The following is a 257,140-nucleotide window of genomic DNA, read 5'->3' as shown; positions in this document are numbered from 1 at the left end:
AATATACTACCTTGTACAGTGCTCCAGTTTTGCAGAAGTTAAAAAAAATCTGGAGACTTCCTCGCACCACTGTTCGTAACAATACCCTTATCAGATCTAAAGTTCAATCAGATCTAAGTTTGGGAAATAAATACAAGCAATAGTTAGACGGAGCTAAATCTGGGGAATAAGGATGAGTTCTAGACATTGAAATCCTAGATTATGCAATGCTAATTCTGTTCGCAGGGGTTCGATGGACAGGTGTATTCTCTTAAAGGAACACAATTCCTTTCTTTTCATTTTCCGCGGTGTTGAACTTTGAATTTTTCTTTCAGTTTTGTGAGTAATGTAGAGATTCTGAATTAAATATCTGACCGTTGCGGAGGTAGTCTATGAGTACGTACGACTCCATACTTATTCCAGAAGAATTTTGCAAACAGTTTTTCAACCTACTTCTGTGATTTGAACTTCTTGGGGAGAGGGAGAAATGAGTGCTACTACTCCATTGGCTGTTGTTTCTTTTCAGGATCATAGTGGTACAACCATATTTCGTTCATTGTTGCTATTCGTGAGCGAAATGATCAGCATTACATTCAAATTGGAAGAAGACTTCTCTTAATGCCGTCACTTTTTAATTCTCCTGACAGATTTTTTTGGGAACCCATTGTCTCAAGAACTTGCGCATACCCAAGCCATTCTGAATTATACTACCGACGCGTTCCAAAGAAATGCCCACAATCTCTGACACAAGTTTTACTGAGACGGTAAAAACTGGGGAAGGGGATTGCAGCCAAACCTCAGGCTATAATAAGTATATCGTGAGTTTACTATACACTTTAAAAAGTGTATAAATAATAGCTTAAATTCTTTTTGACAGTCAAAAACTGGGGTGGCGTAGGAACCCCGGCCCCAGGTTGTATCTACACTAGCTGAAATGCTGCAAATTTCAAGAATAATGTTACAAATTGCATCCATGATTTCGGGAACAGTCACTGGATGTAAAATCATCCTGGATGTAAAGCATAATTTGTTGAGAAACCGCCACGTTTGAACTAAGCCATCACTTCTTCACCACTGTATATAATGGAGGAGAGTCCCGTAGTGTTTCACCGATTTTCTCATTAATTTACTTTGGTGACTATCCTTGGTGGAACAAAAATGTTATAATAGTTGTGATCTGGATCTTCGTGAAATTCGCTGTTTGGGCACACATCACTTCAGAGGACTGAGAAAGCAATAAAAGTTTCATTATTAATATGAAAATTTGTTGAAAACATCTTTTTCAAAACCACAGTTTCATCTTTCTACCTAGTACCTACACCCCTTCTGAGTTGGAGATTTTCAGCAGCCCCTCGTAAATTTATATATATATATATATATATATATATATATATATATATATATATATATATATATATATATATATATATATATATAGTACTAGACGAATTTGTTACTTGTAGCAAACGCGAAAGTAATTCAATTTAGGTTTCAAAAGTTGCATTGAAAAATATTTCATGTGCAGACGTTACTTATTTGTTAGTTACAAATTTTACTTGAAATAAGTTTATCATATATTCGTAATATAAAAACAACAACGAAATACACAATGTAAAGTAAGTCAAACATAATAAATGTCATTTTTGGTGTGGAAAATAGCCGCCCCCCCGAAAATGTATCTGCCCCTCCTTTGCCCCCCTAGGAACTTACAGCTGGCGTCGTCACTGCTTCCCCTCTTCTTCTCCCCCGTCCCTAAGTTCTACCGTCAAAGTGAAATGATAAAATATTTCACAGGATCGAACTCCACCTATGATGGAAATTTGATTGAGATCAGTCGGGCAGTTCAAGAGTTATTAAGTCACGGACATAGTTAATTTATTTTTGTATATATATCTCCCCCTCCCCCTTTTATATATCTGATTTTTTTATAAAACCAAGCAACTGATAGCAGACACCAACACCTTTCTTTGCTTTTTCTGTTTTTTAAGTTTCAACATCTACGTATTTTCTCTATAGTTGCCAAAACACAAGAAATATATAGAAATATATAGCGCGTAGGCTACTAGACTATATTAGACGTAGAACAATGGCTTGAATTCAAACCACAGTAGGCCTACGTAACACCGGTAATCAAACCTGGCTTCCTGCACAGGTAGCAAAATTCTAACTACGTAGCCATAAGGAATTTCATCGATGTATGTTTGATTTTGTCAACAACATATTTCCCTCCTTTACTTCTTTCCTTAGTGGTTAAATAATAATAATATTAATAATAATAATAATAATAATAATAATAATAATAATAATAATAATAATAATAATAATAATAATAATAATAGATCCGAAAGTGCTTCATTTGGTAAATATGAGTGGATGGAAATCTGATAATTAATATACAAAGAACAAAACATAATAGACGACTAGTTAGCTCCTATGGGCAGTTTTATGTTAGAAAAATATCAGGGATATAAAGATAATTTGGAAGATGCTAGTAATATAAACAAGCAGACAACAATCTGTTCCTGGTATCTTATGCGTTCACCACAGGGATGACATCCCATTTTAACACAAAATACAGGAATAGTTTAGTGTTGTTTTAAGGCAGTCGAGAACTCCACTATATGGTGTAAAATAAGGTAAATTTTAAGCGATAAACAATTGTGCATTTTTCGTCTCTGATCAGTAATTTAACTAAGTTTATATTTGTTGTTGTTGTTTTTCGCAATAGATACATTGGCTTTCTTGTGCGGTGGCGGCCTCTGCAGTGTCCCCATACGAAAGTTTCCATTTAAGACAATGGTTCTTCACGAGTAGCGGATACTGAGAGTTGCTCGAGACGGTTGCTCTAGAGCAAACAGTGGCAGCAACTGTTCTAGTGGAAACAACTGCGGTTATTCCGTATAAAAGTTCCAATTTAGAGCAATGCTTTATAACCAGTGGTGCAACCCGGTGGCGCAACTCAGTGGTTTCGTATGAACGAGGAGTAATGTAAAAGACAAACCCACATACGTAGAGTTAGTTGTGTACTTGAAAGTGTCTGAGTATGACCAGTAGTGGCTTGTAACGCAGCCAGACGGTTGTGAAACACTAATTTGGATCCAGCCTCTTCTGCTCTCTCACGTACATACATACACGCTTACCAGGAAGGCCCGTAATACCTTTCCAAAGGCGACTGAAGACCGACACACAAGGTGAGGTGAGGTGATTTTAGTTTAGCGTCCCGTTCAGCAGCGAGGCTATATGAGACGTGGACCTACTGATTAACGTGGAATCCGAACCACATGAGCTCCCGCCGGGAATCGAACCCGGGTCTCCCACGCCAAAGGCGTGTACGCTAACCGCTTAGCCACGAGGGGACCGACACACAAGTTTAATCGCGAATACATACTTAAGCTTGATGCATGTATGCTAAGGTGCATCGAGTTTCCACTTTTTTCTTTAAATTCAGCTTACCCTTTGTGACTTTTTTTTTTTTTTTTTTTTTGCAAAATGGTTTCTATATAACATGTAAAAAATTGCAAGTCGATTGGTCAATATCTTTAGGTGCCACCAACGGCCGAAAATTTAAAATTTTGTTAAAAATAAATGTTTTTAAAAGAGTGTAAAATATGTACTTTTATGAAATATGATTATCCTATGTGGTTTTGGTTCTGTAAAAGATCTATATTTTACGTGAAAAAAATTTCAGCTTGATGAGTCAAGTCATTCAAGTGCCACCAGTGGCTTAAAATATGGACAAATGTGTCCCTACTTTTTTCATTTCTTAAAATTAAGTTTCATCTGGATCGTTAATTAGATAAGAAAGATTTTGTTTTACATCTGCAGCTCTTTGCTTATTTCCAAACATTAATGATGGAAATAACCCAGAACTCACCACGAGGAGGTGGCTGCAGTTCGAGTACCGCCCACCCGTATATACTAATGTTGCATATGGTAGTGCAAGTTCATATCGTTACTCTTTTACCTCAAATTGTTTTTTGTGTTAAATTCTGGTATGTTTTTTCTTGATTATAGTGTTGTTGGGACAAATCTATGTCGTGCTTCTTGCCCACATACCGCTGATGCCGCTTCTGTCACCAACTTCACCATTCTTTCTACAGCGCGAGTGTGACAGGGTAAGGATGTAATAGATTCATCAGCCATTGGAGCCGTCTTTACATTTTATCTTAGCTTCTACAGGCTCAACTGTTTTGTCAGTGGTGGCTCCGTCAGCGTGCATGTTGACCAATTAATCATATCAACATAGTTTGTCGTTTCTAGTAGTAATTCTCGTACCGGTACGCGATCACCAAATTGGGTCGTTTGTCTTGCATTTAGGACTCGCCTCCAGCCAAGCTCTCGTACTTTAGCATCTTGGTCAATCAACATTGATAGAAGTAGGTTCTCAGGATGGCCGTACCACGCATTTTTACGGATCACTAGATCAATTATTTGCCTGTATTTCGCTTCCATGTGGCGAGAAGTCGTGATAAGTTGCCACAAATGACGAGCTCCTTCTGCACACGATGGATTACGGATCACAGCAAACCAGAGTGGCGCATAGACCATCATGATGTACTGGACGATGGTTTTAAGTTCATTCGTGGGTTCTTTTGTTCCTACGTACAAACGTAAGACTCTATTTGCTGTAGTTAGTCATCTGGCTTGATTAATTTTACCAGGCCCCATGTGAGCTAACCCAACGGGGCATTCTCCTGAAGAAACCGCTTAGCAGATATTCAGCAACTATTTTTGATCCGTGCTTAATGAATCCTCAGTGAAGTTGAGGTCCCAGTCTACTGGAACGGCCTGAGAACTCTTCGCAGGTTGGAAGTGCTGATCCTATTGATCCTCTAAATGCATTTGGTCCATTAGACTTGCCGTCTATAAATTCAATCAAATGTCGAAATGGGAGCTCATTCGTGTGTATCATACAGATGATTCTCTGAAGGGGTTTGTTCAGGAAGTCTTCAATATGTGCCATCGCACCATTCTTCCGACCAGTGTTGGTAGCAGTACCGTCGCAACCCAAAACAACCAGATCTGACAGGGGGATATTTTGATCAAAAAAGAACTTTGTGATGGTAGCCGGTATGCTCTCTCCTCTTCCAGATGAAGGAGAGACGTGGCCAAGATAGTTCGATCCTGGCTCCTGTAGCAGTACGTAGTGATCTTTTTTCATTATTCGGTGGTTGATGCCGTCTTTAGTCTCAAGGGTGAGAGTCTGATTCTTTCTTCCGTAGAAGTATAACACTTTTACTTCGATCGATTCAAGCGATGCACTCGCCCCTTCAACGATGGCGTTTCCTAAGGATTTCTTCTCTCTCCGAATCTTGCTTTTGTCGATCACCCTCTGCTTATGATCTGGGGTAACCAGTCCGATATCTGCCAAAATTGACGAAGCGATAATTGTGGCCTTGCGGTTTGATATAACATCTATATACTGCATTGGAGAATGTCGGCAACCTAACTCTCATTTGTTTAGAAGGGCTAGTTTTCTCTCTTTCAAGCACAGGAAGAAACTCGACAGTGGAATCTGACTCTTCTCCCAATTTATTTTGTAAAGGAACACTATCGTTTTGTCTTCCGGAACTACTAATTTCATTGAGCTTTGGTAGATTTTTCTGACCTCGATTTTTTCGCAATAAATGTATGACACGTTTCTGTGTCTCCTTTCTATCAAGTCCTGCCATACCCATCTGTCGGGTGGTTCTCTGGTCAATTAAAAATGAAACCTCCAATTTAGGCACTTTCTTCTCTCTCGCACAAGTGCAAGCAACCGGGTCGATGCATTTACAAGAAGCGATATCAAACAAAGCTTTGCTGGCGAACGCCTGGAATTCTGCAACTTTGGAAGCAAAGGAAACGGGTTTGTCCGTGAACTTTTGCAACTGACGGACCTTTTTGTGATAATGTAAAATCAACGCTATAACCCATTGCTCGCTCAAAATAGCTGCACCGCTGATTGATGCCTTTTTCCAAATTTGAATTACTTTCCTTGCCACTGAATGAGCTAGCACCTTAGCAGAGGGGTCCTTCTGAGATGCTGCTTCTCATTTCGTATTCTCTCTTTCCCACAAGAATTGCTTAAGAACATCAGCGATTGTTGGAAGCTGACTAAAAGTGAATTCCACATGGGAACCAATGACATTATGGACAAAGTTCCTTACATTCAAAGGTGACTTCTTTTTAGGTGACATCTTTACGGACACTTGATAGTTTATTCACCGAAACCAATTTTGAACACTTTTGTCAACGCAAGACCTCAACAAACTTGCCGCATCATTGGAATGACGAACTGACACATTCAATGACTGCCGACAAGCACAAGTAGGACGCAATCCTTCGAAAACGCACACAAATGTACAAGTATTTTCACTGAAACACAATCAGTAACGTAAACAGTTTCAACAACAAACACCATTTTTTCTGTCTAGAAAGCAACGCAAAATTACTCCTAATCACATCTGCAGACACACTAACAACGAGTCACTTTTTTCCTTTTCTCTCGATGCTACTCCACTTTTTACGACAAACGCGCTTTTGGGCGACTTCATTCTATGCAGTGCAGGTGTGTTATCGAAAGGAGTTTTATCTACAAAAATAATCACTTGTTATTTTTTCGCGCTACGAACATAAGCTGGACAACTACCGGTATGTGTCTTCTTTCATAACATTCATTCTACTATAATGTTTTTTTTTTTTTTACCTTAATTGCCCCATTTCTTACCTAATTAGCTGTTTATAAGAGACGAAAACTCGATTATTATTATTATTATTATTATTATTATTATTATTATTATTATTATTATTATTACAAAACACTGAATAAAATATATTTTTGGGGCGTTTTGTCCAAAGTTTTAGACGCTGGTGGCACTTGAAGGACTTGGCCGATCAAGCTGATTTTTGTTTTCACGTAAATATGTACATTTCTGACAAAAATAACTACTAAGGGTAAAATATTTCCGTAAAAGTAAATACGTATGTATAATTTGTTTGTTTTAAAAATGTATTTCTTAACAAATTTTTTGGAACTTTAGGCCTTTAGTGGTAACTAAAGAAATTAACGGCGTGCGATTTTACATATGACATATAGAGATCATTTCGCAAAAAAATTTCGCTAAGGGTAAGCTGATTTCAAAAAAAGTGGAAATTCGATGCACCCTAATGTATGCATATGATGATTTATTGAAATAACAATTATTTACGCACTCTACATAACTTTATTAATTATAGTAAACATACTTCAGTACTATAGTATTAATATAATAAATACTATGATACTATGTTGTTTGGGTAACACTATTTTGATATGCATTTCAAAGAACTAAATGCCTACTATCTTCGAAAATTCAAGGATGAGCACTTCCGTACCTTCGGGATCTGACCGTTTGTATTTATAAAAGTTCAGTCATTTGAAGGCCCTTCTGTACATATCGGAACACTATCATAGAAGTGATGTCTGTAGTTTTGTTTCTATCGTAACACTATAATCAGCATCTTTTATTTTTTCCTTAAGGGTCTTCTCTACATCGAAATTAAACTACCGCTAATTTTAGAGTTTTTCTGTACTATTTTCAAAAGAAATAAAACTTTTCGAAAAGCAGAAACGTAGTGAACTAGACAATAGAATTTTGCATGTGATACCGTTATTACGACTCATCTATTTGCTTTCTATTTGCAAATGTAGATAGATTTAGCATTTTTTGCGGGTTATGTAAATAGCAGCATACCAAAAGCAGATAGGTGAATTGTGGTAAAGGTATCACATGCAAAATCGTATTGTCTAGTTCACTACGTTTCTGCTTTTTGAATATTTTTATTTTTGAGAAAAACTCTAAGGTTAGAGGTAGTTTAATTTTACTGTAGTGAAGACCCTTAATATCATCGTGGCCACTGCATGGGGATAAAATATGCACAGCAATATATCATTTTTAATATGTTCCTCCAAATACAGTAACCGCTTTAAGAGGGTCTTTCGAGACTGAATCTACTCGTACTTCGTAGATAGAACACATAAGACTTCTAAAAATGCAAGGGTTGAATTTCGAAAAGGTTTGCGTTTCGTTTGGTCTTCAAGTACTAGCTCAAAGGCTCCATAAAATTTGACTTGAATCAAGTCTATTATCGGCTTTGGCGTCTCATTGTTTTATTTATTTATTTTTATTTATTTTCACTTTCTTTTCGAGTATTAAACGAAAAAAATAACCTTCTGAACACATTTTGTATCACCTCTTTCACAAACTTCAATGTGAACAACAGAAATAATAAGGTAGGTGCAGGTAAATACGCCATGTTAAGGGTGTTGTATTTTTTAAGGCCTTAATTTTCACGAAACACAAGGAACAAGACATGTGCGTTACAGAGTAGCCTTTTCCGCGTGTAGAAAAAATGTGGCAATGATGCGACCCCTTCCTATTTTGTACTCAAGGTAAAAGAAAAGAGTTACAAATTGGCGTATTTACCAACACGCTCGGGAAATTACGCCAAGTCTAGGATACTACTAGAAACCTGTAATAAATCTTGCAACTGCTTCCATCGTCTGTATTATACGAACTCAAATACTACTACACAACATGGCTGAAGCAAAAAATAGAATAACCAAAGTGCAAGATGAAGGTAAAAGTTAAAATGTAAAAACGATAATCTCCAAGATTGAAATGAAATTCTTCTAGACTTAAAAGAACTACACCGATATTACATGGAACATATGGGACAAATGAAAAGATCTTTGTCTTCTGAAGTCAGTGCTGCACAAGCCCTGGTGTATTTCCCTGCACCATGTTTGATATTGATTTAGTAGCCATGGAATCACAAATACTGAAATTACACTTAGGCCTACAAAATAAAGTGTTCCTAGACGGACACAAAATAAGGCGTACATTGCTGCAAACAATTGGTAATGTTCTGAGCTAGCACGGTACTAATAACGGATTCTTACTTCTATTGAAATAATAACGTCCTTCCACAGAACCTTCCTGGAAGAAACAACACTGCACGGCGTCGTGGTCTCATCGCTGTCTCCCAAAGTATTCGTCAAATCGGACTTGTCCAAGATTGTGGCACATATTCGAGGCGCATTATAGCGGATTTCGTCGAAAACGTCCCAGCACTGAACACTTGGCGTGTTTAGCTGCACTGGCGCATATACCTGCAGTTACCTTACGAGGTGTGTTCAAAAAGTGTCAAACCTTTGGTTGGCAAAAATACATTTATTGTTGGAAATCCGAAACACTAATCCTTCAAAGTAGTCTCCTTGGTAACGCACAAACTTCTCCTAGCGTTCCCGCAATTGTTGGAAACACTTCTGAAACGCAGTTTTTGGAACGGTAAGAAACCCTACCGTCGCACTTCGCGTGGTGTCTTCTTTTGACTCAAATCCATAAACCCATGTTTCATCGCCTATGATCACGGTATTCAGAAAGTTGAAATCACTGTTTGTATTGTACAGCATGTCTCGTGCGATGTTCAGACACCATTGCTTCTGCTTCATTGTTAGCAGCTCCAGTACAAATTTCATGGACTTTCTCCTCATGCCCAAATTCTTGTTCAAAATTGAATGTACCGATCTGATGCTTTCCCCTATATTGTTCGCAATTTCTCGGACTGTGATACGATGGTTCTGCAAGACGACAGTCCGCACTTGCTCAATGACATTCCGACTTGTTGAAGGCCTACTTAAACGTGGTTCATTGTCCATTGATGTGCGGCCATCTTTGAAGCGGTTGTACTATTTCCTTATGCGTGAGGTGCTTAAGGCATCATCCCCGAAAGCCTGATGAATCTTGCAAATCAGTGTTGCCACAGTCCTAGCTCTGGAGTGGGCTGAAAAATAGTACCAAATTGAAACAAGAAGGGCTGAATTCATTATTTAATACTAATGTAATACATGGCTCTATAACGCGAAAGTAAAAGAGGTAAAGTTCTACAACACTCCCCCTCCTCTTCCACGAGTCCAAATCAAGAAAGTGCTCTTTTGAAAAACTACTTTTTTAAAAACATCCAAATAGGAGGACCCCAAAGAACCGTGGAACTAGATGAAACTTTTTCTAGCACGTACGAAGTATAACAGAGGCCGCAAATTAAAAGGGAAAACAGTTATCATCTTCGGTATGCATTGTAAGGAAACTAAACCGCCTCTATTTCGAAGTGACCAATAAACCAAAAAGATATTATGGCCATATATGAAAAAATATATAAAACGACGAACAAATCAATCATCTCCGAGCTCATGTGTAAACAGTACGTTATAATAAAATATTAAAACATAAATTATTGCACCTTATTCTCCCTTATTTCACGACGAAGGAGAATAATAGACTGTAAGAAGAATATAAGGTAAGTAAACTGGCATTTCCAACACAGAGTTTGAGTAACGTGAGATGTGGGAAAAGTCTTACTGACACTTGTGGAAATGCGACAAGTATTTGTTAAATGGTGCTGAATTGGGTAGAATTGTACCAACTTTTTCACAAAAGGGGCTGAAAATACCAGCGTGGTACAGTCTGCAGCAAAACACCTGCAACATGAAGGATATAAGTTTATTGTGAAACGACGAAGTTTTTTGCTCCAAAATAAGTGTGCAGGGGAGGACACCGAGGTTTCTCCTGGCGTGATTCGTGCCACTTAGACGTTATGTTAATTCCCTGTGCTGTTTGGCGTAGTTTCACAATAAACTTACATGCTAATATTGCAGGTTTTTTGCTGCGGACTGTACCAACGGGCCAATGAATGACAAAAAGGGCTGAATTTGGTACAATTGTACCAAGTGTGGCAACACTGTTGCAAATGGTTTCCGCTAGTGTTGCCAACAAGTTGATACAAAAAGGCACTAAATAGGAGATAAAATGACTCCAATTTTGGGTAGAGGTCGCTAAAAAATCATTCGTGGAATTTCGTCTTTATCTTTCTCACTCTCTCTCTCATATATATATATATATATATATATATATATATATATATATATATATATATATATATATATATATATATATATATAATGTGGTGTGTGTGTGTAAGATACACATGTGACCAATTCAAGCCATGGTACTATTTGTGCTACAAAAGCGTAAATAAAAGAATCATATGTAACGAACAATTATTTCACTTTTAATACAATTTATATTATTTACTTTATGATCAGTTTCACTTCAACGAATCAAAAAATGAGTTTAGAAGAACGAACAAAAGTAGAAGTCTGCAAATAAAGAAAAACTTCTACTCGCTTCTACAGATAATCAGCATGCTATCAGAGCTAATATATATGTATTATTTGTCTCTGTAAACGATACCTCTGCAAACTAAAGGACATTAAAGGCTGGAGTTAGTCTCTGTTAGAGGGCAAGAGATAATGGCAATCAAAGCGGGAATAGGGTCTATTGAGATAAATGCTATCTACTTTCTAAGCTCATCAACACATGCGCTGATTAAAAAAAAAAAAAAAAGGAATATTAACATATATAGTACTTGATTATAGGACAAGTAGCTCACAGCACAGAAGTGGCTAGATTTGTAAGAAAGTCGCTAAATTATCAATGAAAAATCACCAAAAAAGTCGCTAATCGGAAAAACTATTTTTTGGCCCTATCTTGGAAGTCGAATCCCCTAGACATAACGACTTTTCCTCCAAATTGGCAACACTGGTTTCCGCTTAGGTAGGAGAAGGTCATTTGGTATTGGACAACTTAGCTTTTTTCATCTGTCAGACTGAAAATAGCTAAATCAAATTACTTAATGAACAAAATGATACCTTGGTATCTTATACACAACATGTTAAAGGTATTTTGACAGGTAAAAACTAATAATATATATTTTTGTAAAAAATCAAAGATAATACAAATTAGCGTACTTAAAAAGTGGAGTAATTTAATAACAGAACAAATTACAAATCTTAGCTGTTTACTTACAGGAGTTCTTATACACAAAATACAATTTTATTAGGCTTTGAAATACGGCCTAAATAAAAGTAAAAATAGATCTTAAATTTTTTAGTCTTATCGAGAGTCGTTATTTTTATTCTGACACAAATCACAATGATAAAACAGTCTGCCTTTATATTTGACACATTGTTCATGGACCCAGTCTTTACATGCATTGCGCTGTATCCAATCTTCATCAAAAGACTCCCCACTGATTATGATGTTTAGTTTTTCCGCAAGTTTGTAAGCTAGTTTTAAAAATTCCGGTTTTCTTAGTGGCATTAGGCTAGTTAACTATACAAAGCCTTTACATGATTGTATAGTATTTCTTTTTGGTCACGACCAAACGTTCTACTAAATGTTCCTTTGTTATCCGAGCAGCGAGGCTTAGCTGTTGAATCTTTCCTTTCCAACAGTTTTTCGACACGACCTCCTAATGTACTCATAGGAACACAATACCTAGCACTGGCTGCACGTACTTCTTTGGAAATAACTTTGCCCATGCCCAACTTCATATTTTCTTCTACCCAATTGCCACCTATTATCCCCGTGGTTTTCTGAAAAAGTCAGAAACCATTAAGCAAACGAGAAGTTTATTTATCAATGTTTTGTTCGATACCGCCCGACTCAACTTTGTCCGATACCAGCCGCACCACTTGCAACTTATGAATGGCTATCTACCGGCTTGTAACAACACGAATGCACTTATACGCCCCCCTAATTAATGCTGTGATAGCAATAATATATCAATATACTTACTTTGTAATAAGTTGGAGCCACATAAATCTATCTCCGTGCACCTGATCACTCGCAAAATTGCAAAACCTCGAAGAACGAGACACACCGTTCATCAGGTAAATCTACTACGGCGTGGGCTTAGCTAGTTCATTCCGATCAACTCTTGTATGCTTGACAGATGCCGTCTTAAGCGGGAAATAAAGAAAATTGCTTTTGTCCGATACCGCCCACTGTCCGATACCAAATGACTTTCCCCTATCTCCAAGCTTTTGGCAAAATTTGATGCAATATCGCTAAGTTTTTCTGTCAAAAACGGAAATGTGACGATCTCTGACTACACGTCTTCGCTCATTGGCCGACTGCCAGCGACTGACGTTTTCTGCGGGCGGGAAAAAATTCACTACTGCACATGAATGTCCCCTTTATGTCTACACTAAAGAAAGTCTCCTGCGATTCATTGGTTTAGGCCTACCCGGGGAAAATAAATACATTTTGAACACACCTCGTATAAAGCCTATGAAAACTCTTGAGCTTCTGTGTGGCTATATGGTTAGCGTAGGCGGCTTCAGTTGTGGGATTTCTGCTGAGAACTCTTGTGGTTCGGATTCAAGTTAAACTGTAGGTCAACGCCTCGCTGCTAAAAAGGAACTCAATCCAACAACCCCCCCCCCAAAAAAAAAAAAAAAACCTACGCAAACTTTTAACTAAACACATAACTGACGCACAGGGAACAACACATCATATCTTATTATGCAACATTTTTTAATTGGAAGCCACATCTTTAAAAATTTTCCCTACCTACCCCGAGGTTTCCCACAAATGTACTAAAGACAGAGGCCCTCATTCCATATCGCAAAATTAGCGGTTCGGAACGCAACGCATAATAATAATAATAATAATAATAATAATAAGCAATTGAAATTGCTATGCTGGTTATCGCAAACTAATACTCAAATTTTAGGTTCTTTGATGCTAATCGTATGGAATAATCCAGAGAGGCAAGGAAATTTTTCATTTATTTATTTATTTATTTTTTACATCTGATATTTATATTTATATCACGATACTTCCCTATGACTCACGTAAACATCTTTAACAAAAGTTTCACGATACTTTCAAACGTGAGAGTAAATACATCATGAAATAGACATCACAAAGTTAATATGGTAGAAAATAATTATGTAAGTGTCAGATTTAAATGCATTATAATCCACACTTCACCTTTCATACCAATATAGAATTTCCAGCTCGACGGGAGATTGCTGCCTAACTTGCAACACTGACTGCAGAAAGCTGCTGAAACACCCATGTGTGGGAGGCAACTCAAAGCTTTCTCTTTGGGACTAGCTTGTATTGAAATGTATTCGCCTTCCCTTACATCAGGTTGCCGCTTTACAAGAATCTTGTAGTTGTCATTAAAAAATCTTGTAATCCGATCTTTCTATTTATTGTTTACACATTACAACTTTCTGAAAGCAAGAGAGGCGTCTCCATCAATGCAGCATTGCACTCTAATGGACAAATAGTGAACCTCCTAATTAAAAACGTGTATTTTGGCGCACTTCCCGTCCCTGTCCAAAAGAATCTGTTGTTTCGGAAGCGGCAAAACTGTTTTTTCCTTTATGTCAGCGGGAGGGCGATAGCAGGTAGCAAACAAGACGACCTAGAAAGTTGCACACGGTTTGACTCCTTGCAAGATGAAAAAAATGTATGTCTCTTCCAAGACTATGTTTACACGGAGAAGTATTTTAGGGTTGCAAGATTATTTTTATGACAGCTACAAGATTCTTGTAAAGTGGCAACCTGGCTTGAGTGTACCCCTCAGGCAAATAGAGTTTTTAAATAATAATTCGCAAGTCCAGTCTACTAGTCAGAGTATAGCGATAAATAAACAGTGACAACGTCGAAAAATAGACAAGGTATGTACTTGTATATCAATCAAAATACCTTCTCCTATCATTTTGTTATTTTCTAAACAACATCGTCTTTTTTTTTTTTTTTTTTTTTTTTTTGCACGTGCCTCGTAAATAGGGGTATATACAGGAGTTTTAGTAAACCAAGCTTCCTAATAAGGGAAACCGTGCTTCGGTGTTTTCGAAAATTCCATTCCTAATTTTATATCCTGTATGTGTTCTACATTTGTAAACAAGACCACATGTTTCATATTTGTAAATCAGACCATGTGCTTCGTTACAACTACTACTACGAGCAAGCAAACGATAGACATACTCATCATGATCATCAGGACACGTGACCGAAGAGGAACACTAGCGCCGCCGCTACCCATGAACAATGTATAAAACCATCGACATCATTGTCGGCTAGTCAAATATCTTCTCTTAGCTTGTCTGGAGTTCTGAGGTTCCTTGCCCACCTAGCTTACCTGGAGCTCTGTGGGACCTTTACCGCTACCTTTGCTTGCCTGGAGCACTTGCAAATCCTAAACCAGAACCACCTAGCTTACTTGGGGTTCTGTGGTATTCAGCCTTGAGACACCCATTTAATCGAACAAAATACCTAGAGAACATTGTATCGGTCTTCGGACCACAATTATACTGATTTTGTGTGTTACATTTGTATGTAACAAGATTTTGATGATAAAAGATCGTGGAAGAAAGTCCAACATCCCGTGTAATAATTGTTCTACTACTACTTTAATAAGGGAATTTTATACTAAAGTTGACAATTTCTATGATATTGAAGTTTCCAGTTTTATATTTACTAAACATTATTTTAACCGTGTAAAGGATAGATACTCTCTGCTAATTCTGTTGCTAACAAATATAGCACAAAAGGAATATTATACCAATGTCTTCTTGGGAGATATATTGCCAAAAAGTTTTTACATATTATGGTTCCCATTTAAGAATTTTAAACAATGAAAGCAATGCACCTAAAGCAAATTTTTAATCAGACATTCGACCATATAATATTAGAAACTGAAAAGAGATTCGCAGTAAATAATAAACAGCATTCGAAATTCCTCGATTGTTTGTTGCCACAGTCAGAAAAAAATTTGAATAGTTTCAAAGTAATATTACTATTGAATCTCCTAGGCTGTAACAGCGGCGTAGCGTAAGAGAACGCCGGTATGCCCGGCATCCCCTGTTAATAAGAAAAAGTACGTATTTCATTACATATAAATTGTTTGTTGGAATTATCACAATTATTTCCACTGCAATCTTCTGGCGCGCTCTCTCGACTTACTTTGACAAGAGGAACCTACGCATGCGCGTCGCTCAGATGCACATCTGTCTTTCCTCCTGTCGTATGCTATTTTCCTCGGGCTTCCAGGCCTACTGAAAGCATCGGGGTTTTCGTCTGCTTTCTGTTGAATGCGCATGCGCAATACTTCCCGTCTCACTCCTCCTTATCCCTTGCAACCCAACATTTGCTATAGATATACACTGGCATATTCAAGTATTTCCAACTGTATATATTTTGAACTAAGCTATAGTTTCTGAACAGAACGTACGAGCCCTAATATAAAGGAAATAGAACAAAACGGAAATGGTTAGTTCAACGCATTTTTGAAGCATGCCGGTTATGTAAATAATAGTGTTAAAATAGTTATGCCTTAATCGCAACTAAATGCATCGTAATTATAATCTTCATCGTAAAGGAGCTCAAAGACACAGGCATAAATATAAAGAATTCTGTAGAATTACGGTCACCGATCTGGTAGGACAAGAGAGCCACCACTCCCCGTCACTCGCAAAGATTGTGCCAGGGCCCTTCACTCACTGGCACAAATCTCGGGGACACAAGGGGAACATGTTCCCTACAATCTTGTCCACCCCCACCCCCCAATAATCCGATTTGACATTGTGATTATGATTTCTATCCGACTGCCACAAACGAAACTGATGTCCTTTGATTTGTTTCATTTTTAAAAAAGAATCGTATTCTTTAATATTTCATTGTCATTAATTATTAGTAGTCTGTTTTCAACTATTTGTTTAATTCCTGTAACAATTCCTATAATGCTATTGTGGTAATCATAATTTTGCTCAGATAAGAGTATTGTTGCGCCAAATATAGGCCCTGATTGATTTTCTTTCATAGTTTTGGAGAAGTCATTATTTGTATTGTTATAAAACAAATGTCCTAAAATTTTAATGTGGATCATTGTGGATGCGTAAGTAGAAACATGTCAATTATTATTATGCATATATTCAAATTTCAGAATATGCTCACGGCACTGAGTTGTAATAATGATATGTACCACTATTTCATCTACATCATTTGGTATATAATATACGAGTACAACAGGTTTACCTCAGAAATCTGATTCATCTACTGTAATATGAGTCTCTTCTCCCCTCCCCCCACAATAAGCCTTAAAATTACCCTCCTGCCGATGTTATAGACAACTCTGCTTCCCTAATCCTCCACAGCATTTTTTTCAACTTCATAAATATTTTGAACATCGTTAAAAAAGGAAAGGATTATGGGAACAGTCTTACCCATCCCACGAACGTTGAAGACAGATTTGCGCCCTTGACTTCAGTATCTGGGCCCCAGGCCCCCAGAGTTGGTTTAAGTGCTTTGTATTTACATCTTCAAATGATATATACACTCAGTCCCATATTCACGAACGGGCGTCTGAGTTCCGGACCCAAGATGACAAATTTCTAGGGGCGATATATATATATATATTTTTTTTTTTTTGAAAGAACGAGATTGACGTGTGGTATGTGGAGAAAAAAGCCGCCCATGAAAAAGAAATGAAGGGAACGATACTGGAAACAATGTTCATACAAAAGTGGGGCCTAGTTTTCTCGTCACAACGGTAGTAGCAAGAAGGAGCTGAGACAATTGGTTAATCCACGCATTCGCTTCTCTATGCCCCACTAGACCTCCAATTAGGGGGGCTTCCTCCTAAATTTTGTATAACCCTATATTTCTATTCGGAATAGCTATGTATTGCTGCTTGCAGTAGTACTATATCCCACAAATGACTAACTTTGGCATCCCCCTTTCGGAATATCACGCTACGCTACTGGGCTGTAATAAACAAGCTTTCGAATTAGAAGTTGAGGTTGTTTAAGTAAACATTTTTCCACAGAAACAAGAATGAAAGAAATATTTTAAAAACCCTGTCGTATCCGTACAAAAGTGTTTCTCGAAAGCCTAAAGTTGTAAATTGGTGCTTCAATAGCAAAATACAGGGTGTTTGAAAAAGAACTCCCTAGTTTTAAGTATAAAAATTGGGAAATGGATGAAAACTTACATCAATGAGTACATATCATGAAAGAGAATTCCTTCAGGTATTGTTTAATGTTGGTAGACTTCAACTTGGGATCCTGCACACGTCGAGACGCTATTCCACTTCCCGGCACGTATTCACCAACATTTCAGATGTAACTGTCCCAACCGCCGCGACGATTCTTTCCCGTAAATGATTGATGTCTCTGATCTTTTCACTGTACGCAACATTTGTTTATCTGGCCCCAAAAGAAAAAGTCCAGTCTGCGCTTTCTGTTGTGGAGTACACATTGTTGCTGAGTTGTTCTGCATTGCACGCCTGCCTGGACTGAACTGAGGAAACAGAGGAGAAAAAACACCACTGGTGCCGTCTCAAGGTCAAGCAGACCTGCCAACTGCAGGGGAGTCAAACTTGGAGAGTAGATGAATCAAACACCACAAACTGGAATAGTGTATGTCACTTTGTACAGATTCTAGGACACATTAAAACTAGGAAGTTCTTTTTCAAACACACTGTATAAAAACACATTTTCTGGGCTTAAAAAAATTCTGATACCACAAAGAGAATCAACGCTTCACGATAGAAAATTCAACCTTGTTCTGTTAGCACTCGAAAAACAATACTCGAGCACTTTAGATATGGAGACAAAGGTCCACTGATTTTAAAGACAACCTCGATGATTACAAGTGTAGGTTTGTGGGAAATTAAATAAAATTTGAGTGTTTTCTAAAACAAGTATACATACAGACCTATCAGTGAGAATGGCTTCTATTACTTTTTGTTTTATAGAGGATCAGAAAGATTTTTCATAGGAGCATGTTAGATAAATATGCGTATTTTCAATTGCTTAATTTGAATTAAAATAGCCTAATCCTACTTCAATTAGGTACTTGGAAGACAAAAGACGTAAGTTCTTAATTGTGATAAGCATGTATGCACCTTGTTCTGAAGTGTTTATGGTGTATGGTTTGGTATATTCTTGAAGCGTCTAATTAATGTGATAGTGTCACATTGTTGTCAACCGAGAACTCCGCTTTCTCAAATGTTCAAATAATAACATACGGTTAGACCAGCGTTGCCAATGTGTGTGTAATTGCACAAAATGTGTGCAATTTTGTCCTGTTTGTGCATTTTGTGTGTAATGCCAATCTGTGTGCATTTTGTGTGTAATTTGGCACAATTAAAAATTTTGATCATTGATGATTTTTACGAAGTTCCTTTTATTCAAATATTCATTATTTTCACCATTTTTTCCCCTGAATATTGCCTTCTAAAAACTACGAGCTCCAACGCCTGACTCCAGGCCAGCGCAATAAAACCACAGAGAAAATAACAAGTTATTTGTTATTATTGTTAATCTCTTGTTATTTTCTCTACAGTATGATAAAACCTATCTTGCTTCCTTGGTACCTCACTTCTTGTTTTTCAGAGGCGGGTGTCATGACATCTCCAAGCAAAGACGCTTTGTTCAAGCAAGCAATGTGAATGAATGTTGACCCTCGATGTTGGCCAAAACATGAGGCGGAGGTGATAAGAAGTCTTGTCTTCTCACCACTTGTGAAGAAAATGCCATTTTGCAAACAGATGAACGACAGAGTGGCCGATGTCCAATTAAAAACATTAAGTACGTTGAAAGCAATGGCGGACTTTCCAAGATTTATGTGGGTGCATATCAATGGCGGGTCATATTAGCCTATATGTTTTCAGGGAAGTCTCGATGTTTGATTGGTTTACTTTTAGTTAAATATTTTATGAACATTGTCATAAAGGCCTGTGCTGTGAGAAAGTAAAATATATCGGAACTATAAGGATAAATTGGGCTGCCCTAGCTTAGTCAGTAACACGACTGATTTAAACGCAAGAGAAACTGGTTCAAACCCGAGTTCTAGCTAAAAATCTTGTGGGTACGCCGCATCCACAAGATTATTTATGTGGGTACCGGAGCTCTGGAGCACCCACGTAGTCGGCGCGCATGGTTGAAAGTAAAATGAAAGTGACAATGGGCGGGAAGGTGACGGTTTTACAATAATAATAATAATAATAATAATAATAATAATAATAATAATAATAATAATAATAATAATAATAATAATAATATATTTATTTTAGTGCCATGAACAGCCAGATAGCAAAAATACAGCACTTAGTCATAGAACTAAGGGTTATAACACACATCTTATATTCCTTTTAATATTAACAATACATTTGTTTCGACGACAGGAGGTCATTGTCTATCTTATAATATACACATAATTTTATTATTTCTATCTTGTCTACATAAACATAATTAATTCATTATTCATTAAAATAGTTAGTCAATTTTCTTAAAATTGTCCTTAAAATAAGGATGCCGTCAAACATACAGATATACTATATAAAACATACATACCTATTAAAATCTATACGTCAGTTCAATAAATACAATTATCCTGATAATATATTAAAAGAACTTGTCAGTTTTCTTAAAATTATAGAATTTTTATTCATGGGAATCATTTCCGATGCTTTTCTAAGGTTATATGTTGGTACCCTTATACCTATATTATGTAGGCAGTATTCACTACTATATCTATTATCTAAAATTTTCTGAATAAAGTTTTTCTCTATCATTTTTCTTCTTACATGTAATTCTTGCAACCCCCAGTATTCGTTCCAGTAATCATAACTATGAGAGTAGTAATCTTTTTTCTTATTTCTACACAATAGTCTAATGAAACATTTTTGAACCGATTCAATTTTGCTACATAATGTTGTGGATATATTATTCCATATAATTGCACCAAATTCTAATCTGGGTCTTACAAGTACCTTAAATAGATAGACATATGTATTTGCATTTTTAAACTCAGGCCACTGTCTAAATACAAACCCTATAGTCTTTCGTGTTCTATGTACTATGTCATTAATATGATAATTAAATTTCATATTCATATCAAATATTAGGCCTAAATCTTTAATCTTTTCAACTTTCTGCAGCGATATTCCATTTATGACATATTTGCTAACATAGTATTGCGTCTTATTGGTATATGAAATAAACTTAGTTTTATCACAGTTTATTTTCAGTAGATTATTTTTACACCATATACTAATACTATCCAAGTCTTTTTGGAGTAAGTAGTTATCATATTCGCTATTCACTATTCTGAATAACTTCAAATCGTCCGCATATAATAATATATTTGAGAATTTAATCTTTTCCGTCAGGTCATTAATAAATAATGAAAAAAGAAGTGGTCCTAAAGGAGATCCCTGAGGTATACCATTCTTTATGCAGCCATTACTGGAAGTTATATGACCAATTTTCACTCTATATTCTCTGTTTGATAAATAACTTTGGAACCATCGAATATACTGAGAAGATAGACCAACATTGGATAATTTACGAACTAGAAGTCCATGTTCTATAGAGTCGAAAGCCTTTGACATATCAATATATATAGTGTCAACCTGTAGTCTGTTTTTAAGAGCTAAGTACGTAAAATCTGTAAAATGTACAAGATTCGTAACAATTGATCTGCCTTTATAAAACCCATGCTGAAATTCAGTTAGTTTATTTTTTACATTTAAGTATATATGGTTATGTATTATTATTTCAAATATCTTACTAAATGCATTAACTAATGTGATTGGCCTATAATTTTTCATATTACTTCTATCTTCTGTTTTATGTACAGGTACAATATATACTTGTTTCCATGTCGATGGAAACTCTCCACATCTGAGAGATTCATTGAATATATTTGCTAGAATGGATGATAACTCAGTACCACATGCTTTTATTATATAGTACGGTATGTTATCTGGACCAGGAGAGGTACTTCCATTAATCTGTTTAATTGCACTAAGGACATCCGATTCAGAAATATTAGGTATATTAATTATATCTCCGCTACAAATAGGTGATGTAGAATACATGTTATGGCCATTTACATGAATTAGTCCCAAGTTAAAATTTTCACTGAACATTTCTTTAAACAGCTCCACAACATCAGTCTGTGCAGTAGCTACTGTTTCATTATATTTCATTTCATTAGGTAATTTTTTGTCACCTGAGTTTTTAAATACTTTCCAGAAGACCTTATTGTCACTAACAATGCTGTTTTCTAAACTAAGATAATAGGCCTTTAATAATAATAATAATAATAATAATAATAATAATAATAATAATAATAGTAGTAGTAGTAGTAATAATAGTAAATCAAGCGCTGAATTCCTGAACGATGCCTGGTCAATGTACAGTCATGTCCAAAATGATTGTCGCATATCTATAACAGTCGTGTTGTGCGAATATAATTGGATATTTTCTAATAAACTCGCAAAGTACTTCTAGTACTGTTACTATGTGTATAATCGGGAAATGTATGTTTGTGCTAAATTTCATAGAAAAAAATTATAAATGAGAATGAGTACATCAAAATGTTGCTAAATGGACAAGAAAAGTGTTTTTCATTATATTGTTCTTATTTACAGATCTTTTGACATGAAATTTATCACATACATGTCTCTGCCGATTATACCCATAGTAAGAGTGTTAAATGTACCCTGCGATATCATTATCCAAATATATTCGCTTAACAAGCCTGTTATAGATATGCGACAATCATTTTGGATATTAGTGTACGTATAGGTATGTACGTCATTAGACATAATATACATATAGATAGGTAGTTATGTATTGTGTAATGTTGTGTGCACTGTCTTCCAGCTTGTGTGTAAAATTGTGCAATTTGGACGTAAGGTGTGTGTAATTTTGCTTGCCGTGTCTGGCAACACTGGGTTAGACGGAACAGTAGTACAAGTTAGAAATAACGTTCTGATTTTCTGCTCTCTCCCTTATAAATACATCAGCGTTTTCTAAGCGGTCTTAGACTGTAGTTTGATATACAAAATCTCAGAATTGGGATACAAACGAAAAATTATATCGCAAAATGCGATGTGTCAATGATCATAATTTGCTAACGAAATGAGATACTTCTACGACAAAGACAGCATTCCATAGCTTATCCTTCATAAGAAGAACAGAGTTCATTTTTGATATCACATATATGTAGTTGCGGTAATTCTCCCCTTGAAAATAGCGACGTTTTCTGTTAGGTTCCTCCTTGGTTCTCAATAATAAATATTATAAAATTGAAAGTGACTATGTTTGTGACTCTTAATCTCTTGAACCGACCCAAGAGTAGTCTTGGAACCGACCGACCGATCTCGATCAAAATTTCAACATAGATAAGGTTCGGGCCTGTAATGTTTTTTGACATTTCACTTTGACGGAGCAACGTTGGGGAGAGAGAGAAGAAAGAGATATACAAAAATCAATATATAAAAATAAAAGTGACTATCTTCGTGAGTTAGTAACTCTTGAACCACCCGATCAATCTCAAATTTTCAACATAGATGAGATTTGAACCTGGGAAGTTCTTTATCATTTCACTTTGACGGTAGATTTTAGGGAAGGGGGAGGGGAGGAGATGAAATATATAAAAGTGAATAAAACTTAATAACTCTTTAACCATCCGGCCAATCTCGATCAAACTTTCCACATCGATAAGGTTCAGGAATGGAATGTTTTCGTCATTTCATTTTTACGGTGCAACGTAGGGGAGGGGTGGGAGAGATATATATGTTTTAAAAAATAAAAATAAAAGTGACTGGCTTTGTGACTTCATCACTCTTAAACCACCAGACCGATCTTAACCAAATTTTCAAAATAGATGAGTTTCGGACCTGGGGTGTTTTTTTTTTTTTTATCATATCGCTTTTACGGTAGAGCTTAGGGTAGGGGAAGCGGAGGGAGAGATCTATAAAAATAGATAAAACTTAATAACTTTTGAAGCACCGAACCGATCTCGATCAAATGTTCAGCATAGATGAGGTTCGGGCTTGGAAAGTCTTTAAATACAAATTCATAAAAAATACATGGGGGCCCAGATGAGCTTTGGGGGACCGGGGCTCCCGGCCCCTCCAGGATCGGCGCTTTTGCTAGAATATAAAATCGGGGAATGGGAGCAGCCAGAACCCAGACAACGAAAGGATAAGTATGTCATAAGTGTACTATAAATTTTCAAAAATATATTAATAATAGCTTAATTACAACAATTGTTTATGTTTGTTATTTCGTGTCCACGTAAAACAAGAAAATACATAGATAATAATTTCCTTCGCTTTCGAAAATTCGAGGCAAAAATTTTAAATTGCGATGCAAATTTACCTAGGATTCGTAAATTTCTATTCCAGAAGCAAAATCTAAAAGAAACACAGATTGTATATTAAAATTTCAATAATGAATCAGATAATGCAAAAAGGGCTTCAGTCAACTAACTTAGTTTCGAGAAAAAATAATAATAATAAAAACACTGCAGTTTTGAAACTATAAAACCAAGATGAACCATTTTTTTTCCATGTAGATAAAAATTTCATTAATCGAATGCTGTATAGAAAAACTTTTTTTCTCATTGCCATGGTATAAGTAACAAAATGTTTTCTGCTGTGGACTGAACCCCTTCTTGCACGTATAGACAAAGCCCTGCATGCATGCAATTTTATTTTCTTATTATTTTGTTGCTCTTTGTTAACACAAAACTATGTTAATACCTTTCTTGGCCAAGGTATAGTAGGAAAAAAATCTAACTCCAAATGGGAACAAAGATATATTTAATGACTACATTAATTTACTACACACAATGTATTGCATATTGTATTAAGGTTTGTTCTTCTCAAATAAATAAATAAATAAAAAAAAAAACTATCAATCGTCTTGAACTTCTGGCTCCATCTGCTCAACTGCAGGCTAATTCATGATTAATTCATAGACGTATTTGTGCTCATTGGGAACAGAGCAAAAGTTTGTTGACGTCATTGATTTTAGCACTCTTGATGGGAACTGTACGGCTACATAAGCTGCAGATAGTGGCAATGTTGGTTTTTGTTGTTCATTTTTGTACATTTTGAATGAATCTGTCACTATACTGTCAATGATTTGACTTGCAAATATTTTACCACAGTTCTCTTTATAAGAAGGTAATTGCAGTTAATTTTAGGTTAGGTACAGTTAGTTGTTATACAGTTAGAAATGAAATGAAATGAAATCTTTAAGTTTTACGTCCCACGGTTATGCCGGTGAGGCTAAAGGAGACGGTGATAATGAGAGATGAGTGAAATGAAGAAAGTGGGAGGAAGCGGGAGAACCCTGAGAAAACCCACGATCACGGTGTTTGTCCACCACAAAGTCAACACGGCGCGAACTGGGATCGAACCAGGGACCCCAAGCACCGGAGGTGATACAGTTAGATTAGGAATCTAAGAACATAATAATGTTTTAGGGATACCATATGTCTTTGTTTTCCTGATCATGCCCTCTTTTCAGACCCTGTAATTTACGTCGGGCGGGTTTACCATGTAGATGAAAATTATATTAATCGAATGCTATTGCCACTAACATATAAAACAAATATAATTCTGTATACAGAGAAAGCTTCAGTCATAATTCAAGCCTATTTAGGATAAAATAATCAAAGTTTTCGTCTGTTTATAAAATGTTAGACCAACGAAACTGAAACCTTTTATGCATAGAAACATAGTGATACACTAATAGCAACAAAAATCCGCTGTTTACTCAATTTCGCCATTTTGGCCACTGAAACCCCTTTTTGCATGAACTAATTCAATCATGAAGATAATTTTTTGGTAGGCTCCTAAGAAGAGTGTCCCCCAATGAAATGATCCAGGCTACAAACCTGGTCTAAGGCGGCAGTTGGTGGAGGAGAAGGGAGACGGTGCCTCTAGCGTCGTCAATGGTACAGCCGTCTTGTTATTGCTATAATGAAAAGCTTCATGAAGGCACATATCAGAACCAAATTGATCTTAATTGCGTGATTATCGTATTACATCAAATTCTTAGGTTTATGATATATATATATATATATATATATATATATATATATATATATATATATATATACAGGCGCAGACCCAAGGGGGGCTATAGTGGCTATAGTACCCCCTTTACGGTCAGGTATACACTGGATAAAATGGGCTTCAATTCTGCTTTACACTGGATGGATAAAGCGGCAAACTATGCTTTAGCTCCTCCCTTTATCATATCCTGGATCCGCCTGGATATATATTGATTTTGGGGGGGGCGCGGTGGCTCAGTGGTAGAGCGTTCACCTCTGATGCTTGGGGTCCCGGGCTCGATCCCAGCCCTCGCCAAGTGAACTTTGTGGTGGACAAACACCGTGGTCGTGGGTTTTCTCGGGGTTCTCCCGTTTCTTCCCACTTTCTTCATTCCACCATTTCATTCATTACTCATAATCACCGTCTCCTTTAGCCTAACCGGCATAATTATAGGACGTAAAACTCAAAGATTTCATTTCATATATGGGGGGCGCGGTGGCTCAGTGGTAGAGCGTTCACCTCTGATGCTTGGGGTCCCGGGCTCGATCCCAGCCCTCGCCAAGTGAACTTTGTGGTGGACAAACACCGTGGTCGTGGGTTTTCTCGGGGTTCTCCCGTTTCTTCCCACTTTCTTCATTCCACCATTTCATTCATTACTCATAATCACCGTCTCCTTTAGCCTAACCGGCATAACCATAGGACGTAAAACTCAAAGATTTCATTTCATATATGGGAGGCGCGGTGGCTCAGTGGTAGAGCGTTCACCTCTGGTGCTTGGGGTTCCGGGTTCGATCCCAGCCCCCGCCAAGTGAACTTTGTGGTGGACAAACACCGTGCTCGTGGGTATTCTCGGGGTTCTCCCGTTTCCTCCCACTTTCTTCATTCCACCATTACACTCATCTCTCATAATCACCGTCTCCTTTAGCCTCATCGGCATAACCGTGGGACGTAAAACTTAAAGATTTCATTTTTCATTTCATATATTGATTTTCTCAAAGTCTAGGTAAGAGGATTTCCACTCTCACGTATATATCATTTTGTTCAGCTAATAAGAATTATCAATTCATATATGTGTTATCTTTGAACTTTTTTTATATGCTAATATCATTGTTGAATTATATAGTTAGCACTAATGAAACGAAACAAGCACTTATAAGTATAGAGCAATAATTTATTTTCATCTCATGAAAAAAAAAGCATTAAAATACAGATCGTAGTGAAGGGAAAGTGAGTTGTGCTGCATAACTAACATTGGATCCCTTTTTTCTCTTTTCCTAAATATACGTTTGCTATAATATGAACGGAAGAGGTCAAGGATAACATTAAAAAGTATGCCATTACAAACGAGAAAAAAAAAATTAGTTAATGTCTATGTTAAGATCACAGGAAGTTGATACGTTTTCTGACTGATTAAAAAGATTTTATTTTGAAACTTACTACTCACGTGAGTCACTGAAGTAGAGTACTTAATATTCTCTAGTAAGTATAATCATGTGTCATTGCATTTTAATTATTACTGAACGACCCACCATACAGAGTTCGAATATTATCTTCATTGGCAGTGTGTTGTACGAAGAACGTCCATTAAAAGGGAAAAGCACTGACGCCAAAGTACGTCATTGAATGTTAAGGGTTGGAAAAATGAAAAAAAAAAAAATTAGGAACTAATAATCTACACGTTATTTCAAATTAGTATAAATATTCTTTAAAAATGAGGGCGCGGTGGTTCAGTGGTAGAGCGTTCACCTCCGGTGCTTGGGGTCCTTGGTTTGATCCCAGCTCGCGCCGTGTGGACTTTGTGGTGGACAAACACCGTGCTAGTGAGTTTTCTCGGGGTTCTCCCGTTTCCTCCCACTTTCTTCATGCCACCATTTCATTCATTTCTCATAATCCCCGTCTCCTTTAGCCTAACCGCCATAACCGTGAGAAGTAAAACTAAAAGATTTCATTTCATTTCATTTCATATTCTTTAAAAGAGAATACTTCAATAATTAAAGCAGATATATAGTTAAGAGTGCAATTTTTGTAGTGTTGTGTTGTGTACATTAAGAATGTAAATGTTTAAAATGGTCATTTTCCGCCGCAATACATTTTTTGACAAAAAGACGTAGAAGAGAATGATATTACTGATTTTATTGTTTCTAACAGTACAGCATCGCAAGCAGGCGGGCACCTACAAATTATTTTTTGGAAGAGCTACAAAGGGATAGGTCCAATACTATAAAACGTGTGTGTTATTGAATAGGTGCTATTCTCCATCCGAAAAAGACTATAAGAAATTGTTAAGTACGGTCACCTATATCCTCGAAAAAAAATATATGAAAGAATTAGTTCGTTTTTAGTATATCAAAAGCAAGAGCACAGATGAAATGTAAGAACAAATCTTTAGGCTATGAAGTTACGTTAATAGTTTCTCTGTTAAGTAAGTATAGTTTTATTAAGAAAGTCTGCTAATGTATGTCGAGTTAAGAAATTTTAAGAGGGGGGTCTGGACGCGGTGGACTCCTCGCGTGGATTCGCCCTTGATCGCAAGCTTGATTAATTTGGTCTCTTAGATGTTCCAGTGTTTTTGTAAGTTTTCGGCGTACGTTGGGTTCTTTACATTTCCGTAAAGAAAGAATCCGAAGAGAAAAATGAAATCTTTGAGTTTTACGTCCCACGGTTATGCCGGTTAGGCTAATGGAGACGGTGATAATGAGTAATGAATGAAATGGTGGAATGAAGAAAGTGGGAGGAAACGGGAGAACCCCGAGAAAACCCACGCACACGGTGTTTGTCCACCACAAGGTTCACTTGGTGGGGGCTGGGATCGAACCCGGGACCCCAAGCACCAGAGGTGAACGCTCTACCACTGAGCCACCGCGGCCCCAGAATCCGAAGAGAATTAAACCCAGAGATAGAGGTGGGTATTCCACAGTAATTCCTCTCCGTCCTATTTATCTCTCACAGAATGTACAATTGATAAAAATCCCTTGCATCAATATGGGGTTGTGCCTCGTCCTGTTGAAAGTAGCAGTCTATCCATCCTCAGTGTCAAAAAAAAATATTTACGTCCTTAAAGCATTCATAAAAATTGTTTACCTATCTGCTTTAATTAGTTACATATTCTGATTTAAAGAATGTATACAAAAAAAAAAAAAAAAGACACACTAGATAGTATATAAGAATAAATCTAGTGACTTACTAATAACCAGATCCAAAACCGTTGGGCGTAGAACGTTGAAATTTTCTGTAAAGAGTACCCTAGGCTTACAGCAATAGCGTCATTTGAGGTTTTCCTCTGATGGAGGGGCAAAACTTTCCGGACTCTCCGATATTAATAGAATTTCAGGTTATATCAAACTCAAGGGGGCAATTATTCCCTGCAACTCTACATGACCTCCTAGACTTACGTTACGGGACGTCCTTGACTTACAGCGTATACTTACGCCGTATACGAAATGTGATTCCACTTATGTAACTCCAGTGATACATAAGAACTTGCATTACCAAATATTTTGAAAATTTGTGTGTATATCTTTCTAATATCGTCTTTTCCAAAATGTTAATTATACTTCCCTGCGAAGAACGAGCATTCCGCTAGTTTGTTAAAATTTACAATATTTTTGAGTGAAGGATGTATGATGAGGATATTGAAAACAGAAACATCGCGAAAAATTTAAAGTAGATACTTCTTTTGTGAGGACATGTATTCAGAAGAATGTAAGAGGGTGCGTAAAGGATCTTTGAGGATGGGTTTCTCCAAGTCTTTCGGTTGCCACAGATTAAATTTAGTTTCTTTATTTTATCATCTGGTGAGACGAAGATCGCGTAAAGAATAGGAGGATAATATAGTGTTATATTAAAAATCAGAAATATCGATTTTTTTCCGCAAAGGAGCAGAGTAAAGATGATTTGCAATGAAGAGTTGAAGGATACCTTCATTTGGACTTGCTCTTTTGCCCGACTGTAGGAAGCGTCGGTCATTAACAATCTGAGCTTTTAAGTGAGTGAATGTAATTAACAACCGTTGAATTTTCATTTCCTGACTGAACCACTGAATTGAATTTCAAACCAAAGAGAACACAAGATTTGTGATTTGTAACAGCGTCGTCATAGCATGGTTTTCTACTTACGAAAGCTGTTACTTTTAACGCATTATTCTGGATATTTAATGTATTCATCTTAATGTTGTGCATTATTCTTCATTCGTTATTGCATTATCCTATCATTTTCAGGGGAAGTGGTACTTCCACCGCTTCCATAAACGCTGCACCCCTGATCTATAATCCAAACAGTTTTGATTGGTTAATTTGTAGTTTAGTGCCCCTTTCAGCACCGGGTGTATAGGCCTATTAAACGTAGACCCACGGTTTAAGATGGAATCCAAACTACATGAACTTCACCGAGAACAGTACCCGGATTTCCCACACCAAAGGTGCGTCCGGTAACTCCAACCAATTTTTCTTTTATATTCCTACAATATAGCAAAAGTTCTATACAGTCATATTTACTAGTTTAAGTGATAAATGTTCCAAGTGCACTGAAAAAAAAGGTTTGGTCAGGTTGAACAAAAAAAAAGTGGTACTGGTAACCAAATTGTTTGGTCAATATAGCGCCAACCAAATATTTGGTCACCAGCACGAAATACGATTTGCTTCGTTGCAACAACCTAGTATTTGGTTACCAGTATCAAATATCGATGCTTACAGCTAATATGTATAAACAAGTTCCTACAATAACTAATGAAAAATATAATAATAATAATAATAATAATAATAATAATAATAATAATAATAATAATAATAATAATAATAATAATAATAATAATAATAATAATAATAATAATAATTTAAAGACTATCAATTACAAACATAAAAGTACTAGAAAATTTCATACATTATTGTTATTGGTATATTATGTATTATATATTGTACTAACTTTTTTTTTATCAATTGTACTAGCCTTATATTTTTTAAAACAACTGAATAGATACGCATATTTGTTTTTTAAAGATTTTTAAAAGAAATTCATTTTTTAGTTATCATTTATCCTCTTTGTTCACATCTAGCATTCCCAAGAGTCATCTTCTGTAAAGTTGTAGTATGCGAGTTTTGTTTTTTTATGAGTGTTATGGAGAACAATCATATATAACTTCATATTCAGCTTCTAATACCTGTACTTCATTTGTAACTTTATATTACAATACATTATCCTATGTATAGTACTATGATGTAATCAATATTTTGGCACACTTTTTTTCTTTTTGCGCACTAGTGGCTGTATGCTGTTGTGTCAATACATTAAATTAAATTATTATTATTATTATTATTAAACAACGTTGGGCCAACATATTTTTTCAACTTTCTATTTGCAAGTATTAACAATTCTCAACGATGTTAACCAATAGCCGACATAGGGCCTACCAAGTGTGCTGCTAAGGAAGTGTGATTATTATTATTATTATTATTACAAATTGAAAAAAGGGAAATGTTAATAGGCACTTGCACCTGTTTAAAAATAAAGAAATGTCTTGTTTAAGCAGAGTACGTTGGATACTGAGTAACGTCGCAGCGTAAGAACAAGAAAAAAGAAACCACTAACTTTTTCCTTCGATGCGGAAGAATATAAATATTGCATGTCGAGATCCGGATATCACACATCTACAACATACACACATATATCAAGAGAGAGAGAGAAAGAGAGAAAAGAATATGAGTAATATGAACCAATGAAAGCACAACTTATGTATTTACCTGCAGAACTTCTCTCTCTAACGAAAAAAAAAAAAATACTCCAGCTGCCTCCCCCTTCTTGCCAATGGTCAAACAAGTCTACAGAGAAAGTTGTCCACTTCTCTACTTTAAACCAACTCAGGTGAAGAAGAAGAAGAAGAAATGAAGAAACAGATGAAGGTATAGGCAGGAAGTTTTCGGGAGGAGAGGAGAAGAAGGGGCAGGTTAAAGGAAAGAGTAATACAAACAGCGAAAAAGTGGGAGAAGAATGTAGTTGAATTGAGAAATGTACGTTGTTGTATGCGATTTCTTTCAGTTCATTTAATTCAAGACAAAAACCCATCATGAAGTTACTGACGGTATCTTTTTTGGTGTTGCTAATTGGACCTTTGTTTTGCTCTGCTTCTTTTTCTTTCTCTTCTTCTTCTCATCATCATGATTCTGTTTTGAACATATTCGATCCGTATGGATTGACGCGGGTGTGGAAGTACAAATCTTCAGAAGTGTCCAGACAATGTTTTGTGTCCATGGATACTTTTCTTCAGGATTTGCAGGATGGAAGGATTTGGGCTATGAAATGTAAGTAGTAATCATTTCTTAAAAGAAGTAATTTTAAAGGTTAAAAAAATTTACGTTACTCTATTTCTTGTAATGTACCAATAATAATATTAAGGGAGAGCACAGGGATCAATTAGATTTGAAAGGGAAGGTTCTAGAACACAGGTTCCCCTCCAGTTCCACGACCCAGAGGCCAAGTTAGGTCAATTACGACAAAGTAAACTATTTCAAACTATTATCTAACCAAAATATCACTTGCATAAAAGTATTTATTTCAATAAATTACATTATAAAATAATAATGGAAGGGAGACTTCTCCCCACACACCCAAACATATATTATTTTAGAATATATATTATTAGAAGAAATCCTTCAATGCAAGTGGAATTTTGATTAATTAATAATTTCGAATAATTTATTTTGTCGTAATTTACGCAACTTGCCCTAAAAAGTAAAAACTAGCCAGGAACATCAATATCATCAGACAATGCAAAACAATATACCCATTGCGAACAAATGGATTTCAAAGAACATCCACTGTAACCTATACAAAAAAAATGTAGACCCATAAAACCCAAACACACATGAATCCAGAAATAGAACTCTAAAAGAATCTATAAAATGTACACAGAACACAGAAGGTGTAAAGCAATATATTGTAATATGTAAATACTTCGACAGTTTTATACAATACAATCACATACCATGTCAATCGCCAATGAAAAATTCAACATTGATTTCGAATATGAAAACAAAACTAAATAGAATTTCGAATAAAATAAAAAAAAAAGCAAACTAAAATAAAATTTATACACGTAACATCAAAGAAATAACAAAATAACTTCATTTATCTAAAATTATAATTAATTATAACATTATTATTACTTTATGCATAAAACAAAAACCAACAGATGACTAGTGTGGTTAAGTAAACAAGCATGATAGTGGACTGTTCAAAGATTGAAGTCCAGTGTTCTTAGTTTGGGTAATAATATATTCCAACGATTAAAAAAAGCCCAAAAACTGGAAGAAAATAACACAGAAAAGAACAAGGAACGAAAAGGAACCAAAACAAAGTATTTAAAGTACATTTTATTAGTTTTATAAAAGGGGACCTGTGTTCTAGAACCTTCCCGATTTGAAAACCTTGTGTTCTCTAGTTTCAGGTATCGGTAGTTAAATTATATTACATATAAGTCCTTTATTCTTTTTAAAAACTTTTATTATTATTATTATTATTATTATTATTATTATTATTATTATTATTATTATTATTATTATTATTATTATTATTATTATTACACACTTTGTTTACTTAATGTTTCTACCAAGTTTGTTCATGTGTTTTTATCTAATTCCTTTTCTTGTAAATAGTAACTAGTTAAATTTTTGACGAAGATTTCCGCAAACCCCTCCATTGATAGCCAGTAACTTAGGTAACCTAACGCTTGCATACGGAAAAGAAAAGGAAAAAAAGAAAATACTTCTTTAAGAGATGGGTAACACAACTCCGAAATGACTTTTGCTGACAGTGCCAAAACTTGTGAGGGGCAGGGAGTAACTGCGTCCCGTTTTAAGCTCCTCTAAATTCCGAAGGGGCTTACTTTAAAGTAAAACTTCCGTGAAGGACTGTGAAGAATATGGGATGAAAATAAATGTTAGAAAGGCAAAAGCCATGGTGACTGAAACGAGGGGGGAAGAAGCAAAAATAGGAGAGGAGGAAATAAAACAGGTAACTAATTTTCGATACATGGGTAGTATTATTTGTGATTATATAAAGTGTGAATGTGAAATAAAAGCAAGGATAGGAATGGCGAAAGAAGCCTTTAGAAGAAAGAAAGTACTGTTTTGTGGAACCTTGAATAAAGAGTTGAGAAAAAGACTCATAAAGTGCTTCGTGTGGAGTATTGTCCTGTATGGGTCAGAAACATGGGCATTACGTAAAAACGATTAAAAAAAAACGACTGGAAGCTTTCGAAATGTGGGTGTGGAAATGAATGGAGAGATTTAGCTGGGTCAAGCGGAAAACGAATAAGAGAGTCTTAGAAATTGTAGGGAGAAAAGAACAATTTTAGATATTATTAAGAAGAGGAAGAGAAACTGGTTGGGACATTGAGTAAGAAGAAACTATGAAGGATGTCCTACAGGGTATGGTGGCAGGAATGAGAGGGAGGGGACGCAATAGGCTACAATTAATGGACGATATCAAAACAAAGAAATCGTACGTGAGGACGAAGAGCTTAGCGGAAGGCCGTGGAGCGTGGAAGCTTCTCAGTTGCAGCAAGTGACCTGCCAATAATGGCAGAATGCCGATGATGAAGGTGATGACTCAATATGATACGATACGAACGTGAATGTTTAAATCAAGCATGGAATCGTTTTACCACATTCCCAAAACAAAACATCTGTCAAATGGAACGAAAATGTAATCTCAGCCCATTTCAGTAAAATGTCTACTATTAGACTCCCCTGAAATAATATATATTTCGTAAGGCTTTAAGTTGTGTACAATATTCTTTCCTCAATTTAACTAGTGAAGCATGGAGTTGGCCCAGCATATCATCTCAAAAGAAAGAAAAAAAAGACGCTGTAGGTGTCTTCATAATTTGAACAAACTATGTTTCCTTAAGTACAAAGTAAATGAAACACAAATGTAATCTGGACCCAACTTCAGTAACATGCCCATTGGAAGTCTCGAGAAGCAATAAAAATATTTATTAAGATTTTAAATTCTAGGCGAAAGGCGAATTACTGATTCTTGTTCCCCAAGAAAAGTTCCCAGTTATGGCAGTATTTGTTGAAATATTGATGTTAAATATGGTCCTAAAGCCTAGGAGAGTTTCGTATAAAAACATTGCAGTTGAGGGTACACATCCTTCCCCCATTTGTCTGTCCCTGTTGACTGCAGCAGTGAAAATCTTCCAGTTGCTCTCCTGAAAAGTTGATAATTTTTAGTTGTGCCACTTATCTATTAAAGAAGTGGCCCCGCTTACCGTAGTCTCTAACGCGGTGCAAGCGGTCCCGGGTTCGATTACCAGTGGGGACACTCGGTCAAAAAATTGTAACAGCTTTCTCAGGCCACCTATCCTGAGCGACGTTTTCCTGGCCTTTCCTCATTCACGCAGACAAATGCCGGGATGGTACTTAACATTAGGGATGGTACCGAGACCGAGACTAGTCTCGGTCTCGTCTCGGTCTCGTCTCGAATTATCGAGACGAGACCGAGACCGAGACGGACTTTTATATACCGAGACGAGACCGAGACCGAGACGGACTTTTAAATACCGAGACGAGACCGAGACCGAGACAGACCTCTATAAATCGAGACGAGACCGAGACGAGACTTAGGTCAGTCTCGAAAGTCTCGGTCTCGTCTCGAATATTGATATTGATATATACTAAAATTGCCTTCACTCAAAATTTGTTTCGTTGCTGTGTTAGGTAATATGAGAACATTTGACTGATGTACAGTGGCGTATTTAGAGGGTGGTTTATCAGGCTCAAACCCCTCCCGAAATAAATTTGTGACCTTTTTTTTTTTTTGCATTGCACGTACAACGCAAATGTTTCTTACTCGTTCCTCAAGCCTCTCCCGAAACAAAATCCACTGCTGATGCAAATAGAATTCTCTCTCTCTCTCTCTCTCTCTCTATATATATATATATATATATATATATATATATATATATATATATATATATATATATATATGGTCTCGGTGCCACCCAGGGCCGCCCTGCACGGGTTCCCGGGGCCCAACTTTAATTTTAAATGGAAACAAGGGGTAAGTGGTACCTCGTTCGAAAAATCTTAAAACTAAAAAGCGTTCTGGCAAAAGATCTCTCATATCGGGCACTGTATTCAAAATAGCCGCCAAGACATGTTGCCTCTACCAGATACAGTAAAGCGTGCAGTACCACTAATACGAAAATGGTTGAACATAAATGAACCGAACAACAACTCAAATAGAAAATGTCATGTGCCATATCGATTGATATTGTCGCGGAGGCTCCCAGGGCCACCCTTCATGGGGGCCCAGGGCGCATCTTCAAAATTATAAATGGAAACATGGAGTGAGTGGTACCTCGTCCGACATATCTTTAAAAACTAAAGAGTGCTGTTGCAAAAGATTGTTCATATGGATCACCGTTTTCAAAATGACCACCAAGACATGGTACCTGCATCAGATAAAACGTCCAGTATCACTAATATGAAAACACCAGAACAAATATTCGAATAGGAAATCACAGAGGGTATTTATCATTCTATATCTCGGGAATGTTGCAACAGTCAAAAAGATTATTAGAGTGAAAGTACCATAATGGAAAGGAAGAAATCTAACTCCTAGAAAATTATTGCTCCAACCTCACTCTGTAATTGAGTGAAGCGAGAAGGATCGATGGAATTGTAGATGAGAGCCTTAGTTTTTGCAAATTGTATCTACGAAACAAAGTTATTTGAAATATGTTTTTATAAGAGATAAATGTGTCTGTAATGGGATAAAGTATAAAATTCTTGTTAAATGGTACCTTCCATTTTGATTGCAGGCAATGTTTTGATGCAAAAATGAATCAACTGAAATGCGAAAAAAAATTGTCGAACAATGCAATTTTAGAACAATATTTACAAACGTTGGTTTTGTTCAACAGTCGTCTGCATGATATTGGTTCGCTTCTTTTCCTTCTATGTCTTCATGCATGTGATAGAATATGAGTTTCACTGAGATGTTGTCCACAGTTACATTCCGTATAACTTGGTAATTTCAGTTGTGATCCTTAGTAACGACAAAAATCTTGCACGCATTGCGTTAAATTATCAGGGGCGAAGGGGCGGGCAAAATGTTGTTAAACTTGAATTTCACCTTATTTTTATTCACCTTATTTCACTTTATTTTTATTCATTATAGTACCAGTCATTTGTACACACAAGTGTTTCAGACAAACCATATCTATTGCAAATAAAAGTGAGGTTCTCATTTGAGATTTTACCAATCATTCCAGCTTCACCTACTTACGGACAGAGATCGGAAAGATAATTTTTTATCATTTCCTCTTTTGCATCATGTCAATTATACTTTAATAGTCTTTTTCTCCGTTGCATTTAACTTGAGCTGTGGAATGATAAATACCCTTTGTGCTTTCCTATACGAGTTTTATTCTGTTCATTTATTTCCAACTATTTTCATATTAGGGGTCTAGTGGTACTGGACAGAGATGGAGTGGGTCAGTGGATCAAGTGGGTCAAGTTTTCTGAGTGGGTCAGTGGGTCGATGGTCAACAGCATGTGACCCACTGTGACCCACCACCCACCGTGACCCACTGCGACCCACCACCCACCATGACCCACTGCGACCCACCGACTCAGTATGATCTACCGACCCTCTCTGCTCACTGCATTGTAGACAGTATCTTCTGAAGACTGGTAAATTTGTCTCCGTTTTACTTTCAATACCATAATTTCCCTTCCTTTTCCACTTGTTTCTGTCTACTTACTTGAGGTGAGTATATTTAACCAAGTGAAAAAAAGAACTCCAGGCACTTTTGGATATTGATTTTTGTAATTGCAATAATAGCAATAGGACTTATACTATTACTTGGCTTTCAGCAGCCACAGCCTGTGAGTTTTTAGAGGAGCTAACTACTGGAAACAATGCATTTTTGAACCAGTATAATATATAAATTATTATATAAAATGGATGTAGCTATGTGTGCCTGATCATCACAGTCAAATTGCAAAGTCAAATGAAAGTACTTTTGGTATATAGTTAGGCCTTAATCCAAACTGGGATATTATCATATCACTTTCATTATAATGCATAATATCCTAAGGAGGTAGTGAGGATCCGAATTTTTGCGAAAAAAAAAAAATAGTATCTCGCACACCGTTAAACTTACGGAGCTGAAATTCAGTGTATTAACTCTTTATTGAAAATAAACAGAATGTGTCCTAGCATTTTTAAAATTCTCCTTCATGGGGGCACTTTCTATATATGGAAAATTGATAGTAAGTTGGTTTGTAAAAATGATCGATGTTATTTAAGAAAAAAATCAGAAACAAAAAAAAAAAAAAAACAGTGCTTGGCTTCATATATCCATTGCTTTCTAGTATAATAATTGCTGAAGCGTATGTTTATTATATGGAGCGCTTACAGCACAGGACAATCAACCCATAAAGTTGTGAGAAAAATAGGCATAAAATTTGTACTGTAAGTGTAATTACAGGAAAATTTTAAGTTTGGATTGTACGTATTATATGGAAAATTTTACACGTTTTTCCCTTTTTGTTGGTCTACTTACCTTGACTTGGAACTTTCAAATTTCATCCTTTTTTCCACTGAAAAATATCGATAATTGAACAAGGAAATAATTATACTATGATATTTAATTGAAATTCATCGTAATTTGGCACATGACAAACATCAGTGTGGTAATTGAAGGGGAAGAAGGAGGGAAATTTCCATTCACCTCTGAACACTTTCCAGGAACCTCGTTCCCTTTCGCTTTCTAGACGGGGGAGGGAACTTGGTAATGGCATCAAATCTTCATGTGTAATTACAAAAATTAAATTTATAAACAAATAAGAAATCATCAGTTTATCAGGCTTTAGTTGATAATTCATTCACAAGATTCCCTATCGAAGGCGTGGTAGATGAATTTTCTGTTCTCCATGAGTCGACATTGCCAACTGACATGATCAATATGGAAAAGATGTTGTATGGTGATAGAGAGATGATACTTCTTGCTGAGTATTTCAAAACTGACCAAGAAAAATCGTTATCAGACTTAAGTCTAACAAGCAGATTGTCGATGAGGAGTTGCAGAAATCGGGTAAAAGTATTATCAATTTCCACGACAGAGTGCGAACGGGGATTTCCCCTTATGAATTTACAGATGACTGATATTAGAAGTAGACTAAGTGCTCAAACAATGTCTAACTTGTTGTTCATCAATGTTAATGGCCTACCGCTAGACAAGCTCAAAGTAGACGAGCTAGTTATTTCTTGGCTGAAGGATGGACATCATTCCGCTACAGATGATTTACCACGAAAAAGTTACCAACAGGAAATAAACCTGATTTCAGATTTGTTTTAAGGTGCAAAATTACGAGTTATGGAATATGTATACTTGTATTACTAATGGCTTATTTGTGTTATTCAACTTTGCACCTAATTTTTAGTAAGTCTCTTCTTTGCTTTAGGTAAACTACTTTGAATAAATATTCATAATAATTGCAATTATGCATATTTGTAACTTAAATTTAACGTGGTGTTTTAGTGATTACACAAATTACAATTATGAGTATACTTTATGGAGATGGTCTCACAGACGGTACTAGAGCACCTTTATACACTATGAAAAACTGATTTTTCAAGTCTTTTGTGAGAAAAATACTGTGAACTGAGAAACCATAACCTTTTCCATATTGTACAGGGGTATTTTCCTGCGAATAGAAGTTTCTTTTGGAATGCGTTCAGAAATTAACACTTGCAAGAATACTCTCTTAGTACAAGTATATTTTAGGCACACACTAATTTCCCTCCATCTCGAAGTGCTTCAATTTCCTCACTGACAAACAATTTACCATTTGATATTGTAAAGATCAGATCCACCGTTATTGTAACAGAGTAGTGCTTGAGCGATTGACTAGAAATTCAAACTCCGATTAGTGATAATTTCATAGTCTTGTTTTTATTCCAAGTGTAAACTCTTTAGTCAGTACAGAAGAGGCCGTGGATCGTGTTCAGAGTTGATGACGATGGATTTTGCTGAGTCAGAGTAGGTCACAGTGGATGATAATGGTTCATGGTGGGTGGTGTGTCACGGTGAGTCAGAGTGGGTTACGATGGGTGGTGGGTCAGAGTGGGTTACGATGGGTGGTGGGTCATGGTGGGTCACAGTGGGTCACTGTGGGTGGTGGGTCAGTGGGTCGTGAGTCAAGTTTTCATTGACCCACGCCAACTCTGGTACTGGACGTTTTATCTGATACAGACACCATATCTTGGCGGCCATTTTGAAAACGGTGACCCATATGAAAAATCTTTTGCCAAACACTGTTTAGTGTTTCAAGATTTATCCAGAGATGTATGACTTGACCCATATTTCGGTTTCAAATTTCTAAGTCTGGCCCCCTTGAAAGACAGCCCTGGGAGCACTGCGAGAACATTACTAGACGCGCCCCATTCCGGATCCAAGGGGGGCTATAGCCTCCCCCCCTTGACGCTCAGATATACACTGAATAAAATGGGCTTCAATCCTGCTTTACACTGGATAAAACGGCAAAATATGGTTCAGCCCCTCCCTTGATCATATCCTGGATCCGCCCCTGTATGTATATATATATATATATATATATATATATATATATATATATATATATATATATATATAACTTTTACTAGGTAAGTTAGGGTAAAAATGGATCCAAAATTTAATGAAAGTCGTAGAGCGAAAATATATCTTTGACTATTCAATCCATAATGTTGCAGCAAAACTACGAAAATTAATACAAAATAAAACTAGAAAGTTAAGAATCACTTGTTTTGGCAAGTGAGAAAAAAATAGATACAGGTAACTCGAATACTTATATAAGATGTATGTCCATGTTTCGCAAGTAACTTTCAATCAATATAAAATTTCAACATACTGAACACACGATTAGTTTTCTCGAATGAAGATTGCATGCACCGCTGAGAGCTCAGGAATAAGATTAATCTATGTTACGGCACTGGATATGTGCTTATGTATTGCATTACGACCTTATAAGCTTGTATAAGAAACAGAATACACTTAAAATGGGACGTGAACTATGCGAAACATCGGACTTTGAATCTAACTTGTTCTGTGATCCAACTCGAGACCTCACATAGCAAAGATGAGTGTAGTAGCCCCCACCACAAGGTTCAGGACGTTCGTGTTATAAATTGTCAGTTAAACACGGAGATATGGAACGGTAATAAAACATTTGATCAATTTGAAACAAAATACATTGTAGTAATAATTTACCCTATTTGTTAAGATAATGAACGTTATATTCTGTTTTGAAAATGACAGTAAAAGCAGAATGTATTGAATAATAAATGAGAAATTGTAAAGTTTCAATTTCGGTACGATTAAATACATTCGTGCTGGTATGTGTTGCGTTATCCGTTAGGAGGTATTGAACAATTCTGATTCAAAGGAAGGAAATAAACTACTGTATAGTACTGAACTTAATTTAATAGAGTTTAATTGTATAGGCAGTACTGAGGCTATATCAGACAAAGTCTATTCCTGAAAGTGAAATATGGGTTACTATTAGGGTTTTAGGGTGATATACCCACACTGAGAAAAATCCATTATCCGGACAGCGGTATATTGTACAAATACAAGGATTCGTTATGTTTACTAAGGAAATCTGTACGGAGCGTACTTTATCCATATACTACATAGGTACTGCCTTTTACCCGCTTAGATATTACATCATGTCTCTGCAGGATGTCTGATATCTAACAATCTTCTGTATTTTACATACGTATACGTATGTTAAATACTTCAGCTATACGTTATATACGTCCATCTGTGTGTAAGATCCAGACCGCCTATAGACACTCTTTCTTTCGCCATGGCTGACGTCATTGAACTACCGTCTTTTGCTTGCGAAACGAGGTTGTTTACAAACGGAACAGAAGAGAGGAAGGAAACCTGGGAAGCCTGGGTAAGTACAATAGTTAACTATTACTTTAGTTAAATATTCCCATTAATTATATATTCTTTTAGTGTAACTTGCTTTAATATAGTACTAAGTAAGTAATGTAGTTTATGACTACAATTCTTACTATTGTAACTCGTAAATGATTGAGGAGAATGGAATGGGTGAATCTGAATTTTGAAAAAAACTTTGAATATTAATGTTTTGAAACATATTATGTTTCAAGGTAGCAAAATGAATGTTATGTGTTTATTCATTCCATTTTATATGTGACGATTTATTACTTGGTGCAGATTTACTACAGGACTGCTTAACATAATTGCTAATAAACCGTTTTCAGCGCGGAAATTTCCTTGTGTAGTGAAGATTTAGGATTTAGATTTCTGGGCTTTCGGCATCAATGGCCTTGTTACCCCATATGAGGGATGACTTTCCTCGGCGAGTACACTATCCGGGGAAAGGAAGGGAAGAAAGGATTGGGGAAGGAAGAAAACGGCCTGGGACCTATATGTTAGGTACCACTCCGGCATTTGCGTGCTGTGAATGAGGAAAACCCAAGGAAACCTCATTCAGGATGGCTGGACTTAAAATCTTTTGATACTTTTTCGACCGAGTTCTCCCCCGGGATCGAACCCGGAACCGTTCGCACCGAAGGCGAGAGCGCTAGCGACTACCCTACGCGGGGCCACTTGTGTAGTCTAGAAAACTCATTTTTACTAGGATATTTGCAAAATTTTTTTTTTTTTTTTTTTTTTTTTTGCTTTTAGTTTAACGCCCCATGATTGTACATCAATGTAAGAGAGAAGGTGACAATGAGATACATGATAATGGTGGAATCAAGAAAATGTAAGGAAACTGGAAAGTCTTAAGAATAACCACACCTACAGTGTTCACCAAAAGGCTATTTGTCGGGAGCAGGAATCGAACCAGGGACCTAACGCGTCAGAGGTAAGCGCTCTACTACAAAGCTTTCTTTTGTTTAAAGAACTTGTTTACATTGAAATATATATATTTTACGAAGATACTAACATATTTTACAGCCTCACTGAAATTAAAAAAAAAAAAGTAGTCAGGGAGAGTTTACTTGTCAGATTTTTATTTTTTAATTTAATTTATTTTTATTTTTATTTATTTTTGCTTTGTTATGTTCCCTAGTTAATTAATGTTTGGGTTACTGAAAATTAAAACCTTTTTAGTATTATTGTTATGTCATCACTTTGGAACCAAAAAAGTTAGATTTTTTTTCTTGTGTTTTCATATAGGAAGTTGGTAAGTTTGTGCCTTAGCATTGGTTTGGTTTCTAGAACGTAATTGAAGGTCATGTTGAGTTGAGTCTTGGCGGGTTTAGAGTTCGTGAAGTGTCAGGCACTGCTTGTGCCCCTGTCTTCTGTCTGTGATGTTTCCTGGCTTTGGGCTGTGAGGTATTTATGTTGAGGAGTACCAACGCAGGCCGCGTGATATACAGGTAGCTTCAACAGCTACGAGTGCCAGATGTTCATCTTTCGTTACGGCGTGACTAATGCAGTATAGTACTAGGTTCAAATTCTATGGGTGGTAAAAATGGTCGTGGTGTGGTAAGAAATACAACGTAATTGTTATTAGTTTATTAGTGTTTCTTCATAGTATAGTTTCACTATTTCTAGAAGGAATTAAGTATTAACGAAGTAATAAATAAGCAAAAGCACACTTTGATTGGCGTTAACTATTTCTCATACTCCATTGAGAATGTTTTGATCCTCAGTTGCGCAAACATCCAGTGCGCGTTTTTTTGTTTGCTTACACTGCCTTATAGATGAGCTCCCTCGTGGCTAAGTGGTTAGTGAACACGCCTTTGGCGTGGGACACCCGGGTTCGATTCCCGGCCGGGGGCCGCGGTGGCTCAGTGGTAGAAGGTTCACCTCTGGTGCTTGGGGTCCCGGGTTCGATCCCAGCCCCGCCAAGTGAACCTTGTGGTGGACAAACACCGTGTGCGTGGGTTTTCTCGGGGTTCTCCCGTTTCCTCCCACTTTCTTCATTCCACTATTTAATTCATTACTCATCACCGTCTCCATTAGCCTAACCATCATAACCGTAGGACATAAAACTCAAAGATTTCATTTCATTTTTTCGATTCCCGGCCGGAGCTTATGTGGTTCGGATTCCACGTTAATCTGTAGGTCCACGTCTCATACAGCCTTGCTGCTGAAAGGAACGTTAAAATCAAATCAGCACTGTTTTACAGATGCAATTGTTCGATTCCGAGTTCGAATGAAGCTTTTTACGGGCAGGGGGCGACTTTTATATATACAATCCAAGGATTTTAGTTATTAGTCAGTGATGCAATATATAGACCTATATATATTACAAAATTGAAAGTGACTATGTTTGTGACTCTTAATCTCTTAAGAGCTGCGGTGGCTCAGTGGTAGAGCGTTCACCTCCGGTACTTGGGGTCCCGGGTTCGATCCCAGCCCCCGTCAAATGAACTTTGTGATGGACAAACACCTTGTGCGTGGGTTTCCTCGGGGTTCTCCCGTTTCCTTCCACTTTCTTCATTCCACCTTTCATTCATTGCTTATCATCAGCGTCTCCTTTAGCCTAACCGGCATAACTGTGGGACGTAAAACTCAAAGGTTTCATTTCATTTTTTCTTAATCTCTTTGGAATCTTGTACTTAGGTTCACAGCGGAAGCGACGAAATAACTCGACTCATCCATTGTAGCTCTCTTCGCAACCAGTTTCCAAAATGTTGGCAATAAGTTTGCGAAACGGGATATGACGACTCCAATTTTGGGTGAAAAGTCGCTATAAAAAATAATAGAGAAATTCATTGTCTATAAGCATTGTTTTAAAGTTGTAGATGTAAACTAAACAATATGTTCTACTCACTGGCGCAAATCCGTGGGGGGGGGGGATGACGGATACATGTCCCCTCCAATCTTGGAACTGAGGGGGACTTCTCCCCAATAATCCGATTTGAAATGTGTTTTTTGGGAGAAATTTGATTATTTTTGTCCGATTGCTACAAAGGAACGTGAGATAAAATAGATGTCCCCCAGAATAAGCCTCAAATCTGCAGCCTCCCAACGCTGAAAACAACTCTGATCCTCCACAACATTGTTTTTCAACTTCATAAGTATTTTGGACATCGTCAAAAAAAAGTATGGTAACGGTCTTACCCCCCCCCCCCTTCCAATGTTGAAGACAGATTTGCGCCGCTGGTTCTACTCACATCTTTGTAAATAGGGCGCAACCAATCCTTTAATTCAGGGATCATTTTTTTGTAAAAGAAAAAGTGCAGAATAATTAAAAGACCCCAAAGGACAAATATAACAAACATCTTCTTCGCCTTTATTCACGCAATCTATAGCTAATCTTGTTGCTATCGGTAATGATGTATTACGTGTGTTTCTCAACGGAAACTCTGCGAACTAAAGGACATCAAGTTTGTAGTTGTTCTTCGTTAGAGGGCAAGGGTAACATAACAATGCAGGATTGTGGGGCAGTGAGTATGCTGTATTTCCAAACTCTTCATCAGTTGCGCTGATTAAAACAAACAAACAGAAAAAAAGAACGTAAAAACTGTTTTGAACTAATAATGCTTCTCTACAGATGAACATTTTGTTTGGAGCAGAAAGTCGCTAAATGTGTAAGTAGGTAAATCGTCATTTAAAAATCACCCAAAAAAGTCTCCAATCGGAAAAAAATATTTTTTGTCGCTATCGTAGGGCGACCATACGTCCCGTTTTGACCGGGACAGTCCCGTTTTAGTGGCGTGTCCCGGCCGTCCCGTCAGTAGATGGAAAAAGTAGTATTCGTCCCGTTCTATGTAAATGAAAGAAGTAAATAACAAACCCAGTATCTTTACTCCTTTTAAAAGTATTAATAATTAATAATAACAAAGAGGCAAAAATTGAACTGAAATTCCCTATATTAAACATACTCTATAGTTCGCAGTACTGCTCGAAAGGCAGCAGAGGTTTTAGCAGTTGGTTGTGTGTTGAACAAATTTCAACGTGTCTTTCCTTTTTCATAAGTACCCGTTCTGTAACAAAGAGAGAGAGGAGGAAATCTGATATCAAGGCACTGATAAGAACAAAGGTAGATCTAAAAGTCTAGGGTTGCAAGAACCTGTCCCGTTTTTAACTGAAAATTTTATGGTCAACCTACGCTATCGTTGAGGTCGAATTCCCCTTATTTAGCGACTTTACCCAAAATTGGCAACATTGACCCCCACCGAACAACCAGGGTTGAATTCAGGGGGTAGCCCGGGGGGAATCTCCCCCCCGAAGAAAATTCATCCCCCCCCGGAGAAACTCCCAAAATTTCAGTCACAAAATGTAGAAATTACTTCACCCAATTATTTGCTTTTCTGTCCGTGTACATGCAGACGAAATCCGATCTCTCAATATACATATAAATGACGCAGACCCATTCTATATAAATGTTAACATGTAACATCTAAGATAGAATACCAAATAGTGAATAAAACTTGTATTTCTTAACGCTATGACTGAGTTTGGCAGAACATGAAATTGTTAACTGTTGAAGAAAGGTTTGTATTTTAGTAGGTACTATACTCTCGCCCTATATTATATATTAGTAGATAGCACTAGCACAGGTTGAGATACGAAAGGAAAGATAGGGAAGATCTTTCGATCATTCCATATAATCTCTCATGTCAGCAGACTTCAGTTCTTGAAAATATACAGTTCCTACATTATTTGAAATAGGGCGCCTAAATCCCATTTCTCGCATCGGAAGTAACAGACGTAAATGTGTTTTACGATTGTTAAAGTAAACACATCTTTCTTTAATTAAAAATAATTCAGTTAAAGGGTGAGATTCAGTGGGCGTCATTTAGAGGGATCAGGGAGGAACAGTTATCCCTCCTTGATTAGAGACTTATATAGAATTTATCAATATGATAATAGTATATAAGTGAAAGATTGCTATTGAAGGTGGCCAAGATCCTGCTCAGTGCCGTTCCATGGGGGAGGGGCAAGCGGGGCGACGGCCCCGGGCGCCGAAGTAAGGGGTGAAAAATTCGGGAGGGAAAAAGAAAAAAGAAGGAAAGAAAAACAGAGGAATGAAATACATGTGGACATATATAAAATGAAAGGAAAAAAGTAATGAAAAGTGCTCAAAATCAAGGAAAAGCAGGGTTTACTTTTTAAAATTTTCCCACCTTTGGCGGCTGGTCTGTCGACCTCACTCATATATACGGGGATGCCGTCGTATACTCTCGCGCCAAGCGCTGATTTTCCACGACACGGCACTAATCCTACTGAAGATTTCGTCAACTAAACTATTGATGTATATGCAGTGAAGAAACCAAGGCTAATATGTTTGATTTAGAATCAGAAGTGTGAGAAAGAATGATAACTTTTTATTAAGATATTCCTAAGTATGTTTGTTTTAGGAGAAAAAATATTTCAGTTAATTTAAATCTTTTTAAAAATTTTTACATTAGTAACAAACAGTAATTACTAAATATAGGAAATAATAAAAATAGTTACTGTAAATAGCAGTTAAAGTTTAGTCTAAACTATTTTTGCCAGTCTTTATTTAATGTTTTAGATGAAATCAAACGATTGTTTTCTTAAAATTATAATCTCATTGAATATTTATCAGCAATTAGTCTCAATATTAGGTAAGATGTGTATGTGAATGGAATTGTTAAATATGCTGCTTTCTTGAAAAAAATACAGAAAAATAACCCTCCCCCGAGCAGTTGACATTCCCCCCCCGGGTGTAAATGTCTGAATTCAACACTGCGAACAACACCCCGTTATCTTTAGCCTAGCCAGCATAATAGTGGGACGTAAAACTTAAAGATTTCATTTCGAACAACACTCCCAGAAACCTATTGTTATACCATTCCCAAAACACCCTTTTGTACAGTTCTCCCTATTCGAAAAAAAAAAATTGTAAATAGCAGTGTTCATATATAAATATGGAACTCAATTTCCCTGAATTTTCCAGGTTTTCCAGGTATTAATTTTTCAATTTCCAGGTCTAGTGGAAGAAACTAATAGTACGAGAACACATAAATTTTAAGAATACTATATTTATATATTTGAGAATGGCCACCCTTCTCCCCAATGAACGATTGCAATTAAATATTGAGTCACAAGAAAATAAATAATTAAAATAAATAACATTTAAGTTGAAAAATATGAAGTTGAGAAACCTACTAAGGGAATTATATAATACTTTTGTTCCATACTTGAATACATTCAAAATATACAAAAATATTGGCTTGGGGAAGAAAAAAGGGCCCGCGAGATTTTAACTGATTCTTATAGTACTCGACAACAGAAATAAATTACTGAAAGAATTTTCAAAATCGGCGCAGGTAAACATGCAGAAAATCGCATTTTCATGTACCGGTTCAAAATGGGGAAGAAAAGACGACCGCGAGATTTTAATTGATTCTTGTAGTACTCGTCGAGAGAAATCGATTAGTGAAGGAATTTTCAAAATCGGCGCAGGCAAACATAGAGAAAATCTCATTTTCATTTTCCGGTTCAAAGTGGGGAAGAAAAAAGGGCCGCAAGATTTTAACTGATTCTTGTAATACTCGACGAGAGAAATCGATTAGTGAAGGAATTTTCAAAATCGGCGCAGGCAAACATGGAGAAAATGGCATTTTCATGTACCCGTTCAAAATGGGGAAGGAAAAAGGTTCCGCGAGATTTTAACTGATTCTTGTAGTACTCGTCGAGAGAAATCGATTAGTGAAGGAATTTTCAAAATCGGCGCAGGCAAACATAGAGAAAATCTCATTTTCATTTTCCGGTTCAAAGTGGGGAAGAAAAAAGGGCCGCAAGATTTTAACTGATTCTTGTAATACTCGACGAGAGAAATCGACTAGTGAAGGAATTGTCAAAATCGGCGCAGGCAAGCATGAAGAAAATGGCATTTTCATGTATCAGTTCAAAATGGGGAAGAAAAAAGGGCCCGCGAGATTTTAACTGTTTCTTGTAGTACTCGACGAGAGAAATCGATTAGTGAAGGAATTTTCAAAATCGGCGCAGGCAAACATGGAGAAAATGGCATTTTCATGTATCGGTTCAAAATGGGGAAGGAAAAAGGTTCCGCGAGTTTGAACCGCTACGATGTATGTTCACGAATGTCCCCGTCTTCTCAAATTTAGTTAATTACTGTGACACTGAAACATGTGACACAGAGTCACATTGTGGATGACTGCAATCGGCAACCACTGCACATATACTCCTCCCGCCCCACAGTTTGATTATTTCGATCCATTCCTCACGTGCTAACGGCATGGTTCAACATCTGCAAGAAAGAGGTAAATGTAACGTTCAATTGGCAATAGCTTTTCACCAAATTAAGCTGCATGAAATCTGATTGCATATTTGACATACTGAGAAAATTCTAGTCCGTGGCCATATGTATCACATATCCCATCAATTCATAAAAATTTTGAACACAAAATTACGGTCGTCCGTGTGACGTACTCCCAAAAGGCCTAATGTGTATCACCCACCTCACATTCAATGAAACCACATCCGTGTAGAATTTAGAAAGGAACTTCTTATGATGTATACAGGATGTCTCAAACGTTCCCTGACATAGGATAACTCTGTTATTATCAGAGTTACAACAAAATGTAAGAGGAAAAACATCTCGAAATATGACGTTTTCAATCTAAAGTGAACACTTTTTTTTTTTTTCAAAAAAAATCGGACGAGATGTTTGTGCTGTATACTCTTTATGCACCCAATTTTAAATGAAAATGCAACGTTGTCATTTACCTGGACCCACAACATAAGTGAATGAAGTTACTGTTTGAAACGGGGGCTGGCCATCGACATGTTAGCGTAAAAGACAGTAACTTCACTCACTTACGTTGTGGGTCCAGGTAAATGGCAATGTTGCATTTTCATTTCACATTGGACGCATAGCGAGTGTACAGCGCAAACGGGTCATCCGATTTTAAAAATTCCTTCACTTTAGAATGAAAACATTATATTTGGAGACGCTTTCCAAAGTAGTATAATTTAGTTTGTTTAAATTTACAATTTAATACAAGTAGATTCGGATTTATATGCGTAGGATTTTGTATGCATCTAACTAATGAATTCTTTATTTTCATGCTTAACTTAGTGACTTGGCTTTGGACTGCAACTGATTATTGTAACCCATTATTGCTTGAGAAGAAACAAGATATCCGAATCTTCATTTGGAGAAATCAAACGTCTATTGGAAAGCTGGGGATTACAATCATTAATTTCTACATTTCAAGGTGCGTAAATTATATATTCTGTGTTTGTTGTTAAATTACTATTACTATTATTGGGTTTAGAATCAATCAAGCACTTCATGATATTTTATGGGGATCAAGATGGGTGCCGGATAGATAAGTATTTGAGCGTCAGGCTCTTATTACTTTTCAATTTAATATTTAATCAATGATTATTTTTCTCCCTCATTATTCCACCAAATCGTATTCCAAGATCATATATCCATTTTTGATCGATATATCCATATTTTTGATCTCTTTCATATTTCTATATTTTTGATTTTTGATATTGTTTATATTTCGATATTGCTGTATTTTTCGATATTTCGAACAAGTTTCGATAGTTTGTCAATATCGATTATCTATATCTAAATTCGGATATCCCAAAGCCCTATCGAACCCCCTCCGAAATGAAGTTTTTGGCTATGGACCTGATTAGGGATGCGCACGAGACAAGACGAGACAGAATTTTTGTTACGAAATTCGAGACGAGATAGAGCTCTTCCAATAGAAACGGATCCAGTTTTCGAGACGAGACATAACTTTCGCGGCACCTTTTCGAGAGGAGACAATCTCAAATCTTTTCTCTTGCGCATCCCTACACTTGATCATGAGGTATCAAAAAAAAAAAAGTTAATGAGAAATACCGGTAACATGTAAATACAATATAGGTAGCTAAAACATTTTTGTTTTCATTCTTCAGTAATGCATTATTATTAATCTCAGGGGGGCGCGGTGGCTCAGTGGTAGAGTGTTAACCTCCGGTGTTTGGGGTCCCTGGTTCGATCTCAACTCGCGCCGTGTGGACTTTGTAGTGGACAAACACCGTGCTCGTGGGTTTTCTCGGGGTTCTCCCGTTTCCTCCCACTTTCTTCATTCCACCATTTCACTCATTTCTCATTATCTCCGTCTCCTGTAGCCTAACCGGCATAATCGTGGGACGTTAAACTTAAAGATTTCATTTTTTATTAATCTCTGTATTTTATAGTGTATTCTCAAGCTTAAGGTGATGTATAATTAAATTTTGAATTCAGTTAACTTATTTTGTTTCTCAGATTGTTTTTAAAATGTATGTACAAACGTTTATTTTCATTCTTGAGAGTTTAAAGTGACGTATAGTTATTAAACATAGTATTTAATATTGTACTCTTAACGTGGAAGTGATATACAGTTAACTTTTGAATTCAGTTGACATTTTTATCTCTGAAATTGCTTTAAAAAGTATGTAAAAACGTTTTTATTTTATTTCTTGAGTGCTAAAAGTGATGCAAAGTTATTAAGCTTACTACTTTATATTGTATTCTTAACCCTAAACTGATACACAGTGCGTTTTTGAATAAATTATGTCAAGTTATTTGAGTGACGAACACTGGTAGAAAATCCTGACTACTACTGGAACATTTTGATTTTAAGGTGACGACTACTGGTGCAAGGATTTTAAAATATTGTTTTTCCTCCAACGGCTACTCCTTTTTTTAATTCTAACTACTTGGTCATTATAGGAAGGATCAGTGAGTCTTTCCAACTATGGTACAGCTCCGACAGATTCACGATGCTCAGAGAAGAGACAAAATAGTATGTTTTCAACCTTAAAGTGAGAACCACTGGCGTTTTTACCCTGCTATGCAAAAGTAAGTGAGTACTCCAATGGAGTTCCAATGCGGTACTTAATTTCTGCGTTTTAGATATATGGAAATACATGTCTCTAAAATGTAAAGAACTGATTTTTTTTTTTTTTTTTTTTTTTTTACTGAAAACTGCAACTCGGTAAGCCTTATGGATACCGAGGTATGGGAAAATAAACTATAGGTATGTGGGGCTTGCGTACTTGACGCTACAATTCGGAAATTGAATTAAAATATGACTAACGGCTATCAAGATGTTGTCAAATAAAGGGAGGACCAACACAGTTAAGGGGTTTTCGTGTTAGATGCTAAAATTTCCGAAATCGGTCATGGAAAGTTAATAAACACCAGTAGAAATTTCATCTTAAAGTAATTAGATATCTTCATGGGGTGTTAGAACATCATGGAGTCTACCAAAATTAAATTTTAAATGCTTTTGAAAATATAATCTGACATTTGTAAACAGTATTTGAAATATGTATTTACCCAAAACTTCCAGCTAGTACATCTAACATCTGGAGAAACACTGTGAAATAAAAGCTTGAAATTTCGGAAACAATTATTGGTCGCAACAAAATTAAATAAGATGGTACTTCTATGGGTTAAATCAGTACCTCAGTACAATTTCGATCGAAAGATTAGTTCAGTCCTAGGTTTTCTTCAGGCAATTCCAAGGGTTCATCGAGCTGTGCAAAAGAATGAAAATTCGCTGTCAATATCTAAGATAGTAAATAAGATATAAGGAATTATATATTTTATGACGTGAAAATAGAGATCTTTATGGATTTGTACTTTCGGGTCTTTCCTAAAAGAAAAAAATTCAGAAAACTACTGTATATACCTTAATAGACAATTCAGTGGGCGGGGACACAGTAGCTTAGTGGTAGGGTATTTAACTAATCTTTTTTTTTTTTTTTGCAGAAACTATTGGAGTATTCACTTAACCCATAGAAATACGATCATACTTAACTCCCTATTTAATTTTAAAATTAAATAAAAGGAAATATTTCAGTGTAGCGACCCACGATTATGCATTTTAGTCTCAGGGAGATTATGATTAAAGCAAGTGAATGTTGTTGACAGAATTGATGGAATGCAAAGGTGGGAGGAGAGTACCCCTAGAAAACCCACGAATACGATGTCCACTACAAACTGACTTGGCCGTGGATCGAACCAAGAACCCAATACACCAGAGGTAAGCACTCTACCACTAAGCCACTGTGCCCCCGCCCATTTAATTGTCTATTAAGGTATATACGGTTGTTTTCTGAAATTTCTTCTTCTTACAGCAAATACTCAAAAGTACAAATCCATGTGGGTCTCTATTTTTACGACGTCATAAAATACATAATTCCTTATATCTCGCTTGCTATATTAGATATTGACAAAAAATGTTCACTTTATTTCAGAGCCCGATGAACGCTTGGAATTGTCCAAAGAAAATTTAGAGCTGAATTAATCTTTCGATCGAAATTGTACTGACGAGTCTGAGGTTCTCACTTAACCCATATAAGTACCATCTTATTTAACTTTTGTTAGGATCAATAATTGTTTTCTGAAATTTCAAGATCTAATACGCTTTTATTGTATGGTGTCTCTCTAGCTGCTAGATGTACTAGCTGGAACTTTTAGGTAAATACATATTTCTAATACTCTTTACAAATGTCAAAATATATTTTACAAAACTTTTAAAATTTAATCTTGGTAGACCCCATGATGTTCTTAAACTCCATGGAAATACCTAATTATTTTAAGATGAAATTGCTACTGATGCTTATTAACTTTACATGACCGGTTTCGGAAATTTTACCACCTAACACGAAAACCCCATAACTATATGGATCCTCCCTTTATTTGACAATATCTTGATAGTCATATTTTAATTAATTTTCTAAATTGTACTGTCTAATATGCAAGCTCCACGTACCTATGGTGTCGCTTTTTATTTCACCATATTTCGGTAACTGTTAGGCGTACCGACTTGCGGTTTCGGTAAACACACACCTCTAACGTTCTTTAAAACGTTATTAAGACATATTTTAGAATATTTAGAAATGAGAGTTCTGGGAATATCATGGTACCCGAAAACCCCCATCAGGGCGTGTGTGTAGTGTATTTAATTGAAACTACTTTTGAGGTTGTTGTAAGCCCTCGTAATTACGTTTCCGAAACTGCACCATCTAGTACGCAAACTCCACAGTTCTGTAGTGTCGCTCTTTATTTTCCCATATCTCGATATCCATAAGGCTTACCGAGTTGAGGTTTTCGGTAAACAGATGTCAGTTCCTTACATTTTAGAGACATATATTTTCATATATCTAAAAAATACAGACATTAGGTACCCCATGGTAGCCCGAACACCATTGAGGTACCCACTTACTTTTGAATGGTAATACATTTTGAGTTGTTGTTCAGCATCAATAAACACTTCATAGTTTTTCTACGTGCAACCCAAAAGTCCATACCTGACCTAACAGATTTTGTCCATTTAATCTCAAAAATGTTAAGATACTTTGTATTGTTAAGTACAACCAAATTAAGCACACTGAATATAACATTTTAAATATTTTCTGATTTTTGTTGCAGGTATTTCGTGCATCAAACCAGGATTCTGCTTGAAAGACAGTCAAAAGAAGCAGTGTAGGTTGTGGCTAAAAGTACACCCTTTCTGAAGACAGACTCAGTTGTACTTACATTATTTTGTACGAATATATAACCCTAATAAAGATACTGTACTACAAATTATTTCTTTCTTCCATAAATTATAATAAAATATTATCTCTGTTTAAAGAAAATGATTGTTAATGTTAAGTCATTTTAATTCTTTTTCTCTGTAATAAGAACATTATCCCTAGCAATATTTTTTATCTTTGTGCTATTGCGATTGGATGAAGTAAAATTCTATACGAAGCACTATTATTTCAGACATGCATTAATAACTAATGTATTGTTCTGTATGTAAGACAATGTGTATACTGAACATGTCTAGCGAAGGTGTTGTTTTAATACAGAATCTATAACTCAGCTTTTCAGTAGTCAACTTTATTGGGAATCCGAAGAAAGAAGTTAAAAAAAAAAAAAATGTTGGACTTACCAGCGTGTGTGTGTTCGAATTCTGGACTAATCCAAATTATCCAGAGAAATCATTATATATTTCTTTGTTGCTATTTCAGATGTATCCTTTATCCAAGTCGTATGAAACGGAGACTTCATACATCGCTATACTTTGTATGAACTATGTTCCGTATTTACTTAATCACTTTGTAACTTTCTCTAGTGTTGACAAGGCCGCAGGTGTCAATCGAATAGTTTAGTGTTTCACTCATGTCACCTTGTGACTAAGGTACGTCCTGTCGGTATATATATGGTACTGGGTTCAATTAGCGATAAAATACATTTTTAGCGTTAAACAAATGCAAAAATCTATACGAAATGAGATACCGTGATCTCTGACTTACGGATAACACCAAGCAACTAATGGTACTGAGTGTGATTGAGTTTACTAATTACTATTTGGCTAAAATCAGTGTTCCTTTATCTATAGTTCTTTTCGTGCTTTGAATTGCAAAGTTTGAAATAACCGTTTTAAATTATTGTGTATATATATCTTCCGAGTAATTCTGAGAATCATTGCTCTTTCTTTAAGCAATGTATGAGACTGTTAAATTGCTCTTTCCTTAAAATGTTGCACTAAGAAGGATGCATCCAGGAAAGTCCAAATTTGCAGAATGTCTATAGCAGGGAAGAATAAATATGTTTAGTCGATGGCTGCACAACGCCTCCGCTGTCACCACGTTGTCACACAGCGAATACAGCGAACGTTTAAGAGTATTCTGCACTTACTATTAGGTATCGGCCTGGGAACTTTGGCGCATCTACCCAGTCTCCTTCTTGGTGTTTCATTTTTAATGGCGAGTACTGAGTAGGAATAATATTGTAAGCGAATGCGTTTCCGGCTGACACCACACTTTTAATTATTGCGACATTAAAAAAAAAAAAAAAAACAAAAAAAAAAAAACAAAAAAAAACTGTTAATTAAAATGTACAGAGAAGTTATTTCTGGAAAATTCTATTCAGGCCTCTTGTGGTAACAACTGCACTTTAGTAGAAGATACTATTAAGGAAAAGAATGAGGTAAAATAATCTTTATATCGTACAAGCAATGGATGATAACAGCTTAATAAATGATTGTACGTAAATCTTGTTTGAGTTTGAATATAGGATTGTATAAGGCTGTGCATTTTGCATTATTATTGAGGTGCTGCAACTAACTAACTGCAAACCATATGATAAATTCTTACAGTAATATATCACATATTGATTTACTCTGTATGGAAACGAAAATAGTTTAATATATGGTTAACCTCCTTTGTGCCAGGGGCGGATCCAGAGGGGGGCGATCGGGGCGATCGCCCCCCCCCCCCCACAAGAGAAAACTTTCTTATTTTATATATAAATAAACCCATCCATAACAAGTTTGGAGCTCTTAAAAGTAGCAGTATTACCGCCGACCGCCCCCCCCCCAGAAGTCCGTCCTGGATCCGCCCCTGCTTTGTGCCCATAATTTTAAAATTAACGCTTGTGTCACTTTTCAACACTTGACTTTGCAGTAGCTTTCCAACGAATTAGCAGGAAGCCCAAACTTATAGGACACCCTGCAGGTAAATACATTTCTTTGGACAGTTTCACTGCTCCAAACTAAGATTTGAAAAGTGTAGTATTGTTAATTTTATTATTATTGGCACAAAGGAGATCAACCATATTTTAAGCTATTTTTGTTTTCATACAGAGTAAAACAATATTTGACAACATTACAGTAAGAATGTATCATGCACTTTGCAGTATGTTGCAGCACTTTAATAATGGTGCACTATACGTACACTCTAGATCCTGCATATGTCCGATCCATACATTACAAGAAGGCAATACGTATTCGATACAGGTAAAATCTGTATATTTCATATGGACAACCTATTAGCTATATACATCCAATCTATACATTACATATGGCCAACCTGTACGCGACATACGTATAATCTATATGCTGCATGCAGACAGTCTGTAAGCTACATATATGCACTCTGTATGGTGCATACGGATATTCTGTATGCTGTATCTGGACAAGCTGTGTGCGACATAAGGAAAATCTGTATAATACATACGTACAATACGTATACTGTATCTAGTCGTACGTATGGGGCACAAGTACAATATAGATGCTGTCTCGGGGTTGAACGCAAGAAACATACGTACAGAACGTATATTGCATACTTCTTGAAATCATGCTCCGTCCTGATAGTCAGTGTATGTCGTCATTATTAACCCACATGCTACATACGACCCTGACGTCACAAAGCTAGATATTACCTCCGTATATACTTGTTACTGCAGATAACGTCACACGAATGACGTCATTGCACTTGTGCAGACAGTACGTATAATACATACTTTTTCAGCTATACGTTTGCTGCAGGATGTTATATACGGTTGTACGTTAAGTCCAGAAACTACAGGAATTACGAATGTAACCTACGTTTTTAAGTATGCCACCTACATTTTTTTTTCTCAGTGCACTGATCATTGAACCTGAAATACACGCATGGAAAACATTAGCACGAGCAAATTAGCTATGAAGAGGTACACCATACCATAATTAAAAGTCAAAAATGAAAGGAAAAAATAAGCGGAAACGACAGACTGTACGAGAATAATACTTTCACTATTTTAATTTCACACTATTTATTTCGAGACTTTCGAGACTTTCGAGACGAGACCGAGACTTGGTACTCGAGACCGAGACCGAGATCGAGACAAGCATCTGTTTACCGAGACGAGACCGAGACCGAGACGGTGATTTTTTACTCGAGACGAGACCGAGACCGAGACCGTTATTTATCAACCGAGACGAGACCGAGACTGTACAAAGTCTCGTCTCGTCTCGTCTCGATACCATCCCTACTTAACATAATGCACTTAGACATTCGCACAGAGTAATGGAGTGAATTCATTCTAAATTTGTAGTCCATTTACAGTATCTGTGTACAGTCACGAACATTAATAAATGGAGGTTGGAGCCATAAGAAATAATGGCTTCAGCCTCTATTTATTAATGTTCATGACTGTACATTATATCACCAACACCAACCTTAAAATTGCACTATATTTACAGAAAAGTCGAAATTTCGTGGGGCGAACCCCCAGGACCCACTCTTACGTACTTTCTTGGTAAAGTGTACTAATAGAGTATAATGTAGAGATTAGTGGCGTATTTACGATTTTGTTTCGGGAGGTGCTTTGCTAACTTTCGGGGGGGCTTTGCCTGGAAATGTGAAAATTGTGCAAGATATTTCATTTACTTTACTATACTAAGTAAGATTTCGGGGGGGGGGTTAAGCCCGGAAGCCACCCCCCTAAATACGCCACTGGTAGAGATGAAGGTGTCATGTGATGATATCTATAATGTGATATGGGATGTAGAGCGACATGTTGCATAGCGTCCTGAAGTAATTTGTGCTGAATTTGGAAGCGTACTAAAATGGTTGAGACGTAACAATTATTGGAAGGAAGTCGTTATGGTGTAAAATAAAATACCCTCAACAACGAATGATGAAACATTGTATAAAAATCACGACTTATTCTTATAAGGGCCAAATTTTACTTTAAGGTTTTTGTTAGATTTTTTTTATGGATATGGGCCCGAACACGGGGGGGGGGGGGGGCAGGTCTCCCCTCCCCAAGTTCTCTGGTGTACTCCTGGATCTGCATATCTTTGCTTGGGTATCTAACAATGAAATGCACATGGTTGAAAGGGTCTTCTGAAGCTATACAGAAATCAGGGGTCAAATTTTCTTTCTACTCCCAAATATAAAGATAGTTTACTAGAAGATGAGTTTCTTAAGACAATATTTCATTTACAACCCTATATTCTGGTATAAGTATTTTTTTTCTGAAACAGGAAGGGATAACTTACTCTTAAGTGAGTGTTCTTTCTGGATGATATTCTCATTTAAAAAATACTCGTGCAATTTTATTTATAATTTATTAACAGCCCTACAAAATGGCGTAAGTAAAAACTTAGAAAAAATCTACAAGAAGTAATTCACTCTTGGGGAGGAGTTCTTTGTGGATAAATTTCTCAAGAACAGTAGAATAATTTTAGGTTCTGTTTGGAAAGGGGTGTCGCAAGACTCTCCACCGACGTAAGTAGTTTCAAATGTTTATTAGCATATTACTATACTATTGATTAACATGTATATGTCTCAAAATAAGGCGCAATTAACCCCTCCCACCTCTGTGATTAACGCACCTGCTCAAAAACTATTCAGGCGATTTTGATCATTTCTCATTAACAACTCCTAAATGTGACATGCCATTTCTAATGAAAAATGCACAAGAGGTAGTTTACACCTGAGGGAGAGTTTTTTTTTTTTTTTTTTTTTTTGCGTGCAAAGTTTACCGATAACGTCTATTATATTTTTGTTAATATTTCATAAAAATGTTTCAGTGATAATTGCAGCATGATATGATTTAGTTTAAGAAATAGGGACGAGAAAATTAAATGAAGTGGACCAGATGTATAGCCAGGGGAAGGGGGACTAGTGGGGGTCCAGACTCCAAACAATATCATTCCTCCAAATGGAGTTCGTCTGTTATGTTTATTAAACTTATCTAATACTTACAGCATATGAAGAATCTTTGTAACACAAATGAAAGAAAGGCATTTAAAAAATGCTGAACCCTGTCAACACGTTAAAATACGTAACTAAAAATCTGAAAATAATCATCCACTTTATTACTGTCATTATTTGTCAAACTAGATGCACATAAATGCGAATTTATTATTATAGCTTTGCACTATCTTAATATTTTTTCTCGATATTTTAAAGCCATTTATACACTTACAAACGCAAAATCAAATGTGTTTTATAAACATTTTTTTTAATGAATAGTTTATTAGTACACTTCCTACAAACTACGAGGGCTGATAACAAAGACTGAGACTGATTATTGTACCGCAGTTTCCATTGTTGCCGAATACCGGCACGTTTGATAGTTGAAAGAGTTGTGTTTCATGTACACTCTCACTAGGTGGTAGCATTGTCGTATCGGTAGGTTGGGAGTAATCTGCTGTGTTTTAGACACTGCTTCCATTTCGCCTCACAACGTGTTGTGTATATGCATACAATGGAGGTTACACGAGAAAAACAGTATGGAGCAATAAAGTTTCATTTCCACTTGAACCAGAAACATACGTAAAGCTCAAGCAAGCTTACGGTAAAAGCAGGGGCGTCATTTAGGGAGGGCAGGAGGGGGCAATTGCCCCCCCACAAGGGTTTGAAGAATACATATACTTTAATCGATATCTACTAATATACTCTTGTTCTTGCTCTTGTTCTAATATGCTCTTGCCCCCCTCAGGCGAAGTCTGAAATGACGCCCCTGGGTAAAAGTGTATTACCTCGAGCAACAGTGTTTTCGGTGGTTCAAAGAATTCAAAGAAGGACGAGTTTCATGCGTTGCGCAAGGTGGACCTGGTGTTTCGTCCTCTGTGTGACAGAAAGAAACATCAATACTGCTGCTGTGATTGTCTGTGAGGATCGATGGATAACATTACGTAATTTAAGTGAAGTGTTGGGAATTTTATATGGTAGTGTTTTTTCAATAATGCAGGATCGCCTCCAATTAATGTTGTATATGAGTGAATTATTCTAATTCAACCCAGACTCATAAACTATCAGATGTAACATTCAAAATCAAGCCTTCTTTTCAGTCACTATTTCATCTTCTGACAAAGGTAATTCTTCCATAATTGCATCTGATGATGGACTACTGACACACGATGATCCATTGTTATACAACTCTTCTCTTGGCTGTCTGCAAATCGATGTCTTACAGCAGAAACTGGAGCCTACACTCGCTGACAAACACCTACAGGAATTTCCTTTTTGGAAACCAACTTACTTAGCTAATTTCAGTTTCCTTCGATGTCTATCTGCTGAAACCATTCCTCAACTTTGTCGTGAAATAAGTTGTTTACTGGTGAGACCATTGTCTTTAAATAGTGACAAGTCGGTGCTCCATATAAAATGATATCTGCTTTGAGAAAGAGAAGAACCTAATCATATACTTATTTTGCTTCAGTACTTCATTCAGAGAAGTCTCTTGTCTTCTTAGAAAATATGCTTTGATCAGGAGTTGATCAACACAGATTGAAGCTGTGACGCCTCCAACTCGAGTCACCCACTCTCAGAACTCGAACGTAGATCGTCGTCCAGTACCATACTGTAGAAGGCACTATGGTGCAGCATTTCTAGGAAACAACTTACAGCTTGATTCTAAGTCAAGCCAAGGATTCTCAGTTGCAGCATTTGCAGTAAACAAAGTAAACAACTGACAGCCTGAGAATAATTCAAGGACAGGTAGAAACCTTAGCACCCAAAATGTTATCAGCAACTTTGGTAACTTCGTCAATACCCTGGTTCACAACTTTTGAAACAATATTCAGGAGCCTTTAATTCTAAAAGAATAGCCTTCATGTTTCCAAATATGTATGTAAATACTGTTGATACTAACAATAAAGTGATACTACAAAATAGAAGTTGGTTCGTGTTTTTCCGTTAGGAAAGTCGTTAACCAACGTGTGTGATTGCATCTTCTTTTCTCTCTCTCTCTTGCCAACAATTATCACTAGGAATTAGGGATGGCCAAAATTTTCCGGAATCGGAAATTTCACTTTCCGGAACTCGGAAAAAGTCGAAATTCAAAAATTCCGGAATTTTCCGATTTTACTTTCCGTATTTCAGAAAGTAAATATTCCAGAATTGGCCGTCCTTACTAGGAATACACACAAGACAAGGACTGAGGCTATTTTGTCTCGATAATGTGTGGGGAAAGTGGTGTCTTTGTCTCGAAAAATATATAAGTGTAATCAATAAGTATATACACTTTTGCTCTAATTGTCTGAAGATTGGTTGTACGGCTGGATCACTACGTGACATATGTGGAGGGTGAACGACATGCAGCTCGTGTCACGTCATCTTCCACACACTATACGCGTGCCAATTTGCGCCCAGCCTTAGTATCCCGAAATATTATTCCTAAGCCGATGGAAAAATTATATACAAAACTTGTGCGCAGACCTAGGGTTCGTAATCCGAAAGTTTACTGTATATTTAACTAAATTTGAAATAAATAAAACAACATTATTAATAATAGTAATGAATTGACAATCTGAGACAAGAAAAATGGATAAACATGTTATTTTTCAAAATGAATAACAAATAAAAAAGAAAGTTTTTGGATAATGCTTTACATTTTGCTGCGTTATCTTTCTCACTGTGCCCTTGCACAACGCGGCATCCGGAGCACGTGCCCGGTCTGTTTTCCGTTCGTTTTTAGTCTTGCGTATAAATGACAAGTATTTCAACATCTGTAAAAGGGACATTTTTTTCCTTTAATCACTAATAGAGATCATTGCAAGATTTAATTATTTGTCTCCAGATTACAACTCAACACTTACTGTGAATTAAATTGGAATCATGTCATTGTCTTCGTGCGTAATTCAATTGAGAGCAACAGTTTTTGGTTACGAAAATGTAAAGAATTCCATAACTACCGTACTTTTGACATAGAAATAGACATGAAAGAAAGAGGGAGACACAGTGACTAATGTTTATAAGATTACGTAACAATATTTCCTGTGCAACAAGTGTTTGAGAATCACTGACGTATTCGGGTCACACAAGCATCAGGCAATGACCAGTTTCGAAAAGCGTAGCAGTGAAATCGAAAACTGTGTGGTTTACTGCCTCAAGGAATGAAGAGCAAAAGAAAAAGTAAAAAAAAAAAAAAAAAAAAAAAAAAGTTCTTCAAGCAATGGGTTTATTAATCCGTAAGCGAAGGTGGGTCATTGTCACTGTTATGAATGATGTATAATTAAGGTATGTGTGTTACTGATTCTTATAACAATGGAAGAGTTATAACACAACAACGGCGTCGACTTTTCAAAATTTATGTGGGTACTTATCAATAGCGGGATGTTATACGTTTTCAGGACACTCTCCAATATTTTTGATTGATTTTCTTTTAGTTAAAATATCTTATGAACACTATCATAAAGGCCTGTGCTCGAATTTAGTCACAATATTGTTACATTTTTTTTTATTATGGGGACTGCCTTTGACTAGACCAGAGATAAGCAAGAAAGTGGGGAGTGTGCTGCTTGGTTGCCTTTGCGCAAACGCATTTGGAACAAACAATTGTGTTTTAGAGGCTAGAAATTTTAACTTCCACCTCAATGTTTTAATTGCTTATTAATTTTTTAATAATGGCAAATGAGAAATATTTATTTTATTTTGCTTCTATCACACTAAAAATCTGGTGGGTGCTGGAGTCCCAGAGTACCCACGTAGTCGGCGCGCATGTAACACAACGTTCATTGCATAGCATTGTCTAGTTCTAACCTCTTCCCAAATTGCAATTTACTCTCAGTGATGCACGAAAAGGGAGGGTTTATTTCTTTTTTGAACTCCTTCCTTCAACAAGACATTATGAAAAAGTACATATTTATCATTATACAAAAAAAAAAAAAAAAAAAATCGCACGCCTCCTGAAAGAATATGAGATTGTGTGCTTAAGCCTTCCTTGATGAAATTCTGTGTTCGCCACTGACTGATAATAGGTTGTTTTGATAATGTATCATGTCTGCGATTGACTTTATCAACAAACGTGCATATAAACATCTTTTGATGTAAACTCATTTCTTGTTTTAACAAACACAAAGAAAGTATGTTAGTGGTTCGATATTGCCGATTATCAGCAAGTTCTGACACGAAGTCTGTATGGATTGCCTAATATGCACAATTATATTATGAACGACAAGAAGAAAAATTACAGTACTGTTGTTTTAATCAAACACACTGTGTAATTTGACAGTGTAAAATACCTGTATACTGTAAATATTGGAATATTCTCTCATGTGCTTTTTCCACGAGGACCATCAAGCAGCCGACAAAAGGAACCTGCGAAAAAGTACGAAGAAGGATACAAAAAACCACATACACACACACACACACAAATCTCTTACAGCCCTCCACGGGCTCTCCCTTCAAAGGACGGCTAGAAAAGAGCACGTCGAGACCAACTTGCAACCTTTGCAGATGACACCGCCATTTTTGCAAGCCATGGAAATGAGAGATACGCCTCCACATATCTCAGACGTCATTTACAACTGCTTGACAGCTGGACCCAAAAGTGGTAGATACAAGTGAACGTAAGGAAGACAGCAATAGTCAACTTAACTAGAAATCGAAACAAGACACCGACTGGCAGTTCCAACTGGCAGGACATCCTCTAACGGAAGCAGCACAAACGAAGTATCTCGGGGTCCAGCTGGACCAAAAACTCACCTTTGGAGTTCACATTACAACCTCACAAAGAAGAGAATGTAAAGGTTCATGGCGCTCCTACCCATCCTCCTGACTCCATCCCTCTCTCACAAGGCACGGAAACACGTCTATGAAATGAGTATCTGACCGATCCTCCTGTACGCCCATCCTGCGTGGCAACACGCAGCAAGAGCAACACTCCAACAAATGCAGGTACTCCAAAACAGGGCAGCCAGGGCCATCACTGGACATTCAATGGATACCACGGTCCAACAAATCCATGAAGATTTAGAAATTCCCTTCCTGGAAGAGATCAGAAGAAGAAGATCAGTGAACTTCTGGAGAAGCGTAAGAACCTCTCCATACCTCCACGTCAAAACCATAGGAACATCACCGCCAAGACGCAACATCTACAAGATGCCCCAACCGCTCTTCTGAAGATATCACGTAATTGAGCATCGGAGGACGCGACAGTAGCGACTCCGCAACAAAACATCTACGCAAACATGCACCGTCAATCACACTAGAAATAGGAAGGCAAGGGCCTTGGCCCGAAACTTCGCAACAAGGTTAGAACCTACCAAGAAACAACTCAACTCAACTCAAAAAGGACACAAGTTCCAGCTGATCATTCCTACCTTTCTCTTCGCGCTGTTCTGGGCAGGAGAGATTCTCCAACCTTACCTCTGCACTACCCAGGCAAGAGGCTCCTATCCTATCTAACCGGTGCACTGTGCTGGATATATTACCTAACCTTTGCGCTACACTGGGCAGCAGATATTATCTTACCTCCGCGCTGCACTGGGCAGGAGGTTCCTTTTGACTCCGCGCTGCATTGGGCAGGAGACACCAAACCACCTCCGCGCTACTTCGGGCAAGACATTCCTTTCGACTCCGCACTGCATAGGATAGAAGACATCAACCCACCTCTGCGCTGCTTCTAGCAGGAGGTTCCTAACAATTAATCTCAAAGACCTCCGCGTTGCTACAGGCAGGAAGTCTTACGTCATAGAAAAAGAATATTGTTAAAACACTTATAGCATAGTATACAAAAGTCTGTACCAAACTTTTGTAATAAAAAGGTGAGGGAAAAAATAATCTGTGTACCGTTTATACCATTACATTACAATATTCACTATAATACAATAAAGTCAACATTTCTAGTGTAAAATCAGGACATTCAAACTGAATCAACTACTCCAAAACTTGCCCGTTGCTTCCAATATCGGTTAAAAGAGATCCATAAGAGATGCGTGTTAAATTATTGTATTTATTAGTTTTGTTGATCTACAATTAGCATCGATATGGAAGTATAGGTTGTTTGTGATCCTGACAAAGTTTATCTATTTATCCATGTATCCGTCCGGAAGACAAAAAATGTTAAGAAATACTTGATGGATCACCATCAATTTTGACCGGGATATTCAGGGTCAAAAGTTTGGAGGAATCGAGCTTGTTGATGAAGGCGATTCATCCAATTGATTCCAACATATGGACAATAAAAAAATCACTTCTCTATGTGCTCCCATGAAAGTGATTATAGGACTCATCCTTGCTTGGTAGACAACCCACAATGCGGCTAAGATTAGCGGGTTAGTATAATGCTCAGGATACTACATATTTATCTGTGGAATGCGAAGATAAAAACTAAATGACTGTATTCGGCAAATCTGAAGACTTAAATATTTTCTATTTTCAAATATTCATTCATCTTGAAATATCCTAATATTTTGCACGCAGTTATAAACCTTACTATGTGCTTTTATTTACAAACAAACCCACGTGTTTTTTTATTACAATTCACTATAAAAAGCAAACAACAAAAAACATTGTCACTACTAAATCATGAATCACAATTTTAAAAAACACCAGCGCTACCGCTACACAAAAAGAGATATAAAATTCCAAATATCGCCACAACTGACATCATTTTCGGCTGGCCACTCCTGCTCTCTTATCTTATAGTAAGGCTTGAGAAACACCTTAACCTAATCCAAGCCTCTTAACTGACAGTAAAGCTCTGGGGCCTCCTGCCTACTCTGCTTGCCGTGGAGAATTATAGAAACTTAAACCTTCTTTTAGTTTGCAGTAGAGCTCTAAAAAATTCCTAGGCGCAACCACTAAGCTTGTAGTGGAGCTTTGTGGTTCTCCTTACCGCTCAGATTCCTCTATAGCATTACGAGACTCTAACCTTTCTTTACTTACCATAAAGCAATGAAAATCCTAACCCCTTCCATTTAGATTGCCTAAAGCTTTGTGGGAATCCTTTCTCTTGGCTGCTTGGGCCTTAAAACACCTAGTTACTCTAATTACTTAAAAAGATCTTAGTAAATCTGTGTTATACTGTTGTACTGTATGTAACACAGTAACTGTTTGTAGAAAAATAATTGCCGTGTATAATTGCTCTATCTTGTACAAGTAGTTTATGAAGTGGATAATATAACCTTATATATATATATATATATATATATATATATATATATATATATATATATATATATATATATATATATATACAGTATATACACGTGAGTAACTTTACACGGTGATTTCCATAAAAAAAGCCTTCTCCTTTGGATAAACTAGGGATGGCCTATTCCGAAATTTTTACTTTCCGGAATCCGGAAAGTAAAATCGGAAAAAATCTGGAATTCGGAAAATTCCGGATTTCGGAAAAATTTCGATATCGGAAGAATTTTTCTGAATTCCGGAATTTTCTAAACTCCAGATTATTTCCGACATCGGGATTTTTCCGAAATCTGGAAAATCTTCCGAATTCCGGAAAGTGAAATTTACGATTCCGGATTCCGAAAAAATTTAGCCATCCCTAGTATAAACCCTACCACGTACTCCGATAAAGTTTATCCCATAGATTGAGAAACCACTGAAAGTCAGTTTAACGGGGAAAAAAAAAAAAATAATTAAAAAATAGAGATAGAAATAAGCTAATTTATTAACATCACTCTTTGTCCCAGAGCTTTACTAATATGTTAAGAAATAACTCAATTTTACTAATATATATATATATATATATATATATATATATATATATATATATATATATATATATATATATTACAAATTCAGATACAATAATATTGTATTTCCAACGTTTTTGCTATAATTGTGTATGTTCCTCATGAATGAAGAAAACACCGTCTGGGTATTAAAAGAAAAGGTGCTGAACTCCAATTAAGGTAAATTCTAAATCCTTATAAGGAGCTAAATAATTATAATTCTGATTAGGATGATTTGATATAGGAAAAGATTCATGAGCTAGATTTTATTTCTACGGCAATGAGCTATTGGCTTTCTTAATGCCATAAAAAAAAAGTAGTTAGTCAAAGCAGAAAGAAAGTCAGAAGGAGAACCTACTGTCAATATCGTTTAAAAAAAAAAAAGTGAAATTTGTGTTCTCAAGCAGACTGCTATCTCGTCCTACGAGTATGTTTCAGACACAGCAACTATACTTGCGGATGGAGGACAAGCGATTATATAAGACAGGAATTTTAAAAGGTGGGTCTCTCTTGACCTCTAGGTCGTTGTCTTCAATGATGACATTTTCGCCTTAAAGGGAAGTTTCTTTATGCATAAATTAAACTTTTTTTTTAAAACATTGTCGCGCATATATAATGGACTTTTAAACGACGCTATTCACCCTCTTACTGAACTCATTATGGTATGAATTTTCTTTTACTGTTGTGAAGAAAATAACGTGAATATGTGTATAAAATATTCTACTGAAAATTTGTTTCATTCATGTTATACTTTTTTTTTTTTAAATAGACATAATTAGCGCTAGTCTCTACAGAGGGCTCAATTAAGTGAATAAGCAATGGAGAATGATTTTGGAGCGGTTCTCGATAGTCATTTATGGTTTAAAAGAGCAACACATACGTCATGTTCACTGCAAAAGGAAATCAAGTCCACTTTTTTTTTTTTTTTGGGGGGGGTCATTTCGGATATATTTCATCTTTAAGATCTCTATCTGAAACTTCTTTCAGATCTTAGACGATTCATGTCCAGATGTTGTAACTTACTTACTTTATGGTATATGGAATCCGGAGACTTAATGCCGCGTTTACAAAAGCTCTTCACTGGCTTCTATCCTCACACGGGAAGGTCCCACAAGTTGTCGCTAAAATCTGATTGTCACATAGCACATCTGATAGAGCATCATGAGAAATGAATATGAGCAAAATTTAAGGTGCTATGGACAAGAAGGATAGGATCTACGGGGCTTCAAAATTTGAATATCCAAAAAATTATATCATGGAATTATGTACGTTTAAAGTAAATGTCTTAAAAACCATTAAAGAAATCAAAACAAAAGTTGCATAATATTATGAGAACAAAATGTCCTATCGAAAACCATAAACAGTGGTGTCGTAGATGAAGCTGTATTGCCAACTCAGCATAAAATATTTTGTTTGAAATAGCACCATACACAAGTGTGCACAGATTTAAAATGCACTCTTATCACTAAACATAACCGTGAAGTGTAGTGGTACAATGTTGTACACTATTGGAGCTACATGTGCTGAAAATGTACAATAGAGAAGTCTGATATGTAGCAACAGAGGGTGATAAAGAAATGCACTAGAAACAAGTGAGGATTTTGCGTTATACTTCTGCAAAATCCCCGATGAATAAGCAGACAACTCGCGAAAACAAAATGATACACACGAGGAAAGAAACAGGTGTTTTCTAATTCTGTAAACTGGTTCTCGATTATCTTATCAATATTTGGAAGAGTACTTTCTCGGTTTCTGTCTTTCGTGATAAGTGACATATTCTTTTACTTCCTCTTCTACATACCATATGTTTATGTTTGTGCACTGCAATATTACCATATTCACATTGGAAATATAATTATTTTTTTACTACCTCATTTCGTTTCTAGTCGGCCAGGATAGCCGTGTGGTCTAGAAGGCTAGACAACCAAGATATTAGGCATCGCGGGTTCCAATTCCGCCTCTGACATTTTTTGTTGTACTTTTCACCTTACATTTCATTGTAATCTTTCTCTTTCATAGTGATTCGGATCTCACTTTACACTCCTACATAGATTCCGAGCTGACACAGGACGTAAAAATGGCATCACTCAATTTTGTTTTCCAAATGCATCAATATTTTGTGACACTGCTGACATTTTGCTATGTTATACTATCTGTGTTATGCATTTGAACTAAATTCGTATGAGACCCAGATTCCTTCATTACCATCTGTTGCCACATATCATACTTCTCCATTGTACATTTTCAGAACACGTAGCTCCAATTATGTGCAACACTTTACCACTACACTTCACTGTTTTGTTTAGTGATAATAGTGCATTTCAAATCTGTGCACATTGGATATAGTGCTATTTCGAACAAAACACTTTTATGCTGAGTTGGCAACATTGCTTCACCTATGGCAACACTATTTATGGTTTTTCGATAGGGCATTGTGTTCTCATTATATTGTGTAACTTTTGTTTTGATTGCTTTGACGGTTTTCAAGATATTTACTTTAAACGTACATAATTCCATGTTATAATTTTTTGGATATTCAAATTTTGAAGCCCTGTAGCTCCTATCCTTCTGGTCCATAGCACCTTAAATTTTGCTCACTTTCATTTCTCATGATACTCTATCAGATGTGCTATGTGGCAATCAGATTTTAGCGACAACTTATGGAACCCTCCCTGTCAGCCAATTGGATCCAGTTTCTACTTTGTATTCTTATTTCTGCGAGATTCACCTTAATATTATCCTCCCATCTGTGCTTAAGTCTTTCTAATGGTCATTTTTCGATTGAATTTCCAAAAAAAGCTTTGAAAGTGTTCCTACATTCTTCGATTCTGCTACATAACCTGCCCATCTAAACCTCCTAGATTTGATGACCCTAACAATGTTTGGTAAACGGTATAAATTGTGTGTAGGTAGTTCCTCGTTATGAAGTTTCCGCCATTCCCCATTCCCGTTACTCTTGGGTTCCAATATTCGTCTCAGGATCTTGTTCTCAAATACTTTCAGTCTACTTCTTCCCTCAGAGTAAGCGATCATGTTCCGCAACCATACAGGACAACAGGCATGACTCTTATTTATTTTAAGCTTCAAATTCCTCGACAGAATTCGCGACGACAAGAGATTTTGAGTTGAATAATAACACTCTTTAAAAACAATGTTAAATTTTCTATTTACTTAAACGTAACGTACAAACTGTATGTATCTTCCCTCACAACTCTGTCAACTGGACTTGATTCCCTTATGCTGTGAACCCCTAAAACAAACAAAGTTACTGAAATTTAAGTTCGATATTAGACTTGGAAAATACACTACTTGGAATTATCAGAAAACAAATACATGTTTCCCAATAACTTTTGCAAAGGTGACTCAGGTACATCAAGTGGCCACCGTATGAGTACAGACATTAATCCAGCTTTACTGTCAAAAGATGGCTGGGAATATCCGCCATACAAAGAAGCAGAGCGTAATTGGTAAAATTGAAAAAAGAAAGAAAGAAAGAAATGTATAGAGATGGCATGAAATCCAAACTGCCATGAGAGCAGAGAGTTTGTTGGATTGGATTGGATTAAATTGAGTTTAGCGTCTCGTTCAGAAGCGAGGCTGTATGAGACGAAAGCCTATAGTTTAACGTACGATCCGAACCACATGAGCTCCCGCCAGGCAGAGTTTCTATCACATCAGAAACGCGTATGGCCATCGCGAACAACAGAGTCCTTATATATCTTTAGCATGCTGTCGATGAGAGTACGAGAGCCTGTAGTTTAACGTACGATCCGAACCACATGAGCTCCCGCCAGGTAGAGTTTCTATCACATCAGAGAGCGTATGGCCATCGCGAACAACAGACCGTCCTTATATATGCTTAGCATGCTGTCGATGAGAGTATTCAGGAAAGCCTGGAGAATGTCGCATTCTTCCTTAACAATAGTTTTTGTGAGCCTGTGGGTCCGAGATAGTAGATTCCTCTGTAGAAATCGTCTTCGGATATCATTCCGGACATGTTCAATGGAAATAGGATCTAGAGAATATGTTGGCCAATCCATGTGGTTGATGTTTTCGTTGATGACACTCCAGTGTCTCCACAACTTAGGCAGTTCTGTATGGCCGCGGTCTATTATCCATGTACACAAAGTTAGGACCACTGCACAGTGATGTAAATTTTCCGGAAAATTTTGAAACGGAAAATTTTCCGATTCATGAAAACATACTCCACTTATTCCTACATCGTTGTTTAGCCGTAAAATTTATTTGCAATAAATATTGTCTGATAAAAGTTTATGAAGTGAACATCTAATGATTCTTCATTTCTGCAAATATGTTTCAAAAACGTCAATGTATTCTCTTCCCTCAAAATTCATCTTTGATATCACAAAATAATATTTCGTTAATTTAATACGCGTAAGTCGATGTTTTCTCATAGCTTTAAACACAATAAAATCAAAGCATTTCTTCTTATTTTCTATTACAAAAATAATCTTCATAAGGAGATGGAATTTTTATGTAGTTATTTCATTACATAGGCAGGCTTATATGTCAAGAAATAGTGGAATTTTCTGTTTTTAAAATAACTGATAAATTCACAAAGGTTTCTTTTCCCTTTCTTGTTATATTTTAAACAATAGGATGGGATATTTGTACTCTACGAACTCGAATTATGTTCCCTGCACTTTACACACACACACACACACACACACACACACAGAGAGAGAGAGAGAGAGAGAGAGAGAGAGAGACAGACAGACAGAGAAACACTGTAAGTTTTTACTTGTCAACTTGTAATATTAGAAAATTTTCTGGTTCTCCAAAATTAACTGAAAAATTATAATGCATTGCTGTCTAACTTTCCTCTACAGGAATTCAATTTTATAGTTCAATGTGCAGTTAAATATAGTGGAAAATTTACCATCTAACATCACTATACATGACATTAGAATGGTCCGGGTTATGAATTTTTTTTTTCTACTTGTATACATCATAATGAAAATTTTCCGATCCATGAAAATTCCTTTCACTTATTTCTACAAGGAATAAAACTTTTCTATTCATAAAAAGTTGTTTTACTTCTTGCTTCAAAATGAACATTTTCCTACTTATAAAAAGTTTTCAATTTTTCCATACACGACAGAAAATTTTTCGATTCATCGAAAATTTTCTGATCCATGAAAATTTTCAGATTCTTTAAGCGATCTTGCACTTTGTAACGTTTCTATGCATGAAGTCAATCAATTTTGTGGTTAATGAGAAATTGATAATTGATCACTGATATTTTTAGAACGGAAAATTTTCCGGAAAAATATAGTGGAAAATTTTCCACCTTATATCACTACCAGTGCATCACGAAAGAGACGAATATATTCCTTTAGGATTTCGATAGAATATCGTTCTGCATTACATGATATTACTATTTTTCATTATATCCTCCCATATCATACCTCGAGAGTCTACAAACAGTCACCCCACGAATGTGTTTTGGATAATAGCGTGTTTCCCGTTCTCTCCACACCATGTTGTGTACAGAGAATCGCTTACCTGTACAGAACAGTGATTCGTATTAGAACATCACCATAGAACTAAGAAATAACCACTGAGAGACACAGTTGGCGCTGTAAACGCATTGCCCTTTCAACCGCACTGGTGTATGGCAAAAGCGTGCTTGGGTGCCATTGTGTGCTATGAATGACCTTTTTTTCTAGGAAGAAAATCTAAATTTTTTGTGCGGCTCATTACTGTATAGGAAATTTTAAAAGAGGAAATAATACACATTTTCACGCTTAAGTTACACATGTCTTTAGAAATCGGAAAATTATTTATCTGCAGAAATATTTTAATGTGTAAAATCAAGGCTATTGTCGTGAACTACTTACAGATTCCTCGAACCGCAGCGACTCATGTATGAGAGGAGGTTTTTAATTCTACAAGAAACTTCTAAGCAATTGATAACTCATTTACTGAAGATTAGTAATTGTCAGAGACGTACACAGAGGGTGAATTCTGGTAGTTTAGACCCCCTTAAATCCCGAATTTTCTGTAAATCTAGTCTAATTTCAGGGTTAATTGGAAAAAATAAAAAGCTTCATATTGAATTTGGACCCTCCGAAAAGCTTTAACCCCGTTATAAATTCCTGTGTACATTTCTGGTGAAATTATCCACATTAAACTGACAGGACGTGTAAGAAAGGCCACAAGTTGAATGTATGGTTTCAGAAAGGTATAGATATGTTTAATACGGCGATCACTATTTATTATTAATTAAATCATTTAGTGGATTATTTTTAAATATTGGCACGACATTATAAAGTAATTGGTACCACAATATGACACATCGATGTGTCCAGTTTAATCTTTCCTGTCATTTTCTATTTTACTCCAGTTGATTTAGATAAATAGTCGGGCCAATTTAACGTAAAAGAAACGTTAACCTAAAACAAATTGCAACAAAAGGTCTATGAACGGTGGTTTTAACTCTACCACGTGTACTGATTGACAGAAAAAAAGTTTATCAAAATCTGGCAACTGGAAGTGGCTTTTTTCAAGATGGCCGCCAATAGCCTCAAAAATCGCAAAGAAACTCCTATAATATTCTTATTTTTAATCGTGGAGCAATTATTTTTCAATCAAACTTACGTTTGTCGTCTTTATCCGGTGCACTGATTGATAGAAGAAAGTCTACCATGACCCGGAAACCGAAAGTGGATTTTTCAAGATGACCGCCGCTAATCTAAACACTCTGTTTGAAGGTACTGAGTTATTTGATTCTTTCTGGTTGTTTATGACAGTGCAGATCACAATGTTATGACTATAGACGGCAAAGGAACATTTCATGGGATGCAGTGACACCAGAAGTTAAGGCGAACAAATCTTGTGAATAGGAAAAAAAAAATTGTCGAAAATTCATATAACAGAGACGTCAAATATTAATATAGTGGAATACAATTTTGCTAAAAATACATTACGAGAAATAAAGTTTAAAGAACTTGCATGTTATCAAGACTGCAACATTATAACTGATATTGATATTTTGTGGAGCCTTCGCTTCCTTTCAAGCAGCCTGTATCAAATTGGCAGGGAATTATGCATGTAATTCACCATGAAAATTCTCATCCTGGGCAGTCCTCAATTTTACTTTTGCCTATGATCAATATTTCTTCCAAAATGTGCATTCTATCAACATTAGAATTATCAACAAATTAGCCAGCAAACACCAAGTCCCTCCGATAATGACTTTTGATCAGCCTCTCTAGCTAGAAAATAATCAAAGCTTTACCACAGGAGTCCCACTCAAAAAACATCGTACTTATGCTTGGCAGTTTTCACACTTTCATGAATTTGCTTGGAGCTGTAGGTACACTAATCGACAAGACAAGTCTGAAAAACTTTTTAGAATTGGCGTATAGTGAAAATGTTGTAATGCAAATGTTAAACGGTAAAGCAGTTCCAAGAGCTTTAAGAGCCCATCATCTAGTGGATAGGTGTCTTCATCAACTACTTGTGCAATCTATTCTGGACAACAATCCTGAATTCACTTCGCTAATACAGGAAACTGAGAATATTTATTCGTGTAGACGATGGGCGAAACAGCTCTTGAAACTTTAGTCGCATCTAGTTCAGTAACAAGAATGAATGAAGCACTTGAAAAGAAGAAAACTGAAGTTAGTGCTCAATCTAAAACGAGCAAATTGTGAATAGGATATCAGCAAATGATATTATTGTACGAGCACTGATAAGAGCAAATCGCACTGGCTCTTGGATAGATCATCTACATGCAATTTACAATGCATTATCGAAGTTTGCAGAAGCAGGAAACCCTAACTATCGGAAATCAGCATACTTGTACCTTCAGGAAATGAGTGAAATGGAGAAAAATAATCCCGAGGTGTACAGGATGTTTCAAAGTGGGTTGTTTATCATCCGTTGATCAGATCAGTTTTTAGCTGGTCTAGGTTGTGATCTCGTCATTAAACAAACACTCATGTGATCACTTAAAACCTCGGGCTGTTTAACTAATGGAATCAAGATGACAGAGGATCAGCGAGTATTGTGGACTATGTCAGTCCCCAAAATGTCTGATTACAATCTTACCATGCAGGACTTTAGTGAACTCTCTTACACCACTAGTGAGCAACACAGAGTGTTCAGTGCCTCAAGAATTGAAAGAGATACTTCAGACCTTAGAAAAATATATGAGAAGATGTCATATTCACCTCTCTCTCTAGTGACTCCTCATTGAGAAATATTATTAGTGGTATTGTGGCAAAGGAAGATATCAATTTACATGAGTACGAGTCAGTGGGAAGGAGCATTGTGCACATTATGTTTGGATAAAATATATTTTTCTTTACTTTTAAGAGGACCAATAAAGTAGAAACCCTGGCAAGTCCATCTGGAGTCACAGTTTCTCAGGGCAAAAGCATTGATCCTGGCTTACTCTTCCAGCGATTTCTTGTAGTCTCGAGGACAGGACAAGTAGACCTAGAGGAAATGATGAGGTATGAACTTAGTGTATACCCAACATCACATTTTGAGGACATCTACATTCTGAGGAAGGCCAATAAACCACCATCCATGTCATTGATAAGCATTGTAACAATGGAGCTTCAATTGATTGTGATCTATGTACAGATAGATATGTTATTGACGAAGGCTACTTGATACACAGGCTGAAGTGGAGAAAGGAAGATACCTATCGCCAAATAGCCAGAGTATATGTAGACTTCACAATTAAATACTATGGTATGGCAAATGTTGCAGTTTGATGGGTATGACACAGATCCATCAGTAAAGGATAATACACGTAAGAGAAGGTGACGTCACATCCGTAACCCGATATTTCACTTTAGGGCTGATACTGAATTCAAAAGTAGACAGGTATGTCTTTTCTGTTGGACTTAATAAACAACAATGAGTACGACTAGCAAAATGAATTCTGTGAACTAAGGTTGAAAACTCGATGATGATGAACACGTCTCAGTAATGTGTGATATGAATATTGCACCAGACGCTCTATTGAAAATTACACTGGTCGACATTTTTTCAAAATTTGAGCGATGTTTTGAAATGAATAGGTAACTTCGAATGGATTTTTAATGCTGATTTCAAAAATAAAATCAGTTTCTCTCTATCATGTCACATTTTTTCACAAATCGTTAAAACATATTAGCATCAGCAGGTGTATTGTTTTATTACTAAGCCTATAAGGGACTTAACGAAACATATTACATATTAAGTTCAAGCATTTCTCACAATTTTTGTACAGTTCTTAAATGTATGTGACATGCCACAAGATTGTAAAATTAATGTTAATGTAAATGTACATTTTCATTTACACCTACATACAAAATCACAAATACATTACGTCACTTAGCATCAAACTTCATTCGCTTCGATTTCCTGACATCGCTGACGCTCGACACGGGAACATCCCTTTTCAACATCCAGCAATAATCTGCCATCATGTTAACGTTCCATCTCCCCTGGTATCTCCTTTCCATCTCTCCTATGTCTTTATGAAATCTCTCCCCATGCTCCTCGCCGTAGTCTCCGAGATTACGTGGAAAGAAATCAAGATGGGAGTTGAGGAAATGTAACTTTAGGCTCATTTTGCTTCCAAGTTTACATAAATTTTCCAAAAGGTTTTTCACGTAATGTTCATAGTTCTTATGTTTTTCATTTCCCAGAAAATGGGCAACTACCAGTTTGAAACTAACCCAGGCCTTCATTTCAGTTTCTGTCATTATTTGCTCAAATTCACGATCAAGCATCAACTTTCTTATTTGAGAGCCAACAAAAATGCCTTCTTTCAGTTTCCCATCACTGATTGCTGGAAATTTACTTGCAATGTATTTAAAACATTTCCCATCCATGTTTAATGCTTTAACGAACTGTTGCATGATTCCTAACTTAATGTGCAATGGAGGGAGTAGTATTTTAGACGATGGCACCAATTGCTGCTGTGTCACATTCTTCTTTCCTGGAGAGAGAGACTTTCTACGTGGCCACATTTTCACTTTCCAATGATTCTCCCTGTCCCGACTGTCCCATTCACACAAAAAGCAGGGAAATTTTGTGTTCCCGGATTGGAGACCTAACAACAATGCTATCACTTTAAAATCACCACATACTGACCAACCATGTTCTTCATATTTCACTTTTACGAGCATAAGTCTCAACATTTCATACGTTTCTTTCAAGAACACAGAATATGCTATGGGAATCGATGGTAATACATTAACATTGCTCAACAAAACAACTTTCAAGCTGGCCTTCGATGCATCAATAAAGAATCTCCATTCTGTTGCATTGTATGCAATACCATAGAATTCTACCATTTTCTTATGTTATTGCAATACACTAAATTTTCTTCTTCAGTGAAGTGTGGTAGAAGTTCTTTCTCTCGGTGCCTGTACCATGAAAAATGTGTTTCAGGAGACAAGAGATAATTTTTCTTCAACCGGGAACCAAGAAGTTGGGCACTCTCTTTTGGTAAATTCAAATTTCTCACAAGATCATTAAGTTCATGTTATGTAAGTGGCTTTGGAGTGCTAGTACTCGTACAAGGATACAATGCATCATAACCACGCTGTTCTAATTCTAACCTCATCTTCTAATCATAACCTCAACTTCACTGTTATTAGAAAAACTTTCGACAATAGTAGGTACACATGGTACAGGTATATCTGGCCCATGAGCTACAGGTCTGATAGCTGATTTTATGTTGTTTGGATAGTTCACCTTACTTTTGTTCTTAGCACTAAAACCACTAACGTTAACAGCACAGAAATAGCAGTCTTCAATTCATAGTGAATGGTCAGTCTATGATTTTTAATTCACGCCATACCATTGGGATTCCAAACGGCAGGGCTTTCTTCTTGCCACATGTCGACAATCGCAAAGCCTCCACACAAGTCTTGCAAACTGTATGTGGGGCCCCCTTTTTGTCCTGGTCACCTAATTTCATTCCAAAATATGCAGTGTATGCATCCTTCACAAATTTTGTCACACGTTGTCTTTGTCTCTTCACTACATAACATCCGCAAATGTAACAAAAATGTCTGGAGAGTTTGCACACTTTCTAGATGACATTGTTTCACTGTTTCAAAGCAACAAACCGCAAAGAAACTTGATAAAAACAGCGTATTCTAGAGCTGTGTATACATAATTTTTTTTACGTGACACTTACCGTGATTTCTTACATTAAGTAATATGATACATGAAAAAATTGCACTTTATTACATCAGTTAATGAGACTAGCTATAACAGCAAGAAATTACGTATTTCTTTCGGTTACATTTAAGAATTTACAACAAAACTTTAAATGTCTAAATTATCCATTATTGTAATATTATGCGCCCTGCCATCTACCGGGTAAAAATAGAAAAACTGTAGGTAATGGGAACAAAAGAAACATAGTTTTGGGATCAGTATCAAAATAGTTGTTCAAAATAGCAATTAGTTTCCAGACATCAAAACCCATGTCGACCAGTGTTATATACTGCAATTGTAAATCTGCAACTGGAGTTGTAACAGGTACAGTTGCAGAACTTATTGACTTCCATGCAGTTCTGTGTGTGAATAATCATGACAATTTACGCATTGTAACAACCCGATGTCTGATGAACTAGAGGACAGTGATGAGGAATAATATACTATGAAGTTGTACTTTCTTTTCACTTCCAAACTGCTGCATATTTTCGTAACCAAATATAAAACGCATTTTGTAAAATAGGTGTTTTATAAAAAAAAGAATGTAATGTGTAGTAATGAAAACTAGTAATGTAGTCAGATCAATTTAGCGAAAGAGAAACTCCAAGCTAAAACAAATTTTAACAACATGTATGTGAACGATTTTTGTGTCTACCAGGTATACAGTAATGTATACTGTATATTCAAATTGTGTTATGACGATAAAACATACAATTTAATATTATTTTCTACGAGAACTAATAATAGGTATTTACATACGCTGATCATTATTGGTATTCAGTTTTTATCCCATAGATATCATTTATTGGTAGAAATGAATTCCTGTAATATTAAAACACTAAGTTTTTTGGAAAAGTAAATTGCTCTGCAATTAAAAATAAGAAAGTAGAAATTTTGCTGATTTGCGAGGCTAGCGATGACCTTCCTGAAAAAGCCACTTCTGGTTTCCAGATTATGGTAGACATTATTTTTCAGTCGATCAGTACATCTGGTAGAGATAAAAGCTGTAATTTTAATGGAAAAGTAATTGTTCTAAAATTAAAAATAAAAAACTTTAGGAATTTATCTGATTTTCGAAGTTAGCGGCGGCCATCTTGAAGATTGCCACTTCCGGTTTGCAGATTATGGTATAGACTTTTCTTCTGTCAAGCAGAACACCTGATAGAGATTAAAGCAGCAAGTTTGATTGAAGAATAATTTTTCTAAGATTATAAGTAAGGAAGTCAAAGGAATTTCGCTTATTTTTGTAGGTTATCGGCGTCCATCTTGGAAAAATCCACTTCCGGTTGTCAAATTTTGGTAAACTTTTTTCTGTTCAGTGTACCTAGTAGGAACAAAAACCATTTACAGACCTTTCATTGGAATTTGTTTTAAGTCTGACGTTATATTCACCCGACTAAAAACCAAGAAGTAGCACAAGATTTTATTAAAGTATAATATAAGTAAAATATGTCTATGCATCAATCATGCTACACTAAAAATATGCATCAAACAGCGCCTTTGAAATGTACATTTTCAATTGATTGACTGATTGGACTTCAACTGTTTTTCAGTTCCGAAGTTATGTGAGACGGTGCCACTTGCTACAATGGAATCTGAACAATTACCCGGGTTTGTACTGTAGGCAAGCACTTCACCATGGATCAAAGTCGTAACTAAATGCAGACCTCCCTCGTAACTATATGGTCATTTGAGCGTTAGACCCAGGTTCGATTTCTGGCAAGCGGAAGTGGTTCGGATCTCACGTTAAGCTGTAGGTCTCGCTACTGACACGGTCGCTGAACTCACATCCAATCATAACCAAATGCCTTAGCCACTTGACCTCAAAGCTGAATATATCCAAGTATCATGAGTGCTTTAATGTATTGTTGTATTTTGCCAAACATTTTCAGTGTATTAATTTTTGATCTTACTAATAATTTTTGATCTTACTTACTGTCACTGGAGTCAAAAGTGTGTTTATAGATTGGTTTGATGTTTGTTAATAATAACGATGTCGACATTAATTTCTTTCAAGTGACCAATGTAACCTTGGAACCAAATGTTAAATTACAAACCACTTATTTATTCTATACTATATCGTGCAAAGGAATAATCCTAAATATGATGATTTCAGAGGGTAGACCTGGGTAAAAATTTTGCCCCCGGAGCAAAGAAATTCCTCGGGATATTTCTCGGTTTGAGCTCAACCAGGATCATCAGTATTTTCCCAGTATTAGTTTCATCAACTGTTCATTTCCAGTTTCCGTCTGGTTGAAACCTGAAATCATCATTGATTCTATGTGCTAAAGAAAAAAAAAATATTTCATAATTCTCGGATCAAGAATTTGAACAGAAAACGTTATAATTAGTTTTTTTGAGAAACAGTAGCCGTCCTATCTTTGTACTCTAAATGGCCATGCACTTGATAGTTTATTTCCTGGAAACTATGCATTCCAATGACGTAATCAAATTTGTAGTTAAGGACCACTCATGTTTTCTGATCAAACTTTTCATTAATCCCTCCAATCAATCAAACCGAAAGAGTTCTTCCTTCACAAATTCCCGTCCCAATTTATTTCCTTACGATAGCCTAGATGTTAAAATACTGATTTGGCTTTTGGTCGGTTGGTATCACTGTTTTTTCTCCTGCATTCATAATAATTACATTACGTGTAAGTACATCATTATGTTTATGTTGTGCTTATTTAAATGACGTAATTCATTTTCTAAACAAATTATAATTACTATTTAGGAGAGGAAACATTGTTAATTTGTAGAACTCTTTTGAAAACTATTTTTTATAATAGAAATCATTATTATTATTACAGAGATCACCCCTCAATCACATTGAGCTTAGAATATTCGTGACATTTAAAACACACGTCAAATTATGGATTTTTTAATGGATATTCCTTCTTACTCCACTTTCATATAGCTGCCCGAGTGAATTTATAAAAACAATAAAAACACCGCATTTTTCTCGTTCCGAAAATATGACGCTCTTTTAATCCATCAGTAATATTGTGTTTTTAAAAAATTGATATGTTTTAAGGGAATTCTAGTCAGAAATCTTGTTTGGATCTGCACTTGATAACATCGCTTACACCAAAGATTACATGGTTTACACATTGAAACAAATAGCTAGCGACTGTTTTTTGCCATATAAATGGCAAACAAATGACTATTCAATTGGCAAGGCACTAGTACCGTAATCACATAGATAGTGGCGTACCGATTGTGCCTCTAGTGGTTATTTTATAACTCTATGAACATCACATTAATTAGACCATCTGTTCTGACCACGGTGTGACAACATTCCGTATCCGTACAGTACAAAATCTAGCACGACGGTGAGCGAGAGTTAATTAAATATACTCCATTGTCTTCCGTATATACAACCTGACAGTATTCAGTCGTTCTGGGGGAGATCAGAAGTACCGACAAACTTGTGAGCAATTTGATTTGTATCGATACTATTAATCTATTGTATGCACCTTCCACAACCTGCATCATGCACATATAGTTTTTTTTTTTTCTTTTGTATGACTGGTTTCCTGAAATTATAATTACCTGAAGTAGGAAAATTCCTTTTTTACTTTTTGATACGCCCATCACACATGCAACCTCTGTGCCTCTTTGACCTTCCTCAAGCTGACTAACAGCTATGCCACTATGATTATATAACTTAGATGAATCCTTCCGCACATTTAACTTTTCTGTACAATTTTAGAAAGATTGTGCGTATAAGAGGCAATCAACCTACTTTTAATTCTTCGTAGCATGAAAACAGCTGAAAACGAAAATTAATTCTTCACGAACCGAAAACTTTTAGCACTTTTAGCTTAGAAATTTTAGCATAAACTGTTCCTCCTTAAACAAATCAACAACATACTAATTACTCCCACTTGATTGATTAATATGCAAATTAACGCAACAACATTGACAATTCATCTTTGAAGTACCTGTGTCAAGTAAGTGGTGCTGTATTGCTGGATTTACTTTATATATATATATATATATATATATATATATATATATATATATATATATATATATATATATATATATATATATATATATATATAAAGTAAATCCAGCAATACAGCACCACTTACTGGCCGTTGGCAAACTATATTTCAGTTTGCCAACGGATTTCTGGTGATATTTTTGAAAATAAGTGTCGTTTATACTGCGAAAATACGGCAGACCGAGAGTCGTGAACACCATAAACTACCATATTACTTACTGACAGAAATAAACTACCTTATTAATTACAAATACTACGAATGTTGTAACAAAGAGGCGTTAAATTAATTACTGTACACACACAAGGAACTATTGAATAAGAAGAGTGGTCTGTTAAGAACACAGAGCTCTCTGTGCACATATGGCTAGCATACATGGCTTTCGTTTGGGAGGCTCGGGTTCGATTCTCGATGGGGGTTTATGTGATTCGTATTCTACGATAAGCTTTAGATGCATGTCTCATACAGCCTCGTTGCTGAAAGAGACTGTAACTTCAAATCAAACAGTTAATCATCCCTTAAGAACAAAGCTGGTAAAAAAAATAATACTACACCAGAATACTATCCAGAAGTCTTACTGGAAATAAATACAAATTAGTGAGAATTATTATTATTATTATTATTAGTAGTAGTAGTAGTAGTAGTAGTAGTAGTAGTAGTAGTAGTAGTATACCTATTATTGAAGATTTACGAATTCAATGTTGCATCTGAAGTCGCAAAAGGGGGATCGTGAAGCATGCAGGACTCACGAGTCGAGGGGACAGTTAAACAAGGTTAAAAACTAAAGTACAATACTTAACTTCTCATTTGTCAGATCGATGCTGGAATATGAAACTGGACGAATCATATCATATATTTGCAAAATCGAGAAAAAAGGAACATATGAATTCGAAACGGGTGATTAAGGCAAATGAATGATGAAGAATGAATTCATGGGATGAGTTAAGTTGAGTTGATTTTGAGTTTAACGTTCCTTTCAGCAGCGATGCTATATGAGACGTGGAACCGATTGATTAACGTGGAATCTGAACCACGTGAGCTGCCGCCGAGAATCGAACCCGGGTCTCCCACGCCAAAGGTGCGTATGCTAACCGCTTAGCCACGAGGGAGCTCGAATTCATGAAATAAGATTGTGAGAGAAAAAGGGAGTATCCCGAGAAATCCCACGGACACGATGTTGTCCACCACAAACTCATTTGACCGGGGATCGAACTAGCGACAGTGCTCTACCACTGAGCCGACATGTTTCTGGTTATGTTTATAGTTTTGTCGACAGTGTAATTTGAATGTCCTATTGTTCTGTATGGTTGCGAAACGTGGTCGCCTACTCTGAGGGAAGAACATAGATTGAAAGTATTTGAGAACAAAATCCTGAGACGAATATTCGGACCCAAGAGTAACGGGAATGGGGAATGGCGGAAACTTCATAACGAGGAACTACATAAGTTATATGGTTTACCCAACATTGTTAGGATCGTCAAGTCTAGGAGGCTTAGGTGGGCAGGTCATGTAGATAGAATGGAAGAAGGTAGAAACGCTTTCAAAGTCTTGACTGGAAGACCAATCGGAAAACGACCATTAGGAAGACCTAGGCGCAGATGGGAGGACAATATTAAGATGGATCTCGCAGAGATAGGAATACAAAGTAGAAATTGGATCCAATTGGCTAAGGATAGAAGTCAGTGGAGATCTTTTGTGAACGCGGCATTGAACCTCCGGGTTCCATAGAGTTAGTTAGTTAGTAATTCGAATTGAGGTGAATGCCCAGAATGCAGTAGCTTGCTCGAATCGTGTTCTTGTTAAGAAACTGAACTTTACGAAAGATAATTGATGAAGAACAGCTGATGGTAAAACATAGAATCATTAAATTTGCTCTGCTCTAAGTTATCTCCTAGTGAAACAATAGCCAATCCAGCAAGCTTACTGTGGTCTAAGTTTTTGCCTGACGAAAGAAAAATACAATTCAGTAAGTTTGGTATGGTTTGTGTTATCGCCTGATGGAAGAACAGATAACCTAGCAAGTTTGCTGTGATCTAAAGAAAAACATGGAGTCTAGCAAAGATTGCTGTACTCCAACTTATCGCCTGATGAAAGTACAAAGAATCAACAAGTATGGTGTGGTCCAAGGTATTACTTGGTGAAAGAACAGAAACCAAAATGTTTGGTGTGGAGAGTTTACTCTGGATGTTATTGCCTGTTATTGCTCAGCATAACGTAACATGGCCCGGTGCTTTTGAGCACCTTGTATATTGGAAGGGAAATTTTAAAATTTTATTTAGAATGTAAGAGAAATTTTTATTTTATAGTAGGAAAACCGTAGGTCGAAAATTTTGTGTAATTTTAGTGAAATAAATCGTTTCAATGGATATTATATGAAGATTACATGATTATTAATTATATTTTGTATATTTTACGTATTTATCCAAGAATATATCATTATTTTAGACAAATAAGTGTATATTCCAGCTTTTTCAATGATTTTCAGTTTATTTTTATTCATATTTCGGCATAGGGAATCTTCACAAGAAAGCTAAAAATTTTATTTCGAAAAATCTTCTTCAAAATTCCAAATTAAGAAAGTCAGCCATAATTTCTTCTTGGTGCATCTCTTTGTTTTCGATGTAAATTATTTGATTGGATAATCCACAATCACAGCTGCGGCTGAGATTTCGGTTTTCTTTGATCTTCGCACAGAAGCCTATCATCCGATAGTTACGTCACGATTATCTTCCAATTAGGGATCATCTTCATGTAATTCTTTGTCTTACGGCGTCAGCCATTTCAGGAGACAGACGTGCAGTGTTCAGCGTCTGCAGAAATTGTGGAATAATTTGTTGTTACGTTAAACTGTGATAAATTCTTCGTTTTGGCTAGTGTTAGAAGTTGTCAGCAGAGATAAACGTGCTGTGTTTGGTGTTTTCAACAAAATTATTAAACCAGTAATATTCTAACTGTGAAGTGATTTCGTCTTGCATAAGGGATACTAGCATGAAGGCGTCTATTGTTACGGAATGAGCTCATTGGCAAATTTTACGTTCTCGGTCAGCGAGAGAACGTAGGAGAATCCGGAGGAGACGGTGACGGAGAGCAAACATTGAGTCGTTGTGCAGGCATCGAAGAAGAAGAAGTTAAGTGATGCTCGATGGCTTTTTCCAGATCGGTGCTACAGTAGTTAGTATCCGAAATTATTTTGGGACCACAAGTTAAGAGTCTCCCAGGAAACTCAAGTGGAGTAATTCGTCAGGAAACTTTTTTTTTAATATATCCGTTCAGTCGCTGTTTAAGAAGCAGACTCACGTAAGTAAGAACCAGTGAAAGTGAAAACTCACTCCAGGTATTTGGCAGCTTCAAAATTTCCTTGTCTCGAGAAAACAGATATGTGTGATTATATTTTCTGTTGTATGTGTGAAATCCAAAACATGAAGTGTTAAGTGCGAAAGTTTCCCTCAACGCCGCACACATGCAGGTTCGGGCAATGTGACATCGTGATTTCATTCGATGGGGGGGAAAGAAAGCTAGATTCTCAGCACAGAGCGATTGTCGTAACCTCAAGAAAATGTGTGTACCACACACATTTTCCCCCAGTGAAGAAAAGATGTTTTAGATTCCCCAAAAATCTTGAAAGTATTCATTTTCGGTAACACTGCTCGAAATTAAGTTTTATTTATTTTGGCATGTTTTCTTTGGTTTTGAAACAAAATGATTCTAAACGTTGATTTTTTTGTAAGTAAGTGTCAGATTCACGGCTACAGTTAAGTGCAAGGGTACATGAATTTTGCGTACCGGTAACTGAAAACTTTCGGCAATAGGCTAAACCTTCGTAATATTTTAAATCTGATACCCATCAAGTTTAGAAATTTCAGTTTTTTTTATAATTACTAGTAAATACCTATTTCTTCTTCATTAAGAAACTTAAAATATTCAGAGCGACACTAATGCAAGTAACCACTGCGTCTTCGGTATGAATGTGGTAGCGAAACAAAACAAAATATAAATACAAAATAAGGATGGTGCTTCATAAAATATATGTGTGATTTTTTTTTATTTTCTTGTTTAGGTTAAGTTAGTGTAGTTAGAATAGGGATTTAGGTTTAAGTATGTCAATATGTAAGTGAGTGTTTACCTGTGCTAGATTGTTCAGTGGGTCCGAGCTGTAAGAGAGGTCGCGAAGAGCGTAAATCCTCTATGCCGGCCACAATCTCTATGCACAGAGAAGTTTAAGCACCAAAGAATAAATAAAGAAAGGTGAAAGTAGCTAACCACAACAGTAGGCAGTGAAGTATTATTTTCAATAGTGTAGTGTATTTATATTGTGTCCTTTCATTTGTTTTTGCGTGTCGATTCAATGTAAATGTTCTGAAAGTCAAGAATATTAAATGAATATTAAAGAATATGAATATTTTGGGAATATGTGCAAGAGTAAAGAATGTTTTGGCTCTGAAAGATATAGAAATCGATCATATTATTTATTTTTTAGATGGGTATGTCAGTTTAATGTAAAGATTTTCTGTTATCAAATATTTTGTCCCATAATACTTTCATGAATATTTTAAAGAATAAAACTTACTAGCCGTGAGAACATCTTTCTTTTCGAATACAGAATCTAATTATCTTGTAATTTTAAGAAGTAGTAGAAATATGGAGTTGATGTTTTTGGTATGCATGCGAAGCATGATCAAAGCAAAAAGCAGTACGTACAGAATGAGTTTACTGGGGAAATGAAATAGCTGTGAAATTCAGGGAGAGAGACTTTCCTTAGTGTGACCGAGTTGAAAACAACCGAATCTGTAGAAAATTTCTCATTTTATCAGTTTCAATCGAAATCTCAGTTTGGATTTTTTTTTTTAAGTTACAAAATTCTGTTTCAAGATTCTTCTTTTTTTAAAAGATTCAGATAGGGCTTTCACAGACAACATCAAGATCTTCATTGTGCTCATTCCCAGCTCCACTCGTAGGTCGATGTCCTGTGTCTGTAGTCGTGGTTCACAACCTATTTCCGGATGGGATGTGGATGATGAACTGCAGGCCTGGATACCGGACTGTGAGTCGAGATGGAAGAGAGTTTGGAAGCTTTATATTTCGGGCCAGATTTGAGTTCTATTTTCCGTAGATGATTGGCTTGGTGAGTGTATCAGTGACTGTTGATGACGAGCCCATACGGGCCCAGTAGGTTCGGTGTCACTAGTCAGTGATACATTCGACATAGCATGTAATCTCAAGGAAAGGGAACATCGTACAAAAACACAACTATCAGCATCAACATTTAATTTTCAATTTATTTATTTAATTTTTTTTTTAAAGTAAAAAGGGGAAAAAAATCAATAACTTTGCTATGGTCTAAGTTTTCGCCTGATGAAAGAACAGAAAATAAGTAAATTTGCTGTGGTTAAGTTAATGGGTTGATGAAAAAAACAGAAAATAAGTAAGCTTGCTGTTGTTATAATTTGATGAAAAAACAAAAACAATAAGTAAATTTGCTGTGGTTAAGTTAATGGGTTGATGAAAAAACAGAAAATAAGTAAGTTTGCTGTTGTTAAGTTGTGATTTGATGCACAAGCAGAACATAAGTAAGTTTGCTGTGGTTGTTAATGGGTTGATGAAAAACAGAAAATAAGTAAATTTGCTGTGATTAAGTTACAGCCTGATGAAAAAACAGAAAATAAGTAAATTTGCTATGCTTAAGTTATAACTTGATGAAAAAAGGAAAATAAGTAAGTTTGCTGTGGTTAAGTTACAGCTTGATGAAAAACAGAAAATATGTAAATTTGCTGTGGTAAAGTTACGGCTTGATGAAAAAACAGACAAGCTAGTACGTACATGCTGTGGTCTAAGTTATCACTGATAAAAGAACAGACAATCCAACGAGTTTCCTGTGGTCTAAGTTATAAGCCGATTAAAAAACAGGAAATCTAACAAGTTATCTGTCGCCTGATGACAGTACAAAGAAAAAGTAAGTTCGCTATGATTTAACTTAACGCCTGATAAAATCCATCAGAAATGAAGCTTGCTTTCCATGATAAGATTTGATTTTTTTTTTTTTTATCATAATATAGTAGCTTAGAAATATTCAACACATCAACATAAGAAGCAGTTGAAGAAAGTTTCTGCGCCTCGAAAGTTAGTACACGTGCATACCTGGAGATAAAATAAAAGCAGCTGTATGGGCTACTACGGCTGCTTGATGTAAGACTTGATGTTTCATGTCTGTCCGGTATCTTAGCCAGTAAATCTAAATACTTGTACTTGCTCTTTGCACATGTCTGGTCTGGTGTTGTTGATACTTTCAGCGAAAAGCGGAAGTGAGGGAGCATGGGCAGAAAGGAAAGAGTTGTGGAAGGGGAAGAGCAAGAAGATCAGGATGAAGTGAAGAGGAAAGGAGAAAACTTTTGCTAATGTACTGGTTGTTGTTTCTCAACAAGTATCTTTTAATAGCAAGTTCGTGAGGAGACATAATCAGAATTAACGTATCTAAACAATAACAGGAGAAAGGCAAGCTCACCAAAAAAAAAAAAAAAAAAAAAAAAAAAAAAAACGGACTTCATAATCAATGGTCCATGAATTATCTAGTATCTGCTGGATGATAGAAGAAAAGAAGAAAGAAAAAAAGATTTCAACACAATTGTATTTATAAAACGTACTGTGATATGCAGGACCGGCTCTACCATATGTGCCACACGTACGTACATTTGCACGGAGCGGAACAATTTTTTTTATAACTATATTATTTAAAATAAATATTTCTTGTTGGAAACAAACTTCATGATGCTCGTAAGTAAATTTACTAAGCTGACTTTTTATTTCAATACCACATTCATAAATCATGTTTAGGTCCCATTAGTTTAAGGTCTCCCCCATCACATAGACAGTGCTAATGCAAATAGTCAAACAAATCCCAGCATGAACTGCTTGATTATTGTCAAATACAAGAACTTAATTATCGAACAGTAGCAAACACATGTTCTATTTAGTTAGTTATCACAGTTCTGATATTCTATGGAAATTAGTCTTGTGTTTGTCACAAACAAGTTCCTTATCATTGAAGGTAAAAAAATAAATAAAAAAACAGTTGTAGAAGGAAAGTCAAAAAATAAAGATAGAAGAGCTAGTTGCACTGGAATAGCAAACTGATATATTGAGATTCTGAATTCTATAAAAAGGATTGCCATCCTTCCTCTGGAAGTGTGTTTGCTTTATCTTTCACTAACATAATAGATTATTACTTAACGAAGAAATAAACACGAGATTATATTTGTAGTATTTAGGCCTTTCTGAGTGCGAGTGTACTTTCCCTCCTCTTCGTTGGTCTTGATGAGATAACGTACGTAAAATCCTGGCCTTTAAGATTTGTTCTTTCTATAGAAAGGAGAGCAACAAATTATGTCATTGCACCGGGCGGGAAATTGCCTTGGTTCGGCCCTCGTGAAATGTCATTGTCTTGCAAAATTAACTGCATAGGGGACAAGGCGAAAAGAAACAAAAGAATGGACTTCATTATAATTGAACTGATTTTTATTTAAAATGTATTTGTTTGTACTTACACCCAATTGTTTATTGTTTCTGTTTATTAAAACTACATATTTTCTGTGTCACTGTTAGGAATGTGTGCGCCATTGTTAGAAGTATATGTGTGTTACTGTTAAAACAAGATTAATAACAATACATACAATATTCCAATTAAGAGTAGTTTTTAATACGAGGTGCAGTCAAAAAGTTCCCGCAATTTTGTTGTAGCTTCTCGCCTTCAATTCAGTTAAATGGGAAGAAAACAGCAGTACTTACTTGGTTCATGTGTACTTCAAACATGAGTCATGATTGATGTTCTGTTTACTTTGCTTGTCATTCAATTAAATGGGAGGAACACAGCAGCATTTACTTGGTTCATGATACTTGAAGCATGAGTCACAATTGTTGTTGGGTTAACGTTACTTGCCATTCAATGAAATGGGAAGAACACAGCAGCATTTACTTGGTTCATATGTACTTGATGCATGAGTCAATATTGTTGTTGAGTTAACGTTGCCTGCCATTCAATTAAGTGGAAGGAACACAACACCACTTACTTGGTTCATGTGTACTTGAAACATAAGTCATCAGTTATGTTCTGTTAACGTGGCTTGCCATTCAATTAAATAGGAAGAACACAGCAGCTCTTACATGATTCATGTGTATTTGAAGCAAGAGTCAGGATTGTTGTTGTGTTAACGTTGCTTACCATTCAATTCAGTTGGAAGAAAACAGTAACACTTACTTGATACATGTGTACTTGAACCATGAGTCATCATTGTTGTTGGGTTAACGTTGATTGCCATTCAATTAAATGAGAGAAACACAGCAGCATTTACTTGGTTCATATGTACTTGAAGCATGAGTCATGATTCTTGTTGTGTTGACGTTGCTTGTCATTCAATTAAATGGGAAGAACACAACAGTACTTACTTGGTTGATGTGTACTTGAAGCATGAGTCATCATTGTTGTAGGGTTAACGTTGCTTGTCATTTAATTAAATGGGAGGAACACAGCTGCATTTAATAGGTTCATGTGTACTTGAAGCATGAGTCATAATTGTTGTTGGGTTAACGTTGATTGCCATTCAATGAAATGGGAAGAACACAGCAACATTTACTTGGTTCATATGTACTTGAAGCATGAGTCATGATTCTTGTTGGGTTAGCGTTGCTTGTCATTCAATTAAATGTGAAGAACATAGAAGCACTTACTTGGTCCATGTGTACTTGCAGCATGAGTTACCGTTGTTGTTAACATTGCTTGGTATTGAATTAAGTGGAAAGAACACAGCAGCATTACTTGGTTCATGTGTACTTAAAGCATGAGTCACCATTGTTGTTGGGCTAACGTTACCCACCATTCAATTAAGTGGAAGGAACACAGCAACACTTACTTGGTATAAGCATAAGTCTCGTTGTCGTTGGGTTAACGTTGCCTACCATTCAATTAATAGGAATAGTTGGAATGGTTGTTGACCCTTTTAGGGAACGATGTCAAAGAAAATATGCAAATACAATGCTTTTTTAAATCTGTAATTATTTTGGGGACGCACCAGAAGTCCTAAAAGGCACAAGACCTAAACGGCATTAGACCTAAAATGCACAAGTCCTAAAATTTATTTCGCGGCACAAGTCCTAAAAGGCAGAAGTCCTAAACGGCAGAAGTCCTAAATGGCAGAAGTCCTAAAAATCATTTCGCGGCACAAGTCCTAAACGGCAGAAGTCCTAAACTGCAGAAGTCTTAAAAGGCAGAAGTCCTAAAAATCTCTTGTGGCGCTACCATCGCGTCCGTAAGAAGAATACTGTCAATCTGTTAGTCAAAGTTTTAGATATACTGTTACAAATTACAGAACCTTAGTTCTTACAAGTTATTTGTATAAATACATATTCTATCGTTCTGAAATAATAAATAAATAAATAAATAAAGTCTATTGTCTTTTCTTGGTCTTTCCATGATATATTTCTATGTTGACAAAATTTTAACTTCCTACCAAATGTGATTCCCAGATCTTTCATAATGTCTGTTTTTCTCCATTTCCACACCATTGACCTCATATTAGTAACATAATATTGTATATTAGTTATGTACGTCATAAATTTTGTTTTCGTTGTGTTGTTTTGAAGTAAATTATTTTTCTTGTACAGAAATCTTTCTGTAGCAAATATTTGTCATGCTCGTAATTAACTACTCTTACTCGTTATCATTATTAATAATAATGTATTAAAGAACGAACCATTGAAATAGTCCAGAAGCAATAGCTGAGTTTTTTTATAAATATACTGTATATATATAAATGAAAGTAACTATATTTGTAACTTAACAACACTTAAACCACCAGACTGATCTCGACAAAAACTTTCAACATAGATGAGGTTCGGGCCTGAAATGGTTTTATCATTTCACTTTGAAGGTGCAACTTTGAGGAAGGAAGTGTGGATATATATTAAAAAATATCGATCTTAGTGTCGAACCCGCAGTCTTCGGGGTTGCTGAGATGAGCAGTGACGCTTCTAATGCCGTTTAAACCCAAATTCAGCGCCGTGACCTGGGAACAGAGAAGAGGGATATATATATATATATGACCGATATTATAGTCGAATACATCGTTTTTGGAGTTGCTTTGATGTACAGTAACACTTCCGATGCCGTTTACATCCAAATTCAGGCCCGCAACTTGGGTAGGAAGAGATATATAAAAATGGCTGGAAATGGCCGATATTAGAGTCAAATCAATAGTTTTCGGGGTGGCTGAGATGAGCAGTGACGTTTCTGATGCAGTTTAAATCCAAATTCATCTCCGCAACTTGGAGGCGGAGAAATATATAAAAATGATCGAAAATGACCGATAATAGTGTCGAATCCATAGTTTTTAGAGTGGCTGAAATCAACAGTAACACTTCCGATGCAGTTTAAATCCAAATGCATCCCCGCAACTTGGAGGCGGACATTTATATATATATATATATATATATATATATATATATATATATGATCCAAAATGACCGATACTAGTTTTGAATTCATGGTTTTTTTGGGGTCCTGAGATGAACAGCGACACTTCCGATTACATTTAAATCCAAATTCAGCACCGCAACGTGTGGGGGAAGAAGATGTGGGTATATAAAAATGGTCGAAAATGGTCGATATCAGTGTCGAATCCATACTTTTCTGGGTGGCTGAGATGAACAGTGACACTTCCGATGCCGTTTAAATCCAAATTCAGCCCCCATTATTACTCCTAAAGGGAGAGGATGACATGTAATAGTAAGTGAAAATGACTGATACTAGTGTCAAACTCATAGTTTTGGGGTCCCTAAGTTCTCTGGTGACAGTTTTGATGCTCCGTATACCGAAAATGAAACTATTTTCCCCGTGTGAAAAACGAGTATTCTGCTAGTCTTTAAGAATAACGAACGGAAGGTTCACATGTTAAATTCTTTAATATATTTGTCGCTGCTCAAATTTACGCACTTATGAGGTGTATGAGTGTAATTTTCAAGACGCTGAAACATATAGTATTTTATTACTTTTAGTTAAAAGTTCAAATAGCGAGTTTCACGCATCTAACTTAAACAATCCTTCCTTAATTTATTTACATATTTTCTGAGTAAGTAATGGGGAATTCGAACATTAAAAAAGTGCTCCCTTTGCTCTTTCCCTTTTATGTGTTCAATTTTCAGTTTTTTAAACAGGAAAGTTTATATGCCAAGTTTTATTTTACTAGCTTCAGAAACTTGCGAGATACACTACCCTTTAAAAAAATCTTGCCCCACCCTTTTTACGATACTTATTTCCAAAAATTCTTTTTTATGACCTGCTTTCATAAGAAAATTATATTTTATAATTAAAATTTAACGACTCTATTTGTAGTAGTATGCCCAAAAAATCACTCATCTTTACTGTTTTATATAAGAGTACAGAAGATAAATACAGTCAAACAAATGAACTTTCATGAACAGTTTCCGATTTCTTATAACTAACTTATTCATACATTTCCCGCAAGCTGTGGTTTTAATCTTACGCTCTGTCAAGGTTCAGGTTTCAAAAAGGAACTAACTGGAAATATAATAATATTATGTATTTATGTACAGGTGTAATATGTATAAATTTATTGTCTTATTGAAACTTTCGTAATCTGGAAATAAACTTTTGATTTGCTTTTAATATATAAAAAGCCTGCTCCCCTAGAAAAATTTGCAGGCCACACCCCTAAATGACTATGTAGTAATTTCTGCAAAAATGGCACAGGACCTAAAATTTAGGTGTAGTGCCTATATTTTTAGGACTTGTGCCGTTTAGGACTTATGAATGTCACCCACTGTATCGCATAATAAATGTTCTTTGTTCGATTTTAAATTTACTGCGTTCTTTATGTATATAGTTGGTATTTAATGTTCACTCGTGAAATGTCTAGTGAGCTTTTGTCCTAATTAAGTAAACTTTGGTGGATTTTTGTCCTACTCTTAATAAAATACGCTCCGCATAATATATATTGCAATTTTGAATGTTTGCTTGGTTTCAGAAGTCTGGTAAAATATGCTTTTTAAACATTTTTAAATTTTTTATTTATTTATTTTTGTTTTAAGAATTTGTCTTGGGATTCTCGTATCTCCATTCGAAAGAAACTAATTTCTTAACTAATTATGTAATTAATTCTTAGAATGATATAGGTTGTATCATGTAATTCGTGTATAAGTGCAGAACAGATAGTGATAATAATAATCTTAGTAGTACAAATATAGCTGTTACTGTTGGAATTAGCTACGTTCGCAACATTATTGCCAACTAGTTGCTGCATCGTCCCAATTTCGTGTGGTGGTGGCGAATTTCAGAACTAAAGCAAGTGAATGAAAAAGGCAGAAGTCCTAAATGGCACAAGTCCTAAAAGGCAGAAGTCCTAAACGCCAGAAGTCCTAAAAATCATATCGCGGCAGAAGTCCTAAACGGCAGAAGTCCTAAACTGCAGAAGTCCTAAACTGCAGAAGTCCTAAAATTTAGGACTAGTGACTATATTTTTAGGACTTCTGCCGTTTAGGACTTCTGGATGTCACCCATTATTTTGTACGATCATTAATATATTTAACCTGTAATAACTTCTTATACGATTTGTAATAACAAGAGAGCTCCAGGATGTCAATTTGATGTGGGTGAATCTAAATGGGGCTTATAAACGGCAATATATTTTTTTTTTCTGAAATAAAAGGGCGGCTTATACACGCTAATATTTTTCAAAAAACAAAAGTGGAGCTTATGTATTTTTTCTGGAATAGAAATTTGCCTTATACAAGCTAATATTTTTCTGAAATAAGCACGGGTTATATATAGGAATATTTCCTTAATTAAAAATACAGTGTATACAGGCGAATAATAAGAATCATCTGGTGGCATAGCAGCATTTACTTAATACAAGCATGAATCATCGTTGTTGTTGGGTTAACATTGCTTGTCATTCAATTAAATGCAAGTAGTTAATGTAATACAGTTGGTTCTTTTAAGAAGAATCTGTTAACTAAAAGGAAGTTCTGTGTAAGTGTAGAAGTACTGTTTACATTATCAGCTGTTCTAATGCAAAAAGGAAATACGTACGGCTTTCACAAATTAAACATAATTTATCCAATTATTTTTGAAATTACACTTTATTAACATAAAAAGATCTATCGGAGGTTCAAACTAAATTACCAATCTTGTTGTAAGAAGCAGTTATCCTTCATACTTTTGGAACCTTTTGATTTAACTGTGTCTCAAGAAACCAGAACATTGTTTTCGTCTCGCGGTTCCACTGAGTCACTTGCAGAGCCGTAGCTAGGAATTTCGGCGCCCGAGCCGAAGTAGAATTTGCCGCCCTCCTATACACTTACCGTATTAACGTTTTCCTTTTCTTTTCTTTTTACATATAAGACAAGCAGCTTTTGTTATTATGCTACGCTGAATTTTTAACAAGCTGGTTGGACAGACCATTGCAATAGCCAAAAGCGATCATCATGTGTTCTTTTACACACAAGATCTGTTTTCAAGAGACTTATTTTGGACTTTTTATTCAACTAGAAACTATGTGCTTTTTAAAATGTTCGAGATGAATGACAGTTTCAAGCAACAATTGTAAACTTTTGTAATTTTATTCTGTATGTGACCACAGAAATAGCGTTTTAATTTCGATTCTTTTATGGTAAAAAATATTTTGTGAAATGTAACGGAAAATCAGAAGGAGCTTTCTTTGCAAATTTCTCAATACTGATCGGTGTAGATGAGTAATGTGTTTATGCTTATATTTAAAATCCAAAATACAATTTGGCTACTATGTTTGAAATTATAGTAGTTATTTAATTTCTTAATGTATGAAAGTTCTGAATTTAAGGTTATTTATTATTAACTGACATTAACTGACAATATCACACAACTAGATACGTATGGACAATATATATATATATATATATATATATATATATATATATATATATATATATATATATATATATATATATATATATATATATCCTGGACCTGTAGATACAAGGGTGCAACAGACTTGCGCACACTTGAGATCCAAGATTGCGCACACTTTTCAGTTATACAGATCAAGATCCAAAAATCCAGGTTTGCGCACAGTTGTTTTACAACGTTGTCAAATTTATATGTTTACAGGGTGCCCCAAAAGTAGGTATACAGTACCGTACTGATCAGGCTCATTGCATTTTATATCATTTCTTATTGTTATCTTTCAGATAGGCTTAGTTTCTTTATTATTTGTTTTTAATGTGTTTTTACTTACATCTTAAGCTAGGAAGAGCCGAAGCAAATAAACCCATAAACTAGAATGTTATACTTGATCAATGCAGGGGTGTATACCTACTTTTGGGCCATCGTGTATTATTATGAAAATGAAAAACTAACTTTATGTTAACCAGATCAAAACAGCATAGTCAATGTGCCAAAAATTTACTTTACTTTCTCTGGCAAGTATGAACCACTATTTGAGACTCAGCATCCACGAAAACGGACTTTTCTCCTTTCGCCGTAATAACATCTTGGATCTCTGCCATCTGCTTAATAGCTTGGATAATGCATATGGATCGAGTAGGGGCTAATTTATTTCGACAATAATACATTGCTTCTCTGCAACTCCTATCTTTATTAGGGCTGGGCACGAACGAGTTCGAGCGAGTTTTCTTTGAAACTCGACTCAACTCAAAACTCGAACTCAAAACACTGACTCGGCTCGGAACTCGAGTCGAGAAAATTACCTTTGACTAGACTCGTGCCCATCTCGAATCTTTATGGGTAAATTGTACACAATCGTCATCTTTGGAAGCTCCTGCCTGATAATCTTATTAGGTTTCTCACTAACATATTCCATTGCTTTTCTCTTACATGCTTCGTTTAGAATATACTTCTGAAGGTCAAGTCCAATAGTAACTTCAGAGTATGCCTCTGAAGTTACTATTGGACTTGCACATTTTACAAAATTATTGACGATTTTGAAAACTGGAGAAAGCCGAAAAATATTACAATTGAATCATTTAGAATAATTTTGATTCCTGATATCCTGAAATTTGTCTTTACAAATAAAAGTAGGTGGTGGTGTTTCCCTTCCAAGTGCGAATAACTTGTATTTCAGATTTAGCATCCAGAAATCTCATTTTATTTTCTTCAATAGATGTGCACAATTCTGTTTTTATCACCTGGCAACGTCGATTCCCGATCCTGTGCGTAATCTTGGCCAAAGATACTGTCAATCAACCTCTTATCTGGCATTTGCTGATAAAGAAGATAGTGTGCGCAAGTCTGTGACTCCCAGATACAAGTAGTTGATGGAGAAATGATCCCAATAAATTCCTTCAGATTAGAAGATTTTATATGTCAATTGAATGAAACATTCGCTGGTAGTGATCAGTCTTTGAAAAAGACGAAATTAGTTGGATTAACTTCTGACCCCTTAAGTCCCTATTCTATAATTGCTTCAAGTTGGAAAATGTTATTTCACTTGTTTACCTTCATTTTTAATATTCCGCGCAAATAGCAGCTTGCGTGTGTCTCTCCACTCCTATCATTTTCATACCTTCATTTTCACCATCGCGCCGTGATTAATCCGATTGGGTAGAAAAGCTGGATTAACTAACGAAACTCATCACCATCAAAAGCTGAACACGTATTTCAGATTTTGACTGTTTATGATTTTCAAAACGCTCCTACGTACACTATCAGTCATAACTCAGCACCTTGCATATCACATCGTCATTAAGAATCATATATAATAACTTTCTTTAAGTATAAGGAGAAACTTGCTGTGACTCATTGAAACGTTTGGATTGAGAGCATAGCGAGCGCGAACATTTTTAACAAATCTATTTCTTTGCAAATCGACAACAATATTGATTTAATAGGAGGCCAATGATTTTCCGGGGCGCCGCGTCGTTTACTCATTTCCAGCACTTTTTCATTCTTGCTCGTTCGGCGCCGTCATGCTATCAGCGTCCGCCCGGCCCGGCCTTTCCCCTCAGCTATGGCTCTAGTCACTTGAAAGTTGATCATTTTTTGACAAATCAACACTGTGAATTTATTATTCAGTATTTTGATTGAATGATTTGCAATATTTACGTTCTTTGTCAGCAATGAAGCTCGAGTTCAATGTTTTCCCAACGAAAATCGAATCCGGGGTCTTTGCGAGACGCGGGCTAGTTATTAAAACTAGAGAAGAGGTCTAGTTTATAATATTAATCGCAATGCAATAGTGAAAAATAATATATACTAATAGATAGAAAGAAGCAGTTTTCTGATTTCAAGTAAGTATTGCAAGCATAATTATGCGCTATCTGCAACAATTTCTATATTGCAGCGGAAATAGTATAAATCTACTACCACTTCTAGTTACAATTTTGATTTATGTCGAGCAGAAACGGTGAAGGCTGATTCACACATATGTAGCCTTTCCCATACAGTTCCTTTGCTATGCTCTGACCGTCCTATGGCCGCGACCATTCATTCTTACCATGCTGTGCCATGCCATTTCAAGATGGACTGCTAGGAGGAAAACTTCGTGTCGCTTCGTGTACCCCGAAGAAAGCCGAAGGATCGCAGCTGATGAGCCACGACCGGGCTTGGTTTCTCTTCAAGGCTGCGTGTCGGGGCACAGCATGGGAACGGCACGTCATGTGTAAATTAAAAAAGACAACCCAATGAATTTATAATATCGAAGTCCGAAAAAAAAAAACTTCGTGGACCACGACACGGTATGGGAACGGCACACTATGTGTGAATTAACCTTGAGAAAGAAAGGGCGAGAAATGCTTTTTTATATCAATTCAGCGTTCCAAGAATAAGATCTATTTGATTTTTATATTTCTACTCAATCCGGAAACTTATGGAGTTCCCTCGTGGCTAAGCGGTTAGCATATGCGCCTTTGGCATGGGAGACCCGGGTTCGATTCCTGGCGGAAGCTCATGTAGTTCGGATTAAACATTAATCAGTAGGTCCGTGTCTCATATAGCCTCGCTGCTGAACGGGACGCTAAACTAAAATCAACTCAACTCAATTCAATTCCCGAAGCGATAGAAATCTGTGGTTTCTGATTTCAACACTGATAATTACAATGAAATTATAGTAATAGATACCAAGAGGCAATGTTTGTTGTGAACTTAATATCACATGAAAAGGTTTCATGTTGGACGTTATTTTCCTATTTCAGCCGGGCATCTACTACTTCCGGTTCGCATAATTTAGAACTGTACCGTAGATTCACAATGTAAAACGAAAATCACCTATTATTATTATTATTATTATTATTATTATTATTATTATTATTATTATTATTATTATTATTATTATTATTATTATTATTATTATTATCTAGTAGATACTTGGTATTTAATAAACTCTTTGTTTTGTGTTTCAGTGGCAGAAGCAAGTGGCCGGTATCCTTCCAACTTCTTTGCTGGAAATTACTTTTGGATGGGATCCAGAGCTTTGTGTCTCTCTCTTTCGGATGAGGCATTAGATCCTAATGGCACTTTCCCTTATCAGCTACATTACCACGTTGTTACAATACAGTTCAACTTAACACTGAATGAATTCAAAGAGGTAAGCATAGTTTATAATATAAATTTTGAAAATTTGTTTCATTTGCCAAGATAGGAGTAAGAAACTTCACACACTGCGTGGTCCATTATGAAACTCATTATACGTAGTGCGCCATTAGGATGCGAGACTAGTTCTGTATAAAGTAAATGAGTAACAAGTGGTATCAACTTATCAAAGAACCTCGTTTGTCCATACAGACCTTCACACTTGGCTTCTGGATGTATTGGATTGTATTCATGATCATATAGTGACTGCTTTCTTGATTGTAGTAGAAACATCGTCATAAAAACAATCCTTCAGCAGTGGTTTTAGTTTGAGGAAGAGAAAATAATCATATGAGGGCAAGTCTAGGGAGTACGCGGAATGTGGTAACACAGAAAACTAGAGCTTTTTGGGTCAAGAAACATAAATACAATCACTGCGTTGCGTGTTGTGGGTGGGACACGAAACGTGCAGATATAAGGTAAATGTAATCCTTGGCGAAAAACACCAAATTTATATAACGACACTTTTTCGAAATAAAGTTATACGATGAAGCACCAATATATATATATATATATATATATATATATATATATATATATATATATATAGATAGATAGATAGATATATAGATATATAGATATATAGATATATATAGATATATAGATATAGATAGATAGATAGATATAGATAGATAGATAGATAGATAGATAGATAGATAGATAGATAGATAGATAGATAGATAGATAGATAGATAGATAGATAGATAGATATGTATATGTGTATACTCATGTTACTCAACGGTACTCAGTTTTTAATTTCATATTTCATACAAGCAAGGCTACGAAAACCACCATAAAACATTTTACACATTGCATTTTAAATATTACCTTTTATTATGGCACATCACAAATAAAATAAATCCACTCCTTAAATTGGGCATGTAGTTTTACATAAGATGGATCCGGAAATGACAACGAATCTCTATTATAACAAAACAGCAACGTATATCAACTCCAAAGAAATTACATCTACATCAAGGATGTCTACAAGGACTAGCTCAGGAGAGTAATGCTCCCGGAAGTAGAAACGAGAAACACAGTTCTGATTGGTTGGCATTATCCACTTCTTGCCACGTTGCTTTAAAATAGCAGAAATCAAACGCTTCCTGTTGTCGGTCTTGGTGGCCGATTGGGCTAGTGCTAGTAATGAAAGTCTCTTTTGGCGTGAGTTCAAACCCGGCCCGAGGAAAGTTTTTTTAAAACATTTTTTTTACATTTTTATAACACTTATTAATTAAAATAATATGAAAATAATACTTAAAAAAGTGATTTATTTACTTTTGTGCAGATAAGTAGTTGTAGTACTTATGCCCTTGTACTCCACCCACCCAACACAAGTACATACTGATCATGTGTAAAGAATGTTCCTCGAGGTACATTGGAATGTACATGATAGGTACGTGAATAGAGCAATCATGTGAAATACACATGTAAGGAATAAGGTTACTTCCGCCCAAAAGTACGTGCATGACACATACCGAGGAATGTATCTATTATGTGTATATCACGTACCGTGTATGTACTTGACACATTTACTTGGCATTGGCATGTGCCAGGAATGTACTAGGCATGTCAGTAATGTTCCTTAGGGCAGTGCTATGCAACTGGGGGTGCGAGTACTTAAATACTAAAACCTTAACGCTTCATTTTTACGTTCGAATTTAGAAGCTTGTACTTTTAAAAAAAGCCAAGCAACTAACTCTGAAAATATATGCCCTCCTCCGGCATCTGTGTGGCAATTTAACTATCTATTAAAATACTACAGTAACATTTACGAGCGACCGAGCTCTAACCTATAATCTTAGCATTCAAACCTTTGATTTACGGTTATTTGTGATTTCACGTTTATAACAAAGACAAATATTTTTAAAAGAGTGTAGTTTAAATAAATTACTGAAATAAATATTTTTCACAAAGTTTATCCTTTTAAATTATTGTTCAAAGGCCTTTGCCTTTAGTAAGCCTTCTCCGAAATACATGCAAATGAATTGTGCTGCCATCTTTGGAGCTCTTTTAAAATACACATATATGTTTCTCGACAATGAGATCTCAGAAACTACAGGCTCTAGAAAGATGACGTTTTCACTGATCGATTGCAAATTTCATGTAGATTGTCCAGTTCTAATTGAATATTTAAAAAACATGGGCACTATTTCTTTAGTACATTTTTACGGGTACATTGGAAGTGTTGAACTTTCAAAAAAATAAAATAAAACATCACATCCTAATCATTACACATTCCAACACCACACTGTTGTATATAGCGGTTGTATATGTCTCCGGCATTTGTTTCATAGCCAAATAATAATGGAAAAGGAAGGATAACCATTTCTCCAGTCTAAGATGAACTTTTTTGGGGAGTGTTTTTCCCAATAAGCACCATATATAACTGACAATATATTAATTTTGTATGTAATGTATTTGCTTATTACATACTGCATGCAAGAAGAAAGAAAACACTGCAGAAAATTGCAAAATGACACACACAATATATTACAATGTGGCTAAACTCAGAAAGTGGCTATAGAAGTGAAAAGCATATGGCTAAAAAGCCACTATTGGCTCTTTGGAAATTATGTGACTAACGACGTTCTCAAAATGGCCAGATCTCGTCACAAAGTGGCTAAATTGGCAACCCTAGTCGCAATACGAAGCAACTTACGCACAACCATGCCATGGTACATGGGGTATGTGCCATTACATTCCTCACATTCCAGTGAAGCATGTAAAAGTACCTTTCAAGTGTCAGAAATTCCTCGAAAGGCACGTACCTAGCGACACGTGCTATGCATATGAAATGTACATTTTTCAAGTACCAGGTACGTAAACGGTACATATGGAACTTAAATGGCACGTTCCTAGAATGTACCTGGTTGGGTGGGCATGATATAGGGCTCGTTTTGTTCCCCTTGTACTTCATGATATAAATTTTGTGACCAACTTAAAACAACTGGCTAGGATAGCGCGTAAAACAGCTGGCTAGAGTAGCGCGCGGAAAAACGTACTTCCGGGAGTATTACTCTCCCGACCGGTCGTTGTCTACATATCCTTTTTTCATATACTTCTTCCTTTTCTTGAATAGCTTGTGCATAATTAAAAAGTATGTTCTGGCCACAAATACAAATAAAGGTTGATATACAAGTATCGTTATACAGATAGCTTCAATTTCTTTAAATCCTTCGTTATTATTTTGTGAGCAGTTTCCTTACCCACCGTCATGACATAATATTACCTTGAGTTTTCTGTTTCGGTCATTCAAAATGATATTCCGAACTTTGTCAATCATTTCAGTTATACTGACAGACCTGGTTGGATCCAGGCACTCGTCATCTTCCTTGACTTCCTACATCTCTTATGCCTTTCAAGAGGGAGTTGTCCCCACAAACCTTTCTCTGCATCTCAAATGTTTTTATTATAGTTTTCTCTAAGCACGGGCAGACCTTCATTATTCAATCCATTAGCACCATAGTGACTGCGAGAACTCGTGAAGCTTAGGTTTTACACCAATCATAGAAATGTTTTACTTTACTTCTGATAGGATCGGGAGATGTTAGTACCATTCGTGGACCCAACTTCCTAACACACACACACACACACACACACACACATATATATATATATATATATATATATATATATAAACGTTAAATATCAGAAGTTCACCAACAAGGTTGCCAAACTTTAAGATATAATGAATGAGAGAAAAAGGAGAAAAACCCTACACAGCAATAACATTACTATAAGTAACTATAAAGAATGGTAACAATTATTCGACAATTAGGATAACAATAATAACAACGAAAATATGATATAAAACAGTATAAACACAATTAATTAAATAAAACTTAACTGCAATCTGACAACACTGTACTCTGAGGACACTATTTCCGGATAACACGAGAGACGACACTGGCCAAATTTCATGGATAGGGGTTGACAATAGGGACACATTCTCGGGTACATTGTGTGGTGAAGTCGGTAGATCTACATCAAGATTCACAACTCTTTGCGATCACAATAACCTATGTTTGCTCCCGTTACGCGTCACACAGACGACGACCAATCTGAAATTTTCCAAGGTCACACGAAAGATTCACCATTATGAAAAGCGAAAAACATTAACTTCCAGCAAAATAAATTCTGTCTCGTTTCCTAATTGCCACACTGTGTAAATTCAGGGGAAATTACTTCCGTACTGAGGGCTAACCTTCCATGTAATAAATCAAGGAAATATGGTAATCCATCTTTAACCATGAAAGTATATCTTAAACACCGCCCGCTCCATCCTGTATAGAGAGCGAGCGAGAGGAGAGACTCCAGCGGGAGGTGATCTTAAATATTGCGACAATGACTGCTCCTGTCACTATGAAAGATTCTTGAATGGGGTGGAACTTTATTGCCCCAGAAATTAATATTACTGCCAAGGAGGAGCCTGCACAACAATAATTTTTCTCACAGGGTAATAATACAGTCAAATGTTTCTCTAACAAATGGCAGTATAACAAAACATTCAGAATTGCAAAATTACTTTTAAACTCCTTCCGTTCTCCACTATTCAATGTGAGAATATATTGTGTTGTTATTGATGCATGATTGTTTCGCAACATTGCACATTGAATAAAATTGCGTTAACACTTGATATTCAATTCAGTTTACTTTACAACCCTCCGTTTCCTTTGATACACCACAAAGTACATTTTCAAATGACGCAATGGTTCGAAGGTTGGTATTTTATTCACTCATTCACTTTTATACAATACAATATAAATACAATACTAGTCGTATTACAACACAATTTTGTATATTTACATGATATGTATTATACGAGGTGCTACCCAAAATATCCAAGAATTTTTTTTACCGGGTAAACTAGTAGCAGTACGACATTCCACCGCTAGATGTCTCGAGGTACATGTATTACCTACTGCACATTCGTCCGTTGTGCCATCTTTGGCGCATTCAGTTATGACTTGTGTAGTTGTGCGTGTCACAGTGTTACAGTGTTTCTGCGATTTGTCAAATGGCTGACGTTAAGGAGCAACGGATTTGCATCAACTTCTGTGTTAAGTTGAAGAAAACTGTCGCCATCGCATGCTGAAAGAGGCATTTGGTGAGAGTGCACTGAGTCAAACAAGAACATTTGAGTGGTTCAAGCTTTTCTAAGAAGACCACAAATCTGTGAAAGATGACAAACATTCTGGTCGACCGTCAACATGCACAACACCAGAAATGATCATGAAAGTGCGTGACAGAAGGCAGACAATTCACGATGTTTGTAACAGATTTCGACGGTCGTGCGGTACATATCAACGTGCTCTGTCCGATGAACTGAACGTGAGACATATTGCAGAGAAGTTTGTCCCTCGCCCTCTCAAAAACTTCAGGATTCAGACATACACTGAGCTGCAATAAAGAGTTTGAAAGTGTCCAAACTTCTTATACTTAGTCATTACAGGTCATGAATCTTAGGTGTATGATTATGACCCGGAAACGAAGCAGCAATCATCACAATGGAAGACGCCATCCTTTCCAAGGCCGATAAAAGCTCTACAAGTTCGCAGAAACATCAAGTCAATGCTGATAATTTCTTTCGGAGGAATTGTGCATAAGGAGTTTGTTTCACCTGGTCAGAACATCAACGGGAAGTTTTACTGCGAGGTTTTTGAAGAGACTGAGGGAAGATGTTCGTATCATTCTGGAAGAAATGACCAGAGTTATGGCAAACGAAAGACTGGTTGCTGCACCATGACAACGCGCCTGCGCACAACTCGCTCGTTGTGAGGGAATATCTGACCGAAAAAACATTGTTCCCGAAGATGAAACTTGCGTTGAAAGGGTAACGTTTTGACTCCATTGAAGACATCCAAGTGAAATCACAACAAGTGTTGAACACCCTTCACCCTGCGGACTTCCAGGAATGCTTCCAAAAGCAGAAACAACGCTGGGACTGTTGCCTACATGCCGAAGGAAACTACTTTGAATGTGATCAGGACATTAGGGTGTAAACACAGTTTTCTGATTTTTACAATGTCATTCTCGGATATTTTGGATAGCACTTGTAGCTTAGATTGGGTGGTGAAATTGGTCATTTTTCCTCATTACATTCTAAGATCTTAGGGTTCGATACCCAGATTTGAGGATTAAAATGTGGGAATTTTGGGATTCAAGGATTCTGTACGGGATACTGGGATCTGTGAGTGTAACGAATATGATGCGTATCTAATGTCATTACATGTGCTACCTATCTATTTTTGAATGACTCCCATATCATCACTAGTTCCGGAGATATGTATCTTCGAAGCAATATGTACGAAATAAAGTGTACTATTCATCCATATGTCGATACCTCGAAACCGAATTGACCTATAGTTTATATAGACTTTGTCATGACCCTACTATCATTCCTCAAAATATGCTCCTTTCCTGGTAGGACACAGAAGATGGATGCTTACAACAAATGTCTTCACTTAAGACAGCCACTTTCATACAGTTTGAACGAGGGCAAGTCAAAAATTATCTACACTTTTCATTCTACAGATTATTTACATGAAGCTAGGGTTATACTATGCACATCATTTTTCTATGTAATCTACTTCCTTATCAATGCACTTGGCCCAACAGTCAACGAGCTTACGTATTCCTTCCAAATAAAAGGTTTTCGATTGGTCGTGAAGCCACTTTTGCACCGCATTTTGCACGTCTAAATCTGAGGCAAATCGGCGAACACGCAAAGCATCCTTGAGTGACCTAAACAAGTGAAAGTCAGATGGGGCTAGGTCTGGACTGTAGAGAGGGTGTTCCAATAACTCAAATTTCAGCTTGTTGATGGTTCCAATAGTATAATGAGCCGCGTGTGGACGTACATTGTAATGCAACAACAAAACTTTCTTCGACAACAAACCTCGGCGTTTGTTGCGAATTGCTGGCTTCAGGTTCTTTTCCAACATTTCACTATAACTCGCACTGTTGATCGTCTTTCCCTTTTCTATGAACTCTGCCATTATGAACCTCTGTGAGTCCCAAAACACAGTTAACATAACCTTTCCTGCGAATGGCTCAGTCCTGATTTTTTTCTTCGTCGGAGATCCAGGGTGTTTCCACTGCATACTCTAGCGCCTTGATTCTGGCTCATAGTGATGAACCCATGCTTCATCGCCGATGACTGTTCTGCTTAAAAATGCATTACCTTCGTTGTTGAAGCGAGTGAGTAAGCGTTGACAGACCCTAACACGCGTGAGCTTGTGTTCTGCAGTAAGCCTTCTTAATACCCACCGTGCACAGACTTTATGAAAACCGAGCTCGTCCTGGATGATTTGATGGGCAGAGCCATGACTGATGTTCAAAGCAGATGCTACCTCATCGATAGTGATTCGCCTATTCCAGAGATGGAGTGGGTCGGTGGGTCAGTGGGTCAAGTGGGTCAAGTTTTCTGAGTGGGTCAGTGGGTCGTGGGTCAACGGCATGTGACCCACTGTGACCCACCACCCACCGTGACCCACTGCGACCCACCACCCACAGTGACCCACTGCGACCCACCACCCACCATGACCCACTGTGACCCACCACCCACCATGACCCACTGCGACCCTCCACCCACCGTGACCCACTGCGACCCACCGACTCAGTATGATCTACCGACCCTCTCTGCTCACTGCATTGTAGACAGTATCTTCTGAAGACTGGTAAATTTGTCTCCGTTTTACTTTCAAGACCTTAATTTCCCTTCCTTTTCCACTTGTTTCTGTCTACTTACCTGAGGTGAGTATATCTAACCAAGTGAAAAAGGAACTTCAGGCACTTTTGGACATTGATATTTTTAATTGTAATAATAGCAATAGGACTTACACTACAACTTGGCTTTCGAGACCTGTGAGTTTTTAGAGCTAACTACTGGAAAAAATACATTTTTGAATCACTGTAATATATAAAAAATTGCATGTAACTATGTGTGCCTGATCATCACGGTCAAATTGCAAAGTCAAGTGAAATTACTTTTGGTATATATAATAGTTCGGCCTTAATCCAAATTGGGATGTTATATTGCTTTTATTATAATGCATAATATCCTAAGGAGGTAGTGAGGATCCAAATTTTTGCGAAAAAAAAAATGAGTATCTCGCAAGCCGTTAAACTTACGGAGCTGAAATTCAGTGTATTAACTCTTTATTGAAAATAAACAGAATGTATCCTAGCATTTTTAAAATTCTCCTTTATGTGGAGGAGGGGCACTTTTCTATATATGGAAAATTGGTAGTGAGTTGGTTTGTAAAAATTAGGGATGGGCACGAGCGAGTTCGAGCGATTTTTCTTTGAAACTCGACTCAACTCGAAACAGACATGTTTGAACTGGACTCGAGAACTCGGCTCGAAAATTTCCTCCAACTCGACTCGAATTTGGTTCAAGTTTCGAGTCGAGCCAAAACGAGCCAAATCGAGCCTAATCGTGTGTGTAGTTCAAGTACTCTCTTCAAGTATTATACATACACAATACAATTATTATCAATGACACATTATTATTATTATTATTATTATTATTATTATTATTATTATTATTATTATTATTATTATTATTATTATTATTATTATTATTATTATAAGGACCGCCGTGGCTCATTGGTAAAGCGTTCACCTCTGGTGAATGGGGTCCTGGGTTCCATCTCTGCTCCCGCCAAGTGAACCTTGTGGTGGACGAACACCGTCTGCATGAGTTTTCTCGGGGCCCGCCCATTTCCTCCCACTTTCTTCATTCCACCATTTTATTCATTTCTCATCATCACCATCTCCTTTAGCCTATTCGACATAAGACTGGGACGTAAAACTCAAAGATTTATTATTATTACAGCGTTTTTGCTTCGCAATCGGAAGGTCCCATGCTCGAATCCAGAGTTCAGTATCCTGACTGAGGTTTTCCAGGGTTTTCCTCAGTTACACCAGGTCAATGTTGAGATGGTACCTTAAAATACAGACCCTGGCCGCCATCCTTCCACTTCATTTCCCAATGTTGTTATTATTGTTGATTTGAGTGCTCCAGTGTAAAATGGCCTCTGAGATTGTATCTGGTAGCTTAGTAATAAATAAATAAATATATATCTCTCGTTCTGCAAAAGATGACTGATGGTAGGCATGAAGTCATACGTTTCCAGGTACATATATAATTCCTAAGAGACTACCACTTTTACGATACTTTTTCGATACGAGACAGACACAAACTTTGTCTCCTAGACTATTGTCGTGGTCTGTATATGAGTAACTTTAAGACACAATCTATGCTACATTCGCGAAGGGCTCGGTATTCGTGTAAAATTGATTCAAATGCGAAGTTCTCCGCAGCCCAATGCATATTGCACTAATTTTAACGGCCCATATGTCATTTGCATATTTATGGGCCTTCATATATCCGGAATTCAATCATACACTACTATAACGCTCGGGAACAAATATTTTTACACTAGTTTCTTTAGATGGAACTGGATATGAATGTGGGTATATACAACAAAAAATTGGATCAAGTATTGGATCAAAGAATTGTTTTGAATGAATATTAGTCTAGTAGTACTTTACTAAGTAAATAAGCAGAACGATATGGAGAGATTTGGATCGGATAAGCACAACAGTGGCTTGTGATTGAAGAAGACAAAATTATGTATATAACACTGCTGTCAGAAATAAGATAAAGTATGAATAATGATAATATATTGTAGATATTCACTATTATTATTATTATTATTATTATTATTATTATTATTATTATTATTATTATTATTATTATTATTATTATTATTATTATTATTATTAATAATAATAATAATAATAATAATAATAATAATAATAATAATAATAATAATAATAATAATAATTTCAGCACGCAAAGTGTCACACATGTAAATATTTCGTGAAAGCAGAAAAATGAACTTGTTTTTCCGATTGCCTTTATAAATAGCTGTGGGATTCTTCCTGTTATTTGAGGAGTGTCTGCAAATTTTGACCACCATAGCTTTGCTCAAATAAATGACACACTGCCGCAGAAAAGTAATATTGTTCTTCTCCTATTTTTATTGCCTACTATAAAAAAGGAAAGAGCTTAAAACTATTCAGTAAAGAAAAGTCTGAACCCCTGTAGGGAGGGACCTCTGATTACAGATTCCGTTTGGTGGTAACTTGTTTACTTGCAGAGTTGCAGGGCTGTTGAACAATAAACCACACGTGTTCAGTTGCAGTCCAGTCTAAATCTGTAAGAACGTTTGCCTCCAATGAATAAGATAAAAGAGAATTTCCGGCCATACAAAATATGAAGAAGCGAAGTCATCACTTTATTTACCATGATATGTGGGAGGGGGCGGTAGCTCAGTAGTAAAGCGTTCACCTCCGGTGCTTGGGGCCCCTGGTTCGATCCCAGCTCGCGCCGTGTGGACTTTGTGGTGGACAAACACCGTGCTCGTGGATTTTCTCGGGATTCTCCCGTTTCCTCACACTTTCTTCATTCCACCATTTCATTCATCTCTCATCATCACCGTCTCCTTTAGCCTAACCGGCAAAACCGCGGGACATAAAACTTAAAGATTTCAACTCGTTTTTACCATGATACGAGAGGATTTAGCGAACATCATGATAATTGTCACTTCTGGTAAAATTAAGTTATTAGGTGGACTGGATTGGTATTAAACCACAAGGGAAACTTGTTTGGTATGTGTCATTGTATCGAATTGCATAGGAATGACGAACTTTCTTTTCATACTTACTCAAAAGTCAGAAAATGTGGCATACAATTATGTTTCCACGAGCTGCCCATATTATACAAATAACAACATTGTTATCCGGAATGGTCTTTTTATAATATTGGTAATAATAATAATAATAATAATAATAATAATAATAATAATAATAATAATAATAATAATAATAATAATAATAATATGTAGAAACTAGATGACGATTATTCTTCTCGCAAGAAATTCTAAATATGAGGAATTTAAAAATACCATAGGAAAATTATAAAGCTAAAGACAATATAGGAATATTACGAAAGAGTATTATGAAGATAATTTAAAGTTAAGTATGATTTCTTTTGTAACTAGAATTCTTTATAATGATTGATACTAACAGAAAAACAGACTAATAAAGCAATATGTTAATACTGAAAAATTAGTAATTTCCCCATATAGCCTATAATAAGATATTAAGAAAAGTGATCAATTTTGAATTATCCCTTTTATTAATCATTCATAATGGGAGCCATTTCAACACAGCTATACACAGTCACATATATAAAGATAAGGAGATGTAAAATATTGAAAAATATGGTAAATTTTACGTATTAATTAATTAATTACGAGTATTCATAACGTGAGAGCTGCTTCAACACGGCTATAGCATAAAGGTGTATACCAGGAGATAATTTGATGTCCACATCAATTTGATTAAAGAGGGGTTACATGAGACACATCATGTATAGGCCTATATCCATCTTAGAATACCCCGGCAACCCTGTTATTTTTCTGTTCTGGAGTTAGCAGTTATCTGAATCACCGCGGTGCTCCGCCCGGGTTTAGGGTTGTCAACGGATCGAGTGGCTCGGCTCACAGCTCATCTACTATCGAGCCGAACCGAGAAATGAACCGAGTCAACACCTCCCCTAACCGAGACGGCAAAAACCGATGGCTCACCTGAGCCGAACCGAACCGATTCGGTGGCTCATCCCGAACGAGTCGGCTCAGGCCATCGGCTCAATTGAGGCGAGCCGATGGCTCATCCCAACCTAGCCGGCTCGAGCTGTTTGCTCAGTAGAACCGAGCCGAGCCCGTTGACATCAGTACCCGGGTTGGACTTCTGCTTAGGTTCAGAAATACGACCGTGCAGGTCTCATCCTTGATGGTAAAAACTACAGTATATACATATATTGGTGCTCACGACATTTGAGGCTGTCCTTTTATTTAAAAAAAAAAATCTATTGTGGTCTCGTTATCGAGACGAGATGAGATGCAAGCAGTGTTCCCTCTCGTGAGCAACACTAAAAGTATTCCACAGTACGGCTTACATTTCTCATGGCTTTCGCTTTACAGTTTAATCAGGCCATGATTTCAAATCGAGCTAAAACGAGCTAAACGAGCGAGCCATGTGCCAAACTCGACTTGACTCGAAACTCGATCTCAAAAACAGTAACTCGGCTCGAAACTTGACTCGAGAAAACAACCTTTGACACGGCTCGAAACTCGACTCGAATTCGAGTCGAGTTTCGAGTCGAGTCGAGTTTCAGCTTGACTCGTGCCCATCTCTAGTAAAAATGATCGAAAACGATCGATGTTATTTAAGAAAAAAAATCAGAAACAAAAAAATACAGTGCTTGGCTTCATATATCCATTGCTTTCTGTTATAATAATTGCTGAAGCTTATGTTCACGGTATTGTATGGAGCGCTTACAGCACAGGGCAATCAACCCATAAAGTTGTGAGAAAAATAGGCATAAAATTTGTACTGTAAGCTTAATTACACGGAACTTTTAAGTTTGGATTGTACGCATAATTGTATGGAAAATTTTACACTTTTTTTCCCTTTACGTTGGTCTACTTACTTTGATTTGGAACTTTGAAATTTCATCCTTTTTTCCACTGAAAAGTATTGATAATCCAACAAGGAAATAATTATATTATGATAATTTAATTTAAATTCATCGTAATTTGGCACATGGCAAACAGCAGTGTGGTAATTGAAGGGGAAGGAGGGAAATTCCCATTCACCTCTGAACACTTTCCAGGAACCTCGTTCCCTTTCGCTTTCTAGACGGAGGAGGAAACTTGGTAATGGTATCAAACCTTCATGTGTAACTACAAAAATTAAATTCTTGCTGAGTATTTCAAACCTGACCAAGAAAAATCGTTATCAGACTTAAGTCTAACAAGTAGATTGTCGATGAGAAGTTGTAGAAATCGGGTAGAAGTATTATCAATTTCCACGACAGAGTGCGAACAGGTATTTCCCCTTATGAATTTACAGATTACTGATATTAGAAATAGACTAAGTGCTCAAATATTGTCTAACTTGTTGCTCATCAATGTTAATGACCCACCGCTAGACAAGCTCGAAATAGACGAGCTAGTTATTTCTTGGCTGAAGGATGGACATCATTCCGCTGCGGACGATTTACCACGAAAAAGTTACCAACAGGAAATAAATCCGATTTCAGATTTGTTTTAAGGTGGAAAATTACGAGTTACGGATAATGTATACTTGTATTACTAATGGCTTATTTATGTTATTCAACTTTGTACCTAATTTTTAATAAGTCTCTTCTTTGCTTTAGGTAAACTACTTTGAATAAATATTCATAATAATTGAAATTATGCATATTTGTAACTTAAATTTAACGTGGTGTTTTAGTGATTATACAAATTACAATTATGAGCATGCTTTATGGAAATGCTCTCACATAGGGTACCAGAGCACCTTCATACACTATAAAAAACTGATTTTTCAAGTTTTTGGTGAGAAAAATACTGTGAACTGAGAAACCATAACCTTTTCCATATTGTACAGGGATATTTTCCTGCGAATAGAAATTTCTTGGGGAATGCGTTCAGAAATTAACACTTGCAAGAATACTCTCTTAGTACAAGTATATTTTAGGCACACACTAATTTCCCTCCACCTCGAACTGTTTCAATTTCCTTACTGATAAACACTTTACCATTTTATATTGTAAAGGTCAGATCCACCGTTATTGTATCAGAGTGGTGCTTGAGCGATTGACTAGAAATTCAAACTCCGATTAGTGACAATTTCACAGTCTTGTTTATTACAAGTGTAAACTCTTTAGTCAGTTCAGAAGAGGCCGTGGATCGTGTTCAGAGTTGATGACGATGGATTTTGGTGAGTCAGTGTAAGTCAAAGTGGATAAGAGTGGTTCATGGTGGGTGATAGGTCACCGTGGGTGGTGGGTCAGTGGGTCACGGTGGGTGGTGGGTCATGGTGGGTCACAGTGTGTCATGGTGGGTGGTGGGTCAGAGTGGGTCACGGTGGGTCGTGGGTCACGGTGTGTGGTGGGTCAGTGGGTCGTGGGTCAAGTTTTCATTGACCCACGCCAACTCTGGCCTATTCACCAGAACCATCTCTCGAGCTTGCTGAATGTTGTCATCTGTAGTGGAGGTTGATGGCCGTCCTGCTCTCTCTTCATGCGTTACACTTGTTCGACTACTTTTAAACTTCTTGAGTCACAAAAACACAGTTTTACGTGATAGTGTACTTCTCCCATATTGCGATGATAGTCTCCGATGAATGTCTGACCCTTTGACACCCTCCGACCAGAGGAACCGGATCACTGTTGGTTGTTCCACTTTGGTGCAAACTTCTAATGGAGCAGCCGTGATATATCTGCAACAGAAGGAAGAAAAATCGAAGATTTAAGATCACACTTTCACAGCATTACCACAACAGTATAACAATAAAATTTGCGAGGACAGAAGACAAAGTGCGCACTGTAAGAAAAGTTATGACAAAAGTGTAGATAATTTTTAACTCGCCATCGTATTTAACTAGTATGCTTTTTTCAATTTTGTCTGACAGAAGATATATATATAAGAGGATTGGAACTTAAATAGTGGCAACACTGCTGTGGAGACACTATGCAATGAAATGTACTAGTGGCGCTGATAGCGCAAGTTGTTGGCATACCTACCTAACCTCCGAGCAAATAGACTCGCACGTCACCGGCAGGCGCACAAGCGAGGGAAGCACAGTCACTTGTGAGCGAGCGGTCTAACGTAAAGGTGTCACTATGTTTTCGAAACAGGAACAACGGAGTTGGATCAAAATTGAATGTACCAGATGTCGTACAGCACGACAGTGTCATCAAGGGCTTCAAGAGGCGTTGGGGAATCGGCATTGCCGTACAGAACAGTGCCACGCTGGGTAAAAGCCTTCAACGAAAGTCGGCAAACTGTGGCAGACATGCATCGGGCAGGTCGTCCTTGCGCCTCTGAAGAAGTGCAAGCTGTTGCCGCGTTAGTGGACAGTGATCGACGCCTGACGATTCGTGAGCTCGCCCACGAAACCGGATTAGCGCATACGACTTTGCTTCGCATCCTGAAGGAATGCCTGGGCATGCGCAAAATTGCATCACAATGGGTTCCTTTACGTTAGACTGCTCGCTCACAAGTGACTGTGCTTCCCTTACTTGTGCGCCTGCTGGTGAGGTGCGACGGGCGAGTCCATTTGCTCGGAGGTTGGGTAGATATGTCAACAACGTGCGCTATCAGCGCCACTAGTACATTTCATTGCATAGTGTCTCCACAGCAGTGTTGCCACTATTTAAGTTCCAACCCTCGTATATATATATATATATATATATATATATATATATATATATATATATATATATATATATATATATATATATATATATATATATATATATGTGTGTGTGTGTGTGTGTGTGTGTGTGTGTGTGTGTGTTTGTGGAAATCTCTTTTCAAAGCCCTAATAGAACTCGGCATGTACCGTACCAATGAAATGTGAATAACTTTTTTATTTTTATTCAAAAGATTTGCTGCACAATTTTAAGTACAACTACAAAATAAGGTTTAAAGCAGTTAATACTATAATTACAAGGTAAGTTACATTCTTTACCACGTGTTTTGGCATAATGGCTGCCCATATTCTATGTCAGACTCAAATACGTAACAAAGACACAAAACTCACTAATAAATTATAATTGACGAAACATACACAATTTATCATATAACATTAAGCAAAATTTTCACTCATTTTTCTTATTATTTTAATTTTTTTTAATCTCCTTTCCAAACTTAATTTCGTTGATTTAAGCCAATAATGATTAGATTAACCCGAGACAGCCCAAGGGGTGCCTCGGAGGCACCCTGGTCAACTTTTAATGCTATTATTCTAAATAGATATTTCGTCCCGTGTCCTGCACTCTAGAATGCTTCTGTCTCTTTGAAATACATCCTCTGATTGCGTTTCCTAAGCTCTTTTTTTTTTAACTTTACCTCAGAAAAAATAGCGTTATATTTTATACTAACGTAAAGGCCCAAGGGGTACCTCTGAGGCTTCTATTGAAGTGGTACTTTTCTAATTATTTGATACCGTTCATTTTTTATTACCATTGATAAATGATTTCATAGCAAAGTAGTGACTAGCCTTTCCTATTAATAACGGAAAATACAAATGGTCGAGGTGGGTTCAGGTAGCTTGTATATGCAGCAGGGAGTCTCAGAGGCACCTCTTGGGCCTTTTAAGGGTAAAATTAGTATGGGCTTTCTCGGGTTAAATGAATTTAAATAAAGCCGAAACGAACATTTTTCATATTTCCAATTTCACAAAATTTCACTAAATCTTACTAGTAACCTGTCTTCAAATATGAAGCTAATCAGCTGATTCGCAGGTAAGGAGCCACAGTAATACGCAGTGGCGGTTCTAGAAGTTAAAAACTGGGGTGCAGCCAGAACACAGACTATGATAGGAATATTATGAGCTTACTATAAAATTTCAAAAATATAAAAATAATAGCTTAAATTAGTTTTGTCACTCAAAAACTGGGGGGCTATGCTCCCCGGCCCCGGGGTAGATCCGCCTCTAGTAATACTTCATCGAACTAGTACTGCTAACGACGGGGAATTTAGCAACTGATTCGAACTAATAATGAGAGCATAATAACTGTTGCCATCTAGCGATTATAGCCTACATCCAACATTAAGAGCTAAGATTTCATTTTCACATTTGCTTTACAACATTTATATTATTTGAGTTGTGACACAACATAATGCAGAATATTTTTGGTGTAGTGCAGCATAGATCCGATCTAACTTTTCCCAATAAAGGTCGGCTTGGATTGAACGAACTCGAAGTGAATTACCCCCCCTCTTAATTCCACAGCACATAAAACATTACTTTATGCTCAAAACGGCCCTGTTTGACGACTGGTTCTGGAAGTTGGCCCTTGTTCTATCACTGTTTCTGCACATTCGAACTTCGAGAAAAACACCCATTTTTCAAAGTATGTGATAACCCATGATATGAATTTTGCAACAGTTGTAGGCACACATCAACTCTCCTCTGGGTATGAGCTGGGGTCAACTTATGTGGCTCAATGGGGAGCTCTTGGTGGTTTTCCCGAGTTCATGAAGGTGCTACATTACAATACGAGTAGATTGGGACATACCAAATTAGTTTTGACAATCGTCGTGTGCTGGTGAATGGATTATCCTCTGTGGTGTGCCGTATGATATCAGAATCTGTTACCCTGGGGCGGCAGGACCTTGGCTGATCTTTGATATTTTTACAACCTGCACGAAATTTCTGGAACCAACTAGTTCCTGTGTCGTGGTTCACTGCACCTTTCTCTTTTGTATGACAAATACTGGCGCAACGGTATGCTCGAGTTTGAACTCATACAATAAAGGCTCATGTATCAGGCGTTGTTGTTGAGCGCTCATCATCACTGTCACTAAAGTCTGACGGAAGGTGCTGATGGGCTGGCGGCCTGCGTATTAAATAGTTCGTTTGCCACATACTGGGCCAGTTTGAACTTGTACGTAAGTTCGATCACAGGATATATATACGCCTGCTGCTTGGGTTATGAACATATTGCAATACTTATGGCCCACCTTGTATTATTCGTTATTTTAATAGCAACCGTTATCACATCAGCCGTATTCATTACTTAACTCATTGTTGATTTTTTCAATAATGATTCAGTGATAGCATATATGTCAGTTATTTGTTGTCTTACTATAAAATATTTCAATGTACACGTAGTATAAAAAAAATTAAATCCTATGGCTTTTTTTTTCTCTGAGTGAGTTTACTAAACTTCGCAAGGTTTAATTTGATCCATTCTACTAGACTCCGACAGACTTCAGTTGACCATATGCGACACAAATCAGAATGTTCCATTGCAGAGTTCATATTTAGGTGACATTATCCCCTTCCCCATTCAACCTTTCAGTTTTACTTGTGCAACAGTATTTTTTATACCCACAACTTAACAACTTTGTGTGTAGTAACAAAACTTAGACCCTATTATTTTTAATCAATATCTACTTGCGATTACTATTTTCATTACAGAATCGTAAACTGCAGATTGGAGTATGTCTTCCAAGAACTTGCTCTGAAATAGATGTTGGCAAGATTGTGGATATTTCGTCCAATTTGCTTGTAACTCCACAACGGAATGTAGAAATTATAAAAGTGAGAACCTTGGGTGTAACTCCTGCCACCTGGACTGAACCAGCTTTGATCATTATGTTGTAAGTAAATTTTTTTTTTTTTTTTTTTTGTGAAAATGGTTCTATGACATATTGAAAAGAGTAGTCAATAATCTAGGGGGACAAATGACCTTTATCAAACATAAAAACAAAGATTTATTACATAGTTGAAAAATGGATAGTGTAAAGTTTGTTAGATGAAGAAACCTAAGGCAGGCCGCATATTAACCAAACGAAGAGCAGCCAAGCTGAGGCAGAACAGAATACCGAGAGAGAAGCTTGAGTGCATTGTTTGTGTGCTTCAGCCACAACTTTTTTTCTTGTACATGCTCGAATGAGTATGAGATAAGAAACTTCGTTGCAGTGATCACAGTATAGAACCTCGGCTCGGCTGTCCTGGTCAATATACAGCCAGCCTAAGGCCTTTTAATCAAGATCATATTCTCATTAAATATTGTATCAAAGATTTCTTAAAAAATCAACAGATAGCAAATATCCAATAGAGTCTTTGTTACCATATTCCTTAAATTTAATCTTAACTAATGTGGTGGTAAATTTACTTCAATCAAGTCTGCAAGTTTTATTTTTCTTTCTTTCCATAGTTTATATCAGTTTGAAAAATAATAAATTTCAATTTAATAAATCGTCACTAATTATAATAGTAATTATCATAAGATATATATACTTACATTCACTTTAAAAACAAACAAAGATTTAAATTTGTATGATAGTTTATCAGTAAAAGTTTCAGGGGCGGATCCAGGGGGCGATCGGGGCAATCGTCCCCCCCCCCAGGAAGAGGAAACTTTCTTATTTTATATATAAACAATACCCATTCCAGAGATTGGAGCTCTTAAAAGTAGCTCTAAGTCTTAAGTAGTAGTATTAAAACCAATAACCCCCCAGAAGTCCATCCTGGATCCGCCCCTGAAGTTATTATTATTATTATTTGTTACCAGAAATAGCAATAGTAGTATAATGTGGAATAGGATTTCTACTCATTGGCAAACAGAATGGGATTTATACAAAAGTGTTTTATCAGCTTATTATTTTAAAAAATAAACTATAATATTATTCTAATACTCATGACCATTGGAATACTTACTAGACTTTAAAGAGCCTTACCAATAGAAGAATATAATTTGATTAACTTTTTTGGACAAAGTATTGGATAATATACTCAGGGGTACTGTAGTGGACTTTGTTTACATAACATAAATTTTAATTCGCGGGCTGGATTAAATATACACGTATTGACCACCATTTTGACCATCACTGGCGTAAAAGGTGGAACAAATTGAGCAGAAAAATTATATTACATTACCATATGTCAGCTTTTGGGTGGACACACCAGCATTTTGAGATTAAAATTTCCATCCACTTACATTTCCCGAAATTCTCTAATGTATCCGCACTTTCTAAGCTCAAGTGTCTTCTCCTTCTGATATGGTGTTGGCAAATTGTTTATACCGTAACAGCTCAACGAAAAATGTTAAGATTAGTTATTTTGGCAATCGCTTTCGTAGCACGTTGTATTGGGTTCTTTTTCTATTTCTTAGGACCTTGGTGGCTCAATGGTTGCCCTCCCCGCTGGTCTAATGGGCTTCCAGTAGGAGTTCTTGCATGCGATTTTCGAGAATCCTTTGACACCCTAAACCACTCTTATTTGTTTGAAGTCCTACAGGAGTATCACTTCCCTCCTCAGATACTTATCGTTTTGCACCAGCTTTATCACAATGCTACTTCCCAGTTACAACTTAATGAACATCTCCCCCCTTTTGGAATTCACAAAGGTATCAGACAAGGTTGCGCTCTTTGAGTTGAGTTGAGTTTGGGTTTAACGTCCCGTTCAGCAGCGAGGCTATATGAGACGTGAACCTACTGATTAACGTGGAATCCGAACCACATGAGCCCCCGCCGGGAATCGAACCCGGGTCTTCCACGCCAAAGGTACGTACGCTAACGGCTTAGCCACGGAGGAGCTCTTGCGCTCTTTCGGGAATATTATTTTGCCTTGCACTAGATCCTCTACTTCATCATTTCCAGCACCCCCCTGCATCGGCTCTTCATAGTTTCCATCAATTAATAGCCATTTCGTATATGGACGTTTTAACGCTTTCTGTGCTACCACTGCTCAACTTGTCTCAGCGTTACGAAAAGTCGAAAGCTTTTCCCTAGCGGGTGGTTTGCAACTTAACCTACACAAAACAACTCTTTTGACGGTCAATAACTTTCAGACTTTGCTTCCCAGGGATGTATTATCATCTCTGACGTGTACAACAGAATCAGTCATTTTAGGTGTCCGATTTCAAGTCGCATCCCACACGTCTTACGACCATATTTGGCAGACATTAGTCCAAGTGCTGTGTATGAACTTAGCAGTGTGCCGCTTAGTACTTTCACTCTAGCTCAACGCATTCAATATCTGAATATTTACATTAGTTCCAAACTCTGATTTCTAGTGCGTCTATTTCCACCGCCCTACAAATATGCGCGCCAAATTGATTCATTATTTGGTTGGTTCATATGAAAAGGCTACATGTTCCGCCTATAACGACGCGTTTTATATCTTCCGTCTGCACGTGGCGGTTTAAATCTAATCAGTGTGCGTCACAAAGGTCGAGCTCTCTACATGATCACCACCCTCTATCATCTGGAACTTGTCTTCTCCCACACTGCGCAATGATTCTAATGCTAGATAGATCGCCTTTGGCCGGGCAACAATCCTGCCTACGTTCGTTTTCCTGAATCGTGTCCAATGTACATCTTACAGTTCATCCTGGCGTGATCGATGGTTCCGAGTGAAAATCCTTCCACGTCTTGGATTCCTAAATCTCTCTATATCACACTGTTGCAATCTGAATTGATAAATGTCACCCCACTATGTCAAGACAGAAAATCGCACCACAATTGGCCTGCGATTTGGCGTACCATTCAAGCGCCGTATCTTATATCCCCAATGAGAGAAGCCTGGTATCATTTAGTAAATAACTTGACTGTCACGAAAGCAAGACTGTTACAGATTGGTAGAAGTACGTCCGACATATGTGACTTTTGTCCGCAGGTAGACACTTTAGAACACCGATATACATGATGCACGGCTACGCGCCTTGCGTGGCAAACTCTGTGCTCCTTTCTTGGGCTGATTTGTCGCTGCTCAGGAAGATATTTCATCTTTGATCTCCTTTTATTTCCGGAATTTCAGTGTTCGCGCCTACCAAACAACTAGCAGTTACCTGGTTCATCTGCTCTACTATTTTATTTATAGACAATTACCGACCCTTCTGTGACCGACAGCTATATTTGGCATGCTTGAACCGCGTTCGGAAGAAACAGTTTACTCACCTAGATGAGCAAAGATTGTTCGCTCGATTTCTCCAGGTGACTCTCGATGTTTACTCTGAAACTGTAACGTTGTTCGTATTGTATAGTCTTCTTGCACATATATTTTAGGTGTTTATATTAGTCTTTAGATTTAAGTCTATACATATAAATATGTCTCTCATGCAATTGTAGCATAGAATGTATTCTATATTGCTTTAATAAATACAATTTTAAAAATGGCTAGCACGTGCGCCTTTGGTGTATGGGATCCCGGGTTCGATTCAAGGTGGGAGAGCCTTTGGAATTTTAACTGTCCTCAATATTTCTGGGTTCGTGTCTCTGTCATTCTAGGTTACTGGAAAAGCGAGTTAAACTATTAAAAAGCAAGTAAAATTAAGTAGAAACCTAGTAATAAGTAGTTAAGCAAGTTAATGAGGCAGGTTCGGTGAATCGATTAACTTTTTACAAAAGAGTGATAGAGAGTTTACCTCTGGTGCATGGGGTCCTTGGTTCGATCCCAGCTCGTGCCAAGTGAACTTTATGGTGGACAAATACCGTGTGCGTGTGTTTCCTCGGGGTTCTCCCACTTTCTTTATTCCACCACTTCATTCATTTCTCATCACCCTCTCCTTTAGCGTAACCGGCATAAGTGTAGGACGTAAAACTTCAAGATTTCATTTTTTCTTTTCCTTCCGCATCTACGCTTCCTGCTCTTTCCGCCGAGTCTTGCTGTGTTAATGTTTTGTGAACATATCATATTTAAATATGTTAAACCTATTCATACCGTGATTATATTTCTATTTATACTTATGCTTCGTGTATATGGCGAGCGTGGAAGACCCGGGTTCGATTTCCGGCAGTAGCTCATGTGGTTCGGATTCCACGTTAATCAGTAGATCCACGTCTCATATAGCCTCGCTGCTGAAAGGGACGCTAAACTAAAATCAACTCAACTCAACGTTTATATGGCGAGTTTGCCGTGTGGAAGTGTGTCCACATTGTGGCACTTCATGGTAACCCTATATTACATGAAAAACCCTTACGTGTTGCATGCTTTGTTTAATAGTTGGATATATTGATTTCTTGCTGCAGAGAATATATGAATAGGCCTATTCCATTCACTTCTACGATTTCAATGTGACGAATGCAAGAGGAGGAAGATTTTGTTTAATCCGCTGCACATCTTACTCCGAGGGTAAACCAATTCTAAATAAAACATTTTATGTTGGCAGGCCTTTCTTCGAGTGGCAAACCAAGACAAAAATTGTTCCACATATTCCTTGGCCCTTACGTCCAGTCACAGTTGCTGGATACCTTCTTGATTGCCCTGAAGCGCAAGTTCTTTGGTATATGTTGCACAGTCGTAAACAGCATTATGATGTTTATGAAAGGGTGAAAATACCCGTCCAGTACGGGGACAGAGTCTGATGAGGTAAGGTCTGAGAAGAATACAGGATGAGATAGGACTACACCCTAAATTATGCAGATGTTGAGACGTCACCTTGCTTATATGTGGCACTGCATTTACATGTAGCAGAATTCACCACTTGCCCATTTCTCTTATCTTCTGCGTGAAAGCAGTGTAAGAGTCTGACAATATACGGCACCATTCGATTCGTCATGTTGTTGATACGAAGGCACTCACTAAACATTATTCCCTCTTTGTATCAAGGAAAACAAAAACAGTAATCATTCCCTTACCAGTAAAGAAAATGCGACACAGAGTTTTTCGGGTTGGGAACTGCAATCATGTGTCCACTATTTCGAATTGTCTTTAACTCAGGTATGCTGTAATTAAACCTCGACTCATCACCAGTAGTATTAAGCCTGAAGAAGGACTGTTTCGCTTCACTATGATATTCGGTCAAAAGTTCCTGGCATTTCGTTACTCGTGTTTCCTTCTGTTCCCAGGGTGCCAGATTTTGGGGTGCTCAATGAGTTTTACTTCTCATGGAGTATTGTGGACATTAACTTTTATAAGACAAAGAGTTCTTGTACTACTTGGTCATCCAGGATCAGGGTTGGCAAAATACATGGTTTTTATTGAAAAAAAACCAGAAAACCAGGTTTTTTGGGTTTAAACCCGGTTTTTTAAATTTAAATAATTTGCTCTATGTATTTATATTACATATGAACAGAAATAAGTTTGTTTCGCCTTGGTGTTATTATGCAGCAACGAGGTTGTGCTGGAAGGGTTCACATAAGTGTAAAGCGGAATCCAAACCGCTTCTCGGCTTACATTCGAGAGAAATTATTCTCCATTTGGACTCAAAACCGGGACTATTGGCCACAAATGCGATGAGTCTGACGACTCACTCACGAAGGACTCCTGATAAAAATACGTTGTACTGATCTTGACATACTTCTTCATATAATTGTCAAGAGTCATTTCAGAAGGACAAAAAGATAAACAGTTGCACAAATGAAATCATTATACAAAATTATATATAAATCGGGAAACTCCCGCCTTAGCCATTGAGAAAATCCTGTGTAAATGCAAAGCAATAACGGAAAAGTCTCGTTATTGCTTGGCATGTAAAAGTTTATGGTCAACCTATCATATTCAGTACGCTAAAACTGAGGTATCAAATTAGAGTATGTAGATATCATTCAATTAAATTAAAACTGAAAGTCCAATCCAAGCTAATATTGGAAGCTACATAGGCAGTCGATAAATTTTGCTAATTTCTATCAACATATTTATGCAACCGTGGCTCCTTTATAAAACAACAGGCCCATTCGGGCATACAATTTGGTTTCGTTTCGTGTGTTTAGGTTTAACATCCTTTTGTAATACCGAGGTAAGAAGAAGACTTTCGCTTGAAGTGACATCTAAACCGCTACTTGGTTTACACTTGAAAGAAGGATTGTGGTTCGTCCGAGAATTAAACATGGGACGCCTTGATTAAAAGGTGAAAAGGAGATAAAACTAATGCAGATGTATATGATGTGGAAACGTCACCATGAAGTTCATACGATTTCAAGCATTTTTTCGTTCTTTTTTTTGGGGGGGGGGGTTAAAACAGTTTTTTTTTTTTAACAGCTGGTTTAAACCAAGGTTTAAACCAGCCAACTCTGTCCAGGATTGACTCATGTCCAATCTTAAATTGTTCAATATATCTGAACACGATCGTACGGTTTGGGCTTTTGTCATCACATATACTATACGTAGTCCTCTGGTATTGATGCACCCTCCTCCATAAAAATTAGGCTGTCTACTGTTCTGTTGTCGATGTTTGTTATGTTCCATTGTATACACGACTCCAAAAGTGCATTACCACCTGCAATTCACCCTTTCCTGCAATAGCAGGCAACCCAAAAAGCTCAGCGCTTGGGTTGGTTGCACATTCGAAAGGCATTGGACCAAACCTCAATTTTGTTACAAATATATCAGTGTGGCAAACTGCAAATAAGAGAATAAAATAAATTGTTAAGACTTACCATTTTATTATCGTGATGGCAATGGATGACATAAAAGTTACAAAATAATCTTACCTAAGAAGTTCAAACAAGGTGAATGGTAAGAAACACACATAAGAGGAAAGCAGTTTCTTTCCTTTTCAAAAAGAAAATCTCGTAAAAAAGAAAAAGATTATATAATGTAAAGGTTTAATATAAAAGCCTAACACCCCAAAACAAACATCCACACTACACAGAAAGAGAGAGAAACACAGAATAAGGAACACCAATGGCTTAGCTGACAAGCGGGACTCTCACACAAGATAAAGAGGTGGGACACTAGTTGTAAACCTAATTGTTATAATAATAATAATAATAATAATAATAATAATAATAATAATAATAATAATAATAATAATAATAATTATTATTATTATTATTATTATTATTATTATTATTATTATTATTAAAAATCGTCTACTTTCCCAATCTCTGACCTACGTAAGAGCATGTCTGTATATAGCGGTCATGTGAGTACCTTTTGTCAATGAGTGGCCCTAAAGGTAAAAGGGATGCAAATCTCTGAGAGAGAGGAACAAAAAACTTTCTTATGATAAATTCTAGGGGAAAGTTCGAGGAATTACTTTTGACGGATGCTTTCTTGTTTTTCGGGGACAGAAAATTGTATCGGCTAAGAAATTACAGTATATAATATTGCAAATTTGCAAGTGCATTTATTTACAATGCAATTTGAGGTAATAGAGAAATTGAGGACTTCTGGACAAACGACTTGTCAAGTCCAAAAAGTGAAATTATAAAGGAGATAGCTTCACAAGGATTTCTATTCATCTGATTTTCTTCAAACTTGGCACATATATACTAGACCGAAAATAAATGCACACATGTTTTTTTTTTTTTTTTTTTGTTTCTTTCGGAGAACAGGTTAAAGGATGCAAAGGGTCCCTTTTAAAAAAGGGTACCTTTGATTTAAAAGGACCAAATTAAAGGAACGATACTCTGCCGATGCAAAGATGACTTCAAAGTACAAAATACGGGTTTTGAAGTTTTTTACAGAGAAGTTTTGCAGAGGCAATGCTCCTTCGAAATGAGAAAGGACTCCGAACAATCTTTATGGAAATTGGATTTCGGTGGAATTGCTTGGAACCGTGTTATGTTGTAGATATTATGTTCGTGAGAAAAAGTCTCAATGGGCACAACCAAAAATCGTTGGCCGTTTGGCCACCATGAGGCCACTTTCTTAAAAATAAAGCCGAAGAAAACGACATTCGAGATTTTGGACAAAAATACTAAAACCGTGATGTTGTAGATATTGTGATTCCGAAAAGCTCCTAATGGCCATAACCACCAAACACTGATATTTGGCCACTACAGGGCTACTTTTTTGAAAACAGCCAAACATAGTGATATTCTGGATTTCAATGAAAATCAGTAAAACTGTGATGGGTTGTAGATGTTGTGATCCTGAGAAAAAGTCTCAATAAGCACAACCACCAATCACTGACCGTTTGGTAACTACAGAGCAACATTTTTGTCAACAGCAGAACTTAACGTTATTTTGGATTTCATAGCAATTGCTTGAAACGGTGATATGTTGTAGATATTGTGATTCTGGGAAAAGGTCTTAATGAGCACAACCACTAATCACTGATCGTTTGGCCACTACGAGGCCACTGTTTTGAAAGTAACCGAAGATGGCGATGTTCTTGATTTCGGTAAAAATAACTAAAACTGTGATATGTTGTAGATATTGAGATTCTGAGAAAAGGTCTTAATGGGCACAAACACTAATCAATGACCGTTTGGCCACAACGAGGCCACTTTCTTGAAAGTAACCGAAGATGGCCATGTTCTGGATTTCGGTAAAATCACTGGAACTGTGATATTTTGTAGATATTGTGATTCAGAGAAAAGGTCTTAATGAGCACAACCACTAATCACTGATCATTTGGCCACCACGAGGCCACTATTTTGAAAGTAACCGAAGATGGCGATGTTCTTGATTTCGGTAAAAATGGCTAAAACTGTGATATATTGTAGATATTGTGATTCTGAGAAAATGTCCTAATGGGCAAAACCAATAATTACTGACCGTTAGGCCACTTTTTTGAAAGTAACGGAACATGGTGATGTTCTGGATTTCGGTAAAAATGACTGAAACTGTGACATATTGTAGATGTGGTGATTCTAAGAAAAAGTCTTAATAGGCACAACCATTAATCATTGACCTTTGGCCACTACAGGGCGACTTTTTTGAATGTAACGGAACATGGTGATGTTCTGGATTTCGGTAAAAATGACTGAAACTGTGAAATGTAAATGTGGTGATTCTAAGAAAAGGTCTTAATAGACACAACCATTAGTCACTGACCTTTGGCCACAACCAGGCCACTGTCTTGAAAGTAACCGAAAATATTGATGGCCTGTATTTCGGTAAAATTGACTGAAATTGCGATATGTTGTAACCATTGTGATTGTGAGAAAAAGTTTTAATGGGCACAGCCAATAATCACTGGCCGTTTGGACACTACGAGGGCACTTTTTTGAAAGTAACGGAACATGGTGATGTTCTGGATTTCGGTAAAAATGACTGAAACTGTGATATGTTGTAGATGTGGTGATTCTGAAAAAATGTCCTAATGGGCACAACCAATAATTACTGAGCGTTTGGCCACTACAGGGCGACGGTGATGTTCTGGATTTCGGTAAAAATGACTGAAACTGTGATATGTTGTAGATCTTCTGATTCCGAGAAAAGGTCTCAATGGGCACACCCACTAATCACTGACCGTTTGGCAACAACCACGCCACTTTCTTGAAAGTAACCGAAGATGGTGATGTTCTGGATTTCGGTAAAAATTACTGAAACTGTAATATGTTGTAGATCTTGTGATTCTGAGAAAATGTCCTAATGGGCACAACCAATAATGACTGACCATTTGGCCACTACCGGGCCACTTTCTTGAAATAACGGAACATAGGGATGTTCTGAATTTCGATAGAAATGACTGAAACTGTGATATGTTGTAGATCTTGTGATTCCGAGAAAAAGTCTCAATGGTCACACATACTACTCAGTTTCCGTTTGGCCATTACAGGAAAGTAACCGAAAATGTTGATGTCCTGGATTTCGGTAAAAATGACTGAAACTGTGATATGTTGTAGATTGCTGATTCTGAGGGAAGGTCCTAATAGGCACAACCACTAATCGCTGACCATTGGCCAGAAGCAGGCCGCTTTCTTAAAAGAACCGAAAATATTGATGTCCTGGATTTCAGTAAAAATGACTGAAACTGTGATACGTTGTAGATATTGTGATTATGAGAAAATGTCCTAATGGGAACAACCAAAACATTACTGACCGTTTAGCCACAACCAGGCCAATTGAAAGTAACCAAAGATGATGACATTCTAGATTTCGGTAAAAATGACTGAAACTGTGATATGTTGTAGATATTGTGATTCTGAGAAAAGGATTTAATAGGCACAACCACTACTCACTGACCGTTTCGCCACTACAGGGCCAATTTTGGAAAGTAATCGAAAATGTTGATTTTCTGGATATTGGTAAAAATGACTGAAACTGTGATATGTTGTAGATATTGTGATCCTGAGAAAAGGATTTAATAGGCACAACCACTAATCACTGATCGTTTTGATACTACAGGGCCACTTTTTTTGAAAGTAACGGAACATGGTGATGTTCTGGATTTCTTAAAAAAATAACTGAAACTGTGATATGTTTTAGATCTTGAGATTCCGAGAAAAGGTCTCAATGGGCACACCCACTAATCACTGACCGTTTGGTCACAACCAGGCCACTTTCTTGAAAGTAAGCGAGTATGGTGATGTTCTGGATTTCGGTAAAAACGACTGAAACTGTGATATGTTGTAGATCTTGTAATTCTTAGAAAATGGTACAACACCTAATCAGTAACCGTTTGGATACTACAGGGCCACTTTTTGGATAGTAATCGAAAATGTTGATGTTCTGGATTTCAGTAAAAATGACTGGAACTGTGATATGTTGTAGATCTTGTGATTCCGAGAAAAGGTCTGAATGGGCATACCCACTAAACACTGACAGTTTGGCCATTACAGGGCCACTTTTTTAAAGTAACGGAACATGGTGATGTTCTGGATTTAGGTACAAATGACTGAAAAGTGATATGTTTTAGATCTTGTAAGGTCTCCATGGGCACACAAACTAATCACTGACCTTTGGCCACAACCAGGCCACTTTCTTGAAAGTAATCGAAGATGATGTTCTGGATTTCGAAAAAATAAAACTGTGATATGTTGTAGATCTTGTGATTCTGAGAAAAGGGCACAACCACTAATCACTCAACGTTTGGCCACTACAGGGCCACTTTTTGGAAAGTAATCGAATATGTTGATTTTCTGGATTTCGCTAAAAATGACTGAAACTGTGATATGTTGTAGATATTATGATTCTGAGAAAATGTCCTAATGGGCACAACTAATAATTACTGACCGTTTGGCCACTACCGGGCCACTTTCTTGAAAGCAACGGAACATGGTGATGTTCTGGATTTCGACAGAAGTGTCTGAAACTGTGATATGTTGTAAATTTTTTGATTCCGAGAAAAGGTCTTAATGGGCACACACACTAATCAATTTCCGTTTGGCCATTACAGGCTACTTTCTTGAAAGTAACCGAAAATGTTGATGTCCTGGATTTCAGTAAAAATGATTGAAACTGTGATATGTTGTAGATATTGTGATTCTGAAAGAAAGTCTTAATGGGCACAGCCAATAATCACTGGCCGTTTGGACACTACGAGATGACTTTTTTGAAAGTAAGCTAAAATGGTGATGTTCTGCATTTAGGTAAAAATGACTGAAACTGTGATATGTTGTAGATATTGTGATTCTGAGAAAATGTCCTAATGGGTACAACCAATAATTACTGACCGTTTGGCCACAACCAGGCCACTTAAAAGTAACCAAAGATGGTGATATTCTGGATTTCGGTAATAATGACTGAAACTGTGATATGTTGTAGATATTGTGATTCTGAGAAAAGGATTTAATAGGCACAACCACTACTCACTGACCGTTTCGCCACTACAGGCCCAATTTTGGAAAGTAATCGAAAATGTTGATGTTCTAGATTTCGGTAAAAATAACTGAAATAATGGAGTGTCAGTGGGTCAATTGGATTAAGATTTTTAAATGGGTTGTGGGTCAACAGGATATGACTCACTGCGACACACAACCCACCGTGACCCACTTTGACCAAACAATCCGTTCTGACCCACGCTGACCCACCGAACTACTGTGACTCACCAACCCATTCTGCTCAGTGCATTGTAGACAGCTTCTTCTGAGCACTGGTGAATTTGTCTACGTTTTACTTTCAAGGCCTTCTTTTTTCTTCTTTTTCATTTGTTTCTATTGAAGAAAGAACTTCAGGCACTCTTGCAGAACTTTAGGAAATTGATATTATTTGCAATTGTAATAATAGCAATAGGACTTACTTCTTGACTTTTCAGACACAGCCTAAGAGTTTTTAGAGGAGCTAACTACTTGTTTTATTTTGAATCACCTATAATGTATGAATTATTATATAAAAATTTAATATAACTATGTATGTGTGATCATCAACATCAAAGTCAACTGAAATTACATTTGGCATATACATAGTTAGGCCCTAATCTCAATATCATTTTTTAAAACTCTTTTGTTGGGGGGGGGGCATTGTCTATATATAGGATTGATTTCTAAAAATAATCGAAAACGATCGATATTAGTTGACTGCCTAATATTGATATTAGGCAGTCCTTGATATGAACCACCGTGACTGCCATGATATAAATTTAACTTCAACTGCTTCTTCAATGTTCTTCTTCTTTTTAGTTTTTACTTTCTATGGCTAGAGTCGAGGGTGAAAAAATATGCTGTTCAGAAAATGCAGTTTACAATGCAGTGAGCAGAGTGGGTCATGGTGGGTGATGGGTCGCAGTGGGTAACGGTGGGTGGTGGGTCACATGCTGTTGACCCACGTCCCACTCAGAAAGCTCGACCCACCGACCCACTGACCCACTCACCCACTCCAACTCTGGTTAACGTTTCGGCGTCTGGAGTAAACAAGTTCTGCCAGGGGAACTTTTTTCTTTCAAAATATATTTTTATATGTTCATATTTATTATTATTATTAATTACTTTCTTGTATTTTTTCCTACATTATCTTAGATTAGTGACCGCGGTTTAGGATAGATTATGTAAAGTCAAATACGGTTATGTATGTTTACATTTTCGTTTCTTTCTTTCAAAATGCACTCCTATTTGTTCACGTAGTCCAAACGTAGGCATACACCTCTGTATTGATCAACTATAACATTCTAGTGTATGAGTTTATTTGCTTCGGCTCTTCTGAGCTTAAGATGTAAGTAAAACATATTAAGAACAAATAATAAAGAAACTAAGTCTACCTGATGGATAAAAATAAGAAATTATATAAAATGCTATGAGCTGAGCAGTACGGTACTGTATACGTACTTTTGGGCCACCCTGTATATTATTAATAATTTATTTCTTGCATTTAATAATAACTAGCTGAAAATAACCACTTTTCGCATGGGCCAGATAAAATATTTATGTAAACAAACTGAACAACGAAACGAAAATATATCGGTAATTTTCTACTACTTTTACATATCGCGGGAAACGCCCCTTGAGACCCCCTGGTTCAAAATTTAAAAAGAACGCCTCTGGCTCTCAAGCGATGGGAGCTGTATTTAGAATTCAACGCCTCTGGAAGAATCACCATTCATCTCAGCGACCGTGAAAACTAAGGATTTGATACTAATATAGGTCATTTTGAATTATTTTTACGTGTTTCTGTACATCTCCCCCCTCCCGGTGACCCCGGCCCGCACGCAATGGTAGCTGATTTTGAAAGTCATCGCTAATTGAAGTGTCACCATTGATCTCAGTGACCGTGAAAACTATGAATTCGACACAAATATAGGCAATTTTCTAATATTATTACATGTCTCGGTAAACGTCCCCCTCCCCTGAGACCCCTGGTTCGATTTTTTTTAAATAAAAACCACTTGGTCCTGGTCTGGGGCCTGGACAAAAGTATCCGTTATTAAAATTTAGTAACTTTTTGTCAACTCGTCTGATCCCCAGGCCGCACACAGACAGACACACAAGCAAACTCGAACAGATAGAACAAACAGCGTTCTTTCGCATAGAATGTTGTTGCTTCCACCCAGCCTAAGTGCCGGAGGGCTTCTTTTATACGTAAACACGTCTATTGAATCTGCCTCTTCTATCGAAGTAATGGGTCGCGTGTAGTGCTAGTATTAGCTAATTTGTTGTTATTGACCTTGAAGAACTAACAAATGGTTTCACATCAAGCCACAAGTCGCTTTGGTCCGTGAAGTTGATATACAGTTGAAATGACCTATGCATTATTCACCCGTTGTGAAATAGAAATATTATGTTGGTTTTATCTGAACACCCACAAATCTGTTATAGCAAGAGGCCTTTCCACAACTACTTCCAATCTAGATTAAATTTCACGGCTAACTTTTTGAATCATACACAAGGGTATCATTGATATGTTAGTGTTAATAATATTTATGGAACCAAAGACAGGTTTTAAACTACCAAACTGTGCTGTGCATAAAGTCGGAAATCTTATAGAGTGGTTTCATCCGTGTGTCTGTTGACAAATACCAAAGCAAAGACAGAAAGTAAAAAAGAGACAGGGGCGGATCCTAGGGGGGCGATCGGGGCGATCGCCCCCCAGAAGAGGAAACTTTCTTATTTTTTATATATAAATAAAATCCATCCCAGAGTTTGGAACCCTTAAAAGTAGCATTATGACAACCCACCGCCCCCCTTAGAAGTCGGTCCTGGATCCGCCCCTGTATAGAGAAATGGTTTTCTGTTATTGATTCTTTATCCAATGAATAGAATAGGTTCCATCTCATCCGTTAACTTTATATTGAACCCAGAAGTGGTTCAAATTAGCAATTTCCGGTTCTAACATTTAACCCATAGATGAAAACGGTAACATACATGAAAACTTTTTTTTTTTTTTTTTTTTGTAGATGATTGCGCGTGTATAGGCAACATATCATGGTCATTCACAATCTCTACTAAAATTGAAAATGGTTTAAATTTATTATTACTTCCGGTTTCAACAACAGTTTCAACTTTCATCGTCATAGCATAAAACGGTAACATAGCGAGAACTGATTTTTGAAAACGAGTTATCATCTAGAGTCAACATCACGGGTACACAAAATATTCTACCGAAATTATAAATGGTTGAAATTTACTATTACTTCCGGTTTCAATTTCCAATTTCCGCCTAATAGAAATAGTAAATGCTTCAAGATGTGGTCTTTTGCAATTAATTCAGTATCCAAAGAATATATTTTATTTCCTCCGTTAACCTTCTACTCAAACCGGAATTGCTTCAAATTAGCCATTTCCGATTTCAACGTTTGTCGATATATAAAGAAAATGATAACGGATAGTGAGAAGTGGTTTCTGCAAACGATTTAGAGTCTAAAGACAAATATCTACAATACTAAATTCGGCTGTAGTTAGAATTTATTATAACTTCTGGTTTCAATAACGGTTTCAACGTTTATCGCTATAGAATGAAAACGGCAGCAGATAGCTAGAAACAGTTTTAAGCAAACGATTCAGCCTCTCAACAAACATATCGTTACTATCCATATAACTCTACTAAAACTGGAAATTGTTCAAATTTACTAGTACTTCCTGTTCCAATACTGATTTCCGTAGAGCAAAAATGGTAAAAGATATTAAAAAGTGGCTTTTTGCAATCGATTCATCGTCTCAAGAATAGCCTCCTCCATCTCCGTGGCAGCTTTGATCAAAGCAGAATTTGTTAAAATTAGCCATATTCTGTTTGAACGTTCCTCGCCATAGAACAAAAACAGTAACAGATAGAACATTTTTGTCCAAACGATTTACCGTCTCTAGGCAACATACCATAATTATTATCAACACCCTACCGGAACAGGAAGTGGTTCAAATTAACTATTAGTTCCTATTTCAATTCTTTTTTCCATAGATCAAAACAATAGGAGATATCAGGATACGGCTTTTTTTTTACGATCAACAGGAAGTGGTTCAAATTAACTATCATTTCCTATTTCAATTCTTGTTTCCAGGAATCAAAACAATAGGAGATATCAAGATACGGCTTTTTTAAATCAACTCAGGGTCGTAAGGAAATGTTCCTCTAAGAATTCAGCATCCCAAGAATATTTTCCACCAATTCCTATTCAAAACAGAAGTAGCTGAAGTTAGCCAAGCTCGGTTTCAACGTGTATTGCTACATTTTTAATCTATGACTAAGAGTTTCAACTTGTTACATATATTAGAGGAGTTACCAGTACCAATACCAAACTAAAAGAAGTGAGTATCGTTTCACAGTATGAAACGAAGATTTCCAAACAATATGAATTCAATAGTGAAACTTGAAGTAGTGTTATCATCTGTCACAAAAGAAAATGTACGTTTTTCGCGGGATAGTATGTTTCTATCACCTCTCGATTTAATTAAATGTTTTAAAGGACCAATCCCTAACCATAAATCGATATACGTATTGCCTCTCGTTTTGCAGCTCAGACAAGATACGATAGAAATATCGTAAACCTTAATAGAAAGACAAAACAGCTACGTTCTTTTACAAGCTTGAAACTTACGAATATTAGCAGTATATATTTACAGAGTAGGGAGTTTCTGCTACGTTATTCCGTAGTTCATTGGGTCCGTACAGAACTACCACCCAGATGCTATGTGAGCTTTGTGGTGGACAAATACCGTGTGCGTGGGAGTTTCCGGGCTGGTCCCGCTTCCTCCCACTGTTTTCATTCCACCAATTCATCCCATCATCATCCATACAGCCTGAGCCGTAGTTACCTAAAGAACGTATGACAAAGTCAAGTACTTGACCTACTAAGTAGAATTTGGTACGCTACCTTTAGACCACGGAGGCCAAAACCGTGAACTGGCGTGCTCATAAGATCAGTGCAATTTGTAGTTATGTTCAATTAGCAAGCCAAATTCCAAATGATGTTACATGTTCCTGTATTCTTTATATCATAGTAAGATACTACAAATATAACAAAATATTATGATAAAATAAATCACCAAAACGCCAGGGCGGATTAGGTGTTCCTGGAACGGTGGCTCAGTGATTGAGCATTCACCACTGGTGGATGGAGTCCCTGGTTCGATCCCAGGTCTCGCCAAATGAAATTTGTGGTGGACAAACACCGCGTGCGGGGGTTCTCGACGTTCTCCCGTTTCCTCCCACTTTATTAATTCACCATTTCATTTCATTTATTCCACCATCATTACCGTCTCCTTTAGCCTAGCCGGCATACTTGTGGGACGTAAAGCTCAAAGATTTAATTTGCATTGTTTTGTTTTCGTATTACTAGTAATAGCAGTAGTGGTATTCGCTGTCGTATTAGTATAGTAATAAGTAGTAGCAGTAGTTGTAATAGTAACAGTAGTAGCAGTGGCGGCAATAGTGGAATTAGCACTAGCATTCGTAATCGCAATAGTAATAATAGTATTAACAGTAGTAGTTGTAGTATTAGTATCACATACGGTGTAGAAGTTTTACATATCTTCTCTGTTACTTGTAATGCATTAATGAGTGTAGTATAAGACTTTTACGTCCATGAGCTGTATTATTGTATAATAAACATGGCTGGACAGAGCAAGCACAAATAACAAATAGACAGACAGTATAGGGATATAGAAAACAAACCTTGGGTAACTTTTCACACGATTTTCCTATTTGAGAAGGACAAATAGACAGTGCAATATTATGACGACATATTTCTCATTTTCCATTACATATTGAAGGATTGACTTGACTTATCAACTTGGTTGTTCTCAGGCCGGTTACGCCCGGCCCGTTTAGAGCCCGGCTCCTTTGTGCCCGGCCAGTTTAGAGTCCGGCCCATTCTCTGCCCGGCTCGAGATTCGGGCCGGATCGGGTCGAGACGGACACAGAATACAGATCCATCCGGGTCGTCTTCGGGCCTGGCTTTGCAGGGCTCTGGTCTACAGACACACGGATAAAAACGTTTTATAAGACTTCCAGCATTTATGCACAGCATAGGTTTGAAGGTCATTTCTATATTAACTTCATGAATTAAAGGGAACTTGTATTCCTCGAAAGGCATTTGTTGGTCCTTCAAGGTCAATCGAACAATGAAAAAACTGATACTAGGAGTATTTTAACACGCCACTCACTACAACGATATAACAGAATGCTGCCTCCGGCTGTTAATAAAAGGCTTAACTAGCTGGAACTCGCTAGTACAGGAGCAACGTTATATGCCAAACAACGTTGTACTGTGTAAGAAATGCTAGGGGTTGTTCTGTCTATGTGCGCCGCCTCCTTGGTGTTCCCTGGTTAAAGCACTCACACAAATAATCTTGTCAGGGCGCTGCAGGCAAGATTTTTAGTTTCGAAACATATAATAAAACATAATAAAATAAATATTTCTCGCTTGACACTATTAAAAAATAAACAATTAAAACATAGAGATGGGAGTTAAAATTTCTAACCTCTAAAACATAATTGATTGTTTCAAATGTGTTTTTGCAAAGGCAACCAAGGAACACACTAAGTTAGTCACTTTATACTTTATGTCCACAACAAAATCCTTGCAGGGGGCGCGGTGGCTCAGTGGTAGAATATTCACCTCTGGTGCTTGGGGTCCCGGGTTCGATCACAGTCCCCGCCAAGTGAACCTTGTGGTGGACAAACACCGTGCTCGTGGGTTTTCTCGAGGCACTCCCGTTTCCTACCACTTTCTTCATTCCACCATTTCATTCATCTCTCATCATCACCGTCTCCTTTAGCCTAACCGGCATAACCGTGGGACGCAAGACTCAAAGATTTCATTTTCAAAATCCTTGCAAGTTCTTTTTGCAATACCATTAAAATTATTTTCTTTTATGATGATATTTTCATTTTAATTTGTGTGAATGTAGTATTTTCTTTTAGTAACGTTTGATAATATCACTGCCTCTTGCACTCATTATGCATCATGTAAGTTGTTGAAAATATACACTAAATACCACGATTATATATGTTGGGAATATGCATTACAGGAATTAAACTTGAACCCGGGTTTCAACCTGTTTCTTTACGTTTAAGTCAGCCGTGTTACGGACTGAGCTAGGACAGTCCCAACTTATCCTTATATTACCGGTATATTTTACTTTATCACAGCACAGCCCTTTATGACAGTGTTCATAAAAGATTTTAACTAAAAAGAAATCAATCAAAAAAATCGAGACTCCCCTGAAAACATATAACTCGTCCCAGTGGCGGCGTTTGGACGTTAAAAGTGGGGGGGCAAGACATGATCTGAATATTTGTATATCAATGTTAATATACAAATTTCCCTGGTTGAAACTATATACATTAATAGGTCATTTCAGAAAAGTGGGGGGGGCAAGTGCCTCCCTTTGCCCCCCTAATCGCCGCCCATGACCCGCCATTTATATGCACCCACATACATTTTGGAAAGTCGGCGCCGTTGGTTCTATCTGTTGTTTGAAATCAGTGTTTCTTTCAGAAACTATGTTCCGGGGGGGACACTATCGATAACTTTCTATTTTTTATTATATTATAGATGTATTATTTTAATCTCTTCCGGGGGGCACTCTCAGAGCTCCGGGCGGGCAGTACCCCTTAAAACACTTCTGGAAGAAGCACTGTTTGAAATACACCTAATCTAATATAAATAAAATAAAAAGTTTGTTTGTGTGTCTGTCTGTCTGTATGCATGTATCTGTGTGCTGCCTGGAGACCAGACAAGAGGACCGAGAGTTACCAAATTTTGATCTTGGGTACCTTGGCCCAGGTTCCGGATCAAGACGAAGCGTTTTTTTAAATCGAACCAGGAAGTCTCAGGAGACGTTTACAGGGACATGTAAAAGTAGTAGAAGATAACCGATATTAGTGCCGAATTCAAAGTTTTGGCGGTCGCTGAGATCAATGGTGAAACTCCGATTGCATTAACTTCAAAATTAACCCCACTTAGTTGAGGGTCGGGGTATCGGAGATGATAACTGACATGTAAAAATAATCCAAAATGGCCGATATTAATGTCAAATCCAAAGTTTTCGCACTCGCTGAAATCAACGGTGATACTATAGAGGCGTTGACTTCCAAATACAGCCACCATGCGAATAATGGGTTTTTCTGATAGTTATTAATAAATGCAAGAAATAAATTATTAATAATAAATGGGAACAGATAGGAATGCATTTTGAAAGAAAGAAACGAAATTGTAAACATACATAACCATGTCTGACTTTACATAATCTATCCTAAACCACGATCACTAATCTAACAAGAAGAAAGTAGACTTTGGTAAATTAACTTCGGGGTCATTTTTCGCGAGGTAGTATTGCACATTTAAAATATGAATATTTAGGGATGCGCACGAGTCGAGACATGTCTCGAATCTGGACTGAAATTCAAGTTGACACACTGTAAAATTCGAGACGAGTCAAGACAAATTTATTTCTCGACTCTAATTTTCGAGCCGAGACACGAGTCGAGTCGAGACTTTTCGTAAAAATCTCGACTCGACTCGAATGTGTCGAAAATCTTTCTATAATTTTTAATATTATTTTGAAGAAAGTATTCAGTCAGAAACAGCCTTGAAACCAATTAGAAAGGTACCGAACGCATAAACTTAATGGTTAATCTTTCGAAATCAAGATTTAATTATCAGCTCAATTCCGTTAATTAAAACTAATAATTAATGTCGTGATATTTGATTGTACTTCAAATATAATAATAATAATAATAATAATAATAATAATAATAATAATAATAATAATAATAATAATAATAATAATAATAATGCTCTGGGGGACATACACGTGAGCATGTATTTAGTATAGCTCGAGCAAGGCACAATGACGGCCGACGCGTATCGCACACTGCTTGCAGACTACGTACACCCCTTGATGACGACCATGTTTCCCAACGGTAGTGGCATTTTTCGACAAAATAATGCACCATGTCACAAGGCCAGGACTGTGATGAAGTGGTTCAAGAAATGTTCAACAATGTTCTATATCTGTTGACGATGTGCGAATTACAAGGGGGATGAGGGAAATCCCCATTGGTAATACTATATGCTCCTATAGCCAAAGGAGATTTCCCTCCATGTCAAAGAACTATGTGTTGTGTAATTAAAATGTATGAGTTGTTTTATCTGTTGTGTGTATGAAATAAATTAATAAAAAATGCAACAAATAAATTATTAATAATACATGTGATCAGATAGGAATGTATTTTGAAAAAAAGAAAAGAAACGGTAAACATACGTAACCGTATTTAACTATACATAATGTGACTAAACTAACCGATGGTAACTAATCTAGAATAATGTAGGAAAGATGCAAGAAAGCAATTAATAATAATAAATCCCCATTGGTAATACTATATGCTCCTATAGCCAAAGGAGATTTCCCTCCATGTCAAAGAACTATGTGTTGTGTAATTAAAATGTATGAGTTGTTTTATCTGTTGTGTGTATGAAATAAATTAATAAAAAATGCAACAAATAAATTATTAATAATACATGTGATCAGATAGGAATGTATTTTGAAAAAAAGAAAAGAAACGGTAAACATACGTCAATATATATATAGAAATATATAGATAGAAATCAATATATATAGAAATATATATATAGATAGAAATATATAGAAATATATCAATATATAGAAATATATATATTGGAATATAAATTGAAATATGAAAGAACATTGTTTCCCAGAAGTAACTTTGTAAATTTAGGATTTAGGATTTAGATTTCTGGGCTTTCGGCATCTGAGACCATTTAACCCGTCACGTTCGAGAGATGACATCTCTAGGCGAACACACTTTCCGGGGAAAGGGAAGGAAGAAAGGATTGGGGAAGAAAGGAAGTGATCTGAAACCTAAGGTATCACCCTGGCATCTTCCTGGTGTGAATGTGGAAAACCAAGGAAAATCTCATTCAAGGTGACTGGCCTGAAAATCTTTTAAATTTTTCGACCGAGTGCCCCCACCAGGAATCGAACACGGGACCGCCTTCATGTAACCATATAAACGTATGTTTGTCTATTCCATTACATTGCGAATAGGCGAAATTGGAACAATGTTGCATCGGAGTCAGTCAATTAGTTCGAATAAAATCTGTTATTCATAGCACAATCCCTTCGAGGACATTTCCAAGATCGAGGCAGTAACCCACATGGTCGAAAGTAGTGTTTCCACGAGATGAGACGAGAGAAGACTTCAAGCTGTCTAGTCTCGAGAGACGAGACACGAGAAATGTCTCGTCTCGTGGCAACACTAGAGCGGATGAGGCCCACAAAAAGGAGCTGTTATACAAATTGGTTAAAATTACAGCTTTTAACCACTTTTGTTTGGTTATCAGCACAACACACAACACGACTACAATCTTCCAATCAGTGTTTCTTTCAGAAAAATGTTCCTGGGAGGGTATATTTAGGATTCCGGGGGTACTGCTGATATTATTCTATTATAGATGTATTATTTTGGTCTCCCCGTGGGAGGTACTCTTAGAGTTCCAGGAACAGCACCCCAAAAACATGTCTGGAAGAAACACTGATTAAAACAACGACTACTTAGTTTCGACCACGGGCGCCCGAACGGAGGGGGAAGGGGCCCAGCCGCCCTTGCTCACGAAAATATATGTGTAATATAGCAAACTACGTATATTAAATATCAGTCGTAATATAGCAATCAAGGAGATGACTCCCTTAAAAATTCTTCGGGCGCCAATGGTTTCCAGTAATGAATTATTACGACAGGAATATTTGTCAATATCGTCGGTACAGTCGAAAGGCAAGCCTTCCCCACTTATTCTGAAATCCTTTTTTCAAATCCTCTGGCGCCACTTCAAAATATAAGAAGGCCCATGTGATTTTCTGATTTCAAAAATGACTTTGGTTCGAATAACATCATAAAACAATAAAACGAAACTAAATTTTATTGTCAAACCAGCATCCTTTCAAACTCAGTACAAGAAAAGGCCTACACGTTTCTGTCTTTGTTCGAAACGAGAAAACTCATGAACAATGGTTAGTTGCTGATGAAACTGGCATTAAGAGAACTTGTATTTCTATAAATGATTTTTATACATAGATATAACCACCAGCCCTCGGAATGAAATATTCTGAAACACTGATCTCAAAGAATGGTTTAACATTTTACTTGAATCTGGAAGAGTATCACTAAATATTTAAACTTGAATCGGTTGGAAATTAGAAATGAAAGCTGTTTGTAAGAATCGTTTAAAAAATAACTTTAGGTCTTCCTTGTTCTTTTAGGATAGTCCTCATTTGAAATAATAAACGCTGGTATACTTTCGAAGGCAATAATTTATTCCGAGTCTTTTCATTTTTGAGATATGAGACGATACGAGGAATTTCAAGAGACGTCTCGTCTCGTCTCGGAAACGAGACGGGACAAGTAGTCTGTCTCGTCTCGTGTCTCGTATCAAAGGTTTCTGTCTGCTCTCGTGGCAACACTAGTTGAAAGAAAGAAACTAATGAAATCTTTGGGTTTTACGTCCTACGATTATGCCGGTTAGGCTAAAGGAGACGGTGATGATGAGTAATGAATGAAATGGTGGAATGAACAAAGCGAGAAAACGGGAGAACCCCGAGAAAACCCACGCACACGGTGTTTGTCCACCACAAAGTTCACTTGTCGGGGACTGGGATCGAACCCGGACTCCAAGCACCAAAGTTGAACGCTCTACTACTGAGCCGCCGCGGCCCCAAGAAAAAAACAATTATGTAAAGATACATATATGAGTACACACACACGGATAAAGTAGTCATACATGTATTTTAATCTTCTGACTACTTAACCCTGACTAATTTAAGATTGCAAGAAAGTAATTATTAAGAAGAAATATAAACATATAGAAACGTATTTTGAAAGGGAAAAAAAGCAAACCGTACCAGCCGTGATATGAATCTGGGTTGCCCACTCAACAAGCAGACACCTTACCGAATTATCTGCGGCAGAACTTGCAATTTGTGGTTTTGAAGCTTTATTTATACCGTGTGTGTTACGTAACGACGCTACGGGATGTCATTACTAGTGCGACCACCTCATTCAAGACCCTTTTTGTAAATTGTTTGAGGAAAAAAGAGTGATTTGGTAAATCAACAAAACGGATCTTGCATATAGAGGGTGTAACTAAAAGGTACGACAAAACTTCATGGGTGGATTCCTTATTGGTAGACAAGCAAAAACGTTCCGATGACCATATGTCGGGAAATGCATCGTTCCAGAATTACGGCCTTTGAGCCGACTACTGGTGTGAAATAGTCACATTCTGGTCGCTCCTTAATGTGTCTCAATTTAAACCTCAATATATCAAACTCTGATTAAGATAGGAAGGTAATTTTAGTAGCAACGTGTTCTGCAAAAATTAAGCTTTCCGCTGATATGCATTTTATGAGTGTATCCCCAAGGAATGCCATCTCCAAAATGCTGATGCAAAAATCAAACAAAAAACAAGTAATTACCCTCCCATTACCACCGTGGTACTCCCACCCATACATAAAATATACAGGGTGAGTCAAAAGTCCTTGGACACCTGCATAAGTGAAAATCGACGGGAAAAGTAAAAAGTAATGATGGGAACAGGTTTGAGGAGGGGCCGCAACTTTTGAAGTGTATGTCATCTTGAAATCCGCCATTTTGGATTCACGTCATTTTTTTTTAAATGGGAAGGGGGTGTATGACCCATCAAATAACACTAGCTTGAGCTCAGGAATTTAGTGGTGTAATTTGTTTTTCCTATCTAGTACAGTTTAGAAGTTATTAATGTTCAAAGGTGGGAAATTACCTTGATACTGAATGCTACAACACATGTTCTACGTGTTGTCCATTTCGTGCAATGCACAACTGTAGTCCCTGCAACCACTCTGACTGGAGTCTCACACGGAGGAGATGTCTCCTGAAGTTTGGTCACAGGCTTGTTGGATGCGTTCCTCCAGGTGTCTCAAATCACGGATTGTCTCAGCATACACTATCTGCTTAAGATGTCCCCATAGATAAAAATCAAGGGGCGTTAAGTCAGGGGATCTGGGCAGCCACTCCACGGGACCACGGCGACCAATTCACTTCCGTGGCAGGTGTTCATCCAACCATTGACGGACACCAAGTCTATAGTCTGGAGGGGTCCATCGTGCTGAAAATAAGATGGGAAAATGCCGTCAGCGTTCAGTGTGGCAGGGAACACAAAGTCCTGCAACAGCATCAGATACTGTGGTGCAGTTAAGGTGTTGTAACTGAAAAATGGCCCAATGATGCGGGTGTCCCATATGCCACACCAAACCATCACCTTCGCTGGACTATGTTCTCGACTCGGGTCAACCCAGATCGGATTTGCGTCACACCAGTGTCGACAATTATGTCGATTAACCTCCCCGTTCAAAGTGAGATACGCCTCGTCACTGAACAGTATGCCCTTGACAAACGCAGGATCCAGTTCGTGTTGTTCAGTAGCCCACATGCGGAACTCCAACCGGCGATCAGGGTCATCCTCTTTCAGTTTATGTTGCATGTGCAGCTTGTAAGGATGCCACTGATTGGTGTGCAATATCCGGATAACGGAGGATTGGCTTATTGGACATGCTAGGGACACACGACGGGTACTTCGTGTAGGACTTTTCACAAACGACGCAACAACCGCCGTTGCAGTTTCGTCATTGGTGGCAATCTTTGGTCGCCCACTACGTGTCCTATCTTGAACAGAGCCCGTCTCTCGGAATTTGGTGATCACGTGAGCCACCGTGCTGTGCGATACCGGTTCTCTGTCTGAGTGCCGTCGGTTGTAGTCAGCTGCTATTGTTCGGTAGCTGCGTTCCACTGATATAAGGATGATTTCGATCTTCTGTTCACGTGTCAGACCTATTTTAGATCACCTGGAACAGAGAGAACTGGGTCAGTATCAAGGTAATTTCCCACTTTTGAACATTAATAACTTCTAAACTGTACAAGATAGAAAAAACAAATTACAATTTTATATTCCTGATAAATTTCTGAGCTCAAGCTAGTGTTATCTGATGTGACATACACATTCCCATTTTAAAAAAGACTTGAATCCAAAATGGCGGATTTCAAGATGGCGGCCATGAATGACATACACTCCAAAAGTTGCAGCCCCTCATCAAACCTCTTTTCCCATCATCACTTTTTACTTTTCCCGTCGATTTTAAAACTTATGCAGGTGTCCAAGACTTTTGACTCACCATATATATATAGGCGGAAAGCATCGTCCTTTAGAAATACATAGATATCAAAAATATCTTCCTAGGTTAATTAGGGTTTGAGTTATTGAGGTTTAAATTCAGTCACATTAAGGAGCGACCAGAATATGACTATTTCCACCATTAGGCGGCTCAATGCCCTTAACTCTGTAATGATACATTTCCCGACATATGGTCATATGAACGATTTTGCTTGTCTACCCATAAGGAATCCACCTCTGAAATTTTGCTGTACCTTTTTGTTACACCCTGTATATGTGTGTGTTGGTGCAACAATAAGTTCCCAAGAATATAGATTAATTCATTTTTGATTTTAATCTACACAACAAATGCTTTTTATGAAAGCAAGGAGCCTGCGATTTAAAGATGGTTAAAGACCGTAAATAAAATTGAAGATCTGAATTGCAGAACATCCGAAGTCCACCGGAGTACTTTTTTGTTTTTAGAAGAAAGACAAGAAGATTATACTTGGAATGCTATTCTGTTTAGCTGAAATTATTTTGATTTTTTTTTAAAAAGTTTTGACTTGGACTTACGTATTATGCAAGTGAGTAGCCCTGAAACATAGATGCTAACAGAAAACGAAAAATACGAAGAAAAAGAGTGGACTTGGGATGTTTTGTAATTCAGGTTTTCATTCAAACTTCAAATGGAACTGGGGTAACTCGCAGACAATGGCTGACTTAACACTTTGATAATAGCTGGTGTAATGGCTGGTTTGAGAACACAATTGATATGGCCTCTGTAGCTAAGTAGACTTCCACCCTTCCCCCTCAACATTGGATACGGAAATTAAAAACTTATTTAGAATTTGATTGTTGATTCCAGTATATTTCAAGCATCACTTCTCGGAATCTGGGCCTGTGATATGTCGATATATCGCTATCATCGATATCTATATTATCATATATCAACATTCGATATCGCAAATATATGGACATGAATATAATCATTCTAAATTTTCGATATCGATATTCGGGGAGTGGGGATGCGAGGTATAAAGGTCCCCTAAGACTTGCGATGGATGAAGAAATTAAACTTACTTTTTGCAAGATTGTTTTCTAATCATAATATCTTTATTACCAAACATTGCAATGTAAATACATCCACTTGCAAATTTGCAATATTATATGATGTAATTTCTTAGGCGCTAGAACTTTTTTGTTCCCTGAAGAAAGAAACAAAAAATCACGTGGAAAAGCAAGTACTTCGAACTTTGAACTAGAATTTACCGTAAGAAAGTTTTTTGTTTCTCTTCCTTGGAGATTTCCATCCCTTTTGGCCTTTGGGACCGCTAATTGACAAAAGGTGCACACATGATTGCTATATGCATTTATGCTCTGAGGCAGAGTCAGAGATTTAGAAAAGGAAACGACTTTTTAATAATAATAATAATAGTAATTATTATTATTATTATTATTATTATTATTATTATTATTATTATTATTATTATTATTATTATTATTATAACAATGGGGTTTACAACTAGGGTCTTGCCTCTTTATCTTGCATGGGAAGGCCGCAAGTCTGCTACGCCACTGGTGTCCCCTATTCTGTGTTTGTCTCTTTTTCGTTTCGTGTAGATATTTGTTTTTGTGCTGTTAGGCTTTCATATGAAACTTTTATATTATGTAACTTTTTCTTTTTATGAGTTTCTTTTTTTGGGTGGGGCTGGGGGAAGGAGAGAAATGCTTTCTTCTGATATCTGTTTTTTACCATTCATCTTGTTTGAACTGCTTAAGTAAGTCATTTTGTAACTTTTGATGTCATCCAACTCCATCACAATAATAAAATTGTCATTCTTAACAATTTGTTTTATTCCCTTATCTGCAGTTTGCCACACTGATATATTTGTGACAAAATTGAGGTTTTGTCCAACGCCTTTCGAATTCGCAACCAACCCAACCGCCGAGATTTTTGGGTTGCCTGCTATTGCAGGAAAAGGAGAATTGCAGGTGGTAATGCACTTTTGGAGTCGTGTATACATAGTGTTTCTTACGTTACTGATGTCGTTATCTTATTGGTGCTTTCTTATGCTACATAGGAATACCACCTCTCGTCGATCTTTAACAGAAGTATCAAGGACTACTCGTACCAAATAAAAACATACCTCAGCTACTTTTTAAAATACAAGGTCAATCTTATCCAATATTGACTGACCCTCATTTGTATGAGTCTTTTGATATATGAAATATGGTCATCTTCACTGGAAATTTTCCTCAGAAGAGATGGGGAGCGAATACATTTAATATAGCGACCGCAGGGAATAAAGTATTTTTTGACGCATACATGAAATTTGGTACGTGAAATGGACTTTGGTATATAATGAAAGTTAACAATTTCATCTTTTATTGCAGGATTTTACTTCGTATTTATGCATAAATGTTTATCTTCTGGTATTTTTATGTTTAAGTTAACTCTGATATTAAATATTCTAAAATATAAATATGATTATTTCCAGAATCATGTTAGCTTTCCTCGCTGTGCTGTTAGCTGTTGGAACAGCTTATGATCTATTGCCAACTATAATTATACGGACTCTTGGATCCTACCGTAATAGAAATAGTTACTCTTATGAAGTAAACAAACGGCCGTCCGAAACGACGGACAAAATTTTAACGACGAACAACTCTACGACCAAAACTGTGGAATGTGAGAAGATTCAGTTGGCTTCTAAAGAAGGTAAGGATGTCAAGAAAAATAAATTACTTTAAATGTCATATTATATACAGTATATACAAGGGTTTGTCTTAAGGTGAGTGCAAAGAACACTTACAGCCAATATATGGCACCACTCTATCTTTAAATGTGGATTTTACAAAGCGACATTATGAATCAATTATTCAGTTAAATTTAAGATATTTCCGGTTAACGTCCGACGATTATGCCCTTTAGGTTAAAGGATAGTTAAGTTCAAGAGATGGATATTAAAAATACTACTTCTAATGATCGTGTATGTATATATACTTAGATATGTTGAAGGCACTAAAGTTTTGATGGATATTAAAGAAGTGATTGATTCGCGCCAAATACTTTTAATCTCAATCTGAATTATTCATTTTACCACAACCAAACAATTATTGTTTCCTTTTCTGTGAATTTTCCTAAATGTTTATTAAAGTAACAATATTGAATTACCCCACCTTAAAAGTTTTCACTCTTTTTTGTACATTTTATTAAAGTACACTACATTTGTAAAAAAAAAAAAAAAAAAAAAAAAAAATTCTTAGTGCATATTATTTTGCCAAAGTATTATTTTACTGTTATTATTTATTTCACTTTTTAAACACTTCGTTCAGTATCCGTAAGTTAATTCATTATGTAAATTATTCATTGTAGCTTTGGAACATTCATGATTACTAATAAAACTCCGACTGACCAAAGCAGTATATATATTTTAAGATTATATATTTATGTTACAGTTTCAGCTATGTAACATAACCTTCCTCAAACACATTATGAGAGAAATATCCAATTTTGACAGCTTATATACAATCCGGATGCAAGACACGCCCACTTTCTCTTTACAAAACGTAAACTTTCAATTGGCTCATAAAAAGTAACTTTTTAATTACTGTAAACGTAAACTTTGAGGAAGTCTGAACTTTTGTCTGAGGAAGGCTATGTTACATAGCCGAAACTGTAATACAAATATATAACTTAAAATATATATACTGCATTGGTCAGTTGGAGTTTTATTAGTAATTCATTATATCTAACTGTCTTAACTTAGTTCATACTACCTACCTAACTTTATACTACCTACATGATTTTAATGAGTGAGCTTAAATATTTTATTTTAGAACAACAATTTACTGTAGTACAAGACTTGCAACAGTTTATTTATTTATTTATTTGCAGAAGGATAAAAAAGAAGAATACGAAAAAAGAAAGAAAAATCTTCGAACGAGTTAAAGATCATTTTTGCAAGGCAAAGTTCCTAACTTTTCCACTAAAAGTGCTACATAAAAATCTCGACCCAGTACTGAACCACTCTGCCATCTAAGAATTAGTGTTCAATTAATTGACGTTGCCAGTGGCGTATTTAAGAGGGGGGCTTAAACCCCACCCCGAAATTTTAGTTACCATATTAAAGTAAATGAAATATCTTGCAGAATTTTCACATGTCCAGGATTAAAGTTAGCGAAGCCCCCCTCGAAACAAAATCATAAATACGCCACTGGACGTTGCGTACCTAAGTATGAATATATTTGTATTTTTTTGTAAAACTAGCATATTTCGTTGGGTTTATATATCTATACAAATTCTCAGAATTTTAGTTAGTATAGAACTGCGGGAACTAAGTCTTATTGTTACAGTGGCACTATAGATACTGTTACTATCGCACTGTTACAAATATGCTCGTTGTCAGTTGTCTGGTAATTACAGTCTGGCCTCAATCAAACTCTGATATATCTACGGCCTTCTCCATTCTACACATATGCATCACATTAACTGACCAAGTAAGATCTATGTTACCGTCTGGTAAGCGGTTCAGTTGTGCCGCATGCCTCTTACGTAAGCCCAACGATTTCGTTCAAAAAGTATCGGTTGGTCTAATGTTTTAGATGGTCAGTGAATGTTATAACTTTGTTTTAAAAGAGTCAATCTTTAACTACTCGCCCCGGAACGAGTACGGAAGCAACTTTTCGAAGATAACTCAATTCAGTATAAAAATTAGTATTGGCTACCCTTAATGGTGTTCGATAAATACGCACTCTTTTTTGTTTTAGTTTATTGTTTTACGTGGAGGGGGCCGCGGTGACTCAGTGGTAGAGCGTTCACCTCTGGTGCATGGGGCCCCGGGTTCAAACCCTGCTCCCGCCAAGTGAACCTTGTGGTGGACAAACACAGTGTGCGTTGGTTTTCTCGGGGTTCTGCCTTTCCTTCCATTTTTTTCATTCCACCATTTCATTCATTTCTCATCATGACCGTCTCCTTTAGCCTAGCCGGCATAAGCGTGAAACGTAAAACTCAAAGATTTCATTTTTTTTGGTTTTATGTGGAGAATTGTTTTTCTGTTTTCATTGAAACGTAACGGATTTTTTTTATGATGTATTTTTTTAATAATGATGTAATGACGTGATGTACCTGATTTCCCCTGCCACTTTAGTTAAATGTTATTTACTTTTTCAAAATGAATTTGCATTATAAATAAAGATAATGGGCCTTATGCAGAGTCGTATTTAGCATTGTATTATCAGCTTGATTAATGCGTGATGCTAATTTCCGTATTTAATGATTTGTAAGTGAAGTTAACAACGATTTATATCGAAAAAGGCAAACTTCGACTTTTTCGCAGGGTTGTCCAAACACTTTAGCAGAAATATGTTAAGAGTTGTGGTTGGCCCCTTACGATATAAATCGTTTTTAACTTCACTTATGTTCAGAAACTAAATGAACAAGATTTTTGTAGGTTTCAAAAAAATATTTAAAACAAAACTTTTTACATGGTTACATCAGTACATATGTGAACTATTTTATCATGTATTCGCCATCCTTCTCGATGCACTTAGTGAGTCGAGGGATAAATTTTGTTTTATGTCTCGGTCAAAGAAGTCTGCCGCCACCTATTTTGAACAATTCTTCACCCCCAACTTCACTTTCTCGCCAGTTAAAAAATTTTTCCCACCCATGTGCATCTTTAGGGAGGTGAACAGATGGTAGTCTGAATGCGCTAGGTCAGGGGAATGCGCGAATCAGTCAAAATCGACCGTCTTCCACTCCTTTGCTCATCGTGCACTTCAGTATAACCGTTTTCAAACTCACGACACCATTTAAACACACTCGTACGATTCGTAATTCTTTTGCCATAAACTGATTTGATCTTCTTAAAAACTTCAGACAAAGATTTTCCCTTCACAACGAGATAACGAATAACGCTGCTAATCTCGCATTTGGCGCCAAATTTTATCGACATCTTTCACGGGAGACGTTACGGTACTGTGGCTACAGTTTTGGTTGTAGTGAAACGTAATTCGGCTCGCTGAAAAGGGTAGAAGCTATGCTACATGCCAGTGTGACCAACATAGCAATAACACACTCCTTCTGCCCGCGAGGGCCCTAGTACACTTATTTTGTGGGCGTGCCTCGTACAAAATACAGGAGTTAGTATTAGGCGTTAGTCAAGTTCTTAATACAACGCTAAAAACGAATCTGCATAAGGTCCGATATTACTTACATTAAGTATGAGAAATATAAATACCGGTATTAAATATTAACAATGACAAACTTCAGTTTTAATGAAATGGGCTAAATAACACAGATGACTCAGATGTTTAATTATAACAACTGAATAAGTAATAAGAAATTAGTTTAATGAAATTGATTATACACTTTGTAGTTATTTATAAGTATTTAGTATATTAATTTTGAGATTTTAAAAATATATTTTCTTCTGACAGGTATACTGACTAGGATGCTGTTATCCTTTTCGTTGAAATCCAACATAAAGAATATATTCAACCTAAAAGTAGCCAAAGGTGATATTGCTTGTCTGTATGGACTGAGATTTTGGTGTATGTTGTGGCTGATCGAGTTTCACACCAGCGTCGTTGTACTTGAGTACGGCGGTAAGTGTGTCCATTCAATTAAAATAGTAAAAAAAAAAAGTGGGATGCTGTCCTACAACTATTTAATACATATAAATTGCCCTTCGATCTTCACACATACAGTACAATACATTCCACTTAGTTGGTGTAATATTTGAAATTGTTCTATCATTACTATTTGAAATTTCCCGGTAAAATTTGTCTGGTCCTGTCTTTTATTAAGATTTTGAAATTAAGAATTTTCTGCTTCAAGAATTACTAATTTCTAGTAATTTGTTTCTAGCAGTAGTTGAATCTTTACCAATCAGAATTTATTAGAAAAATATAAATTGAAACCAGCTCTAGCTTATTTGCTAACTCCTCTCTCTGCACTCTTGTCTACGTATTTCATGGTTTCGCGGCAAATTGATATTCCGAACCCTTGTCTTCCCATAGTTAATCTGTGCATGTCTTATTTCGAATATATATTTTACTTGGGCTATGTGATTTTAACGTTACGCTAAATCAATTATGTGACTAAAATATTAGCCATTATTATCACAAGAATTGGATACGAACGAAAGACTCGAAGAGATTTTAGTACTTTTAGTTAATGAGTGAGGAAAACGTACTATAAATGTTTTAAGCGTGTATGTTTGATGTACAAATGCAAAAAAGAATAATATTACAGTATATTTTAAGTTAGTACACTAAAGTTCGGAAATATTTACTAATTTTTCTTCTGTTAACTATAAATTTAGCCATTTTAAACTAGATTCTATGTGTCATTTAGCTACTTTCTGAAAGCATTTGTTTACAACACTGGCTACCGCATAGTTTTAAAGAACATAACTGTCACAATCAATATTGTTGTTATATTTTGTTTGTTTGGCATCCATAGTTTCATTTCAGTTGTGTATGCATATTTGGATAGCAAATTATAGCAAGCATACGTAATTACATTTAAAAGAAAATAAAATTTTCATTTCGAAGGTCAAAAACTGTGACTGTTTGTATAAAGTTTATCGAGTAATTCGTGTATTGACAAGCTTATTAAAATATTACTGTTCATCAACGCAGAGCGAAATTACAAGAATTTTTGTTGCAAAATGAAGAAAAGCCATCATACAAAACGTGTCTCTTCCAACAAGGGCAACGATGTAACTGCTCGCGCTTTGAATACGATATCATCCAATATGAATGATAGTAACATACAATCCATCTCATCCAGCACTGAGACCGAATCAATCCAATCGTCTATACATGCAAATACATTGACAGAGACACCATCTGACGAGATGTGTTGTAGAATCTGCAGAGAGAGTGGAGGGACCCTGCTAACACCTTGCCAATGCCGAGGATCCATTGCATTGGTACATCTGTCATGTTTAGAGCAATGGTTGGCTAAGGACCACAGGTCTTCTTGCGAACTGTGCGGTTGGAAGTTTGAAATGATGCCGCCAGCTGAAGGTAGACAGCAGCCATTTTGTACCATCGAAAACCAAAATAATACCAACAACAACATCATCATTAACTATGACAATAATAACGTTAATAATCAAGCTTATGGCAGTGGATTTGATCCGTGTAAAGAGTGGGTACTTTTATTAACATCTTTGGTTCTTGGTTTAACGTTTCCTTATGTCATGTACATCACTATACTTGATATTAAGAAAAACAGCTCAAGAGGTTTCGGTGATGTCTTTACTGGAATACTGTCTGTCATTTTGCAACTGTGCGTTGTTGTTCTAAGCTACAAAGTATTCTTTCAAATTATCAAGTTTAAATTGTACAGATGGCTTGTGTGGATTCAAAGACGAAGAGAAATGAGAAATGAATGTGTTTTGTCTACTATATCTGTTCCGGGAAATGAAATTTGATTTGTGACAATAAATTATATGATTTTCTGATTTTTCTCTCTTTTGTCATTGTAGTAAGATCTATAGAGTTTGTTTGATCACTTTGTTTAATATACGTATCTGCAATTTCCTTGGAGGACATGGTGGCCCAGTGGTAGAGCGCTCGCTTCTGGTGCGAGGGGGTCCCTGTGTCGATCTCAGGCCATGTGAGTTTGTGGTAAACAACATTGTGTTCGTCATTGTGTGAGTTTTGCCCTTTCGTGGAGTTTCCCGGTCGTGTCTTTTCCCTTAATAACTTTCTACTCATGATTATTCCCACCGAATCATGAGACAGTCTAAAACTAAAAATAAATAAATAAACTCCCTGGCTCCATCTGAATTACGAAAAAAAAAACAATAAAATCCAGATGAAAAACTGAAAAAAAAGTGCTTGAAATTGCTTTATCTTAATCTTTAACTGAAACACAGCGACATTCCATAATTGAAAAATAATGTACAAGTAAAGAGCTAAATATTTTAGACGTATTTAAAATTAGAGGAAAATAATTGTTATGGCTGTTGGCGGTTTTACGTATTTCATTCTGTACTAATCAAAATGTATGGGGAAACCCAATCTGTTTAGTTCATTTCTTTCTAAATATGAGCATTTTGAAAACTAAGTTTTAAATTTGCAATTTGTTTCCAAATATCTGAATATTGTGAAATATTACTGCTTGGTCGGTATGTTTACCCTCCGAGGTCACACTGGGCTCTGACAGACCCCAGAGAAATTACTTTTAGTTCTGTTTGATTTTTTTCTGTTGATTTTTGAAACCTTTCTCATCCATGTGAATTAAATTGGTAATATTGCCTGTTGTTATGGCTGGTACGCTGCGTCTATCACAGAATAGTTTAAAAAATACTAAAAAATATTTAAAACATTAAATAAGACAAAAAGTCTACATATCTTCTCACATATTAAACATAACTTTACTGCCGAACTTACACACCTAAACACCACATAAGAACTACAAATCATCCTTTCTTAACTCATTTCTTCAGTAAATTTTCGTAATTTTTATAGAAAACGGGGGGAAACTCTAAACTTAACTCGCAGTTTCTACTATTGTTGCGGAAAATGTCATTCTTTTTTCTGTCTATATATGATTTGGCCTCCTGCAGCGAGGGCAAGGAGAAGCAGTTGACCTCCTGGATTTTCGAAGGATTTCAATTTTTAGAAGTTCATGTCAAGAAATAGTAATTTGCTTACTCAGGACTTATTATATATATTTCCAAAACGTCTCGTGGTGGTAAATACATTAGATATAAGAATGTGCTTCATACCATACCATTGGTACACAATAAATTAGTTTTCCTTATATCATAAGTTGGCACTTCAGATTTTATTTACTAGACATTGGCTGTACAATTTATTTTCTAAAACAAAATCGTTTTAAAAAAATATTAAGGTTCATTGTTCTCTTCTTCGTGGTAAAATATCTAGGTTAAAGACCGCTAATAATCGCTTATATTCACAATGATATTGCTATAAGTGTAAATGGAAATACAGTAGAGCGTCGATTATCCGAACGTCGGTCAACCGAACGACCGCTTAACCGAACTGTGTACTCGCTCGCACCTGTTACTCTCCCACCCTACCGTCCATCATCCCCCTCACTCCCAAACCAAGTTTTACACAGTAGTCGCCGCACTGAACCACCGCTGGCGGAACATTGCTTCTAATGGGGCCTTCATAAGGTGCTGCTGACCGGCCAAGCCGCCAGTCGCTGTGTTTCAACAATCAGCACACTTCTTTTTATGAATAAATTTACTGTACAGTACTTCTTTTTGGCAAATAAACATGTACAGTTCGATTATCCGAACAAACCAGTTTTCCGAACACCCATGTCCCCCAATTACTTCGGATAATCGACGCTCTACTGTACACATGTTTTGTAAACTTTTATTAATCTTTTGCTATTTTGTGATTACTTCCTCCATTTATATTTAACCAAATCGCACTTGGAAGTTAAAATTTGGGTCTGACAAGAGTTTTGTATATTTATGTATGTGTTGAAGTTTTTGAAACTTGAGCAGTTTCTAAGTAAATCGGCAATTACGATTTCTACATGTTTTATATCAGTTACATGATTTATTGAATATGAATTGAAAGCCAAATGTTACACCAAAGTCCCTGACGGATTTTATATTTCCTACAGGTTTAACATTTGTCCTATATTTAGTTACTATGTAATGAGTGTTCTTCGTATGCATTACATGCTTACATTTACTACTATGTATACTCATAGTATTATCATAAACCTATTTATAAATACCATCCACGAGTAATGGCTTCTGAATGAAAGTTACATCACTTATATTGGTCACCACTAAAAAGAAAAAAAAACTTTACATTGTCAGCATATAATAAAACATTTATATTTTCGAGATAGTGCATTACGTCATTAATGAAAAACTGAATCATAATGGTCCTAAGGCCGAACCTTGAGAATACCCTTTAAAAGATTTCCTTTATGTGATAAAACATTATTAATTTTAAAATTAAAAGTTCGATTGTTAAGAATGCTATTGCACCATGATACAAATAGTGACGATGACTACACGAGCTAGTTTCTGTCATAAAGAAACTTTTCAAGGTTTATCGCCATTATTTGTATAATAATAATAATACTAATTATGCATGATATGAAGTCATAACACTTACGATATGTAGAGATATTATTTGCTTGCATTTCATATTAAATATTTCATTTTATAGAATCATATTTTTTAATGTTTCAGAAAACAAAATAATGGAGAAACAAATGAAAAATGACCTTCTATACCAAGGAATGATAAACGCGACGTTTGCAGTGGATAATTTTTATATGCTGAGGTACGTGAATACGTAATAATGAATTGTTAGATAAGCACTAGGTGTAGTGCTTCTCGATCTTATTCAAATTTTAAACCCACCTCAAAAAGTAAGTTAAACCTCATTGTACTTAGAAATATAAAGGAAACCCCTCTGTTACCATACTAACTACATGTTTCAGTTTCTATCATATGTCTAAAATTAATATCAAAGGTTTTTATGTTCATATAACGTGTGTTGAGCTCTCCACTTTATCTATCTATCTATATATATATATATATCTATATATCTATCTATATATCATAACAAATAAAACACAGTTCTGACCATAGCAGAATGAAATATATTAAAAACTATACTTACAATGTGTTACAGTTTCAAGGACCTAACGTCCTCTTCATCAGACACCAACACAGAGTGTTGGTGTCTGATGAAGAGGACGTTAGGTCCTTGAAACTGTAACACATTGTAAGTATAGTTTTTAATATATTTCATTCTGCTCTGGTCAGAACTGTGTTTTATTTGTTAAGCTACTTATCCAGAGCCATGGAGTTTGTTCATCTATCTATCTATATCTATATCTATCTATCTATCTATCTATCTATCTATCTATCTATCTATCTATCTATCTATCTATATATATATATATATATATATATATATATATATATATATATATATATATATATATATAGTGTTTCAAAACAACGCAGACAAAGTTTAGAAGGTGATTCCTGACACCAACATAAGACGAAAAGTATAGACCAATCTGAGATGCAAAAGTGCTTCCTTTCGGAGTTATAGGCTCCGGATTTTTATAGAGGTAGTTGGTGCGTACTTCAAATTAAATGCCAGTAGCCAAACTGCCTCTATAAAAATTGTTGCGTGAGTACCTTAGGATTCTGAAACATGTATTTTTGGATAGTGCACATATTAGTTCCGAAGTGAAGTGTTGACCCGACTACGGAAGGTTCCATAGTATCGGAGCTATGGACCTTTAAAGTTCATTTTTTCATTTTTTTAGCAGCCTATAACTCTGAAAGAAAGCATTTGTTCAACCAAGTTGGTCTATACTTTTCGTCTTATCTTGGTTTTAGGAATCACCTCCCAAACATTGTTGATGTTGTTTTGAGACACACACTCTCTCTCTCTCTTTCTCTCTCTCTCTCTCTCTCTCTCTCTCTCTCTCTCTCTCTCTATATATATATATATATATATATATATATATATATATATATATATATACTATAGAGTGTATATATATAATAAGTATGCTCAGTAGCGATTAACTCGTAAACTTGAAAGACAAGTATGCTAATGACACCTAGCGAGTATTGTGCAAATCATTTAGTCTTCTTTCCATCAGTAGATGGCAGCAGAGTAGATATGCCTGATTCTTATCTCATGATTAAAGCTGATTTTCAGGGGAGGAGAATTAAATTTACAATGAAAATGAATCACCATACCATGAACAAAAGAAAAAAGAAAGAAAAAAGGAACCACAGAAATTTAAGGTTTGTGATTTATTAAAAAAAAAAAAAAATACTTCATATAGGATATGAGATAAGAAAAATAATAATTAAGAATAGGGTCTAAAAGGCTATTTTTTCTGTTGAGCACAAGACGTCTCAAAAACGTTTTTTTACACCTCTTGTAAAAACAAGTTATAAAAATTGTGATTGCATTCATTTTGGTGGACATCAGTACTTGAATACTAATGTTGATTCGACTGCATAAAATTAAAGTTCGTACATCATAGTTTGGTTATTTGAACCGCAATCTCAGAAAGATAAACAACTTTTTGTGGCGTCCCGTGCCAAATACATGAAAAGCCCTTACGTCAACCCAGTTCACTGTGTTCACAAATGATTTACAATGTACTAACTTGAGTATTCTAAACTTGAATCAATGAGCACATAGTCAGATCCAATTTGAGATGATTTCAGATATTTTCCGAGGCGGGTGGGATTTCAATACACTGAGGGATGAAAAATACTATTAGAAAATACTGGGCATCTACAATGAGCACAATAGGAGATATTATCACTGGGGAAAAAATGGACTCAATAAGAAAAAACAGGGCTGATATCTGTTAGTTCAAAGCAAAAAGGTATCTCCTCACTTCAGGGCAATTCTCACCAGATCGCAACACAAGTGACTCAATGATTCTACCCTCTCACAACTTAAAGAGTTGACATGTTTTATTTTGAGTCTCTACAACTCTTTACTTCATAGATTTACCGAAATATAATGTGATCCGAAATTTCAAAGCATTAATCTTTTAATGACCCCCCCCCCCCGAAATAAAAGAATCTTAAGTTAACTGAAAGAATCCTAAAATAAACGGCAAATGTCACACTAATCTTAATAATAAAGAGTCATGCTAATAGATATCGCTACATGAGATATCGCTAGTTACCAAACGCTAATAGATGTCACTAGCATGCAGGTAAGTTATCGATTTTAAACTATTGTAAGGATTTAATTGTAACTTAAAAACTGTATTGTTTCAATTTAGTTATTTCAAAATGGATAGTGATGAGATATTGAATACGAACATGCATTACCGGTACCGTTTATTATTAGGACAAAGATTGTAACCATATTTAGATTTCAATACTAACATTAATATAATCACGTGTTGGTTCGTAGACCAACTAAAAATTAAATAAATGTTTTTAAAAAAATCTAACTGTTAGAGGTTTTAATTAACACTATTTTAACCTATAACGTACAGCGAGTCGAAGGCTTTGGCACAACATTTGGTTTAGTCTAATGCGAAAACTTTGCGATCCACCAAATATTACCTCATCAGTGGGTGGAGGATTCCGACCATCAAATAAGTTGAGGAGAGCTACATTGAATGGATTAACTTTTTCGATTTTAATAATAATTTTAGTTTGATAACATATTACTTAGACACCAGATTGGAACAAACGATCTGAAATATGACCACCCCAGACAACTGAACACAATATCGCTAATTTTTTTTTTTTTTTTTTTTTTTGTTATGTCGAGACTACTGATATATATATATTTTACAATAATTATTTTCTGTATCAAGGGATCACACTTTTGTAGTGCCTGCTATAAATCTGTATGAAAGGAGTGATTCAATAGCAATAAAAAAAAATCATTAACAGAGAAGTGTTCAAATATGTCTCCTCTCCCTTTAAAGATGGTCTTCCAGTCCCCCTCGTGATAATTTGTACACAGAGTTGATTATTTAAAAAAAATAAAAAAGAAAAGAAAATGAAATAACAGTAATTACTTCTATTTCTCTTTGCAGTGGATTGCTGTTAACCTTATCGTTTTTAAATAAATCTTCTAAAACGAAGAAAGATGATAGAAAAGGATTCTTCTCCTCGTGTAAAGAATATCTGATGATGGTTCTTCGAAGATACATCAGGTAAACAAGCCAGTACTTCAACAAACAAAACAAGAACTCTGTTAATATTAAGTTAAGGCATGGGAACATTCTTTCTACTTTGGTTCTTATAATAAACTAGCGGCAATTAGCCGCTTCGCTGGTTAAAGTAAGAAACAATAGTAATAAATGTATGTTCCGCTAATAAATTTTACTATCACTGACTATCAGTCAGTTTTTACTATCACTCAAACTCTCTATCTGATATCGGTCATTTCCATTCATTCATTCATTCATATATATATATATATATTTTATATATATGAATAAATGAATGAAAAAGATATATATCCCCCTCCTCTAAGTTGCACTGTCAAAGTGAAACGATAAAAAACATACCAGGTCCGAACCTCATCTATGTTGAAAATTTGATCGAGATCGGTCGGGTGATTCAAGAATTATTAAGTCACAAACATGGTCAGTTTCATTTTTATTTATATAGCTAGATTGTCTAAACATGAAAACAAGTAATTGATTGATTGGTTGATATAGTTAATTGAGGATGTCAGTAGAGAAGCTACTGACTTGACCCTGTCACGGTAAGGTAAATAACTGGGATTTACTGTATATTAAAAATTCAAAATGAAATATATTAAAAAAAAAAAGTAGTTCTCATATATGTTCTAAAAATTAAAGAGAACAAATCAAAAACAGCAACGTAATTAAAACAGAGCTTAGAAGAATAAAATATACATACAAGTAGAAAATAACTCAAGAAATACCAATAATAGAAATGGTTATTAAGAAAAATCTAAAAAGAAAAACTTCAGAATACGTTAACTACTTCAATTACAGGAACGGAAATGAGAATACGTTCACTTAAAACCGCATTATCCCCCAAAATATTTTTAGGTAAGTCCTAAACGATCTCTGAGATCTGAGTATTCGGGACATTCTACAAGAATTTCCCGAATACTCCGTGGAACAATTCAATCTTAACAATACAGACGGTTGGCACCATGCATTAGATAGGAATGAGTGACATGAGAGTGTCTAATACGCAGTCGAGTCATTTATCACTTCATCTCGATGAAAACAAGCAAATAATAATAGTAATGATTACCTCAACATCATTCCAAGCGTATTTGATTCGTTATCAGAGAATATCGTTAATGTTGGTTCAAATTTAATAATATTTGGGTGCGTTTGTGATTCGTTATCAGAGTATATTATAAATGTTGGTTCGACTTTAATAATATATGGGTGCGTTTGTGATTCGTTATCAGAGAATATTATTATGTTGGTTGAGCTTTAATAATACATGGGTGCGTTTGTGATTCATTATCATAGAATATAATTAATGTTGATTCAACTTTAATAATATATGGGTGCATTCGTGATTCGTTATCAGAGAATATCATTAATTTTTGTTCAACTTTGGAAGTACATACATTTATATTTAGATAATTTGTGTTGTTGTGAGTGCACTTACATTTAAATTTGAATAAGTTACGTTATTTTGAGAAAACACACATTCATATTTTAATAATGTACTTAATTTTATATGTATTTGAATTCACTTTTGAATAATATATAATACAACAAACATGTAAGAGGAAAATATTTCCTTAAGTCAGAAATTCCCAATTGTCGTGTGTTGTCAATTATTAGCACTGGAATTGTTAGAATACATATAGTGAATTCTTAATTGAAATTGAAATTATATGATATGGTAATAAAATGTTCATGAATAATAATAATAATTATTATTATTATTATTATGCCTTAAGGCAAGCAGGAACATATACAGTACTTGAATAAAAATAAATAAAAAAATAGACAAAACATGAGTAAGTGAATATTAAACGAAAATAGGAAAATTAATATAGCCAAAACTTCCATACATCAAAGAAAGATACACGAAATTTGATTTCAGATTTGACATCCTGAGTAAATTCTATCACACGACCCAGCTATCGTTTGAAACAAAAAAAAAAAAAAAAAAAAAAAATTCAAGATGGCGGCCGTCCGCGAGTCATCATCCAAAAGGCTTGCCCCTAGCCCTATTGTATATTTTCTACATCAAGTTCAATATAAATACATCCATACGGATTTTAAAAAGGGTGGTAAGAGACTTTTGAAACACCCTGTATTTATTGAACGAATTATTATAATAATAACAAATCAGAGCCAATATAGAGCGATACGTAATTAGAATATCTTGAATCTCTCAGTCCTTGGTACCTCCCATGCTAATAGATTTTTAGTTTATTCCTTGAAATTATCGAACATAAATATATTATAAATCCTTTCCTAAACAAAAAGTAATGAGGAGAGAATTACATTCATAAACCTTAGGTCAAAGCTTTTGGTTCCACAAACCACACTACTGCGTTTATCAGCCATTATGAGTGTATGGCACTTTAATAAAAGAGTGCTGAATACTTCAGAAGGAAGTACTGATGAAATTATATCTCAATAGTCTATACAGACTTTTAAACCACGAATAAAGCAGTGGTTGAGGTGTTTATGAGGCTCGAAACTAAGAATCTTGAAACATATAAGATGTTAAGTGTCTCCCTATACAGACAGACTGTCGTGATATGGCTTCAAAGATACGCCATAAAAAATAAAAAATTGCATAAAAAATTTGGCACTGAGAGATGTGCCAGTAGCATAATGCAGAAGAGTAGGTCCTGTGTTTTCTTAATAGTTCATAGATATCAATTGTTTAACCACGGAAACCAGTAACCGATATCCTCGTGACACACACATATCAGTCCCAGTCGCGTAAGAGACAATAATTTTAGGAGTATTTACCTTACTTGATCATATTCACGGAGAAATTAAATGTCGACTAAAAGCAGGGAATTCGTGTTACTATTCGGTTCAAAATCTCTTGTCGTCGCGAATTCTCTCGAGGAATTTGAAGCTTAAAATTTACAAAACGATAATCATGCCTGTTGTTTTGTATAGCTGCGAAACATGGTCACTTACTCTGAGGGAAGAACATAGACTGAAAGTATTTGAGAACAAGATCCTGAGACGAATATTCGGACCCAAGAGGAACGGGAATGGGGAATGGCGGAAACTTCATAACGAGGAACTACACCATTTATATGGTTTACCCAACATTGTTAGGATCGTTAAGTCTAGGAGGCTTAGGTGGGCGGATCATGTAGCTAGAATGGAAGAAAGTAGAAACGCTTTCAAAGTCTTGACACGAAGACCAATCGGAAAACGACCATTAGGAAGACTTAGGCGCAGATGGGAGGACAATATTAAGATGGATCTCGCAGAGATTGGAATACAAAGTAGAAACTGGATGCAGTTAGCTAAGGATAGAAGTCAGTGGAGAGCTTTTGTGAACGCGGCATTGAACCTCCGGGTTCCATAGGCCATAGAGTTAGTTAGTTAGTTAGTTTACCGTTACTTGAGACTCTTCGGCTTTCAGGAGAAAATGAGCTTATGCAATATAAAATGATATATATGTTTTTTTTTTAATCTGTATGATACATTATATTTTATTGAGTTTTATATTTAATAAAGTATAGTAACAAATAATACTGATTCACAAGGCAAGCTAAAATACAATGTGATTACGATGCACTTGCTGCATATGTGACATCACTTGGTAACAAAGTAGTTAGTTCGCATATTGCCTTGAGCACAAATATTGTCTATCAGACGGGTAATAGGTGAAATAGATAAGAGTTCGCAACGTTGACCTTCCGATAAACGTAAAATTTAAGAACCATGCTCTTTTAATGTACAATAGTTTTCTTAAGTTAATTCTTTTTTAAGTCTTAAGTTAATTCTTTGATATGATCAGGTTGACGCCTCCCTACCTATTTGCACTTCTGTTGATGCAATGGTCGTCTTCATGGCTGTACAGTAACGCAGTTTTTGAACCGTACACCGATGACAAGGATACTTGTCCTAAATACTGGTGGAGAAACCTGCTCTACATACAAAACTTCTTTACACATAAGGATATGGTGAGTACTGGCCTTGTATAAATTAAATGTATTTTCCATAAGGATAGTCCTATGTTAAATGTACTTGAATTTATGTTTAAATAGTCCCGTTACGATAATGGCCTCAATTACTCGAAAACGTTAGATGCAGAATCGAAAACTCTTTACAAATGACAAATACCAAGGTGAGCTGAAATAAATGTCATGTTTGTCATGTTGAATTCTCAACAGCAGAATGGGAACATGTGTAGTCAGTCATTCAGCCAAATTTAGGTGATAAGTTGCGAGTGTCCTTCGTCATTAGCTTCTCTCTACCCTACGAATGAGAGTTATTGTTTTATTATATTTTTGTTATTATTATAAAAATACAACAGTTTAAGATATCAATATAAATCTTTCTACAATTGGTTTAATAATAATAATAATAATAACTCTTAAGTTATAATTTCTGTTGAAATAAACTATTGCCTAAAAATACTATCTATCTATCTATCTATCTATCTATCTATCTATCTATCTATCTATCTATCTATCTATCTATCTATCTATCTATCTATCTATCTATATCTATATATATATATATATAGATAGATAGATATATAGATAGATAGAGATAGATAGATAGATAGATAGATAGATAGATAGATAGATAGATAGATAGATAGATAGATAGATAGATAGATAGATAGATAGATAGATAGATAGATATAGTATTTTTAGGCAATAGTTTATTTCAACAGAAATTATAACTTAAGAGTTATTATTATTATTATTATTATTATTATTATTATTATTATTATTATTATTATTATTATTATTATTATTATTATTATTATTATTAAACCAATTGTAGAAAGATTTATATTGATATCTTAAACTGTTGTATTTTTGCCCAAGAGCTATTCACAACACTGAAAATAAAGCTATTTGCAACTATTATTATCGTTATTAGAAGATTCTTTTTCTGACAAAGAAGGTTAGAATCTAACTTAATTCATCAATAATTAAAGATAGTAAAATTCCACTATTGAATTCATGAAAATGAATAACAGAATCGTATTGCCCGAAGAAAGAAAAAATCATGTTCCGAATTTGTTGTTAGATAACACATCAGATTGAGGGGGATTCCAGAATCTCTGTTTAGTATCAGTAGAAAGGTAGATTAACAGCGTATTTCTACACTGGAAATCAGCATGTGTCTCTCCTACATCATCCAATATAAATAATTACGTTTTAATTGTTGAAATTACTCTCGCAATAACAAAGAATCTTTTTTCTTTGCTCTTCTTTCCCTGATTGATATATAAAAGACGAAGTTTTAGTGCCTCATAATTGGTTTTTATGAAACTGAAATGCATTTCATGTTATAACGGCGTAATATGAAAATATACTTCTTTACAAAACTCTTACTTTTTTAAAATTCTTTCTAGCTCCACAATATTCCTTAATTTCGGAATGATAGAGATTAATTTGGAAAGAGGAAAGACGAATGTAGAACTTTATGTTTCTTTCATTTTATCCTTGCAAATACAACGTTACTTCTATTGCTATTTGTATTTAAGAAATGAAAATCAAAATCAAAATTGAAAAAAAAAAAAAAAAAAAAAAACAATTACAAAAATCGAAACGGGGATCACCAAATTTATATCGTTGTTACTCTTTAAGAAAATTTGAAAATCGACAATGAAACATCCAAGGGATGTATGTTTTACCTTTTATTATGAAATAAATTCTACTTCTCTATGGCTAAATTGGCTGGAAGAAAATACCTGACAACTGTAACCATAGGAGTTTTTAGTTTGGGAAATAGACACTTTCCATTGGGTCAAATTTAGTATTGTTGAAAAATGTCGTATGATACGAATATGCCACATTCCAAATTTCAAGTAAATTGATCAGATTAGAAGCAGATTTATATTAAGATATTTTGTCAAATTTGGTCCCTATTTTATTATTATATGTCATATGCGTATTGAGGTTTTAGTAGCAAAGGTATAAGGTTTAAATTTTGTGAAATCTGAACCCTCTCAATCTGGGATCTGAAGTTTAGTGAACAAAATATGTCACTAATACTTTTTTCTTTTTTTTTTTTTTTTAACAGTGTATGAAGTGGAGTTGGTATCTAGCAAATGACTTCCAGTTTTTTGTCTTTGGAGCTGCCATTCTTATGTTAGCTGAAAGGTTAGTATACTCATTAATTTTGATTATTGATTTTATTGGTTGAATACCTGTGAAACTGAAAATAAAGTAAAAAAAAAACTGTTCAGTTCGTTACATCTATTAACTGAGTGAGGGAATTAATTAAACAAGAAAAGAAGATTGATAAATTTATAGTTCCGAAAGTGTAATTATTAATTCTTTGTACCTATATTTAAAAATTTCACAATAAGTTCACTATCAAAATATATTGCATATCATGGAACCTCTATATTATCCTTCATAGTAATTCTGAATGCTCTTTGGAACAAAATATAACCTAATTTTTTTAAAAAAAAATAACCAAAGCAAATACTTATTATTATTAATAATTTGTGTGATAGTTTCGGCAACATCATTGGTTCATCAAATACATTATGATAATTGACACTGAAAGAAGTTCCGACAGAAACTACTGTGACTAATCAATTCTGCTTAATATGATTCCTAGTGGATAGTAGAAGACGAAAAGAACCACATAAATACTGTGATAAACGTTTTGGGACAGAAAATATCGGAAAAAATATGCTGAACCAACATTGAGATGTTCAATGAGAGAACTCAAATACCCAGATCTACCAGGTGTTCAGAAAGTAACTATGCAGTGCCATGGTGTGGTGTGCTAAATGATGACTGATATGGTTGTCAATTAGTAATACAACATTTTCCATTGTTTAACATATTTGAACCATTTTGAACCCTATTTGACCAGGTATTTATAATTATGTTTATATAACTCTTAATATATGTAGTAGGGCCTACATATATAGTATATATATAGTTATGAACTGCATAGTTACTTTATGAACACTTTGTATATATATGTATATATACCCGACTAATAACTTTATATATACCCAATTAGTAATACAACATTTTCCATTGTTTAACATATTTGAACCATATTTGAACCCTATTTGACCAGGTATTTATAATTATGTTTATATAACTCTTAACATATGTAGTAGGGCCTACATATATAGTATATATATAGTTATGAACTGCATAGTTACTTTATGAACACTTTGTATATATATGTATATATACCCGACTAATAACTTTATATATACACCCAATTAGTAACACAACATTTTCCATTGTTTAACATATTTGAACCATATTTGAACCCTATTTGACCAGGTATTTATAATTATGTTTATATAACTCTTAATATATGTAGTAGGGCCTACATATATAGTATATATATAGTTATGAACTGCATAGTTACTTTATGAACACTTTGTGTATATATATGTATATATACCGGACTAATAACTTTATATATACCCAATTAGTAATACAACATTTTCCATTGTTTAACATATTTGAACCATATTTGAACCCTATTTGACCAGGTATTTATAATTATGTTTATATAACTCTTAACATATGTAGTAGGGCCTACATATATAGTATATATATAGTTATGAACTGCATAGTTACTTTATGAACACTTTGTATATATATGTATATATACCCGACTAATAACTTTATATATACACCCAATTAGTAACACAACATTTTCCATTGTTTAACATATTTGAACCATATTTGAACCCTATTTGACCAGGTATTTATAATTATGTTTATATAACTCTTAATATATGTAGTAGGGCCTACATATATAGTATATATATAGTTATGAACTGCATAGTTACTTTATGAACACTTTGTATATATATGTATATATACCCGACTAATAACTTTATATATACCCAATTAGTAATACAACATTTTCCATTGTTTAACATATTTGAACCATATTTGAACCCTATTTGACCAGGTATTTATAATTATGTTTATATAACTCTTAACATATGTAGTAGGGCCTACATATATAGTATATATATAGTTATGAACTGCATAGTTACTTTATGAACACTTTGTATATATATGTATATATACCCGACTAATAACTTTATATATACACCCAATTAGTAACACAACATTTTCCATTGTTTAACATATTTGAACCATATTTGAACCCTATTTGACCAGGTATTTATAATTATGTTTATATAACTCTTAATATATGTAGTAGGGCCTACATATATAGTATATATATAGTTATGAACTGCATAGTTACTTTATGAACACTTTGTATATATATGTATATATACCCGACTAATAACTTTATATATACACCCAATTAGTAATACAACATTTTCCATTGTTTAACATATTTGAACCATATTTGAACCCTATTTGACCAGGTATTTATAATTATGTTTATATAACTCTTAATATATGTAGTAGGGCCTACATATATAGTATATATATAGTTATGAACTGCATAGTTACTTTATGCATAAACTTACAGAATGTTTTATATGTATAACAAAAAGGGGAAAGAATGTTGTAAGGAAGTAGTTTGGAAAGAGTAGGGTAGGAAATGTTCTGATAAATTGTTAATAGCCGAGTACTAGTTAACAAACGAAAACAACTGTTTAGAATTTTCTTTGTTCTAAAAATAAATATAATGTATAATCTTCGTGATATAGGCCTATATATCTACAATTTATACTATAGTTCAGATACCATTGATATAGCGTTAGAAATGTAATATTTTCTATCTTTTTTTGGTTCTTTCTTTTTTTCGATATTTCTGCACACCAGTTAAAAGTTTGTTAAAAGTTGTCAACTATGAGCAAGTAAGTTGTCATCAAAATAAAGTTCATGTGATATCTCACTTAACCAACCTTTCCATCATCATAATAAATTTCTATTTTCTTTGTGCAGCACTTGCAGGCTTGAAGTAAATATTATATTTCAGATGTTCAAATTTTGCCCATATATACCCCTCTGTATATAGCATATAGTTTTATTTATTTATTTATTTATTTTTGAGGTAATAGTTTTGAGTAACTCAAAAATAATACTGACACTTTTTCTTTTCAGATTCTTCTCATTTGCCGCTTCGTTATTATTTGTAGTTCTGGGATCGTCCCTAGGCGCTTGCATCTACATTGCCTATGTATATAATCTTCAACCAGGGTAAGTGCTATAATTCATGAGAACAAAGTATAATTAAGAGGGCATATCTGCATAAACAAATTAAACCATATCGTGATTTTTTTCTAACGATCAATTCGCCAGAACAACAGATTCCAGCTATTATGAATTAAACTTAGGTGAATTGTACAATATTCAGGCACTAACATTAAAAGGTAAGGTACTAGAAGGCTTTCGTTAGTTTATCTCGTTACAGTGAAGTCACTTTTATACTAAGGATCTGAGAAGTAACACTAAGGATCTGAGAAGTAACACTAAGGTTCTGAGAAGTAACACTAAGGATCTGAGAAGTAACACTAATTATCTGAGAAGTAACACTAATTATCTGAGAAGTAACACTAAGGATCTGAGAAGTAAGACTAAGGTTCTGAGAAGTAACACTAAGGATCTGAGAAGTAACGCTAAGGTTCTAAGAAGTAACACTAAGGATCTGAAAAATAACACTAAGGTTCTGAGAATATACTCTCATCAATACGGATAACCAAAACTTTAGAGGTTTCTATTATCATCATTGTTGGAAGCAAGTTAAAGAAGTCGCATTTCTAACATCATTCACATGTCCAATATTATGAATACTGAAATAAAAAAAAGAAGAAAAAAAGAAAAGAAAGTTTCTTGACAACCATCACGCTTAAATTTTTAAAATGCCTTTACTAACTCGTCTGTTTACTTAATGCATCCTGTTTTCTAGCCTACGGTGGTATACATATAAGCTTTCGAATGCCACTAAATGTCATTTAATCTTTAAGAATCACATGCAAACGTATAAGCAATGTAAGGTGTATTTTCGATTGTCTACAGGTCATCATCAAATATTGTTCTTTTAAACCGGAAAATAGAAGAACAATGAAAAGAAATAAGTAATCAAATGATAAGTAATTATTTCTTGTTAAAAATGTATCATGTGTCTGTTAGGATAGTAAAGATTACTTTTTGTATCTAAAAGAAGCAACTAACTCTAACTAACTCTACAACCCACTAGAGTTAACCAATCAATGTCAATACTACTATCTTTCCACAGTTAACCTTTATTTGGCTTATACCACACCCACAAATCACTATAATTATACAGGAACCTTCCTGTATTCCACAAAATATTCCAATAACGTAAGACACCTTGACATTACATTAAACCTAATATATCAATTGCCACTCTTGCCTCATCTACCTAAATATCAATATCTTCAGCTCCGATCAAACATATAAACAACTACAGCTACTTAATGGTTCATACTCCACATAAAAATAACTTCAGCCACTTATGGCTCCATTCTAACAACAACTCAATTACACATTATTTATATCCATAATAACGTCTTTCTTTTGTTACTACAATTTCCTAACAACTTGTCAGATTGTTCACAATCATTACATTCTCCGATAACTTAACAATTTCCTCATACGTTACGATATCTTACCTGTACATATATAAACGTATAATGACCTCTTTTCTCTTCTTTCATACTCAAATATTGTATTTCAAGTAACTTCACTTTCTCTGCTGTATTATTTTGTGTATTGATATTTCAGAAAAAAAAATAAATACTCAATATTAAATTTACAGGATTATGGGTAAAATATTAAATGCTACATAATTATAATATTTGAAACTTTCTTTATAAATTGTAGTATGAAAATAAGTATATCTGTTAGTCTTTTCATAATAATTGTTGCAAATGTTTAAAGTTAAGCTACAGATACATTTTTCTTTAATTTTAAATTAAATTAATATCTCTTCTTTCTCTTCGTAGACAACATGAGCAGTTGATAGAATTTGACACTATATTTGATAAACCATGGGGAAGATTTGGTCCATATTTTGTAGGTATGCTCACAGGATGGATCATCTTTAAACTTAAAGGAAAAGAAATTAAACTTGGATTGGTAGGTGAAGCAAGTTATTAGTTTTCATTTCTAGTTTGATTTAATTTTATCGTGTAATTAGCTAACCTTCAAATGGTAGCAAAGTTGAGCGCAGAAAAATAAACAAATTAAACCTAAGAATGGCTTTGACTTTGGTGAAATATGAGCAACAGATAAAATAATTTGGTATTCAATAACAACTTTCATGTGAATACATGTCCAATAACATATTAAAAGGTAGTTGTTAATTTTTTTTTTTAAACTTGGACGTCCTCGTTTACGCAACGACGCTAAGACAATCCTAATGATGAAATGGATGATAATGGTGGAATGAAGGAAGTGGGGGGAAACAGGAGAACCCCGAGAAAACCCACGCACACGATGTTTGTCTACCACAAAATTCACTTGGTGAGATCTGGAATGGAACCAGGAGCTCCATTCACCAGAAGTGAGCGGTGTAATACGAAACCACTGTGACCACAATTGTGGTTAACTTTCAACGTCTTTCGCTGAAAGTAAATTTTAAAAATCCATATTTGCGTGGAATGGAGTTTAAAATATAATAATAATAATAATAATAATAATAATAATAATAATAATAATAATAATAATAATAATAATAATAATAATAATAATAATAATAATAATAAATGAATTAAAATATAACATTTCTTCATCTGGATAATTACAAATACTTCTGGATTACTAATAACTCCTTACGTAAAAATTGAATAGTTCCTTCAGTAGTTCAAATTAATCTAATATCTTTCCTTATCTAATCTTTCACTAATAAGAATACATTTAATTTCCTAAGTCACTGTTAATTAAAGAGAAAAAATTAGCTATTTATAAATAACGGTCTTTTCAGCTTTACGGTAGGTGCCATCTTAAGTTTTAAATTGATTTAATTCTAAGATGACGCCACGCACCTGGATATTTCACAATTATGTTTCTTCTTTAATATTTATTTCTTTTCCTTCTATACTACTTCTTTTCTCTGTATGGAGCCGCGGTGGCTCAATAGTAGAGCGTTCACCTCTGGTGCTTGGGGTCCCGGGTTCACACCCTGCTCCTACCAAGTGAACTTTCTGGTGAACAAACACCGTGTGTGGGGGTTTTCTCGGGGTTCTCCCGTTTCCTACCACTTTCTTCATTCCATCAATTCATTCATCTCTCATCACCACCGTCTCCTTTAGCCTAACTGGCATAACCGTGGGACGTAAAACTCAAAAATTTAATTTAATTTCATTTCATTTCTTTTCTCTGTATGATGAAGTATTTAACGAAAGTGCTTATGATATGAGTTTTTTATGTTTTCACTAGTTTCATATTTACGTATTTAAATTAAAGTAATTTTAAAAAGAAAAAAGTTAAAATGAGAATATAAATTCTCACTTAAAAGATTTTCTCTGCTATTTCGGTTGAAAAATTAATATAAATCATATTTCCCATGAGAATATGGACAAATATTTAAAAAATTCAATTTTCTGCGGTATAAGCTTCGGTACGTTAAAATAACTAGTACTTTCGAATGTTACGTTAAACTATCTTGATCTTTAAGGTTAATTTACAAGAACAAGCAAATTTTAAAAAAGGAAAAACATTGGAGGATATTTAAAGGAGGTTCTTTACCCTTTTAATAATTTTGAGTGTATGAAAATGAATATAAATAACTCAAAATTTCTTAGCCGTAATAGAATACTGTAATACCAAATCAGTTCTTAAATCAGGAATATATCCGACTAAGTAATACAATGAAACTTATTCAGTTCGTCATTCGCTATAAACTTGATTCCTGCTAAATTTTGTGGCAAATCTGTGCAACCAAGTAAATATATTCATAGACAATAGGTGGATTTATTTACTAATTAAAATTTAATATTTATTTTCAACACCGAGACTATATAAGACCAGATCAACTTTTTAAAGAGCAAACCGAACCACTTCGAGTTTTTACCACTTGTACACAAACATTTATATTTCAATGTAAAGAATATGTTAAATGATACGCAACATGTTTTTGTAAAGGTTGATCGATTGCAAAAATCTTATTTATTGTACAGATTTTACGTACTTTGCACTAAAATGTAATTACAGTTTGATGTTATATATATATATATATATATTGATATGTCAAAGGCCTTTGATTCCATTGATCACAAATTACTTCTAAGTAAGTTATCAAATATTGGAAACTCACTGTCTTATATTAAATGGTTTGGAAGTTATTTATCAAATTGAACCTTTAAAGTAAAAATAGGCAATGTAACATCTAGTCAAGGTCAAATAGGGAAGGGAATCCTCAAGACTCTCCCTCGGCCCTCTTCTTTCTTCTCGATTTATCAATGATCTACCATGAAAAGTCAAGTACTCAAAAATACTATTATACGCAGACGACACAAAGCTCTTTATAATAGTTAATAATGACTATGACAATTATCTCCTGCAGAAAGATATAGGTGCAGTTAATCATTGGTGCGAAAATAATTTATTAACAATTAACACTGAAAAAATTAAATATATGACACTTACTAATAAAATACAATATTTTCTCAGCAAATATAAAATTAATGGAGTAAGAATAAACAAAGTAATTCAAATTAAAAATCTTGGTGTTATATATGACAGACAATTGAAATTTAGTAATTATATAAATGATATAGTGCAATCAACGAGAAAAACAATAGGATTTATATTTAATCAATGGCCTGATTTTATAAATGGTTGTTCTTATGTGTACTTATATAAGATACTTATTAGATCCAAACTTGAATTTGGTTCAATTGTTTGGAACAGTTTATCTAATATGCTTGTTAACAAAATCGAAGCAGTACAGAAATGTTTTATACAACTATGTTTAAAATAAAAAAATACTACTATTCACATGAGTACGAATATTGGTTAGTACCCTTTTTGGGGACTTCAATCTCCATCAGAAAAAAGAAAATATATTGACAAAGGATTTATTCAAATGGTGTTGCATAACAAATATACTAGCGATTACTGCTTGGAAAATTTAGGAATAAGAGTGCCGAGTTATAATGTAAGAAGTCAATCTACATTAGTAGCACTAAATTCAAAACGCGAAATATTGAGAAGAGTGACCATGTTTTATAACAATTAAAATTAACATATGTTGGGAGAAACAATAGAGGATTTTTTACAAATATTAAACAGTTTTAACTTTATGACAAATAACTTGATTTTATTGTTATTATGTATTTTCAGAATATCTTTAGTTATAACATTTTATTCAAAGAACCAATCTTTTATGTGAAAATATGACATACCGGATATGCAATTTCAAGCAAGGTTGACTCATTCTTCAAACGATAATTAAATGAAGCTTTAATTTCCATAGTTCTGTAAATAGTATTTTATGATATTGACTGTTTCTATTTTAATCTTGTTTTATAATCAGCTTAAATCCTGTAATTTGAATGTATTAGTCTTCTGACAAGGGTCTTTACCTGCTCTAATATTTATTCTATACTACAAATTTTCTGGTATGTTTTAAATGATTGTTGTATTTTTGCCAATAAGCTGTTCACAGCATTGAAAATAAAAATGAAGTTATTATTATTATAAGCTATTATTTCTAAAATGAAATGAAATGAAATCTTTAAGTTTTACGTCCCACGGTTATGCCGGTTAGGCTAAAGGAGACGGTGAAGATGAGAAATGAATGAAATGGTGGAATGAAGAAAGTGGGAGGAAACGGGAGAACCCCGAGAAAACCCACGAGCACGATGTTTGTCCACCACAAAGTCCACACGACGCGAGCTGGGATCGAACCAGGAACCCCAAGCACCGGAGGTGAACGCTCTACCACTGAGCCACCGTGCCCCCCTATTATTTCTAAAGCAACTATGTAAATGTTAATTTTTCTCCGCATATTCCAAATGCAACTACAACTTTAGTGGTTAAGTGAAAGGATTGATAAGGTATCTAATGTGTAAGATGGATACCTAGTAACATTACTTACATTGTAATTGTAATGACATGTATATTAAGGGCATTTACATAAAAGCAATGAAACGCATATATGTTTTACATGTAATCATTACTTTTGCTTCTTATAATTAAGTGGAACTTTCATTTCTATGTAAAACTCAAATACATTCTAAGATTTCGATCAAACAATAAGATCATGATAATTTTATACGAAAGAAAAATTTGTCTACGTGTGTCCCTAAGCTATGTTACAATGAATTAATTTCTGATATAATATTAATTAGGATATTCTAACAATATTAAACCAGTTATCTTTGGAGGTTATTCACAATTGAAAGGGCAATAACTTAAATAAAGAGAAATCAGACGATTTCAGGTTACAAACTTACAAACAAAGATTCTATTGTTGGGCAGGAGCAGACCAAGGCAAAATTTTCACCCTGACAAAGTGACTTTTGGCGCCTCCCTAGTCGTACCCTATATTTTACGTTTTATTACAGTGATTTTAATATTTTAAACCAATTTTTCAAAAAGAAAAATTAATACTCGAATACATGATATAGATATATTTAGGACTTATAGTATCAATTTTATTGTGTTTTTATTATTATTATTTATGTACCGACATGTATACACAAAAACAATATCGAACAGCATTTATTGAATACTATTAATGATAACATTTACTGCTATTTTGTAAATTGTTATCAATAACATCAGGAGTCATTCTGCCATATATCCGACTATGTAACAATCTATTCTAATAACATGAAATACCAACAAATACATTTCACGTATGTTGAACGTGTTTTACGCACAATATAAACAACACTTTTTATATAGGTCCTAGTAGTTGAAGCCCATAGCATTCATAAAACGTATCTCATGAATTTGTACAAAAGCTGAATACTCTTACAAGAGGGGGGCGCGGTGGCTCAGTGGTAGAGCGTTCACCTCTGGTGCTTGGGGTCCCGGGTTCGATCCCAGCCCCCGCCAAGTGAACTTTGTGGTGGACAAACACCGTGCTCGTGGGTTTTCTCGGGGTTCTCCCGTTTCCTCCCACTTTCTTCATTCCACCATTTCACTCATCTCTCATCATCACCGTCTCCTTTAGCCTAACCGGCATAAGCGTGGGACGTAAAACTCAAAGATTTCATTTTTTACTCTTACAAGACTAAAGCATAATAACAGGTTTTATCAAGTATCCTCTAACTTTCTACGTTTGATAAGTAGGTAAACCATATTAAAGTCAATTTAGATTATGTAATTGAAGCTACTTTACAAGAATATAAATAAAAAAAAAAAGTCTGTAGAAAATTCTTACAAAATTTACTTTTCGAGACTCGTTTTGTCCCCCCCCCTCACTATGGCGCCCCAGGCAGTCAGTCGTCTGATCCTTAGTCCGTTCCTATTGTAAGGTGTGTTGAAATATCAACAGTCAACTTTAGCACAATTCTTCTTCTGTTAGATCATTGCTATTTCAATTCTTTCAATAATGAATTAGCCACTACTTTACTCAATATCAGACATCTGGGAAGTGAATTGGTGTGGTGAATTAGAAAATCATAACAAATATAAAAGATTATTACAATGTCGTAACGACACAGAAAGAGTTGAGAAGCTCAACCTCTTCAAATCGCAATCGTAGTCAGCGCTTCGTTCGTATGTAAGTACCTTCTCACCTCACGTTGTTTTTGATTATTCATTTTTATATTTCTGGGATGTATTAGCTGTTCTCTAAAATATTCATATGTATGATTTGAAATGTCTGAAACGAAAACTAAATATTGCATTTATTTAATATTTAATCTGACTCAGTTTATTACAGAAATATTGATTGTTTACGATGTACAATATGGCATAGATCGATGTAGTAATTTTGCCCCCATATTGTTACCAAATTACTAAAACATGATACTTTAACTATGCCTTACACTAATAATGCGTAAACAAACTTTCGTTTACGCATATATTGCATAAATATATTTTTACTATCTTCCACGTTTTGCTTCCTTTCAGATAACCAGAACCATTCTTTGGACTATAAGTGCAGTTGTTGTGGCATTTGTTCTTTTGGGACCATTTTGTATAAATTTTGGTCGTGTTCTATCGTCCATGTACATATCATTCAGCCGACTCTTCTACACGATGGCATACTTGTGGCTTATCGTTGCTTGTTGTATAGGCTATGGAGGTAAGTGTTGTACTATCATTATTGATTCTAGTAAGAATTTTTTTCTAAAAGTTAAGAGTAGGGTGTTATAATTTGATAACTTTATATATAATTTTGTTACGGTATTTCTCTAAATCTCTAATCCTCTTAAAACGAAATTTTAAAGTTCAGCAGTCCATGTTCATATAATATAGATTACGGACAACAGCAGTAATAAAAACACATCTTTTCTAACTTCTGAAGGTTTGAGAATAAAAAACTGATTAACGTGATAGATTTAAGTATCCAGAGATCAGTCTCAAGTAGTCGATTTTCCAATAAGAGTTGATAACAACACTTAAAAAAAGAGAAGTTTGCTCTATCACTAGTTTGAATCTTAATAATGATAAATGTGGAAATTATGTCAATTTATAGCGATTTGTCAATTCATTTCCAAAGATTCCATCTTTTTAAATTGGCAGTCAAATCCAAATAACCATTAAAAATAATTTAAATAACATATCATTAATATAGTGTCAGCATCATCTTTCTGTGAAATATATTCAGAAACCAACATTTTAATTGAAAATATTAATAACTGATAAATATTCAACAAATTTCAATCGTGGGGAGAAAATTACTATTGCGGTAGAAAAGTTGTGATTGAAAAACAACAGAGTTTATTGAGAATGGTAGAACATCTTTGAATGAAAGATTTGTTAGGCTTCCTGTACATAATTCTTTCTTGCACTCTGATAAATCTGAGCATATGGTTGAAAGTCCATCATCATTGTACGATACCATTGCTTTATTTGTAATAGGTAAAATTTACGGGGATATGACTGATATTTGTGTGCGTAGTGGATCTTCTTTTAACTTGATTACGTATAATTAGTGTGAGACAGAAAGAAATGTGGAGCTCCTTCGTGGCTAAGTAGTTAGCGTACGCGCCTTTGGCATGGGAGACCCGGGTTGGATTCCCGGCGGAGCTCATGTGGTTCAGATTCATGTTAATCAGTAGGTCCTGTCTCATATAGTCTCGCTGATGAAAGGGACTTTAAAATCAAAAAAAGACAATCAATCAATCAAATAAATGACAGAACAATTAGTGGATATTGCAATTTGCAATAGTACTAATTTGAAAGTGAAGATGGCGTTAACTTGAAGGGTTGTTTTGAAAGAGTTCCCTTTAATAAGTTCGATTCAGTTTATAATTTTAAACTGATCTACTTGTGAACAAGATACATACATTAACAAAAACAGTGTATAATGTAATGCTTCGATATACTGAAGCAGTATTTTCATCAGAAACAAGAATTGTCTCTCAAGCAGATAATAAATGAATGATAATGGAAGAAAAAGAACTAGAGAAACGGAAAAACCTTGAGAAAACCCACCGACAGAATTCTGGGGCAAACCAGGGATCCATCTCTACATAAGTGACCGTTATAATACTAATTATTATGTCCTCTTATAGTTGTGTTTGATATGATAGAAGATTTTATTTGATAGAGACTTACACGGTAAAAGATTTCTACATGGACTACTGGAAGACCTCCTCGCTAATCTAGTGGCTATTGTGGGCAAATTTTGGTACATGAGAACGGGTTTGACTCTCAATGGGAAAATATTAAACTGCTATGGTGATTCGAATTCCATCTTAAACAGTATGTCAACGTCTCATATAACCTCGGCTCTAAAATGGGTCTTTAAACTCCAATACATAAAAAAACAAATGTATTAATGGATAAAATATATGAATAGTGAATTTAGTATAATATATTAGATATAGTGTTATAGGTTAAATATTACGTTGACGGAAATAGCTGATTGTTGTAGGTTAAACACTAAGTTGGTGGAAATCATTATTTACTAGAAACTAGCTGAACAATTCCGGCAGTGTAGCAGTATAGTCATGTGCTAGAATGATGCTGTTAACTTCATTGTTAGCAAGTACAGGACTTAACGAGGAAGTGTCGGAAAGATCGTGCAAGGTAGCATCATCAGTGAAATATTAGCCTTCCAGATCTAGAGCCGTCCGTGGTGGTCATGTGTCCAATTTAGAATTCCCGTTTCCACTTGAATATTATCTCATAGGATGGGCCTTCATTCCCAAAATTCCCATAGACTTCTTTCATCTATTCTTTCTGCTGATATGCTCTGAAGATGGAGGAAGTTAATGACGCTCAGTGCCTCAAACTTGTTTATAATTACACCTTCAGTAATTTACCTGAAAGAAAAAGTTGTTCTAACGAGTCCAGAATTTAACCATATAAGGACTTAATTATAAAATGCATGTCCGAAGGGGTTTGTAGTTCGTCACCTTCTAGGTGAGTGCACGAACTTTTTGATACCTCCTCGTATGTGGAAAGTCAAAATAAATAAACAATGAAATACATATAGTCATAAAAAATGTCTTTCATTTGATTTTTTCTGTCAAAGATTGACATACAATTTGTATTTAAACATGTTTTTGTCTAGAACGACCCTTAGTTGCTATATAAACAGTATTTCTTATTTTTTTAGCGTTTGAGCATGTCAAGGCTTATCATTGTACCTAGTTTGATCTAAATTCGATGCATTCGGAGTGTGATTCTTTGTTATCGAAAATATGGCTCAGAATTTGACCGCCCATAACTCGAGGACCGAAAGCTTGAACAATATAATATTTCACACTCTTAAATAGAAATCAAGATTTACCATCATGTCAAATTTGATCCCGATCGGATGAGTCCGGTTAAACTCGTACGATATTGTGTCCATGCTTTTTCAGGGAAAAATCAAATTAAGGACGAAAATTAGAATGTACAAGATACGTTAGGATTGGTAAATAAGTTGAAGACTTTCAAAAATACCATGGTATTATTGTATAACAACAGAATGTGTGTTAAATGTGGAATAAATGTTGTATTTCGTTAATTGATACTTATAATTTGTTTAGCATAGTAACAGTAGTTAGGTTATTTATTTTTGCCATGCATATTCTACTAAGAAGATACTTCTGCTTAATAATATAGGCAAATATAACTTAAGCAAAATATAATTTACTGTACGTGATGTATTACACATTCGTTGTAGAACTTTATTCAAATATGGCAATGAGGTTCATAACATATTAAGGATTCAGATAACCTACAGTATTTCTTTTAAAACACATTTTGAAAACTTTTAACAATAACAGATATATTGAAAATTTTTGTATATCTTTTCCTTGTGTGTGTGTGTGTGTGTGTGTGTGTGTGTGTGTGTGTGTGTGTGTGTGTGTGTGTGTGTGCATAAAAACGTAATTAATATTATTTTAATTAATTATTTTTTTATTCAGTTATAAACTCAAACGTTTAGCTATCAGATTGTGCGCTTTAATGCACGTAGCTCCGGCTTTGGTTCCTAGTATGAACAAAGGATTTTTAGCGTTGGCCAAGCATTGTGAGAACATTGAAGAGCTACTACACGTATAACACAGTGACGTTATCTGATATATTGACCCACATCATATAACGACTTAAAGTCATCTGGCCTGTTAGCCGGTCGTGAGCTCTAGTATGAAAGGGATTTTTATCCTTAGCCGTTAGTGAGCTCTAGCATAAAAGGGATTTTTATCTTTAGCCGTTAGTGAGCTCTAGTATGAAAGAGATTCTTATTCTTAGCCGTTAGTGAGCCATAGTATGAAAGGAATTTTTATCTTTAGCCGTTCGTAAGCTCTAGTATGGAAGAAATTTTTATCCTTAGCCGTTAGTGAGCTCTAGTATGAAACAGATTCTTATTCTTAGCCGCTCATGAGCTCTAGTATGAAAAGGATTTTTATCTTTAGCCGTTAGTGAGCTCTAGTACGAAAGAGATTTTTATCCTTAGCGTTAGTGAGCTCTAGTACAAAAAGGATTTTTATCGTTAGCTGCTCGTGAGCACTAGTATGAAATATATTTTTATCCTTTTAATTTAGATTATTTAATTATTAATGGCACGGGTGTGCAGACACTAATTTTGGTATCTTATTTGCTAAGTAATAATTATTTATTTATTTAGTTACTATTCATTTTTATTTATTTAGTTATTTACTTAAGTATTTATTTATTATATATATGTTATAGTAAAGTCCTAAGAATTTATATCGATCTTTTCAGTTCTTCATTTTCTTTGTGACTAATACATTTCTTTGACATTCACAAACAATAGGGCTTCCTGAAATCTTCATCTCGTGGAAATACTTGCTCCCGTTCAGCAGATTAACGTATTGTGTCTACCTTATTCATCCAATCATAATGAGAGTGGTATTTGCCTTCAGAGATTCACCAATAACCATCACCACACTAACGATGGTAAAGGTTTTTTTTTCTTTTGTTCTCGAAGTTTTTTTTTTTTTAATTTAGTGGTATCATTATACTATAGTAAATTGAATTTAAGAGTAGTTACTACCTTATTAAAAATAAGTATTAATGCTATTAAGAATATGTAAATGCAATTTTCATTTGTAATTTGCATGATGTTCATGAAAGTTGCAAGAATATGAATTTCATACTGTTTCTAATGAAAAGTAAAGACGAGTACATATATAAGCTAAGTTTAGTGATATTGGGAAAGCTGTGATGAAACTATTCTACGTGTGATTGGAAAATGAATATTTTCCTTCCGTAAAATTTGCTGTGGATTTTAAAAGAATCAGCAGCTTGTGTTTTACCTTATGACCTGAATTTCAACTAAATTGTGTTGTCTTGAGAAAGAGTCATTGTCTGATCCGAAATACCAAGAGAAATTAAAACTTTGTATAATCCTAGGAAGCACTAAGAATATTCATTGTTCAATTATAAGTTTAATGGATTTGATTAATAATAATAATAATAATAATAATAATAATAATAATAATTTACGAGGGTAAGTCAAAACTTATCCGCAATTTTGACACAACTCTTCTTGTATTGTTCATACCTCTCATAGCTCTGTCATACTTTTGTTCTCGTGTATTTTATTGTTATGCTGTTGTGGTCATGCTATGAAAGTTTGATCGTAATTTCTCCATTTGACTTCCTTTTGTTGCAGAAATACCATGACTCATGGGAGTCTCTGGCATGTGAAAATTGGAAGGGGGGGGGGCGACTATAATGCTAGTAGATCCCAACTAAAGTTACGCCAAAATTATGAGTAAACTGGCATCTGCTTTACTAATGGAATCCGCTCTTTCTACCTTTAGCAACACAGTTCATCATAATTTTCTTCTATCACTGGTAAACTACTTGCCGAAAAAAATTAAGTTTATATATAATATGGTTCTTAGGTAATTTCTTCACTTTGACATTCCTACCGGTGAATTCCTGCTCAGTGTTCTTAAACGCATTTGCAGCGGTGTAGTTTTATAGTCCTCATATATTTCGATTTTTTAGCTAACAAAATCTTAACTCTCTGAAAGAAGTCTTACTATGACACTTGATTTGATTGCGAATTTCGAATTTTTGATTTTCATTCTTCTGTATGTTCTTCATAATAAACTCAAAAGGTATATTATCTACCTTTTGATTCTTCATTTCTCTGAATGTTTTTGAACTTGTCCAATGAACCATCCTCGTTTACTTCGTTTTCCGTTTTAATGTCTAAAATGTACAGTTTATTCTTGCTGTCATCTGGCTCCTCAATGTATTCTTTCAATCTTCCTCAAACTCAATTCGCTCATTAACCATTCATTTCTATCTTTAGTTTCTATATTGTTATAGTAGTTGTCCCTTGCTGCCCTTTTACAGTATTCGCATGAAATTTACTCTCATATATTCAAATTCCTCTATGTTTATAAATTCCTCTTGTCAGCTTCGCTACTATTGTATTTTGCCCTGTCTTTGTAAATTTCCCTTCTTAATTCGCAGATAAACTTTCTATGTATCCTTTCCTTTCCTTCTCCAGTCTCCCTTCGTCATGGAAACCAATTGTTGCTGGTTAAGCAATGAAAAAATTGTGTGCCTGCAGCAAAGATTACTTTGACTAACAAAGTGGCATAACTTTAAAAAAAAATACCTCTTTGAAAGTGACATACATCAGACAGACATTCTAATCACATTAACCTAATGTTTAAGAATAGACACATAACTTTAATTTGTTCTGTCTATGTTTTTACTTCTTTCATATAGATCTAAATACTTTCAGCATTGATCCATTTATCTCGTATTCAAAATATTTGGGTGGGACGCGTTTCCCCTGTTCCTTCCCCGCCAGAGACGCCAGTGCCATGATCGCTCCATTAGAAGTTTGCACTAAAGATGAACAACGAGCAGTGGTCCGGTTTTTGTGGTCGGAAGATGTATCAGGAGTCGCAATCCATCATATGGTATCGGCACAGAACGGGAACAGTGTCTTGCTGCAACGGAACGCCTACGAATGGATCGAAAAATTAAAAAAAAAAAAAAAAAAAAAAAAAAAAAAAAAAAAAAGGTTCAGCAGTTGTCCGTCTCCTTTCTCCTGCATAACACTTGTGAAATCATTTTTGAAATAACTGCTTGTTGTTCCTCTTCGGTGCAAACCTCATGACCTATCTGCGTCAAAAGGGAGACAAATGCAGGAATTAGCATCAAACTTTCATAGCATGACCACAACAGCATAACAATAAAATAAAGGAGGACAGATCAGTACAAACAGTGTAAGGAAAGTTATAGCTACATTGCGAATAATTTTAGACTTGCCCTCGTAATTTATTTGCACTTAAAATTCAAAGGAAAATTACTAAGTACAAATTTTATATATCATTACCAGAGGCTGTGTAAAACTAAAAACATATCTAATATTAGTAATATTAAATAAAAAGACGTGGTAATTTCTAGATTAATAATATTTGCTGTGCATTTAGTAAATTAATAATTTCTTTTAGTTTACAACACACAAAAATAGTCTACAGTTTATCAATTAGCAACTAGAAATACTTTCACTTAAAAATCGTAAATCCAAACTTTTGTATATATATATATATATATATATATATATATATATACAAGCCCATACATTCTATTCTATTAATCTACATTATGTATCTTATAGAGTAAAGGATAATAGAAAGGTATTCTAGTTAATAAGAACAAATTACTTGCTCTGTTATCAATTAATTTTTTTGAGATATAATAATTCCCTGCACAAACCCCCCTATTTTCTAGTGAAAACAAATTAAATCTTTTAAGAAGTACATCATAAGAAATATACCATGTAACTTATGAACAATATATTTTAATAACATGTTTCGAACTTTCTCTGTTTGTGGTTTTCGACATTGATCGACAGGATTCCAGACTAGAGATGCATATTCCAGTTTAGATTATACAAAGGCGATATGTAATGATAATACAGTATCTGCGTTTTAAAGATTTTACTTAAAACATTTAAAACAAACTTTTAAAGTTACTGAAGGGTTGTATTTTTCAGAAAGTAAAATTATACTTCAATGTGTTATTGAGTTTTACAACTTTATAAACGGTATGATCATATACTTTGTAAAATTCAGCAAAGGACATTTTTACTAGCTAGCTAACTAACTCTTTGGCCTATGGAACCTTGAGGTTCAATGTCGCGTTCACAAAGGCTCTCCACTGACTTCTATCCTTAGTCAACTGGGTCTAGTTTCTACTTTGTATTCCTATTTCTGCCAGATCCATCTTAATATTGTTCTCCCATTTGTGCCCAGGTCTTCATAATGGGCGTTTACCGATTGAATTTCCAGTTAAAACTTTCAAAGAATTCTTTTTCTTCCATTCTGGCTACATGACCTGCCCACCTGAGCTTCCTAGATTTGATAATTCTAAAAATGTTTGGTAAACGAAGGACATTCTTACTAAAATTAGTAATTACATCTTCTATTTTTTTATTTTTTATTTTTATTTTTATTTTATTTTATTTTATTTTATTTTATTTTATTTTATTTTTTGTAAAGAGGAAACAAGAGAATGGAATATGCAAATTATATTAGTTATAGAATTAGATTTCCTTTTTTAAATATTAGAAGCTACTAAAAATTACCATTAGTATGTTTTAATATCCATGGAATAAGAGAAAATGTCGAAAAGGATCGTTAATTACTTGTTAACATTTTAAATAAGATAACTAGCTGAACCTGCGCTCTCTACACAGCGCATCATTCACATATGAGCATGAATCTCTTGTCATTCCTCACAACATCTGTACATGTCCCCTTACAGACACAAGTCAAAGACGTCTTGATAAAAATCGGCAAAGGGTATCATAAAGGGGAGATTTTTTTCGATTATTTTTTCAATATCTCGCACCTTTTGCAAGATTTGAACCTACTTCCGGTTGGAATTTCTAATTCATATATGATCAGTGTTTTTTTTCTTCTTGCACGTAGTATGCAATAAGCAAATACATTACACAGACAATTAATTATAATGTCAGTGATATATGGTGTGCATTGGCCAAAACACTTCAAACAATAAATATTCATCTTAAACTGGAGAAAGGGTTATCCTTCGTTTTTCATTATTGTTTGTCCATGAAACAAACGCCGGAGAGATATACTAACTCTGTATACAAACGTGTGATATTGGAATGTATAACTCATAGGATATGATGCTTGACTTTTTTAAAATTTCAATACTTCCAGTTTACCCCTAAAAAATGTAATAAAGAAATAAGGGCCATTTTTTTTTAAATATTCAATTAGAACTGAACAATCTATACAAAATTTGCAATTGATCGGTGAAAACGGCATCTTTCTAGAGCCTATGATTTCCGAGAACCAACCGTTGACAGGATTGGCCACAAACATATGAACTTTTCTGGACCACAAACATTTAAACCTAGCATTTTAATATATAGATTATCAAAGAGTTTAGATTTTGTCCTTCTCATTCCTTATCTAAAACTTAAACCCTAATCTATTTCTAGCAGAAAGAAAGTAACAACCCTGATCACCGCAAACTCAAGAATTATATTTGTTTATTGAAAAAAATAATGGACATTGGAAACAACCGTTTCACTTGGGTTAACCTTGGTATATGTCAATCATTTAATAATTGCCGAAATTTTCAATGGGAACTCTCATCTTCCTCAGCGACGTTTCCTTAAAGCATCGACTGCAAACTTCTAATTCTATCTTGTGGCACCAACAATTGAAGTAGAAAACAATGTAAGTGCCACCTTGAAATTGTTTCACTTATTTTATTTTTTTAAATACGTTTATGCCTTAGTTAGATTTTCATACATAGCTTCACTTCGTTATATGCTGGGTTGTATTTCTAAGCAACAGTATTTTCTATTTTGTGACACTTGGGCACAATTTACTGTCTTTTGTCCCTACTGTTACAGTAACTATTGTTTTTGGCACTTACGTTGTTTTCTACAGTGAGTCTTCAATTATGATTCAGAAATATCAATCAAAAGCCTTTTTTCTACAAATATATATGTACACTCATGTCCAAAATGATTTTCGCATATCAAAAAACTGTCTTCTTGTAAGAATATAATTTGATAATGGTTTTGCAGGGTACTTTTAATACCGATACTATGAGTATAATCGGAAAATATATATTTGTGGCAAATTTGATAGGAAAAGAATTATAAATACGAAAATTAGAATTAGAATAGTTTCTGTTCCCATCGTAAAAGTGTTTGTTTCGGGGAAGGATCTCGTTGAAACCTTGTCCGAAAGTCTGCACGAACTTCTGCCAGTGCCTTACTTCTGTGGTTTCTCTGATGCACCCAACAACTTGCAATAACACATTCTTCAATACTGTAACTGGAAGTATCAGCTATTGTTCACATAATCTGAAACAATGGAAAACCTTACATTAGCATTTACCAAGGGGTAACGGGAAAACTTACGTTAGCATTTATAAAGGGGTAACGGAACCTTTGTGGCCACCCTGTATTTACCTATAATTCTGTAAAACAATGAATATTTAAACTAAGTTGTTTGTTGGTAGTAACTAATTTTAATTTAATATTGTAATATTATATTTCTCTAAATATATGTTTACTGTATTCTTTTTTCGTACAGACGCTGTTTGTTTTCGGAAATATAATTACTTCGTATCTTCTGGGAGCCATATTCTGTCTAGTCTTTGAAGAACCCACCATTGGACTGATGAAAATATTCTTCCCAAATAGAAGGAAACCAAACACAAAGCAACGAAAAGTTGACAATAAGTCAGAAAGCTCATAGTGTGTGTATTTATTTATGTTGTTAGTGTATACAAATATATAGAAGTTCAATGGTATCCTAACTAAATTTGTTCGTATTATATGATTTAGGAGGAAAAAAATGGAAATGAAAAGTGATGATTCCTTTCTAGGGTTACAACAAAATTTGTTACAGTTATTTTTCTCTGAATTCCAGGATTTTCAGAAATATTTACTGTTATAAGAACACAATACAGTAAATTGAATATAGTGTAATTATCAATAAAATCTACATAATAACTAAAAAAAGAATACTTAGATTAACTCATCTCCAGATTAATAAAAAAGATTAATTAAGTTAAGGGGAAATTGCTCTATATTTAATTACTTACGATATTTAATTACTGTGGTCTCCAATTCAAATTGTGAGTTATGGTAAGATTTTTATAAAATCGGTTCATAAGATTTGTTGAGTTCTGTTTAAGACAGATGTTATCGTGTATTATGTAAGAACATATGCTAAATGAATATGAGATATCAACGTATCTAAAATATCAAATATATGTTTCTTTTGTTGTTCATAGAATTGAGGCGAAAGAAATCCAAACGTGTCGCTTTGAAAGAAGCCGAAAAGTTTGTTAATTTGAAAAGAAAAGAAATTAACGTAACTGTATTAATAAGACTGAACCGAAGGTACCGAAATTATTTTACAATCTGCTCATTTCAAATACAAGCAGTCTTTATATTGGTTGCGTATATGTGAACAAGCAGGAAATTCAGACACATCATGGACTCCTTAAACTAGTGACGTGCTGTGGAGAGTGGGGAGGAACGAGCGGTGCGACGGCTCCGAGCGCCGAAGTAAGGGGGCACAAAATCAAAGACAAAAACGAAAAGAAAAGAAGGAAAGAAAAAGAGAGAAGAAAAATTATGTGCACACATATAAAATGGAAGGAAAAAGTAATAAAAAGTGCTCAAAATCAAGGAAAAGTAGAGTTTATTTTTGAAAGTTTTCTTACGCTTCGCGCCAACTATGGTAGCGTTTTGCGGCTGGTCTGTCGACCTCACTCATATGTAGGGGACGTCGTCGTATACTCTCGCGCCGAGCGCTGATTTTCCATAGCACGGCACTGCACTGAAAAATCTAGACAACAGTTTTAAATCCATTAATTGTTTTACATTATGTAAAACTAGGATACGATAGATTTCAGAGTAAAGTAGATTAGCTGTTTGATTCAATCCAGTTTAGAGTCCTTTTTCAACAGGGAGGCTATAGTGAGACATGGACCTAAAGCTTAACGTACGATCCGAGCTTCATGAGCTCATGCCGTGCGCCGAAGACGCGTGCGACAACTATGAAACCATAAGGCAGCACAAAGTATAGTAGGTTAAGTTAGAGTAGAGGAGTAAGAAACATCTACATTCTTGTCAAACTTTTATTTTTATTAAAAATAATAATGTCACCTCAGTTACCTTATCCTATTCTAAACCTAATACAATTTCAGCTAAATTAATTTTCCACTTCCGTACAAGCTTACAAATGTTAGTTCTGTATTCAGTTTCAATAGCTTGTAATACTTTGTCGCCTTCAACAGAATTTGAAGTAATGTTGAAGGTTAAAAAGTAAAGTACCAAAAAAAAAAAAAAAAAAAAAAATGTTTTATCTTATGAATCACGATAAATATGGTGAAGAAAGAATTAATTTTTTCCTGGCGACGTGATTTTAGCAAGTCTTCTCGGGCTATCAGCCAGGAAAAATATTGACATTCGACGTTTGGAATGCAGACATCTCATTCATCTTCAGGGATTGTAATAAGTTTTTTGGGGCCATCAGCCAGGTGAAGATATTGACATCTGACGTTTCGAATGCAGACATCTCATTCATCTTCAGGGATTGTAATAAGTCTTCCCGGGCTATCAGCCAGGTGAAGATATTGACATCTGACGTTTGGAATGCAGACATCTTATTCATCTTCAGGGATTGTAATAAGTCTTCTGGGGCTATCAGCCAGGTGAAGATATTGACACCCGACGTTTCGAGTGCAGACATCGCATTCATCTTCAGTGATTGTAATAAGTCTTCCCGGGCTATCAGCCAGGTGAAGATATTGACATCTGACGTTTGGAATGCAGACATCTTATTCATCTTCAGGGATTGTAATAAGTCTTCCGGGGCTATCAGCCAGATGAAGATATTGACACCCGACGTTTCGAATGCAGACATCGCATTCATCTTCAGGGATTGTAATAAGTCTTCCGGGGCTATCAGCCAGGTGAAGATATTGACATCTGACGTTTCGAATGCAGACATCGCATTCATCTTCAGGGATTGTAATAAGTCTTCCGGGGCTATCAGCCAAGTGAAGATATTGACATCTGACGTTTCGAATGCAGACATCGCATTCATCTTCAGGGATTGTAATAAGTCTTCCGGGGCTATCAGCCAGATGAAGATATTGACATCTGACGTTTCGAATGCAGACATCTCATTCATCTTCAGGGATTATAATAAGTTTTCCGGGGCTATCAGCTAGGTGAAGATATTGACATCTGACGTTTCGAATGCAGACATCGCATTCATCTTCAGGGATTGTAATGAAGAGACCGGAGATGTGAGCATGTATATATAGTGACTATTTAGGGGCAGAGCTATGAATGGGGGCTTGTGATTGGCTGAGCGAAATGCTGGCTTCTGATTGGCTGTTGTTGTGCCTATATATATATATACATTATCATACTTCTGGTCTCTTCATTACAATCCCTGAAGATGAATGCGATGAGTGCATTCGAAACGTCGGATGTCAATACCTTCCCCTGGCTGATAGCCTAAGATGATTTGCTAAAATCAATGGATTCAAATATGGTAATTTTTGAATAACATGGATCAATACTTTGCAAAATCGTTAATATTTTGTATTCATTAGGTAATATAATTTCCTTTATTTTACCTTCTGTGACACCTTAAATTCCGAGCTCATACGTTATATAAATGTTCCGCTGAAAGAGACAAAAAACTAAAAGAACACTGGAATTACGTATAAATAGCTACATAAACTGAAAATCGAGAAAGAACACAATACCGGTGAATTTAAGTGATCCATGTTAATCAAAAATAAGCTTTCGTTCAAGTTATCACGCGCATTAACATTACAATGTTACAAGCCGTACTAGTGTGATCCTACGTAATAACTTTTTTTGAGTGTTGTAACTTATTATGACGTAGGATTACACTAGTATGTAGTCCACGCGATAACTTGAACGAAAGCGATTTTTTTTTAAATTTTTGTTTCGCAATAAATAGGTAGAACGATTACCTCGGAGTTCGTTAATGGAGTTAATCCGTTAACCTCTTTACCGTAACTGTGACTTTAACGGTAGTTATTCATATCCCGTTTATTCATAAATCCACGTTTCGGGTGATATTCTTTACTTCTTTAGTAGAGTTTATTTCCCACTTTTCTTAGACATTCCTGAATATTCAACTTGCGCAATAAGATGTATATTACATACTCTTTTAGATTCTAATATGAATTTAACTCTTTAAACACTTAATGTTACAATTTTTTTTCACTTTTTGTTTGAGATAGCATTACAACGAAGATTATATTTTTTGTATTTTTTATTGTATGCGTTTTTTTAAGAAAAATAATTTTGTAATACATTTGTAAAATATATCAATTCTGTAAATAAAGTAAATTGGTTTTTACATGTTTCATTATTTTTACTTTTAATGTACAAAGTATCACGAATCTTTAATCTAATCCTATATCTCAAATTGCGAAATAATCGCAGTTATTATCATATAAACAGTGGTCGAAGTGAGACGGTATGCGGTGGTATACCATACCACCTCTGGTTTTTCAGTAATGAAGACATACTGTCTGATTTTTCAGTGATCAAGACAATATTTAAATAGCTGGTATGTTGAGTCAAAATCATAATAAAACATACCGCCTCTGCTTTTTTCCCACTTCGAACACTGCATATAACATATTCATTCTATGCCTATTACATGATAATTTCGTGGAACTGAATTAATATTTCTATTCTCTGATTCGATAAAAACTCTCATGTGTTTTCTATGTCTTTATATCATTAAAGTACTATCTTTTCTCTTTAGAGGTGGAATTTTGAAATTTTTATTATTACAAGGTGTGATCAAAAAGTACAATGGATGTAATTGCACAGTGCCATCTATTGATGTTGTAGCCATTTTAACTAGTAAGTCCGGTAGCCTAAACCTTTGGTACAGTCAGTGTCGAGTTTGAACAAGTTGTGACTTGTTAGTTGGCTTCCAGAGGCAGAAGAGTGAGGACGTGTTAAGAGTGTCTGTCGCACGCCAACATTAAATTTTGTTCTAAGTTGCACAACAATGCCAAAGAAGCTCACGAAATGTCAATATGAGAGTATGGCGATGAAGCGTCGGCATTGAAGATTGTTTATAAATGGTATGAGTGATTCAAAAACGACAAGAAGTCGGTTGAAAACGAGCAACGATCGAAACGTCCTACGATGTCAAAAAACAACGAAAACGTGCAGAACGTGGCACAAATGACTTGTTCAAACAGGTGAATGACTACTTGAGACCTTTTCAAAGAACTAAACATCTCTTATGGACAGGGCCGTGCCGTGGGGGGGGAGCGAACGGGCGCCGAAGTAAGGGGGCGAAAAATTCGGGAGAAAAAGGGAAAAAAGATAAGAAAAATTGTTTTGAATATGTGTATGGGGGCGCTGTCGTATACTCTCGCCCTGGGCGCTAATTTTCCACGGCACGGCCCTGCTTATGGGTCCGTGAAAGGCATTTTAACCAGGATTAAATTGGCAAATGGCTCCCTTCTTCACCACGAAAACGCACCGTACCATACTTTGCCTTTTATCCGCGAATTTTTGGCCGAAGAAATAATCTTGTGTGTCCACATTCTTTGTGGTCTCCTGATATAACACCATGAGACTTATGGCTCTTCCCCAAAATTAAAACCGTGCTGACAGGAAAACATGACACCGTTCTTGACATTGAGAGGGCTACGATAGAGCAGCTGAACGCCCTTCCAAAAGAAGTCTTCCAGAAATGCTGTCAGTCATGGATTCAACGTTGGGATAAGTGAATTGCTAGTCAAGAACAATACTTTGAAGGAGATTAAGTCAAATTCCATAGAAGCTTATTACTTTATTTCTAATAAAATAATTCACCGTATCTTTCGATCAAACCTCGTATATAATAACAATCTTACTCAAATAACAATCTGTCGTAATACTAAAAATCGTAACGATTCACAAGGTAGTTTTTGTACTTTATTTATTTATTTATTTATTTATTTCTAGACACAATAGGCTATATAACCCAATTACAGTGTCCGTTACATGTATTAAGCGACTATAACACATTCATACATTCATATTATAATACACTTATAGTTATAATGTAATTGCAATATCATTGATGTTCTTTATTATTTAAAAGATCTAAAATTATTTCTTATTACATTACAAAGAAATACCTTGAATTGACTTACGCTGTTACTATTAATATCCAAATCCATTGTGTATTTTGTTAACCTATTGTAGGTTGTACTCAATCTCCAAACTGCTGACCTCTTGTTTACATTCGTGTGTAATCTGTCGCAATAAAAGAAATTGAAATTTTCAAGACGACTTACGTTTGTAGGAGTGCGTACTTTAAATTCTTGCAGTAAATTGGCGCAGTCGATTTTATTATTAAATAACTTATATAGAAACAACATATCTTGCATTATTCGTCGCTGTTCCAGACTTAATGTGTTAAAGTTTAAATTTAAAGATTGACTATTATATGTTTTCGGATATACTTGTGTCTCCCTATATGTCAAGTACCTTAGATATTTATTCTGAACTTTTTCTATATTATTTACATTTGTTCTTGTGTGAGGGTTCCATATAGTGGCTGCGTATTCGAGTTTTGTACGTACGTAGTGTTCATATGGCTTTCGGATAGCGGTAATACTACTAAACTCTTTACTGATCTTGATGATGAATCCAAGATTTCTGTACGCCTGGTCAATCATGTGATTTATGTGATTGTTAAATGTTAATTTTCTGTCATATACCACCCCTAAGTCCTTGACAGTATCCGTGTGTGTTTTGTAATGACGCAAATTACAAAACACACTTATAATCTTTGTCCCCTTTCTGCATACAAATAAGATATTGATATTTCGTGTTGCAAGAAGTGCCCATGTAATAACTTTCATCTTTGTATGTCTAGCTATTTAAACGAAACACGTTATAATAGTTTTAAAAACGAAAGAAATAAAGAAAAGAAAACGGTTCCCTTTCAGACCCTTTCAGAATATTTTTATGTAAAAACTTTGGATGATCACCTGCAACTACATCAAATGTTACCGGATTCATAAAACAGTGTTCTTCGGTGATACAATTTCTATAATTAATTTAAGCATTTTTACATTCGAAAAGATATTTAACACTCTCTTACCTACGATATTCAATTTTCGAAAATTTGGTATGATAACCTCAGTTGATTCTTACCAAAATGCAGTATGATATCCTTAGTTGATAATTACTAAAATTTATTTAGTTATTACATTAAGGTTGTCAAATGTCCGGGTTTGATCCGGACCATCCTCTTTTTTTTTTTTTTTTTTTTTTTTTTTTTTTTTTTAAAAGAACAAAGGTGCTATCCTCCTTTTCTATTGCACGTAAGCCAGACGCGTATTGTCTTCCTTTTATGGCTTAAAAATAATAATTGTTAAAAATTTAGGATATTTACATGGATAAATTATGTGAAGTACTTTATTTTCTTTAGAAAATAGCGCCAGCTGAGAAAGTAACATCAGAATGAAAATAATACGGACTCATTTTCAAATGGAGTAGGAATGTTCTTCTACAAACTCCAGAAATTGTAAAATAAATCTCTCAGATTTTTTTCATATCCAACTGCAAGGTTGAATGTGAGAAAATATTTAAAAAAATAAAATGTTAATAACAGATACTGAAAATAGATTCAACATTGACAGTGAAAGCAGAACTTCAAATTTGTATAAATTATGGACAAAGTAGTGGTGGTGATGGTGAATCTGAAACATGTTTATATGCTACAACGTATACGAAGTTTCTAAGTGGCACGACTCTAATCGAAACAGCTCATAACAACAAAAGGAACCACTAAACTGGCTTCATTTTGGTGAATCACAAATATATCCAAATTTCTATTTATATTATCAATTAGTCACCTTTGTTATTATTTTTAAAAATAAAAAAAGTTTGTTTTTAAGTCGTACAACAGAGCTACTCTTACAAAGTCATACAACAGTAAACTTAAATATAGGCAATCACGGAATATTTTAGTGGTGAAAGAGCGAAGTGTGCTCTTGATTTTGAAAATTTGACAATTCTATCTGATATACGTTTCGCTTATCGCCTTAGTTGATGCCTATCTACATTTCGCAATTAGGAAAGTAATTGAAGATCTTGGTGCAAGAAGTGGACAACTCCAATTGTAGTACGTTTGGTTCAGGATTGAAAGGAAAAAATGTTAAAAAAATCAATATTTGTACTTTAGCCTCCAAACTTTCTGAAATGAAAAATTTTACTCCTATAATAGCACATCTTTCTTTACAAAACGTTTGGAGGGTAAAAAGAAATAAGTTAAGTTTTTAACTTTTTTTTTTTTTTTTTTTTTTTTTTGGGTTCTGAACTAAATGTACAATTGGAGCGAGGTCTTCAGTTTTTGTGTTCAGGAACTGAAAATCCTTCTACCCCTGTTACCCATTTGAATTCGAGTCTGTGAATCATATTTTCACATTTTATGTATCAAGAGCTCCATTTCGTGTCTTTGTTGTTCTAAATAAAAATATAAGTAAAATTTCACTCTTCCTCCTTCAAAGTGAGTTTTTTTTTTTTTTTTTTTTAATGTATGCTCGTGAGAAACCTATTCTAGGTAATGATTTATCATTATACGAATGAGTATTGGTTTCAGTTGCATGAATCTTTGCTTCGGCTCTATCCCCGAAGTTGGCTTTGTGATGGACAAACGCCGCGTATGTGGATTTTCTCAAGGTTCTTCTGTTTTCTCCCACTTTCTTCATTCCATCATTTTCCTTCATTAGCATCATCATCATCGTCTCCTTTAGCCTCAGAGCATAATCATCGAACGTTAAACTAAATTAAAAGTGTTGATTTTATTTTTTAATGTGATAATGTGGTTCTCAAAATTTTAATACTAAAATATTTGTTATTTATTGAATACATGAGAGAAATTTGAAATAGGGTCATTTGCCCAAGTGTCTATTTCCTCAAGTCTCTAAACCAGAGTCATTTCCTACAGTGGTTATCTGATGATCATCTTAATCTGATGATCATCAACCGAAACAGAAGGGACATTTGCTGCATTCTTAGCAAATATCAGAAAGGGAATGGGTGATATTTCGGTGCAGGCTATTATGAAATATCTTTGATAGACAGGGTTGCAGAGTGTCAGATAAAATTGTGTTGTTTTCAAAAATAAGGTAAACTAAGCATAGTTGTTTCAGTGTTTAAAAACGGGGTTATGAGTGAAATAACAACATAGTTTTCCCACTGATATACAGGTTTACTAATATACAGTACATTAACGAATCTATTCATAATTCAATTTGACTCAAAATGACACATAATATCTTTTAACAATGACTGATACAGTTCTACAATGCAGTTTTAAATTAGTCACGCAGAACATCTGTACATTGAAATAATAAATAATACGCATAATTTTTACGTACGTTAAGTATTATTTGTATTATATTTCAATATTGTAACTAACATTTTTTCTTGTAACTTCAGTAAGGTTCATACTTGCCCTTCGTGCTCGCATGTCACTAGCGTTCAACCTACATAAACCAAAAGGTGGAGGTTAACAATAACAAAGGAATTTAGTATCATTTTTCGAAATAATTAAGCTTATTTCAAATACCACTTCTCGACTGAAACAATACAAGGATACAACCCACTCAGAACTGTTCTAGTGCATACATTTATTTATTTCTCAGCAAAAGAAAAATTGCATTCTTTCGCTTAATAAGTACAATATATTTTGATTATGCCTAGTTTGTTAACTAGTTCACAGAAAAAGGAAAGATCAATATTCATAACTAGGAATTCTGAAAGAGGAAAAGTAGGCTCTTGCAAAATTCAATTCTCTGGGACTTTACCACCAGTAAAAGGGGAATAGTTTTCTCAGTGTGGCTACATTCATTATATATTTCTATTATTCAGAAATAGTGATATACACTCATGTTCAAGAAACTCAGACATTCACTTTCGGAAACTGTATGTTGGAGGGATTTCAGAAAACATAGACACATGTTCTTTATTCTTTTGAAGTTTTTCGTGTATCAGTATCTATCTCAACATTTTAGAGTAAGGAAAGAAATTTCTGAAAAGAAAAGAATTACTGTACATAATATTATATGTATATGCCAACATGTTCTGCAAAGCCCTTCCGTATATGTCTGTTATCTGCATTTTTCCTTGCTTCTCGGTTGAAACTGCTTTAGTAACAGAATATCAGGGGCGTATCTAAGAGGAGTTGATGGAGGTTGGAACCCATTGCATGGAACTTCCATGTACTACATAAATAGAGTGGATTTTAGACTTAAATTTTGGAAAAGTGGCAATATTACGTAGTCCTCTTTACGGTCTTTGAGTTTATTATTATAATACATTCATATCTGGGGATCCCGAAAGTTAGAAACATGAAACTTGATGTTTGAACTGAAATTCGGTATGCGTGCAGGTGTATAAGATGTGAAGCCGTAGGCCGAGAAAATACGGCGTTTTCTGGGCGAAGTCCCCAGATAACCGAAAACTAGTTATTAAATATATATTTTATCGTATTCTTATTATACATACAGTAGCAGAAGTTTCCGTTCTCCACACGGGAAGATAAGGTGTAATAAATATAAAACCTGAAATTTAAATTGTCACACTCGGCACTTTATGTATAAATAAATAAAAAAATTTCAATATAATAAATATGACTTCTTTCCGTGTCGCCACGTTTCGCCTAATTAATTATCTGACACTTTTATGACAGATAAATAATAATATTTGTGTCCGTCATTTTAGGCGAAAAAGGATACTCGTTTGGCCTAATCCTCGTTACGCCTAAAATGGCGGAAAATAAGAAAAAATGTTGTGGAAATTCAACTAGAGGGAAATTATAACAGAAAATTCCTTAGTATATAAAGAATTAAGAAAAGCAAAATATACACTATTAATATTAATATTATATTAACTATTTTATATATCGATACGTTCTCTATCGATCCAAACGATTTATGGATCGCTTCATTCTCCTATTGAAGCCAGAAGTAGTACAACTTCCGGTTTCAATATTGATTCCTAAATATTAAAAATCGTAAGAGATAGCGAGAAATCGTTTTTGATGAGAATTCAGCTTTCGATAAACATGTTGCATGTCTCACATTATCACTCTATTGCTGCCGGAAGTTATAGATATATTTCCGGTTTCAATATTGAATCTGCATAATTTTGAAATCTACAGGATTTTAACAATGTGAAGAGAAACTCACATGTTTTGAATATAAAATTAAGTAATAGTATAAACAAGGAGTTTGCATTAACATTTTATACAATGTGTAACTGAATAACTAATACAACGCAGGGCTAAGGAAACGACAATTCTTAGAAAACAATATTCCAAATTTGGTCTATTGCAATTGTTGGAAATAAAATATTGTATTTTATTTATTTAATTTCATGTATGTATGACATCATAAACGAAAAGTGATATTTAGAGGGAATTTCGGGTGCCAACTACAATAAGAGAACAAGGTATAAATATTTTCATAACTTGGCTTACTACACCGAACACCAGCAAACCTTAGCCCAGATAGCCACCCAACTGAATAAGGGGTTCAGTCGGATACTTAATAGACAATGTTCGCTTCACCGTATGGACTTCAGAAGCCGATAACCCACGAAGTTACCACTTGTCATTACACGTCACTGCGGTTAATGTCTTACATTGGCAACAGAATGCCGTGACAGGAGCATAAAAACGAGTAGCATGGTGTGATGAGTCTCGATTTCAATCTGATCACACTGATAGTGATCTGCAATTTGGCTCCAGTCCCACGGAATCATGGATCCAGCATGTCAGGTTAGAACTGTACAAGATAGTGGCGACTCCATGTTGATTTGGAGTGCTTTTCTGTAAGCAATATTTTGGATCTTCGGTACATGTACTATGCACCTATTGTATCGAAGTACGATGATCTGCAGAGTCAACAATATCTTTATTTATTTCTGTCATACGAGTGGAAATGGAGTGTACCAGCAGAGCAACCACACTCGTAACAGATCTCAGTTGGCTAGGAGCATTCCACTTCTTCCTGCTGAAATAACTACCCAGAATCCCGAATTTCAATCTCATTGTACATGAATGGGATGATTTGGATTAGAGACTTATGCTATGGACGTTCCCGGTAGTATGTGAAACGAATGGAAATTCAACTGAAAAGTAGTAATTTAAAAAGTAATAATAAGAATTGAAATATATTTTTCTTCTTTCTTCGTTAGTAACACATTAAGATGTTTGGATTGTGGAATTATCCAAAGAGCAATTTGCCAGCGGAGTGATTTGTCACAAATTACTCATTTCGATCACAGTTGTCCATTGTTAAGTTATGAGCAAAATTCTTTTGTCAGAAATAGCTCGAAATATTTACAAATTTCATATGAATTAAAATTACAATAGAATCACAATAGGATCCCTTATAATGCATTAACAGTTAAAAAAAAAAAAAAAAACATTTAAACTGGAATGAAATCCTCTGCAAGATCAGCAAAATCCACAATAAATGTCATTTGCATCCACATAAGAACGAAACAAACAGAAATATAAAATCCAAGTGATATTTCCGTTTATACTGACAGAAACTACATTCTTTTTAACATATTGATTAGCAGAATCATTTGACACTATCGGAAATTTCGAAACAAACTGCAAACTAAAAGTTACTCGTGAACAGCACTCATCTTTAAATGAAATTAATAACAGGGTGTAACTTGTTCTTTTTCTCTCATCTCAAAAATAACCACTATAGACACTGTGAAGGTATTAATATTCTCAAAATAGAACACAAAATAGAACCGTAACACAATTGTCGAAATATTTTTCCGAAACCAAATACTCGTATTATAAATTAGCTATGGGAAAACTAATTTGTTTTTCTCAGTTCTTCACATAGTAGTGAATATTTTTTTTTTCGAAAAATTTCCCTCCAGTTTTATTTCTACGATTTTTGTTATAGTCTGCCATTTTAGGCAAAACGAGGACGAGGCCACATGAATACCCTTATTTCGCCTAAAATGGCGGATACTAATCTTATCCTTTATTTGTCATAAAACTTTCGGATAATTGGTTAGGCGAAACGAGGATTAGGCCAAACGATGCAAGATCCTTCTTTCTGCTCTTGAAACCCGTGTTCCCTTGTTTTTAATTAAGAATCTATGTACCGAATTCCACACCTTCAACTTAAGCGAATCTTGACATTCGACAGTCTCTGAAGAAAGGAAGAGAAGTTTGAATATAATAGAAATGTCCCCGTTAGAAACGGGATTTTTGAAAGCGCTGCCGTATTCCCTTATTTTAAAGAAGAGTTTATATGCTGAGTTTCATTTCATGAAATTAGAGAAATGTGAGATACTAAATTTAAAAAAAAAAAAAAAAACTCTTCATTTCCCTTGAAATACATGCTCCAAAAAATCCTTTTTTTATTTCTTGCCTCCGTGATAAAAGCAATAGGCCTAGGCCGACAGCGCACAAACAAGGGCCTATGTGCGATCATGACATAAATAACAAACCTCGATTGTACAAAATATGATGCAATAATACTCCATTGTGTCTAACAGTTCTTGGTAATAATATTTTTTTTTTTTTTTCAAAATCACCATCCTCCACCCTCGAAACAAATATTGCATTAGCACTAGGCACGAGATTAGTTAATTTATTTAGTGCTGGAGAAGAAAACAGAACTTGGAGATAGATCAACATATTGTGTGCCATATCTTTATACTTTCATATTCTCAGCTTTATACTTTCATATTATACTTAAAAAGAGCAAACTGCCGTTCTTTATTAAGATAAGGTAATCATTTTCAAAGTAAACAGCAAGGATAATTGTGCATAAATGAATTTCAAGACTCCTATTTTAAATTGTCTAAAATTGGTACACAAACTTAAATCTTCCCCTTGACGAAAGTTACACATTTAGCGATACTTATACTGTGGTGGTAGCCCGTGGTACTCACTTTTTTCTTTTTTATAGATGCGAACTAAAAATGGGTAAATGTCAATTAAAGCAGATCGTGGATATAAAATTTATTATATAATAATATTACGTACGCATATGTTACACTTCTTGCTATTTACCTTTTCATACAAAAACATCTTCCCATATTTTTCAAAAATCAAAATGTGGCAATTAATCGTGTTATAATAACGTCTATTATATTTCTTGATATTGGCCTCTCTATGTAACAGAAACAATCTCATATATACAGTAATTTGTAAAATAAATTCAAACATGGCAACGCAGCATCGAATATTGTGCTCGCGATACCATAAGCACTCTCTTTCGTTTCTTTGTGCGCTAGTGGAATACACCCAAGGAATATTCTCTCCAAATTTCACATTTACTTTTACCTAAAGAAGTATGATCTAGGCGATGATGAGCGAATCACTTCCACTCTTTTATATAGATTAGTGTTACCCAACATAATGTCGAGGGAGAATTTTCGAGATGACACCGAACTCTTCCCATAAACACGTTTTTAAAGACAGCACTTTCAAGCCTCCTTTTCAAGATGAAACAGCCTTGAATCTCGTCTCTTGTCTAACACTATTCTTAATCTTTGTTATACTCTACGCACAAAACATTTTGTTTCAAACAATGGAAAAATTAATATAATTTCCTTCAATACAGTTCATTTGAATTATACTGACATAACCTAAGAAATTAATGTGATTTATTGAAGAATTCGTACATACGCTGTAAAGGCACAGTTTGTTTTAAACAGATATCGTCTGTAATTAATTCTTCTCTTTTTCTTAAGTCTTTTAAGCAATGAAAGAAATCCAGTTTGACCTGGAATTGCTCAGATACATATATGGAACATGTGACACTGAGAATGTGATAACTGGTAGGATTGAGTCCTAAATTGCAAGCGCATGCACATACTTCAGGAATATTCAGACCTTCTTTGACATAAATGATTCATGAAAAACATACAATCTTATTTTTAAAAAAAAATCATAGTAAAATTTTTATCTAACTTGTAGCAACCCTGCGTATATTTATCATATACGAAAATCTCAACCCCCCATTAGTCAAGATTTTCTTGCCTGTCATGGATTTCCAGTTCATGATCAATAGTAAGATAAGATACTTGAGCAAATGTTCAACATTTTAATGGTTGAGCAAAACATACTTGAGCAACTGACCCGACCCCGAGAAATTTCGCCTCTGTAGAACCGCTATAGTGGTTTGTCCTTTACGAGTAGAACCAGTTACTCTTTTTGTTTATTGTCTGTACTTTTATATTAATGATTCCCGAACATTTTTGGTTCACCACGCCTCAAAGTTATCACGATTTTCTTTTTTTACAGTGCCCCAGTTTAGATCTTAATTCTGTAATAACTCTGATACCGCGTGTCATGTGACATTATGTCCCTATGATCACATCTTTGAAGTTCCTTTTCAAACAAGAAAACTCACTTCGACATTTATGAGACATAGTCGTTTTTTTTTTTTAAGTTAAAGATTTATTCCAATTGTTTTGATTAGGATTATGAGCGATATCGAAATTGTTCTGGGTTCCAATTTCGGAATCTAAATAAGTGTCTTAATTCGGTGTGCTTCGCGAAGGAAACCGAAATACATTTCGACGCATCGTTTCTGTTCACCATAATTCAATTTGTTTTGAGAAAAGAACTGAAATACATTTTGACGTATCAGTTGTATAAAGGGAACAGGAAACCATACTCTCATTGAATTGTTTTGAAACGTTTCTATTTAAACAGGTTCCCGAGAAATTATTTTTGTTCATTGAAGATTTATCGTTCCTTATTAGCAGCGAGGCTATATGAGATTTGGACCTATGGTCTGTAAGATGGAAACCGAACCACAGTAATGTATTTAATGTTGGGGGATCAAACCCAGGATCAGTGCACCAAAGGTGTATGCGTTAGTCACTACACTAGCAGATAGGGCTGGTATTTCTTTTACAATTGGTTAACGGTATTCCTCAGAAGTGCAATAATTTCTTCGAATGTTAGTTGAATATTAGAATAAAATATTTGGAATGTATTCGAAGTTCGTCAATTTGGATTTAAAAACAAAAATAACGGAATAGTCAGCGAATATGATATTCAGGAACAGGGATGCGCCCATGGGAAGACTACCGAGTTCAGATCCCCACAAAATTTCTTAACTCTACATTCATTTGTACACTTTCTTAATAAAGCTATATTTGTTTAACAGGGAAATGATTGATGCAGTATGAAAATTTGATCTTACACCAGGCCCATATTTACGGGGGATCTAGGGGGAGCCGGCCCCCCTAAATTTTTACTGGCCCCCTAAAATTTTCAGGATAGGCTTGCAAATGAACTATAAGGTTGGATCGGGTCCCCTAACTTCTACCGCCCCTCTACATTTTGGGGCTGGTTACCGGCCTGTATTCCACTTCATCTGTACTTTCTCTTATAAAAACAATCTAGTTCTATCATTTTTTGTCTTGAAAAGATAGGTGGAAGTATTTGAAGCGCTTAGAGAATAAAGGTGTTATGTTACATTTTTTGAAACGTTGTATTCTGGCGGTTCATGCACGTGTTATATGTTAAACATGCTACGTAACACATTATTTAATGAGTCCTCGTCTGAGTGCAGACATTTAGAAACGATGAAGCCGGTATGTTAACGGACAAAGTTGTGGAGGTCAATTTTCCCGTCATATTCAACTTGTTACATAACACCTTTATCCTCTAAGAGCTTTATTTTACAATTAATTATGGTCTTTTCGGGTACAGAATACTGCAATACAACATAGACGTAGGGGCTTGTCGTATTGGACCTCACCGAAGCTTTCTCCCCCCTCAATGAAAGTTTCTAAGTGCGCGCCTGTCCAAGGGAGTATTTGGGGTATGTTCGCCGTCTGTTGTCGACCAACATCCAGGATAGCTTTTGATGTTAAATACGTAGCATGTCTCAGCACACTAAGTTGATTGTAATTTGGTAGTAAATGAAATATATGTGGTGTATAAAACGAAACAGCGGAATGAAAACCGGGAACAGAATCCACTTTCCCGCCCCGAAAATTCGTATGACAACCGTATACTGTAGTGTTCTTGATTGAGGCGTTAGGCTGGAGGAAAAAAACGTGGCTTTTAGTACCAATGTGAAGAGAACAGGTCGTTTTAACTCCTCATCGCATTTCTATGTTTGTGTTCCTGTCGAATCTGACAGGAGCTGTTAAGGCATTACGCAGAGTCGTTTTGACGTATGATTAGCGCCATACTAATAGTTTAACTAACGCATGATTATCAGAAGTGTATTCAGAATCTCTGATTAGCACGTAGTAGTTGACTAGGTTAATAATATATGACTAATTAATTTAGAGCAGAGGGTACCCTGGTTTAACCACAATAAACTTTACAGTATGAGAATACAAAAGCAATTCATTACCTGTCTTTCTTTTTTTCCTTTCATCTCATCTGGTGAATTAAGTATGAAGCAATTATTAGGCGAGTCCTCTACAATATCAGAACTGTTTCTTAAAATGAACAGTGAGAGAGGAGTAGAAAATTTCCAGTTTTCTGACGGACACACACAACTGATCGATAAATTATCTTCCCTTATAATTACAACATAATCCTTCTAGTGTCGCTAAATATTAATTGACTTCTACTTATTTCTGCCATAAATACATCCCTCAGAATTGAATAAGTTTACTATAATCCGATTTCGTAACTAGTTGTAAGTTATTGTAATGTCAAACCACAAAGAAAATATTTCGAATTTCGTATTTCATATATTTTCATTTTTAGAGACTATCCATGCGCAATTCTAGGTTTCCATACTTCCCATATTTATTTTTCTCACCCGAGGTATAGGAGTTATATTAGTTAATCATTACTAAATCATCTTATTAGGGGAACTCCAAGCGGACTCCGAAAACCAATAAGTGCACCCTTCTTAGTACAAATCTAGTACGAGACTACCTAATCGCATGACTAACGCTTGATTAACAAATTTCGCTCTGAACACCGCCTTAAAGTTTAAGAAAGAGTTAGATAAGAAACTAGCATATATTCTATAAATCAGTTGTTTATACCATATAATAAAGAAACCATGGGTCATTTTATCAGTGGTAGAGCGCTCTCTTACGGAGCGGAAGGATCAGAGGTACTCGCAGGTGGGTTACAGGATGTAGGTTGTGCCTATGAGATTATTTGAGGGAGGACAATCTTTGGGGAATAATGTTAAGTTTGTTGAGGGAGAATGGGAATTTCAGGAAGAACGGTGAATTTGATGGGAGAGAATGGAAATTGTGGGAAGATAAATTTGATGGAGGAGAACGGAAATTTTGGGAAAGAATGATCAATTTGGCAGGGAAGAATAGTAAATTAGGGAGAAATTGTTAATTTGGGGATAGGAATGGTCAATTTGGAGGGTTGCGCCCAAATCTTTAAGCTAGACAGGTACACTCATGTCCAAAATTATTGTCGCATGTCTATAAATATGTTGTTGTAGGAATATAATTTGCTAACGAATTCGCCCGGTATTTCTTATAATGTTAGTATGTGTATAATCGACAAAGACACGTGTGTGGCAAATTTCATGTCAAAAGAGCAGTAAATAAGAACAATAAAACGAAAATAAAACTTTCTTGTCCATTTAGCAACATTTTGTTTTACTCGTTCTAATTTTCGTATTTATAACTCTTTTCCTATGAAATTTATCACAAATATACATTTCCCGATTATACACATAGTATCAGCATTAAAAGTACCCTGCACAATCATTATCAAATTATATTCTTACAAAAAGACAGTTATAGATATGCGACAATCATTTTGGACATGAGTGTACATATGGAGGGCAGCAGCGTATTTCAGATTTTGCTAGGAGAGGGCAAGACTGTTTATCTACATAAGAGATTAATGATATTTGTTGGTGTATTAGTATACAAGTTATTAAAGAGCATGTTTCTCAAACTTAGGGGGGACAATTGCCCCCTCCTGCCCTCCCCAAATGACGCTCCTGTTGGAGGGGTCTCTGATTCGGTCCCAAGTCGTGTGAGTTTGTAGCTGCTAATATCCTGGGTATCTTACGATCTCTCATTTCCTCTTTCTTCTCATACCACCAATTCTTTCAAAATCATTCACTAAGCCTAGAGGACATAGGCGTGGGACGTCAAATTAGAGTTCCCTTTAAGCGTTCTGATGCATGATTAGTGACATACTAATGAGTTCGACTAACATATGTTTCCTGCAGTAGTCAATCCTTTAGTATGACGCTAATCATACGTGAAAACGACTCTGCATAAAGACGAATGAAGTCTTGTATTTGACGAAGTGCAACAGGAAATATTATATAACAGCTGTCAAAATTAAAATGCTACAGAAAAAGAAATAATAGCTTTAGTACCATACTTACTGCTTTTTATATCATATATAATACTTCCTCCAGTCAAGAGCAAGCAAATAGCTATAAAGGTTCCTTTATTAACTCAATAGTGAGATACCCTTACGAACACGGAAGGATAAAAGGTTGGATCTTCGTATTTTTCGTGGAACATTTGTGTGATTCTATTTAGATAAGACGAAGACAATTCACGTGTTATACCTCGTGTATTCTGTAGAACAAAATATAATGACCCAGGAAATGTTATTTCTCAACGTTTTAGCAGTAGGACAATGCGAATAAAGAGAAAGAAAGAAAGGATGGAAGTAGTGTACGAGGCAAACATGCCAGTCTCCATTTGACAACCAAAATCCTGTAAGATCTCCGCTCCATTAACGAACCTGGAAGTGTTTTGTTGTGCCTTTTGTAACCTATTATACTGTAGAAGGCGTCGAAGAATATGAAAGAACATTCATCAGGTTCTCGGAACAGAAACAGAATTGCCCACACAAAAGGAAGTTTAAAAAAAAAAAAAGTAAAATAAAAGAACACTTTCTTTTTCTTTAGTAGTAAGAAGGAAATTATATGGTGTTAAACTGACACATAGATTCTAACACTGCTGTTAAAATTAGAGTTTTTTCTTTCTTCGATACCAGAGTAATGGGTCAAATACTAACTACGGCCGCAGCTTTAGAGCTATATCGACCACATCACTCAAATTGTTTTATGTAGAAATTGATTATGAAACGAGAATTGATTAAAAATATGCAGTAAAACTGCGAAAGTAAGAAAGAAATGGTTGACATGGACGAACCGAAACTACCTGATTCCGAATAAGTTGTCAATTGACGTCGGAACTGGGAGCACCTTGGCTCAATGATAGAGGGCACATCTCTGGTTTCAAGGTCACAGGTTCGATTTCAGGCTGCGCCAAGGAGCTTGTGTTGAACAACATCGTGTTTGGTGCTTTCTAAGAGTTCTTTATTTCCTTCCACTTCATTTCTCAGTGTCTTTCATTATTCTTTTTATTCACTCATCGTCCGTTTCCTTTAGATTTCAGAACATAATCTTACAATGTTAAAATTCCCATATTCATTTCACAGTATTAGACCAATAATGCAATCTTGAATTTCCAAAATCACTTTTCACTGTTCACATCTAAATGAGTATTTAGATATCTAAATTAATTATAATAAGTAATCTGGTACTTGTAAACTAATATGCATAAATTAGTTTTCTTGTTTTCCTCATAAACAAATGTATTTTTTCTCCTCTCTCTGAAAACACTCAACTTCCTTAGTATCAAAATGAAAATTACACTTTTTTTTTTTTTTTTTAAAGAGTCGTCTGATTCTCACCTCACGTGAAGCAGCTTCTCGAAGAAATTATTACCTGACCATGATATTAGTGCGGTTTTTAAGGGAGGGCGCTACTGTTGTATTTACATCAGTTTCTTGCTAAGCGCAGTGGGACAGGGGAGCGGAGAGCGTCAATCTGCAGTGTATCCAACGATTTTTAAAAGTTGCGTTTACATGTTATAAGTAGCGGTTAGGAGTGTGGCGATGAAAGATTATCAGTTTCTTTCTAACCAGACTTTTGCAGCACATCCTAAGACGATCTCATTCCAAAATAATTTTGTTACTCAAGACACTGCTTAGACAATCGAAAGGAGATCACATGATCCAACTTGGTCACCATTTCGAAGACATTGAGAAGTAGGAATTCCTTACACTCGAATGTTATGAGCCCCCGCCAAGTGAACTTTGTGGTGGACAAACACCGTGTGCGTGGGTTTTCTCGGGGTTCTCCCGTTTCCTCCCACTTTCTTCATTCCACCATTTCATTCATTACTCATCATCACCGTCTCCTTTAGCCTAACCGGCATAACAGTGGGACGTAAAACTCAAAGATTTCATTTCATTTCGAATGTTATGAAGTTCTTAGTGTTGCTCTGTACAACGCTAAGGTTAGTTTATCCACAAGTTTTGCCAAATTAATATGGAGGGTGTAAGTACTTTTTTGGAGGTCCCTCAAACTGTTCTAGAAATAACGTACATAACTTTTGAAACTGTTTGTCTTAACTTAAACATAGGTCTATGCGTGAAGTGATTTGTTATGAACAGAACAAAAAGAACTGTACAAAACACGTGAATAGATTATTTACAAGTAATCCGGTTAGAAACACTGTTGCTTGTATTTTAGTTCCAAAACCGGCCGCCCGCACTCGTTCGCTGGTCAGGTAATAACACTTTCGATCCTAAGCCCAAGTCAGACTCAGGTTGTACGTTTTATTACAAAACGCCGGAACCTGAGTTTTTTTTTTTTTTTTTTTAACGTAATAGCTCCTATGTAACTTATGGCTGTGTTGCGGTCGGTTGTCGACCGTGTTAAATACGCACTTAGACCCAGTCCTTGAAGAAATTTTATTCAACTAACAATCCAGCGAAGAGTAAAGGAATTTTTGCTGGTTGATTGTTGTGATTAACTTTCTGCGTTTGACTGCAGCACGTTCGATAAAATAGTGGACTATTTTGTTTCGAAAACTATTTCATTTTACAGAAGTTGTTTTGTTTGAAGTAAATAAAGAAGTAAATGTAGAAGAAATATCAAAGATTTTAGAAAAGACTGTTTAGATTTCTGTTCGGAAGGTGAAATAGCTGATTCAGATTTGGATCCTGATTTCGAAATTTAAAAAGCAAGTGAGTACATGAGAACACCCATATAAAAATATTTGTACGAGGCGCATCCACAAAGTAACTATCTCACGCGACCCATAGCTAGGAAACTGTATGTGGCGCGAAGTGACTGCGTAAGAGAGAGAGTAAGGTCCTAGCATGGCGCATGAGCCAGCGCAACTTCTCTAGTGCTCTCACATATTAGTAGACAATGGATTAAAGTATATTTATTTCTCAAATTCTTGAGGGGCAATTTCCCCCCTAAATGACGCCCCTGCTAGATCACTTCGCAAAAGAGGAGCTGAAGTGAATATACCGAGTTCAACATGAATTACCATATGAAAAATTGCTATGAAGCCATTTAGACTGATCTTGTGAATGAATTATCTGACAAGGACATGGAATAGCGTGTTGCAGCCTTCCGTGTTATGTTGACACAGTTCCCAAATGTTGTGTCTCAATTACGAGTATTATTTTCAGATGAATCTGCTATATATAGCAGTTCACACAGGAGTTCCGTGGTTTTCTGGTGTAAGGAAATTTCTCATTATGTTCGAAAATTGGAACGAAACCTGTTTCATATTATGATATGGGTCGGGATGACACCATAATACTTGTTCAGACCACATATTCTTATCTATATATGTTGCAAATGTGATTTATACTTGAACTGCAAGAGAAGGGAATCATGGATCGTGTACAGCAGGACGATTTTGCTTTTAATTAGATCACTGCATTGGACGTGGTTCTCCAATATGTCCATAGCTATTGAAAAGGCCCCCATTAAGCCAAGACCGTTCAGTACAACACCAGATAACGCACTGTAGAGAATAATAAAATCACAGGCTCCTCTTCGTCGGTACACGACAGATGAAGAATTGCACAAAAGTGTGGAAGAATCATTTCAAACGGTAAAACCTCAGATACTCCGCAACATGTCAACAAGGATATAGACACACACACCTGTGTGTACAGATAATGGACCATACACAGATCCACTGAATACATAGTTCGTATAGGTAAGTGTTCAACTGTAGTGTGTACTAAATGCATAACCTAAAATTACACTGACATTGCTCTGTGTGACACTCAAACCTAGAGTTACGGGGACTTCTAGGACACTCTTACGTATATAATATGAACATGCTACATATCTATTTAAAATAGAAAATTATCTCAGTCTGTGAGTAATGCTAATTCCTAATAGTTAACAATCACTGCCTCGTTATATTTGTTATCTTTATTTCAAGATGACTAGTGATGATGCTGAACATGAATGTGTTTTGCTATTTATTATTAACATAAAGATTGTGTTAAACGTAAATGTACTTGTAATTACTTATATAAAATCTGCAATTATTTATTCTATGTTAAATAGAGCCTATAATATATTAACTAAACAACATGAACACAGTATATAAACTACAGACAGTTGTTACCATTTACTTTTAGGATAGTACAATATTTAGTAAGACTTGCCGCCAACCCACATGAAGTATACTACCATTAACAGTGTGTAATCATATTTGGATTTGAGCATTAATATTTGTATAATCGCAATACATATTATTACAGCGTAAACAATATTTTGGATCGCTGCACTTCGTACTTACGTAGTATTACAACATAAACAATATTTTGGATTGCTGCACTTTGTACTTACGTAGTATTACACCGTAAACAATATTTTGGATTGCTGTACTTTGTACTTGCGTATTATTATACCGTAAACAATATTTTGGATTGCTGCACTTTGTATTTACGTATTATTACAGTGTAAAAATATTTTAGATTGCTGCACTTTGTACTTGCGTATTATTACACAGTAAACAATATTTTAGATTGTTGCACTTTGTACTTACGTAGTATTACAACGTAAACAATATTTTGGATTGCTCTACTTTGTACTTTCTTGAGTAATTAAGTAGTTTGATAGTGTATGAATGCAGTGTAATGATTTGACTTGACATGTTCCTTTACAATATATTTTTTAAAAAATCTTAGGCAATATTCGTACGTCAATGTTCAGAAGGAGATACGAGTATATAACACAGTTAATTTAAATATGCTACATTGATAATGCTTTTTGTACAATACCAAGGGGAAGGATAATTTCATTTGCATTACAATCCACTGCACTAAATCTATTAATGACTTATTGTAATAGAACACGTGTGTGAATACAAATACGAAACTTGAAAAAGAGTTTCAAGTGCTTCCTTTTGTCCTCCCCCTTCCAACAATAACAACAACAAAATCAGGGTGCGCTCCTGTTTGAAAAAGGTCTGATCACTGAACTAGAAAAGGATATGATCCAGAGACGATTTTATTCTGTGGCTTTAATCTTCCTTTTTTTTTTAAGACATGGGCTGGTAAGATAGAAAAATATTACAAGTTTTTTATTAATTTTCTGGATTTTTTTTTATAAAAGAAAAAAAAATAGTTTTGGAACTTTCGAAACCTTAAGAAGTAATACGGAATACTCTTTGGTATATTGGCTATTTGCCTATTTGAAAGTCTATATTCTATTATTATTACATATAACATTTATATAATTACATATATATGTATAATTACTAAATGGTCTATGGTAAAACGAAAGACTTGCCGCATACATACATGCATATATATAATTTTTTTTCTGGAAACGAGTCCAAGGACAAATATATGAGTTTGACGAACTGTATAAAAGGTTTGGCCTGGAGACAAATTGTTTGTAATGTCCATTGCTAAATTAAACTTCGCTGTTCTAGAATGCGTTCCTATATTTTGTCATGAACCATATTTCCTGGCAAAATGGAAGTCTGATCATCTTGTTGTCCTTGACACAAAGGACTACATTGGTTCCGCTTCTTTTTCTAATGTGCAGGATGTCTTTTTTTCTTTTTCTTGTCATTTCTCTTTTAATAAGCAAGTATTGGATTTGTTTTGGTTGTTTTTTACAATGCAACATTCGTTTGCACAACTTCCTTTCAAACAATATGTTCACATGCTGTGTTGATGACAGATTTAGTTTATTCTTTAAGGTTATACGAGATCAAGTTGAAGTAAGTACTTCAATGATTTGTCAAATGAATCATTAAAAAGACAACTCCATAATATAATAGTCCAACCGACATAAGGGAACTCATTCACTATTCAACGAATTAGTCTTCTACATACTAAAAATGTAAGTGACTATGTATGTGACTTAATAACTCTTCAACCACCTGACGGTTCTTCATTAAATTTTCAAGTCAGGGATGGATTATATCATTTCACTTTGACAGAGCAACGTAATGGAGGAAGAGCGGGAAATAAATAAAACCTAATAACTCACAATCAACTTTTCAACATAGATGAGGTTCGAGCCTGGGATGGATTTTATTATTTCACTTTGATGATGATACCTCGGGGAGGGTATATATATATATATATATATATATATATATATATATATATATATATATATATATATATATATATATATATATATATATATATATATATATATATATATATGTATAATCCGAAATGATGGATTTTAGTGTCGAATCTATAGCCTTCAGAGTCGCTGATATGAACAGTGACACTTCCAATGCCGTTTAAATCCAAATTCAGTTCCGCAGCGTGGGAGATGGGAGGGTAGATATATAAAAGTGACCGAAAATGACTGGTATTTCGAATCCATAGCCTTCAGAGTCGCTGAGATGAGCAGTGACACTTCTGATGCCGTTGAAATCCAAATTCAGCCCTGTAACTTGGAGGAGGGTGAGATATATAAAAATGATCGAAAATGACCGATATTAGAGAGCGCTTGAGTGATACTAAATAGTGACTGAGTAACGGGAGCAACACGAATTGCATGTAATGAAAAAGACACTGTATGAGTGTTCCTGGTAAACAAATAGTAAGTAAGTAAGTAAGTACTGTACAGAAACACGCGAATTACGTAACGAAATTGTTTTGTTAACAGTTATAATCTGCGTTTTCACGTCAGGATTCAGCGAAATCCACTGCAATACATAAGTATATTTCATTTATCAGCATGACTTCACATAAATGCTTGTCATTGGATTGAATGAGCTGTCAATATCTTTCATCATTACATACGTTAACCTTATTATTATTATTATTATTCGTATATCTATTCAACAGTAAGGCATGTGTCCTCTTTCTGCCCCCTAAACAATAATGACAGGTTCATCGTGACTTAAGAATTGAGAATTTAATAGGTCATCACATTTGCGATAATAATAATAATAATAATAATAATAATAATAATAATAATAATAATAATAATAATAATACTATACATATAAAGTTTGCTTCCAAATACAAAATTCATTAATCTTGAATAAACTACCTCATGTTGAAATCTCGTACTAAATACTACTTTATATATATTTTTCTGTCTGTCCGTGGGACCATCCGGAAGGCATAATATCTCAAGAACTACTTGATGAAACACCATAAATTTTACCCAGGATGTACACTCATGTCCCAAATGATTGTTGCATATCTATAACTGTCTTCTTGTAAGAATATACGGTGTAATCTGATAATGATTTTGCAGGGTACTTTTAATACTGATACTATATGTATAATCGGAAAATGTATATTTGTGGTAAATTTCATAGGAAAAGAATTATAAATACGAAAATTAGAAGGAGTAAAACAAAATGATGCTAAATGGACAAGAAAATTTTATTTTTGTTTTATTGTTCTTATTTACTGCTCTTTTGACATGAAATTTGCCACATACAAGTCTTTGCCGATTATACACATACTAACATTATAAAAAAAATACTGGGCTAATTTAATATCAAATTATATTCCTACAACAAAATTTTTATGGACATGCGACAATAATTGTGGACATGAGTGGACATGGTCAAACATTAGAAATCGTGTTCATTGATGTAGAATGATGAATCCAGTTAATCCAAATAGATGGACAATTAAAAATCGGTTCCTTTTGCATTTGTGAATATCATCCCTGCTTGATAGACTATCCGCAATGCTGTTCACATTAGCTGGTTATTATATTCAAAGATTGTAGGATGTAACATACTAATCTGTCAGTGGAATTCAACGCTAAAATGTAAGAAGGTGACTTTGTACTTGACACATCTAAAAACTTAAATGTTTTCTATTTTCAAATATTCATTCATCTTAAAATATACTTCATTTAATTTGAGATCTATTTTCAAATATTATATTCTCAAATCTTAATATATACTTCATTTTGAGATTTATTTTCAAATATTCATCTGTCTTAATATACACTTCATTTAATTTTAGATCTATTTTCAAATATTCATCCATCTTAATATATGTTTCATTTAATTTGAGAACTATTTTCAAATATTCATCCATCTTAATATATACTTCATTTAATTTTAGACCTATTTTCAAATATTTATCCATCTTAATATATACTTCATTTAATTTGAGATCTATTTTCAAATATTCATCCATCTTAATATGTACTTCATTTAATTTGAGATCTATTTTCAAATATTCATTATCTTAAAATATACTTCATTTAATTTGAGATCTATTTTCAAATATTCATCAGTCAATATATACTTCATTTTGAGATCAATTTTCAAATATTCATCCATCTTAATATATACTTCATTTATTTTGAGATCTATTTTCAAATATTCATCCATCTTAATATATATTTCCACGAAAATTTACAATTTCTCTTACAAATTTCAACTTAGAGACTTCAAATTTTTGGAGAAGGAACTTCATAACCTGTCGAAGAAACAATCCGTGCCGATTTCTTATTTAGAATTTTCTGCATTGTTGAAAGTTATATTGTTAAAGATTTAGAAATCCATTTCAACAATGAAGATAATTCTAAATTAAAAAATCGGCACGGATTGTTGTCTTCGATATGTTATGAAGTTCCTTCTCTGAAAATTTGAAATTTCTAGGTTGAAATTTGTAAGAGAAATTGTGACTTTTCAGGAAAGGTAAAAAAATTCATGAGAGAGATACGAAGACTGTAGTGACTACTATTAGCAAAACTTGTCCCTTTAAACTAACCTTAATATTCACCGTTTCCCCTTACCAACTGCTTCCACCCCTAGGCGATAGTGGTAAATTTCCAATTGCTGCAATGGCCCCCAAACTCACCCGATTTTAATCTAATTGAACACATTTGAGATATAATTGAATGTCAGATCCGAATTCATCTTCATCCTTTGCGGAACTTACAGGAATTAAGTGACGTGTGTGTGTGTGTGTGTGTGTGTGTGTGTGCAGGATTAATAAATCAATTATGAAAGTGTTTTACACGGATAATATTGAGATAATGTTTTCTAAATTTACTTTATTTTCTCTATTGTAAAAGCCCTACTAGGTATTGAACCACGTTGCCCGATATTTACATGCTGTAACTTAATGGCAAAATGAAGTAAAATCGTCTCGATTTAACGTCCCATGATTATGACCTCTTGCCTAAAGGAGATGAATGGTTAATGAAAATGAAACATAGTCCTATTGTTTTCAGTTGATTGGTTGGCTAGATTCAGGCGCACATCTAAAAATTGTTGTTGCGAGAGGTCCAAGCTTTCGGGTGAGGGGGGGCTCCAAAACTACAAGCCACCACGTCCATATAGTATTGAACGGGTATTTTCCTGCACCCGAAAAGACGATAAGTAATTGTAAAATACTTCCACCTATATTTTCAGGGGGGGAATGATAGAACTAGATTGTTTTTATAAGAGAAAGAGTACAGGCAGTGGCGTATTTAGGGAAGGGGAGGTTTGGGGTCTTAAACCCCCGAAATCTTACTTACTATAGTAAAGTATATGAAATATCTTGAAGAATTTTCACATTTTCAGGCAAAGCCCCCCCCGAAAGTTAGCAAAGCCCCTCCCGAAACAAAATCGTAAATACGCCACTGAAGGTGAAATGTAAGATCAAATTTTCAGGCTACAACAATTATTTCCGTGCTAAACAAGTATAGTTTGTTGAGAAAGTGTATAAATGTATGTTCAGTTAGGAAGTATTTTGGTGGGGGGGAAGGGATCCGGACCTGGTGTATCCCCTGTGGATTCGCCTCTGGTCGGATTGAAGATTAGCATCCCTTTAGCATAGAGAACTGAACCTACAACTTTAGCTGCAATCCCAAACCACCGTAATGCATTCAGTGCTTTACCAGCGAGAATCGAACTCAAGATTACGTCTATACGCTGACAAACCACCAGCCGTTGGTCAAACAGGAAAATCTGTGTTTGAGAACAAACTTACCACAATCATTAACCTATAGAAAGTGAAGATCTTAAATAACAAAATTGGGCACGCTTTGGCATCTAAATAATACATAACAGTCATATAAAGAGCTTTCCAAATACCTTCTTAGCTGAGAAAGATGTTTCATTAGCGTGTAAGAGTATTGTTTTGTAGAATCACTGCTTCGGGTGAAATGTAATACGCAGCTACGAACGTAGCTCATACAATCTTTTACACAACATTATTACAATCTTTCTTTCGGCAGCGTTGCAATCCCTACAATTTGTTTATCAAAAACTAGTATTTTAAAGTTTTGTGGTATTTACGTATCTGGTGACCTTGCTTTTCCGTCTCCAGTCGTCTCGTAAATTTTATAGAAGTCTTGTCTCGTCTCGATTTTCGAAGTAGCTCAGGTGGTAGAGCGTTGGCTTCGCATTCGGAAGGTCGTGGGTTTGAATCCCGCTGCCGTCCATCCTGACTGAGGTTTCCCAGGGTTTCCCTCAGTCCTACCAGGCAAATGCCGGGATGGTACCTACTAAACAGGCCCTGGCCGATACCTTCCCAAATCCTTTGCATTGTTATTGTTGTTAGATATCCGGTGTAAAATGGCTTCTGAGCTGTATCTGGTGATTGTTAAAAAAAAAAAAAAAGATTGCTCGCTCGTTTCATTTCGAATTTCTTCTTTCAGCTCATTTTGGAAATTTATGTGCAAAATTTACGACCTAATTTTATTTCTTGATTTCGCCTAGAAGTTATTAGAATCTTTCCGCCGCATCACGAGAAATCCACAAAGGGTGCAATGTAACAACATTTAAACCACATTTATTATTGGAACATATTATGTAATTACTTACGTATCTTTAAACGTTGACAAATACACTGCATTATGTTCGTACAATCACTTCTTACAATTTATAATTTTTATACTAAATTACGTAACACTGAAACAGTGTTTGAGATCGACAAATTGGGTGAACTAATGTTGAACACAAGACTCGTGAATGTCTCAACTCTTCTCGTTCGAATTTGAAATGAAATTCTCAACACACTTTACCTGGAAATATCTCATCTCGTGGCAGGACTAATTACAATCCGTTACCCTGAATTATTACTTGTATTACATTATTTCTCAACCGTCTTCTTTAGTCTACAGGGCATAAACGTGGGGCGTTAAATTACGAAGTTTCATTTCATTTTTATTTCTCAAAATTGTAACGAATTGTAAATAAACTTATGGGAGTCTTTCGAACAGCCCTAAAAGTAATGGGCACACTTTATGATGTTATAATAATATTAATAATAATGAAATTACTGTTCTAAATGTGAAAAAATGTTAGAAGCAATTTTAAAAATGCATTTAATTTCTAAAATCGTTATATAGATGGCCTCCTAAAGAGAACAACATATTTACTACAGGTCTCAATTATGTCCCGGGACATTGAGGATTGCAGTACTGAAAACTTCACTGAAAATTAAAATAGCCCTGGGGGTTTCCTTGGAATTCAATAGTTTGTGCCTGTCATCGATCAATATCTAGATATCCAAAATCTGTCACGTGGTTGTCCCGTAAAGAACCCAACAATAGTCCCCAGGAACCCCATAGAACATTCCGCTCCTTGAACATAAACAGACAACTTGATTTCCACAAATGTCCATGGAATGTCCAATGGAAAAAAGGGACGTCTCGCCCATAGACTTCCCAATATTGCGTAACTGTTGCCCTTGAGTGTTGAAGGGACGTCTTTGTATTATGGAGGTTTAGGGTTATTTTATTTACAAAGCACAAAAATAAATAAATAAATAAATAAAATAAAATAAAAATGGTAGGGATGTAGGGAAGAGCCTTAAACTAAATATTTTATTATGGTTAGTACCATATTATCTCTATTTAAGTAGTTGGAAACGCTGTGTAAGCGTTGTCCCGTTATTTCATGACAAGAAAAGGATGTGGATTTTGTCTGGAAGCAGTTAACAGCAACCGATGGCAAAGGCGGAAGTTTCCCCCGATCACTTTCTCCTGAACCGAGCGAAGAATCGTGGATGCGAGCGTTGCTGAAGGCCCTCTTTCGGATGGAATCTCAGTGGAGGCTGTGCAAGGAGAAGGTTCCGCTGCTATTTGAACTTTCTCCGACTTCTTAGAGGAGGAAATAACGTCTCTGAAAGGCAACTCCCAAACCTTAAAACTAATATAGCGAGTAAACAATGTGTTTTTAAGGCTGGGAGGAAGGAAACAAAAACAAATAGGATATATACACACAGACATTGTCATGTTGACATCCTTGCTTTGTGAGTCAAGAGTACCCAGAGGTATGTGAATATTTGGTGTTGTACGCTGTTAGGAAAAGCAAGTTGATTAGAATAAAGTACACAAAACTAAAAGATGCAGATAATGAAAAAATCTATTTATGAATCTAAGAATATGTGTTGCCATTACAGCACAGAACATTAGCAAGGTAAACAACACAGAAAGTTGGCCGAGCACTGGGAAATGGTAGGCTAGCAAACTAGCCAACGATGGCGATACGTTGTAATTTACCATTTTGCCAAGCATTTGTCAACTGCTTCAATTATAACCGTAACTTCTAAGAAACATATAGAATTACGATAAGGAGTATGAGATCGAAACTGTTGGGATAAAGGACGACAATTTTGTTGGTTGGCCAACATATATTCGAACTTTGTTTGCAATTACCAATTCTCAACCATACAGACTTTCTATTTGCAATTACCAATTCTCAACCATGCCGATCATAGGCTACCAATTCCCAATTATGCTGAGCATTAGACTACCAATTCTCAATTATGGTGAGCATTAGCCTACCAATTCCCAACCATGCCGCTTATTAGCCTACCTAAGAGCTACCAAATGTGATGCTACGGAAGTTAACACCTGATCAAGCTTATATAGTGTAACACAAATATTTTCTCATTATTTTTCTCAAACGAGGCCATCAGTCACTTCGGGAAATGAAGTCAAAAGATATAAAGATAGTTAAAAAAAATATTAAAGTGAATGTAAAGGGTCGATTATACCAACAGATGGCAGTATGTACGCTCTACCTTTCCAGTGTGTTTGTAAGAAGCGATAATATTCATAATTAAGTTCATAATTGAATGAACTTCAGGAGGTAAATATTCAAGTTGAATCAATTATTAGAGGGCAACCTGTGTGCTTACTTTTATTATTTATGTTTTATTCATTGTTGAAGGTATTTAATTTTATTCTTCAGGAGCACGCTGTCAACAATAATATGCTCTCGAGAATTTTAGGAATGATCCAAAAAATGGATCAAAAGATTGCAATCTTTGCCTATAATTAATTTTTGGATTAGGGACCACAACATTTTTGAACGGCCCCTAAATCAATTTTTCGTTTGTTTGTTTGTTTGTTTTTTTTTCACGGAATAAGCATATAATACTGAGTTAAGTGATAGTTTTGGTTTGGCCACACTATATGTAGTTCTCCAGATATAAGGTTTACAAGAAAATATTTGCCTGTAATATATTGGGTCTTTTGATCCAAAAATGAAAGAAAGAAAATATCACAAAAATGCAGGGATTAGAATCTAAATATTGATTAAACTTGTCTTTGGACAAAGTTCGAAAATTCGTTTCTTGAGGTTCATTCAATTACTGGGTAAATTATTGCTACCTACAAAATACATAGAATAGATAGGGGATACATGCTGCCATCTATTACAGACTAGCGCTTCTTTAAACTTACCTTAAAAAAAAAAAGATGGGAATCTTGTTGAGGAAATTCAAACATGGTAAGGAGAATATTTGTTATTTGCCGAACATCAAAGATAGGTTAGAAATTAAGAAATTCTTATACTGAGAAAAATAAGCGGTAACCTAGTCGAGGTTAATGGACAATTTGGCTGCTAGAACCAGTTAATAAGTTGCAACAACCCTTCTGAGACAAAAAAAGGCTAATTTTGCGAGGTCACCGGTAATCAATTGAATATAAGTTACTGGAAAGTGCGTAGAAACAATACAGTATTTGGTTGTTGTTAACCTATAAAGTAGGTTAGATGAAGGTAACCAATTCAAGAAGGTTAGTTTAAAAAACACTCAGTTGTTATCAACCGATTTTCAGACCAAAGTTAAATTTAACCCTCCAGAACTTGTTCACTGGTACCACTGCATTACTAGCAGCACAAACAGCAACAGTCTCCATTTGCAATTTTGAGAACGAAAAGTCTTAACAATTTCAATAATAGAGAAATGTGAAAGAAAGTTTACGGAAGTTTATGCATTTTGTGACATTTAAATGAATATAATTTTATGAGCCATGTTTCTAGGACAAATAATCACACGAGATGGTAGCACTACTAATCATGCAACTGCCATCAAAAAATTCATACACTGGTAACAATAATTTCGTGTTGTTTACAGGAAACATAACACGTTGTATGTTGCTTTACGATACAAATACCAAAATCTGTGCACAGCTTTACTTAAATGAAAGAGTAAGACCCACATAAATTCTCACTGTTAGTTGTTGCTTATTTCTGATATGGGGGCCTACAAGGGAGCTACAAAAAGTTCACCCGACATAGTTATCAGTACTCCTTCTCTGACTAGTCACAATCTCCGAGTTCTACCACCTTTCAGCAGCGATCATGCTCCGATACTCCTTGATCTTATTATCACCGCACATCCCAAAACACAACTCCTGCCAATTCACTTCTTTGACTACACTCGTGCAAACTGGACTAATTTTCAAACCGACCTCACAACTTCATTACAAAATTTACAGGACCCCACTAGTGAAGAAGAACTCTATAACCTTGTGGACCAAATCACAACATCCCTTGACACAGTCACCCAAAACAACACCCCTCTTCGTGCACGTCATCCGCACAATCCTCCAATACCTCCACAATATCGATCTATCGTTGCTGCTTCTAGACGCTCTTTCCACGACTTCCAACGTACACGTAATCCTATATCATTAGAACATCATCGTCGCTGGAATCGCATGCTCCACAATTACCTAGATGCCTATAGACGAAAACGTTGGATCTCAGCCTGCAACACACTATCCACTACCTCGCACCCTACCAAATTCTGGCAAAAATTCCATCAGTTAACTGGCAAAACCCGTCACACTTCATACCCTATCATCTCACATAACAATTCTCTTCAAACCGATACTGACAAAGCAAATGCTTTCGCCTCTTTCTTTCAAGACATTTTTACCCCAACCCTCCAACCTCTTCATCCAACTCTCACCCGCCGTGCTGAACATCTTGCAAATCCGCACGCTCCTCAACTCCAACCCAATCTTCACCACCAACTTACCGCTTCACCTCTTAACGATCTCATAACTCCTGAAGATATCTCTTCCACCATCCGATCAAAACGCAACACGGCCCCCGGCTTTGATCACATTACCTATAAACTCATCAAATCATCTCCTCCCATCCTCTTTTCATTTCTCGCAACCATCTACAACTTCATTCTTCGCACCGGATTTTACCCTCCCCAATGGAAAATCTCAAAAACTCTCCTTTTCATCAAACCAAACAAACCTCCTACTGCACTCTCATCATACAGACCAATCCAATTAACATCAGTCCTTAGCAAAATCTTTGAACGCATTCTAGTCAGCGTACTCATCTTTCCGACCATAATCTCATCCCTCTACATCAAGCCGGCTTTCGCCCACATATTAGTATTTCTGACCAGCTTCTGCGCCTCATCACTGCTATTACAAATCATTATAATACCTCAAAACCATCTTGTCTGTTACTTTTCGATCTGGAGAAGGCTTTTGACAAAGTTTGGCATGCCGGCCTCATCGCAAAACTTCACTCTTTCAATCTTCCTATCTCATACATCCGATGTATACTTTCTTTCCTTTCCAATCGTATGACTTATATTAATATCAACCAATCCCTTTCCTATCCGATCTTTCTTCACTGTGGCGTCCCTCAGGGATCTGTCCTTTCACCTCTTCTATATATATTATATGTCGCCGACATGCCCCCTCTCCCACCAAATGTCTCAGTATACCAATATGCAGATGATACCGCTTTTCTTGCCACATCTAATACTGTTCAAAACATCAACAGAACACTTTAGCAGGCAATTGACGCCTTTACCTCCTGGTGTTCAAAATGGCCCCTCACCATCAATTCTCTCAAAACACAAGCTCTTATTTTCCTCCCACCTCGTTGCCGCTCACGAATCCATCACAATCCTTCACTTCTTCACATTAATGTAAATGGTACTTTCATCCGCCCATCATCACAAGTTACCTACCTTGGAATTATCTTTGATTCTAAATTCAGTTGGAAACCCCACCTACAAAAGATTCGATCACAGGCAACGAACCGCTTAAACCTCCTCCGACGGCTAGTGGGCACAACCTGGAGTTACATACCGACACCGCCATTACGACTTACAAAGTATTCCTCCGACCTGCTCTCACACATGGCCATATCTGCTGGATCTCTGCCCCTGATGAACTATATAATAGACTCGCCATCTCCGAAAGACATGCTCTCCGACTTGCTTATCGTATCAAACTACCAGCACCTACTGCCGACCTCTATCGCCGAATCAACTTTCCAACCATACTTCCGCACTTAGAAACACTTCGCACTAACAAGGGAGGGTCACGAAGTGGCTCCTCTGAGATTCAAATAAGACAAATGTGTTTGCATTTGATATGTTATAACTAGACGAATCCCAAAGTTATACGTGCCACCGGGCGGATGTCGTGAGTTACAACATATTTTGTAATGTAAAAGCTACAAAGCTGGCAGAATAGTTTGAACCGAGTCATTTGGTCGGTAACGGTTGTGTAAATTGAAAGCTCGGCCAATACATATCCCATGATTTTCAAGGACACACTTTTGGGGATAAAAAAATTTGCCCCAGTGTCCCCCGCAGGGTCCCAAACGGGGTCCAACTCAAAATTTTCAAATACCAAATGGGGTTAAGTAGCATATCGTTTGAAAGCTGTTGTAAAATGAAAGAAAACGGAGCAAGTCTCGACTCTCTACGATAACCCTGTGCAAAATGGCGATGGGTCAAAATGTAAACAAAAACTTAATTGAAAAGTTCATGGTCACTCCTATAAATCGGAAACGGTGAGACAAGTGTGAAAAAAGGAAAGAAAGTATGGCATTATTTTCAAAGTACAACGATTTAAGTCAAAACGTTTTGTCCCAGGGCTTCTACAGGGTCCCAGGTGGGGTCCAACTAAAAAGTTTCAAATGGAAAGATGAGTTAAGTAGCACGTCGTTTAAAGCTCTTTTGTTAAATGAAAGTAGATGGAGAAAGTCTGGACTCTTTACGACAACCCTGTGCAAAATTGCGGCGGATCAAAATGTAAACGAAAGCTTAATTGAAAATCTATGGCTACCTTGAATCCAACATGGCTGCTTAAAACCTATGTAATTCATAACAGTACAAATCTAAATCTCTATTTTTCTCTATTAAGTATTTAGAAACAATAGGAAGACTAAAGAACAATTGAATTTCGATTCACTTCAACTATTATTTCATTCCGTAACAACCTATATAGGTTTTGTTCCTAATGCACGTTCGTCACGGTTCTCTCGATATCATTTCCGTGAATATAACGAAAATGCAATGAACACACAACTCTGACTTGTTACTCATACTGCTAAACAAAAGTTGAATATTTTCGAGTATTTTTCAAATTTTGTTGTACGTAGTTCATACATAAAGGACTTGTTACACCCGTCAGGTTGGGGGCTCTATTGTAACGTATTCGTGATCGTTACATTTGTATGCCATTCGTTGGTTTGATCGCAATATTTCAAGCAATACCATATATACAAAAAAACATTCATTTACAAGATTGGGGAGCAGTACTAAACTACGTGTAAGTCATTTCAGTACAACGAGCTGCATCAAACTTTGTTGGTTTGGTCGCAATACTTCAAGAAATAGCATATTTATGTATAAACTCATTTTTCACGCTGGCAGCCATATTTGATTACAGATGGTACTCTTTGATATTTTGTGGATGTCTACTATTAACCATAAACGTAAACACCACATTTTGCTTCTCCAACACTAGTAGTTTGAGCTGGACATGCCTTCGATACATAGTGCAGCATTTTGAAGTCAAAATGTCGCGTTTTTGAACATTTCGCATCTTTTCGTCACCTACTAATTAACATTAATGCCAAATTTGGCTTTCCTAGCTTCAGCAGTTTGGTATGCCTATCCTTTCGATATAGTTTTTAAGCGGCCATCTTGGATTCAAGACAGCCATAGATTTTCAATAAAGCTTTTGTTTACATTTTGTCCGCCGCCATTTTGCATAGGATTGTCGTAGAAAGTCGAAATTTACTCCATCGTTTTTCATTTAATAAGAGCTTTCAAACGATGTGCTACTTAACCCCTCTTGCCGTTTGAAACATTTTAGTTGGGCCCCACCTGGGACCCTGGGGGTGGGGCTGATACAAGACGTTTTAACTTAAATCGTTGTACTTTGAAAATAATGCCACACTTCTTTGCCTGTTTCCATATTTGTATCACCGTTTACGATTTATAGGGGTGGCCATGGAGTTTTCAATTGTTTTTGTCTACATTTTAACCCGCCGCCATTTTGCATAGGATTATCGTAGAGTCGAGACCTGCTCCATTTTCTTTCATTTTACAACAGATTTCAAACGATATGATACTTATTCCTCCTTGCCGTTTGAAAATTTTGAGTTCGACCCCTTTTCAGACCCTATGGAGGACCCTGGGGCAAACTTTTTACCCCAAAAAGTTTGTCCTTAAAATGATGAGATGCATATTGGCCGAGTTTTCCAACCGTTTCCGAACAAATGACTCGGTTCAAACTATTCTGCCAGGTATTTTTTGGGGTAGCTTTTACGTTATAAAATAAGTTGTAACTCACGTTATTTCGCCCGGTGGCATGTATAACTTTGGGATTCGTCTACTTATAACATATCAAATGCAAACAAAATTGTCTCGTTCGCATCTCAGCGGAGCCACTTCGTGACCTTCCCTTGTAAGTATATTACAAAAGTCACTGCAGAAGGAAATCCGATATTCCTAGACACCTTTCAACAGGACACAATACATGATACGCCCCCACGTCACCAAGCCACTCCTCTACAACATCTTCTCACTCTATACCATAACACTTTAGACGACGATGACCCTCAAAAGGCCGACTTTGTCATTTACCATCCACCTCATCTTAGTCCATTTATCCATCTCTGCACTAGTGTTCCATCAATGTTGCTAGCAGCGGGCTTCATCTGTCTTTATTAGCCCTGTGACGCCCCAGAGCAGAAGATAACATTCACTCGTCCATACTAACCTTACCTTTGTGTTTTGTGACGTCCACTTGCACTTCATCTCATCTTTCATAACATACCAATAGCCCGGCCTCCAGTTACCGCAATAGTGAATAATTATTCATTGATTATAATCAATGAAACCTACCTACTGCAAATTGATGTCTCCAAGGATATATTATTTATTTTAAAAAATGCCCAGAACTAAGAATGAAATAAAATAAAATAACATAATGCTCCAAACCCTCAATGCCCCCTATAAATAAAGAAAATTCCCTATACCTCTAATCCTAGTCCCGAAGAAAGGGCGTAACCCTTTGACCGGCTTAAACCTAAAAAAAAAGCTACAAAAAGAAAAAAATAAAATAAAATCTCAGACCATCCATATTCAAATGTATCTAACTTTTGTATATGAAGCACTTAATCGAAGAAAGGACAAAACCCTTTAAACGGGGCGACAGACAAGAAAAGAAAGTATTACAAAAGTACAAATGAATGATAACATTAGGTAGTTGTAACCTATTTTGTTATTTCATTTATTGATGTTCACCAACCATCAAAGGAAAAATATATATGGAATATATGTATGGGGGTGCCGTCGTATACTCTCACCCCGGGCGCTGATTTTCCACGGCACGGCCCTGCTATGATCGGTAGTAATAACTACATGATCGGTTATCGTACTCCTATGAGTTATTACATTGTACCCTAGTAATATTAACCTGCAACATAAAGTTGTAATCATCTACTCTCGTTAACATTTTTGACTTGGCTGCTGGGACATACGACTTTGTTGTCCCTATATTGACAAACTAACTTGGTTACTGTCTACCTTTTTGTTGTTTACTAGAAACTTTCCTTTTTCTTTGCGTGTAACTGCGAAACAAAGCCGCTCATTCTGAGAACCCTTTGAAACTTTAAAATGTTGCTGGAATCCCAGTCCTGTCTACCTCAGATTAACGCTTCTGCATCGACTAGTGCAATCCTCTCTTTCTGGAACAGGACGAAACTTTCCTTCTCCGGTAGTTTGTAATTACCCATTCATCCATTATCTTTAAGAAAGTGTACGTATAGTACGCAAAGGAAGTGCTTAATTGTACCCCCTTTCTTATTTGGCATAGTCCAAAATAAAGATAGTAAAAGATTAAGGTGTTGCCAGCATTAAGAAGGAGAGGAAGAGATATGGGTGAGAAAACATTCTCATGCATAATATTCGAGAAAAAATTTGAGGGAAACAAACTTTTATTTATAAATCTAACAAGTAGTAGTAATCAAGTGTATACCACGTGAAGGAGTTTGGTTTGTATTGCACAATATTTTTAAAATTAATATTGAAACCGGAAGTGGGAAGTAGGTTATTATCAAGTCCGATTTTAGGTCATAGAGTAGAGTTGAGATGAAATGTATTCTTGGGACGGTTAATGAATCACAGAAAACTACTTCTCGCTACATATTTACCATTTTTACTCTACAGAAATCAACATTAAAACCGGAAATGGTTTGATCTCTTCCTCTTAAGATTTGAGTAGATGGTTATGATATGATATATATGATACTTATTCTTAAAGCGCTAAATCGATTTTTTTTTTAAAAAAAACCTTCTCGATCTCTCTTATCGTTTTTGTTCTGTGGAAACTAATACTGAAACCGGAAGTTGTAGTGAATTTCTACCACTTCCGGTTTGAGTAGAAGGTTAAGGATGGAAATTGAATGCATTCTTGGCATGCTTAATCGATTGCATCAAAATACAATCGATCTCATTCATTGCCGTTTTTGCTCTATAACAGGGCTGTCCAAATGGCGGCCCGCGGGCCGCATGCGGCCCGCCAAACCATTTTCTGTGGCCCACAAAGCTTTCATGATTTACGATTGTTATAACTAATAATATTTTAATTTATATTCATTCATTCTTTTAATGTTTTCACTCTTCTTTCGGAATAAGGCATCCATTTAGCGCTTCTATGGCGCGGGCTCCATGGCAACACTGGAGTCGGTAATGTAATCGTTGCTGAAAGGGACGATTACTTCAATGAACGAATATATATTTGTTCTAACTTTTTAAATCAGACCCTTTCTTCCTCGAACTTTGCCTAGAAGCCATAGCGCGCAAGAAACACACCACTTCTTGTGATAAACACAATTTAGCATACTTTCCAAGTTGCAATCGTCTGACATTAGATCTTGAAAATGAAGCATTTATTTTTTCTGAGTTCTGTAGAGATATCGAGAGTATGACGAAAGCATTTAATGCGAGATTCTCAGATTTTGACAAACTAAAAAACGACATTGCATTATTTACTAATCCATTACAATAGACATCGAAGAACAACCTCCAAACTTACAGCTCGAACTTTGTGACCTTCAGGCTGACCCATTCATTCAGACAAGAACAAAGAAAGGATTAGATTTTTCATGCTACTTTCTAACAAACGTTTCCCTAACTTTTGTGAGTTGTGTCGGAAAGTAGTGTCAATGTTTAGTAGTACTTATCTGTGTGAAGTGCATTTTCCACCATGAAAATTGTAAAGAATCGCTCCAGAAGCTGCCTTAGAGATTCTTTTCTTTTACATCTTCTGCGGGTTACATCTTTTACAACAAGAGGAATGGATGTAGACACCCCAGCACTTGTAAACGCTGGTAGTCACCCTCATTAGTCACATTGAGTAGGTATGTAATATTTCAAATCTATTTTTTAATATTTTTCTTTTGTGGTGTAATAATAATAATAATAATAATATCTGCGGCCCTCTACCTTACTAGTAAAGGCGGTTATGGCCCTCAGGCTCATTATAATTGGACACCACTGCTCTATAATGATCAACGTTAACACCGGAAATGGTTTATTTCTACCACTTCCGGTTTGAATATTATCCCCATCAATGAAACTCGATTCCTAACTTTAGTTCGTCTACACCCTGGCCAAAATTAATTGTGACACATCAAGTAGTTCTTGGATTTTTTTTACTCTCTAACAGACGGACATATTGACAAACAGGGTAATATATAAAAGAGTTTTGGTAAACCACTTCTTTCTTTTTTTTAAAAAAAAGTCTGAAATGTGAAGTGAAATTAAAGTTTGCCTAGAATTATCCTCACAATTGACTGGTTCCAGTGAATAACCGGCTAAGTCGGGAAAAATAAATTTTACAGGAGAGCAGTTTAAAGGTAAATTTTACAGCAGTTACCTGGTTAATTTTGACATAACTGAATTATACAAAATGCTGTAACTTCCTCAATTTTATGAATTCGCCTTAGCCGCTTCTATACAATGTAGGACTCACCAAAAGAAACTTACACCTCAATTTTCAAAACAAGTTGACTTAGCCGGTTATTCACTGGAACCAGCCAATTATCTAGGCTTTCGCTCTGCTTAGTGTTCTGGCTACGAGCTGGCTGTGTAGTGCATCACTGGAAATTCTTAGTTTCATCACTTAAACGAAATTACCTGACTCAAAACTCGGACAAGCTTAAGAGTCTCTATCACTGCGAAATTAAAATACCGCTAATTTTACAGTAATTATGTGATATCTTCAAATAAATAAAAGATAATCGAAAAGTGGATCAAGACCTCCCTAGACGATGTTATTTTGCATGAGTTACCGTTATTACGAGTCACCTAGTAGCTTTTCGTTTGCTGTTATTTAGAAACGCGAAAACAAATGCCGATTTTCTAAATGGCTGGAAATCGAAAGCAGATAAATGAGTCGTGATAACGGTATCTCACGCAAAATAATACTCTCTAGGGAGATCTTGTTCCACTTTTCGATTATCTTTTATTTATTTGAAGATATCACATAATTACTGTAAAATTAGCGGTATTTTAATTTCGCAGTGATAAGGCCCCTTAAGCCCTGGACCGCTGGCACGGAACCAGTAGTCTAGTCTATACCCAAATCACACCCGAAACCACACGCACAGAAAAAACATGCATTAGCCACTTGGATACAAGAGGCACATACTATATTTAATATTATTATAAATCTTTAGAAAGTGGAAGTCCAGTCCAGAGTATTATATAACATAAGTACTTCAGTAAAAGTTATTTTTTTTAATTAAGTTCCACTTACTGTAAAACCACAAGTATTAAGACAAAACAGTTTTCTTTGACTTTTGACTATAAGTTCGAAGTATTTATAGCCACAAAATAACGCTAACGCTAATAATAATAAAATAATTTTCGCTTGTTTATTTTTCTTTTTGGGTTATGATTAAACATTTAACCACTTTACACATAACGACCTAGCAACTGAACTTGAAACCGCAAATACTTAACCGCGACATACAAAACTACACTTACGATGCTTAAAATGAACCACGAAACGGCTTCGAATATATAATACATAGCCTAAAGTTAATGGCAAATTTGACAGTTTCTTAATTTGAATTAAGATTTTGTTTTTTATGTATGTATAAGTTTACCACCCATTTTCGCGTTTACAACCCATTTTTAACTGATTGAAAAATGTTCGTTCTTCGCACGTGAAGAGTAGATTTATGGAAATTATTCGAACTCCCTTTCTTCCTTTAGAACATTTGTTTGAATCGAAATTAAATTTAAGGAAGAAAGAAAGAAAAACTTGAGCAAATGGTTATGTTCGAAACTTTCATTGGAAACAGTGCATTCATTATTCTTTGTGGAAAATTTAAACTCCTTTCTTCGGATTTGGATTAGTGGTGGGCACAAAAACCGGTTTCTCGGTTTTCTTCAAAACCGGTTCGGTTTTTCACCAAAACCGGTTATCGGTTTTCTCCAAAACCCGTTCGGTTTTTTACCTAGTCCGGTTTCGGTTTTCTTCAAAACCGATACCGGTTTTTTTTTCAAAATTTCTTCTATTTCTGACCAGAATTGTGTTTCTTTGTTCTCCGGAAACCGAATCCATTTCAACAGAAATAGTTTTATGTGTTTTCGAAAAGTTTTCCCCGAAACCAGTTTCGGTGAAAACCGAACCGGTTTTGGAGAAAACCGAAATGTCGGTTTTCCGGGTTTCGGTTTTTATAGAAACCGGTTTTGCCCATCCCTAATTTGGATACGTATTTCGAAGTGTATAAAAACGCAGGTCAATTCAAGTACTATTTTCTTTTTTAATTACTTTAACCTAGGAATGTCGTTTCAGGTTTTGCTTGCGTATGTGAGGAAACAAAACTCTCCGATATACACAGCATTTCATGTTTTTTTATTAATATATTATCATAATAGTGTTCATTAAAATGTATATATATCTCAAATTCAGGGCGGGAATTGCCCTTCCGCCCTGCCCTGTTCATATGACATCACTCTTTTAAACGGTTCAACCGTTTCCATATTTTTAAAAATATATATTTTATGATCACAAAATGGGAAATTAAAAATTACAGAAATTCCATTCGTTTCTTTCTTAGAAGAAAAATTTTCGGAAACCCTGGAGACACGCACCCAATCATTTTTAATACGGTATTCCACCTCGCGCCAAGTGGACTTTGTGGTGGACAAACATCGTGTTCGTCGGTTTTCTCGGAGTTCTCCCGTTTCCCTCCCACTTTCTTCATCCTACCATTTTCATTTATTTCCCATCATCACCGTCTCCTTTATCCTAGCCGGCATAGCCGTGGGACGTAAAGCTTAGTTACAGATTTCATTTTATTTTCATTTTTCTACCGTCGCTTGAAAGTAAAACTATCTAGGTAATATACAAATTAAAAACAATTTTAGAATTTCCGTAATTTGAACCACTGGACATAAGGAAATGAAACTTGATGAATACAGAGACAGACTTTTATGCTTCAAAATCTGTTATTTATCTGCACGAAATAAATGAGTAGCTCGGACGAACATAATGCTAAGCGCCAATTCCGCTGAAATTGAGTTAGTGGGTAGAATGGGTTGAAATTGAACCATAGAAGAATCTAGGATTAGGATTAGGAATTAGATTTCTGGGCTGTCGGCATCGAAGGCCATTTAGCCCGTCACGTATATGAGAGATGACATCCCTCGGCAAGCACACTATCCGATGCAAGGGAAGGAAGAAAGCGACCTGGGACCTATATGATTACCATCCCGGCATTTGTCTGGTGTGAATGAAGAAAACCTAGGAAATACTTCACTCAAGATGGCTGGCCTGAAAAAAACCGTTACACTTTTTCGACCGAGTGTCTCCACCGGGAATCGAACCCGGGACCGCTCGCACCAAAGGCGAGAGTGTTAGCGACTACGCCACGCGGGGCCACCATAGAACAATATGTTGGCTTGGTAGTTTAATCTCTGAAATGTACCTCCAGATAGCAGAGTAAACTTGTTTAGTTTGGTATGAATGATTCCATTGAATTGCAGGGGCCGCGGTGGCTCAGTGGTAGCCGGTGGGTGTAGCCGAGCGGTCTGAGGCGTTAGGCTGATGATCGTGAGGTGAAGCCCATTGGGGGTTCGAGTCCCTCTGTAGTAGCAAGGGTGGAATTTTAACTGTCCTCGATGTTTCTGTGTTCGTGTCCCTGTCGTGTCTAGTAATCCTGAAAAGTGGTTGAAGTAGAAAATGTCAGGAAGTTTTTTTTTTTTTTTTTTTTTTTTTTTTTTTTTTTTTTTTTTTTTTTTTTTTTAAGTGGTAGAGCGTTCACCTCTGGTGCTTGGGGTCCCGGGGTCGATCCCAACCCCAGCCAAGTGAACTTTGTGGTGGACAAACACCGTGTGCGTGGGTTTTCTCGGAGTTTTCCCGTTTCCTCTCACTTTCTTCATTCCACCATTTCATTCATTACTCATCATCACCGTCTCCTATAGCCTAACCGGCATAACCGTGGGACGTAAAACTCAAAGATTTCATTTCATTTTTCCATTGAAATGCATGATGGGAATGTTGAACCTTCTTTCCTACCTCACTCCAAAGTTAGAAAAAGTGATATACCATTATGTTTCTCCGAGCTGCTCAAATATGCAAGATGCAAAGAAAGAGGGCGCAACATAGTGTATTGTCCGCGATATCATACGTCGGTATTTGTTTCTTGCGTAAAATTTGCTATCATAACTTTTCCTTTTTTATTGTTGTTAATTAAAAATTCAAATTATTTTTTTTATCCATTCACATATAAATTATTTTAAATAAAAATCATTACCTTCTCACTTTTTTCTTTCCTTAATGTTATTAAAACCATCCAATGATTCTTCTAGCAAACATTCCGTCCAAGAGAAAATTTATAATGTATATACGAACCCATAAATATTTGTTTACATAAATAATTGTTTTCAACAGATCATCTAGTAAAAAAAAAAAAAAAAATACTTCCTTGATAATCTTTTGCTATTATCTATCGTTCCACTCACGCACAAATGCAGCCGAGAATAACGGATTTGGAATTTCGCAGAGAAAAAAAAAAACATAAAATAATATTTTAACTTCTTTAGCATTTTTGCTCAATAAAGATGTTACTGAACTTACAGTATGCTTATCAGCAAATAAGATAGAGTAAGCTATGTGAATAGGAAATAAAAAGCAAACATACTTTATACAATACATGGAAAGTGAAAAGTACATACTTGCAAATGTTTCGATTATTAAGTATAGGAATTTCTATTAATAAAATAAATTATGTTGATAAATAAGAACACATCAATATTAAACAATGATTCCGTTTGACAAAGTTAAATACAGCACAACCCTGATTTTACACTCCAATATTTGACAAATTCCCACACTTAACGAAAAATTAATTTGGTTTCGAAAAATAATGTTATATACAAGATAATCAAATAAAGTTCTTGTCGTTTTTGACGTTCTATTAATCATGTGCTCACAGAGAGGAAACGGAATGATGCACGAGCCTCCAAGTGTTCGAGAATTAGTCTGACCATCGTAATACACTAATCCAGACACGTTGCGCACGAAACAACAGTGATACCTTGTGCAGTGTCGAAGGGAAATGGAGGTATCGAAGCAGCTTGTTCGCGTTTGTTTGTTCTATAACATTGAAGTCGGCCTGTCAGCTGCCACATCAAGTAGCCGTATATACCAAACATTTGGGGAGAATGCTGTGAACGAACGCACCGCCAGGTATTGGTTCCAGAAGTTCCGTTCGGGAGATGAGAACCTTTTAGATGAACCTTTCAGGGGATGACCACATGTGTTTCATAACGAAGCCCTGAAAGCAGCCAACAAGGAGGACAGTGGTCTAACGTGTGATGAACTTGAAAGGTTCTATGTTTCCGCTGAAACAGTCAGACTAGACCTGCTATAGGGAAGTCATACAAGTTGGGTATTCCACACATTGTCGGCGCCAAAAAGGAAGAACAAGTGACAGCTTGTTTTTCCTTGCTCACTCGACACTGAAGATCGCATCTTTGATCGCTTTTTCACTGTTGACAAAAAGTGGTCCTCTATGACACTCCTAAGCGTACCAGACATTGCTTGTTGCTATGTGACCTACACCTCGAGACCACCTCTGCATCTACGAAAGGATATGCTCTCCGTATGGTAGAATTGTCGGCAACTGATGCATTAAGAGCTCCTTCCACCTGATCAAACTATCAGTGCTGACCTCTACTCTCAGCAGTTGCAAAGGGTGCACCCTGCATTGCCGGCATTGGTGAATGGCAAGGGTGTGCTATTCCTGCATGACAGTGCCGAGCCACATGTATCAAAGAGTAACCGGGAGGCCCTTCGGCAACTTGGCTGGGAGACACTGTGCTATGCACCATATTCACCTAACCTTGCGCCAACCAATTACTACCTGTTTCATTCCTTCGACAGCTACCTCTGTGGGAGATCTGTAAATGAGGGAGACCTGCAGAACGCACTCACGGACTTCTTTGCATCCACGACCGCCGAGTCTTATCACTTGGGCATTCTTCAGCTGCAGGAACGATAGCAAAAGATGTTGGATTCTGATAGTGATTACTTCGAGATCTAAAGATACCTACCGTCCATTGCATTGCTCCTTGTTTATCACTGCTATAGAACGGCAAAAACACTTTGGTTATCTTGAATATCTGCATTTAAGGAAAAATCATATTAGTAAATTTCTCGCACTTAACAAAATAATTAAGTAGAAACTGTCAGTGTACATTGCTCACGGGATCAAACTCTCAAGTTCATATGATTTGAGGGTGTTTGTGTGCATATCTTAATATAGCAATTTTTTTTACTTTCTCCTAATGCCTTGTTCAAGCTCGAAAACCGCTTTGCGTACGCCACTGTAAATAATTATTTTTCTTCGGTTTTTGTTTATTTTTATTTTGGTATGTTTGGTCATTCTTGATCTGGATTTCAGTGCAGTGTTTTTAAGTTTTTAGAAGGTGAGAACACTAGTAGTGTACGTATTTTTAAAAACTGCTTATATTCAGTAGTTTGTCATTTAACAGCCTGTTTGAAGCAAGATATTTTTTTATGCTTATTTAATTATGCTAATTTTGAAATTTTTCTTCTTTTCTAAAAAATAAAGAATCCGTTAATCTTTAAAAGTGCAAAGAAAAAACATTCAGATCTACTGTTTTAAAAACACAAAATGTGTTAAAACAATGTGTTAAATCTAATTTTATCACCTTAGTGATTTTTTAAATGGTGCGTACCTCTCTTATAGCAAACTCGTATTAAGTAACACCCCCCTCATTTAAGAGGAAAAAATCACCAAACAATGTGTTAAATATGGATTACTAGCAGCGTTCACCCCGCTTCGCTGCGGTCACCCCGGAACGCAATAAACTTTGTTACTTAGATAATTTTTACTTTTTCGCTTTCAAGTGATATGATAAAAACCATAGAAGATTGCAGTAAATCTTAACATTATATCGCCTGTCATTTATGTTAACCCGCCCCGCTTCGCTGCGGTCATCCCGGTGCTGGCATATTGTAAAAGTGTCTGTAAAAATAAGCAAATCAATTAAAAAATTTTAAACAGAAGATTCAAGCTATTTTCCGCTGTATATCGCCTGTCATTTATGTTAACCCGCCGATCCTCACGGTCATGCGGGTTGCATATAAATACGTTTATTTTTACCTATGATGAACTAATAACAAAGGATTTGTACGTTATGGACACCTGAATGGTCAATTATCTCAAGACACTGGTAATTAAAAATTAAAGTGATATGATAAAAACCATCTAGGGTCCAAATCCTAATAACCCCCCAAAAATGAAAGAAATTGGTTCAGCCGTATTAGCGTGATGAGCGGACAAAATTTTGTACGTTCTCTTTTATATATATAGATATTGTAATAGGTACGGCCCATCGCACTAAAATTTATCTTTCTTTCTATGAATAATTGCATATAATAAACTCAGAAATGATTCTCGGTAGATAAAAGAGATAAATAATTAAATGTTTAATTTTTGTCATGCAAACTAAAGGAAATGGACGATTGATGAAAGTGAATTATTTTGATTGGAAGAACTGAGAAATGAACATAATGGGAGAATAAAAAAAAAGTGAAAGAAATTTTTAGAAAAAAATCGCAGATATGATAATGTTTACCTCAAACTCAGATATCATCTGGGATTGAACGAGCAACTCTTTGTCTGACAGATGAAAGCTATGCCATTTTTTCTTTCTTTTTTCAAAATCGTCCCAACTCAGACACATGTCTGCACGACTACCTTGTCCAATATTCTACTTAACATGACAGGGACACGAACACAGAAATATTAAGGACAGTTAAAAACACCCATTGTTTTCCAAAGAGTCTCGAACCCTCGATTAATTACGCCGCGTACTCTGAAGCTTCCATCCCAGATCACTCGTCTTTTACCATCGGCACTTGAAGATCGTGTTTCTCTGCTTGAAAGTCCACAAAGAAAAAAGAAAGAAGTAGATAAACTGTTTACTACAATGCCCATAATATTCTCCGGATATGTTCATGGTATTGGTGTAAATAGGACTGCCTATCCTTAATGACACATTTCTTCATAGTTGACTGTCCATTGAAGTCAAGTTCAAATTTAACGGGGCCTTGAGCCAGGTAGTGACGGAAATGATCTTAATTTGTTCTAGATTTAAAAAAAATAAAAAAAGTAGAAAGTAGGTTTCAGTAATTCTAGTTCTTTACCAATAATATCACGATTTAGCTAACTGGAATACAAAGAAGCCATAATCAACATTTTTTTCTTAATTTTCTCTAACGAAAGTGATAATGTTAAGTTTGTGAATCTAATTAGTAGTAAGATTAACTAATCTGAAAGACTTTCCACGAAATATCTTGTTCTGCATGATAAGACTACATTTAAGCCGTATTCTCTTGCATAAGCGCCGATTTTGAAACTTCCCAATCGATGTTCACGCTTCGTGCTGATAAAACAAATAACAATATCTCGAATTATTTCTTTTTCCTTTCCTTTTCTTTTTAATTTAATTTTATTTATTTATTTGCAGATTGAGTAGACCAGTGGTTTGCAAACTAGGAACATCATTTTGGAAGGCATGAAAAAGCACCCAGAGAGCACACGCTATTGAACTAAAATAAACTGTGAAATTATTTTTAAACTTCAGTCATCATTTGATTTTTATTATTATTATTATTATTATTATTATTATTATTAATTCCAGGAATACCTAAACTTTATATTGAACAAAACGCAAACATTAAAATGTTGTTCTTTCTAAAGAAGAAAGAAAGAAACATTAGAATAATGTTGATTAGTACAATCACACCTCTAAAATATTTGTGAACAGTGGCGTATTTAGGGGGAGGGCTTCCGGGCTTAAGCCCCCCCCGAAATCTTACTTACTATAGTAAAGTATAAGAAATATCTTGCAGAATTTTCACATTTTCAGGCAAAGCCCCCTCCGAAAGTTAGCAAAGCCCCTCCCGAAACAAAATCGTAAATACGCCACTGTTTGTGAATAATTTGAGTGAAAATTGAAAATGAGTCAAATCTGTTGTACTTTATAGAAACGCCATTTACATTATAAAACACCAAATAACGATATCAAACTCCAAGTTATTAAATAAATAATATTACAAAATTATTATTGTTATATAATGCTACTTCGTTCCATTCTTGATATGCCTTATACCTAAAAACAGGATTAAATAAACATTCAACGGATATGCGTTTCTACTTGAAATTGAGCGTGGGTCAAATGTACTATATATATATTCACATCATAGAATATAATTTCGAAATTAATTCCAAAACAAAAATTCAGTTTTGCATCCATTATAAATATCCAATGGATATTTGAGACTCGGATCAGCTATGTTGCCGTCGTCTGTGTTCTCTTGTTAAACAGAGTTTGCAAAACGGAGATAAATAAAGGGTGGGTGAGGGATTTCTTTTCATAATCGGGAGACTGCGAATTCGAATATTCCACTCCGTACGGTAACTCTAATTTCTTTTCGGTGTTTTTCTTCTCCTTATTTGATCGATACTGGACAGTGCCTGCACCTTTAAGAATAGTCCCTCTATCTTAAACATTAAATACAATGGTGAAAGGTGACCATTTTGGAAGAGGTAGAGTTGAACCAGAGGATATCCAGGAAGGGGCCCACATTCTTTTAACTTTGGACACACGCGAAGTGATTAGATCAACTGCACGCCCCACCTGCGTTTAAGCCTGGCTGCATATTGACCAGAGAAGAGGGCAGCCAGGCCGAGGCGCAGTACAGGCAGGAAACTGAAAACAATGGAAAAAGCCTCGTACCATGCATACTTACCGAGCATGGAGGTCTCACCAAAGTTGTGATTGAGAAACACTTTCACAATCGTCAGCCTTAACAATGCACTCAGGGATCTCTCTCTGCAATCCCTGCTGCCTGCCTCAGCTTGGTTGACCCTTGTCCTCTGATCAACAATTAGGGATGGTACCGAGACCGAGACTAGTCTCGGTCTTGTCTCGGTATCGTCTCGAATTATCGAGACAAGACCGAGACCGAGACGGACTTTTATATACCGAGACGAGACCGAGACCGAGACGGACTTTTACATACCGAGACGAGACCGAGACCGAGACAGACCTCTATAAATCGAGACGAGACCGAGACGAGACCTTGGTCAGTCTCGAAAGTCTCGGTCTCGTCTCGAATATTGACAGCTATTTTGCCTTTACTCAACATTTGTTTCGCTGCTGCGTGAGATAATATGGGAACGGTTGACTGATGTACAGTGGTATATTTAGGGGGTAGATGTCGGGTTCAAGCCCCTCCCGAAATAAATTTATGATCATTTTTTCGCATTGTACTTACAACACAAATGTTTCTTACCCGTTCCTCAAGCTTCTCCCGAAACAAAATCCACTCCTGTTGTATATAATCCTCTCTCTCTCTCTGTATATCTATATCTATATCTATCTGTCTATCTATCTATCTATCTATCTATCTATCTATCTATATATATATATATATATATATATATATATATATATATATATATATATATATATATATATATATATATATATATATATATAGATATATATATATATATATATATATATATATATATATATATATATATATATATATATATATATATATATATATATGCTGAAAATTTGTACCATATTGTGTGAAATATTGAAGGGAAAATTCTTCTAGATACTCTACAATACCACTACATAAACAAGCAGTGTTGCCAATGCAAAATAAATTTGTATTTTCTCGTATTGCACTATGTAAGGTATTACCGATTTCTAATTTAGATATTAAATAAAACCACAATACCACATACATTATTCAGTCTAACAAAGAACAATACAGTATCACCAACATCAACATTTTGGAGATCTCTAATAACTCAAATGGAATATACGGTGCAATGCGCATCATTTGTATCTTAGCGTCAAATACTATGATCATGGTGTAATGTATTTCGAATGAATGAAGGATCAAAGTTACAAGAAATAAAAAATTAAACTTTTTCTAAAGTCTTCACTTCAAATACGTGCTGACATATCACGTCTCGTCATGTAGATGCTTCCAAAAGACTTAAGTGATCATAATGTCACTTACAACAATTGTTATTTCAAACCGTTTCAGAGATAACAAACAAATGGATAGTGATTGCTGTACTGCTTAAAATAACGTATTTGTGTTAAATTTTTTATAATGATTGTTGCTTTAGTTTGCTTCTATAACATTACAACAATAGTTTTTAGTGATTTTAATTACAAGTCGCAGTTACATTATTTTAAGTAGTGTTGCCAACTTAAATAAATTGGTAAATTTTATTCTAAATATAGGGCAAATAACGTAGCTAAACTGCAAAATATTTTTAAATTATTCGTAATTTGTTTTATGGTGCAAGAATGTTTTTAAAAGACGATGTTTTTCGTAGTCTTTATAATGTTAATGTCAAAGTTTTGGTTCCAGCAATACATGTAAATGCAAATTGTAACTGAAATTAAATGTAACTGATAACTTTTCAGTAACCCTAGTTGTTCCCCTAAGCCTTAATCGTGATGTACACAAACCCATGGTTAATTAAAAGTTCTAATTACACCCTAGTTACATTTCACTTGTTTTAGTTTGACCACCGACCACCTCAAACTCGATCCATGCCATAGCTGTATGCAGTTACAAGGACTTACAGTTAGTAATAGGCCCTACACATTGTGTTCATTTTTGGTTTGGTTTGTTTTAGTTTAATGTCCCACGATTATGCTAGGGCGTCTAAAGGAGACGTGGAGCTAATGATTATAATGGAATCCGAACCACTTCGGTCGTTCAACTGTACTCCCACCGGAAATCGAATTCGGGACCACTCGAACCGAAGTCAAGCGTGCTAGCCACTACACCAAATTGAGTCCTCACATTGTGTTGATTTAAATCATTGAGTCAGTGTTGTCAGATTCGAAGATCAAAAACTAGCGTATCTGTGCTCCAAAAGTAGCGGATTTGAACAATTTATAGGACAAATATATACAGTAGAAATGAATTATTTGGCAACTAATGACTGGTACTAATGAAATGATTTCTAATATGGACTGGAAAATGTGTTGGACATATTGCAAGAAATTATGATCGATGAACAAAAACAATTCTGGACAGGATACCACGAGATAAAAACAGCCTAGAAAACGTTCTTGTACAAGAAGGTTTGACGAAATTAAGAACAACTTGAGAGTAACCTGAGAAAGAATTGCTCAAGCTTGGTTGTAGAGAAGACTTGGAAAGACCTTCATCCAGCAGTGGGTTGATAATTGTTGATTATGATTATGGTTATGATTTTATTATATCTGGACCTCAGAGATAAACTGAACCAAGTTATAATTTCGCAATTTTACAGGAGAAGCGAAAAACCGGTTCCTTAAGTAAGACCTATAGTACTGTTTTTCAAACTATTACTATACTAAGTAGTTACAAAGTAATAGGATGTTTTTAGACTTATATTATTACACCACTAGAAAGAACATAGTCTAAAAAAGTATTGTTAAATAAATTTCGATCAAAAAGTGACTTAGCATAGTCTACTACTAAAGTTCATATATATATATATATATATATATATATATATATATATATATATATATATATATATATATATATATATATATATATATATATATATATATATATATATATCTTTTACTGGGTAAGGTGGGGTAAAAACGGACCCAAAATTTAAAGAAATTCGTACAGAAAAAAAATATTTTTGCCGGGACAGAGAAAATAGATACATGTAGCTCGAATTACCTATATACTTATATAATATGTATGCCATGTTTTGCAAGTAATTATCGTCCAATATAAAATTTCAACATAATGAACGCACAATTAGTTTTCTCGAATAAAGATCACATGCACCGCTGATAGCTCAAGAATAAGCTGAATCTATGTTACGGCACTGGATATATGCTTATGTAATACATTACGACCTTATGAACTTGTTTAAGAAACAGAATGTACTTAAAGTGAGACGCGAACTATTCTATACGAAACATCGGACTTTGAATCTAACTTGTTTGATGATCCAACCCGAGACTTCAGATAGCAAAGATGAGTGCCGTAGCTCCCACCACAAGGTTAAGGAAGTTCCTGTTTTAGAGTGTCAATTAAACACTGAGATGTGAAACGCTGATAAATCATTTGATTATTTTGAAACAAAATATATTGTAGTAATAATTTACTCTATTTGTTAAGGTAATGAATATGACAGTCAAAGCAGATTGTATTGGATAATAACTGAGAAATTGTGAAATTTCAATTTCGGTACGATCAAATACATTCGTGCTGCTATGTGTTGCGTTATTCGTTAGGAGGTATTGAACAATTCTGATTCAAAGGAAGGAAATATACTACTGTATAGTACTGGGGTTAATTTAATAGAGTTTAATTGTATAGGCAGTACTGAAGCTATTTGAGACTAAGTCTATTGCTGAAAGTGAAATATGAGTTACTATTAGGATTTTATCCCAGGTATGTTATACCCACTGATGATTGAACCTGGAATACACACATGGAAACCATTAGCGCTAGCAAATTAGCTACGAAGAGGTACATCATACCATGATTCTATGTCAAGAATGAAGGCAAAAAATAAGAAGCGGAAATGACAGACTGTACCTTCGAGACTTTCGAGACGAGACCCGAGACGAGACCGAGACTTGGCCTTCGAGACCGAGACCGAGATCGAGACAGGCATCTGTTGACCGAGACGAGACCGAGACGGCGATTTTTGACTCGAGACGAGATCGAGACCGAGACCGCTACTTATCAACCGAGACGAGACCGAGACTGTATGAAGTCTCGTCTCGTCTCGTCTCGATACCATCCCTAATCAACATGCAGCGAACCATTCACCCAGATTTCCTTAGGCAGGCTAGCTATTTCACAGTTTAAGTGAGTTCATGAGCTACTTCGAACGAAACTAGAGCACCCGAACCGGACATCGATTCCAATTCGTCTTGTTCGTCCTAACCGATTGCGTTGCACCTTTGCACTACACTACATATTCTGGAGTATTTTTTTTAAAAGTCTATAAAATTATTAGCCTTTAACACAAGGTGTTCAAAGGCAAGTTTAGAGCACATGTTGCTTACATGAGATGTAATTGTTAATTGAAAATGCCACAATCGACGTTTCTACCATATTAATGTTTCTAAGAACGCTGACTATGAAGAACTTACTGTTAGCATGGATAACATTTTAAAATAATTAATTAATTGTCATAGTAAAGAATGCATCTCTTCTGATTGGAAGGACAAGTTAGTTATATTTGAGTTTAGCTTTCCGTTTAGCAGCAAAGCTATTTGAGACGTGGACCTACATCTCCCGTCCGGAATCGAACCCGAGCCTCCCACACTAAATTCGCGTACACTATTCACGTAACCACGAGAAGCTCCGATTGAAAGTGTAATACTCCAGGATGGAAGTTCCCAAAATTTATGTAATGCTCTCTTTTGTAACTTCTATCTGATAAGGAACGGACATGAACGTGTCATCCGGACATTCAAATCAAACCTAGTCCAATCGATAAATATAACAAAGATATGTTCAAGCACAAAACATTAGGTGCCATGGACAACGGAGTAAGTCCCTGGGGCCCATTAACCCTGTTAGTATAAAGAAAATCGTAGACTCGCAGTGAAATAGCTATTGTATCAACACTGTTCATTAGAAAGTCATAGTTTCTAGTTCATTCTCTTCAGCATGAAACAAGCTTTCCAGAGGTGCTATGTATTGGAGTCCATAACGTACCTGAACAGGGAAAATTGGAAGAATATCGGGAAAATTCCCTCCAGAAATCCTTCCTATCAACTTTGGATTTCTCTGGAGTGGCCCCGGGTTAAAGCACACAATCCAAATTTATCTTGGAAAATACTATAGGGTATAAGAAATGACTGTACCAACTTTTGTGTTGATATACAGAATAGGTATGAGAGGAAAGCGTGTATTGGTATAAAGATGTTGACGCATAAAGATGTCATCAGGTACCCTTAAATTCCTCGGCAGTACATCCACATCAGGCAACAGTTCTAAGTTACAAACAGTGATAAAATTTTACATTATACGCTCAGTTATACGATGGAAAACCACTTAATATTCACTTACGTGAACTCAGTTAAGAGTTTTGGTCCTGCACAGCGGAGTCGCCACCCATTTACTCTTGGAAACGGGAAAGATCAAAAGAAATCAAGATTCAAGACAATGTGTAGAGCAACACCAAGAGAAAATTTTCTTATATTATTATGACAAAAAGTAGTAAACAGAAAAATCTTGCTGTAGCGTTATACCAGACTATCTATGACGTTAACTAATTAGAAATAATCCAGAGAACTAAAATAGGTTCAGTGGTAACGTTTACTTTGTTATCATATTTATAGTTTAGTCAATAATATTTCATATTTTATAATGATAATATAACAACAACATATGATAATTCAATTGATGGGTTCTTCTCCAATATATAAGCTCAGGTTAAATTTCTTACATGGGTTGTTTTCATATAAGTATATAGATATACGTATATTGTATATAAGTTTTTTTGTTTCCTTCGTTTTCTGATCCTAGACACAGATTCTTTTACGTAAAACTCTTACCGGTATTTCATTGTGTGGTGAGGACAAATAATGTATTAATTCCCATTATATTTCCATTATTTCAGTCCTATTCATGATTATTTACCATATATACTTATTTTCATTTCTTCTATACATTTAATAAAACTTCCATTTTCGCAGGTTAATTAAACTCTCACCACAATGATCAACAACTAACATTTCTGCAATTAATGACACACGTACTTAACATTCAGCATCTATAACTTATTACGATTCTAGGATCATGCTTCCTGTAGGATCATATTTCTCAAAGTTGTATATAATATATTCTCAGAAAGCATTATAAATATACGACCTTGAGTTCATGGAATACCATTATAAAATGTCTGAACTGATATTATAAAGTCATTATTTTGTAGATATATTGTTAGGTTAATTTATCATAATATGCTAAAATAAATATGTCAGGTTTAAGAAAATTGTTTATAACACCATCGATTTTGAATTCCATTGCTTCAATTTATATTATTAATTATTTCATTTCTTTTCTAGAAATTTGGTGAACGATGATGCTAGGGAGAGAGAGAGAGACTCTCCCCGAATAAATCTTATTCTAGCACTTCATTATTTTATTTCTCTCCTTCTCAGTAAAATTCACAATTAATTATCTTCTAAATTACCTGTGTTTATTTATTTTATTTTAAACTTCCATCCACTGAGGATAAACTAGGTTTGACATATATATATATATTTTACAATAATCACTAAACTTGCAAATCTTCAAATTAAAATTACTTGTTTATCTTTTCGATTCGATAAATTATTATTTTCCTGTTGAATTTAATTTTTATATCTTAGGTTAGAGATCAAAGCCCTAATTGACACTTTCCAAATATCTGTAATGCGGTGTGGTGCAGGTACGTACAATATAGCGGCGCATTACAAAAGGACAAAATTTTGGCGGGAAACTTAAGCGTGTATATATATATCCGCCAAAATTTTGTCCTTTTGTAATAATAATAATAATAATAATAATAATAATAATAATAATAATAATAATAATAATAATATATAATGATTTTGTTTAGAAAAGAATAAGACTATTTTTTAGGGAAGAAAGAATGTTAAATTTGGGGAGGGGACAGAAAAAAAATATCCAAAGATGAGACATACACAAATTGACAGATTTCATCGTGTTGAATAAAGTATTATGGATGAATTTGAAGTAAAATCCTCATGCGTAGTTTTTGAGATTTTAAAGCTAAAAATTGATGCTCTATAATAATAACGCCACCTATCAAAATAAAATTGATCCTGAAGTATACTTTTATGAATTATTTCAGTGTGACACTACACAAGATGGCAAGGCGCAAAATATTTAGCAAGATATACATCTCAAAATTAAGATAAACACTTAATCAAGGGGAAATATAAAATATGCAATTATAATGTCTGAAACATAGAAAATAAAGAATAGGTAGTGCTACCAGTAATGTCATTTCAGATTTTGCTAGTGAAAGGGAGGTGAGACGCGGAAGATTATCCACCAACACAGGAGTGTCTCGTTTTTTTTTTTTTTTTAATTACTGTATTACAATACAATATATTGAAAAGCTCGTGTTTCTCAAATTCAGCCCTTATCAAATGACGCCCCTATGTAACAGAAATTTCTCAGATCATGTACAAGATGTTACATAATCCATAAATATTTTATATTTAATATACGATACAATATTTACACTTGAAGCCCACATTGACACCATAATAAACGAAATAAACAGTAAATTCGGGCTCATCCTAATAATTGCTAACGATTTTGTTTATCAGCCAAGCAACCTTCTTCCAAAATAATTATAAAGCTAACCAAGAAAGTTCTGTCACTTTTTCACCCACCACCTTCGAACATCGATATGTCACCTAAGACGTACCTGGAAGATCGAAAATAGTCCCCATCAGCATCAAAGAATTTCTGTCAATTTTCTGGAAGGCCATGGATTCCATCGCGGTAGAACTTTGTGGGCCGTGAAGCGAAGAAGGTATCAAGTGCATTTTGCACCTCTACTAAGATTTTGAACTGGCGCCCTCTAAGGTGATTGTCCAAGGAATGAAACAGGTGACAATCAGATGGTACAATGTCCGAGGAGTATGACGAATGTAATAGTGTTTCCCATCCAAGGCGTAGAATGGTATCCCGGTTCATCCTAGCCACGTGGGGCTTAGCGTTATCCTGTAACAGGGGGACCCCTTTGCGATTCAGAAGTGATGACTCCAGAGTTTTGAGTTTTTCTTGAACACGGCTTAATTGCTGACAGTACATAGTTGCATTGATGGTCCGGTAGCAGTTCCCGATGCACGATGTCGCTAGCAGTCTACCAAACATACAGGAGGACCTTCTTCTGGTACAGTGCTGGTTTCGGATGTTTGGAACCGGTTCATGAGATGCTAACCAATGACGACGGCGCCGTGGAGTTTCGTACAGGACCCATTTCTCGTCACATGTCAACACCCTGTCCAGAAATTTCTCCTTCCTCAGACGAAACAGCAAAGAAACACAGGTATCTGCTCGCGTTGCCTTCTGACCCGGAGTAAAATCATGTGGGATTCATCGACCCAACTTGTAGTGCTTCCCAAGTTGATGGAGGTGCTGCCGAATGGTTTCTCCAATCACACTGAATTGTAATCCCAGTTCCTCACATGTCTGGCCACTGTTCGCCTCAATTGCTGTCTGAAGATCTTCATTTTGTACATGTGTTGGTTTTCCGGCATGTAGTGCATCCTTGAGTGTTTCGTCACTGTCCTTAAACTTATTAAACCACCACTGCACTATCCGTGTAGTCACGACACCCTCACCAAAGGCCTTGCATATCTTCTTCCCCGCTGCAGCGGTGTTTAACCCCAGTTTGAACTAGTACAGCATACACGCCCTTATGACGCTCTGTGGAGGTTCAATATTCACTCTGTCCTTACGCAAGTTCACGGTGTAAGTGAACTGCCATATCCAGGTAGTATGTTGGATATACCCACACCAGCAACTAACCTTCGTCTTCTCCATTCGCATTCAACTCACTGTGTGAGGGCTAAGAACACAGGCCTCCACAAAAAGCGACAGAACTTTTTTGGTTACCTTTATAAATAGAAAAAATAATTGCTCCAAACTCGAATATCTGCGGATGTTTGGATCCCGAGTTATGAACTCGGGGTTCGGGGATCATTTAGGGTTTGGACTTGTCATATTTTCGTATCATAATCTTTTGCTAAAGGCAAAGCATTCGCATTCAACTTACGGTGTGAGGGCTAAGAACACAGGCATCCACAAAAAGCGACAGAATTTTCTTGGTTATCTTTATAAATAGAAAAACTAATTGCTCCAAACTCGAATATCTGCGGATGTTTGGATCCCGAGTTATGAGCTCGGGGTTCGGGGATCATTTAGGGTTTGGACTTGTCATATTTTCGTATCATAATCTTTTGCTAAAGGCAAAGCATTGTTACTGTAACCACAAAGGTCTCTATCATGTTACTTTTTTTTACGTCGCAGTACAATGTGTAGAGGATTTATATGTTCTTGAGGTCCTCTGCACTCCTTTCCCAACATTTTTGCTTCTCCTGTAATGATTGTTATGAAGCGGTTGTGTCTTATCAGGTTTTTAATTACTTACAATTTCTCCCCCTATCATATCCAATATATGAGGTGTGTTCAAGAAAGAATGTACTTAATAACGTGCCAACGGCTGGAGGTGGCGTGCTCCGGCTACCTTGCACACATAGCGCCGTGTCTTGGTAAAAAAGAAAAATGGACTTTTGTTGGGTTGCAATCTATGCGTCAGTTGTCGAGTAATAATAACACATTGAGTAATGGGCACAAGTTGCTCGTCGGATTAGTGATAAAGTAAATATGTAGGAGTTGGAAGAATTGCCCGTCTGTGTGAAATTTAGCGTAAAACTGGGGAAAACTTTCGCGAAAACATTCCAAATCCTTAACCAAGTATAGAATGATGACTGCATGAGCCAAACACAGTGCTATGATTGGTTTAAGCGTTTTACGGAGTGCAGAAGTTCGATTGCCAAAGGTTCAAGGACTGAACGATCTTCCACGTTAACAGACGACCCACATGCTGTGATAGTGTGTATTGTAATTAGTGGAAAATGTCCTTTAACTGTGTGTGAAGTTATTATAAATGTATAACCTTGCCATCAAATCCTGAGTGAAAACTTGCAAATTATCTGGCAAAACATCGCACTACCATTGTGTCGTACACACCCTATTCTCCAAACTTGGCCCATGCATCCTTTTTTTTTCCTTTCTCAAACTTAAAACCACTTTGAACGAACGTCGTACTCAGCTCACAGAGGAAATTTAGGAAAATGCGACGACAGTACTGTAGGTTATCAAAAACAACTGAGTTCTTTTGCGCAACTTCACCTGAAGATGCGAAACCTTCTAGAAAACCTGAAGATGCGAAACTTATGAGGATTCTGTATCACACACAAAATTTTCTGTGCACGGTTACGTACAGATTTGTTGCTTATGGTATCAATCTATAGACCAGGACCAATCTATAGAACCACAACTAGACGGAAAAATAAAGTAAGATCCTCCGTCGGCACATGCAAGATACAGAAAATCATGATTGTGTACTTTATCTGACTGCTTACAGACACCATACAGTGCCATTTTTGAGACCAATCTAGATTTTCCTTCTTTGGCCGGAAATAAACACACGGAAACAGTAACTGAATACGTAGCAATATCTAGAAAATCTGTACGAAGCATACGTACAAAGATAGGGATATGTATTGCACCATCTGGACTGGTCTGGCTCCAATGTAGTAAGAAACCTATTACAGGTTGCAGCCATGACAGGAGCAGCACCAGGAAATGGTTCTGTAGCCGGAATCTACGGATATTCCTTTAATTAAACGTCGTCGATTTTTCTCTTCGTGCGGGAAATTCATTCCCTGTTCTATTAAAGTGCATTTGCACTTGCATAATGGACAAATGAAGGAGAGAAAATACTCAGGAAATTATTGGAAAAGCCCATCGTAACATCGCCTAGAAGCTATCACACTCATCACTGAGGATTGCAGCTATACAACGAAGGTGAGAGTTGTTTGGTAGTCTTAGAGACACGAGGTTATTAACATACCCTAGTGTACATGTGTGTGTAATATCAAGAAAGATAATTCACATGATGCATACATAACATGTTCAGCAATCAGTGAGTTGAGAACATAATTACACACCTTTTCGCTTGCTCCTCAAGTGCTTCTGGAACTTTCGTCCACGTATTGTACCTACGCCAGGTTAAGTGAAGGTGTTGTTGGGAGACCCGAAGAGAGAGAGAGAGCGTGTGTGTGTTTGTGTGCATGTGGGTACGTGGTAGTTAATATGTAGTTTAGTAACTGGGCCAAATTTGTTCGGAAGAATTAGGCCATAAAGAAAGTATATTTTAAAGGCGATATGCAGGTCACAAGCGTCTCATCGTTATCACGTGATTTGAAAGAAAATGTTGTGTAACACGTTCATACAACACAAAAACCCAACGTCCACACAGAAGTACTGTTCAAAAAGACTTGTCTGCAAGGCAGACGATTATGTTCGCAGGTTGTTTATCTTGTTATAATATCTATTACGCCTGTGGTATATAAATAAACTTTGTATTATACAGTCAGATTAAAGTATTTTGTATAATACACATTATTGGGTGTTTAACTTCGCACTTTTAACGTATACGTAACAAAATAATTTAACTTAAACATAACTTGTATTTTAAGTAAGTTTTCTGATTATACCGTCTGTAATGTAACATCAATCACGTAATAATAACATGTTATGAGGAGAATTTTATCATAATGTTAACAAAACTGTTTTTACTTCGAAAGTACAGCGAAGTTATGTGAGCACATGTCCATGGTGCAAAAACGAAGTTATCAAGGTTGTTTAGGTACTAAGTGAACCTGCGCCCTCTACACAGCACATCATTCACATATGAGCACGAATCTCCTTGTCATTCCTCACAACATCTGTACATGTCCCTTTACAGACACAAGTCAAAGAAGTCTTGATAAAAATCGGCAAGGGATATCATAAAGGGGAGCTTTTTTCGAATATTTTTTTTCAATACCTCGCAAGATTTGAGCCTACTTCCGGTTGGAGTTTCTAATTCATGTATGATCAGTATTTTCTTTCTTCTTGCATGCAATATGTAATAAGCAAATACATTACATACACTATTCATTATAATGTCAGTGATATATATGATGTTCATTGGTCCAAACACCAAACAATAAAGATTAACGTAGACTGGAGAACTTGTTATCCTTCGTTTTTCATTATTTTTTGGCCATCCATGAAACAAGCGCCAGAGAGATATATTAACCCAGTATACAAATGTGTGGTGTTGGGATGCATAACTCGTAGGATATGATGCTTTACTTTTCTTTAAAATGTCAACACTTCCAGTGTACCCCTAAAAATGTAATAAAGAAATAACGGTCATGTTCTTTTTAAGTATTCAGATACAACTGAACAATGTATATACACAAAATTTGGAATCGATCAGTGAAAACAGAATCTTTCTATGGTTTCCGAGAACTCACTATGGAAAGGATTGGGCACAAACATATAAACTTTTCTCGACCACAGACGTATAAAGCTAGCATTTTAATATATAGACTACTTGAACTTGCGCTCTCTACACAATGCATAATTCACATATTAGCATGAATCTCTTTATCATTCCTCACAACTTCTGTACGTGTCCATTTACAGACACAAGTGAAAGACGTCTTGGAAAAAAACATCGGGAAGGGGCACCATAAAAGGGGGAGGTTTTTAAAATTATTTTATCAATATCTCGCACCGTTTGCAAGATTGAGCCTACTTCCGGTTGGAGTTTCTAATTCATGTATGATCAGTATTTTATTTCTTCTTTCATGCAGTATGTAATAAGCAAATTCATTACATACGCAATTAATTATAATATCAGCGGTATATGTTGTTCACTGCGCAAAACACTCCAAACAATAAAAAATCATCTTAGCCTGGAGAAATGGTTATCCTTCGTTTTTCATTATCATTTGGCCATGATAGTCATGAAACAAACGCCTGAGAGATATACAACCCCAATGTACACTCATGTCCAAAATTATTGTCGCATGTCTATAAATAATTTGTTGTAGTAATATAATTTGATAACGAATTCGCCCGGTATTTCTTATAATGCTAGTATGTGTATAATCGTTAAAGACATGTATGTGGCAAATTTCATGTCAAAAGAGCAGTAAATAAGAACAACAAAACAAAAATTAAAGTTTGTTGTCCATGTAGCAACATTTTGTTTTACTCATTCTAATTTTCGTGTATATAATTCTTTTCCTATGAAATTTACTACAAATATACATTTCCCGATTGTACACACAGTGTCAGTATTAAAAGTACCCTGCAAAATCATTATCAAATTATATTATTACAAGAAGACTGTTACAGATATGCGACAATCATTTTGGACATGAGTGTGTATATATATGCTATGTTGTGATGTATAACTCATAGGATATCATTTTTTAAAAAAATCAAACACTTCCAGTGTACCCTTAAAGAATATAATAAAGAAATAATGGCCAAGCTAATTTTTTTAATATTCAATTAGAATTGGACAATCTACACAAAATGTGAAATTGACCAGTGAAAATGGCTCGTTTCTAGCACTTGTGATTTTGGAGATCTCATTGTCGAAAGGATTGGAGACAAACATATAAACCTAGCATTTTAATATATAGACTTGCTAAACCTGCGCTCTGTACACAGCACATCATTCACATATGAGCATGCATCTCCTTGTCATTCCTCACAACATCTGTACATGTCCTTTACAGACACAAGTGAAAGATGTCTTGATAAAAATCGGGAAGGAGTACCATAAAGGGGAGATTTTTTCGATTTTCGGTTTTGCACCGTTTGCAAGATTTGAGCCTACTTCCGGTTGGAGTTTTTAATTCATGTATGACCAGTGTTTTCTTTCTTCTTACATGCAGTATGTAATAAGCAAATACATTACTTACACAATTAATTATAATGTCAGTGATATATGGTGTTCATTGGGAAAAAACACTCCAAACAATAAAGATTCATGGGTAGATTCGGTGAAAATGACATACTTTTTCTAAAATGAATATAACTTTATTAATAAACAATTCAGAGCTTCAAAGTTTGTTTAGTACAATAATATAACCTTTAATATAGAATTCTAGTTAGTTATAAAGGATCTAAGTATTAAGGTTTAATGGCAGTAAATGAATAAATTTAGCGCTACATTTTGAAAGGAAAAAGAACATGAGGGTAAAATGACATACATAAACTATTTGAGGTAAGATATACATCATACATCATATATCAACAAGGTATACAAACAGTACACTCAAGAAGGTAACATGAGACAAATATCACATTTGAAATGTGCTTCGGGCTTGCTGACACCTGCACATTCTGTATGAGCCCAGTGTCCACACAACTCACATTGAACCCACTGTCCTTAGGTTTTGAATTGGAGTACAGATCGTTACAAAAAATGCAGGCACAATTACTTCCATCGTCATCAGCATCTACATCACTCACGCTTTCAATGTCTGAGGGCTTCTGTAGTATTTTTTTTTTTTTTTTACACACAATAGCCTCCTTCTTTTTTCTATTTTCCTTTTCTGTTCCTTGATAAATGGACTACCTGTTAGAAATGTTGTGCTTCTTTGCTTACGAATCAATCGTTTTGGGTTTAATGTTGGTGTAGATGGAAGCGGAGAAAGTACTTGTATAGAAACAACGCGACGTTCACCTTCAGCTGTTGATGGAGTATCAGGTATATTTTTTCGGAGTAAGGCTACAGGATGACTTCTCAGAAAGATTGGATGGTCTGTTAGAAATTGTAGGTGGGAACGAAACGTCTATTTGTATTGAAGCATCTTGTGTAGATCCACCGTCATTCATAGACATAGGTTCTAGTAAACGGTCGTCTGACTGAACTCTTCTCTCGTCAGCAATTCCTTCTATATCTGGGATATTCATTTCAGTTTGAGGTTTGTCTGTGGTTTCCGCCGGAAGAAACAAGTGATCGGGGAAGATATTTGAATTAAATGGATTGATTCCTGTACTTTTGAATCCACTTTCAGCAATTTCAGTTGTAGCAGCCTTTGCATATGCTGCAGCAAAAAGACCAGCAATTTGAAGCTGATTAACTACCCGGCCTGAATGACTTCGTAACCAATTCGAAACTTCGTGATCATAATACGTTATTTCATTAGTGGACCAAAGAATGATACATCAAGTGGCTGAAGACAGTAGGTGCAATGGGGTGGCAGACAGAGCATCACAACTCGGTGTTCTTTTGCATAAACGAGAACATCATAGAATATATGACTTGAGTGTCCATCCAAGATTAGGAGAACTTTATGGTTTACATCGGATCGGACATAATTAACAAAATGTTGAAACCACTTAAGAAACAAGTGACCATTTACCCAACCTGATGGACTACACAGTCCTAATGTACCTGAAGGAGCTGCATCTATGACAAACTCGGAAACCGTAAGTTATAGAGAGATGATATTTTTCGAATTTTTGCGAGAAGCAGAAGGTGTGGATAAAATAATTTACCTTTACATGTAGGAGAAAATCACAGATATATTTCCCACTCCATATCTCTATTCTTTTTAAGTTCGTTCTGGCAATGCTCTTACAGCATTCTCAACTGGTTATATCTGTATCCTGAATCAGATTAGCTTCATTACTGCCGTATTAAACAAGTTATCGAATTTCTTTCACCACTCGTATGTGTTTTAATTTATGCAGATTACCATATATTATGTCATGCTACCTCACCTCTATTAACATGCTCTGGAAACTTCTTTTTACTTTTCCTTTACATTTTAAAGAATTCAAGGAAGCAAAGCAAGCTGTAGATATATTTTTTTTTAGCTGCGACCCGAATGCAGGGTCATGACGTCACGTTTAAATTGCTCCCTTTGATAAGCGCATTTCTTTTCGCTTACGTGAGTAAAAATATTCTTTTTTTTTTTTTTTTTTTTTAGTTTCTTTCCATATAAGAGATAAAAGCATGTTTGTGACGAAGTCTTACATATATTAAGTTCACCGTCATACGTCGTACATTTGTGGTCCTGGTTCAATTTGAAAATTTGTTTCATTCTGAAAAGAATGGCGTATGAACTGTGATACTTGGATGAATAGTGCTAAAGCAATAGATACTTAAACGAAAGTCTACAATTTTCTTTAAAAACATACTCTGTTAAAGGGTAAATATATCATTTCAGAGAAAAGCTGAAAGAAAACTTTCTGGTTTACATGGAAAATTTTATATTATGATGCATAGGGATGCGCACGAGACAAGATTTGAGGCTGTCTCGTCTCGAAAATGTGCTGCAAAAGCGATGTCTCGACTCGAAAAATGTATATTTTTCTATTGGAAGAGCTGTGTATTGACTCGAATTTTGTCAGAAAAATTCAGTCTCGACTCGTCTCGTGCCCATCCCTATGCATATAGATGTTTGTTTTCTTAATCTGATAGCCTTTCGTATATTTGTTTATTTATATCATTAACAATTTACCAGATACTTCATTGAATATGGTTTGTATTTACGTCCTTCTTCAGTTGCGAGGCTATATAGGACCAGACCTGCAGTTTCAAGTAAGACTCCAACCAGTGTAGAGTGCATTCGATACTTTCCTACCGGAAATAGAACCAGCGGGTCTCTTACAATAAAGACACTAACTAACTCCTAGACCAGAGATGGCTAAGCTTTCTAGGTTTGAGGGCTTACTTTTCATTTCAGAAATCACTGGTAGTCTATTAATCTGTTCACTAGCCCGCTTGAGGGAACCATAAAACAATAAGAGTGAGCGACCACGGTGGATGCATTGGCTACCGCTGACCTACATCAATGAGGGGTGCATTAAAAAAGTATAGAACCTTATTTTTTTTCGCGTAAACCAATGAAACGCGGGAGATTTTCTTCACTGTAGATGTAGAGGAGACACTCATGCGCAGTCGTGAATATTTTCCCGCCAACAAAAGACGTCAGTCGCTAGCAGTCGGCCAACGAGTGAAGGCGTATAGTGAGAGGTCGTTGGATTTCAGTTTTTTCTAAAATGACAGATAAACTTGAGCAGAGATGTTGCTTCAAATTTTGACAAAAGCTTGGGCGGTACCGAAGCGGAAATCATTTAATCGGATAGGTACATTCAATTTTGAACAAGAATTTGCGCATGAGGAGAGTGTCTAGAAATTTGATTCAAGCTTTCAGACCAAACACAACATTCCTGTGTCATCAAGCTTCCTACTCACCCGACATAGCTCCGTGTGACATGTGGTTATTTCCGTAGCTGACAATAACCTGATTTGAGTCAAGAGAATACTTCATGTGGATTGCGACGGCACAGTTGCTCAATATTCCAAGAACTGCGTTCCAGAAATGTTTTCAACAATGGCGGGAGCTCTGGGAAAAGTGTGTGCATTACCAAGAAGTCTACTTTGAAGAGGATTAGTTTTCCAGATTTTCAAAGCAATAAATGTATTTTTGTCAATCAAAGCTTCGATATTTTTTGAACACACCTCGTATACATGAAAACAATGTCAATAAGAAGCGAAAACAAATTACAGTATAGCAAAGCAAACGGCTATTGCCATTTCTTAAGATTCTATTACTCTATGCGTCTGGCAGAATTGAGAAGACAACTAAGACTGGAAGATTGATTAGGAACGAGGGATCTTTTCATTCCAAACTTTTATATAAGTTTGCAAACTTTTATATGTGTTAACTTTTATATAAGTTTACTAGGTTGAATATGCTCTTACGTGTTTCCCAATCTGTGGTTCATAGAGCCACTGGAGTCAAGGCAGCGCGAGAGATTTAATGGAAGTCTAGGAGATATTTTATATGCATATAACTTTGTATTCTCATTTTGCTCACACCTGGGATATTTGTAATTTACAGTACCTAGGTTTCAACCAATTGAAAAGAATAGAATAAAAAAGGATAAAACAAGATATAATGAAATTAGCAACCAAGGCTGAGAATTACATGCAAAACACATCTGAACAAAAAGCAATACGTGGTTAAACGTAATCATTCGGATTAATAAACTAGATTAAGCACACGCCGCATGCCCTCTCAGATGACAAGACAGTAAAAAATGTCAGTTTTATTACAGCCCGTCTTCTAAAGATCCTGTTATTTTCTATTATTTCTAATGAAATGAGAATGAGTTGATTTTGAGTTTAACGTTCCGTTCAGCAGTGAGACTATATGAGACATGGACCTACTGATTAACGTGGAATCCGAACCACATGAGCTCCCGCTGGGAATCGAACCCGAGCCTCCCATGCCAAAGGCGCGTACGCTAACCATTTAGTCACGGAGGAGCTCGTAATTACGAAAATTTATTACGTATTACATTCCGAAATTCGCTGTCTGTTTCGGAGTAAAGTCTGAAGTGGTTGTTTGAGCTTCGTGATGAAGTGGCGTTGTTCCTAATTGAGTTTAAATATATATCTTGCTTATCTGTGGACATTTTTAAGACAATAATCAAAAAAATTTGTGATACAACCATTTGTAGAATTTTGTGTTTGCTTGTCTCGTCTAGTAAATTTTTATAAGTCTCGTCTCGTCCTGGTTCTCTTTCTCGTCTCTTCTCGATTCTCGAAAAGATTTTCTCGTCTTGACTCCAATTTTTATTTCGAGTCTCTTTTTGTAAGCGTATATGCAAAATTTATGTTCTGATTTTTTCCTTATTTTTGTCTGGAATTTATCAGAATCCTTCTATGTCCTGAGAGGTCAACGGAGGGTGAGATATAACAACATTCAAACCGTATTTATCATTGGGATATATTGTGTAATGACTTACGTATCTTTAAACGCTAATAAATTCTCTTCATTGTGTCTGTACGATCATTTTATCTATTTATAGTTCTTACTTGTCATGAGTCAACCAATGGGGCACTGCAGTTCAGTGGTAGAAGACTCTCCTCTAGTACATGGGGTCTGTGATTCGATCCTCTACGAACAATAAGCTTGTGGTGGACAACATCGTTTCCGGGGCTTTTCGCGGGTTACTCCCGTTTTCTTCCACATTCTCATTCCGCCAGTTCTTTCATCCTCATTCACTTGCTTTAATCATCGTCTCTCTTAGCTTAAATGGCATAATCGTAGAAAGTTAAACTGGAAGATTTTATTTCATTTTCATTTATGAATCAAGCAGTGGCGACTCTGGAGAGAAGTTTGAATCGGCAAAAAAAAAAAACTTTTATCGCTTCCAATTACGAGAAAAAACTTACCTAATGTTCTAATTGTTGTACACGAGAATCAATACATTAAGTAACTTTAATTATCTTAGTTTGGAAGAATAAAAGTTTATTTTTTGCCGATGCGACTTACCTCTAGAGCCGCCACCAATTATGTAACAATAAAGCCGTGTTTAAGGTCTATACTAAGATTCGTGTAACCCACGAGATTCAAGAAATTTCTCGTCTCGTCTCGTAGACCTATTATTTCAAGGTAAGAACGGGTAAGTGTGTAAGTTGAGTGAGATTGAGTGTATTAGGAAAAAAGTGCCCATCAAATTTACAAGAATAAAAGTAGTATTTAGTCCAGTGGCGGATCTCGAAGGTAAAAACTAGGGGAGCCAGCCAGGATCCAAACAATGTTAGTATATCATGAGTTTATACGCATTTTCTATCTCCTTTATGATGTATATCTCTCAATTTAACTGTGATATTTTTCATAAATAGAAGCTTTGCTTTCTATATAATTAAATACACATTAATTTTTTGCTGAGCAAAACCATATATTTTTATTAAAAATTAAATATTACAGTTTCACCAATTAACTCTTTGGCTTCATCAGACACTATGAGATACAGGATAACTGTACAAAGATTGTAGTTATCCTGTATCTCATAGTATTTGACGAAGCCAAAGAGTTAATTGGTGAAACTGTAACACTTATTTAATTTTTAATGAAAATATATGGTTTTGCTCAGCAAATAACTAGTGTGTATTCAATTTATTTGCTGTTTAAGGAGTTGAATAATACCAGCTGGGGAACCTAGTCAAAGAGAACCTGCTCTACAGTAAGAATGTATCTCAAATAATGTTTTATTTTATTTTATTTTAAGATTTATCTGGGTTTTTCAATAAGACCTTCAATTCAAAACATTCTTTGCTTACTGTAAAAAATTTGACAAGGAATACACAAAGAAGTGACAATTTCGTGAGTAATGAGAACATTGATATTAATTTTATATAATTACTCTTTTCTTCCGATTACAAGTAAACATGTATCATTCAATAAAAGTTCGAAAGGAATAGCAAGAAATTGTAACAATTATTATTATTATTATTATTATTATTATTATTATTATTATTATTATTATTATTGTTTCTCGTGAAAAATAAGAGAAAGCACAAATCTTTGTTCCCTTTTGTCTTCATTTTCTTATATTTTATTACCAGTACACAGTGACACAACACATAAAAATCGTGATCCATTCAAGAACTAATTCGTTGATTGCGTGTGTTTGCAAATTCATTTACAATTTCTCATAGGTCGTGCAGAAGTTTGCAACTCTCTTCCGGTGGATATTATGGCTAGGTTGAACGATGACGTTGTCGACCTCAAGTATTGTTTTATGTATTGCATGACAGAAAAATTGCAACTGAAACTATATTTAATGTTTCAAAAAATTTCCAATGAAATAAAAAGGAATGCTTACTATGTAAACTTTCAAAATATATATAAATAATAGGGGGGTCTAGGGCCCCCGTCCCCGGACTGAATCCGTTACTGATTTAGTCATTTAGGGGATCAGGAGAAATCCCTC

At 35.6% G+C, this 257,140-nt stretch overlaps 1 protein-coding gene across 1 annotated transcript; it reads left to right on the top strand.

Moving 5' to 3' along the window:
* Nucleotides 1-31,524: 31,524 nt before the first annotated feature.
* LOC145690158 (nose resistant to fluoxetine protein 6-like) lies at nt 31,525-187,647 on the top strand. The gene is made up of 14 exons (XM_081764769.1): nt 31,525-32,015; nt 99,558-99,742; nt 117,862-118,043; nt 146,575-146,795; nt 150,518-150,685; nt 155,284-155,377; nt 158,646-158,765; nt 162,556-162,721; nt 164,802-164,881; nt 167,795-167,890; nt 169,660-169,792; nt 175,745-175,919; nt 180,051-180,193; nt 185,854-187,647. Exons 1-14 carry the CDS (start codon nt 31,781-31,783, stop codon nt 186,016-186,018), a joined length of 2,163 nt encoding a protein of 720 aa, XP_081620895.1. The 5' UTR covers nt 31,525-31,780; the 3' UTR covers nt 186,019-187,647.
* The last annotated feature ends 69,493 nt before the right edge of the window (nt 187,648-257,140 follow it).

The sequence above is a fragment of the Thermobia domestica genome, chromosome 7 (genome assembly GCF_964235325.1).
Source record: "Thermobia domestica chromosome 7, izTheDome1.hap1.1, whole genome shotgun sequence".
Classification (NCBI taxonomy): Eukaryota; Metazoa; Arthropoda; class Insecta; order Zygentoma; family Lepismatidae; genus Thermobia; species Thermobia domestica.
Note: the sequence above shows the minus strand (reverse complement) of the source record. Positions and strands in the feature narration are given on the sequence as shown.

Bases quoted from the DNA above. Each gene is read 5' to 3' on its own strand.
- LOC145690158 (XM_081764769.1), top strand. From the start codon at position 31,781: ATGAAGTTACTGACGGTATCTTTTTTGGTGTTGCTAATTGGACCTTTG. The intron at 150,686-155,283 runs GTAAGTGTGTCC...TTAATGTTTCAG, and splicing joins CGTTGTACTTGAGTACGGCG to AAAACAAAATAATGGAGAAA. The intron at 155,378-158,645 runs GTACGTGAATAC...TTCTCTTTGCAG, and splicing joins GATAATTTTTATATGCTGAG to TGGATTGCTGTTAACCTTAT.